Source organism: Martes martes (genome assembly GCF_963455335.1).
Source record: "Martes martes genome assembly, chromosome: 2".
Classification (NCBI taxonomy): domain Eukaryota; kingdom Metazoa; phylum Chordata; class Mammalia; order Carnivora; family Mustelidae; genus Martes; species Martes martes.
Window position 1 is genome coordinate 14,973,095 of NC_137889.1, and position 261,586 is coordinate 15,234,680.

The window sequence follows — 261,586 nt, forward strand, 5'->3', positions numbered from 1 at the left end:
ATTATGTATATGACATGCGGTCTAATGAAAGTATGGCACAGTCTGGAAGAATATGCCACAAACCGTTAAGATTTTTCTTTGGGATTACCTTTTTTTTACACTTTTATGTGTTTTCTGAGTTGTTTACAAGGGCTAAGTATTCCTTTCTGGTAAAAGATACCTCAAGTATGAAAAAAAAGTATACAGGGCAATTTTTTAAACATCTTGGTATCCTTCCTTCTTCCCTTCTTTCCTCCCTCTTTCTTTCCTTCATTCTAAGAGGAAAAAAACTACAGAAAAAAAAGTAACTTTACAAATGAGATGTCCTTTATGTAGCCCTTTCTCCTCTGCAGAGAAATACACACACTTGTTCACACACGCTCAGACACATACACATGTATGTATTCTGCAAAGTATGTACGTGTCTGTGTGTGGATATACATATAAATGTTTGTGTATTATGTGTTTTTCAGATGATGGTGTCATACTGTATGTATCATTCTGTAATTGGCTTTTTTTTTCTGTAATTGGCTTTTACTATACATCCTGTTTTTGAGATTCATCAAGCACAATGCATGTAGTTCTAAATACTTCCTTTTGTATATCATTGTATTCTATGACAATGACACATTTAATTATCTAACCTGGTAAGGCATATTTACTCTGTTTTAAATATTTTGCTTCTAAAAAAAATATTGCTATGTACATTTTTAAATAGGTGCACGAGTTTCTCTAAGGCATTTACCTGTGACTGAAGTTGCCAGATATTGGGATTATACCTGTTTTCAGATTCACAAGCTGCTGCCAAGTTGCTTTACAGAGTAGTTGAACCTCTTTCGTTCTATCAAAATTGATTGTGAATTCCCTGTGACACACATTCTTGCCATCACCGTTTCCATAACTTTCTCATTATTGTTAGCTTCATTGACTTAAAATAGTATCTACTATTTTAACTTACATTTACTTGACTTTGTCAGAATTTTAAAATTTTAAAAACGGGACTTTTTTTCTCCTTTTTCTACAAGAAACATTAATATTTGTATGGTAGAATAGTTTATTTTGGACTTGGATTGCATTTTGATAATGTCTTTTTCTCTGTATTGTAAGTTTTTTGTACTATTTTAAATTACTTGTATATTTTAATTATTTTTAATTTTATTACACTACTTTTCGCTATCTTTCTTTATGTATGCCAAGGACTAAGCAACACTTCCTTGCTTATGAAGAGAACACTGTATTTCTAGTGAGTTCTGCCTAAGGCTGCCTTAAGTTTTTAGCTATTATGGCAACAAACAGTATTGTGTATTATGTACTCTGTACTCAGAGTATGTGTACATTTTGAACCTGTAGGCCTTCTCCTGAGAAGCTTCTCACCAGAAATTTTCTATTCCTAGTTCTATTTACTTTCAGCATTTCTGATTATTTGGCCTTGATCTTTTGGCTCTGCCCATTTCCATCTAAATCAGTTCATGCTTTCTCCTATTTTTTTTTTTTCAGGCATTGACTCCGTATCTTACTGTCATCCATAAGACATTTTTAGGAATCAGGTGTATTGAGATAAAATTGGCACATAGTACAATTCCCCCTTTTTAGTGCACAATTCCAGAAGTTTTGACAAGCATACGTAGTGATGTATCCACTATCAAAATTGAGATAGAGAACAGATCCATCCTGCCCAGAATTTTCCCTCATGCTCCTTTGTAAACAACTGTTCCAACCTGATGCCCTGGCAACCACATATCATTTTCTGTACCTGTGCTTTCGTTTTTTTGAGACTGTGATTGTGTTAATCTGCTCTGGTTGCTATGACAAATTATTATAGACTGGGTGGTTTCAGCAACAGACATTTATTTCTCATAGTTCTGGAGGCTGGGAAGTCCAGAACCAAGGCGCCAGCAAATTTTGTTCCTGGTGAGAGCCTGCCTCCTGGCCTGCAGATGTCCACCTTCTCACTATGTCCTCACATGGACACAGAGTTCTGGTCTCTTTTCCTCTTCTTTCTTCTTAGAAAGACACTAATCTCATTCTGGGGGGTGGGGGGCCCCTCTATGACCTCATTTAAACTTGATTTCCTCTCAAAGGCCCCACTTGCAAATACCATTGCATTTGGGGTTAGGCCTTCAACATAGGAATCTGGGGGGTGAGAGACACAAACATAGTTTCAGTTCATAGCAGTGGTGTAAGTAAAATCATATGTAGCCTTTTGAGGCTCAGTAAAATGCATTTAAGAGTCAACCATGTTGAGTGTGTCAGTAGATTTTTTTTTTTTTTTTATTGCCAAGTAGTGTACCAATACATAGATGTATGGCAATTTGTTCCAGGAATCATCAGCTGAAGGAGATTTGTGGTGTTTTCCAGTTTGGGGAAAATTTACACAAAACTGCTATCACCATTTGCATACAGGTTTTTGGGTGAAGGTTTGCTTTCATTTCTCTTAGGTAATTACAAAGGAGTGGGTTTGGTATGTCTTATTTAAAAATGTTTATATGAAATTGCCAAACTGTTGCCAAAGTGTCTGTATTATTTTTATTCCCACCATTGTGTTTGACAGCGCCTGGTGATGTCCTTTTTCCTCCCCCACTCTAAATATGTGTACCGATTCCTCATTATGGTTTTAATTTGCATTGTCCCAATGACTAAAGATGATAAGCATTTTTTCATGTGTTTATTTGCCATTCATAACCATTTCTTTTTTTTTTTTTTAAGATTTTGTTTACTTATTTATTTACTTTTTTAGAGAGAGAGAGCCTGCACACGCACAAGCCGAGGGGGGAAAGGGGGAAGGAGGAAGAATCTCAAGCAGGCTCTGAGCTCAGCTTGATCTCGCTATAGGGCAGGGAGCCTGGTACAGGACTGGATCCCAGGACTCTGGGATCATGACCTGAGCTGAAGGCAGATGCTTAACAGACTGAGCTACCCAGGTACCCCTGTGCTTTATTTTTCCTGCCTTTTTGCAATAGCTAAGGCCATCAGTATTATTGTTCTATAGGAGTGATGAGACTAGACATCCTTGATTTGTTCCTGTGTTACTAGGGGAAAGCATTCAGTTTTTCACCATCAAATCAGATGATAGCTAAGGATTTTTTAGATGCCTTTATCAGCTTGAGGATCTTCCAGTCTATTCATTGTCTTCTAAGAATTGTTATCATAAATGAGTGTTAAATTTTAGCAAATGCTGTTTTGCAGCTATTGAAATGATCATGTGGTTTTTCTTCTTCAGTTCCTTGTTATGGTGAATCCCATTGCTTGATTTTCAGATGTCAGACTGGCCTTACATCCCCAGAATCAATTCTATTTGGTCATGATGTATTACTCCTTTTATTAATTGATGGATTTCACTTGCTAATATTCTGTAGAATATCATTGTGTTTGTGTTCATGAGGGATGTTGGTCTGTAGGTTTCTTTTTTGGTAAAGCCTTGTTCTAGTTTTGGCATCAGGGCAGCATTATTCTTATAAAATGAATTGGGACATCTTCTCCCTTCTTACTCCCTTCTTGAAGAAACTTGGTGTAGAATTAGCATTATTTTTCACCAACGAAGCCATCTCTGATAGTTAATATTATCTGTCCAATTTGACTAGGTCATGGCAACCAGATATTTGGTCAAAAATTATTATAGATGTTTCTGCAAAGGTATTTTTCAGATGAGATTAACATTTAAGTCAGTAGACTTTGAATAAAGCAGACCCATAATGTGGGTGGGCCTCATCTAATAAGTTGAAGGCCTTAGTAGAAAAAAGAGCAACCACCCTGAAAAAAGAGGAAATTCTGGCAGCAGACTATGTGAATCTCTAGCCCTGGCCCATCTGGCAAATTTCGGGCTAGCCAGCATCCAAATGTACATTATTTTAAATTGTTTCATTACTTGTTTGCAAAAATAAGATAACCAATCACAACATGCATCCCCAAAAAACAAAAACCATTCTCAGTTTTATAACTTTAAGAAAACAAAGAAGAAAAGAAAACATATTTGGTGTCACCATTTACCCCTTCAGAGAAAAATATCAGTCATGCATTTCATAAGCTGGTACAGTTTCTTACAAAAACTTGCATCATGTCTCCAGACAATTCTCAAGTTTAGAGGTTGAAGATTACAGTGCAGATGTAAACATCTCAATGAATTTTGACAGGAGGGTCTTTATTTCTTGACATTAATAAAAGGATATCACAAGACAGAAGACTTACTTAAATGACACATAGTAAAATTAGTCTTATTGGGACTGTGCTTTAACCTAATTAATAAACTCCTGCCAGGGGAAGGGAGGACTGATTTCTGGTAAGATGACCACCTGGGAATTTGAACCTTCAATCGAAGAATATACAGTTGGAGCTAAAGGATAAGGCTGTTATTCGGAGAAATTGGATGAAACCTAGAAAGTTCAGAAAAGACAAAGTTGGGGTGTTTTTTTTTTTTTTGGAAATTTAGATATAAACAAACAAATATACAGTCCCACATAGAGCCTCTGACTTGTGATTTTTATTTCTTCAATTATTTAATAGTTCATCATTGGTAGTATTGGTGTTATCTTTATAATTTCAGTTAGTTGCATTATTATATGGGTTACAAAAATAATACAACATGGTAAATAACTGCTGAATACGTAAAATAGTAATAGTTAAACTCTCACTTGTCTTTATCAAGGGAGGGAAGTAGTTCTCAAATCACTGAGAACTATTAATCCCTCCCGCTGGGCAGCAGCTGTGATCATGTTTCCAGTTGCCTAGACAAGCTTTTAGAAGAACAGAATATCCCATGTGGGTTAGAATGTGGAGAAATGGATCCTCTTCTACACTTTTGGTGGAAGGGTATATTGGTATTGCTTTCATGAAAGTTGGCATGATACTAATATTTTAAATATTCTTCAACTCAGAAATTTTGCTTCTTGTTATCTATCCTAAAGAAACACTTGTACATGTCCATCACCCAGTTACCCCATCCCCCCCCCCCCAACCAGCAACCTTCAGTGTATTTCCTATAATTAAGAGTCTGTTATGGGCATTAAGGAGGGCACGTGATGTAATGAGCACTGGGTATTTTATAAGACTGATGAATCACTGATCTCTACATCTGAAACCAATAGTACACTCTATGTTGATGAATTTAATTTAAATTTTAAAAATGTGTATATAAGAAAAGAAACACTTGTATATTGTGCACAAAGAGGTAGGTACAAGGATTTTCCTTCTTTCCTGGTTATGATCATGAACAATTGAAAACAACCTAAAAATCCAGCATTAGGAGAATAACTTAAATTATGGCACATCTATAGAGTAAAAATATATTGCAGCAATCAAAGGAAACAAGTGAAATCTGACATAAAAGAAATTCTTAAGGATAGACAATGTAGTGGGAGGAGGGGAGGGGAGAAGTAAGCTGTGGGATAAAATACATAGTGTGCTATGGTTTATGTCTGTGAAGAAAAGTATATCACGTACATGAACAAGAAATGTATGCATAAAAATGCATTTTAAAAGGTCTGGAAGAGGGGCGCCTGGATGGCTCAGTGGGTTAAAGCCTCTGCCTTGGCTCAGGTCATGATCCCAGGGTCCTGGGATCGAGCCCCACATTGGCTCTCTGCTCAGCAGGGAGCCTGCTTCCTCCTCTCTCCCTCTCTGCCTGCCTCTCTGCCTACTTGTGATGTCTGTCAAATAAATAAATCTTAAAAAAAAAAAAATGTTCTGGGAGAATCCACGTCTTCCAGAGGATTGGGTTGGGGATGACAGGATTTTGCTTAATCTCATAGTGTGATTTTTATAACTGGAATGCCATTTTCAGGTATTGTTACTCATACATCTTTAAAATTTATCAAATAAAAGGCATGCAGAAGAGAGGACAAAGCATTCAAACAGGCTAGGCACAAAAAAAGCAATACAAATAGCAAAAAAAAAGTTCCAAAAATATTTTGAAAATGTATCAAGAATTAATGATAGCTCTTTTTAGATGATGAAGCTATGAATGATTTATTTTTAACTTCTCTTTCTATTGTTCTCTATTTTTCAATTTTTTTTATAATGGAAATATATACCAGAAATTTTTAAAGGACTAAGAAATGGCCAGTAAATCCCAACTAACATGCTTCCACCTTTAATTCTTACTCTGCCAGGGAGGGTAATTTAGTCTATTTGGAGTATGTGGACGTTTCTGATGAAAACTCCCATGGAAAAGTGATATTTGTGGTGAATGGCCCTCTCCTGATGTCATATGACAGACCATCACACTGATACACTGCAAACCAACTCAAAAAAAAAAAAAAAAGCCCTGATTTATAGCATTTTCTGATTTCATGGTGTTATGGGTTGAATTGGGCCTCCCCAGAAATATATGTTCAAGTCCTAACCCTCTGTACCTCCAAATGTGGCCTTATTTGGAAATAAGGTCATTCTAGATGTAATTAGTTAAAATTAAGTCATACCGGAGCCAGGTGCGCACTTAAACCAATATTACTGATGGCCTTGTAAGAAGAAGAGAAGCGACACAGAGAGACACACAGGAAAATGCCAGGGCCCACAAGTGGAGGGATAGGGCCCACACAGGTGGAGTTTGGAGGGATGGACCTATAAGCTAAGGAATGCAAAGGGTTGATGGCCATAAGCAGAAGCTAGGAAGAGGCAAGGAAGGTTCTACGCAGAATGTCAGAAGAAGCGTAGCCCTGTTGGCACCTTGACTTCTGACCTTCAGAACTATAAGAGAATACAGTACGGGTATATCATTGATACTACCTTTATAATAGCAATTAGTTACATCATTACAATGGTTAGGAAAATAATGCTACATAATAAATAATACATAACATGGTAATAGTTAACTCTCAATTATGGTACTTTGTGGTACTTTGCTAAGGCAACCCCAGGAAACTAAGAGACAGGTATAAGTACTTCTATCACGGCCATTTGATATAACTTCATTGAGTGCAAAGTTTCAAAGGGGTGTACAGGGCTGGTTCTCATGAGCCAGTATAAGCCAGCTCCAGCACATCCCTGAACAACTGACTTAAGCTCATCGAAGCCATAGAGAGTTCCAAGTTTGTCAGAGAAGAATCTGACCGAGGTTTGACCAAGAACTTTCAGCGCAGAGGTATCATCAGTGGACATTGTCTTATGTTGTCTAACTTTTCTAAATCTCTATGTTGGTTTCAAGAAGCACCTTAGCCTATATCAGTTCTAGAGAAGCAAGTGCGATCATGAATGTGAAAGTACCTGATAATCATTCAGATATCAATGACGACATGAGGGAATGTAGGTCAAGTTCCTGGGTTGAGATAATTCCTGTGTATGTTCTGACTGTTTCAGTTAGGAGTTTAGAAACCACTCAGCACTGATAGATATCCTGGATGGAGAGAGTCAAACACACCCACAGTGATACTGGACACGTACGAGAGTGTCAGGACACTGGAATCTTCCTGCAGAACCTCTCTTCTTGCTCTCATCCTTCCAGTGAGGACCTGGGGCTTTGGAGTCGGTCAGACCTGAGTTCAAATTCCAGCTCTACTGCTTATGCCTCTTCGACTTGGAAGAAACTCTTTAGCTTCTACAAACTTCAGTTTCCTTTCCTTATCTGTAAAATGGTAATAGTATAACTTAATTCAAAAGTGATACTAGAACTTAATGCAGAGGTCAATTATGAGGATTAACATGTTTAATGCAACACCTGGTATATAATAATAATAAACAGTGAGTAAATAATAATTAAACTATGGCAGCAACTCCCTGATCCAGGAGTCCTTAATCCAGGAGGCCGAGCAGCCCAGTTCCCAGAGTTGAGCCACAGAGGCTTGTTGATCAGGTCTGACGGCAGCGTAGGAGGGAGCGAGGGTCCATGTACCCCACATGCTCTGCGGGCGGTGCCTTGAACTAGGGAAACATCTGCCCGCGCTGGTCCGGTTTGAAGACTGCCTCCTTCCCAGGTTCTTGAGGCCTGAATCCACCCATGGTTTAGTCAGTCCTTGCTAAAACGAATGTGCGACGTTGAAAGGAAGCAACAACCGTGGACGATCAAGACCAACCCAAGCCGGCATCTCTTTAAAAAGTCGGTGGAGGCCTCTTGTCTTGGCAGGCTCTGAAAGCCAGGAGAGAATGCCGGAAAGCGTGGATGGTACTGAACCTTATACACGCTATGTGTTTTCCTAATTAACCGTAAGTAGTAATAAACCACAACTATTACGACACTATGCTGTAATAAAGCTATATGGATATGGTCTTTCTGTGTCTCCGAATATCTCGTTGTACTGTACTGGGCCTTCTTGTGACCAGGTGAGATGATAAAGGGTCCGCGCGTGCGGAGGCAGGCAGGTGAGTGACGCATGCGCACTGGACACGCAGCGCGGCGGCTGCTGACGTCCTGACGCTCTGTCAGCAAGAGGAGCGTCTGCTTCCGGGAGGCTCCACCGCGGAGCCAGGGACCACCACAGAGCCCCTTTGCTTCTGGAGGAAAGAGCCAGACTTCTCAAAGGTCGGTCGGCCCCGCAAGTAGGACCCCAGGGCCTTCTGGATGTTCAGCCAAGACAGCTCCCCAGAACCTGACTCCATCTCCATTCTGGGTTGTGATGTTAATGCTACTTGTCGCATTGTGGTCCTGAGACCCACAGGTCCTGAGACCCACAGACGCATTTTGAGGGAACTGACACAGAGCTGAGGTCCCCTTGGTCACGAATTCCGTAATAAGATGCTTTTTACGCCAGCGCACAGTGAGGTGCAGTTGTACCTCCTGATCGGCTTCAGTGAGGATGGGCATTGTCACCAAAGCGTCCTTAACGTCTTGGTGAATTTGACAGGACAGGAAGATGACATTCAGTTAGTGACAGTTTGTGAGGCAGAATTAAATGGCCACAAAGAAAATGAAACCCACTTTCCAATAACTTAAGGTATAACTGTCAGCTTTAAAACGGGAGATTTACAGAGCCTTCTGAGATGGAGGTCGGGAGACGGAGCTGCGCACTGCACCAGACTTTCAGGGAAATGTCCACTCCTTTGGAAGGAATACCAGGTCCTGAATGACCAAGCTCCGATTCACCCAGTTAATGTCCCATTTGTAATGTTTCGTCTCCTGTTTCCCGTCCTTCTCCCTCTAGCCCTATGGAATGCTATGCCATCCAGGAGGCGGTCTAATCCTTCACCTCTCTCATTGGTCCAGTCTGTTCCCACTCTGTGGCCTACGCTTCCTCCTCCATCCATTATCTACTCACCCTCTGAGTCAGACCTGGAGCCCTGCCCCTTCTGCATGGTCTTCCTGACCCTCTCAGGAGGACCTTCTTCCCTACTTGCATTATACTTGGTCATTACCTCCACTGTAACATATATCAGTTTTTATTATAATCATTTCTATTTCTCCTCTCCAGGAGAGATAAGCCTCTCATAGAGGTGATTTTGAGTTTCTTTTTGTGTCCCCAGTGCTTTAACATAAATGTTTAAATACTATTTAATGAAAACCACCAATTTCTAAAGCTGTTGGCAGTTTACAAGTCTTTTTTCAAACGCATCATTTCTACTGATTCTAGAAGTGACTCAGTTTTACCTATTATTAGCAATTATCATCATCCCACTTATTTTGCAAATGAGGAAGCTACAGTTCACAGAGGGTAAGGAACTTGGCCTGAGCTACTCAGCTAGTAGATGGTCAAGTTTTAAAGACCTGAATATTATAATGGTATTATTAAGGGTAATTTAAGCCTTAGTTTTAAAACACAGGTAATTTTGTTGATAATCTGAAACATTGAAAACTGTTGGTGAGAATATAGTTTACTGGTTTCACTATAGAGCACAGAATAAATTCTACTATCAAATATTATAGCAATAACCTTAAAGATAAAAATCATTCTATTAGAAAGTAAAATATAGTAATACTATATATTACATTCACAAATTTAAAAAAAATCGTCACCAGAAAACATGGCAGTTAGTGAACCTTATTGTTGAGAAGGCTGCTGTTGCATTTTACTGAATAGCATTTCTGTTCTTGGGATAAAGTTTAAAACAGCAACTAGAAGAACTGTTTTAAGAAAAGACTGATTTTGGGACGCCTGGGTGGCTCAGTTGGTTAAGCAGCTGCCTTCGGCTCGGGTCGTGATCCCGGAGTCCTGGGATCGAGTCCCACGTTGGGCTCCTTGCTCAGCGGGGAGCCTGCTTCTCCCTCTGCCTCTGCCTGCCTCTCTGTCTGCCTGTGCTCACTCTCTCTGGCAAATAAATAAATAAAATCTTTAAAAAAAAATAAGAAAAGACTGATTTTATTTTCAGCAGTGTCATCATATAAAAGTTATCCTCACAATGGAAACTGCTGGAAATAGTCAAAGTTTTGCAAAAGTTTTTCATTAACTGTTTCGTGTGTCCGTGCTTTAAACCTAAACAATTGCAAACTCTTCATAAGCTGTTGTAAAGCTAGCTCAGTGGATAAATTAATAAAATTCCCTTTCTTTGAAATCTGAAGCCACAAAACATTCGTTGCAATGCTAATAAGAATAAATGGACATGGATGGGCCACCCAAAGGTTCTCCTATTCCAGGATCATCTGCAAAAAAGAAAACATCCATTTAATTTGTTTCTTGCTTACCCAGATCAGTAGGTACCAATACCCACATGTCCAACTGCACAGAGATGGAACCTAGAGCAGCGGGAGGTAGTGTATGAGAACATGGGAACTAGCGGAAAAGGGAGGAGGGGCAGAGCAATAATTAATAGCTGGCAGGTGTGGTCTGCAGGATGTAGGAGGCAGCTGGTGGGCTAGAGGAAGAGAATTAGAAGAAAGGATGCTCATCCAAGGCGATGTTGATGAACCAGCCAAAAGGCCACAGATGGGTACTCACAGTCAGAGGGATGGTCAGAGTAGCAGAATTAGCACACTTGGCACATAGATATGGGGCCTGAGGAATTCATTTTACTTTTAAGTTTAATTTTGTTTTAATTAATTTTTTAAAGCTTTTAAGTTTTAAAAATCTTTTAGTTTTTTACTGTGGTACAATAGATATAACGTATACCATTTTAGCCATTCTGAAGTCTACAGTTTAGAGGCATTAAATACATTCACATTGTTATATAACCATCACCAACAACCACCTACAGAACTTTTTCATCTTCCCAAACTGAAACTCCATACCCATCAAATAACCTTCTATTACCCTGCCTCCGCTGCCCCTTGCCTGAGACACCATTCCACTTTCTGTCTCTGAATTTGGCTACTCTAGGTATCTCATCGGAGTAAATCGTACAAGATTTGTCCTTTTGTATATGGCTTCTTTTCATACATATTGTAGCATGCATCAAAACTTTTTTTCCTTTTTAAGGCTAAGTAAGATTCTGTTGTATGTAGATACCACATTTTTAAAAAAATCATCCATCTGTCAATGGAAACTTCAGTGTTTCCACCTTTTGGCTATCAGGAATAATGCTGCAATGAACGTGGTTTGACAAATATCCATTTGAGTCCTTGCTTTCAGTTCCGTTATGTGTATACTCAGAAGTGAAATTGCTGGCTCATACAATAATTCTATGTCCGTCCCTTCCTTCCTTCCTTCCTCATTTGTTCATTTTTTAGAGGGACTGCCCTATCATTTTCCACAGTGGCTATACCAATTCACATCACTACCAGCAATGTATAATGAGTTCCAATTTCACCATGCCCTCTCCAACGCTTATATTCTATTTGTTTGGTTTCTTTATAATAGCTGTCCTAATGGGCGTGAAGTTGTATCTCTTTATGGTTTTGATTTGCATTTCCCTAGTAGCTAGTGATGTTAAACATCTTTTCATGTGCTTCTTGGCCATTTGCGTATCTTCTTTGGAGACATGTCTACTCAATGCTTTGCCTATTTCTAATTGTTTGTTTGGTGGTGGTTGTTGAGTTGTTCAAGTTCTTTATATGTTCTGGATATTAATCCCTAATCCGGTAGGTGATTTGCAAATAATTTCCCAGGCTCCATGAATTCTCTTCTCACTCTGTTCATAATGTCCTTTGATGCACAGAAGGTTTTTGTATGTTTTGTTGTTGTTGTTGTTGTTATCATTGTTTTTGTTTTAAGTAAGCTCTTGCCCACCATGGAGCCCACTGTGGGGCTTTAGTTCATGACCCTGAGACTGAGACCTGAGTCAAGATCAAGAGTCGATGCTTAACTGAGCCCTGATATACAGAAGTTTCTTATTTTGGGGCTCTTGGGTGGCTTTGTTGGTTAAGTGGCTGCCTTCAGCTCAGGTCATGATCTTGGGGTCCTGGGATCAAGCATTAGGCTCCCTGCTCAGTGGGGAGTCTGCTTCTCCCTCTGCCCTCCCCCTGCTCATGTGCGCATTCTCTCGCTAATAAATAAACAAAATCTTTTTTTGATATATTTTTTTTGCTGCCTGTGTTTTGGGTGTCAGAAAACTTTTAGTTCTTTTTTTTTTTTTTTTAGTTTTTTTTTATTCATTTGACAGAGAGCAGGCTCCCCACTGAGCAGAGAGTCGGAAGTGGGGCTCGATCCCAGGACCCCAAGATCATGACCTGAGCCGAAGGCAGAGGCTTAACCCACTGAGCCACCCAGGTGGCCCCAAACTTTTAGTTCTTAATTTGAAAAATATGTCTCTTGCCTCATATGTACCACCGGACCAGGTCCTTTTAAGTGCTAAGATTTGGTCAGAGGTAAATGCATTTTGAGGTGGAGAACAAGTATAATTTCAGGATTGGAATGGAAAACTCAGGTAATTATTAATGTTCCAGATGCAAGCAGAGAAGGTTCGGTATGCCAGCAGCTTACTAATCAGTCCTAGAAATCTGTTTTAGAATTCCCAAAGGCAGGAGTGGGGTTCAGTACACAAAGGCCTCTTAAGACCAAATAGACAAGGTGTGAAGATGAGATTGAGATAAGATTAAATAGGATAAGATGGGTTAATAATATTAGGCGGGCTTTTGTCTGGAAGATTGAAAAAGGGGGGGCTTCACTTTGCTGAGGGATACAAGGTGGTCAGCGCCCTCTGGTGGAAGACCCTGGCTTGTTCTGACATAGAGAGAAGGGTTTGACCTCTTCCCGAAATTCTGTATTAGGAATGTGAACTTTAAGATGCTGTAGGCTCGTTTTAGACTCTAGGACACTTTGGACTCTGGATTACTATTGCCCTTCACAATCCACTCTCCTAAGACATTCAAATTTACATGCAAGTTTGTTTACCCTCTGCCAGTGGGGGCAAGCTGCTCTAGGTGTGAAAGTTTAAGGCTAGAAGCTCACACCCTCCTACCAACTCCTCGGGAGATTTGACAGAAGTCTTGCCTTCCTGAGGGGCCCAGTTGAGAGCAAGGCCTCCTCTTTGGGCTGAATCAACCATCTTTCCTCCTGGACATATTCTTTGCCTTCCTCAAGACATTCGCTCTGGATAGACACTCAGTCAAAGACACATTTCCCTGTAGGGTCCCATTCCTTCACTGCTTATCTTCCAGTCATTTCTGCTAAGAGCAAACTACCCCATCGCTGTGCTGCTTCTGGAGAATTGAAAGCTGCTCCCAGGGGACACAGACTTTCTACTGCTTCACAAACACAGACCTTTACCTGAATAGGATATGGCAGGAAAGTCAATAGCGATTATCACTTGCCTCTGAAGGTCTCTAGATGCTTTGAACCTCCCAGGGCTTTATTACTTTGCAGTCTCCTTAGGCAGAGGAGAAATATTTCCACTGAGGACAAGAGAACCAGCCTGATGTGACCTACTTGCTAGTTATGTCCCCAGCCTGATCGGCAAGAGACTTTTGCTCAGACTCCCCCTGCTCACTGGTGAGCACAGACATGTGTCCACTCAAGAAAGCTTGGAACCAGGAGGAAGCTGACTTCGCCAGGGCAGGATGTCACTCTCTGTGTGATCATGAGGGAGCGGTAATCCACGCACACAGGCAAAAAGTGGGCAGGAAGGATGTGGGACCTTTGATATGAAAGGTGTTTAGTGTGGTATTTAAGGGATATCAGGGAAAATGTATGATGGGAATTTACTAAAATCAGTCTGTTGTAAGAGCATTGATTCCCTATAGATATATTTTCTTCTGGCAAAACTTCTATGTAGCTAGTATGATTGTGACTGGGGTTGTTAGTGCCTATTTGGGTGGGAAAATTTTTCCCACCAAGAACCTTTCCAAGCTTCTTCTGACTGGTCTAAGAATTTAAATTGACAGAGACAGATTAACAGGAGAAAATCAAATTTGATTACGTATATTTGAGGAATCCACATAAACGTGAGATATCCAAAGACAGGCAAAATGAGGTATATATGTTGTTCTGGACGAAGGAGAAGGGGTTAGTGGTCTGAGGCTTCAGAGAGAAGGAGGCAATTCAGAGAAATAATGGAAGGAGCAAATGTTTAGTAAACAAATGCTTGTTAGGCCATGCAGAAAGAATGGGACATAGAGAGGACTTTGATCAAATTGGCCTTACTATGTTTCTCCCTATCTACCATACCTTGTTCATATTATACTATAGTTATCTATGGTGGTACCTTCCTTCCTAGAGCCAGCCCTCTATCTAAAAATGTTCAGGCAAGACAAATGAATGAATAAATAAAGTAAAAAATAAAAAAATAAAAATGTTTAGGCAGTTGGGGGAAGGTCAAAGCTTCTTCCTGATCCTTCTGTTCTTAAAAATAATCAGCTTAAAATAATCCACATGCCAAACAGACATATTTTGGGGTGGTAAATTTTGTTTCCCTACATGCCAGTCTAGTGAAACCCAGGTTCCTGGTTGGAAGTTGTAGCCAATTTTCCATCAGTTAGCTATGCATGTCTTTTATAAAGTATTACAAGCAAAATCTCTATCCTCCTGTCTTCTCACATCTCCCACGCCATGATACTGTGTCTCTTCTGCCTGAGTCTTTCTTGCAGATTATCCAGGAGCTTTATGAAAACTCAATTCATGTCTGTTTTTACTTTATTTTTTTCTAGATTTTAATTATTTATTTGAGAGAGACAGAGACTGAGAGCACAAATGGGGAGGAGCAGAGGGAGAGAGAGAAGCAGATTCCCTGCTGAACACAGAACCCAACATGGGGCTCGATCCCATGACCCTGAGATCATGACCTGAGCTGAAGTCAAGAGTCAGACACTCGACCGACTGAGCCACCCAGGTGCCCCTGTTTTTACTGTCATGAAAGTCAAGCCCCCTGGAGGGAAGGCAATAAGAAAGCAGCTATTAGAAATGTGGGATAATATGGTTAGCCTTGTGGTTACAACAAAAAGCAAACAACAAAAGATAAAAGAATAATAATATTACATGCAAGTGAGTTCACCAAGAACTTTTGCCACTTTTTACAGTATTTTTTTAGGAAAAAGAAAAAAATAGGTATGGTGCTAGGAAACCTAATATGTGTGTGTATATATATATATATTTTTTTTTTTTCCCTCAAAGTCACACTGTTAAAAGCTAATTAAGCAGTTTGATTTGAGATATTTTTGGAAGAATGTGGAGAATAAACAAACACACACACTGTTCATAGAAGTAGTCTGCTGACTTCCAGATCAGAGGCATCCAATATATAATTACTTTTATATATGCCTCAGTCTTCATGTCAAAATTCTGATGCCTCTGGAGTTTGAACACAAGAATGTGGTTCCATGCTCTGTGCGGGTTAATGACCACTCGTCTTTGAGAATCTTACTTGCTTACTCAAGTCAGTTGGTTTCCTTGAAACATTGTTGCTAACAGTCAGTAGTCCAACATCAGTTTTTGTTTTTTTTTATTTTGGGGGGTTTTTTGCTTCAAAAAATAGCAAACGAAATGACTTTAGCATTTTAAGATCAGTTTTATTTGCCCATATGTAAACATATGTATTGTTTGATCAAAAAATGTATTACTCAAGTAAAAATTATAGAGATCTTTTTGAATATCTGCTTTATCTTTGTTTTTCCTTTTATTAAAAAACATTTTATTTAAATTGAATTTAATTAACATATGCTGTATTATTAGTTTCAGTAGAGTTTGGTGATTCATCAGTTCCACACAACACCCAGTGCTCATTATATCATATGCCCTCTTTAATGCCTATCACCCAGTTACCCCATCCACCACCTCCCCTCCAGCAACCCTCAGTTTGTCCCTAGAGTTAAGAGTCTTTTACGGTTTGTCTCCCTGTTTTCTTCTTATTTTATTTTTCCTTCCCGTCTGCTATGTTTATCTGTTTTGTTTCTTAAATTCCACGTATGAGTGAAATCATATGATATTTGTCATTCTCTGACTGACTTATTTCACTTAGCATAATACCCTATAGGTCCATCCATGTCATTGCAAATGGGAAGATTTCATTCCTTTTGATGGATGCATAATATTCCATTATATAATATATATATATATACACACACACACACATATATATACATATATACACATACCACATATATATATATACTACACATATATATACCACATCTTCTATAGATATAGATATAGATACAGATATAGATATAGATATATATCTGTTCTTAAAAATAATCAGCTTATACAGATGTGGTATCTATATATACCACATCGATATGTACATATATATACCACTTCTTCTTTATCCATTCATCTGTCAATGGACATCTGGGCTCTTTCCATAGTTTGGCTATTGTGGACATTGCTGCTATAAACATGGGGGTGAGGTGCCCCTTCAAATCACTATTTTTGTATTCTTTGGATAAATACCTAGTACTGCAATTGCTGGGTCATAGGGTAGCTCTATTTTTAACTTTTTGAGGAACGTCCATACTGAACATCTGCTTCATTTTGACTAGTTTTAAATTCAGCAGTAGCAACTCCAAAGCAATTCAACTTATTTCTATTGTATGACACCACATGGGTTAATCTTTTTGTCTTTTTTCAGTGAAATTGACAATGTTTGGCAGTTGCTTTAAAACAATATACTAGGTTAATCTGAAAGAACCTAATAGCTTTCATTCAATTGATATGAGAATATCACAAATCTCTAGATTGAATAGTACACTGCCTGCTATTCAAATAAACGCAAATTGTTATAATGTAATGACTCCTATAAATACTAAAAGCAGATCCATGGATGTAAAGTTGAGGTATAGAGACCAGTATTCCTACTTATTATTTTAGAGCAGAAGTATCTCAGTTACATTGATTGCAAAATAAAATAGGAACTTTAGATGGAATAGGACTTGGGAATCAAACAGACCAGATTATAATTCTAGCCCTTATACATATGAACTGCATGACTTTGGGTAGGTTATGTACTGTCCCGGAGTTTAAATTTCTTCACCTGCAAAAAGGAGATTAAAAATCTATAGTTGATGTGGGGATAAAGAGAATGAATGCAGATGCCATGGGCAGTGTCTGGTCCTTAAAGCAGGTGGCATTCAAGAAGTGTTGGTCGCCTTTCCACCTTTTTTTTTTCTTTTTTTTTGCTTACACTATAAAGTTGGAAACAGGCTGCTATCAAGAATAGTCTTGAGGGGCTCTTGGGTGGCTCAGTAGGTTAAGCGTCTACCTTCGGCTCCGGTCACGATCTCAGAGTCCTGGAATCAAGTCCCGCATCTAGCTCCCTGGTCAGCAGGGGGTCTGCTTTTCCCTCTCCCCCTTTCTCTCCCCCTATAAGTGCTCTCTCTCTCCCTCTCTCTGTCAAATAAATAAATAAAATCTTAAAAAAAAAAAAGGAATAGTCTTGGAAGAGACTGATTTGGAAACTTTTGTTATTAAAAAGGGGATGGGAAAGTGTCAATTTTATGTCACAAGGATTTATTATCATATACTTGGAGCTTTATGCTCACAAGATATTTTTGGAACTTTTAGAGCTTCAAGAGAACAGCTTGGATGTCATTTATTCCTTTAACGTGGAACTTTCTTTCCTTTTCTGAGATTTGTGGACAGTATCTTTTATAGTTCTAAAATAATGTAATTTTCTCCCTAGAGTCTGGCCTATTCTAATAGCTACAAAACAATATTTTTACCAGCAGATACTACTGCAGTTTATATGAAGATTACAGATTGAAATTTCTTCTGAGTTTATGTAGTGGTTTTTTTTTTAGGAATAGGGAAGAAATAGTTCCACATTCTATAAAACAGAATAGAAATGGTGATTACTTGCTCCATATGTCTATCACATTATGTTATATTATATTTATATACATATCGGTTTCCTATTCCAGAGTATACGTTACTTGAAGGCAGAGGCTGTGTCATACATTCCCTGTACCCCTAATGCCTAGCTAAGCACAGAGCACACAGTAGGTGCTCAATAAGTACTTTTTAAAAATGTGCTAAGAATAAATCTTGCTATATAGAAAAATACATACGGGTATAATCTATTGAGATGGCCAGGACCCCAATATTCAGTCTCCAACTGTCAAAACCTTACCCATCCTTAAAGGCCCTGCCCAGGAAAAAGAGACTTCTTCCTAGACACCCCCTGATCCTTCCACAACCCAGAGAGATAACCCTACACACTTTTGTATTCTCATAGCACTTTATACATCTTCTTTTTTAATATTTGCCATTTTCTGCCTAGTGTTATATCTGTTCAGTGACTCAGGTATGAATTAGTAACTCCTGCCTACTCATGGTTGTGTCACCCTTAAGCATCTCACGGTACTAACAGACAGTGGTCCTCATCGAGTGCGCGTTAAATTTATCCTTTATTTAACAGCTACGCTCTGAAATCTTTAAGTTAAAAAAAAAAGTTTTAAAGTAGCTTCAAAACCCTTTTGGAAACAGGTATATTTTTTACAGAATGAACATAGAAAAATACAGAATTTTGTATATTAGAAGAAAACTACCTGGATTTGCATCTGGGTGCCATCATTTATTGCTACTGGACTATGGTCAAATGACTTAGACTCTCTAGGCCTAGTTCCTTCATCTATTATAGGGGGTAATAATAATACCTAACACTTACGGTTGGAGACAATACAGGTAAAGGCCTTTGAAGAGAGTTTGTTGCACAGTGAGCTCTTGATAACTGTAATCCATTATTTAATGATGATGATGATGATAATAAACCCAGAGATTGTTACTTCATATTCAGCTTTTTAAAAAATACCAAACAGGGGCAGCCACTCAGTCAGTTAAGCACCTTCCTTTGGCTGAGGTCATGATCCCAGGGTCCTGGATCGAGCCCCGCTCTTCGCTCCCTGCTCAGTGGCAAGTCTGCTTCTCCCTCTCCCTCTGTGATCACTCTTGCTCTCACTCTCTCTCAAATAAATAAAATATTTTTAAAAACAAAACAAAACAAAAAATATCATTGCTAAGACTAGTGCTATGAAGATTTCCCCCTATGTTTTCTTCTGGGAGTTTTACAGTTTCAGATCTTGCATTTAAGTTTTATCTATTTTGAGTTGATTTTTATATTTGGTGTAAAATATGGGTCCAATTTCTGGTATGGAGTTTTACATTGCCAAGTTGGTGCTTTCTTGTGGCCATTCAGTTTCTGCAATACCCTTGACTTCAAACGCACAATCCACCTTTTTATTTTTCTTCTTAAATTCTTCTCTTCATGTAAGATTCATCTTTGCCTAAAACAGAGCCCATTTCTCTCCACTTTGTTTCCCACAGTCCTTACTACCCAAGACAGGCATTGGTTCTGGTGCTGTCCTACACCCCCTGCAGCCAACACTGAGTCAACAAGAAAAATTTCCCACATTAAAATATTCTGAGATTCAACCCTCAGGTAGTAATTCCCCTGCTTTTAGTCATTCATATCCTTTGGTTCACCGAAATGTTGAGTCCTTCTAATTGCTGACCTAAATAATATCCCCAGTTTTTTAAATATAAAGTTTATTTTAGTAACAACTATGAGTCATTACAGAAGCCAATGAACTTGGGAATTCTATGAAATCATCCAAGCATATAAAGCCTATTTTCCAAGGTTCCTTTTTCTGAGATCAAGGCCACAAGAATTGGAACATGATGGAACTTGACTTCCAGCCCACATTTGCCTTATGTCTAGATAATTATGAGTTATAATTCAAGCTAACAAATTGTTAAGTAAACACATTCTATTCTCCTATGTTAAATTTTAGCAAACATACTATGGTAATGACACGTAAGGCCAAGGTTGAACTTAGAATTTTCAGGTTCCTTGGTGTTCTATATAGGACCTTGGTGACAGAGGCAAAGCTGGCCCCCAGCCGTGGGCCAATCCCCTTCCCTTTTACCCCAGCCCTGTTCCTTACGTAAGGGCCTTGCATCCCCCTATGTGGACTCCTTAAGGCCCATTCCAGCTCCAGCCACACATCCTTACTCCCTTCCCACAGCAGTACCTGGGTATCCTTTGGGCAAGCACAGTCTGTCTTTTGAAGATGGACCCAGGGAAGAGGGCCTGCAGGCTCAGGGCCATTGGGACAGGGGCCTGACTGTCCAGAGTGTGTTCTAGAAGAGAGGGTGCAAGCTCCAGGGAGGAAGGAGTACAGTCAGGGGAAGACCAGAGAGGTACCTCCTAGAGCACAGGTCCAGGCAGGGCCCTTCTTGCCCAAGTCAACTGCTCAACTGACACATGACTGTGTCATGTCCTCTCAGCCCACTTCCCATTTCAGGCTCAGCTCCAGTGGACAGTTCCATGGAAGCACAGACTTTCCTTTTGTTGCCTGCATAAGCTCAAGTTCAACTTTCTGGTCCATAGCCATCCCCAACATTGTAGGAGTTTGCCTGCACACAAAAGCAGGCCAGAAATATCTCTGAGTTACCCATCTCTGAGGAAGCCTCAACTAATAAATACAGGACAGGACCAGTTGGGGAAGGGCTCAAGCCCCCCATTGCTTCAGGTAGACAAATCTGGAGAGCTTTCCCTGAGCCCCTTTTGAGATCCTCTTAAAAACAGGCCAGGCACCTCCACAACACACCCTTGTCTTGGCTTTTCTTCCTTCCCTGACTCACTCACTCTGCTCTCTCACACTTGCTTCCGGGAATCATTTCCCAAATAAATGCCCCACACTCAAGTCCTGCCTCAGGCTCTACTTTTTGGGATACTCAACAGAATAAAGAGACACATCTAAGAAACCAAAGGACCAGCCCCTTCCAAGTACAACTTACATGCTCTGCCCAGGCTCACTGGAGTCCTTCATCAAAAATCATTTAAAAACTTGTCTGAAGGTAAAAAGTATTCTCCAGCGTGTTTCTATTATAACCTAAACTCCTATCGAAGAGGTTTTTGTTTTTGTTTTTTTTCCTTTGAGTGGGTGGTCCCTTTGGTCTTTCCTCTATTTGAATGTCTAAAGTCCCATGGCTAAATTTTGCCAAATCGACCAGAGCTTATTGGGAGGCAGGATGGAGGCAGCTGCTTATGGAAAATGAAGAAGGAAGGGAAGCAGACCAGAAGCAAAAACCTGTTAGTAATTTTGACATCAAAGATGACAATGAGCAAGACAAAGTGCAAATAGACCCTTTATATAGTTGGCCACGGGCCGAGGCTCGCATATACCAGAATTTCCTGGACTGTCCCCGCTTCAAAGTTTTGACATGAGATTCATAAACACATTCCTCTAGTCAGACTGTTTTTCAGGTTTAAGCTTCAGAAAATGGGTCACAGACCATCCACAGCCATTACCAGGCCAGGAGCTGCTTTCTGTTGCTTGGGTCCCTTGTCCAGAGCCAGGCCTTAGGATCGGCTTCCTACATAGTGCGTAATGCCCAGTTCCCGGAAGCTTAAGGGAAAGAGCTTTTCGATAAGACCAACAAACACCACTTCTTGCACAGCCTAACCCTGCTAGGGGGACCCTATTGCAGAAAGCCCCTCTAGGGCCAGCGTACTACTGGCCTCTGGACCACCTTGCTCTGCCCCAGCTTTCACTATCAGGCTCTGAGTAGACACTGGAGAGCCCAGACTTTGGCCCCTGTGAGAGGGAGTCACTCGTGGCCTAAAAGTGAACCCAGCCATCTACTATTTACCTATCCAATTTACAAACCAAAAACAGGGTGGATGGCAGAGAGAGGATTAACCCCGTAAACCATCAATCTCAAGAGCTGGAAGGACTAACCCCTCACTTAATAGATGAGACTCTGCCATAGCATTATAGCCTCTGGTATATACATTAGGCTTTTCTGTAGATTTGATAAAATTAATCCTAAAACCTTAAGGGGTTGCATAATGCAACCATTTGCAATTTAATAATGTTTTCAAGGGGGTAATTTTGTACTGTAAACTGGTGGCGAGGGATCCTGCAAGGTGCAAAAGGATTGATTTCATTATCTGTGCTGACCCCCAGTGGTGGAGGTAAGAAGGCACACCCAGGAGTGGGCACTGGTGTTGGTGCATCCAGGAGACAGACATATTACGGACCTAAGAATAGACAGCTACCCACCCTTATAATCAATATTACAATAACCTTGTATGTTTGATTCTTCTCTTCGTAAATGAAAATGACATCACGATAGTTATGAGTAAACACCTTTTGTGTACTAGCACTGAAAATAATCAAGATTTTGACCTCCAGATACAAGGCCATAGAATGTTTTAAATATTCCAGGTATTATTCAGCAAACATCACTGAAATGAACCATGAGTCAGGCACTGTTTTAGGCCCTTAGAATACAAAAATCAATAAAATGAGGCCTTTAGCTAGAGGAACTCACAGTTCTTTCCACGGAATGAACACTCAACAAATCATTACATTCAGTGCAATGTGACCTGTTATAACAACAAATTGGCTTTTTCCACTAATATTATTAAAAGCATCAAACATCAGAGATATCAGGGGAGAAAAAAATAACTTGGGAACTATAGGGTTGTCAGAATAAAGCAATAGAAAGTGTGAACTTTTAAAAATATGCCAAATTGCAAATTAAATAGAAAATGGTAGGTAATGAAGCAAACAGCAAAAATCTTAGCAAGCAGTATTATGAAAAGAAAATAAATGCACTGACCTGAGCTTTGGATGTTTTTGTCATGCAAAATGGAAGGTAGAAAAGAGGCAATATGCATCGATCTGAATATATTAACACATTTCAGTAAAAAGTAGACTGAAATATATTTATCCTTAGTAGATGAACAAAAGGAAAAATGCTTTAGATTTTAGACTTAGATCTGAGAGACCTTGGCTGAAAGGATGGAAGCAATTTTGAGCCATTTAAAAAGGAAGTAACTGAAACTAAACTGGGCCAAAATTTAGGATTAATTTAATTTAATTAGGATTTAACTACATTTAATTAGTAGTCTATGGGATAAATGTTACCTAAATAAATGACAACCAAGGAATGACAGACACATTCTAAAATATCAAGAACTAGCAATGTTTTGGTTTGGATACATATCACTGAGAAAGGACCAAAAATAGAAATTTCTACTTTTTAAGAAAATGTGAGACTTTTGGGTAAAAATGATTGAATGCAGTTGGATCACAGGATCTACCTCCCTCAATACCTAATGATATAAACTACCTGAAGAGAAATAGCGGAGTTCCCCTAAAGTAACTAAACATTGTGTGATGTCAGGCTATAACCTTCAGAAGGAGATGCTGGCTAATTAAAGGGAAGGAAAACTTTGGCAAGGCTCTACCAGATGTCAGACCCAGTCTCACCAACAAAATGAGTCCAGAGCCACTGGGTAGTGCAGGTGCATCTAGGACCACAAAACCACAAGGATCTCTAAGAATGTTGGCTATTGTCTCAAAATGAGAAAAAAATTTAAATTAATGAAAATTTCATGCTGTTTTATTTTTTAATTTTAAAATATTTTACAGGAAAATTATTTTTACTGCAAAATATATGATCTGATATGTTTGATATCATAAAGAACAAGAGTATCTCCAAAATGAGTGTTCAGAACCCATCATAAAATCTAAATATCATAATATCTAAGTGACCCTGCTAATATGCCCCATATCCAAGAGAAAGAAACTGAGGGAATAGCTTTATCTTGTCATGGAGTGAAAAAAAAAATTTTTCTCTAAAGCCCAGCACTGGTTTCACTTTTACTTCAGTTATCTATTTTTCTGTTAAATTCAAGAAAATACAACAACTGAAGAAAAAAAAAAACTGGCCAGATGAGCTCAACAGTAGAGTGGAAATGATAAAAGAAAAGCAGTGCACTTAAGAACAGTGAATAGAAATTACTCAACCAGAATATAGATTGGAAAAAAAAAATGAACAGGGCCTCAGGGTCCTGCAGAACAATAACAAAAGTTATATTTGTATCATTGGTCCCAGAATGAGAGGAGAAAGAGTAGAGGGCTAGAAAAATATTCGAAGAAATAATGACTAAAAACTTCCCAACTTTGGTGAAATACATAAACCTATAGATGCACAAAACTAAATGAATCTCAAACGAAAGAAATCAAGACACATCATAATCCAACTTTTGAAAACAGGCAAATCTAAAAGTAATCAGAGAAAGATAATGGAGAGCATCAACTCAAACAGCAGATTACTCATCTGAAACCATGGAGGTCAGCAGAAAGTGGCACAATTTTCAAGGGCTGATAGAAAAGAATAGGAAACTGTGAATCGTGTCCAGAGAAACCACCCCTGAGGAAGAAGGGTGGGGAAAACAAAAGCATCCTCAGATGAAAGAAAACTAAGAGAATTTGGCACTAGCAAACTACCCTTGACAAATGATAAAAGCAGATTCTTCAGATAGAAAGAAAATGGTAATAGAAGGTTTGCAACTTCACAAAGAAAAGAACAGTGGAATGGATAAAAATAGGGGTAAATATAATGAACTCTCCTTCACATGAGTTTCTGAGATCATTTTTGAGTGTTGATGCTGAAATTATAACAGCATCTGTTTGGTGTTCAAAATATGTAGAAGAAATACTTGAAATAATTATAAAAGGAGGGAGGGTAAAAGCATCTAAATGGAAGTAAGTTTTCAGTACTTCACTTGAAGTAATTAAACACTGATACCAATAAGTTATGTGATAAGTGTGATAAGTTATGTATGTATATTGTAATACATAGAGCAACCACTAAGAAAACTATACAAAGCAACATACTCAGAAACAGTATAAGTTAAACAAGGTGGAATCCTAAGAAAATTATCAAGCATCCCACAGGAAGGCAAGAAAAGAGAAACAGAAGAAACAAACAGAAAACAAGTAATAAAATAGCAGATTTAAGCTCCAACATTTTAAGAATTACTTTAAAGATAAATGGTCTAAAATACTAACTAAAGGACAAAGATTAGCAGAATAGATTTTAAAATAAAAAAAGAAAACGTTCAACTACATACTGTGTACAAGAAACTCACTTCCAACACAACATGAGTAGATAAAGATAACAGATAAAGTAGATTTCAAAGAAAAAATTAAATGGAATAAAGAAGCACATTATGTAATTAGTTTAAAAAATTAACCAAGAAGACATAGAGATATTGTGTGCGTACCAAACAATAAAGCTTCAAATAAAGACAAATGTAAAACTTTTACTCCAAATTAGCATTATAATGATCCCATTTATTCAGAATTATTTTAGTCTATCCTTGCTTCCATCATCTATCTTTTTATCTTCCTATTTATCTGTATATGTTCCAAGAGAGGTGGATGGTGTGGTATTTTCCTATATTAATGATGGTTATTTCTACATTGTGGGGCTGAGGTGGCTCTTTGCCATCTTCTTTGTCTTTTGCTATATTAGTCTGCTATGTTTTTTAAGACGAGCATTTTTAAAAATAGTAAAGTCATAAAAGAAGTAGCTACATTAAGGTAAATTAATGTAGAAATTAATGAGTTCTGTGAACTTTTTATTAGCATTTCTAATTATATTTTAATTAGATTTTGAAATACTATCTCACAGAAAGCAGATGTGCTCAACCTATGTTCACTGTGCATTTGCCTGTGCTTCAGTTTAAGCAACTTGCTTTGTAAAGGGACAAAATTGAACCAGACTTTAAGTATATATACATGCTTATCTATTGATTTAATTAAAATGAGATAGAGTCAACTCTTCATTTGAATAAAGTAGGGCATCCTGAACTATATTCTGGGACAGCTTGTGTTCTAGGTACATAGAGATGACCGATGCTTTCAGACATCAGGAAGGCTCAGTGGGCACCGGAGCCCCTAAGCAATTCACCTTGGCCACAAGCTCTGTTGTCCATTTATCCCCGTCTGTTATAGGAACGTTATTTCCTGTGCATGCTGTGATGAAAAAAAAAAAGGAGCTGAAATATTTATTACTCTTATGCCTCAGTCACATTGGTAAATGAAGGCGAAGTTGCTTCTAGATTACCTAAGAAACCTCACTGATATTGATGCCAATATGCATATTATTAAACAGAGCAAATGATTATCAAGTAAGACAACAAGCTAGAACTGCAGAATTGTAGTGGTTATAGCTTACATTTCATAGACAATAGCAATAACTATTTAAGTCTATGGATGTTAAGAGACTCCATAGTTAAGCAGAAATTAAAACATCTTTCATTAATACGACTGTGAGCACTTTCAATATACCAATTTATCAGAACTAACTAGATGATCCAGGAGAGTTCCTGCTTTTCTGCAATACAAAGAGAAAAGAGAATTTTTTTTAAGATTTTATTTATTTATTTGGCAGAGAGAGAGACAGCAATAGAGGGAACACAAGCAGGGGGAGTGGGAGAGGGAGAAGCAGGCTTCCTGCCAAGTTGGAAGCCTGGTGTGGGGCTCAGTCCCAGGACTCTGGGATCATGACCTGAGCCAAAGGCAGCCACTTAACAACTGAGCCACCCAGGTACCCAAGAAGAGAGAATATTTTATTTTATTTTTATATTCCTTAGATTTTTAATGTTTACCAGCATCATTATCAAGTCGAAGTACACCAGTTCCAAACAGCACCAAGAGAAAAAAGCAGCTTTGACAAGATTAGATCTAGAAATAGAAAAAATGAAAAGAACCAGGAGCATCCAAGACACAATTAAAGAAGAAAGAGGGGAGATTTACCCTGCCAAATATTAGAACTTCTGCGAAGCTATGGCACTTAAGATAACGTGGTTTTGCCACAGAGATAAACCAACTGACCAAAGAAACTGGCCCGTAAAGCAGAATAGAGTCTCTGAACAGGCCTCCACTTATTTAGTCTTATGCACACACACACACACACACACACACACACACATACATGTGTGTATATATATATGTATGTATATGATATATACATATATCATATATATGACATATAGGTAGCATGGTCGGTCAACAAGGAAAGGAGGGGCTTTTCAATAAACAGGACTAAGAAAAAAATGGCTATGAAGGGAAAAAGAAAAATAATTTTTATCTTTATCTACAAAAATTAATTCCAGATGGATCAAGGACTTAAGTGTCAGAAGCCAAACTTTAAAATGTTTAGTAGAAAATATGGAAGAATGAGGTGTGAAAAGACATTTAACCATAAAAGGAGAATGAAATTTTTAATTGTAGCAAAATAAAGAACATCTTTCATCGAAAAATGAAAAGACAGACTCTAAATTAGAAGAAAATATTTGTGGTACATAAAATCTACCAAGGATTAATTTCATATCAATGCAATATAAGGAGTTCCTGTGAATTCATAAAAAAAAATGACAACCCGTTAGAAAATTGGCAAAAGACATTAATAGGACTTTCACAGAAGAGGAAACACATGGCTGATAAACATGTAAAATTTTTCTCAACCTCAGTAATCAGGAAGGAGACATTTTGCATCTATTCTACTAGCAACTATTAAGAAGACAATACCGAATTTGGAGATTGTGGACTAAGAGACCACCTATTTATTAGTTGGTGAGAGCTTAAATTAGAACCACTGCTTTAGAAAACAATTTGGATTATCTCATGAAGTTGAACATTCTCTTATCTTATGGAAGAGTAATTCCTTTGCTATAAGCCACAAAGAAACTCTTGCCCATGTGCATCAGAAGACATTAAAAATAATAACAATAACAATAATAATAATACCCAGTGCCATTCATAACAGCAAAAATCCAGAAATAAATCCAAATGTTCATTGATAGAAGAATGGGTAAATTAGCAGGAGAATGGATATATAAGATATCCACTTAAAAATGATATGTTATTTAGGCAATCATATATATGTGATAAAATTTTTCTTAAGCAAGGGAATCATAAATATAAATTTGGGAGAGTGGTTACCCCTGGGCTGGAGAGTGTAAGGCAGGGAAAAAGACAGGGGAAGAGTAGTTATCATTAGAAGTTAGGGTTAGAGTTCTAATTCTTTTTTTTTTTTTTTAAAGATTTTATTTATTTATTTGACAGACAGAGATCACAAGTAGGCAAAGAGGCAGGCAGAGAGAGAGGAGGAAGCAGGCTCCCTGCTGAGCAGAAAGCCTGATGCGGGGCTCGATCCCAGGACCCTGGGATCATTACCTGAGCTGAAGGCAGAGGTTTTAACCCACTGAGCCACCTAGGGGCCCCCCAGAGTTCTAATTCTTGAGTTGTGTGCTGTGGTGCCAGGTGCTCATTGTATTATTCAAGTATTATTCAAATTCATTGTATTATTCAAGTATTACTCAAATATCAAGTATTATTCAGATATCAAGGATTATTCAAATTCATTGTATTATTCAAGTATTATTCAAATATATTTATATAGAGGCCCAAGCACAGTCTAGGATGAACTATGAACCAACATGTCCTATGAACCAAGAACTACGATTAATCAATTTTGTGTATTTTAAGTCATTTTAAAAAGCAGCAGAATTTTAAACGAATGCAATGTAGCGTTTCTTGTCACTTTCTTATTCTACAATTCCCTTTGTTGCCGCTGTAGCAATATTTTATTTTAAATTTAATTTTTTGTAAAAATTTCTTACATTTGGTTTGTCAGATTTATTTTCCAAGTCTACTCTTAAATATGTAGTGTTCACTGTCTGTTAGTATCCAGGTGAGAACATTTAGAATACATTCTTTTCAAGGGGTTCAGCTTCTGCAACATGTTGTAAGTATAAGCCGTGATTTCCCTTCTAATTGTAATTGTCACCTAGAAAGGAGATGGCATTATACTCTATAGGTCTTGGGGTTGATTTTTAATGTAGCCTAGGATAGGATGAGATGCTGACTTCTTTCTTTTTTTTTTTTTTTAAGATTTTATTTATTTATCTGACAGACACAAATAGGCAGAGAGGCAGGCAGAGAGAGAGAGGGGGGAAGCAGGCTCCCCACCGAGCAGAGAGCCCAATTCGGGGCTCGATCCCAGGACCCTGAGATCACGACCGGAGCTGAAGGCAGAGGCTCAACCCACTGAGCCACCCAGGCGCCCCAAGATGCTAGCTTCTAACAACACAGATTCATCAATGGCCTAGCACACTAATCTATTAGTTGCTAGTTATCTTTGTGTTTTTCCACTACGTTGGAAAAGGAAAATACAGACTCTGTAAAGTTAGCCTAGTTGTGTTACCCACAACATTTAGGGAGCTTGGTTTTGTTTTGTTTTGTTTTTTTAAACTTTTGCTGCCTAACTGTCACACTTCCTATCTCATGTGAAAGACACTTTTCCTATAGGGATTCTTCCTTAGTGCCTTGTGGCACATGAGAGCAGACCCACCATTGAGAAGCATTTAAGTAGCTTGTATATTAATTCGACAATTCAAGGAACAAAATATTATTGTATATTTTAGCTCCTGAACACAAGACCACAGTGACAGTAAAGTAGGTCAAGGCATGGTATCAGAAAGAGTTAGTCTTGGTCTTTGAGAGTGAATCCCCCTTACCACTTAGTCATGACTCATTGATCAAACCAGAAAGTTCAGATGGAACAATGCAGCAAAATAGCAAACATCATGGTGTGTGATCACCGTCGTGTGCTGCTGATACTTTCAATGGACACTAGACCTATCTTCTCATTGATGACAGGTAGGTTGAAAAATATTTCCTTGGACATTTTCTTCAGTCTTAACCAATTGTATTGGGATGGACTTAGTGTCCACAGGAACACAGGTTGGAATTTATTCCTTGGCAGGTGTAGGCTGGAGGAGCGGGTCTGTCTTTGGTCCTTGTGGCCTCAGGTCACCCTTGGGAACACGGTGGTGCCACTACTAATTTGGAACATGGTGGAGAGTAGGTTGCTAATCCGTGTCTAGGGGGAAAAAGAGATATTAATAGCATACAGCTATAAAATGAGGGGGACTGACACTTGCTTATTGTGAGAGGTAGGAGTTTAAGATACAAGAACTTAGTACTTGACAGCCAAATTAGTTACTGGGGCTTGGTAAAACCCCTTCCAGCGAGGCTTAAGCAGTGTGAAAGTGGATGAACCCAAATGTGAAAACAGCTGGATCAATTGGTAGAGCCTCTCCTACTTGCAAATGAAATGTTGCATCTCGTATGTATTGTTATAATCCAACCCAGCACCATTTAACTAATGTAGAGTCTGTCAGAAGTGCTAGGAAGACTGAAAGTCCTACAAATTAATACTTCCTATGAGGAGATTATCAGTCTTTTATAAACTACAGATTTCATGTTCTTGCTATGGGCAGGGCCATTTTTAACATATATTATGGCAAGTTTCTTTTCCAAATGCAATTTTCAGATTTTTACTGTTCCTGCTGGATCTGGATGATGTGGGTAGTGAGACAGTGTTGGTGTTATAAAGCTTTACAAACTGTTTACAGTGTCCTGAAAAATGCCCACTCGGTCTTAATGGACAAGGCATTTCAAACATTGGAATAGGTCTTTTGCAACATTGGCTGACAGATATTTGTAAAGGAGTTGCTTCTGTCCATCCTGAAAATATACAAATACTGAAGCATACATTTATAAGGATAACATTTTATTTGAATAGATTAAGTCTGAATAATTAGGAAGATCCTTCAAGGAAAAGGATAAGTTGCCTTCTTTGTCTTTAGAGTTCTTCTCATACTGTGGGCCTGTAAAATGGGGAATTCTTATGACACTAGTGAGGCTACACTGGCAAAATTATGGAGAGTGTAACCCACATCTAATTACTATTGGAATTCCTTCTTTGTTCATGGGTGCCAGTGGGAAGTTAAAGTAGTGGGAAGCAGAAGTAAATACTTTGGCAATACCAACTGGCCATCTAGGAAGTGCCAAAGATGATTTGGTTACCAAGTCACCGTGGCAGTTGGAATGTAAGGTTGTCAGAGAACACTGGTTATGTCTTGTACACCAAGGTTCCAGTTTGAGAATGAGGAATAACATATTTGTATTAGAGATCTGACAGTATAATAGTCACAGAAGACATTGATACTGGGGCCATTTGGATATCTTAGCTCCTCCAGAATTGAAGCACCCTTATGGTATTATAACCACCATTAGCCATAATCACCCCAAAGCACAGCCCGGGCCACTGAAAATGTTAACAGCTTTTTGTGTTTTGTGTTTTTTGTTTGTTGTTATTTTTAGAAGATACAGTACTCACTTAAGGAAGAACATCAAGTTCTGCTGCTTGGGGGTGACTTTTTTGGCCAGGTAGGGGTGGGGCCTCAGTTGTCTCTGTGGTGTTTGGCTTGAGTAGGGTGGTTATTGTCTAAAAGTTTTCTGTATTGCTAGGCATATGCTTTCCCAGTCCCTTGGCTAGAAAGAGCAGACTTCTTTGGAAGCTTTTTTCTTTTTTTGGTGTGTACTCATTGGTGTTTATGAGTGGCTAGTCTCCTCCTTAGTTGATCCAAGATACATGAGACAAAAACAAAACTCAGGAAATTCACTGTCACATCATTCCCTGAGTTCTGAGGTTTTCCCCAGACTTCCTTTTTCTGTCCACTGTCAAAGTCTTACATTTGCTTTTTAATGTCTAGGAGTTCTAAGCTATACTTATCAGGAGGAGTAGGGCGAAGTGCATCTACTCCATCTTGGTCCCTATGGTGTTTTTGTATCAATGAAATTAGAAATTCCATTGGAATTAAGAAACAGCATGAATTTCAGATGTTTCTAGAGATATGCAGAGTGATCTAGATCAGAGTTTTCTCCAGTGGAAACCTTAAGCTTCGGTCATGTTTAAAAAATCAACTTTATCTGGTTTAATATTCATACAATAATGAATATGTTACATACAATTGAATGCACTAATTTTAAGACTACAGCTTGTTGAGTTTTGACAAATACATACACTTGTGTAGCCATTACCACCATTAAGATGTATTCTCATTACGCCCCAAATCTCCCTTATGCCCCCTTTGCAGTTGACAGAGCCCTAATCCCTGCCTCAGGCAAGAATTGATATGATTTCTCTCAAGACAGCTTTGATTTTGCCAGCTTCAATTCTTTATTTAAATGGAATCATGGGGATTTCTGGGTGGCTCAGTCAGTTAGACATCGGACTCTTGATTTCCATGCAGGTCATGATCTCAGTGTTGTGAGACTGAGCCTCACGTCATATTCCTCTGTGAGGAACCTGCCTAAGATTCTCTCTCTACCCCTTCCCCTTCTCTTTCCCTCACTAGAAAAAAAAAATTAAGTAAAAACTGGAATCACATCATATGTACTCTTTTGTTTGGCTTCTTTTACTCAGCAAGATGCTGCTAAGATTTATCCATGTTCTCTGTACTGGTATTTGTTTCTTCTTATTAATAATGACTCTTCTAGCACCCGGCTAGCTCAGTCAGTAGAGCATGAGACTCTTAATAATGAATCTTCTATGGTACAACTGTCCCTCAATTTGTGTATCCATTCATCTCTTGATGGACATTTCTACTGTTTCCATTTAGATCATTATACATCAAGGTGCTGCGAGCATTCATGTGCAAGTCTTCGGTGGGAATCTATTTCCATTCCTCTTGAATAGACACCTGGGAGTGGAATGAGTGGCTCATTCAGTAAACGTATATTTAACTTTATAAGAAACTGCCAAACTGATTTCACAAGTGGCTGTCCAATTTTGCATTACCAACAGCAGTACGTGAGAATTCTGGTTACTTCACTTCCTTGGGCTCTGGCTTCGGTCCTTGCCACCAACACTGATGAAGATCCCTCCAGAGCCAGTGTGTTTTCAGTGCTAGGCTCAGCCAGTGGCACTTCTTACTAAATCTAACCTGTACTCCCACCATGCCAGCTCTTTAAATTCCCTTGAGCTGAAGGGTTGAGTGAGGTCAAGCACATACAAGCACAGAACCACAATCTCCATTTAACTTTGGAATTCTGGATTTTCAATCCAGCAAGTCTTTCTCAAGCCTAACCCCACTATTTGTCAGCATAGCTGATACTTCCTTAATGACCCACTGCCCAAGGTCATTAAGAAGCCTAGCCTGAAAGAGATGTAGAAGAAATCATCTGGAGGGGCAAGGGTGGTGAAACCCAGTAGATCAGTCAGCTCTCAGTAAACTGATAGGAGGTAATGAGCAAGATCCTTTTGTAGTTGTTTTAATCCTGATAGAGCTTGGAAGATTTGTAGGTTACTGACTTTCAAAATATGGGCTTGTCTCATGGAATGTATTAATATTAATACAAAATAATTTTTTCATTGAAAATGAGAAAAAAGGCTTTATGCAAAAGAAATATTCCCCAATTAATTCCATTAATTCAATTTCAATTAATTAAAAAATAAATTTTGCCAATCTCTTTCTCTTTATAGTAATAATCATACAGGAGATTAAATTTTACTTCGAAAATCCCTCAACCCACCCAACACAGGCTAGTATTTTGTCGATTCTCTAATTGTTACCTACTCATTAGACAACTTGCTAAAATATTACTTAGTGGATACTTCTCTCCTTGGACAGCCAGGGAAAACCAATCTGTGGATATTTCGACATTTTGATCAGGACAGCACTGCAAGAGGCCCAGAGCAGGGGGCCAGATGAGTTTGGTCCTACCTGGGCCTTAGTTTCCCCATGCTTAGATTGAGAGTATTTCTAAAATTAGATCTCAGGCCGCAGGACCTATAATCCTCTGCCCATTATAGATAGATGCCCACTCTAGCCTTAAGATATCTATCTGTAGGACAGACGGAATGGAGAGTACCTGAGATGGTAAGAAATGCTTCCCCAGGGCGAAACATTTCCCAGAAGGACAATATTCTTCCAGGGTGTGGTCTCTGAAATGTTTGCCGTGATTCTGTAAACCATCTAATAGGGGGAAAAATCACCTTGTGGATTTTCCAAGTAAATCAACTGCTGATTCACAGGTGTGTCCACGAGGTGTTACTCACCCCATGGTAAGACTCAGCCCTCAGTCCTCCCTTGGAGCAGGGTGCGACTAAGCAGGTCTAGCTGGCAGAATTATTAAGATCGCCCGGTTTCTGCCCCCTGGTGTCCATGCTCCATGTGATTCTCTCCCCCTTGAGTGTAGGTGAGATCTGGGAATACAATGGGATTTCATCCTGTGATGAGGTTGGGTTACCTGGTAATGGGAAGGGATTCTGCAGATATAACATCATCAAGAGGGAGATTATTTGGGGTGAGACTGACCTGAGCAGGTGAACACCTCAAAAATGGATCTGGGCCTTCTCTGAAGAGAAGAGATGTTTGAAGTGAGAGAGATCCTCCTACTGGCCTTGAAGCATGTTAGAAACTGTCTGTGGAGCGAGCCAACTGGCAAGGACCCAAGACTTGTACCTATGGAGAGTAGTTTCTGGTCAATGGCTAGCAGGCAAACAGGGACTTTTGTACTATAGCCATAAGGAACTGAGTCCACCAATAACTTTCATGAGCTTGGAGATGGTTTCTTTCCTAGTCAAGTGCCTGGGCAGGGACACGGCCCAGCTAAGATTTTGCCTTCAGCCTGGAAGGATCCCGAACAGAGATCTAGCTCAACTGTGCTTGGACTGCAGGCCACAGAAGCTGAGAGAATAAATGCATATTGTTTAAAGATGCTAAGCTTGTAGTAAGTGGGTCTGCAGCGCAGAAAGTAAATAGAGCAGGAGCCGTTCAGCACTCATCTCCTCCACCCAGCTTTGTGCCCCTTGACTTTATAGCCCTAGAACAGGGCCTTGCACATGGCAGGGCAGAGAGTCCAACCTGGTATGAGCTCTAAGGATCTGATGGAAACCATGGAGGATGTGTTAGGTGGTAGTATGTGAGCCTTGATGTAGGACAGGACCCATCGTCTGTGAGGTCCTAAGCTGTGTGCTTCACAACCACTGTGCAAGGATGATGGTATTTGTTAGAATCCTTTTGTGAATAAGAAAGCTGATGTCCATGGAGGTTAACCAAGGTGCCCAACGTCATGTCGTTGATGAGCGAGAGGTCAGGCTTCATGGCCAAATCTTGATGACTCCAAAGTCAGCGAGCTTTCTTTTACAGTGCTGCTTCCTATTCTTCATCTCCACTCTGTTTTTGAGTTCCCGAGGGCCACATGGTCCCCTCTTTCCCAAGTGCTCGACTTTGGCGTGCTCATGTAATTTTACTCCTTGCCTAGAGCAACCCTTGTAGACAAAACGTTCCTCGTTGGTCCCCTTGCTCATATAGGTTTGCTTCTCCTCACACATGCCATGATGGACAGAAGCTCCTGGCTTTGATACTCCAGTGCCAGGAGCCACTGCTCCTTTGCTTTCTGGAGCCTATGGTGACACATGAGAGAAGAGTAGAGTTGGATAGAAAATCAGGGATAGATATTAAAAAAAAAAAAAAAAGGAAACTATGAATAGGTATCTTCCCATTTGTAGCCAAAGTAGACTCCCCAACTCCATAGCATTCCAATTCTGTTCTGGGACTTGTTCACCCTTCTTTAGTTTGGCTTCTTTAAATGATGCCATAAAGTATAGTTCTTGGCCCTCTTGAGGGCAGGTTCTGGAAAATGAGTCTCTGCCATTTGTTCAGACTGTTTGTTTTTAAGGACCTGAGATCATCTGTGCTTCTGTTCTTTCCTGCAGCCATTCTCAAAGAAGGGCTCGGTCCTTTCTGAGCCTCTATCCACTGGACGGATTCTCCTTGCTCGTACTGCTTCAGTATCTCAAGAGGCCAGAGCTCTAAGAATCAGGATAGGGGGTTCTCACAATCTGCTTTGCAGATGCCTCCTCTCTGCTAGATTCTGGTGCATGCTCTGGCTTGCATTTTTGATTTGTATCTTTTGGAGAAGTAAATAGTAGAAAGAGTCAAGAATCTAGAGTCTGAAATAGCTGGGTTCGTGTTCGGGCACCATCACCAGTAGACTGTGTGACTTTAGGCAAGTGTTCGACCTCCCAGCTTTCATTTCCTCAGGTACAAAATTAGGATAAGAATACCCCTTCATCAGATTCTTAGGAGAACTACAGGAGATGATGCTTGTAAAGCCTTTGGCATGGAGAAATTGTGTAACAGCACTAGTTACTATTATATGCACATGTGGCGAAATGATAGTGGACAATATTAACTGATGCATTCCCACCTTCGTCATCCCCGCTTGTTTTTACTCTCTTATGCTCCCTATTCCCATACTGCCCATTTGGCTATTAGACATGAGATCTTCATGTCCCCAAGGAGAATTGTCACAGCAGAAGAAAGGGGGCATTATGTTCTCGAGTCCTGATGTCTAACAGCTGAAGCTGACACAGAAAGAGAGGGCTGATCTGCTTCTTCCCTCCCCTGCCTCCTTGCCACTAGGTCAAAGTCCTCCAAGCTGGAGGAGGGAGGAGACCTAGTGAGGAGAGTAGCAGAGTGTGTCACTGGTGTGGGTTCCTGCCCGTTTTCTTTCTTTCTTTTTTTTTTTATTTTTTTTATTTGACAGACAGATCACAAGTAGGTAGAGAGGCAGGCAGAGAGAGAAGGGAGGAAGCAGGCTCCCTGCTGAGCAGAGAGCCCTATGCGGGGCTTGATCCCAGGACGCTGGGATCATGACCTGAGCCGAAGGCAGAGGCTTAAACCACTGAGCCACCCAGGCGCCCCTCCTGCCCATTTTCTACTTGGAACCCTGAAAGAGAAGCTTCCACAATAACGCCCCCCACCCACCAGAGTAACTGTAGGAAGAGCAGACTCACGGACACCCTGCATGTCCCAGTAGCACTCAGGAAATAGCTAACTAACCTTCCTCTGTGGTCTGAGGTGCAGTTGCCTTTGAGGGGTGCAAAACATGCCATCCCCAAATGGGCCTCTTTGGCATAGGATTATTTCAAGTCACTGCAGACACAGGAGAAGCTCTGAAAAGGGAGTAGAAGTTACTCTTTTGCAAGAGGAATTTGTATTTACAAAGGAAACCTCCACTTGTAAGGATGTCTCCCTCTCTGTACCAAGAAGAGAAGGATGACTCTTTTTTTAAAATTTTTATTTATTTTTTAAAATTTCTTTTCAGCGTTCCAGAATTCATTGTTTATGCACCACACCCAGTGCTCCATGATGACTCTTAATCATAAGAGACTTACTGATGGAGGGAGCACAGACTTAAATCTGTGTAACAACCTTACTCTTGTTTATCTTGCTTTTCCTGATAACCTCCCCCATAACCAGCCCACCTCACTCTTCTTTCTTTTTTCTTTAGCTGAAGATGGTAGTTAAGCCAGAGGCTAAGCCATCTCAAGGAGTTATCACCCGCTTTTCCCTGGGTAGCTTCCATTTACACATGAGGTATACATGTTAGTAAACTTCTGTTTTTTGGTGTTTTTTTTTTCTTCTGTTAATCTAATTTTTATCACAAGGGTCTCAGCCAAGCACTCAGAAGCTTACAGGGAAAATGATCTTTCTTCCCCTACAGGGGCCTCAGGGATTCAAGGACATTGAGTAGCAGCAGAGTAAACCATGAAAGCAGAAGCTCACTGGGAATGCAGCTATCTCCACGGACACCAGAGAGCAGAAGTGATGAGGACAACCTAGTGAAATGATGTAAGTTTCAGCAGGACCTGCTGGGCCCCTGTGACAGTGGAGGACCACCTACCTCCAACCGTCCAACCTCTCCTCCCTCCATGACACAATGCTTCGCAAACTCCCAGGCAAGGAGAGAGCCCCCGATTGGCTGGGTTAACCCTGACTGGAACAAGTGTGCCCTAGATTGATGAGTTTTCCACTGCCAAGTAGTACTGAGGTTCAAGTGACTTGATTTATTAACAGAGTGCTGAAGTCAATTTGTAGACCCACAGAATGGAGGCTGTCCCAGTGAACTGAATCTCTGAGCCAGTGTGCATGCACATGGGCATATGCTCACACTCACACACACACACCCACAAACACACACACATCACCATGGCATCCTTCCTTGCTCTGCTTGCCTCTGAGAGTAATCTCTTCTTTCGCCAAGGGCCACGCCACCCTAGACCTTCTCACTATTCTCATACTTGGGATTAAAGACACTTTAAAGCAAACTCCCGTGTTTATTAAAGCTAGCTTTCCTTCTTTCTTTCTTTCTTTCTTTCTTTCTTTCTTTCTTTCTTTCTTTTTTTGAGATTTCATTTATTTATCTGAGGAAGAGGGTGGGAAAGAGAATTTGAGAGACTCTGTGCTGAGTGCAGAGCCCCATGTGGGGCTTGACCCCATGACTGCGAGACCATGACCTGAGCAGAAACCAAGAGTCGGGTGCCCCAATTGACTGAGCTACCCAGGCACCCCTGCAGCCTAGTTTTTTTTTAACATACACAATTCTAGATCAAAGTCATCTAAGAACCAGAAGGTATAGCTTTCTCTTTCACCTAGGATATTTGCCTTTTTATCTAATCAGCTGCTAATTTGAGCCCTGGGAGAAGTTAATTTTTAAGAGTGCTGCCCATTTCCTGCTTTGCACCCTGAAAGAGAAAACTCCCACAATACCTCCCCCATCAGAGTAGCTGTGGGAAGAGCAGCCTCATGGACACCCTACCTGTCCCAACAGCATTCAGGAAACAGCCAACTAACCTTCCTCTGTGTTCCCAGGTGCAGCTGACTTTGAGGGGTACAAAATTTCACCGACCCTCCTCACGTGTCATGCTTTGAAAAGATTACTGATACTGATTATTTGTACACTAGAAAATTTCCTCAGTTGAACGTCATCCAGAACATTCTGGTTGACAAGTAGCGATGCAGTTCAGCGGAAGCTGATGTGACTGATGAATTTATCAGGATGGCAAAGGCACGAGGACAGTTCAGAGAAAAGCAGCAGTTGACCAGGATTTTTCCTTGATGGTGGTTTGGTTACTTTTGGTAGGATATTCTGGTGAAAGATAAACTGAGGCATATTACATTTTTAAGAGTTTATTTGAGTAGAAATGGATTTGAATCAGGCAGCAGAAAACCACAAGTGGTTAGGAGCCCCTTGGGGCCTCGGGGCAAGACTTGCATAGAAAAGACAGAGAAGCAAAGCACGGAAATTGCTTGATTGGGTCTAGCTTGAGCAGTTGCCTTATTTGGAAAAGTTGGCTGTTTGTGATTGGTTGGCCTTAGATTTGGATTTCTTAGCCCAGAGGCATCGTTGGCTTAGGTTTGGGTCTACTTCCCGGGCTGCCCCAGCATCAGGGTCACCTCGGTCCAAATACTTACCTTTCAATTACAACTTAAAAATACCCTCTTGTTTGAGCCTCCTGCCTGGCCAGAGCTGAGCTGGAGAGAGCCAAAGGCATCGAGGTGATCAATTAGGACAAGCCAAAGTGAGAGTAACCATGGAGCCTTTAAATGCTTATTGGATTGGAGGAGCAAGAGGCAAACTGGGGAAGCACTAGCTCTCCCAGTGTTTTATTTTTCACCCTGGAACAGGGCCAGCACAAACAGGAAGCCCCAGACAAAAGGCTCCTGCCAGTTTGTGGAGGGGGTGGAGAGAGTTAGGGAAGAGTAGGAGTGAAAATACTGAATACTGAGTCAGAGCAACTCAGAGCTCAGGGTCCTCCTGCCCCCAAGTCTAGAAGGTGCTGTCTGCAGAGATGCCTGAAAAATGCCTCAGCCATGCCCCCCCTCCCATAAGGAGGCCTCCAAATGGAGGTGATAGGGCTAGGAATGCAGGTATTTCTATGCATCACCAGCCAGGAGGGCCCAATGATCCCTCCAGAGACTCCATGTGTTGAACAGACACAGTGCGTTGGCTTCGCATGAAGTGGTCTATGAGGAGGTCAGCTTCCCCCTATGAGGTCCACTAGGTAAAGCCTCTGTAATTGGCGAACAGGGGGCCTGAGAGATCACACAAAGGGTTGTGACCTGGAGTCACACTCGTCACCCCTCAGTTTGACTTTCTTATCCACAACCCAAGTCCTAACTGGATGTCAGTGGGAAGAGATTTGTGACCCCCACAAGGAGATTTCAAATGTGCCTATTTGAGTAGGCCTTTCTGAGCACCCATCTGTATTCTAAACCCTCATTTGTTCATTTGCTGTTTTTCCATGTACTTGCTGAGAATAGATATATAATAAATGTTGCCTGTATTATCTTGACCTTGATGGCTATTTGCCTTTAAAACGGCAACATGAAGTCAGTAATATACTCCTTTTCTGTACATCTGTACACTGGTTTGTTAGCAATGAGGACAAATGGCTGGTTTCTTTTATTTTTTTCTTCTTTTCTTACGTGTTCCGATGTGATGTTCATTCTCCTCCATACCCACTCACCATGTAAAACCCAGTGAGGAAATTGACATTCCTTCTAGAACTAGTGTACCATATGTACCTCACACGGGTGGTAAAAGCAGTCCCTCAAAAGCTGACCTATTCTGACTTACCTTGGCCTTGGTTCTCTGCAGTCTGGGGGAAGGAGGCTATACCAAGATCAGTCAGTTGACCTGCCCTAGGATCAGCCAGAAGCAACCCCAGTTTTTAAACTATTGAGTCATCCAGGTTTCTTTGCTTTCTTTTTTTGACAGATAAATAGGTAGAGATTGGGAGGCTAATCAAAGGCTACTTAGAATAGGCGGAGGTTAGACTTGACACGCTCTGGAATTTTCTTTGACTCAGCTTACTCTTGTTGACTTGAAAGGAAGGGAAATAGCCTCTTATCAGACGTTCCCTATTTTTTTTTTCAACAACCACTAACTCCACAAGGGCATTAAATGTGTCTTTTATCTTTATAGTCCTAGTACCTAGCACGGTGCCTGGCAAAGAAGTTATAAATACTCAGTAAATATTTGTTGAATAAAAATGTTAAATTCCCCAGGGACTGTCTGTACATTCGGGACTGAACCTGCTAACGCGGCTGCCATAGTCAGGCAGGCAGGCAGGATCTCTCTCAAGGTAGCTCAGCATCGTGGTTGAGTGGGTAGACCTTACAACTAGACTCCTGGGTTCAAATTCTGGCTCTGCTCCTTACTTCATTGCACCTTTGGTCAAGTTACTTTAGTTTCCTGCTCTGTAAATTGGGGCTGTCTTGTAAGGTTGATAAGAGCACTACATGAGTCAATATTTAAAACCACTTAGAAGAAAGAGGGCATAAAGTTGAGAGCTGTATGTGTTGATAAGTAAATAAAGTGGTTTTCCCAGTTCTATTGATATTTTCAATGACAGCAAACTGATGGATATCTAAATAACCTATCATGGTTCTATTGTGCTTTAATTTGTCAGACAACTTCTCTGTCATTATCTTTTTTGTTGTTGCTGTTTTTTTTGTTTTGTTTTGTTTTTAGAGAGAGAGAGAGAGAACATGTATACACATGCATGGGATTTGGGGGTTGGGGGGAGAGGGAGAGAGAGAATCCCAAGCAGGCTCCATGCCCAGCACAGAGCTCAATGTGGGGCTCCATCCCATGACCCTGAGATCATGACCCAAGTAGAAATCAAGAGTCAGATACTTAACCAGCTGAGCCACCAAGGCGCTGCTCTGTCATTATCTTTTAACAAATTCTCCTATCACTCCTACTGGAAGGAAGATATTATGGCCCCCATGTTAGAAAAGGAGAAACTGTAGTTCAGACTGGGGAAGAAGTAGCTAGTTAGCTCAATAGAACCAGTGCTTAACTACATGAAAGCCAACAGAGGAGGTGTGGATGTGGGCAGTGGAGTGGAGATGGGGAATTCTGAACTGAAATGAACTGTGACTGTGTTCTGTGAAAAATATTTCTTAGTCATAGTTCCAATATAAGTTTCATATGCTGAAAAAAAAATGGGTTGCCCACCAACCATAATACCTCCAGAGATAGTGCACATGTCAACTTAACATTTCCTGGAATTTGCTTGACACAATTTGAAATTATGCCACTCTCCAACTAAGGTAGCTCTTTCAATGCAGTGACTTAAAGAGACATGTACATCAATCAGTTCTTCAGCACAATGTAGATGGCCTTAAGGCTCTCACAGATGAACTTTCACAATAAGCTTCCATCAGTGACTTGAGTTTTAAGGAGAAATTTGTAAAGAGAATCTCTAACAAATAATTTAAAAGTTTTAGTGGTTAACTTTAAGGATATGAATGTATTATAGTGGCCCTGAGTCTAGTTTTTTTTCTTAGGCTCTCATTGGATAAACCAAACCACCGTTTTGGTTCAACCGTCTCAACCTTCCAGTTCTGCTCTATGCTTGAGGGTGTATGAGGAGATGCAGGATGGGAGAGGGAGAGAGCAGGGATAAGTCAGATCCTAATTGTGTATGATTATATACTAATATTAGAAATTCAAATGAAATTTAAGTGATATTTGACTGGTTCAAACATCAGAAAGAGATATCTAGAAAGTTCATATTCAATTTCTCACATTAAAGATTTCTGAAAAAAATGTTTTCAGAAGGCTAACAAGTCGATCAAGAGGGATAAAGAACTGAAAGTAAAATAGAAGGATGGAATATGAATTAATTAAAGTCATTAAATTTTGTATCAGCCTGGGTTGGGTCAAGGAAGTATTGAATCAGACCACAGCTGATATGCACAAGCCAGGCAAATCTGACTCCTTTTTTTTCCTCACTCCAAAGTCTCAAGTTCATAGCAGGAGACAGGAAGCTATGGTGGTGGGGGGTGGGGGGTGGGGGTAGGGGTGAAGGGGAGCAAGAGATGGGGAAGGTAGGGTGAGAATGCACAGGTGCAGAACAAGCTTTCAGTCCATATACTGCCTCTACCCGTCTCCCCAGTGGCAGTCCAGCTCATTCTTACAGATTTTTAAATAGTAGAAACTTTCAACAGGCACCACTTACAAATTTTATTTTTCAACCCTTTCCATCTGAATTTGCACTGGCCACAATGGCTCTGGAGGCAAAATGTTCAAAATAGAGACATGGCAGCATTGGCTGGAAATAGAGAGCTACAATTCTTGATTGGATGACATTCTGATTAAATATTAGAAACAAACAACAACAACAAATGTGTGTGTGTGCGCACACACACACACACACACACACAGGTTTTGAGCGGAATCAGGTTTTTTTAAACGTTAAAAATGGGAAAAGGTCTTGGAAAACTTGAAGACCTGGAAATAAATACTATAAATGAACAATAGGACCTGGAAATACTATAAGAAACTTATTTCTTTAGAAGATTGTTAGAGACTATTAGATATGGATAGGTTATAGAATATTAAGTTTTGTTTCCTCCCTGGCTTGCCACCATCTTCTGAGCCTCCAAACCCAGATCACCTCTCCCCTCTCCTACCATGGTTTCTTCTGCCGGCTCTCCATCTTCACCAGGCGGCTTCTGCTCTGGCCAGTTATTTTTAGCTAGTGAGAATGATCACTGCCTACACTGCCCACAGGTCCTGTGATGAGTTCTTAGTCACAGAACTTCCATATGCATCTTGAGAGTAAGAGAGAAAGAGAGATGACAGTTTTAAGTCCAAACCTGAGTTGAAAGAAGAAATAGCAGAACAGGTGTTGGCCAAGATTTTCCTCTCATTCAATTCATGGGTAAGACCAAGGATCATTAAATAGGCCCCCAACAGTGTTTCTCCAACAAAGATGCAGGGATCACCCAAAGTGCCTGTTGAACAGAGATTCCTGGACCCCATTGTCCTTGACCTCTTGAAGCAAGATCTCCAAGCATGGAACCCTGGTATTTTCTTTTTCACATGGTGATTGTGAGGCATGCCAAGTTTGAAAGGTTATGAGCTCTCTCTCTATGCATGCTCAAAGCACCACTTACTTTTACATACGATGTGAGTGCTGCAAGAGTCTTTAGAAACCCTTGACTTTACGCCTGTGGACACTAGGAAACAAGTTGTAATTTGGCCACAATCACTCTTAGTGGCCTACTAAGACTGGGACCCAGATATCTTCCTTCCTAATAGCCACATATGATTGCATTTGATTTGCATCTGTGATCTATTATTTCCTCATCATCTAAGGAATGGACTGATAGAGATCCTCCCACAGCAACATTCACTTTTTTCCCTTGCTCAGGATCAACTGATAAGTTAGATAAATTGGAAAAGAAATGAAGACTTAAATTGGAATCTTTTATTTTAATCTATGGAAAGTTCTGGCAAATTGCTAACAATGATGACATAGTAACAGTGTATGTGGAGGATCTTTGGTCACAAGATTTCTGTTAAAAGACAATTCTGGGCCATTTCTAGTCACTGCCATGTCTCACTGCTCAAGTCTCATCAAAGAAGGACACTTTTAAGAGTACAGATTTATTTCAGGTGGCGAGTAGGACTTCATTGGACTAGAGTAAGAGTAGCCCTTCTCAAATGCTACATCAAAGATTCAGATCTGATACCAGTTTCAACATGTATAGGTTTCTCCCCCACACCATCAAGCAATTCTTGGACACTCTCAAGGTGTCTTCCAATGCAGCTTGATTCTGACACTATCTACCTGGAGAGAGTGTCATATGGCACCGGGTAAAGACTCAGTCCTGCAAGTCCTGTGAGTTCGGATTGTCACCTGTGCTTCATAGTCTGATGGCAGTCTGTGAATCAGAGGTTCCAATGATTCCCTTATGGGTGCCTTTGGTGGGATCCCCTTCTAATGGGTTCCATTAATTAGCTAGGGTGCCTCACAGAACCCAGACAAGCATTTTATTTACTAGATTACCAATTTATTATAAGAGGATATAACTCAGAAACAGATGAAAGAGAGGCATAGGACAAGGTATGGGGAAGGGGTGCAAAGCTTCTGTACTCTCTGGGTGCACCATTCTCCCCACGTCTCCATGTGTCCACCAACCTGGAAACTGTCTGAACCCATTTCTTGTGGGTTTTTATGAGGCTTTATTCCATAGGCATAATTGATTAAATCATTGGCCACTGGTGACTGAACTCAACCTGCAGCTCCCTTCCCCTCCCCAGGGGTCAGGCCAAGGACAGGGAGGATGAAAATTCCAACCTTCTCATCACATGGCTCCCCTGGCAACCAGCCCCCATCCTTAGGTTACCTGGCTTTCCAAAAGTTATCTCATTGTCATTATAAAAGGCACCTTTATCTCTATTATCATTTAGGAAATCCCAAGGTTTTAAGAGCTCTGTGTCAGAACAGGGATGAAGACCAAACATCTATTTCTTATTTTAAATCACCGTATCACATGGACCATTTCAACGTGCAGGAAGTTTGATCCTGGCCAACTGAGAAAAGTGAAGGTAGTAGAACATGTGCATATGTGTATGTATAATGAGCATACCACCTTCTCTTGGGAAAGTATTGGTCCTTTAATCTGAGATTGTGTCCTTCTTTATTTGGAGGTGGGGGGGAAATGAGAAGGTGGGGGGAGTTAAAACATCTTTTTTTAAAATGAATAATGGTGATAATAGGTTGTGTTCTAGAACACTTTCTTACTTGGCAAGAACAAAAGTTGGATATCTTTAATTCCATAAAATCAAAGGTTGTAAACACAACTAGATTATTTGACATTACCTTATTACCATATTCTCTCATATTGACTCTCATTTTAGCAAATCAGTGCTCACGTGCATGGGGACACATCTGACATTCTCACCTCTTAGTTCCATGACCTCATTTCCAAAATTCTGGGTCAAGCGACTTCCTCCTTCTACTCAGTCATATCTTTTTCAGGATCAGATTTGCCCCACCTTCCACTCACTCTCTGACCATAATCTCTCATCATTTCATCCAAATTTATCAGGACCATCAGGCTCTGGACCACTGTTCTTACTCCCTGCATTTGTCACCCTTCTGTTTTCACTCCCCTCTCCGGCCGGCTTAGATTCCGTGGTTCATCCATTCAGTAAATCATTTTTCAGCGTCCTGAAGTCCTCTGTATTTTTTTTTTTTCATATAAATGTGGGCAAAGGCCCAAAGTTGGATAAAGCCAACACACACCAGTACCCAAACAGCTGAGTGTAACCAAGTAAAATCACACCACAGGGCAGGCTGGTGCCCCTGTGGACTGATTCATATTCGCTGGTGCCAAGGGGACCCTCGGCACTGCCCAGTGACCTTACCAAGCTTCTCTGGTCAACTCACTCTCCCGCTCTTGACAATGATTGTTGCAAACGTTCCTTGATGCCTTGATCACCTCCCTAACTTCGAGCAGAGACCTTGTCTTCTACTTCATAGAACACACAGAGGCTATTAAAGGAACTTCCTGCCACAAAAACTATAAACCTAGCTTCATTAGCACCCAGGATCACACTTTCTCAGTTAAAAAAAAAAAAAAAAAGAAGAAGAAGAAGAAGAAGTCTTTCCTCTTCCCCACAATTATGCTTCGATTTACCCTCACTCGCTTACTGCTCTGGCTACTCCCCTCTCTCCCTGTCCTTCAAAGCCAATTTCTCAAGTTTCTTACACTTGTTATTTGTTTCTTTGCTTTCCACTAATGAATCAGTCCACTCTAAGCTGGATTCCATCTCAGTATTTGCAGGGTCCCCTTTGTCGGGATCACCTATAAAACCTGCCATCACAAAGCCAATGCCTATTTAAAATCTTCCTTTTCTCTGAATTCTCAGTGGTTTGTCACATTTCCTCTGGAAAGTTTCTTCCCGCGGCTTTCTCAGCCTATACGGTTTTCCCGTCTTTGACTTGAGTGATCCTTTTTCTTCTTTCCTGGGTGTCCAAATGTTGGAGCTTCCTCTTCCCGCATGCATTCTCCCCCAGTGCCATCTCTAGGCAAAGCAACTACAAGGCCACTCTTGACCTCTTTTACTCCCCACCCCCCCCATCCTTCCCCACCCCCACCCACCCTCCCTCTTGATGACTCTCCTCCAGCCACAGTGACCCTCTTAATGCTCTCCTTCAACCTTCCAGGCAGAAATGGGTTTTTGGAAATTCTTCGGTAAAATAAGTGAATTAGCATTCAACACTCAGGACCCAAGCATGGGTCCCTCGAAGGGAGGGCTGTTGGGTCCCCAGGCTTATATTTAAGTCACATAAAACCAAAGCATAAGGAGCAGATTAGGCAAGGACTCTACCAGGCCAGACATGCTCCTTAATAGCTTTTGTACCAAGTTTAAATTTGGCAAAAACGTTTTAAGGGAGATGCTTGCCCTTCCTGAAGATTCCTAAACACCTCAGTTCTTCAGGTCTTTTCATTATTTTTTGAAAAATTTTAATTCCAGGATCACTAACATAGAGTATTGTATTAGTTTCAGGCATACAATATAGTGATTCAGCAAGTGTGTACATTACTCAGTGCTCATCATAAGTGTACTCTAATCCCCTTCACCCATTTCCCTCACACCCCACCCACCTCCCTGCTGTCGATCTCCAGTTTGTTGTGTAGTTAAGAGCCTGTTTTTTGGTTTGTCTTTCCTCCCACCTCTGTTCCTTTGTTTTGTTTCTTAAATTTCACATTTGAGTGAAGTCATATGGTACTTGTTAGGTCTTTCATTATCAGGGTAGTAAAAGGTAGAGATTCTGGGAATGGAAATTCTCTTGTGAATATTTCTTGGCCTGCTTACCATGTGATAATTAATTATAATCATATTGTAAAGGATAGGGATGGAACAAGTAGAAAAATCAACCAAGAAACTAATATTCCAGTTTGTTCCTTCAACAACAAAATCCTGAGAATTTTCTTGGGCTCAAGTTCTAATATTAATATGTTATGATGTCTCAATTAATACCTCGTGGTTGAGACAAAGAAGTTAATGAGTGAAACAAAATCATATAACATGGCTTTTGGAAATGTATGGTACCTTCCCCACCCCTCCCTTCTGTACTCATCATGTACAATCCATGTTCTCACCTCTCATGTACAATCATGTTCTCTCACCTCCCCTTGATTAAATTTCATTTTTGAGGGCTTGAAAGGTACAATAAAAAGGAGTCATTTATATCAGTGGGTTTTGACATGGAGCTGGGAGGCCAATAAGGTGGGCCTTATGCACACTCCTCCTGGGGTGGAAACATGGACTTTTACACTGGGCCAAACAGCCGATATTCCAAGGACTTTCCATGAACACCTGCAGCCCAGCATAGGAATGAACTTTTTGCTCAGTGATTGCCTTTGCAAGCAATTATGGTTAGCCAAGATTGGTTTTGTGTTGCCAACATCAACCAAATTCTTTGCAAACATAGACAAGCATTTCCTTTTGTCTTTAATAAACCCTGACTTCTGTTCCCTAGTGGGTCAAAATTTGGGTTGCTACTTGAATGTGTACTCCCAAATTGCAATTCTGAGGCCCAAGATAAATGTGTTTGTTTGATTCAGTTCTTCTTCTTCTCTCAGTCGACACAGGTAACACACTGACATGGTTCCAGAAAGTCGAAGTCATATAGGAAAGTGAACACATGTGAAATCTCACTTCCATCCCCGTCCCCATCCACCATTTACATTTTTATTAGTTTCTTCTTCTTCTTCTTTTAAATCCTCCTGGTGTTTCTTTATGCAAATGCATTCTTTTTTTTTTTTTTGAAAGATTTTATTTATTTATTTGACAGACAGAGATCACAAGTAGGCAGAGAGGCAGGCGGGGGAGGGGAGGGAAGCAGGCTCCCTGCTGAGCTCAATCCCAGGATCCTGAGATCATGACCTGAGCCAAAGGCAGAGGTTTAACCCACTGAGCCACCCAGGCGCCCCAGCAAATGCATTCTTATCTCCCTCCTCCCTTTTTACACAAAATAGAGCATATTACCTATGTGTTCTGTTTCACCCATTTCTACTTAATCATACATAGGGGAGATATTCACCTATTGGTTAAGCAGACTCCTCCCCCCTTTTTACAGCAAATCATGTTCCATTATGTGGACGTATCACAGTGTATTTAACCTGCCTTCTTTATAGATGGGTTGCTGCCTTTTTTTTTTTTTAACCATGAAAACAATGTTGTGATGAGTAATTGTACCTAAAATTTTGTGCATGGACAAATGTATGGGTAGCTTGAATTTCAAGAAAAGAAGATTGAAATGAAGAACATAAAATTTGGTTAAGTATTGCCAGATTCTCCTCCACAGGGAATTACACCATTTTGCAAACCAACCAGTGGGAGGAGGTATTTCCTTGTTGTGTTGCCCACACAATGGTATCTAACTTCAGGACTTCTGTCCATCTGACAGAGGACAGATAATACCTTACTTTAATTTGCTTTTTCTCTTATTACGATGGAAATTAAGCTCTTTACCTGAGTGTTAGGGACATTTGGTCTTTCCTTTTCTGTGAACTGTGTCCATGCCTTTGGTCCATTTTTCTACTGAATCGCTGGCTTTTTCCATTTTAATATCTCAGACTTCTTTAGATAGTAGTGAGATTAGAATGGACTCGTTTTCTCAACCCATTATAGAACGATAGCTTTAAAGAATCTTTAAAAAGTGATTCATGCCACCCTCTATTCCCTGAAAACAGGAATCACCTATTCCCAGTTCGGATCATTTAATTTAGTTTTCTGACTTAAAAACTATTCCATGTTCATTATAGAAACACTGGAAGGAATTTAAAACTGCACATTTGCACTTTGTTATACTCCTTTTCTAAGTACGTTATTTAAGGGAACATTTTCCTAGAGGTGGCCACCAGGGACATTCCTGGTTTGACATACATGTCTCCCAAGTTCTTTTTCCCCTTCTATTAGCCCCACTGAAAATGCATGTGGTGGAAAATGTTGTCCTTCAGCAATATCCTTTATACTGTTACCATTCTGCAAAGCAAGGAAACAAACAAAAACATGGTCGTATTTAGGGACTGTGGTCTCTGCAGACCTGCTATCCTTCCTGGCATCCTGGTCATCTTAGGAACAGGGCCCCAGTGACAGGGCCTGGGAACAAGAGAGCTCTGCTTATCCTATTCAGTAATTCGCCACCACCTCAAAATATTTGATGACAAATCCTGCTGCACCCTTTCTAAATCAAGCTCCAGATCTTGGTTAAAACTGTTTTTAAACTAGAGTTAGCGGCACCATATCAGAAATGAGAACAACAAAAACTTGAACATGTTAGTGATTTAAGTTAAAATTTATATTTTGAAATAAAAATGCATAACAAAAATTTACAAAATCGTCACACAGGAACACATCTCAAGATACCAGGACATGCCTTATTTACTTAGAAAAAGTTCCACAGGTAAAACAAAGAGTGGTCATTTATAAATGTCAGTTTCTTTCTTTGAGCAAGAGATAGCTTACCTTAAATGTCACGACTGCAAAACCCCTGAGGCCCCGGGATGCAGCAAGGACTCAGGGCCTGTCTGAGGGAGGAGGCCTGCGGGGCTGACCTCCATGGTGGGGGCTGCTTCCCCAGGCGCTAGAGGAGAGGGGAGACTGGTGATTTCTAAGGTCCTGCGTGCCAAGGGCCTTTCATTCAATGAACGGGACATCATTAAAATTACCATTTTTTGTACCTTTGACTGTAAACTTCAACAGAAAATAACACGCTTAAAAACTGTGCCATAAAATGTGCTATGGTTTCTGCTGTGACTCTTAGCACCTTTGGAAAATTTCCATCTCAGAAATTTCTGAGTTGGTTAGCTCTCTTGGAGATTCCTGCCTTGGGTGGGGGGGTATCTTCCACGCACACTAGTCCATACGGAAAAACTAGCTAGCAGGGCTTTTCCCAAAGCCGGTCCAGGGCTCCGCCCTCATCACACAGGCTGTGGCTGCTGTGTTTCTGCTCAGGCTCAAACCATCTTTTAATGACGGGAGTGCCCAGCTGAGTGATTTATTGTTTTTCGTGGCATTTCACTGGTTACTATGTAAGTTGTATTTTAGTGCATTCCTGTAGAGTTTCTTTAATTCACGCTGCTAGCAGCGTGATCGACAGTGTGAGGTTTCTACATAACATCTCTTCACATATATTGCTGGCATGTGAAGCTCAACGGATTTGGCTCAGGCACAAAGGACAGGATATGGATGCTGGTGGACAGCTGCGTATCTGCACCTTGCAGTTCTAACTCTGCCTACCCCCCCCCCTTGATGTTGCATTTAGCTAAATTCCTCGTGAGAGTCAACGAAATTTGCTCACAATTTCTCTGGCAAAATATTTAGTTTCCTTTTCAATACTAAACATGACTTTTTGCAACAAAGACATGCTTGGGCCCAACATCACAAAACCATGCTCTCAGACAAATGACCAAAAAATACAGCTGACTTGTCTCCAAATCCTGATTCTAAAATCAAGGTAGGTCTTTAGGACTTTGACCCTGCCCACGGAGCCCACATTCTAGGATACATTATTCCCCATTAGCATGTCTGTGGTTTGACAAAAATCAGAGTACATACTCTCATACAGGAGCACATTAAGATCATTGAAATTCATAATTACAGTGTTTAACCTCTTCCATAATTACTTAAAAATTCAAAACAGCATCACTGAAACTTGTTAATTTTCAGGGCAGTTGATTTAGAAACATTTCCTCTCACAACGATTGTACTACTATCCATTTTTATTTATTCCTAATTAAATTCAATTTCGACTACCTGATTCTGAGTGTGAGGTAGTCTCATAGTTTTATTGCTATAAAAGTAGCAGGTTCCAAAGTACCATGTGAAATATTCAATTAGATTAAAATGAGAGGAAAATACAGGATCAGTTAAACCATTTCCTCACTTGGCATTACAAACTAAAAAAAAAACAAACCCCAAAAACCAAAAAATAAAAAAAACAAAAACACCATCCATCTTTAGTGATAAAGATACAGTTCTTTTGTGAGCATAGACACAATACATGGAATCTGTTTCTTTCCATGAAAAGCAGAGTCAAGAGAAAAGGACTCAAATTCTGTGGCCACCTTTCGGTTAACCCGGGTAAGAATGTGCATAAACTCAAGCTTGTGAGCATACAGTTTCAGCATCGTGCAGAGTGACTGGATGAACCAGGATCCGTCCTTTGAGTTTCGCCAGGAATAGTAACCTACAAGGCAGAGTAACAACCAAAGTGCCATGAATATCTGATTTTATAGATTACATAATCACAAAGGTAAAAACAAGCACAAAGATCCACACGCATTACCAGCCATAAAAAGGAAATAAACACCTCCTCTTGTTTCAGGGAAGATGATGCTGGGGGTGGGGTTGGCGTTGTGCATACACCTCTCCTTTTGGTAAGGAAAAAAAAGTGTGAACTACCTTCCCCACTGAATCATGGTGAGTTCTCTTGTCTGGGTTTCCCTTCTCATAGGGAGGAAGAGGGAAACATGCAAAAGATGCAGGGACTGGGGCACCTGGGTGGCTCACTTGTTAAGCGTCTGCCTTCGGCTCAGGTTATGATCCCATTGTCCTGGGATCAAGCCCCGCATCAGGCTCCCTGCTCAGCGGGAAGCCTGCTTCTTCCTCTCCCACTCACCCTGCTTGTGTTCCCTCTCTCGCTCACTGTGTCTCTCTCTGTCAAATAATAAATAAAATCTTAAAAAAAAAAAAAAAAGGTACAGGACTAACGTGTAAGAGATACCATCTTAAGAGGCATGATGTTGCCATCAGATTACCGATTCACCTAAGACATCAACTGCTTATGTATGCACACATTTGCATGTCCTAAATTTGTCTACAAGGCATCCAGACGAAGTATGATAAAGACATTACAGAATATTCAAAACTCCAAAAAAACGGAACACAATGTATCCATCGTACTTTTTCTCAGATTAGTTCTCAGATCTATTGCTTCTAATTTAGAAGTACTTTACCTGAACTGTCTTGAGGTTAAAAAGAAATCATATTGAACGTATTTAAAAATGTAACATTCTTTAAATATACATCTGTCCTCTATTTCCAAACTTTGTGACACCCTGAGTTAGTTGTATAATAAATAAATTGCACAATCAATACTTATTTATAGGAGGACAGGTACAACACAACCACACTAACATGGAATAACCTATTTCTTTTCCCCCATTCCATTCTACCCTCTCACACACTATTCAGGTTTACTTTTATTATTTCCTATCTTCCAAAGAATTCCTGGAAAATGTGACAATACAGCACGTACTGTACCGTATCACAAGATTACAATTCATCCCCTATATTATAATATAGTATCCTATCTGGCATTAAGTTCATGGAGGACACTGTGGAAGTATGCTTTCTTATTTTTTTTTAATATGTTCAGTTAGACAGTATACAGTACATCATTAGTTTCTGATGTTGTATTCAACGATTCATTAGTTGTTTGTAACACCCAGTGCTCATCACAACACGTGCCCTCCGTCACGCCCATTACCCGATTACCCCATCCTCCCAGTTTCTTATAAATGCACATCTTCCAGTCAAACTTTGCTTAAAGACAACTTTCTGACACTTCTCTGTTACCTTAAAATACAGACCATTAGCTGTTTATGAGTGTTAAAACCTTGGCAGCCTTTGGAACACTTGCTTTGTGTTTAGACTCTCCAGGTAACGTCCATTATTGGAAACTGTCTTACCGGGGGCCGTGGAATAGGCATACAGGAAGTCCGCTTCAACTGGTATTTTCTGACAGGCCATGTCATCCTCGGCGCCACTGTCCGTCTCAATACCGCAGTCCAGGTCTGTGCCTCGGCAGGCCTAGCAGTTAGAAAATAAGCATTTAAGGGCACCTGCATGGTTCAGTTCGTTAAGCCTTTGACTCTTGATCTCAGGTCTTGTCCTCAGGGTCATGAGTTCAAGCCCTATGCTGGGCTCCACGCTGGGCGTGGAGACTACTTAAAAAAAAAAATTATTAAAAACCGTATGTGTGAGGGGCACCTGGGTGGCTCAGTGGGTTAAAGCCTCTGCCTTCGGCTCAGGTCATGATCTCAGAGTCCTGGGATCAAGCCCCGCATCGGGCTCTCTGCTCAGTGGCGAGCCAGCTTCCTCCTCTCTCCCTCTCTGCCTGCCTCTCTGCCTACTTGTGATCTCTGTCAAATAAATAAATAAAATCTTTAAAAAACAAAAACCAACAAACAAAAAACCCATATGTGTGTATACACAGAATTGTTATTTCTAAGAAAAGTAAAGGCTGTGTAAACATGGATGTTAAAATGAGGAATCTTTTTGATTCAAGTCTTAAAGGAATATTTATTCTCTATCTCGTAACTGGTAGTTTTTTTTTTTTTTTAAGATTTTATTTATTTATTTGACAGACAGAGATCACAAGTAGGCGGAGAGGCAGGCAGAGAGAGAAGGGGAAACAGGCTCCCTGCCAAGCAGAGAGCCCAATGCGGGGCTCGATCCCAGGACCCTCAGACCATGACCTGAGCCAAAGGCAGAGGTTTAACCCACTGAGCCACCCAGGCACCCCTGTAACTGGTAGTTTAAATGAATAAAAAAGTTAGAGTTGTTCAGTAGCTTCAGGGGAAAAAAATAAATCCATTGGCTAATCCACAAATGAGCAAATTAATCCCTGATTAATCCTCAGTAACTAAGTTGTTTAGGTATAGATTACCTGAATAATGAAAAGTTTGGGTTTTCCAGTCAGACTTCGACAGTAATCCCCTCTGAAGAAACCTGTTAGTTTTTTCAGGTCAACAGGTCCATTGGTTCCAAAAATTATTCCTTCATCCCCATGGCTTAGAAGTACGCAAACAAAACTGCTCCTTTTGCTGTGATCTTCTTTAGAGACTGGAAAAATGTTTACAAGTAAGGAAAATAAACATAAAAAACAATACAACTTCATTCACCCATCAATCTCCTATTTAAACTGTACAGGAGGAAGATGAAGAAACTTGAGGACAGAACTGAGAGATCATGAAAACCTACCTTGGGGCAGTCAACATACCTCAAACCATGTTAGGGAGGTAGCATGAATAACTTTTACTTTATGTATATAAAATGTGGGATTATATAGAATATGGTGCCCTAGTTCTCATGCCTTATTATTATTATTTTTTTAAGATTTTATTTATTTATTTGACAGACAGAGATCACAAGCAGGCAGAGAGGCAGGCAGAGAGAGAGAGAGGAAGAAGCAGGCTCCCCACGGAGCAGAGAGCCCGATGTGGGGCTCGATCCCAAGACCCTGGGATCATGACCTGAGCCAAAGGCAGAGGCTTTAACCCACCGAGCCACCCAGGTGCCCCTCATGCCTTATTATTATAATTACAGCTATACCACAATATAAAACTGGACAATAAAGGGAGGTCATTCTTTTAATTATTTCTTACCACTGTCCATTAATTCCAAAATTTCTTCACATGTGAGATCATTTTTATTCCTGACTTCATATTTCAAGTTCGTGAATGTTTCCCGGAGGTTTGCTGCATCTACATCTGTACCAGACCGAGGTGCCATTCCTTGAAAACAGAAAGGATTACTTATAACTGCATTGAAAAAAAATAACTCCTCTGAAATAAACTATTCAGCAAGTCACACAATCCACAATAAATTCAACTGCTAAGAAAATTCAATGACTTTGATCTAACACAAAGTCTCTTTAGTTTCTTAGCATATAAGACACTTCATAACATAAGCTGTATCAGTGCTATGGTCAGAAGGATATCTTTCACAGCTGCTTAGATACTGAAAAACAAAACTGAAATGCTTAACGAGAGAAGTTCGGTTAAATAAATTATGATCCACTTACGTAATGGACTCCTGTGTTGCCATTAACATTTCTGTAGACATGACACAGCTCAGTCGGTTGAGCATCTGACTCTTGATTTTGGCTCATGTAATGATCTCAGGGATGTGGGATCAAGCGCTGCAGTGGGTTCCAAGCTTAGCCCAGAGTCTACCTGGGATTCTCTCTCTCCTTCTGCCCCTCCCCCGATTTCTCCCTCTCTCTCTCTCTCTCTCTCTCTCTCTGTGTCTCTCAAATAAATAAATCTTTAAAAAAAATTTTCCGCACACAAAATTTTGCCATGGGAAATGGTCATTGTATTAAAAAAAACCTGTAAAACAACAGGATCCTACTTTTGTGTAAGAAAAAATGCTATATATAACAATACACACATCTCACACATTCAGAGGAACTGTATTTTTTAGGTTCCCAACAATTTTAAGATCCATTACTACTTTAATGTGCTTTCAGAAAAAAAAAAAACCCACAAACCACTACCACATTAATCTTGTTCACCAGGCATCCTGCTATGAGTAATTTCCTTCAACCCTTCCAAACACCAGTGTGACAGTGACTGTGACCAGCTTCACTTGTACAGATGTGGGACAGGGAGCACAGAGAAGTTCAGGAACTTGTTGAAAGTAATAAGGCTAGTGTCAGTCCTGTACCCAGGGGTTCTGGGCTTCAGTTTCTCCTTTACAGTACTCTCCACATAAATGGACAGACTGACTATACAAGGTGCTCAGATCTAAAAATGCCAAAGTGTTAGAGAAGACACACCTTAGAACTGAGTAAACTATAACACGTATTAATACAAAAAAAGACTCAATGCCTATGCCCACAAAATACTGTTGATAAAGCATCTCTGAGTAGTGTGACTATGAGTGACTTTAATGCTTTTTCTTTTATTAATCTGTAGTTTCTGAAATTTATATTATGGCCATAGGTAATTTTTGTAAAATTAAAATAAGCCCATCAAAGTTTTGACTTTGGAGAGGATGAGGACACCATGCAGCTATGTGACAAAGAGACTGAATTCTGGTCCTGGGTTGTGAGCCATTTATTTATTTATTTAAAAAGATTTTATTTGTTTATTTGACAGAGAGAGATCATAAGTAGGCAGAGAGGCAGGCAGAGAGAGAGGAAGGGAAACAGGCTCCCCGCTGAGCAGAGCACCTGACGTGGGGCTCTATCCCAGAACCCTGGGATCACGACCCAAGTCGAAGGCAGAGGCTTTAACCCACTGAGCCACCCAGGCGCCCCATGAGCCATTTAACAGCAGAAGAGAAAACACGAGACTATCAGGAGAGCACTGTGAGGACCTGACCTTCACATTTCAAAGCAGAAGAAGAGCTCATTCGCATGCTGAAGTTAGACTCCTGGGTTAAGTAATTTGTGGTTATGGTTGTTAAAGAATAGGTTCCACAATGTAAAATTCTACAGGAAGTGGGCATCATAACTAGCAACGTGATGTAGAGTATTTGATGGTTGAAGGTGGCATCTCAACTTAAAGCCAAAAGCAATACAAAGACTTTTGTTCAGATTCAGACACCTATTTTTCCCATTACTCCTTCCTCATAACTATTCTAACACCAAGTTCTGCTTATCGTTCCAGGGCAACCTGGATTCTTCTGGCCATTTTCACCACCAGCCCAATAGATGGCCTCCTAAATTGGATCTGCTCCTTCTAATTTCTTTAATTAAAAATTAAGTCTAATGTGATCAATATGCCGATTCAAAGAATTATCACAGCATCAATATAAATATAAAAAATAAGAAATGGAGAAATAGCCCAAATGTCCATTCAGAGGATAAATTATGCAAATTAAGCAAATGGAATACTATATAATCATTAAAAGATCTGATAATTATATAGCAATGTGAAAGATGCTTATATTACATCAAGTGGAACAAGCAGGATACAATACTGCTTACAGATTATGAATGAAATAAAGCTTTGAAAGAAACTCTCAGGAAAAAACAATCAGCACATCAAGATTTTAATGAACTTTCTGGGATTGTAAGGGATTTGGTGGTTTATATTCTCTTAAAAAAAAAAAAAAATTCCGAACCGTATCAGTAGATTCAAGTCACACCCAGTACAGAGACTGAGAAGAGAGATTTAGTGATCAGGCCATGGAGAACCTAAGAAAGCAGTTTCTGCAGAGGTAGAAAACAAAAAAGAGATTCAAGAGGGATGGAAAGAAATGAAGATGGCAAGCTTATAGCACATATTTTCAAAAATTTAGAGGAGATAAAAATCAGATCAAAGCTTAAGAAGAAGCAAGGTTAAAGAAAGGTCTCTTTAAGATAAGGTTCTGTCATTTTTGTGGGGGGAAAGGAAAAAGTTAATACAGCAAATGAAGATACAAAGAAGTGAAGCAGTGCTTCACTGGAAGGAGGTGGACTCAGAGTTCAGACTGCAGGGTTGGGGCGTGGTCAGGCACACACCAAGGGCAAGTCCCAGCTCTACTACTAAACGATCTGTGTGAACTCTGTGTCAGAATTTTAACCTTTCAGCATCTAATTGTGGTTACTTTTCTGAGTTGTTGCAAAAATTAAACGAGATAATACCTATGAGGTGCCTCGCACAGTTCTGGGAAAGAAAAATATACTGCTCCTTATTTGTTGCAATCTTTCTGTTAGAATGAAAGAGGGAGCAGGAGGATAAAGAAGCAAGAGTTCTATAGAATTTGGGGCAGGACAGCCAACATACAGATGGGAGGATAGCTGTTGGAAGAGGGAGAAATTCTGATGATGGGCAGAAGATCAAGAGTTCATGATGAACTATGTGTAGGATCCTGCTCTATCCTTACTTTGTGGCTCTTCTGTGTTATCATTTACTAACTAATAACATCAGTTCTATTTTTTATATTATACCAAACGTAAATGGTACAATATTTGAAGAGGACTAAAAATTACGTTAGGGTACATACCAGTACTTCTATGAAAGTTCTTATTATTAATTATTATACATAAACCCATTTCAGGATAATCCATTTTATAACTGTTGTCCAAGGACATTCCAGAGTCCACTGATTTGCTTCCATGTAAGATCTTTCTGTTTGGAAATCAAAAAACAGTTAAAGGTAGAAATGACCGATGCTGCTGTTCACAGTAATACAAATTTTATAATATATAAGAACAGTTCACATTTGTTGAATGAATGTCAGGCTTTGTGCTACAGGTCTTTCCTGATTTAAATTTCATGAGAAACCATTTTGCAGATGTGGAAATGAGTACCCCTGAGGCTCAGTGCTGAGGGTGACACAAACACCGTCAGAGCCAAGGGTGAGCACACCTGTCGGGCTTCAGAGTTCAGGCTTTTACTCTCTACATTTTAAGTTTTCCTTTAAATTTTTATAAAATTTCACCAAATGTATTTTATAGTTTAAAATTCTTTTTTTTTAAAAGATTTTATTTATTTATTTGACAGAGATCACAAGTAGCCAGAGAGGCAGGCAGAGAGAGAGGGGGAAGCAGGCTCCCCGCTGAGCAGAGAGCCCAATGCAGGGCTTGATCCCAGGACCCTGAGATCATGACCTGAGCTGAAGGCAGAGGCTTTAACCCACTGAGCCACCCAGGCGCCCCTAGTTTAAAATTCTTAAATTTCTTTAAGCTTATGAGATATTTATCTCTCAAGAGTAAGATCTTAAAAATACCCTGAAAATGAGAGGAAACCAAAAAAAATGCAAATACATCTCAAAGCACAGTATTTTTCACCATTCCTAAATTGTTCCTTAAACACTATGAGCTGAACAAATTAACAGTTAATACACAGATCACTGTTGAAAAGAATTGGAAATAGTTGTCTGCAGGTCACTTATCCAAAAACCTGTTATCTAGACCAGGATCAAAAAACCTTTTTTTCAAAAAAGCCAAACATTAAGTATTTGAGATTTGCAGGTACAGTCTCTGTTGAAGCAGCTACTCCATTCTGCTGGTGAAAGTAGCCCAGAACGACATGTAAAGGAATGTGTGTGGCTATGTCCCAATAAAACTTGACCAAAATAGACTGCAAGCCTGACCCCTGATCTAGTCCAAGGATCGGGACACATCAGGTCTAGGGACGCCAAACATCAACACCTCAAGTCCATGTCCTCACACATTTAACCCGAGAGTATTTCAGATTATATACAATTCTACAAACATTGTTGGAAAAAGATTAAAATGGTAAATTAAAGCAGTCGAGGTCAGAAACAATTATATTTAGCTAACGGTGAAGATCCCCACATTTTACGGGTAAGAAAATTTATGCTCAGAAAGCCAAGTGACTTGTTGAACATCACATAGACTGTGGATCCCAGAACTGTAATTCCCTACCACCCCCTGCAGCCTCCTTAGGAGGGAGGGCTCCTCTACCAGCAACACGATAGCTGCATGGGGAGGGGGACACACCTGATGCAGAGCAGAGACTCAAAAGCCGAGGGACACGAGCATAACTTATCATCAGATCGAAATAGACCTAAATCTGTTTTGGGGTCCTGTGCAATTTGTTATTAAATTATATTCTGTACGATATGAAAAGGTAGAAAACGTGTAAGTCACTTAAAAGGTTTAAAAAAAAAAGACCCCAAACCTTCTAAAATGAGATTGTATTTCAAAAGTTTAGTTTCTAATAAATTTCCTTAGCTAAACAGACACTGCTAAATCATTATTGGTAACCTGGTGATCATTCTGTAATACTTTTGTTTAGTACAAAGATCACTAAATAATGACTATTATTTTTGTCTAAAATAATAATACCGGGTCTCAGAAGAAACTTTCAGAATTCAAAGTTCCACAAGGGATCCCAAGTGATAATGACAAGAATTACATTAACGGTGTTTACATTTGGTCTTTTTCCTTTCTCCATCATCTGGTTATGGGAAGCATTAATACGCCAACTACTGGAAAGAGGAAGACAGAAAAACAGATGGTGCAAGATCACCTAAAAGCAGGCAATTCTTCCCCAGACTCAGAACTGGCATTTCATTTTAGTCTTAAAACTCATAAATAGGGATGTCTGGGTGGCTCAGTCGGTTAAATGTCTGCCTTCGGCTCAGGTCATGATCTTGGGGTCCTGGGATCAAGCCCCGCGACAGGCTCCTTGCTCAGCAGGGAGCCTGCTTCTCCCTCTGCCTGCTGCTCCCCCTCCTTGGGCTCTCTCTGGCAAATAAATAAATAAAATCTTTAAAGAAAAAAAAACAACTCATAAATAAACAGAAAGCCAAAAATCTCCTCCAAACACAAAAGCTGTCATTCTGCAGACGGATTTTGGAAGGCACAGAAGAATTGCGAGTTCTGCCTCTCCTAAGGCATCCTTCTGCAGGTTGGGGATTCTGACTGTGGGGCAGGCACTGTACCTCATCGTGCCCTGCACCCTCCCCACAGTATCATGAAAGTTTGGTTTGAAAGACGAGATTCAGGGAGGATAAGTTAACATGTGCAAAAGCCACACAGTGGCCAAGGGAGGATGTCAGCTGGTTCTCTCTAGTTTGAAAGCCCTTTCTGCTTCCCCATTCCTTCAAGTTTGCTGTATTACCTACACATCTTTCCTTCATTATAAAGGATAGAAATAGAATATTTTTCTATTAGAAATATACTATAGAATAGAATATATTAGAATAGATACATATAGAATATAGAATATATATAGAATATATAATATAATATATAACATAATAGAATATATAGGAATATATTATAGAATAGAATATATCCAATAGAAATACTCACGTTTCTGAATTTTTAATGGATTTTGCATCCACTGAGTGTTCACTGTTCTCCATGGATACTTCTAACTGGAATATAAAGAAGACAGAAGTTAATCCGTCATCAAACGACCACTGCATTATATTAATTATTCCAATGATTATTTCTCCAAATTCATGCTATATATGGACATTTTACCACTGGCATTACCACTCCTGGCCCAGCTTCTCCTCTCTTGTTAAAGGTTTTTGGGGGTCAAACCTGAGAGCAGTAATCCTTTCTAAAAGTATGTGCAATGTAGTCCATTTCTTTCTCTCTCCTTCTCTCTTTTTTAACTGAGCTATGAACTTCATCTAGTGTACAGGTAAGAAGCACACAGCTTGATAAATTTTTACATTTATCCACTCCCACCAGATCAAGATACAGATTGCAGTTTGTTTCTCTCACAACAGATCAGGTCATTCATTGCTAAGAACTTAGTCTTCCAACGCAGCACAGTCAAGACGAAACCCAGAAACTTCCCATCACAATGGTATAGCTCACATACTACTATGCTACAAAGCTTTAGATTCTCAAGAGACACAGTACCAGGAAGTCCAAACTTCCATGTAATCTTTATTCTGAAACTGGGCTTGAGAATTCCACCCACTCATCTAGGGCGGTAGAATGGCCAGGGAAACCTGGAAGAGAGAACTAAAGTTTCTGCTTTCAATCTTCCATCAGACAATTCCAGTGGACCTGACACGGTGAGCGAGTCCTTATGATCGGAGCAGCTGGCACTTACGGAGGACCTATTAGACAGCAGGCACTGTGCTAGGCATCTCATCTTTCCTCTTCCCAACACTCCTGAGAGTCAGGAAACCCCATTTCTAGTGATTAAATGACTCTGTCCACAGTCACAGAGCTAAGTGACTCAGGCCCTCTCCTTCCCACTCTGCTCTGCTGCCTCTGAAGAAGCCAGTTCCTTACTACTTGTCTTCTGGAGTTCTCCCATGTCTTCTCTGGCCTTCCAGAAGTAAACGTACTTCCCATGGCAATCTGCCTCCCTAAATGAAGAAAAGAGAAAAACAGACCCCCAAATTCTTGACTTTCTCCAGCCTCTAGAAGCCCGGCAACTACAAAAATACAAATCAAAATACAACTTTAACCTGACGCGTATACTAAGATCAGAAATTGTAAAAGAATATAAAAGTCCATCAATAGGTCTCAGCCAACCACAAAAGTCTTTACAGAAAGTCCTAGCATTCCTCACCACTTTTAAATTTTAAAAAAATTGTGATACATAAATCTACCATCTTAACTATTTTAAGTATATAACTCAGTAACATTAAGTATAGTTACATTAGTGTATAGCTATCACCACCATCCATCTCTAGAACTTACTTTTTCATCATCCCAAACTGAAAATCCCTACCAAATCCACCCTTTTCCAAGCCCAAAGCTAAGGAGACCTCTTCTGTTCTCCAAAGCTAAGTTCATTCCTGCCTTCTCCCTAAATACTGTGTGAACCTATGGTGAGAAAAGTTGGAGACAAGAATATGGAAGAAAGGAAGTGTGACCATTTCAGTTCAACCACAGAGGAGAGCAGTGTTTTACTTCCTCTCAAAGTCAGTCTTTGTTTTGCTTTTCTAACAAAGACTCTTTGCTTTTCTACCATCTTGTTTCCTATAGGCTTTCTAGAAAACCAAGGGAGGATGGTGAATACAACCTTAGTGAGCACATGCTTTGTAACAGGTATCACTGTAGGCACCAAGACAGAGTGGAAGACAAGACAAAGTTCTTACCTTCAAACTTTCATCCTAGAAAGGAAGAATAATTACAGATTGATAGTAAGATTTCTGACACTAATTGGGACAATGAAGAAAAGAAAATGGGGTAAAGTCATGGAGAGACTGGAAGTATAAGCTACTTTAGCTAAGCTGGTTGGGGAAGCCATCTCTTGGGTGATGTTTATATCAAGATCTAAATGACACAGAAGTTATCTTCACAGGGAAGGACCAAGAAGTACAAAGTCCCTGAAAAAGTTTGGGGTATTCATGGTACAGAATGAAGACCATTTTGACCAGTGCATGGTAAAAGAAGGGAAGGCATAAAAAGAGATGAAGTAGGGAAGGTGCGATCACACAGGGCCCTCAGGAGCCAAGAGAAGCTTTGGTTTTATTCTGGTTGCAAGGAAAAACCATTGGTGTGTTTTAAGCAGAGGGGGGATGGCATGCTTTAAAAAGATCACTCTGGCTGCTGAGTGAAGAATCAACTGTAGAAGATTGGTGCAGAGGCACACAAGCCAATGGAAAACCTTACAGAATAGTTCTAGAAAGAGATGATGGTGGCTTAGATTAGAGCTGAACACTGGATATATGTAGTTAAGAGTCTGGAACTCAGGGAGAGATCAGCACTGGAGATACACAGGGCCCTCTGCTATTTACAAGGCCAGCCTGAGACTAAGAGAGATGACTGAAATGAGAAGGGGAGGTAAGTGGGGAGGAGGCAGATGAATGTTGTATACCAAAGCATGCAGAAGTCTTTCAAGGAATGTTCCATGCTTTAAATTTTGCTAAGAGGTCAAGTCAGTTGAGGACAGACCGTTGGCTTTGGCAAGAAGGTCACGGGTATAGTGGGGATTATCAGGAAAAAATTGTCCAACACCTGGAAATGAGCAAAAGAAATAATTGTATAGCATTTCAGTGTGGTGCTGGGCATGGTCTAGAAGAATCTTGAGGATTAGTTGACTTTATAGTGTGTCTTTTTTTTTTTTTAAGTTCTTATTTAAATTCTAGTTAGTTAACATAGAAAGTAAGATTGGTACCAGGAGTAGAATGTGGCGATCAATCACTTTCATACAACACCCTGTGCTCATCACAAGTGCCCTCATTAATACCCATACGCATTTAGCCATCCCCTACCCACCTCCCCACCAGCAACCCTTCTGTTCTCTATAGTTAAGACTCTCTTATGGTTTGCCTCCCTTTCTCTTTCCACCCTTCCTCCATGTCTTGTTTCTTAAATTTCACGTTTGAGTGGAATCGTATGGTATTTGTCTTTCTGACTTATTTTGCTTAGCATAATACACTGTAACTCCATTCATGTCATTGCAAAAGGCAAGATTTCATTCTTTGTGATGGCTGAGTAATATTCCATTGTGAGTATATGTGTGTGTTTGTGTGTGTACACACATAGCGTATCTTCTTTGTCCATTCATCCATCGATGGACATTTGTGCTCTTTCCATAATTTGGTTATTGTTGATAATGCAGGTGCCCCTTTGAGTCGGTATGTTTGTATCCTTTGGGTAAATATCTAGTAGTGCAATTGCTGGGTCATAGGGTAGTTCTATTTTTAACTTTCTGAGGAACCTCCATACTGTTTTCCAGAGTGGCTGCACCAGTTTGCATTCTCACCAACAGTGTTAAGATGGTTCCTCTTTCTCTGAATCCTTGCCAACACCTGTTGTTTCCTGTGTTGTAATTTTAGCCATACTGCAGGTGTGAGGTGGTACCTCATCTTGGTTTTGATTTGTATTTCTCTGATGGCTGTGGTTGAGCATCTTTTCATGCGTCTGTTAGCCATCTGAATGTCTTATTTGGAAAAATGTCTATTCATGTCTTCGGTCCATTTCTTAAATGGATTATTTGTTTTTATGGGTGTTGAGTTTGATAAGCTCCTTACAGATTTTGGATACTAACCCTTTATCTGACCTTGTAATAACTAGGTTATTTTACAACTCTGTAGGAAATTAAGTCATAGAAAATGGATAGCCATGCTAATGGTTCTTGCCTATAGCAACAAAAATGAATTTTGTCTTTTTTTTTATTATAAAGATTTTTATTTATTTATTTGACAGATAGAGATCACAAGTAGGCAGAGAGAGAGAGAGGAGGAAGCAGGCTCCCTGCTGAGCAGAGAGCCCGATGTGGGGCTCGATCCCAGGACCCTGAGATCATGACCTGAGCTGAAGGCAGAGGCTTTAACCCACTGAGCCACCCAAGCGCCCCAATTTTGTCTTTTAATGATGCAACTGATTTTTGACCTATAGAAAAATGACCCTTCCAAATTATGTTTCACTGCCCTGTAGGATATTAACCAGTTCTGCTTCTATTAGCAAATTCATCTCACTATACCTAACCACCTGTTTGCTCTTTGAATTCTCCTTTGAACTGGTCTTAGTATCTTACTGGTTCTATTGTTAATTAAATAAAATACCTGTCACATATTTATTCTACATTTACACAACAGCCAAATGTTAGAATTTTCAAACATTATAGTTTAAAAGGATCAATTGTGGCAGTGGGTTGGGGAGAAAATGGGAGAACAAAAATGAGTAAAGAGAACACAAGTGAGCAAGCAGTTTTTCAGGGAAGGGGAAAGGAGAAATGGCATAGGAGCTGGAGGGGGACAAGGGGTAGAGATTCTTGCTATGTTTGGTTTTGAAGACGGGCCATGGAAGGCATGCTTTCATGCTGATGAGAATGATCTGTGGAAAGTGAGAAATTAATTAAGGCAAGAGGAGAGAAAGTTCCTGAAGGGATGAAGGATTTGCAAATCTCTCACATATGGGGAGGGCTTAGTCTCAGCTAAGAACAAGTAAGGGTTCATCCCCCGTCAGGAGAAGGAGGGCAAACTATTGGGGCACATGTGGAAGGAGGGCGAATGTGATGCAAGGAGGATGAGGTACTTCTTATAAGATTGCTCCTATTTTCTCTTAGAAGATAAACTATGAGACAAGAATCCCAAAATGTCCAAGGTGTACTTTCGTGTATATTTACCCATGTATTATAATCAAGTAATACCAAAAACCAATCACATACAATGCTAGCAGGGGTGTGGGAGAGCGGCATTCTCATACACTACTGCAAGGGGCATACATTGGTATTATCTCTTGAGAACATCTTGCTATGTCCTCCTATCCCTCAATAAAAACTTAGAAGTTTTGATCTGGTAAAATTACACTTCTAAGAACACAGCCTAGAAAAAATAACCCCGGGGGTGGGGAGGAGGAGGGAAAGGGAAGGAGGGGAGAGGAGAACATTGAGAATTGAGAATAGTTACGTTGTGGTATATCCATACACTAGTTAAAACAGCTATAAAACTTTTTTAAAGAACTAAATTATACAGGAAATGCTTATAATATAAGGCTAAGTAAAAATAGGTTATAAAGTTTTATAAAATAATATAATCTCAATTTTCTATACAAGAAAAAGACCCAAAGTAATTATCCAGCATCTTTACACATTAACCTATCATCCATCAGTGGCTATCTCTGGGTGATGGGATTACTGGCTACTTATTTACTCCTTGATATTTTCCTGTATTTTCTACAACATCTGTATTTTTTTTTTAAACCTAGAAAATAGTAACAAAGTTTACCTTATAAAATAATTTCTATTGGCAGGGGTAGATTGCATCAACCAGGATTGTGTGGTCAATTTCAACTTTCAGCCCTGTTTCAAGAATGACAAAAACAGGGGAATGCTACTACTATGAAAGTAGCTATCTTTTTTTGGCTGCTCTGTACCATGTTCTAGTCTCCCTCTTTTTCTTTCTTTTTCTGTTTCACACATACCACAAACATAGATTAGGTACAAGAAATCTCAAACTTTCTTAAACCATGAATATAGAGACCAAATTGCCCCATGCATGCCAATTCTAACTGGGTAGACTGTAATGCAAAACAATTATCCATCCGTGGTTGAAAAAACAAAGTTGTGGTTAAGTTGATGAATTGACAGAATAGTTATAGAGTGGCTAACAATTTCAAACCAGAGGCAAACACATAGTAAGTGATTTATTATTGTTATTATATTACAATCCATAAGAAAATAATATTATCTATGTTTCAAGACTTTATGGCCAGCCTGTAGTAAATCTGGAATGAAAACAGAATGGAGGGGCACCTGGGTGGTTCAGTGGGTTAAGCCTCTGCCTCCGGCTCAGGTCATGATCTCAGGGTTCTGGGATGGAGCCCCACGTCGGGATCTCTGCTCAGTGGGAAGCCTGCTTCCCCCTTTCTCTCTGCCTGCCTCTCTGTCTACTTGTGATCTGATCTCTCTGTCAAATAAATAAAAATAAAATCTTAAAAAAAAAAAAAAAAGAAAAGAGAACAGAATGGGAAAGAAGACTTCATAAAAATGGAAATTTCTAAAGCTGAACCTGGAGCTCCTGCCATGTCCCTTCTGGCCCCAGTTTGCTTCAAATTGGCCCTGTGGATGGGTTTTCCAAATGTAGGGTACACAGTATGTGTTCAGGACCCCCTAAATGCTGATGGGTTCCCACATATGATTGAGGCCTTTAAGATCTTATGTCAAACACTTCTGCAAACAGTGCCACAATTCTGACGGAAATACTAACTTCTACCAACCTTTTATCTCTTGCCAACAATACAGCTATGGGATGAAACTATGTTACCCTTATAGAAAGTTTAAATTTAAATAGTGATCTGCTTTCCAGAGTTTTAAAATATTTGGCTTCTTGGCTCATATCAATGTTAAGATTTCACCTAAATAGTAGGTGATTTTTAAGTAATCACTTCCTTTTCCTACATTTATTGAACTTTAACCAAGTCACTTTTAATAGTTAAAGAAAGTTTCATACAGATCAAGCCTAATCCAAGTAATTGTAATTTAATGATATTTGATATTAGGCATGAGATGGACAATTTTGTTTCAGTAAGGCAGTTGGTGGCTGGAAGGAAAAAATATGAATTCTTTAGAATGGGATTTAAAACAGTTTCTTATACTATTTGATAAGGATTTCTCAGCAACACATCCTATGATGAGTTTCATTGCTTTCTTTATCAGTACCTGAACCATATATATTGCAACAGGATCAGGTGGCCTTCGTATATTATCACAAATTTACACGGTGGTAAATAAAATCCCCATTGCATCAGACATGTGCACATTTACTCTCTTCTTGTCACCATCTGCTTTTTCCACATGGAAACACCACATCCACACTCTTGGGAGAAAGAGCTTTGGTTCTTGCAGAACTTGTCACACTTAGCATTACGTCACCTCCATTAGCTAATGCCAGGCTGAATACAAATTATACTGGGGATAGTGATCTCATCTTAGAAGGATAAAAAAATGATCCCTTAAGGGAAATATTTAACACTCTAAGTGATCACAGGAGTTCAAGTTCTTAGAACACTTTCATTTGACAAACATAAATGGGAAAAGATATCAAAAGGGTTTAAAAAATATATCCTAGCACAGCAATGAAATTAACACTGATTCTTCCTGTACTGATGTAATTCTTTCCATCAACTCAGGATGCTGCTGATAATAAAATACATTTCTAAACATATATTAGATCCTGGAGAAATTGTAATAGACCAACTGGCATTAGATGGCAATTAGAACTTGGGTCTTAGACTCACTTTTCTAGTTCCTAGACCCCTTTAATGCTTGCCACTGAAGCTGCTACAGTCAGATCTTCAAAAACAAAAACAAAAACAAAAGGTTGTCGGTATAAATGTATGGTCACTCTAAAATAGATATTTAAACATTTCATGCTGTTTTCCTAAACAAGTGAAAAATCATAATGTTTTCCTATTTATATTCTCGTTAGCCGACTAAAGAGACCATTGTATATTGCAATAATGCAGTAAAGCAGGATACACTGATCTACAGTGAAGGCAGCAGAATGAAAATTAATTTCTAAAACTGAAATGTCGATATCAAGTTATAAAGTGTTAACAATTAAAAAGCCCACAAAACCCTGTTATTAAAAATGAACAGTTTGAAAGTGTGCCTATGGTAGAGATTTCAAAATAAGACATTAAATTAGTACTAACAGTTTGCCAGATTCTACTCTGCTAACCTGTCACACAGCAGTAGCCTATTCCTAGGGCCTGTTCTAAAAGGAAGCTGAGGCAAAGGGTAACGCCTGGTTTCAAAGGGGTTTGAAATCTCCAAACGTGACATCAGAATGAATACTGCTCACTTATGAATCATCTATCATGGATCATGGATCTATCTTTAAAAAAAAAAATTATGAGTAAAGATTTACCAAACACATAGCCAAAGAAACGGCCAAAGAATCACAATGCCATATGTGATTTGAGGGGTGTGTACAAGTGTCATGTAACAAACAGTTCCTCTTGATGCTGGCTTGTCTGGGCTAGCCTCTGAGCCAAATGGTACTTTTACTTATTTAGGTACGCATTTATTATTTACTCAGGTCTTTTTGGCTAGTCCTCAAACCAGGATCTGTCCGCCTTGAGAGGGCAGACTCCCACTCCTCCCCATGACTAGGGTAATACTCTCCAGAGTTTCAAGGAAGGAAACTAAAATTCATAACCTAAAAGCTCTCATTAAGATGAGACAGAGAACAAAAAGGACCTGACAGAAACTGACAGCAGAGATACTGAAATAGTATAAATGCACTTACTCTAATTAATGAACAAAACAGGAATGACAGTTATGGTGTTTTTGTTACACTGGGTAATCTCCTTCTAAAAGTCAAATATCTGGTCTCATGTTATTAAGACATTTTCTATATGCCTGTAAAGTCAAAGTGAAGCCTTTCCATTGTGACTTCTGGGAAGCCTATACTTTTGCCAAAGAGTTTGAGAAACATCAGGATTGTATTTATGACCTATTAGAAAGGACCTATTAGAGGGGCGCCTGGGTGGCTCAGTGGGTTAAAGCCTCTGCCTTTGGCTCAGATCATGATTCTGGGGTCCTGGGATCGAGCCCCACATTGGGCTCTCTGCTCAGCGGCAAGCCTGCTTCCTCCTCTCCCTATGCCTGCCTCTCTGCCTACTTGTGATCTCTGTCAAATAAACAAATAAAATCTTTAAAAAAAAAAAAAAAAGGACCTATTAGAGAGGACAAAGTCTCAAAAGCAGTCACATACCCAGATTTAGTAACTTAAACAGAAAGAACAGACTTCTCACAATAGTTTGGATGAGAACAGATTTCAGCTGTAATGTACTAGAGGTCTTATTGAAATTCATTCCCATCTGGTCTTTCAATTTCTCTGGGGAATTTTAAGAATCACCAAATTGGACATTGCCATTAGACCTGGTAGTCAATCTCTTAATATTTATTTTGTAATTAAGGTGAAAACACACTGAGCAGCAAGTAAAATAAAACACAGGGTAAACTAAACTAAGTTCAGTTGTGCCATACAAACAGATCAAACCATTCTTTCATTTTCTCTGGAAGGGCCCCACGACCAGGAAGACAAGCTGGAATTGTTTCCCCACTGTTTAAAGTCATATATTGTATAAAATAAATATAGAATGAAGGATCTTGGATGCCTTTTATAAAAATTACAACCTACAACGTCTCTTCCCTCCTGCTTAGAACCACTCCTCTGTAGAAGCACATTCTGGTTTACAACCACCGGATTAAAGAAACCCTGCCTGCCAGGGAAGGTTTGAAACTGGGAAAAGTCAGAGTCTATAGTATTTATTCATTTGTCACTGGCACTGTCATAATTTGCTGAACTGTGTGCAGAGTACTGCAGTAAACCTGTGTATGGAGTTGTGGTTAGAGCCAAGTAGCCTATCCCTGTGTGGGACTCACACCTGGACTCCCTTATTCAGCTCCACAAGGCAATTGCCAGACAGTGCTCAGTAGGGATCAAAAAAGTTTATCCTGGGGCGCCTGGGTGGCTCAGTGGGTTAAAGCCTCTGCCTTCAGCTCAGGTCATGATCCCAGGGTCCTGGGATAGAGCCCCGCATCTGGCTCTCTGCTCAGTGGGGGGCCTGCTTCCTCCTCTGTCTGCCTCTCTGCCTACTTGTGATCTCTCTCTGCCAAATAAATAAATAAAATCTTAAAAAAAAAGAAAGAAAAGTTTATCTTACTCTACACTAATTCAGAAGCTCTATAAGCAATTTGCAGGCAAGAAAAAAATAGGCAGAGAAGTAACATTATCTAGTTACAAAGCATAGTCAAAGACATCTCATTTTATCCCCACAATAACCCTATGAGGTATGTATATATGATTTATGCCTAACTTAATGAGCTAGTAAGTGGCAACCTTGGGACTTGGCCTTGAGTGGTCTGACAACATAGTACCTACCTGTTCCCCTCCACTACATTTGTTACATGTGTACAAAACATTATCTAACAGTCTAAGAATTCCCACCTCTTTTTTGGGGCCCAAACACCAGTGCTTCCCCTATTTGAGGCAGAGTTAAAAGATCTAATAGTAGGCACCAAATTTGTTTTAAAGCCATACATGAAAATAAAGACTGCCTTTTAGCTCTGGAGGGGGATGAAGCAGTAGATTGTGTGAAATTGGGTTCGAAAGCAAAACAGTAAAGAAATACTGTAACTGCCTATATCAGATAACATGTCAGTTTCTTAAACAGGCAGGAAGCAAGGCCTTTTTTAAAGAGCAAAAGCAAATCTGATTTAATTAGGTACAATGGTTCTTTTCGTTTCTTTTTACTGTGAACAGGTTTTATTGCCACACTCCAGTAATTGTTCATTAAAACACATTCTAACTTTCAAAGCCTTCTTTTGCAAAAGAGCAAAGCAAAACCAAAGCTCAAACATCAGGTCGTGATAGGGAAGACTTAAGCTTTACACGTTATTCTTGGAGATCATGTAACTCCAACACAAAGTGGCTGAGCACCACCTTCCTTGGCACCTGTTACTATCTTGCAAATTCACATTGTCACAGAGACTCCATATTTCACTTCTACCATTTCTTTCTAATTCACATCTTTTAATTATAATTTGCTAAGTAAACCCAAAATAGGTTTATTTTTTCTAGATGGGGCATAATTATCAAAAAGCACAATATTGTCGTGTGGGTATTACTTGTGCCAGGCCCTGTATATATGGAGAAAAACAATAAGGAACAACAAGATAACAAGATAAATATAGTCCCTCATGGAATTTGCTTACAAACTATCAGGGAAGATAGTAGACAAGCAACTGCAAAGGATATGCCATTTGCTTTTTATGAAATGTAGGATGCAAAAGGAACTCATAATAGAAGACTTAACCTTGAAGTACCTAATGAGAACAGAAACCTAAGTGGGAGTTCCTCAAGTGAAAGTGATGCAATGAAGGGAAAGAGGGAATGCAGAGTGTTCCAGACAGAGACTAGGTCTGAAGATCTGCCTGGCTGTTCAGTAAATGAAATGGTGGTATAAAGAGAGAGAAAACAAGGGAGGGGACCAAGGGGCCAACCTATGCTTGGCTTTGTTAGCCTTGTTAAAGGGATGGAATTTGTCCTATGTGCAAAGGAGCAGCCTTCTAGAATTCTATTTTATAAAGATCATTCAGCTTGTGCTGTGAAGAATGGAATGGAGGGCAGGGAAAAGGGTCTGGAAGTATGGAGGCCAATAAGGAGGCTGCTGTAGCTAGGTGAGAGCCTAGGGTGGTTCTCAAAAATGGAGAGGAGTGGACAGAGCTCACCAATATTTAGGAGGTCCCGGTGGCTTGATGGCTAATTGGGGAAGGAACAGGGAGGGAGAGGTAGCTGAGAACGCTCGTTTTTGGCTTGGATGCCACTTACTGAGTACAGGGACAGGGGCAACTACTGCATGGCTTTAGAACAGACCCACTGAAATCAAGAGGAAGGAGGATTGGGAAAGGCACCCTTTTCAACATGGCCTGAGGGGACTTTAAAGCAGCTCCCAGGTGACTTTGGCAACAGACACATAATCACAGGGAAGAGCTGCAAGGAATTATGGAAGCCTGCAGGTCTGAAAAGGAAATGGAATTCAGTGCTTGAAATTTACTTCTCTGGAAAACTGAGTCACACAATCAGCCCGAAAAAATCTAGGCCCGAGACAGAGAAAGCAGCAGAGACCAAGCCCTCTTCCAGTAATAGGAGGATCAGTCCGCGACTCGGAGCAGCACCTGGCTCGCCTCCCGCCCTCTCGAGGCTCAGGTTTTTTGGCGCCGGTCATCCGCTCCTCTTTTCCCGATCCAATTTCAGCCCAAGGTCCCAGCCACCCTCACTTCTCAAGCATCCCGCTGCCTTCGGCTCCCGCTCCAACCTCCTACCACCCGGCCCCGGCGCCCCCCACCCTCACCCCGGGGCCCCGGGGCCAGACTCTTCTGCAACCCGGCCCCGACGCTCCCGGCCCGGCCTCTCAATCCTCCAGTCCTCCGGGCTCCATATTTCCAGCCAGATCTCCGTTTCTCGGCCTCCACATCCCCTGGTCTCGCCCACCCCCTCGGGTGTCTCGCTAAGCAGGCTTCAGTGCACGTTCTCGCACCCGTCGTGGTGCCATAACAAAGGATCCGCTGCACGGACCGTGCCCACGTCCTCCTCCCCGGAGCAGCTGCAGGCCCGGGCAGGTCGCCGGGGCGGGCGCAGGGCTTGGGAGGATGGAGGGAGCGGGCCCAGGGCTGACGGGGCAGCGGCGGGAAGGGCCGATGGCAGCACTCACCGCACAGCCTCCAAACAACAGCCACGTACGGATTCCTCTCGCACTCGTTAGGCTTCCTAAACCGCAGCCTCTGCCCGCAGCCCTAAAAGGTGTACTCCTGGGAGGCCCCGCCCCCTAGCCCCGCCCCGGTCCCGCCCCCTTGTTCTTCCTGCTTAGGAGACACGTTCCAGCCCCGGCGCTCTCTCGCTCCCACCCACCCATGCCGCTCCCTCATAGGCCCGGCGCACTCTCCTCCCCGCCCCCGCCTGCCATATTCCTCTCCCTCATAGGCCCAGCGCACTCCTCTCGCGCCCCCGTCGCCCCGATGCCGCTCCTTCATAGGCCTGAGCGTCCCTTCCTGTCGGCACGCCCACCCCGCGCTGTGGCCTCGCCCTCGCGCGCGGTTTGAAGACGGGTCCCGCCTGCTGCTCCTGAGGACCGGCGGGTTTCCGCTCGTGGCGCGGGGTTCTGAAAGTAGGAGGGACACCTGAACGCTTCGCGAGACCCAAGGAGCAGAGAGGAGGGAGTCAGAGGCGGGCCCGACGCCCACTTAGACCTCCCGGAGGTAGGGGAGCAGGCCGCGCGCGACCCGCGCTGGTAATCTGTACTTCCCCTGTGGTGCCGAGGCCTTTCCTTCGCTCACCCCCCAGTTCCCTGGCCCTTAATCCTCCTTCCCTGCGCTCAGTATTTCCCCGCGTGTTCTGGTTCACGAACTGTGTTCAGACCCTGATGCAAACAATGAGTCGTTTTCGCAGAGTATCTTCAACACAATCGAGCACCAAATTCTGCATCAAACTTCAAGAGGTTCAGGACATCCTTCGAAGTCGGGGACCCCACGTTAGCAGCTAGCCTGTCCCCAGCATTTCTGCCTATTCGGGTGTACGTCAGGGGTGTAGTCTGTCGATAAATAGACGTCGTCATGTATATGTGTATATAGGTATATATCTGTATGGCAGCCCTTTGTGAAGTGCTTAGTACATTTTTCTCAGTACATTTTCTTATTTTATCCTTCCAACAACTCCTGGAGGTACGAATCCCAATCCCCACATGGGTTTAAGAGAGTTAACTCATTTGCTCTTAATGAAAGGAGAATTACCTGAGTTAGATTTGCATCTCGAGAACACCTGGGCCTTTCTTTATCCCTCCCAAATTGAGAGAGGACCAGTGTTTGGCAGGCTCTTTTTCTGCGGCAGTAAAACTGGAGACCAGGACCCTCTCCAAACCCTACCAGTGGTTTAGCACGCAGTTCTTCATAGGTAGTGTGGTTGCACAGGTCCTGTCACCCCGCTGGGATGCCCACACCCCTTCCTGTACTAAGCTCTCTTACCAAAATGATACTTCAGTTAAGGCAGCAGCAGCGGTTTTCTGTTTTCCTGTAGATTATACTAATTAGTCTAGTTGAGACTTCATTATAGTAAAAGGGTTGGCTAGAGGCGATGTCTTCTGACTGAATTCAGTAGTTTCTTTTCACAGAATTGTCGCAGAGGTGGCGGACTTTGATCTGGGCCTGGAAGAGGAAGAATTTGGGAAAGGCAGGCGAGGCATTCCAGGTAAGAGAAATAGGTGGTGGTACTGGGTCAGGGACAGGATGTGATCCTGGCTGAACAATAAGAAATAAAATAATTAAGTGGTTTCGATTCTGGGGAGACTGTAAAGTGGCTTAGAATCTGGTCCAGATTCTCGAGGGAGTTTGGACTTCTTGGGGTAAACTGAAGTGTGAATTGAGTGATTTTCTGAATCATTAATTAGTGTTGCTATGGAAAGTTACAAGTCTGGTTTTAAGGGTGACTAGTGTGGCAGAGAGGCTGTTTGGATGGGGATCCTGTGGGGATAGTAGAAAGGGGGAACTGGAAAAGAACAATAGATCATTGTATGTTTTCTTATCCCTTACAGGATATTTTTGGGAAATTATGAGTTACTTCTGTTCAAGCATTAAGAGGCAAAATGACCGAAGTGGAGAAGTTGAATGTACTAATTTGGAATGTATTCTTAAGTAGCAATATTACTATAAGTGAGTTTTAATCACATACTTTATTATGAATATTCTAGCAGTGGGAGAAATAGTTTAATGTATTCCAAGAGGCCATAGGGGATTATGTTAAGAAAATATTGCCAGGGGCACTGGGGTGTCTCAGTCGGTAGAGTGTCTGCCATCAGCTCAGGTCGTGATCCTGGGGTCCTGGGATCGAGCCCCACATCTGGCTCTCCGCTCAGCTTGGAGTCTGCCTCTCCCTCTTCCTCCGTGATCTCTCTCACTTTCATTTTCTCTCAAATAATATCTTAAAAAAAAAAAAAAGAAACTATTGTCAAATACCAGAACACAACTAAATACTAAAACTGGAACATATATGCCAGAAAGCACAAAATACTGATGAATCTGTTCTCAGGACAGAGGGAACAGGGGTTGACTTGTGATAGACAAAAGAGGAAGGAAGCTTTCCCTAGAGGCCAGGAATCATGAAGCATGTGCTGTCTGTTGCAGCTGTTCTGGGGCTCAGGCCATCAAGTGTCTGAGTTGGGCATATCTAGGCATAAACTTAGGTAAACCAGGGCTACTAATGTTGGCTGTCTGTGTCATCGCTCTACCTCCTTCCCTCTGCCTCTTCTCCCACTACAGTTCCTGTAAAAGGACTAAGCCAGCATTTTTTCTAGCCTGACCACCTTTAGTTGTAAAATCAGTATTGACCATGATTGAATGCAATGTTAAGAAATAACACTGTGGGCAGGTGGGGAAGGGGGGCACCTGGCTGGCTCATTGGGTAGAGCATGTGATTCTTGAGCCTTTGGTGTGAGTTCAAGCCCCACACTGGGCATGGAGTTTAATTTAAGAAAGGAAGGAAGGAAAGAAATTAACTAACATTGTGGTGCATTGTGAAGAAATAAACAATAGAGTTCTTAAACCTACTATTTTAAAAAACAACAAATATTTTTCTTTCTTTTTTTTTTTTTAACAACGAATATTTTTCTTTGGAACTTGGAAATTTACCAAAAATAGTTAACAGCCCCTGTGTGAAAAGGGGTTTTTGATGTACAGTTATATAAAAGAAGGACGACAGTCCTTCCCCACCAGGAATTAAAAGCATTTCCAAAATGGTGACATATTTCTTATCCCAAGGGACAGGGATGAGGCATATGATAGCCCAAAAGCAGAATGCCAGATGCCTTTCTCGTCTCCGTTTCCTTTGCTTTTGTCATTCAGCCCTCCTGCTCCAGTAGTCCAGCCCCCAGCTGTCTTCTGACCCTCAACCCAGCTGTTAACATTTTTGAACTGTTCAGACAACATGAGAGCATAACATATATTGAATTCTTCTTTTTCCTTTGTTGACATTGTGGTTTCTTTGGTCCACGAAGCTATCAGACTGGTTTTCCATTGTGTCTCCATGACTTTCATGTATGGCTTCCTTCCCATGGTTATATCAGTATTTTTACCAAATCAAAAGTTTTCTGCATGTCCATGTCACTAAGTGTGAACATCCACATGGTTATTTTGTCAGTTACTGATAAGATACTAGAGCTATAAATCCTATCTAATTGCATTGTGTTAATTTTTTTTTTAAGATTTTATTTATTTGACACAGAGGGAGACAGCAAGAGAGGGAACACAAGCAGGGGGGAGTGGGAGAGGGAGAAGCAGGCTTCCCGCTGAGCAGGGAGCCCGATGCGGGGCTCGATCCCAGGATCCTGGGATCATGACCTGAGCTGAAGGCAGACGCTGAACCACCCAGGTGCCCCCATGTTTATTTCTTCATTAAGTAATCATTGCACTTTATTAAAAGTTAATACATTTCATAGAAGAAAGTCAGTTTCTCACTTAGGTTGTCAAAATGTGGAGGATTTTTATCGGTATACTAAGCAGATTAAAATAAACCGAATACTCAGGATCTAGGAGTCTAGAGTCCTGTGTCATTTTGCATTGAAAAAGCCATTTCATTAAAAATTATTCCAGCTCTTCCATCCAGTGAAATTGTATTCTGTTCCTAGGCATGTCTGGTATGAAGTTTATATTGATACATTTAGAATTATGTTTGTTTCTTGGTTTATAATTTATAATTTTCATGTGGATCACGTGTAATTGAGAGAGTAATCTTTCTTAGGTCTGACACGTTTGAAGTCCAATGTGAAATCTAAAAGTGTCATGATACTGTATCATCTCAATCTTTTAGGATGAACCTCTTTTTCCTTTCCGGGAATATATCATTTGCCATTGAGTTTGTGTTGCAAAATTTTCTGCAAGAATTCAAGAGAATATTTATCGACTCGATAAGCACAAGTACTGAAAAGGCATCGCCAGAGGTAAATAGGAATTTTTCCCTCCAATGTTTTAGTATATTTAGTATATTTAGCAATTTTATTTCACCTTAAAAAATGAATATATGTGTTTTCTACATAGATAAATTATATTATTAGTGAAGATGATACTAATGAAAAGGGAGACTACCTCAGTTATCGATTTTTTTTTTTTTAAAGATTTTATTTATTTATTTGACAGAGAGATCACAAGTAGGCAGAGAGGCAGGCAGAGAGAGACAGGGCCCTGAGATCATGACCTGAGCCGAAGGCAGAGGCTTAACCCAGGTGCCTCACAGTTACTGATTTCTGTATGAAAAACCAGACCAAAACTTCTTGGCTTAAAAAAAGTTCATTTTTTCTTACAGTTCTATGGGTTGACTGGGGAGGTCTTTGGCAGATCTCACCTGAACTCACTCAGGCTTACTTAGGCATTGAATTCAGATGTCTGGATGGTCCAGAATGTCTGAACTCCATGTATCTGGTAGTTGGTGTTGGCTGAGGTAACTTGGTGCTTCTCCACATGTCCTTTTATCTTCTGTGAGACTGGAGTTCTAGCATGGCAGTCTGAGGACGGTCTTGGTCTCAGGACAAATCCAGTGCACAAGCACTTACTACACCTCGGTTTGCTTCACATTTGTTGATGTGACATTGACCAAAACAAGTCATGTGGCCAAGTAGAGAGTATGTGAGTGGCCTCAGATAGCATCTCTTCGTGGGAGGAATGGCAGGTTTTGTGGCCATTACTTACCTATGATGCAAGCTTTTCTTCCCTTCTAAAAGCCTATCCTTTTTTGGTAAGTAAACTATAACCCCAAATCATAAAAGTATTTTCTGGCTTCCTTACCTTGGCATGGCTAACATGGAAACATTGCATGCAAATAAAAAACATGTCATTAATAAACAGGGATTAAAAGACTGTTACTTTAATACAGTCATTAAATTAACAGACATAGGTTAAAAATGTGTGTATTCCTATCTTTAAACATGCTTATGATTAACACAGACATTCTAAACCAAGACTAACCAATATTGCAGTTCCATTTATAAACTGAATTGTTCTCCCAACTAACCACTGTGTTGGGAGAAAAGAAGAACAATGGATAGAAACAGAAGAAAAGGGAACTGCACAGTAGTGTCTAGAAATGAACTCTGTACTGAGAAATAGCACGAAAATGAGGGCCAACGTAGTAGCTCCACTTGGGCAAGATAGATAGTGCTTAATGCAATAAACTGGTTATAATAAAAACCATAATGATACAAAAACTGCTTATGTTTACATGAAGCTTTGTAATTTACAAAACGTTTTCTTACATCCTATCACGTTTATCCTCATGATAATTACATAAAGTGTTCAGGATGACATTGATCCCCATTTTGCAGTTAAGGCTTAGGGTGCTTCTAAAATCATAGCACTATTAGATAGAAGAGCCAAGATCTAAAGCTATCTGGTAACTAGCCCCATTCTTATTTTACATTAAAACTTCATGCAAAACTATATATATACATAGTACATTTATGTACATAGTATATATATTATGTATTATATATTTATATAACATGTAAATATATATTATATAGAATATATGTAATATAAATTATGTATTATATAATATATAACTGTGTGTGTGTGCGTGTTTGTGTGTGTGTATGTGTATATATATATATATATATATATATATACACATATATATATGTATATATGAAGGCAGTTAAGGAAATAACCGTAAGGAAATGGTTTTTGACGTTTCACACACACAAAAAAATCTAAAGAAAGAAATTATGTCTTTGTTTTAGTGCTAATTGACAGAAATCTTACATGGGTTAGGATTTAGTTTCCCTGCAACTTCTAAACCAATGGAGAGAAAATGGGAAGCAAATGGGACGCAAAACTGAAGCAAATTGAAGAACGAGCATCTCGTTATGAGAGGAAACCCTTGCCCTCGGTATACAGACCAAGATTGTCCAAGCCAGAAGAACCACCCTCCATTTGGAAACTATTCCATCGGCAAACTCAGGCTTTTAATTTTGTTAAAAGCTGTAAAGAGGTAATTTTCTTATCTCTTATCTCCTACCTCTCTCTCTCTTTTTTTTTTTCTTTGAAGCTACTATAACTTAGGATTTTAAAAAGAAAGGTCTGTTTGTCTTCAGTCCACATGAGTATCAACAGAATTTAATTGTGATCTAAATATCACGTTATGTCTTTTTTTTAAGATTTATTTATTTGTCAGAGAGCACAAGCAGGGGGAACAGCAGGCAGAGGCAGAAGCAGGCTCCCCATTGAACAAGGAGCCCGATGTGGGACTTGATCCCAGGACCATGGGATCATGATCTGAGCTGAAAGCAGACACTTAACGACTGAGCCACCCAGGTGTCTGTAAATATCACACTATTTATAGAAATTATCCCTATGAATTTTTGGCCATTTACTTAATATTAATAATGAAAAAGAATGGGCTATGTAGTGACAATTAAAGATTTGTAATGATTTTTTTTTTTAAGATTTTATTTATTTATTTGACAGAGATCACAAGTAGGCAGAGAGGCAGGCGGGGTGGTGGGGGGAAGCAGGCTCCCTGCTGAGCAGAGAGCCCAATGCGGGGCTTAATCCCAGGACCCTGGGACCATGACCTGAGCTGAAGGCAGAGGCTTTAACTGGGCGCCATTCAGGCGCCCCTGTAATGATATTTTAAAGTTTTAATTGAAATATAGTTGACATAGTGTATTAGTTTCAGGTGAACAACATAGTGATTTAACAATTACACACATTACAAAATGCTCACCATGATGAGTCTAGTCCCCATCTATCACCAAAGTTACTATAATATTACTAACTATATTCCCTATGCCGTACTTTTCATCCACATGCCTTATGTAGTTTATAACTGGAAGATTGTACTCTTAATCTCCTTCACCTGTTTCTCCTGTCTCTCCACCTCCCTTTGTTCAGGCAACCACCAGTTCTCTGTATTTTATGAGTCTATTTTAGATTTGTTTTGTTTTTAGATTCCACATAAAAATGAAGTCTTTTGATCTTTGTTTTTCTCTAGCTTATTTCACTTAGCATAATATTCTTTAGGTCCATCCATGTTGTTGTGAATGGCAAGTCTTCATTCTTTTTTTATGGCTGAGTAACATTCTTTTGTGTATATATACTGCATCTTCTTTATCTTCATTTACCAATGGACACGGGTATCTTTCATACCTTGGCTATTATGAAGAAACAAAGGACATATATTCTTTTGAATTAGTGATTTCATTTTCTTCAGGTAAATACTGAATTACTAGAATTAATGGATTGTATGGTGTTTCTTTTTTTTTTATTTTTTTTAGATTTTATTTATTTGTTTGACAGACAGAGATCACAAGTAGGCAGAGAAGCAGGCAGAGAGAGAGAGAGAGGAGGAAGCAGGCTCCCCGCTAAGCAGGGAGCCCGATGTGGGTCGCAATCCCAGGACCCTGGGATCATGACCTGAGCCGAAGGCAGAGGCTTTAAACCACTGAGCCACCCAGGCACCCAGGTGTTTCTATTTTTAATTTTTTCTGAGGAACCTCCGTTCTGGTTGCCATAATAGCTACACTAACTTACATTCCCAGCAGTGGTGCATAAGTGTTTCCTTTTCTCCAAATCCTTACCAACAGTGTTATTGTCTTTTTTTTTTTTTTTTTAAGATTTATTTATTTATTTATTTATTTATTTAAAAGAGAGCGGGGTAGAGGAGGAATAGGGAGAGAGAGAATCCTCAAACCGACTCCCCACTGAACACTGAGTCTGACACAGGGCTCCATCCCAGGACCCGAGATCATGACCTGAGCTGACAAGAGTCAGACGCTTAATCAACTGAGTTACCCAGGTGCCCCTATGTCTTATCTTTTTGATACTAGCCATTCTGACTGGTGTGATACTAGCCATCAAAATCATTTGATTTGATTTGATTTGATTTGCATTTCCCTGGTGATTAGTAATGTTGAGCATTTCTTCATGTGTCTGTTGGTCTGTTGGCCATCTGTATGTTTTACTTCTTCCTTACCCATTTGGATGTCTTTTTTTCTTCCTTCTTTTACTTGTCTGATCGCTGTGGTTAGGATTTCTACTACTATATTGAGTAAAAGTGGGAAGAATGGGCATCTTTATCTTTTCCTGATCTTGGAGAAAAAGCTTTTAGCTTTTCATTATGGGTCTGATGTTGGCTGCGGGTTTGTCATTTATGGTCTTTACTATGTTGCGGTGTGTTTCTTCTATATTCCCTTTGTTGATAGTTTTATCATAATGTTAAATTGGGTCAAATGCTTTTTCTGCATCTATTGAGATGATCGTCTGCTCTTTATCCTTCATTTTATTAAAGTGCTGTAGATGTTGATTTATGGATATGGAACCATTCTTGTGCCCCTGGAATAAACCCCATTTGATCATGGTGAATGATCCTTTTAATGTGTTCTGTTAGGTTTGCCTATATTTTGTTGAAGATTTTTTGCATCTGTACTCATCAGGGATAATGGTCTGTAACTTCCTTTTTTTTTTTTTTTTTAAAAGATTTATTTATTTATTTATTTGTCAGAGAGAGAGAGAGAGAGAGAGAGAGGAGTGAGAGTGAGCACAAGCAGACAGAGTGGCAGGCAGAGGGAGAAGCAGGCTCCATGCCGAGCAAGGAGCCCGATGTGGGACTCGATCCCAGCACGCTGGGATCATGACCCAAGCCGAAGGCAGCTGCTTAACCAACTGAGCCACCCAGGCGTCCCGTGTAACTTCCTTTTTTTGTAGTGTCTTTGTCCGTTTTGGTTTGAGGGTAATCCTGGTGGCCTCATAAGACAAATTCAGAAGCATTCTTGGGGGAAAAAATTCCTTCTTCTTGTATATTTTGGAATAGTTTGAGAACTCTTTATTAAATGTTTGGTAGAATTCATCTGTCTAGCCATCTGGTCCTGGACTTTTGTTTTGTGGGAAGTTTTTGATTACTGATTCACTTTCATTACTGGTAATCTATCTGTACAGACATTCTGTTTCTTCCTGATTCAGTCTTTATCCATTTCTTCTAGGTTGTCTAATTTGTTGGCATATATTTTCTTGTAGTAGTCTCTTTTAAATCTGTATTTTTGTGGATGTCAGTTGTAACTTCTCTCTTATTTTTGTGTCTTCTTTTTTATTCTTTTTTCTTTTTTCCCAAGATTTTATTTATTTATTTGACAGACAGAGATCACAAGTAGGCAGAGAAGCAGGCGGAGAGAAGGGGGGAAGCAGGCTCCCTGCCAAGCAGAGAGCCCAATGCAGGGCTCGATCCCAGGACCCTGGGACCATGACCTGAACCGAAGGCAGAGGCTTAACCCACTGAGCCACCCAGGTGCCCCCTTCTTTTTTATTCTTGATGAGTCTGGCTATATTAATTTTGTTTATCTTTTCAAAGAAGCAGCTTTTAATTCCATTGATCTTTTCAATTATCTCTTTAGTCTTTATTTCATTTATTTCCACTGTGGTCTTTATTATTTTCTTCCTTCTAATTTTGGGCTTTGTTTGTTCTTACTTTGGTAGTTCCTTTACGTATAAGTTTAAATTGCTTTTTTGAGATTTTTCTTGTTTCTTGAAGTAGGACTATATTGCTATAAACTTCCCTCTTAGAACTGCTTTTGCTGTGTCCCAGCCATTGTGTTTCCATTTTCTCTTGTGTCCAGGTATTTTTTTACTTCCTCTTTGATTTCTCCATTGACACCGTTGACCCCTCTGACCCGTTCTGTAGTAACATGTTGTTTATTCTCCGTGTGTTTGTTCTTTCCGGTTTTTTTCTCGTAATTGATTTCTTATTTCATATTGTAGGAACAGATGCTTGATAGGATTTTAGTCCTTTTAAATTTATTGAGACTTGTTTGGTAGCTTAACATGTGATCTATCCTAGAGAATGTTCCATGTGCACTTGAAAAAGAATGTTTTCTTCTGTTTGGGGATGAGATGTTCTATATAATCTATTAAATGCATATGGCTAATGTGTCTTTCAAAGCCAGTACACTTTATTGATTTTCTGTCTGGAGGATCTATCGATTGATGTAAGTGGGGTGTTAAATTACCCTACTATTATTGTATTACTGTCACTTTCTCCCTCTTTGTCTATTAATACTTGCTTTATATATCTAGGTGCTCCTATGTTGGCTGCATAGACATTTACAATTGTTTTATCCTCTTGTTAGATTGATCCCTTCATCACTATGTCATGCTATTTCTTTCTGGTTTTTTTAAAGATTTATTTATTTAGTAGAGAGCATGCACAAGTGGGAGAGGAGCAGAGGGAGAGAATCTCAAAGAGACTTCCTGCTGAGTACAGAGTCCAACAAGGGGCTTGATCCCAGAACCCTGAGATCATGACCTGAGCTGAAATCAAGTGTTTGATGTTCAACCGGTTGAGCCACCCTGGAGCCCCTATGTCATGCCTTTCTTCGTCTCTTTTTACAGATTTTAAATCTATTTTGTCTGATATAAGTACTGCTACTCCACCTTTTTTTTTTTTTCATTTGCATTTGCATGGAATATCTTTTTCTATTCCTTCTTTTTCAGTTTATATGTCTCAGTCCGAAGTCTTTTGTGGGCAGCATATAGATGGGGTTGGTTTTTTTATCCATTCAGTCACACTTTGTCATTTGATTGGATCATTTAGTCCATTTACCTTTAAAGTGATTATTGACATATATGTACCTATTGACATTTTGTTTATTGTTTTCTGGTTGTTTTTGTAGTTCTCATTTTTTTCCTTCTTGCTGTCTTTCCATGTGATTGATAACTTTTATTTATTTATTTATTTAATTTTTAATTTTTTAATTAACATATAATGTATTATTAGCCCCAGGGGTACAGGTCTGTGAATTGCCAGGTTTACACACTTCATAGCACATACCTTCCCCAATGTCCATAACCCCACTACCCTCTCCCTACCCCTCTCCCCCAAGCAACCCTCAGTTTGTTTTGTGAGATTAAGAGTCTTATGGTTTGTCTCCCTCCTGATCCCATCTTGTTTCATTTTTTTTTTCCTACCTCCCAAGCCCCCCATATCAATTTCCTCATATCACGGAGAGATTGATGACTTTCTTTAGTGTTATGCCTGGGTTCCTCTCTCTTTATTTTTTGTGTATCTGTTACAGGTTTTTGGTATATAGTTACCATGAGGTTCATGTATAACATCTTATGTATATAGCAGTCTATAAAGTTGGTGGTTGCTGATGTTCCAACACATTATAAAAGTGCTACTTTTTTACTTCCCACCTCCGCGTTTAAGTGTATAATGCTATATTTTACATCTATTTATTTTACATATCCCTTAACTAATTTATGTGAGTACTTAACTACTTTTGTCCCTTAACCTTCATGCTGGTTTTATAGTGATTGATCTACTTTTACTGTATGTTTTCTTTGATAAGTGAAATTTTTTCCTGTCATAATTTTCTTCTAGTTCTGTTCTTTTCTTTTCCACATAAAGAAGTCCTTTTAACAGTTGTTGGAAAGACAGTTTAGTGGTGATGAACTCTTTTAAATTTTGTCTGGAAACTCTATCTCTCCTTCATTTCTGAATGGTAATCTTATTGGGTAGATTATTCTTGGACATAGGTTTATTTCTTTCTGTACTTGAAATAAATCATGTCATCCTCTTCTGACCTGCCTAGTTTTTGCTGAAAAAAATATGCCTATAATCTGTGGGTGTTCCCTTATATGTAACTGGTTGCTTTCCTCTTACTGCTCTGAGTAGTCTATCTTTAAATTTTGACATTTAGTTATCATGTGTCTGGGTGTGCACTTCCTTGGATTCATCTTGTTTGGGCTCTCTCTGCTTCTTGGAGCTGTTATTCTTTTTTCCTTCCCCAGGTTAGGGAAGTTTTAGGCTATCATTGCTTCAAATAAGTTTTCTCCCTCTTTCTCTTTTCTCCTTCTGGGGCTTCTATAATGTGAATGTTTGTGCCCTTGATGTTGTCCCAGAGGTTCCTTAAACTATGGTTATTTTATTCATTTCCTTTTCTGTTCAGTGTTCAGCTTGAGTGCTTTCCACAATCTGCATCCTCTAATCTGCTCTGATTTACACCAGTGTATTTGTCCTGGTGATTTTCTTAACCAGACATAATAGGGAATGGGGACTTGTTCTCAGTTCTCCGGCTGCAGGCACCCGTCGGGGAGCCTGATGTGGGGCTTGATCCTTTTTCTCTTCAGGGAGGACTTCTGTGCCTGTGCTAACTGTCCTGCTTGTGGTTCTCTGTACCAAGGTTTGGTTCCTATTTTTGCTTTAACTCCTCTTACCCTTCTTGATGTGGCCTTGTTTTTATGTCTTTTGTCTTTAGCTGTGGGGGATCTGTTCTGCTGGTCTTTGACTGCTTTCAGAGCAAGTTGCCTTACTTGTGGCAGTTACTTCAGTGTGTCCATGGGAGGTGAGCTCAGCATCCTCCTAGTCAGCCTTTTTGTCCTACTCCCACATAATGATATTTAAAAGAAGCTATGCTGAGGGGCCTGGGTGGCTCAGTCGGTTAAGCATCTGCCTTTAGCTCAGGTCATGATTCCAGGGTCCTGGAATCCAGTCCAGGGTGGATTCCCTGCTCAGCGGGGAGTCTGCTTCTCCGTCTACCTCTGCCTGCTGTTCCCCTTGCTTGTACTTTCTCTCTCTCTGTCAAATAAATAATTTTTTTTTTTAAGAGAGTAGGTTTTGTTTTTTTTTTTTAAGATTTTATTTCTTTGCCAGAGAGAGAGAGAGAGTACACACAAGCAGGCAGAGAGACAGGCAGAGGCAGCGAGAGAAACAGGCTCCTTGCCGAGCAAGGAACCCAATGCGGGCCTCGATCGCAGGACCCTGGGATCATGACCTGAGCCAAAGGCAGCAGCTTAACCAACTGAGCCACCCAGGTGTCCCTCAAATAAATAAATTTAAAAACAAAACCAAAAAAAAGAATGAATAAAAGAAGTTACGCTTAGAGAAAAAAATGACCAAATCCATGGACTGAAAAATAATAGAATGACTAGATTTTAGTGGAGAACTAAAACAATACCCACAAAAATGTGAGGAAATGAATGAGAGGAGTATGAAAATTTGAAGGATGAAATGAGGAAGAAAATGGAACTGAAGCAATAGGAAAATAAAATGTCTCAAATAGTATAGTGTAGAGTTCATAAACCTTGGGTCTTAAATCATACCACCAAAGCAAACATGTATTTAACTTTCTATGCTCTCCTTTTGTGCTTTGGAATAATAGAGTGGATTTATAATAGTAATTTCCTACATATCAGGTAAGTGGGATTAAGGAGTGGTTGCTGGCTGCTACCCTTGCAAATGGTCTGATGCTCAGAAATAAACAGATGTGTATTACACATCATTTATTTGGCACTGTGGGGAATATAAAGTATGAAAAGGTGCATATATGAAGTCAAGCATAAATATATTGTGATTCTGATCACTGATACTATATAAAAACTCAGTGTGCTTAAAATTTTTTAGGATGAAGACCCTTTGTTCCCTTGTAAAGGGAAGCTAACTCAGATCTCATCAGAAGAGTTTAGGAAATAGGGACACCTGGGTGGTTCTGTCGATTAAGTGTCTGCCTTCAGTTCAGGTCATGATCCCAGGGTCCTGGGATTGGATCCCAAGGTCCTGAAATTGAACCCCATGGCAGGCTTCCTGCTCAGCAGAGAGTCTGCTTCTCCCTCTGCCCCTCCCCCTGCTCCTATGCACAAACATGTTCTTTCTTTCTCTCTTTCCCTTTCTCAGATAAATAACTAAAATCTTAAAAAAATAGTTTAAGAAATAAAATAACAGCCTTTGTGTTCATTATGTGTAAACCCATTCAAGTATCAGAAATTAAAATCCTGACAGGTTCATTTGATCTTGAATTAGAATAGGAGTATGATTGCTAAACTTAACAATTACCAACTATAAAATTTATCTCAGGAAGATTGTTTTAATGTCAGTAATTTAGTCCCTCATTGAAATCTCACTTCTGAAAATGGAAGTTTTATTTCCTTGATAGGCTTAATAGCTGCCATTAACTAAATGGAAAGAAAATAACTTGTGTATCCCTTTAATAGAAGAAACTTTTGGGGGCAACAAATGCAAATGGCTATATCAAGTGCCACAGCCATTAACCTTAAAAAAAGTGTCTCATAGAAAAGACTATTTATAGTCTTATACTTGTTAAAGGTAAACATTTTAAATCTTAAGCTTTTAATATTAACTTGTAAATATTTAAAACGTTTAAAAAATTTAAAAAAATTTGTTGCCCACATGTTTTTATATGTACTAGAGAATTTATTAATTTTAGTCTAAGTCACTTATTTTTTTTTTAAGATTTTATTTATTTATTTGAGAGAGATAGAGGGAACATGAGAGGGGAGAGGTCAGAGGGAGAAGCAGACTTCCCACTGAGGAGGGAGCCCGATGGCAGAACTTGATCCCAAGACTCCAAGATCATGACCTGAGCTGAAGGCAGTTGCTTAACCAACTGAGCCACCCAGGTACCCCTAGCCTAAGCCATTTATAGTAACATTTAGGTTGTTTTAAAAAATAAGTTTTAAATGGGTGGCACAGTCAACTGAGCCTCAGACTCTTGGTTTTGACTCAGGTCATGGTCTTGGTGTTGTGAGATCAAGCCCCATGTCAGGCACCTCACTTAGCACAGAGTCTGCTTGAGATTCTCTCTCCCTATACCCCTCTCCCTAATGCATGTGTGCTCTGTCTCTCTCTTTAAAATGAATAAATAAGTCTTTATTTTTTTTTAAGATTTTATTTATTTATTTGACAGAGATCACAAATAGGCAGAGAGGCAGGCAGCATCAGGCTCCCTGCTGAGCAGAGAGCCCAATGCAGGGCTCAATCCCAGGACTCTGAGATCTTGACCTGAGCCGAAGGCAGAGGCTCAACCGAAGGCAGAGCCACCCAGGCACCCCAATAAATAAGTCTTTAAAAGAAATAAGTTTAATTTCATAAACTAGAAAGTGAAGCTATAATAGGAAGTCAAGCTAGAGTGATTGAAAAGTGATTTTTCTCCTTTTTTTTTCTCTTTTTGGTCTGGATATTTGAATGGTTTCTGCCTTGAACATGTATTACTTGAGTGAATAAAAGTAAATATAATTAGATTTTGATTGGCATAGTCACAATAATTATTTTTCTTTTTTTAGGAATAAAGATGCTCAAATTCCAGTTTTCCAAAATTTGGTAAAATTCTTCATGAACATTGACTAGCTACAGTTGTTTTTGGATTTCTGCTTTTATTAATTCTTCTACTATTATTTTTGCTCTTACAAAGGATGTTCACGTATTTGCTTTGGAATACAAAGTGGGCGATGGGCAACGTATTTACCTGGTGACAACCTATGCTCAACTTTGGTTTTATTATAAATCCCGGTAAGTCTGTCAAGGACAACACATTAAAGTTACATTTCCTTCATCTAGTAATGTTGGTAAAATTAATGCTGGCTGAATTAACTGTTGTGGATCTCCATCCCACATTTGGTTACTCCTTTATCCATAAAATTGAATTCTGGAGCTTCCGTGTCATAGCGGCACTAAATGGTCTTACGAGGTGCTGGGAGAAAAGTCAGGGGCAATCGTGTGTGTGTTGTGAGTTCTTGTGCATGTGATGACACAATTCCCCCATCACTTTTTTTTTTAATTAATTAATTTATTTGATAGACAGAGATCACAAGTAGGCAGAGAGGCAGGCAGAGAGACAGGAAGGGAAGTAGGCTCCCTGCTGAGCAGAGAGCCCGATGCGGGGCTCGATCCCAGGACCCTGGGATCATGACCTGAGCTAAAGGCAGAGGCTTTAACCCACTGAGCCACCCAGGCGCCCCTCCCCCATCACTTTTTGTTCAGATTACAAACTTTTACTTCCATAGGATGCCATCTGGATTTCACTTAGCCCAAGTCATCATTTATATACCTAGACAGTATCTATTTTTATTAACCGTGTTAAAGTCCTGTCTCTTGATCCACATATGAGCACTGCAAGCTCTTTGAAGTCAGGCGATTCAGAATATGTTTCTAGCCAATTTTTTAAATACTATTTTCCTAATGAAAATACAAAACTTAAAAATTCTCGTAAAAAGTTTATCCGATCCCAAGAATACATGTGATCCTGGGATTCCATTTCGAGAAAGAAGGTTCTTTTCTCAGACAACATTCATTCTGTCATGACACCAAGAATAAAGAAGGGTCATACGATGTCAAAATTATCTGTGAATAAATAACAGCATGAGGTTGACCATATTTTCAAGGTAAATAATGTGACTGAATATGATTGTTACATCTTCTTTGATGGAAGCTCTTAATGATGTGGTGATCTGTAAACCCACAGGGGAGCAGTTGTTCATTTTGTCATGTCTTCATTATGCCATAGTTATATGTCATTAAATCACAGTTAGTCCAGTATCTTGAGATAGAAGATCAACTACCATGATTCAAAAGGTATAAGATAGAAACCTAACAATCTTGAACTATTTAATTCAGGAAAAATCTCTTACACTGCTATGAAGTCATTCCTGAAAATGCTGTGTGCAAGCTTTATTTTGATTTGGAATTTAACAAACTTGCCAATCCAGAAGCTGATGGAAAAAAGATGGTTGCATTACTCATTGAGGTAAATTACAAACTCGGGTTTTTCTCCTTATATCTGTATATCTTTTCATTCACGTATTCATTCATTAAGTGAATGCAGCCTGTGTAATATTTGGGTTCTGTGTTTCACCTCCTTTTCCTTTTCCTTTTGAATTTTCATTTCTTAATATGACTTCTCTGAGTAAATTTCTAAAATGATCAGAGATTCAATTTAGATCCATATGTATTGCAATATTAATTTAGATCCATATGTATTGCAAAATAGACTTGAGAGGGGTGCCTGGGTGGCTCAGTTGGTTAAGAAACTGCCTTCAGCTCAGGTCATGATCCTGGAGTCCCGGGATCGAGTCCCACATCAGGCTCCCTGTTCTGTGGGGAGTCTGCTTCTCCCTCTGACTTCTCCCCTCACATGCTCTCTCTCTCTCTCTCAAATAAATAAAATCTTTAAGAAAGGGGCACCTCGGTGGCTCAGTGGGTTAAGCCTCTGCCTTCAGCTCAGGTCATGATCCCAGAGTCCTGGGATCAAGCCCCGCATCGGGCTCTCTGCTCAGCAGGGAGCCTGCTTCCTCCTCTCTCTCTGCGTGCCTCTCTGCCTTCTTGTGATCTCTCTCTGTCAAATAAATAAATAAAATCTTTAAAAAAAAAAAAAAAAAGGAAGAAAAGAAAAGAAAAAGAAAGTCCTAGCAAAGAGGGGGGCCTGGGTGGCTCAGTCACTTAAGCATCTGCCTTCAGCTTGGGTCATGATCCCAGGGTCCTGGGATCCAGCCCCCCATCAGTCTCCCTGCTCAGAGGAAACCCTGTTCTCCCTCTCCCACTCCCCTGCTTGTGTTTCCTCTCTTACTATGTCTCTCTCTGTCAAATAAATAAATAAAATATTTTTTAAAAATCTTTAAGGAAAAAAAAAGACTTGAGAAAGGTGGCAGTTCAGAAACAGTAATTTTTACTGTAAAAATTGGTTACTGAGATGAATTTTCAAGAATTAAAAATTATGTCCTAATTTTTATGCTGGGAGGAATTTTAGAAATTATTCTGTCTTACACCATCATAAAGGAGGAGTCTAAGGTCTAGAAAAACTTAAAACTCCTATTTTAGGTCCTATAGTATTGGTAAAACATGATCTAGAAGTACAGTTATCGTTGTTTTTTAGCAAAGAAAATACTGTCATTCCAGTATGTATTTTTGGTTTAGTAGTGTCAACCGGGAAGTTGCTAACAAAAGGAATAATATGGGCTAGTTCAACAAAAGTCTTTTAATGTTTTCTTATAAGATCTTTTAAGACTTTATTATATTAAGTGTTATTAAACTTATATTGGCTATTATTTGGGCTCAAAGCAGTATTAACATTTATTGATTAGTTTGTTTTCTTTTTAAAAATTTATTAAAGTTTTTATTTTATTTTATTTTTTATTTTGAGAGAGAGAGAGAATGAGCAAGCCAGGGGAGGGGCAGACGGAGAGAGAAAATCCCAAGTCAACTCCACACTGAGTGCAGAGCCAGACGTGGGCCTCGATCCCATGACTCCAACATCATGACCTAGGCTGAAATCAAAAGTTGAATGCCTAACTGACTGAGCCACCCAGGCACCCCTTAATTTTTTTTTTCTTTTTCTTTTTAGAGTGAGAGTGTATGCACATGTGAGTTGAGGGAGGGGCAGAGGGAGAGGGAGAGAGAGAATCCCTGAGATCATGACCTGAGCCAAAATCAAGAGTCAGACACCCAACTGACTGAGCCACTGAGGCGCTCCTTAATTTTTTTCTCTTAGATGTTAACTATGGATGACACATTTTATAACTTTAAAAATATATCATAAAATGTTTTTGATAAAGAGTATCTGCTGATTATGTTGAATCACTCTTTTTTAAATTTTTTGAAAAATATATGCAAATACATAAAAAAAAGTCATATAATGTTAGCTTTTTCTTGGCTTCCCCCTCTTTTACTTAGGTTTATTTATTATGAAGTATAGTTGACATCTAATATTTTATTAGTTTTAGGGCTATAACATAGTAATTTAACATTTAATATACATTATATAAGATTCATCATGTTAAGCCTAGTTTCCGTTTGTCACCATATAAGCTTATTATAATATTAATGACTAGAATGCTTACATCGTTTTGCATACATCCCTGTCGCTTACTTATTTTTAACCACAAGTTTATATCTCTTAATCTGCTTCACCTATTTCACCCATATTCTTACTTCCTCCCCTCTGGCATCTGCATTTTGTTCTCTGGATTTTTGAGTCTGTTTTGGTTTATTTTGTTTATTTTGTTTTTTAGATTACACAGGTAAGTGAAACCATGGGTATTTGCCTTTCCTTGTTTGACTTATTTCACTTAGCATAATACTAGTGCTGGCAAGTGGCAAAATGTTATTCTTTTTCATGGCTGAGTGATTTTAGTGTGTGTATATATACCACATCTTCTTTCTCCATTCATTTGTCAGTGGACACAGGTGTCTTCCATATCTTGTCTATTGGAAATAATACTGCAATAAACCTAGGAATGCATGTGTCTGTTTGAACTACTGCTGTTTTATTCTTTGGGTAAATCCCCAGGAATAGAATTGTTGGACCTTTTGGTAGTTCTATTTTTCACTTTTTGGAAAATCTCCATACTGTTTTCCATAGAGGCTACACAATTTGCGTTCCCACCAACAGTGCACAAGGAGTCCCTTTTCTCTACATCCTTGCCAACATTTACTATTTCTTGTCTTTTTGATATTCACCATTCTGGCTTGTGTGAGGTAATACCTCATTGTGGTTTTCATTTGCATTTCCCTGATGATCAGTGATGTTAAGCATTTCTTCATGTGTCTGTTGGCCATCTGTATGTCTTCTTTGGGAAAAGGTCTATTCAAGTCTTCTGCATATTTTAAAAATCAGATTTTTTTTTCTTTTGGTGTTGAATTTTAGGAGTTCTTTATATATTTTGGATCTTAATCCCTTATCAGATATATCTTTTGTGAACATCTTCTCCCACTCAGTAGATTGTCTTTTTGTTTTCTTGATGGTTTCCTTCACTGTGGAAAAGCTTTTTAGTTTAATACAGTCCCAGTTGTTTGTTTTTGCTTTTGTTACACTTAACTGAGGAGACAGATCCAAAAAATAATGCTAAGACAAATGTGCAAGAGATTATTGCCTTTATTTTCTTCAAGGAGTTTTATGGTTTCAAGTCTTCAGTTTAGGTCTTTAATCCATTTTGCGTTTATTTTTGTACGTGATGTAAGAAAGTGAATTGTTTTTCATGTAGCTGTTCAGTTTTCCCAGCACTATTCATTGAAGACATTGTCTTTTATCCATTGTATATTCTTTCCTTCTTGGTCATAGAATAACTGACCATTTAATTGTGGGTTTACTTCTGGGCTCTCTATTCTATTTTCTTGATTTATATGTGTACTTTTGAGTCAGTACGTACTGTTTTGATTACTGTAGCTTTGTAGTATAGTTTGAAATCTGGAAGTGTGATACCTCCAGCTCTGTTCTTTTTTCTTGAGATTGCTTTATCTAGTTGTAGTCTTTTGTAGCAATGTCTACACAACTAGGCTTACCTGTTGGGTATAGCAGTGTGTGTGCCCCTATGAGCAGGGGGAGGGGCGGAGGGAGAGGGAATCTTGGGCAGAGCTGAGTGCTCTTTCCCATGACCCTGAAATCATGACCTGAGCTGAATCAAGAGTGGGACGCTTAATTAACTGTGTCACCCAGGTGCCCCAAGATTATTTTAGGTAATATAATCTTCATATATATTTACATGGAGATTAATTTCATCTATTGGTTACTTTGTATAACAAGTGTATAACCCAGTAAGTACTTTTCCTTTTGAGTCCCCCATGTGAAGAGGCATTAGATTAATTCTTATCTTAATAGATGGTTAAGAAGTAACTGACTAATAATAGCTAGTGATAATATATCATCCTTTGAGGCAATGACAACTGATGAACTTTAATAAGCCCCTTCTGCCAAATGGAATGGACTCTGATGCTAGTGCATTTATAAAACTACCTGACAGGTAACATTGCTCAAATAATCATATTTCTAACTTATGGATCTTATAGTTTTAATATTTAAATGTCTTACTTTTTTAAAAAAAGATTTTATTTATTTATTTATTTTTAAATTTTAATTTTTATTTTTTATTATAGATTTTATTTATCTATTTATTTATCTATTTGACAGAGCAAGATCACGAGTAGGCAGAGAGGCAGGCAGATAGAGAGAGAGGAGGAAGCAGGCTCCCTGCTGAGCAGAGAGCCGGATGCAGGGCTCGATCCTAGGACCCTGAGATCATGACCTGAGCCGAAGGCAGAGGCTTAACCCACTGAGCCACCCAGGCACCCATGTCTTATATTTTTATTTAAAGTTTAACTTGGGAAAGTTGACTTAGATGACTAGGATTACTTTTTGTTTGTTTGTTTAACCTAGGCAGTCACTACATTTATTCTGTATAGCTCCAAAATATAAAACCACACTTTATTCGTTGATCAGAAATGTTTCAGCCTCTAGTAAGTGTCAGTGTGTCTAGGCACTTGGAAGACCACGGGTTAGCCCACAGAGACCTAGCTTCTGCCTTCACAGAATTTATAGTCTCATGGGGGATAACAAATTAGGATAGCTTTAGTTACCATAATTTTAAAAAGGGGCTTAAACAAGATAGAGATTTATTTCTCCCTCATGTAGTGTCTTGATATGGCTCCGTTACACCAGAGACCAGGTTTGTTGCTTTGCTGTTTCCTGAGATGTTGCCTTTATATACACTGTCCAAATGGCTCACGACCACAATGTCTGCTTTCCAGTCAGTGGAAGACGGTGACTTCCCCCATGTCACTGGGCATGCCTCTCCCCTGTAAGAGTATAACTTGGAAATCACCTGCTTTCCTTCTGTTCACATCCCATTGGCCTCAACTTGGTCGTGTGGCCACACCTTACTGCCAGGGAGTCTGGGAAGTGCAGTCTTCATGCTGGGTGGCCTTGTGTCCAGGTAGACAGCATTCTGTCTCCACAGAAGCAGGAGAGAATGGATGGTGAGGGGGAGCCTCTGTAATGGAGTGGACACCGAAGTCAAAATTATCACACAAATTCACATAAAACTTTGGCCGTGTAAGGACTATAACCGGGGACGGAGTGTGAAGGGGGTATGGATGTAGAGAGGGAAATTGAGGAGGCCTCTGAGAAAGTGAGAATTTATTGAATACAGAGAGCATGGGAGGGGTTGTTATAATGATGCAAAAATAACATGAGTAAATACAAGTTAGGTATCTAAGTGCTTGGCAGTTTATAAGCGTTTTGCTCATGTCAAGATAACCATGTATGGTAGTTCTTAGTAACCATTTTGCAAGTGGGAAAACAGGTTCAGTAGTGACTTGTTTTGTGGCTGCACAGCTAATGCTTTTAAGCAGGGACATATGCCAAGCAACGTGCTAACTTTTTACTCTCATCTTGTCATTTACTCCTTACAACAAATCCCAGAAGTTAGGTCAGATGATAATCCCATTTTGCAGTCAAGGAATGTAAGGTTTGGACTTGACCAAAGTCACACAGAGCTGATAAGTGGCAAAGCCAGTAATCAAACTTAGATCTTGCTGACTCCAAATCTGGTGCTCCTACCTCTGGGCGTGCTGCCTTCTTACACTGCATAACTGCCTTCAGTGTCAGTAGCACCTTGCCCCAGAGGGCTGAATTTTTGGAGGTAGATTTTGGCTCAGTATGTTTGAGGAACCTTCCAAAAACTAAAACTATGAAAACTGGAATTAGTGACTTTTTAGCTCGTAGATGATATTTGGAGAGATGTTTAAAAAGAAGTATATTTATTGTGCTTAAAAAGAAATATATTTATTGGGATTTTGGAGGAGAGATTGATGTATAAGATAAATTGTTTGAATTTTAGGAAGTCTTTACTCCTGAGAGCCTATGACTCTCTGAACCTTGGGATTTTGGAGGAGAGATTGATGTATAAAATAAATTGTTTGAATTTTAGGAAGTCTTTACTCCTGAGAGCCTATGACTCTCTGAACCTGTGGGATAATTTAAATATGTATTTTTCGATAAATCAGTAATTTGGTGAAATTGTTACATTGTAAATATTCAGATAATAAAATAAAAAATGGGTTAGACTTGTACCAAGATACTTGAATTTCCTCATGGAAAAATTTTAAAACAGTTTGAAATATTAATTACTTGCATTTTACCTGTGTTTTTAGCATGTTTGTAAAGCACTTCAAGAGCTATACAGGGTTAATTGTTCAGCCAAAGATGTTTTCAACTTGGATTCCAGCACTGATGAAAAATTTAGCCGTCATCTAATATTTCAGCTTCATGATGTGGCATTTAAAGATAACATTCATGTTGGTAAGTATACTGTTTTTTAAATCATGGAATTCTGTTAAAATCCTCATATTTTCCTTTTCCTCTTAAGGTTTTGTATGTATTTTTCAGGTTTTATGGTTCTTGCCCTATCCTAAATAATGAAATGTGATTTTTCACATCGTCAGGATTTGCCTTTAGTTCTAGACCTACCTTCCTCTTCTAGACACACTTTAGATATGTTAACCTCTTCAGGACGCCCTTGGCATTAGTGCCTCCGGCTAGAGATTGTGACATGGTCACGCATTGCCTGCTCCAACAGGAGACATTTCAGTTTCTGGGTAATGCATGAGAGGCCCAGTTCAGGTCTTATCTGTGGTGCATCAGAGCTGTTATTTCTGTCCTTTGCTTCAGCCTTGCCTTAGCCTTAGCTTTTAGTCCATGAGGACTGGGGCTTGGGCTCCAAACCACACCTGGAGAGGCTTTTTTATTGTTTATTGCTCCCGACTGAACCTCAGGATTGGGAAAATGTCCACATATATAAGCCCAAGAGTGTTTGTCTGGTACTGGACATGGAGAGATGCAGGCCCAGGTATGGAAATGGAGTCAGTCTGAGGGGGAGCAAGTAGGCACAATGGGAAACACTGAAAATCAAGGTCTAAATAGAAGTCCAAATCCTGAGTGTTGATCGGAGCAGCAGTAGAGCGAGTATTTCCAGCTCTGAATGGCAGATGATTAACCGAAGTGCAGGTGACAGGTAATGCATTTCAGAACTACATTTGTGTGATAGTTTCACGGGCGCCTAGGGGAAACGGCATGAACATAGTCACTAAAGGACTAGCATAAAAGTCAGGAACCTAACTGCTAAATCAGACTAATGCTAGGTCACAGTGACCTAGTTTACTATGTATGAGGGGCTCCTATTATCTCCCTATTTTGTGTTGCATTGTTGGACATTCCTTCCGTGTTTCTTCAATAATGATAATTGTGGAATCTATCCTTTTCCCTCTGTTCACTCTACCCATACCCTTGATTATCATCCACTCTCAAGTCAACACGTAGATGGTAATCAAAGCCATAAGTCTTCATCTTCCGCCAAGATTGTCCTCAATGCCAGACCCATACAGCCAGCTGCCTACTAAACATTCCCACATAGACACTTCAAAATCAGCATTCCTAGACCACATACCTCATTTTCCCCCTAACCTTGCCTTTTCTCCTGTGATATGTAAATCGGTGAGTAGTATCCATCATCTGCCCAACTGCCCAAGTGGAAATGCTGGTGTCCTCTCCGAGCTGTTTTCTCTCAGCCTCCTTATTCAGTCAGCTGGCTGGACGGATCTGCTTGTGCCGCCGATGTGCCTCACAGCCTTCAGGGACTGCTCGTCGCCTTCGGGAAAATGTCCAGATTTCTCAGTGTGCACAGAGGCCCACCGTGCGCTAGTCTCCCCTCACACCACCTGACCCTTGTAGTGTAAACCCTGCCAGTGTTTTGTTTGGTTGTAATGTGACTGCCTGACTTAGGCTTCGACTGCTGAGGCATCTGTTTCCAAGACCGCTGTCTCAGTAAACGTGGTCCGCCACACCCCACCCACTGAGGCTCTTCGGATTCAGAAATCTTTTTTTTATTATTAAATATATATTTTTAAAGATTTTATTTATTTAGTCGATAGAGATCCCAAGTAGTCAGAGAGGCAGGCAGAGACAGAGGAGGAAGCAGGCTCCCTGCTGAGCAGAGAGCCCCATGCGGGGCTCAATCCCAGGACCCTGAGACCATGACCTGAGCCATAGGCAGAGACTTTAACCCACTGAGCCACCCAGGCACCCCGGATTCAGAAATCTTGATTGAGTTCAGTAACTCATCTTTTGGGCGTCTCGTTTTCTCTTCCTTGCTTTAAATTCCTGCTCTTATGTTTTTTAAATTTACCAATAAGGTGTGAGCCCAGCCCCCGCCTGTGCTTGCGCTCCGTACCCGCGAGCTTGCTATGTGGCCCCAGGTTGGCAGTGTAATTTTCAGGTCTTATAAGTAATAAACCTTTATTTTTTCAGAATTTCCTGATGATTGTTACTGAAGGGCCTCTTGTAGTCATAAATGAGAGTCACAAGGGCCAGTCCTGGTACAAAATAGGTCTTTTTTCACCAGGGCCACATTTTCTCTTGGCCGTGGGCCTTTGGACTTCTGGGTGCTGCTCTCTGAAAAGACATACTCCAGTTACCTGGTCTGTGAAGACTCAGTGTAGATAGCATCAAATGAACAGCCATTTCTGTCCTGTCCCTAAGACTCAGGGTGGCGTTTCGTCTGGGTTGTGGCAAGCCCAGGATTTCTGGCGTCCAAGCATTCCGCACTTCTGAGGTAGTTTTTCTGTGTTGTTGTTGTTTTGTGTTCTTTACTTAAGTTCCACTTAATGTTTCTTTAGGGCAGGGACAGTTTCTTATTCACTTTTTATTTCCGTATAGTGTTTTATGAGCTACTGGGTTTGTTTCATTGAGCAGAGAGTAATTTGAAGAAAGAGAATTTTGAATTTAAAGCATGTGTATCCTATGATTTGAAAGTTTAAGCTGGGGGTGCCTGGGTGGCTCAGTCGGTTAAGAGTCTGCCTTCAGCTCAGGTCATGATCCCAGGGTCCTGCGATCGAGTCCCATGTCAGGCTCCCTGCTCAGTGGGGAGCCTGCTTCTCCCTCTCCGTCTGCTACTCCCACTGCTTGTGCTCTATCACTCTCTGTCAAATAAACTTCTTTTTTTTTAAGATTTTATTTAAACTGTCTGGTAATTAAAGTGACAAACCCTGACAATAGCAATTTTAGAAATTAAAATTAAGTTTCTCTTACCACTCCGCATTTCTCCAGTATTGTTATATATGAAGCAACTTAACCAAATTCTCACTTGAATTTATGGTATAAATAATAAATGAGAGTTCCAGAAGTTCTGGATTGTCGTACCATCTTTTCTTGGTAAAGGTAGGCCCGCTAGTCATTAGAGCTCTTCGAGTAAGTGCTGAAATGCCGTACACGTATTTAATTGCTTTCAGTCTGGGCTTCAGTTACGGTGCCACAGCCCGTCTCATGGCCGATGAGAGGGAAAAGCAGGAGGAACAGTAGTTGTGGAAGTGATGGCTGGGAATGTCGGGGTTCCCAGGGCATATTATGGCAGGAAAAGGAGAGAGGCAGCTCTCAGAAATCTGACAGCCTGACTCAAGGAGATGATGGCGGGGTTTATGTGCGTTATCTTGGCAGCACTGTTGATGCGTATAAACCTTGCATTCTTTAACCTATTAATTGTCAAGACACGTTCTACTCAATTTGTATTAATAAAAGTGGTGCTCTCGGGGCGCCCTGGGGGGTGGCTCAGTTGTTAAGCGTCTGCCTTCGACTCAGGTCATGATCCCAGGGTGCTGGGATCAAGCCCTGAGGCGTTGGGCTCCCTGCTCAGCGAGGAGTCTGCTTCTCCCTCTTGCTCGCCCCGACCCCTGCTTGTGCTCTCTCTCTCTTGCTCTGCTCTCTCTCTCTCCAATAAATAAAGAAAATCTTAAAAAATAAAAATAAAATCAAAGTGATGCTCTCTTGGTGACAGTATGTTAGGCCCAGGTTCATGGTAGTAACATTGACACATCTTCTCAAACCAGCCTTCCTTTGTAAGATGATCTATTTACTCACTTATTTTTAACTTTTACACTGGAATTAAAAAATTTATTTTAAAATAATAGTAATTAGAGAATCTTGCAGGTCAGGTCGCTGGGCAGTTTTCAGATTTTTACTTAAATTCTAGTTGGTTACCATATAGTGTACTACTGGTTTCAGGGGGTAGATTAGTGATTCATCACTTACATAGAATACCCAGTGTCATCACATCTAGTACCCTCCTTAACACCCGCCCCCCATTTAGCCCAGCCCCCACCCACCTCCCTCCATCAACTCTTAATTTGTTCTCTATCCTTAAGAGTCTTTTATGGTTTGGTTTCCGTCTAGTCTCTCTCTCTCTCTCTCTCTCTCTCTTTTTAATCCCTTCCCATATGTTCATCTGTTTTGTTTTGTAAATTCCACATATGAGTCAAATCATATGGTATTTGTCTTTCTCTAATAGACTTATTTCGCCTAGCACAATATACTCTAGCTCCATCCATGTCATTGCAAATGGCAAGATTTCATTTCTTTATACTGGCTGAGTAGTATTCCAGTGTGTGTGTTTATGTGTGTATGTGCACGCTCGTGCATGTACGTGCCACATCTTTATCCATTCATCAGACGGTGGACACTTGGGCTCTTTCCATAGTTTGCCTATTGTTGATAATGCTGCTGTCAACATTGGGGTGCACATGCCCCTTTGAATCTGTATTTTTGTACCCAACTTCCTAGTACAGTTGCTGGGTCAATAGGATAGTTCTATTTTTAACCTGAGAAACCTCCATACTATTTTCTCCAGTGGCCGCACCAGTTTGCATTCCCACCATCAGTGTAAGAGGGTTTCCTTCTCTCCACATCCTCACCAACATCTTTCGTTTCCTGACTTGTGAGTTTTAGCCATTCTGACTGGTGTGAGGTGGTATCTCACTGTAGTTTTGACTTGTATTTCCCTGATGCTGACTCATGTGGAGCATCTTTTCATAGGTCTTTTAGCCCTCTGGATATCTTCTTTGCCAAAATGTCTATTCATGTCTGCTACCCATTTTTTAAGTGGGTTATTTCTTTTTGTTTTTTAAAGACTTATTTATTGTTTGGAGAGAGAATGAGAGAGAGAGATCGGGGGAGGAGCAGAGGGAGAGAATCCATAAGCAGACTCCCCACTGAGCCCGGAGCCCAACATGGGACTCAGTCACAGAACTCTGAGATCATGACCTGAGTCAAAGCCAAGAACTAGATACTCAAGCAACTGAGCCATCCAGGCGCCCCTGGATTATTTGTTTTATGGGTATTGAGTTTGATAAGTTCTTTATAGACTTTGGATACTAACCCTTTATCAGATAGGTCATTTGCAGATATCTTCTCCCATTCCATAGGTTGCCTTTAGTTTTGCTGATTGCTTCCTTCACTGTGCAGAAACTTTTTATCTTGATGTAGTCCCAGTAGTTCATTTTCGTTTTCGTTTCCTTGCCTCCTCCTACATGTCTAGTAAGAATTTGCTACAGCTGAGGTCACAGAGGTTGCTGCCTGTGTTCTCCACGAGGATTTTGATGGTTTCCTGCTTCACAATTAGGTCCTTCATTCATTTTGAACTTATTTTTGTGTATGGCATATGGAAGTGGTCCGGTTTCATTCCTTTGCATGTTGCTGTCCAGTTTTCCCAGCATCATTTGTAGAGGAGACCGTCTTTTTTTCATTGGATATTCTTTCCTGCTTTGTCAAAGATGAGTGGACCATATAGTTGTGGGCCCATTTCTGAGTTTTCCGTTCTGTTCCATTGATCTGTATGTCTGTTTTGTGCCAGGACCATACTGTCTTGATGACCTCAGCATTGTAATAGAGCTGGAAGTCTGGAATCGTGAAGCCCCCACCTTTGGTTTTCTTTTTCAGGATCACTTTGGCTATTCGGGGTCTTTTATGGTTCCATGCAAATTTTAGGATTATTTGTTCTAGCTCTGTGAAAGATGCTAGTGTTATTGTTATAGGGATTGCATCAAATGGGCAGATTGCTTTGGGTAGTACAGACATTTTAATGATGTTTGTTCTTCCAATCCAGGAATATGGAATGTTTTTCAACTTCGTTGTGTCCTCTTTAATTTCTTTCATAAGTATTCTCTAGTTTTCAAAATACAGGTTTTCACCTCTTTAGTTAGGTTTATTCCTAGGTATCTTACTGTCTTTGATGGAATTGTAAATGGGATGGATTCCTTAATTTCTGTTTCTGCTGCTTTTTCCTTGGTGTATAGAAATGCAACAGATTTTTGTACATTGATTTTATATCCTATGACTTTGCTGAATTCATGTCTTAATTCTAACAGTTTTTTGATGGAATCTTTTTTTTTTTTAAAGTAGACTCCATGCCCATTGTGGGGGTTGAACTCTCAACCCTGAGATCAAGACCTGAGCTGAGATTAGGAGTTGAACACTTAACCGACTGAGCCACCCAGGTGCCCATGGTGGCACGTCTTTTATGATATTTATTATAAGTGACTCCAAGTGATCCTGTCAGTGGGAATTGAAAAACTAAAAGATTGCCCAAGAGGAAGGAAGTAACAGCAGAAGTATGTTACAGTTTGTAATAACAACTCAGTTTTAAAACCAGAAGTCAAAAAAAGAAGCCTTGCTGTATAAAATTGTCATGTGTAGATTTGTGCCTAGATCTTGAGTTACAGTTTGTAGAAAAGAATTAGATTAATCATAATATTTTTTTCTTCTAGGTAATTTTGTGAGAAAAATTTTGCAGCCTGCGTTTCATTTAATTGCCAGGGAAGATGACGATAGTAGTTCAGAGACCACGGGCCATGGATTTTCCCGTTTTCCTGAAATGCCAATTAAACAAGGAATTTCCTGTAGCAAAATGGCCTCAGATACAGACAGAGGAGAGAGTTGGGCCTGGAATTCAAAGGAACGGGAGAGCCCGGGCTCAGCTGAGCTGAGCAGTCCTGACCTGTCATTTTTAGTTGTGAAGAATAACGTAGGAGAAAAGCATCTTTTCGTAGACCTCGGTAAGTGAGATTGCCCGCTCTCTGCTGGACTGTCCTTGTGTATCTCCCCGAGCGACCCATCAGTGCCCATCCGTCACTTTGCTGAGGATTCTTGCTGCCGCCCCTGCTGCATAGCGACCGTGAAATCACTAGCAGAATGTGCCCCGTGAGCGAGGGTGCTGGAGCACGACGAGGCTTCTGTTCCGAGGTCCTAGAGGGGTCCCCGCGGGACGGAGGCCCCAGGATGCCCTGAGTTCCAAAAGCAAATCGTCGCAGCTGGCACTTCCTCCGAAACGTCCAGAGGAAATGTGTCAGGCGAGTCTTGACAGGGGACAGGTGGGCCAGTGCTCTCTAGTACTGGTGACAGGTTTCATTAGAAGAGATACGGTAGAAAAATGGTCCTTTTATGTGGCAAAACGAGGCCAGTGGTCTCTTCACTGAAGAGCTTTGCAGTGAGTGGCAGGGGTCGTTTCGCCGCTCTTTGCCTGTCCTCACACTGGCGGCTGCTTCATGCACGCTTTCTTCGACGCTCCTTGCTTCTGGTCCGCCAACCTGAGGACGTGTGAGCCCTGGGCAGAATGCAGCCTGTTTGGGTAACACAGAGGCCACTCGGGGCCCCTCATTCAACCAGCTCCAGTCTGGTCAACTAAACCTCATTCTTTAAGAATTTTTAAATAGGGGCGCCTGGGTGGCTCAGTGGGTTAGAGCCTCTGCCTTCGGCTTGGGTCATGATCCCAGTGACCTGGGATCGAGCCTCGCATCGGGCTCTCTGCTCTGCAGGGAGCCTGCTTCCTCCTCTCTCTCTGCCTGCCTCTCTGCCTAGTTGTGATTTCTGTCTGTCAAATAAATAAAATATTTAAAAAAAAAAAAAAAAGAATTTTTAAATAGGCTTCATGCAGCGCAGGGCCCAGCTCGGGGCTTGAACTCATGACTCTTGAGATCAGGAGCTAAGCTGCAATCAAGAGTCGGACGCCCAACTGATGGAGCCATGCAGGCGCCCCTAAACCTCATTTTTATACTGTGACTCTAGATTGTGGTTTGAAAGCCATTAAGAGCACATTTTGCCACCGAGTGTTGGAGCAGCTGAGAGGGGGTCAGTGTCTAGAGGCTGGAGGAAACTAGGTTTAACCCACAGGCAGGGTAATCCAGCCAGCCAGGCCAAGAGTAGGGAAGCGTTCCTGCGGCACTCTACCTTCCTAGCTAGCTACCCTGACAACCAGGTGCCAGAATTTGGAAATACAGTCAGATCCGAGGAGTGCAGTGGTCTGGGTGTAAACAAGCACGGGTTATGAATAGAGGAGCATTCTTCCAAATGACCAGTTTTGTTCTGTTAGGGGAATAGCCTCTCGAGGTTGTGCTAGCATGCAGTAAACTAGGGAGAAGGCCTGATGGGAAGTGATTCAAGGGGAGCAAAATAGCTGATCTCTGTGCTCTGCCTCCACCCCAGTATTGAAGACCTGAAACAGAATACCCTAATTCATGACGGTTAGCCTTAAAAGTTAGTTTACTGGGGCACCTGGGTGGCTCAGTGGGTTAAGCCTCTGCCTTCGGCTCAGGTCATGATCTCAGGGTTCTGGGATCGAGCCCCGCATCGGGCTCTCTGCTCGGTGGGGAGCCTGCTTCCCCTCCTCTCTCTGCCTGCTGCTCTGCCTCCTTGTGATCTCTCTCCCTCTGTCAAATAAATAAATAAAATCTTAAAAAAAAAAATGTTAGTTTACTGCACCAGCAAGGAAATTTCCATGATATGCTTGAAAGAAAGATTTCAAGAGTATACCCAGAATTATTTTATATACTAAAAAGGACATTCCTTAAGGTGTCTTTTGAAAAGGACAGGGATTTAATAGTACACGCCGAAATTTTTTTAAAGACTTTATTTTTTTAAAGTTATCTCTATCCCCAGCATGAGGCACGAACTCACAACCCCGAGATCAAAAGTCGCATGCTCTACTGACTGAGCCAGTCAGCCACCCCCCAGGCCAAAATTTCTTGGGGGAACTTTTTATTGAAGTGTAACATTCAAACAGAAACATGGCGAATTTGTGAGTGTGCAGGTCAGTGTTCACAAAATGAACATACCTTGTCATCACGCCACCCTAGATGAGTAATAGAAGGTTACCAGGATCCCAGAACCTCCTCCCTGTTTCTTCTAGTGAGTCCTCTTCCTCCTCCCCACAGGTGACTGCTAATCCATTCTCTAACACCGTTTTTGCCTGTTTTGCCTATTTCTGAACTTTATCTTTGGAATTCTGTAGTATTTGTGGCTTGCCTTTTCACTCTCTTAATGGTGTCTTTGGTGAATGAAAGTAACTTTTAATAATAGTAGTCTAATTTATTGTTTTCCTCTTAGTGTTTCTTGTATCTTGTTAAATCTTTCACTGTCCCCAAATTATGAAGATTATTTTCCTATCTATAAGACTTATTTTTTTATCCTTTTATGCTTAGATCTGCAATCCACTTGGAGTGGATTTTTGCCTGTTCTGTGAAGAGGAGTCAAGATTCATTTTTTTTCCATATATGAATATCCATTTGTCTCAACACTGTTGACATAACCGTCCTTTTCCTATAAGGACATCTTTGTCATAAGTCAGTTGTCTATATATGTTTTGTCTTTTTCCAGATTATGTTCTGTTCCATTGTTGTATTAATCTGTTTTTGTGCCATTACCATTACTGTCTTAATACAGGTTTTTTTTTTAAATATCCGGTAGAATAAGCCCACTGACTTTGTTCTTTGAAATTTCCTGGCTGTTCTTGACTGCTTGTACTTCCATTTAAATTTTAGAATCAACTTGTCAGGTTACACACACACACACACGCGTAGCTAGAATTTTGATTTAGTTTGCATTGAATCTAGAGATCAACTTGGGAAGAATTGACATTTTTATGATATTTAGTGTTCCAGTTCGTGAACACGCTTTGTCATTCCACTAACATAGATGTTCTCTAATTTCTCTCAATGTTTTATAATTTTCTAAACAGAGAACTTACACATCTTTTGTTAGATTTATTCTAGGTTTTGGTTTTTGAGGCTTTTTTTGTTTTTGGTTTTTTTGTTTTTGGTTTTTTTGGCTTAAACAACAAACATTCATTTCTCACAGCTGTGGTGGATAGAAGTGCAGGGTTCGGGTGCCAACATGGGCGGGTGTTGGTGAAATCCCTGTCCTGGTTTACAGATCATGGTCTTCTCATTGTATGCTCACATAGGGGGGAGAGAACAATATTTGACTTTTTGATGCCTCCCTTTTGGGATTTTTGACACCAAAAATACTCACTGCCTTGGAAGCTCTTTAATAGTCTCAAACTTTTTTTCCTAAATGATTTGCCCAACTTTCCTATTTATTTACAATAGGATACACCCAAATAATCTTGTCTCGTTTTCTGTTTCTGCATGTGGCATTCTTCTATACCAACTCGACTTTATCTTAATTTATGTATTGCTTTTCTTCTGTTTACAGCTAATAGAAAATAATTTTTTTTCATTTTTATTTTTGTTTATGTGAACATGAGTTCTTTTTCCACCTTCATTTTTTTATTGAGGTGTAATTGACATGCCACATTACATTAATTTCAGGCATACAACATAATGGTCTGATATTTGTATATATTGCAAAATGATCACCACAGTAACTCTATACTTACAGAATTTTTTTCTTCTGATGAGAATTTCTAAGATATACTCTTTTAGCAAATTTCAAATATGCAATACAGTGTTATTAACTATATTTGCCATGCTGTACATTACATCCCCGTGATTTATTTATGTTATAACTGAAGTTCGTGTTTTTTGCCTCCCTTTACCCATTGGCCCACCCCCACCTCCCCACCTCAAGCAACCACCAGGCTGTTCTCTGTATTTATTGGCGTGGGTTGTTTTTTTCTTTAATTTTTAGATTCTCTGTATAAGTGATATGGTATTTGTCTTTCCCTGTCTTATTTTACTTAACATAATGCCCTGAAGGTCCACCTGTGTTGTCACAAATGGTGGGATTTCTCTCACTTTTTTTTAATGGTTAAATAATATTCCATTTTGTGGAAATACATACATATTTTTTCTTGATTGATTTTCTTTATTCATTCATCTGTCCACAGACATTTTGTTTCCATATCTTGGCTATTGTAAGTAATGCTGCAGTGAACATGGTGATGCATCTGTCTTTTTGAGTTAGTGTTTTTATTTTATTCAGATAAATACCCAGAAATAGAATTGCTGGATCGTACAGCAGTTCTGTTTTTAATTTTAAGGAACCTCCATACTGTTTACCCCAGTGGCTGCACCAATTTGCATTCCTGCCAATAGTGCACAAAGGTTCCCTTTTCTCCACATCCTCATCAGCGATGTTATTTCTTGTCTTTTTCATATATCCACTCTGACAGGTGTGAGGTGAGATGTCATTGTGGTTTTGATCTGTATTTCCCTGATGATTAGGGATATCGGACATCTCTTGGCCATCTGCATGTCTTCTACAGAGAAATGTCTATTCAGATCCTCTGCCAAATTTTTAAATCAGATATTTTTCTGTTGAGTTGTATGAGTTCTTTATATATCTTGGCTATTTACATCTTACCAGGTGTATGATTTGCAAATGTTTTCTCCTACTCAACGTGCAGCCTTTCCATTTTGTTGATGGTTTCTTTCCTCTGCAGAAGCTTTTTACTTTGATGATGTCCTGCTTGTTTATTTTTGCTTTTGTTGCCTCTGCTGTTGGTGTATTTAAAACACCCATCTCCAAGATCCAAGGAGATGGAGCTTATTGCCTGTTTTCTAAGAGTTTTATGGTTTCGGGTCTTTGAATCATTTCGAGTTAATTTTTGTATATGGTGTGAGAAAGTGGTGCAGTTTTATTTTTGGCATGTGGCTTTCCAGTTTTCCTGACTCACTCTTCCGAAGAGACTGTTCTTTCCCTATTGTATATTCTTGGCTCCTTTGTTGCGGATTAATTGAACATATAGACTTGATTTATTTCTTTGGCGTCTGTTCTGTTCCGTTGATCTGAGTCTGTTTTCATTGCCAATCCCGTACTGTTTTGATCACCGTCGCACTGTGATGTAGTTTGAAATCAGGACCCATGATGCCTCCAGCTTTGTCCTTTGTCGGGATAGCTTCAGCCATTCTGGATCTTTTGTAGTTCGTATAAATTTCAGAATTCTTTGTTCAGCTCTGTAAAAAAATGCCACTGGAGTTTTGATGGGGATTGCACTGCATCATAGCTTGCCCTGAGTACTGTGGACGTTTTAACAATATTTTTCCAGCCCATGAGCTTGGCCTGTCTTTCCATTTGTTTGTGTCATCTTCAGTTGCTTTCATCAGTGTAGTTTCTTGAGTACAGGTCTTTCACCTCCTTGGTTAAGTTTATTCCTAGGTATGTTATTCTTTCCAGTGCATTGTAAATGGGACTTTTTAAAAATGGGGTTGTTTCTTAATTTCTTTTTCTGATAGCTTGTTACTGTATAGAAATGCAACAGATTTCTGTATTGTTGATTTTGTACCCTGCAACTTCACTGAATTTATTCTGACAGTTTTTTGGTGGAATCTTTGGGGTTTTCTACATAGAAATTTCTGTACATAAACATCGGCAAATAGTGAGAGTTTCACTTCTTCTTTCCATTTTGGATGCCTTTTGTTTCTTTTCTTCCCTACTTGCTCTGGGTAGGACATCCAGTACCATGTTGATAAAAGTGACGAGAGCAGTGTTTTTGTCTTGTTCCTGACCTTAGAGGAAAAGCTTTCAGCTTTCACCACCAAGTATGATGTTAGCTATGTGTGTGTCACATTCGGGCTTTATTATGTTGAGCTGTTTCCTCTGCGCTCACTGTGTTGAGAGTTTTGATCATGCATGGATGTTGAATTTATATATATATATATATATATATATATATATATATATATATTCTGTATATGTCTGTTATTTCCCTCTGGCTTAATGTGTGGTTTAAGGTTGATGTTTCCTCATTATTGATCTTCTGTCTGGATGATCGATCCATTGGTGTAAATGGGGTACTGATGTCCCCTACTGTCGTATTTCTATTTCCTGTTAGGTCTTTTAATATTTGATTTCTATATTTAGGGGCTCCTATATTGGTGCCTAAATATTTGTAAGTGCTATATCCTCTTTTTGGACTGACCCCTTTGTCATTATGTAATGCCTTTCTTTGTCTCTTTCTGCTGTCTTGTTGTTGAAGTATTTTGTCTGACGAAAGTAGAGCTACCCCAGCTTTCTTTGATTTTGATTTGCGTGGAACATTTTTTTCCATCCCTTCACTTTCAGTCTGTGTGTGTTCTTATGTCTTATTGGGAGCATATAGATGGGTCTTCTTTTGTTTTTACCTTTTCAGCTTCTCTGTGTCTTTTGGTTGGTGAATTTAATCCATTCACAGTAATTATTGATCAGTATGTACTTGTAGCCATTTTGTTCATTATTTTCTGGCTGTTTTCTCATTCTTCTTTTTCTTTCTATTTCTCTTGCTCTCTTCCTTTGTGGTTGATGAATTCTTTAGTGGCGTGCTTCCTTTCTCATTATCGCTCTTTTAGCTACTATGGCTTTTTGCTTTGTAGTTACCATGAGGCTTATGTATAACAACTTACTTTCATAGTAGCCTATTTTAGGTTTATAACAACTTAAGTGTGAACACATTCAAAGCTGTACATTTTTACACTCCACCCCCCCATTTTACATTTTGCTGGTTACATTTTATATCTTTTTATCTTGTGCGTCCCTTAGCTCATTATTATAGTTGCAGTTACTTTACTCCTTTTTTGAGATCTTTACACTAGCTTCACACTTGATTCATATATTCCTTTAATATATAGTTTCCTTTACCAACGAGATTTACGCTTTTATACGGTTTCTTGTTACTAATTAGCAATCCCCCCCTTTTGTTTTTTTCCAGCTTAAAGATGTCTGTTTAACATTTCTTGTAAGACTGGTTGAGTGGTAATGAACTTTTTTATCTCTTGCTTGTCTGGAAAGCTCTTTATCTGCCCTTCAGTTGTGAATGATAACTTTGCCAAATAGCGTATTCTTGGTTGGAAGTCTTTTTCTTTCAGTACTTGGAATATATCCTGCCACTCTCTGTGGCCTGCAATATTTTCTGCTGAAAACATGTGCTCACAGTCCTATGGGGTCTCCTTGTATGTAACAAGTTATTTTTTTTCTTGCTGCCTTTAAGGTATTCTCTCTTTCTCTCTTTTTTTTTTTTTTTTAAACTGATGGCATTTTAATTATAATGTGTCTTGGTATGGGCCCCTCTGCTGCATTTATTTCATTTGGAATTCACTGTCCTTCTGGATTTGTTTGTCTTTCCTTCCCCAGGTTATTAAAGTTTTCAGTTATTTGTTCAAATAAGTTTTCTGGCCCTTTCTCCTTCTGGGATTCGTATAATGTAAATGTTAGTCTTATCAGTGTTGTCTCAGAAGGCCCTTGAGCTATCTTCACTTTGTTTCCTTCTTTTCTCTTTCCGCTGCTCTGTTGGGGGAGTTCCTCTGTCCTGTCTTCAAGTTCATTGGTCCGGCTTCGTCTAGTTTGCCGTTGAACCCTTGTAGTGTATCAAGATCAGTTTTTGTTTTTTCAGCTCTGTGATTTCTGTTTGCTACTTCCTTCCATTTTCCATCTTTTTGTTGAAGTTCTCACTGTGTTCATCCATCCCTCTCCCAAGTTTGGTGAGCATCTTTATGAACCATTACTTTGAACTCTTTTTCAGATAAATTACTTCTCTCCATTCCGTTAAGGTCCTTTAAGAGTTTTATCTAATTTGTTTGGAATGCAGTCCTCTGTTCTTCGTTTTGCTTGAGTCTCTTTGCCTGATAAAAAAGCATTTCCTCCCAGTCTTGAAGGGTTGGCCTTGTGTAGGAGATGAAACTTCTCCTTCAACCCTGTCCTAGCTCTTGGTTGTTTCCCAAACTTTTGTAATTATCCAAGCAGCCTGTTTTAGCTTTTATGGTTCCCAGGACTTCAGTATATGCCAGGCCCAGTTAATGTCCCAAAGGGCAGGGTCTCATTCAGCACCTGGGTTCGGGCTGATTGGAAGCTAGACCCTCAGGTAACAGCTTTAAGAGAATGGAAATATGTACAGTCATGTGGGTCTGCAGATGTGAGTCCCGCTGACCCACACAGCTGGGGAACATGGAGGCGTCCCGTGGGTGGTAGTTGCAAAACTCAGGACTTGCTGAGCATACAGGCTCATTTCTGAGAGGTCCTGGTGAGCTATGGTGAGGTCGGAGAGCACAAATATAGCATCGCCTGGCCTGTGCTCCCTGGAAGCAGCTCTGGAGCTTCTAGATGTGTGCCAGACTTGAAGATTGCCCCCCAGGCCAAAGCTCTAGGACAAGCAGTTAGGCCTCTTTCCCAGAATGTTCCAGTCTGCTCTGTGTGCAGTGCGCAGGGGGTGGCAACCATCTAAGAACTCTCTCTCTGACTTTTGCAGTCTCGTGAGCCCCCGGACCCACAGCCCCCTGGCCACGAGAGCCAGATGTCTGAGGGTTATCCCCTAGGAGGCAACCCCAAAATGCAGGGTACCCAATGTCAAAACTGGGACACGAGATGCTTATACAAGTTCCCCTCAGAGAGAGGCTGGTGCTGTGAAGCACAGCAGGAGAGAGGATGGAAATACTGTCCACCTCCAAGGTCTTAGGAAAGGTTTCCACGTACCTGCCCCAACCGAGGCACCAATTGTGATAGCTAATAGGCTTCTTAGAGAGACTGCACTCCTGGGCCTGTTGCCTCTTGCTGAGCCCTAGGGATTGGGGCTGTTTAAGAACTCCTTCTCTGTCGGTCACAGTTCTGCGGGACCTGTGAGCATCAGTCCAACAGGCCACCAGAGCCAGGTGATGGAGAGGAGTCCCCTGGCAGCAACTGCAAAAATCAGGGCACCAGACAAAGGGCCTAAGCCCCGCTCTGGAAGATCCCAGTGAGCTGGATGGTGTGAAAATTCCGTCCACTGAGCTCCATGCCCTGAGGGCCCTTCTGGAGGCTCCTGTAAGTGTGCCAGACCAGAAGCTTGCCCTTCGGGCTGGGGCTGCGGCTCAAGTAAATAGGCCTCCTGCTCAGAAGCTGGGGTGTGTTTCCATGTATCTCTGTGATCTCTGTGTGGTGCCCTGGGAGTGGTAGTCTCCCGAGCACTCTCCTTCCAGCTGTTACAGTCCCGGGGACCCAGGAACCAAGCCTCTTTGGACTTCAGAGCCGGGTGATCAAGGGATCACCTGAAAAATGGGTCACCACGTGTAAAAACTCGGGCACCAGATGGGAATAGACACTTTCCTCCAGGAGCTACTGGTGCTCTGGAGCACAGCAGAGGGGGAGCCAAAGCCAGCCTCGCTCCTCTGGCTGGAGTGAGGCCGAGGGGGCAGGCAATGATGGCACCCACTAAGAAAAGGGAGGGGGGAAGGAGAAGGGGGAGAAAAAGGGAAAAGAAAAAAGATGGCAGCCACCGGCTTAGAGAGGCAGAGAGGATGATGGCTCCCACCACCTCCATCCCTGGAGAGTATCCCTCAGTCCAGCGCTTTAAAGTTCGGAAATGAGTCCCTTTCACATAAATTCTGGGCACTTTTGGAAGGGCTGCTTGCGCACTAGGCCTTGGGGTGAGTGAGTGTGCATGCGAGCCCTTAAGAGCCCTTCATCAGTTAGCCACAGCCCAGTCTTCAAAGCCAGATGCTTCTGGGGCTCATCTCTTAGGGGCAAGCCTTAAGAGTCAGGGTACCTAATGTGAGTTATAATCCTTTGCTTTCAAGGAGAAGCTCCGGGTTTTGAATTCCCTGCCAGTTGTGGGTGTTGCCCTGGGGGTAGGGCTTATGGCGAGATTGTGTCTCAGGCCTTTCCCACCTGTTTCCATGTGGTTTCCGTCTCATTGGGTGAAGGAGTCCATCTGCTGGGTTGTAGATTTTTTTTCAGAGGAAATCGTTCCAAATACAGCTGTAGCTTTGGTGTGTTCCCTGTGTGGAGGGGAGTTCAGGCTCTTCCTACATGGCCACCTTGAACCAGAACCGGTTGTTTCTCTAATAATGCTATTCAAAATTAATATTTGCTGACTTTAAAAACAAATCATGGAAAACATGCATTCATAATTGTTTAATTAATTTTTAATAACAGGAGTTTATACAAGAAATAGAAACTTCCGGCTGTATAAGTCATCGAAGATAGGGAAGCAGGTGGCTTTGGAGATTGCTGAAGACAACAGATTTTTTCCTGAACAGTCCAAGAATATTTCTGAAGAAAATCAGTATTTCCTGTCTTCTTTGGTCAGCAATGTCAGGTATATAGTACCAAAATCACACTGTTATGCATTCATGAATGTTTATTAAACAGCGAATGACATTGTGTAGTACCAAAATGTGAATTGTGTAAATTCATTCTAACTTAAGAATTCTTAAATTCTAGGTTAGCTTTCTTTTTATAAGAAAACGAAAACTACTTGAATTCCATTTGGAAATAGAGTTACTGTTAACATCTACTTTCCATGGATGTACATTCATACGTAAAATTTACATATCTTCTTCATTCAAAGAATATTTTCTTGAGATCATTATTTATGTGGTTATGTCAGTTGTTTTATCCACTTAACGTTGTATCATGACTATCTGCCAAGTTAATGACTCGCAACAGTTAGTTAAGTTATAACTAAAACTTTTATTGCCTATATAATTTTCCATTATACTGATGAACTCTAATTTATTGTCAGTTTTGTTGAACACTGAAGGTGCCACCTTTTGGTCATTTTTAAAAAGTGTGAAAGACCTCTTTCAACAGAAATCTTTGCCTCCATTTCTATACCTGGGTTGGCAAATTTTGTTAGTCCAAACCACATTTAACGATCAGACTAAATTGCCTTCCTCAATTGACTTGCTCTGCTTTGCCTTCTCTAGAGAAGGCAGAAATCCCATAGAAATGGATGTTAATAAAATACTTAAAATACTTCGCTGGAGGGGAAGTTGTGTCCGCATATCCAGTCGCCAGCAGTTACTTGGGAGGGTGGGAAGACGGGTGGTTTCTCTTCATATTATTTCTGGACTTTGAGTTCTTTCATAACATTTTTCAGACGTAACGTCAAAGTCTTACTTTCCTTACCTTTAAAATGGATATGATGTGACCCCCTCTCTTAGGGAGTTGTAAAGATGAAGGGAGTTAAAACTGGACACGTAAAAGGACAGCCATGCCCGGCACATGGTAGCCTCTCAGTAAATGTTAGTTGTTAGCAACAGCAGTTCCGCAATTCTGGAAGCACTGTAGAGATACTGGAAAAATCGTATGACAGCTGCTGCTCACTGCTGTTGGCCCAAGAGTGGCATCTTACTTTGTCTTGTGTGGTAAAAGCACCACGGCCTGTAAGATTGCCTAAAACCATCTCCCTGTTACCAAACCCCATTTCCTTTGTAGTTTCAGCATTAATTCCACAGAAGTGGAGTTCTACTGAATAGGGTTTCCTTAATTTTCTTTTGTGGTTCCAAGTAAATACTGGGTACATTTCTTCCTGAAACGAAAGCAAAATTCTTTAGGGTTATAAATGCATCTTTCGGTTAATTTTAATTATTTTTTCCTTTGCTCTCATTCCTCCTTCCTTCTTCCCTTCTCCTCCCCACATTATTCACACTTTTTCAAATCACTGTAACAAAAATTTTAAAGGCGCTATACTTGCAAAGAGGAGAATTACATACTTCATTCCGCGGCTTCAGCAGTCCCAATGTCCTCTGATTCACACTGTAGTTGTAAAAAGTATTTTAAATGATCACCAGCTAGTGTTGGGATTGGTGTTTTTGTAGGCAAGTGTGACTTCATTGTCCTAGAAGAATTAGCTGTTGAATAAAGGATTTTAACGTGGAACTATGTGAAATTCAATTTCCTTTCTGTAGCCATCTCTCTGATTCTGAGATCACCTTACTTTATTTCTTCCAATATTTTCTTCAGATTCTCAGATACTTTACGAATTCTGACCTGTGACACATCTCAGAATGAACAGAAACGAGCTGAATATTTTAACAGTACCAGCACTAAAGGTAATTTTAAGAAAACAATTTCCTATGAAATCTTAAGGATACAAAGTCTTTTTTGCCTTAAAAGTCTTAAATCTTCAAGATTCTTATCTACTGATCCTTTAAAACAACTTAGTTTCTATTCAAAATGGAAAACGTATAAAGAAAAGATACTTTTTTTTTTAAAGATTTTATTTATTTATTTGACAGACAGAGATCACAAGTAGGCAGAGAGGCAGGCAGGAGGGGTGGAGAAGCAGGTTCTCTGCTGCGCAGAGAGCCTGATTCGGGGCTTGACCCCAGGACCCTGAGATCACGACCTGAGCCAAAGGCAGAGGCTTAACCCACTGAGCTACCCAGGCACCCCAAGAAAAGATACTTTTTAAAGCTTATTCACTAATTTTCATTTTATGATGATTTGGGGGGGGGAAGCCCAGAAGAAAATAAAGTAGCTTTGTTTGTAGAAAGAAACCCCTATTAAAAGAAAAACTAACAGTGTGTTCCCCTCTGTCCACAATCACAGATGGACAGCCGCTGTTCATTTCCACTGAACCCAGAGGAGCTTTCCCTGTATTCGCATTCTTTTAATGGCTGCAGAGTTTTTTCATGAAATGCATATGTTCTTCATTCTTATACTGAAAAATGGGCTTTTTCTATCAATACATTACTCTCCAGTAAACGTTTTTACACATATTTTGGGCCATATTTATTTATTTATTTATTTATTTATTTATGGGCCATCATTATTTATAAGAGCAAAAAATTGGAAACAATCTAAATGTACAAAATAGGGTTGGTGACATTACCATAACATACTCTGTAGCCATTTAATTTAAATTTGTAAAGCCCATATAAAATGGAAAATTTCCATTTATGATATTAAGAGAAAAAAGTAGACTCCAACATTATTTGGGAGGTGTGATCCCAGGTTCATTAAAAATGTGGGTAACATTTTCTAAGGTTTATTTTCTTCTGGTTGTTTAACTCATTTCTAAACATTGCCTTGGACTTTATTTCTCTCATTTCTGCTTCAATATATTTTCCATAGTTTCTCCAACTATTTATATTAGCTCTGTAAGTGAAATATAGGTTTTATTTTAAGAAAAGTAGATACTTCTGTGTTTAAAAGTTAAATGACATTTTAAATAAGTTATCATAAATTATTCCAGTAGATTCTTAGATACAAAATATAACTGATCCTACCCTGAGGATCATGGGAGAACACACCTATCTCTGACAAGTGGAGTTTGGTCCTGGCTTCAGTGTGGAGAGCTCGTACCATGAGGACCTGTGGGGCATCTCAGGAAAAGGGCATTAGAAAAGATTTATTACAGGATGCAGGCTTGAGTTAGGTGCTTTTGAGAAGTGTCTAAGAGGCATGGATTTGTTTCAAATTGGGTACCATCAGAGACGATTGGATGACTATCTTCATAAATTTTATCTAGAAGGAAGGCAGGTTACAGTGGCTGTAAAGCTATAACTGGTTAAGAAGGGGCAATTACTTATATCGGGTAAGGTGGGAGGTGTTGGTCATTTTTGCAGTTTGGAAAATGTTCGTGTTTTGTCTGTGTTCAGACACAGTTATGGAGTGAGTGGTCTTGTTTTTTTTCATGAATCATTTTGGCCATAGAGCGGCCTTATCTGATGTTGAAATTCCTTATTAGCAGGAAAGCACCGTTGCTGAGCTGTTGGGGACCAGCCTGGTGTGTCGCAACATCAAGGCCGAGCTGATAGCAGTAGGCTGGCTCTGGGGTACAAGGGGTTGCTTTCTCTTTATCAAAATGAAGAAAGCAGTTGAAATGATTACAGGTGCTTCTTAGGAATAGTAGTTAACATTTGACTTAACTGCGAGGTTTGACTTTTCCCTGCTTGTTTGTAGGGCAAGCAAGAACCCATGACTGCCTGAACCATGGAAACAACAAAGTTGCAGGGGCTCCATAACCTATAATTGTCCTAAAGAACAACTTAACATTTAACTCTTCGACTCTTAGCCGCTCTAACTATAATTAATTTTTCTCTCTGTTGCAGCAGGAAACATTGAAGGTTTTCATTATTCACCCTACCCTGAAATTGACCAGTTTGTTCTTTCTTTGGTGAATAAAAATGGCATTAAAGGAGGTAAAGATAATCTTATTCTTTATTCACTGTAATATGACAGAGTTTTAATACCTTTAGAAACATTATTTGTATTTTAGGAATTCGACACTGGAGCTACTTTTTCCCAGAGGAATTACTGGTTTATGATATTTGTAAATATCGCTGGTGCAGAAACATCGGGAGAGCCCACAAGAGCAATAATATCATGTAAGTAATGTTGTTTACTAACGAGTTTTGTGTATTTAACCAATATTATTTTAAATGTTTATAATTTGTACGGTTGAACATAAAAATGACTTTGGTTTCTACAATAAATTTAATTGTATCAAATATTGTATTTGGGTTCTGTTTTATAATATTGAATTTGACTATGTTAATTATCACCTTGCTTCACAGCACATGTCATCTTTATTTGTACTTTATTCTGTAATATAATACCTTAGGTAGTATAATCTTGAGAAAGACGGGCCTGAGCAGGGCTAGGAAGAAATTAGAGGCAATAGACAGGTGAGCGAACAGGGACGCGGAAGTATCTCTCTCTCGTCCTTGACATTTTATGGAGTGTAAATTGAAATTGAACAAATTTGGGTGAAAAGGAAATTATTCAGTGTTAAGAGTTGGAGTTAACATTAACGTGGTCAAGACAAAGAATGGTACTGGTGCGCCTGGATGGCCCAGTTAGTTAAGCGTCTGCCTTCAGCTCAGGTCATGATCCCAGGGTCCTGGAATGGAGTTCCTTGAGTCAGGTTCTCTGCTCAGTGGGGAGTCTGCCGCTCTCTCTGTGCTCTCCGTGCCTGTCTCTCTCTCTCTCCCTCTCCCAAATAAATAAATAAAATCTTATGAAAAAGAAAAACAGAGAATCATATTGAAGGGAACCAATATTTATTGAATGCTTGCTGTATATACTAGGCCCTATGTTAGGAGTTTTCTTTAAAATCCCCCTGGCAAAAGGAGAGGAAGTGAAGGATGAAATAGAATTTTAGATAATTCAAGGATATGGTGAGAATAGGAATAAGACGGAAACCCAGTAGTTATCAGTTATGATATGGGAAATTTTGCTGTTTTGTATTTAATATCAAAGCTGAGACTTCTGTATATCAAGTGTATACAGCACGTGTGCCAGACGTGAGGAAAGATCGTGAAGCTTTTGCTAGAAAGCTGGAAACATTGTGGGAGGCATCTTTCAGTGCTACACGTCTGTATGTAGATTAGCTTAGTTTAAAAAAAAATCAAACACGGATCCTCTGCTCATGCGGGCGGGGAGAAAAAGGTGGCCGCCGGGGCCGGAGGTCTTTCGGTGCAAACGCCGAAGGCGCGCAGGGGGTCACCTACGGACGGTTCTGGAGGCCAGAGGTCTGAAATGAAGGTACCTACAGAGCCGTGCTCCCTCTGCAGGCACTAAGGAAGGAAACTTCCTTGCCTCTTCTAGCTTCTGATGGCTCCAGGCGCCGGTTGGCTCATGGCCACATTACTGCAAAGACCAGCTGCCCTCTCGTTTCCTCACACTTCTTCAGAGAAAACTTCATCACAAGCATAACCATATTCGGAGCTGAAATGGACCAAGCATTTGATGAGCCAGTGAGAGACCACAGCACCCGGACACATTGGACAGAAGACATTCCCAGTGCCACTAAGTGCACAGTTATCGGAGGTTCTGGATTCCTGGGGCAGCACATGGTGGAGCAGTTGCTGGCAAGAGGCTACACTGTCAATGTATTTGATATGCGGCAGGGGTTCGACAATCCCCGGGTGCAGTTCTTCCTGGGAGACCTCTGCAGCCAACAGGATCTGTACCCAGCTCTGAAAGGTGTAAGCACAGTTTTCCACTGTGCATCACCCCCACCATCCAGTAACAACAAGGAACTCTTTTATAGAGTGAATTACATTGGCACCAAGAATGTCATTGAAACTTGCAAAGAGGCTGGGGTTCAGAAACTCATTTTAACCAGCAGTGCCAGTGTCATTTTTGAGGGTGTCAACATCAAGAATGGAACCGAAGACCTCCCTTACGCTGTGAGACCCATGGACTATTACACGGAGACAAAAATCTTACAGGAGAGAGAAGTCCTGGGTGCCAATGATCCCGAGGGGAATTTCTTAACCATGGCCATTCGCCCTCATGGCATTTTTGGCCCAAGGGACCCCCAGTTGGTCCCCATCCTCATCGAGGCAGCCAGGAAGGGCAAGACGAAGTTCATGATTGGAAACGGGGAGAACTTGGTGGACTTCACCTTTGTGGAGAACGTGGTACATGGACACATCCTGGCTGCAGAGCACCTCTCCCGAGATGCAACCGGGAGTGGGAAGGCATTTCACATCACCAATGACGAACCCGTCCCTTTCTGGACATTCCTGTCCCGCATCCTGACAGGCCTCAACTACGAGGCCCCCAAGTACCACATCCCCTATTGGGTAGCCTACTACCTGGCCCTCTTGCTGGCCCTCCTGGTGATGGTGATGCGTCCCGTCATCCAGCTCCAGCCCACTTTCACACCGATGCGTGTCGCACTGGCTGGCACGTTCCACTATTACAGCTGTGAGAGAGCCAAAAGGCTCATGGGCTACCGGCCACTGGTCAGCATGGATGACGCCATAGAAAGGACCGTGCAGAGTTTTCGTTACCTGCGGAAGGTCGACTGATGCAGCCCGGAGACTGGGCCCGCCGCAGCGCATTCCCCAGCCACCAACTCCTCTGTGAACCCACAAACTAACGTCCTTCAAGGGTGGAGGAAACAGCCGGCATTTCTCCCGTTGTCAGATTGGACTGGAATTTCTTAAAGCAGGCAGCTTCGTATTCTGCTGTTTGGTGTTCTCTCCCTGTCCCACCCCTGCCCGCCAGGTTACTTAGCATTCCAGCGTCCTTCTACGTAATCGAAGCTATAGGGGAAAAACAATCCATTTGCTAATCGATGTTGGGAAACTAGATTTACTTCCGTGCAACACAGTACTAGAGTAGAGGCCACAGAAGAAAAGCAGGAGTTTCAAACACATGGTGAATCTTCAGAGAGATGCAGAATGTAAAGCAAACACTTTTTAAAAGCTTAAATAATTGTCACCCCTCACCCCATCAGCCCCTAGCGGGAAATGACCACCGGTCGGCCACCTCCTTCTCTGCTGCCACGCTCTCTGCCCAGTACAGCTGGTGCACCTGCCTCCATTGTTCTTTCATTAAACACTCTTTCGTGGAAAAAAAAAAAAAAAATCAAACACTATATGCTCAATACACAAAAGCTATCACTTAGAATAACACAAAGGAAAAGCTCCCCGATAGGCCCAGAACCAGTGATAACCATGGCTATGGTTTTGTTATATCTTTCTTGCCTTTTACTCTATGTATTTTACCAGGAATTCATTATCATAAGATGATCATCCTTTAACTTTTTGAGATTCTCAGGTTGCTACATATTTCTTTCTGGAAAATTACCTGCTTCTATTATGTATCCATAATCTCTTCTTTTTCTTAACTGTGAAATCACCGTACGTATAAAAGCATGTATTCTCACGTGCGGGTACGCCTCAAAGACACGCTGAAATGATCACGTGTCCTGTCTGCCACCCACCGTGGGAAGTGGAACTTGACCAAACCTCAGAAGCACGCTGTGGGACCAACCCCAGTTTCCTCCTTTCCTCTGACCATCTGAGATAATAATAACTCTCGTCCTGAGTTTTGTGTTCATCTTTTCCTTGCTTTCTTTAAATGTTTTTTTCCCCCATACATATTTATATTTCCAAGCAATAGATTGTTTTGTTTTCTGTGTTTCTGAATCTTGTGTAAACTGAATTGCTTTTTGGTCAACGTGGAATTCGTAGGGTTCATCCGTACCCCAACACACGGCCGTTGCTTATTTTTTTCCATTGTTGTGCAGTATGCCATTATATAAATACGAACGTGCGCGTCTGTTTCCCTCCTCTGGACATCTGGCTTGCTGGCCTGAGTGATGCCGCTGCAGGTGCTTGGGTACATCCTGCCTGTGGCCCGTATGCCAGAGTTTCTCAAAGTCCGTGCCTGAAGGCAGAATTGATGTGCGATAGAGTATGCCCAGACTTCACATGACTACGTAAGTAATTTTCCCAAGTGGCCAGCTAATGTATTCTCCCGCCAGCAGTGTTTTCAGATATTTTCTGCCGTTCCATAATCTCACCAAGGTATGTTTTAAAAATCAGTTTGGCTGATCTGGTTATATAAGAGGACACTGTGGTTTTCATCTGAATTTACCTGATCCCTAATGAATATGACATTGGATGATCAAACCACACTCACATGAAACAGCAGTCTGACCCGAGGTCGGGGCTGACGAATACGTTCTGAGATTCAAGGACTCCAAAGGCAGCCCCGTGCTGTTAGCTATGGATCATCACCATCACATCCCCATGACTTACTCATAACTGAGGATTTGTAAATAAGGTTTGCGTCTTTGAACTCATTCTTACATAAAAATACTTATTAGTGGGGTGTGTGTCCTGAGCATTGCGTAATCTCTTAAACCTTGGAATTAGTGGACGCTGCCACCCCAGTTCTCTCTTATTCCACATTGACGGTTATGGCCTTTGGTTTTTTTTCTTAAAGCCCTGTGAGGTTTTTTTTCTTTTTCTTTTTTTTAAGATTTTATTTTTATTTATTTGAGAGCAAGAGAGGAAGAGACTAAGCAGGGGGGAGGGACAGAGGGAGAAGCAGACTCTCCGCCAAGCAGGGAGCCTGATGCGGGGCTCAATCCCGGGACCCTGGGATCATGACCTGAGGCAAAGGCAGATGCTTAACAGACTGAGCCACCCAGGCGCCCCGATTATGGTCCTTGTTGTCACAGTCACCACCAAAAACCTCAGCTCGACAAAGGCCATCACTGAAAGGAATGAAAGCTGTTATAATATGGAAGCTGGGAACACTAAGCAAGTAGTATGTCCAGTGTCACTGTGTTTCCCTAGAAGGATGCAAATATTCTTCATGGCCTGGGGACAGTCTGGTGTTCAGCTGGGGGACTGCAGCCCTGGGGTCTTTATGAGGATGGTCCAGGTTTTCAGAAACTTGTTAGGTGTGCTTGGTTTGGTATCTTTTTATCTAGTACTTTGTCTATTTTACCAAAATTTTTAATGTTACTGGCAGAAATTGTTCTTAATGTTCTTAAATTTTTAATATTTTATGATTTGTAGTTACATCTGCACTTAATTTCTGATAACATTTGTGTCTAGCTAATTTAATTTTGATCAAGCTTGGCAAGAATTGTATTAGTTTTCACATTTTGGCCTTGTTGATTCTTTTAAAATCTTGCTTTTTATTACTTCCTGCCTTTTATTTTATTAGAGTTTATTCTATTTTTCATTTCCCAAGTTAGTTACTTATTGGTCTTTAGCCATTCTTTTTTGTGAATAATGCTTTTAGGATTCCAAATTTCTCTCCAAATCTCATTTTAGCACTGTTTCCCATATTTTACTATGTATTTTCAATTCCATTCATTTTCTAATTTCCATCATGATTTTTGAGTAATTGATTATTTAGAAATGTTTCAATTTCCAAGTTTTGGGTTTCTATTAGCTATTTTTGTTACTTTTTTAAAAAGATTTTATTTATTTGAGAGAAAGAGAAGGCGAGTGCACGAGGAGGGTGCACGAGAGGGTGGGGAAGTGGCAGAGGAGAGGGACAGGCAAACTATGGGGAGCGGAGCCCGATTCGGGGCTTGATCCCAGGACCCTGAGATCGTGATCCAGGCCAATACCAAGAGCCTGATACTTAGCTGATCGAGCCAGCCAGCTGCCCCTCTGTTATTTATTTCTAAATAATTTGCTTTGTGGTCAGAGATGTGTTGTGTGAATACTTTTAAATTTAATGAGACGGACCTGGTACCCTAGCACACTCAGTTTTTATAATTGTTTTATATGTGATTATAAAGAACTTCTAATGATCTGAGGCAGTGTTCCTATAAGCCTATTATAGCAAATGTGTTAACTGCTTTTAATTTTATTAAAAAATACTTTTTAGGTCATTCACACTTTCTGTACCCTCACTGAATTTTTTGTGATTATTTGTATCAATTACTAAAAGAATGTTTTTTAAAATCTTGATTTACGGTACACGGTTTGTTTATCCTTGGAGTCCTGTCAGTTTTGCTCATTCATTTTGAAGCTGTCGTATTTGGCGGGAACAGGTCGGGAACTAGGTCTTCTTGGGAGGAACTTTTGTCGATGTGTGTTATTTTGCCCTTAAGTCCACTTGGGGTGTTATTTTTGACAACCAGAGTTTTCTTTGGGTTGGTGTCTATTTATTTCCATCCTTTTACTTCTTACCTGGTCTCCATCTTGAAGTCTTAGGCACGTCTCTGGTAAGCAGCATGTAGATGAATTTTGTTATCCATCCAGTCTGGGGATTAAGTAATAACTTTTTCCCTTTTTTTTTTTTCCCCAATGTAAAGGATTTTGGTTGATCTGAAAAATGAAGTTTGGTATCAGAAATGTCACGACCCTGTATGTAAAGCAGAAAACTTCAGATCAGACTGTGAGTTACTAATTTTTACATGTGTACCAAGTGAAAAGTGGACAGCTACATAGAAGAGTGAAACTGTTTTCTTGTCCAGGTTTTCCATTACCTGCTGAAGTGAGTCTCCTGTTTCTTCTCAAAGAGGTGAGCGCAGGTTTGAGTTTCTCTCTCGTTCCTAATCTGTTCTCGGCACAACAGTATAACTGAGCTGTGCGCCGTGTCCTCAGGACGTGTTGTCATGTAGGAGTGTGCCCCGGTGACTGGGCCGGCGTCTGCACGCACCCACTCGTGCGTGCCCGCGGGCCTCCTCTGCTGCGCTCAGAGTGCAGACCCACCTGTTGGACCGCACCCAGCCAGCGACAGTCTCTCACTCTTGGCTTTAGGAAGAAGATCAAAATACTCATCTTTGTGTTTATTTCAACAACTCTGTCTGTAGGTAGAATTGCTAGAAGTAGAATTATGTCAAAGGGTGTGTGCATTTTAAATTTTGGTAGAAATTACCAGATGGCCAAATTGACTTTGTCCTTTTAAAAACTTCTATTTCCCCAAATCATTCACACTCATTGTGAGAAAAAATTGGAAGATACATGAAAAGCCAACAGGGATAAACTCCTCCTTGCCTAGAATTTGACCAGTCAGGGATAACTGATGTGCTTTGGCAGTTATCTTCCAGAATTTCTGTTGATGTATGCTCATGTATATTCAGAGTCACAGTATGCATCCTACTGTATAGGCCTTTTTTCCTAATTTGTTTTCATGAGTACATATTACCAGTTGGTATCCATAAAAATGGTAGGACATAAGGCTTCACAATTTAAGGGAGTACTGGTTTACCCTACATTTTTGCCAACATAGTTTATTTTTATCTTTTTAGTCTTTATCATGCCGTTTGGCCAAAAGTGGTATTTTAGTTGTTTCAGTTTACATTACTTAATGTATTGAGGAAATGGAACTTCTTTCAGATTTTCTGTTTGTATTTCTATTATCCATTGTCGGTAACTGTCGTCTATCCACTTTTCTCTGAGGTCTTGTTGATAATTAATGAGAACTTTTTTTTTTGTAAGGTTTATTTATTTATTTGACAGGCAGAGATCACAAGCAGGCAGAGAGGCAGGCAGAGAGAGAGGAGGAAGCAGGCTCTCTGCTGAGCAGAGAGCCCGATGCGGGGCTCGATCCCAGGACCCCGAGACCATGACCTGAGCCGAAGGCAGCGGCTTAATCCACTGAGCCACCCAGGCGCCCTTAATGAGAACTTTATATTAACTCTTTGATCATGTTATTTTCTAGACTGAACATTTTAGTGTTCCTTTTCCCCACATCTGTCAGCCTTTTCCTTTCTGGTGTTCTGGTTAGAATAAAAGTTACCTGCTACACGCAGATTAAGTGAGCTCAGTTGACATTCTGGGTAATGGTCTGCTGCCTATTCAATTTCACTAAAAAAATGTCTCCAGAACAAATTCATACATCTAACTTAGACATGGTAGGAGCAGGACCAATATAGCTGATAGCCAGATTCCCTGGTAAACTGTTAGGTTAAAAAGTGTTCTTGAAATAACCAAGAAAAAATTAATTTGTAAAAATAAACTTTGCCTCTAAGAGGAGGAGGTGTATGTCATCCTTAAACGTTTGGAGACTTATTTTGAGGCACATTTGTGGTTTCAGTGGATTTTTAAAAGTTACTTTTCTGCTTATCCAGTAATACTTCAAAAATGCCAAGTTAAAAGTAGCTTTGGTACATCGTATTACCACTGCTTGGACAGAGTTTTTTTTTTTATTATTTGAAATAGAAAATTAATAAAAGAACAGCTTAATGAATACCCATGTACTTATCACATCATTTTAACGGTTTATATTCTGTCCTTTCTGCTTCCCCTGGCTTTTTTGCTTTTAGTATTTTAAAATGAATTACCAATCAGTGTAAGTTACCTGATGTTCTGTTGCATTCATCCTCTTAGTTTTTTAAACATTTCTTTTTTTTTTTCCCCCTTGTAGAAATGTTGCCCAACGACAGGGAGCTCTCCCTTCACCTAGATTTGCCATCGCTGACACTTGGCCACATTTGTGTTCTCCCTCTGCTGTTCGGGCGCACGTTGTTATTTTGGAGGACTTTTTGTCTTAGTCCATTCAGGCTGCTATAACACAGCACCGCAGACGGGATGGCTTGTAAACCAAGGGTTTACAGGGTGCTTTCTCACAGTTCTGGAGGCTGGAAGTCTGAGCTGAGGGTACTGGCCGATTTGGCGTCTGGTCGCCTCTCCGGGTCATAGCCATCTTCTTGCCAGGCCCTCCCTGTCACAGGGATGAGGAGCGCTCTGGGGTCCCTTTTATATGGTTACTAATCCCAGTCATGAGGGCTGCACCCTCAAGACCTAACCACCTCCCAAAGGCCTCCCTCCTAATACCATGACGTTGGGGGTTAGCATTTCAACTTAGGAATTTAGGGTAACACATTCGGTCCATACCAAATCTCTTGAGAGGAATTTGCAGCCATCAGCCCTACATCTCTTCATATTTAAGCTTGTAAATAGAGATATTTAGGTTAAGGATATTCTTAAATGAGTATGGTAAAATTCCTAAATTCAGGAAATTTAATGTTGATACACTACTGTTATCTAATATACACATCCATACTCCTGTCTTGACACTTGTCTCAACTGTTTTTAACAATTCTTTAAATTCATGTTAATTCTTAAAATACTTTATAAATAGGAAAATCAGTCTTTTAAGATAGCAGATAGATTTTCCAGTTCACCTTCAGCTGGACTGTCTGCTTTTTAAAAAATTCAGTCTACCATCTCTCTAGACCCATCTGTGTATATTGAAAAGAATGTACCAGAGGAACCAGGCTGGAGGGTTGGGGGGAGCATTTCCAAATTTAGAGTTTCGAGTGTCTGAGCTACAGTGGCAGCTACATTTGAATTCATTCATTCCCATGGCGACTGTATTGGAGACACCGTCATCCAGCATATTTATTTTAGTGTCCGTTCAAGGACTGGTCTTCTACCTAATCCTTTAGCTTAACTTAGACTGACCATAGAGTGAGAGCATCGCATAGTCTCCTTGACTGACCTGTATCCTCTCCCTCCACTCTCCATTACCTTCCCCTTTCAAACTAAAGGAAGAAGAGTTCACAGCAGCTGAAACACTGAACAGTGACACCAGAAGTGCTCAGAAGCCACCAGCGGGCCTGTTGTCAGAAGGTGCCGTTTCCGATGCCGACTGGGATGATGGCCTTGACGAGACTGACTTTGTGGAAGCTACTGAAGATGTTGAACTAGCCGAAGCCGCAGAGAGCGGGCTCCTCGGTTACTGCGGTGGAGAGGAGGACATTCCCGATGAACTCATCATGCAGGTATTACAAGAGTAGCTCATTAACCGTGGGCTCTTAGGTAACCGGCTGTGATTGGGCCTGGCGACGATTTAGTGACCTAAATATGTTAAGTTACAGTAACTTATTAAACCTGTTAATGAAAACCAAGTTTTATCACTTTGCTTCTCAATTCCTGTTTTTTACTGAAGTAAGCCGTTTTTCTTCAAAATTAGAAATCTTACTAATTGACCAGAGTTGGTCTATGTTCATATCAGCTTCATTTTGCAGGTCTGTTGATGGGTTAAAACTCTTAATCTTATTTAAAAATTTTTAACTGAAGTGTAATTGACATACAGTATCCTATTCAGGTGTATATCCCGATTCGGCATCTTTATACATTACAAAATGATTCCCGTAACTCTAGTTACCATCTGTCCTCACGCGAAGTTATTACATATTACTGACTGCATATTCCCTATACCGTATATTACATCCTCATGACTTAATTTATAACTGGAATTTTGTACCTCTTACTTATCTTTACCTATTTTACCCCCCTGAGCCTCTCCTCCCTCTGGTAACCGATAATTTCTTATATTTTGGAGTCTGTTTGGTTTTTTAGATTCCACATATAAATGTAATCATATGGAATTTGTCTTTGACTTATTTCACTCAGCATAATACACTCTAGTTCCACCCAAGTGGTTACAAATGCCAGGTTTTTATTCTTTTTTACAGCTGAGAAATATTCCTGTGTATTTGTATAATACTCCTCATTTTCTTTATTCATTATCAGTGGACACTTAGGTTGCTTCCATATCTTGGCTGCTTCGAGGAATAATAATGCTTCAATAAACATAGGTATGGTACAGTCCTTTGAATTACTGTGTTCATTTTCTTCAGATAAATACCCAGAGGAAGTGGAGTTACTGGATCGTACAGTGTTTCTAAGGTTTTTTTTTTGTTTTTTTTTTAAAGATTTTTTTTTATTTACTTGACAGAGATCACAAGTAGTCAGAAAGGCAGGCAGAGAGAGAGAGGGAGAAGCAGGCTCCCCGCCTGACGCGGGGCTCGATCCCAGGACCCTAAGACCATGACCCGAGCCGAAGGCAGAGCTTTTAACCCGCTGAACCACCCAGGCGCCCCTGTTTCTAAGTTTTTGAGGAACCTCCATACTGTTTCCATGGTGGCCGCACCAACTTACAGTGCACGGGGTTGCCTTCTCTCTCTCTCCTCACCAACACTGGTTATTTCTTATCTTTTTGATAATAGCAATCTAATGGCTGTGAGGTGTGATACTTTTTTTTTTTTAAGATTTTATTTATTTGAGAGAGAGAAAAGAGGGAGAGCATGCACATGAGTGGGGTGGAGGGCCAGAGGTAGAAACAGACTCCCTGCTGAGCAGGGCTCGATCCCAGGACTCTGGGATTATCACCTGAGCTGAAGGCAGACACCTAACCTGCTGAGCCACCCAGGCACCCCTTCATTATGGTTTTGATTGGCGTTTCTCTGGTGACTAGTGATACTGAGCCATCTTTTCATATGTCTGTTGTCTGTGTTTAATTTTTTTATATTGTGTAAGTTCTTTATATATTGTTATTAACCTTTTATTGAATGTATGATTTACAGATATCTTTTCCCTTTCCATAGGTTGCCTTTTCATTTTGTTGTTTCCTTTGCTGTGCAGAAACATTGAGTTTGATATAATCCCATTTGTTTATTTCAGCTTTTATTGCCCTTGCCTAAAGAGACTGATCCTCTTAAAAACAAAACAAAACAACAACAAAAAAACATATATAGAGAGAGACGGGGGTAAGGGCTGAGGGAGAGGGAGTGAGAATCTTAAGCAGGCTCCACGCCCAGCACGGAGCTCGACATGGGGCTCACTCTCACGGCCCTGTAATTTTGTGATGTCTTTGTCCAGTGTTGGTTATCAGTTATGCTGGCCTTGTAAAATGAATTTGGAAGCATTCTTTCCTTTTCAGTATTTTGGAATGATTTGAGAATAGATACTGCCTCTTCTTTAAATGTTTAGTACAATTTACCTGTGAAGCCACATGCTCTTGGACTTTTGTTTTTTTAGTCGTTAAATGACTGATTCTATTTCATTAGTTGTAATTAGTCTATTCAGATTTTCTATTTCTTAGTGATTCAGTCTTAGGCTGTATATTGTTAGGAATTTATCCATTTCTTCTAGGTCGACCATTTTGTTAGTGTATAATTGTTCACAGTAATCTCACGGTTCGAATTTCTGTGGTGTCAGCCATTTCTGACTTTATTGGTGCCCTTCTCTTTTTCTTAATGAATCTGGCTAAAGAGATTTACCAAAGAACCGGCTTTTAGTTTCATGATATTTTCTTTTTTTTTATTCTCCATTTATTAACCCTCTGATGTTTATTAGTTCCTTCCTTCTGCTAACTTTGGGGTTTGTTCGATCTTCTTTTCCTACCTCCTTTAGGCATAAAGATTTTTTTATTTGGGACTTTTCTTGCTTTTTGAGGTAAGCCTGTATCACTATGAACTTCCCTCTGAGAACTGTTGTTGCTGTGTCCCCTAGATTCTGGAAAGTTGTTTCCATTTTCTTTGTCTCACAGTATTTTTCAGTTTCATCTTTGGTTTCTTCATTGACTCATTGTTCAATAGCATGCTGCTGCTTTTCCACGTTTGTATTTTTTCCAGTTTGCCTGAATTTGAGACATGTGCTCTTTCTTGGAGAATACTCCATGTGCCCTTGAAATGAATGTGTATTCTATAGTTTGGGGATGGAACAGTCTGTATATCTTAAGTCCCTCTGGTTTAATGTGTTAAGGTCAAGGTTCCCTTATTGATTTTCTGTCTGGATGATTTAGTGGGGGTATTAAAGTCCCATATTATTATTGTATTGTTAATTTTTCCCCTTATGTCTATTAGTATCTGCCTTGTGTGTAGGTGTTCCTGTATTGGGTACATAGATATTTACTAATGTTCTACCATCTTTTTGTATTGACCCTGACCATAATGTAATGCCGTTCTCTGTCCTTTGTTAGTCTTTGTTTTAAAGTCTAAGTATGGCTACTCCAGCTTTTTTTTTTTCCATTCCATTTGCATGGAGTATCTCTTTTCCCCTTCCTTCACTGTCTGTGTCTAGGTCTGAAGTTTGTCTATATAGATGTGTCAGTTTTTAATTTTTTTTCAATTTTTTTTTTTAAGATTTTATTTATTTGACAGAGATCACAAGTAGGCAGAGAGGCAGGGAGAGAGAGAGGGGGAAGCAGGCTCCCTGCTGAGAAGAAAGCCCGATGCGGGGCTCGATCCCAGGACCCTGGGATCATGACCTGAGCTGAAGGCAGAGGCTTTAACCCACTGAGCCACCCAGGCGCCCCAGATGCGTCAGTTTTTAAATCCATTTAGCTACACCGTGTCTTATGATTGGAGCATATCAAAATGCCATTTTGTTAACCATTTTCTGGGTGCTTTTGTTCTCTGTACCTTTCTTGGTCTCTTCCCTTGTGGTTTGACAGTTTTGTCTGTTTTAGGGTTTTGGTTATCACGAGGTTCATATGTACTAACCTATGTAACAGTCTTTTTTTTTTTTTTTTTGTAACAGTCTATTTTTAAATGATAGTCACTTCTAGTCCTTGGTGGGATAGCTGGGGCTAGCGTGGGCCCCGGCAGTCCCAAGGTCCTCTCTGCTGAAGATGGGGTGCCGGGGCCAGATGGCTGCAGTGGGCCCAGGCCAGAGGGTCCTGGCGTGCTCGGCACTAACACCGCTCTGTGGCATGGCTGGAGCTGGGGTGCACATGGGTTGGGGGGGGTCAGTGCTCGGGGGATAGCTGGGCCTCTCTCGCCCTGCAGCTGCCATAGCCTAAAGGCCCAGGGCTCAAGGGGCCAGGCCTAGAGGACTGGTTAGGGGGCCCAGACCCTGCTCCAGCCAGGCTCTCAGGCAGGGGGTAAATGAACAACAGTGCTCCTCAGCCTCTTGAGCCCCAGAGAGTTCCAGCAGTTCCCCTACAGCGTGGTGGATGTTCTAAGGTTAGTGCATGGGTTTCCTTCACTTACAAGTCTCTCTGTCCTCTAAACTGATGTTTTGTTTTTTGGGGGGGGGGGGGGGTGGTTTGCTGTGCCCCAGGGCTGGCGACTCATGGGCCAGCGCTTCAGGGCTGGGGTTCCCACCGTCACCCCGTGTCCGCCTCTTACCTTTCTCTCTCCATGGGGCCGGGTCGGGCTCCTGGCGTCAGTGAGCAGCGGTTCTTCAGGAGGAACTGCTCCATGGGCGTCTGGAGATGCGGTGAGTTCACGGTCCTTCCGTCCTATCTCGGAACTCCTCCCTCTGCCGCTTCCGGTTAGAGGTCTTCTAGGTCAGAGTCCGATTGGCTGCTGTCTGGAATCTGGCCTCTAAAACCACTTATACACTCAAACTTGCCACTTAACATGGTCATTCAAACCAAATGACTATGAGCACAGTAATCCTAAATTTTGGTGACAAGCCAGCCTGAACAAGTAGACAAATTTCACTTCTCAAAGAATTTTTATTTACAAAAGTATAGTATCAGAAGGGAACAGGCAAGCGCAGGGGACTAGTCTTTATAGAGTCACATTTCAGTAGACTGGTCACCTTTCTGGTCAAGGAGCTTCTCTAATTGATGGTTGATATTTTGTAGGTGGTTTTCAGCTCCCAGAAGGGTTCTCGCTTTGACTAACAGAGCTGGAAGGCTGGATGAATCATACTGTTGAAGGAAAATTGTATTTTGATTAACATGCCTAAAAAACTTCTTTAACCCTATCTGTTACACAGCTCAGTGCCAAATAGAGCTTTTCATAAACTTTTTCATAAACTTTTTTTTAAATTAGGATCATTTTTAAAAATTGGTTTAATCCTTTTCCTTAGGGCACAATTAATAAGGTTACAAGGAAACCGCTCTAGAAAACTTAGGCTGATCTCCCAGACGACCAGTTGGTTCCAAGAACTGTGGCATCTAAATTTAAAACAAAATCATTCCTCATACAGATTGAGACTTGGTTTGGGCAAGTCTGCTGACCTCATGCCTATTTTAAATCCAGAAAACCGTAAGGCAGATTAACTTTTACTGGAAGAACTAATGGAAGGCGAATACTAGGCCCATCTAAGTTCATGAGGAAAAATGTATGGGGAAGACTAAATTAGAATAAAAACCTAACATAAAATAGAAATCAAAACCCAACTCATGATTTTGAAATAACAAAGCCAAGCTTTGTGTCGTAAACTAGATCTAAGGATGACGGGCTATATTCCCCTTACAGAATTTGCTCATACTTAGGATAACTGTTTAATTTCATTTCTTTCAAGGTGTTTTCCTTAGTAATGAAAAGAACAGCTTTGCGTGGAAAAGCTGTGCAACTATGACTTCCATCTACATAATTAATTCTTTCTAGACTCGACTCTACCCTAGTACTATGAACTTCAGATATTTGAGAGCCTATGTATTCAAGCTGCCATGGGACATGCGCTCTCAGGGAGGTGTGAGGGGTAGGACTAACATTTGGGGTTAGAATTCTCGTTTAGGAAAGAAGACAGATTCCCAAATATCTACTTTCCACAAAGGAAGAGAGACACTACAAGAGAGCACAGACGGCCTGCGGGCATGCGAAGGACATGTTAGAAAGACTAGTGTATTCTGAGCAAAGTCAGGTCCTCAAGTCTCTGTTTCCACCAAAGTATGTTCAAATTCAAGCAGTGCTATGATCATCTCCAAGTGAGTAACCAAATCCCCAACTCAAGCAAGATGTAGACTAGTTGGGTACCGTCACAGAAAACATTAAAAGCATTCTATTTTCAGATCTAATATACAAACTCAAGGCTTTTAAATCAGGGTAAAAACTTAAAATTGAACTTAGAAGTGAAGAATACAAGTATGATCATAAGATATGTATTTACATTTTACATAAAATTATATTTGGATTTTTTTCCCCTGTAATTTAAATTTCTATTGATCTGAGCTGGTTCTTGTAACAGCAGCAACATCTGCGCAAAAATCCAGAAGCAACAAGTTTTATAAAAATAACATACGCCTTTCCCTACTCTAGGTCCCTCTCACGGTTCCCGACTTCTAAAATTAGACCTACCATGCATGGGGGATGATGGCTTATGTTCAGCCATTTCTCTTTAATAAAATCAGCATTTCTAGATTGTTCTCTACTCCTCTAGCCTGAAGTAGCCAAAGAGGTGATGATCACAGTGACGCTGTTTGGGTGACTGTAATGCTGCACCCCCATTTCCTTCTCCCCCCTCCAAGCTCCTGTAGAAGTACTCCACTGTGCAGATGCCCTCGTCTTCTGAATCACAGTTAAAAATAAAAATTGAAGTTACCGTTTCTTTTACATGAGGTTCTTTTTCTTGAATATCTGAGTAATCTTGATGAAGCTGTCTTAGGTTAGATAAGAAACACGCTGCATTCCTCAGGGAAGATTTTCTCTCCTTAAGTTCGTCATATTTGACTTGTAGTTGTTTCAGCTGTGGTTCTAACCTGCAACGACGACGAGACCGTTTCCCCCAAATGAATGCCTACAGTCAAGTGGAACAGCCAAGAGGGTAGGAGGCTGCGTGCCTCGCTGCCTGCCTCTCTGCCTACTTGTGATCTCCGTCTGTCAAGTAAATAAAATCTTTAAAAAAAAACAAACGGGCATCATAACCCATCTCCCAGGATTATGAGGGTAACAAGCAAATATCTGAAGCCTGCAGGCCAGTGCCCAGCGCACCCAGGAAGCTTGTTCAAATGCAGTTTTCTTTAGGCCTGAGCCCCTGGTAGCTTTTCCCCAGGCTGGCACCGGGCCCGGGCAGGACAGGGGAGCCAACGCGCTGGACCCTCTCCCAAACCTCTCTGGCATTCTCTTGTCTCAGACTCAGCACTGGAATGACAGGCGGTCTTTTCTGATCATGCCACTTTCTCGTCCTGTTTTGCAACACTCTTCGGAGCACAGAGTGGACCTGACTCCTGCTCCTCCTGCTGCTCTAGGACCCCTTCAGCCAGTCGTCCTGGCCGCACGGAAGGCCGCCTGAGCCCTGCGTGCGGGCGACCCCACCGCGGGGACGTCCCAGGCCCCGCACACGGGGGCGCGTTCACATCACACGAGCGCCACACCGACGATCACATTAACGAGAACCGGTAACACACACGGCACCGGCTGAACTGCGGTCACCGCGAAGCACTCTGCATGTTTAGTCATTTAACCCTCCCAGCGCCCTGGGAGGGGTGGGTATCGTGCTCCTTTACTGAAGAGGAACTGAGGCCCTGGGAAGGTCAGCAGCCTGACCCAAGGGGGCACAGCCGATAAGTGGCCGAACCTGGGTTTGAACCCGGGTATCCAGTCCCAGAGTCTGCACACTAAATCTCTACTTGGGCTGCCTCGTGGGCCACGGTCAGATCTGACCGCAGAGAGATCCGAGCCGAACTCTCTTTTGCCAAAAGCTCCAGCTCCGCAGCACGACCACCTTCACTGAGCTTCCAGACACCAAGAACACCCGGGATCGCAGGACAATACAGACCTCAGCGGGGGGCCCCCCAGACCCCCACTGTACTGTAATCACATCCCTTCAGGTAAGTTCTTAGAGGAGCTTAGATAAGACATTATCTTACCGAAGCAGTTCATCCTGGAGTTCAAGCAAACGCTGCCTTTTCTTTTCAATATCTGAAATAATCTAAAGCAAGACAAAAATTCGTTGAAATAACTCCTTAAATGTTCCAGCACTGCACTGCTAGCGACCCTGTACCGGGTGTTAGAGATGGAGTAGGAAGGAGACCGCAGGGGCGTTTACTCCAGGACAGCTCTGAAGGGGAAGCCGGGGCCAGACCTTTCAGACCCCGCGAGCCATCAAGGAAGGAGCTGGGATTTTATGTAGATACACCAGGAAAATGCTGATGCAGGAGACTATCCTAATCCAATCTGTGTTTTAAAGAGATTATTTATATATTACAGAGTATTATTTCAGCCGTCCCTTTTGGGGACTGTTCCACGGCTGGACACTCGGGCTGTTCCCTTGCAAGCAATTCAGAGCTAACCAGCAGGACGATGAAACTGAAGGAGAAAAACCCAGCAAAGGTCTGTAAATCGTGGAAACAAAAATATGTGCGTTTCAACTCCATTTCTATTATAAATGTGGTGGGGGAGCCACTCTTCCATTCTTGGATTCATGCAAGCGTGGAGCTCACAGGTCACCTGGTCCACACATACACCGATGGGCAAGTCAGGTCCGGGGGTTCCCTGACTTGTTTCTCCTCACATATCCTCGTGGTACAGAGTTTCTAAGAAGGTGGGACAACACTGAAGTAGAAGAACCAGGACAAGAAAGGAGGTCGCTGAACCCTTAACACAGTATTCTTCCCAGGCTGTCCCTTGACTCGAGACTGGAACAGTTCTTTATGCTAAAAGGTTTTACTCTTTGACAGCCACAAAAGCAATAAGTATGTATTACTTAATAATTAGTTAGAGTTAATACCATGGAAGTGGTTATTTGGGCCTTGATAGCCGCCTTAGGCTGGTTGGGATCCCCATCCCTTAGCATGCATTGATAGTACACAACCACAAGACCAACCAGACAAAAGCCTGACTTAAAAAAAAAAAACTTCGACAAAGCAAAGGTCCCGAAAGCCAGAGTCAAGGGCGTTACTTAGCGCTGCATGGCTCAGTGGCCCACGTGACTGTCTGCATCTAATCACACACACGTGACTTACCTTTGTGTTCTTCCTTTTCAGAGTTTTTGACATCTGGACTTCTCTAAGCTGCACAAAAGAAAAAAATCTGTGTGCACTCTCCAAAATTAAAATGTTTATGAACTTACGATGTATTGCATTTAGTTTAAAAACAACCCGTGAAACAGGAACAGTTCTAACGAGCTCTTCACATCGCCACCAGCACAGGAGGGTCTTCTCTAGGGTAACCGTCTGCTGCCGCAGGATGAGCGTACAAACTGAGACCGACAAATTTATGTCAGTGAACTTACCATTTTGATGAGTTCTTCTTTCACATTAGAATGAAATTTTTTGATGGCTTCCTTAAAAATTTTAGATTCTATTTTTTGTCTATAGCAGGAAAAAAAAAAAGATCAGACTAGGTATTATATAAAGGACTTTGAAAGGTGTGTTTCATTTGCTTTAGCACATCAACAAACCACGATTTGGCATACACTATTTTGAAGATCTAAGATGGGATGGCTAAAGATATTTCTCAGGCTTAAAGGAAAAAACTAAAGGTGTGCCTGGGTGCCTCAGTCGGTTAAGTGTCCGCCTTAGGCTCAGGTCATGATCCCAAGATCTTTGGATCGAGCCCAGTGGTGGGTTCCCTGCTCAGCCTGGAGTCTACTACTCCTTCTCCCTCTGCCCATTCTACACCCCCACCTTCCCAGCTCATGTTCTCTCTCTCAAATAAATAAAATCTTAAAAAAAAAAAACAAAAAAACCTGAAACACTACAAGCAGCCTCAACAAAAGAGAAGGAACAGGAAATAGTTTTCCCTAAGCCTTCGGGTATGTGGTTAGCTTCACTCCCTGACACTGGCTACGTCCACAGGTGAAGGCAAGCGACACAGAAAGGTGTACAGCTAGTCCCCGTCCTTCCCTAGCACTGGATCCAATGAGCGGCAGACTTCAGCCCCTCCGTGCCTGCCAACAACTGGAGGAATAATTGTGTGACACATCTGGACTGCCCAAAAAGTTAAGTAGGGAGAAGCCAGAGGGACTGACACAGCTGAACGTCCAGTTCTTCAAAACCTTGCAGAGCTAACCCTATCAAACTGGCTCTGGTCCCCGTCATCCGAGGTATCCCAAGGCTCCCAGTCTGGCGTGCTCACGGCAGCATGGCAGATCCCCGGTGTGCAGCGGTGGCAGCCGTCTTCCAGGACAGCTGCAAACCCCCTACTCTGCCTCGGCCCCGTAGGGTACTAGAAAGGGTCCCTTTAATTGAAAGTAATAAGTATTCTGTATAAATGACAGGTAATTAGAAAATGGTTTCTCTCTTGGGGGAGATCCATAAGAAAAGATACTCAGGAGAAGGGGGCTGAGCGAAGCATGACACAAGAGAAGGCCTGTACTTTCGAATACAGATCTTTGTAAAAGGTCTCATCGAAAAAGTGTTAGAAGTGTGTTTCTAGTGACATCAGCAAGATAGTGGAATAGAAAGCCCAGGCCAGATTCCCCGCACAGGGATACCAACTTAACAACTATACACAGCCCAAAAGGCCTTGTGAGAATCCCAGAAACCAATCAAGTTGCAGGCAAGTTCAAAGTCAGGAACAATCCTACTGAAACAGGTAAGAAGGTAAGAAAAGTGGCTTCATATCAACTTGGACAGCCCATCTCCCAAGCCAGCAAAGCTTGGTTCAATTGAGAAGCTCTGTGCGTGGTAAAGAAAGAGTGGAACGTAGGTTCTGGCTTTTCAGGGGGCTGCCCAAGGGCCTCCCATCATTCCTGATCCAGAATGCTCACACCTTCTCCCTTGGCGGGGAAAAAGAAAAGAAGAAGGTTATCCGACATTTGGAATGGTTTCTGTGTCACCTGAAGTAGAGCAGTAGTGGGAACTGAAATAGTTTGGATGCCTCTGGTCCGAGAAACCACAAAGGAGCTCAGCACCTTGTTGCAGCACGAGAGAACCTACAGTACCACAGAGAGACACCAGAGGGAGCTCTAGTCTTCAGAGATTACAAATCCCTAAAAAAGAAAGCAGCAAACCTCTCTGGTTGGAAAACTACATGCACAAGCCCAAAGATGATACATCCCCAGAAAGGATTGAGGGACCACCCAGGCTGACTAGCAAAGGCCTTCCCCTGTACAAATCCAGTACGTAAAGATGGGGAGGGGTAGCTGCTTTTTATATGTACAAAACACTGCAAAAAATAACAAGGCACTAGAAGAAACAAAACCCAATCAAGTGGGGGGAAAAATCCCGAGAAATAGACTTTAAATAAAGAAATGGAAACCTATGAATTAGCAAATTCACAAATACATAACATTCATAAGCAAATAACAACTCAAAAATAATCTTAATGAAGCTCAATGTGCTATAAGAAAACATGAATAAAATACATCAGGAAAATGAGGCATAAACAAAATGACAATATCAACAAAGAGAACTTATAAAAAGAATCAAGTTCTGGAGCCGAATAATACAATGACAATTGCAAAATTCACTAGATGGGTTCACAGCAGATTTGATCGAGCAGAGGAAAGAAATGGCAAACTCTAGAATGAGTCTTTTGAAACTCAAGGTGGAAGAACAAAATGGAATGAAGTGGAGAACATTTGGGACTTACGGGAACCATTCAATACACCATTATGTGTGTTAGGAGTAACTCCAAAAAGGAGGAACAGAAAAGAGCAGAGAACATGTTTGAAGAAATGCCCCAAACTTCCCAAATCTGAGGCTGGAAATGGACACCCAAATTCAGAAAGCTCAAAAGACCTCAGCTAAGAGGAACCCAAAGAGGCCCACACTGACACACATAATATTCAAACTGTCAAAATTCAAAGGCAAAAATAGAATCCTGAAGGTAGCAAGAGAAAAGCAACTTATCATGTACAAAGGAACTCCCATAACATTGTCAGTGGATTTCTCAGCAGAGACATTATAGGACAGAGGATGGGATGATCTATACAAAGCACTGAAAGAAAAAAGTGCCATCCAAGAATACTATACCTGGTGGAATTATCCTTCAGAAATCAAGGAGAAATAGAGACTTTCCCAGATAAGCAAAGGCTGGGTTCATCATCACTAGACCTGCCTTATAAGAATTACTAAAGGGAGTCCTTCAAGTTGAAAAAAAAAGGACAATAGACAATAACACAAAAGTATATAAAAATATAAAGGTCTCTGGTAAAGGTAAATATACAGATGGATACAGACCCCATAAAACTGTGATAGTGATGCACAGATCACTTTTAATACTGATATAGAATTTAAAAGATAAAAGCATAAAAACTATGGAACTGTGTCTAATGGTAAAAAAAACAAAAAGGTGAAATCTGTGCTATCGATAACAAAGTGTTATTTATCCCCATACAGTGGGGGAGGGAGACATAAAGGAGTAGAGCTTTTGTAGGTGACTGAGGTTATCATGTTGAAGCAGACTGCTATTAAAATCATTTATGTCACCCCCAATGTAAGCACACACATTTACACACAAAATCTACAGATTTTGTGTAGATTTTGTGTAGAACAGTGACTCAAGACATGTCACTACAAAAAAAAAAAAAAAAAAACCCACAAAGGAAGGTGAGGAGAGAGGAAAAGAAGAACCAAATAACTATAAGACTTAGAGAAAACAATAGAATTCAGTAGTAAGTCTGTCATTATCAGGAATTCCCCAATCGAAAGAAATCAAGTGGCTGACTAGATTTAAAAAAGAAAAAAAAAAGATCCAACTGCATGCTGCCTACAAGAGACTCACTTTTTAGTTAGGTATAAGGAAATACACAGGCTAAAGGCAAAAAAGATACTCCATCAAATGGTAACCAAAAGACAGAAGTGGTGACCATACTTACATTGGACAAAATAGACGAAGTCAAAAATAGTCACAAAAGAATATTATGTAATGATAAAAGGGTCAGTTCACCAGGAAAATATAAAAGTTATATGTGCACCCAACACTGGAGCAATTCAACAATTCTGAATTAACAGAACTGAAGGGGGAAACAGGCAGTAACACAGGAATAGTAGGTGATTTCAATACGTCACTTTCAACAATACATCAACCAGACAGAAGATCAATAAAGAAATAGGAGATTTGAACAATACTATAAACCAAATGGATCTAATACACCTAATAGAACATTCCACCCAATAATAGAATCCACATTCTTCTGACATGCACACAGAACATTCTCCAAGACAGATCACATGTTAGGTGACAAAATAAGTCTTAACCAATTTAATACAACTAAAATCATACCGAGTGTCTTATGAGACCACAGTGGAACAAAACTAGAAATCAACAGCAAAATGAAACCTGGAAAACTCACAAATATGTGGAAATTAAACAATACATTCTTGAACTACCAATTGTTCAAACAGTAACAAGGGAAATTAGAAAGTATCTTGGAACAAATGAGAACAAAAACAATGTACCAACACTTATGGGATGCAGCAAAAGCAGTACTAAGAAGCTGATACCAATAAACACCTACATTAAAAAAAGGAAGAAATACTTCAAATTAACAACCTAACTTTACACCTCAAGGAACTAGAAAAAGATCAAACTTAGCACTAGCATAATGAAGAACAGTAAAAATTAGAGCAGAAATAAAATAAAAATGAAAAACAGGAAAAAGAATTAACCTAATAGTTTTTTGAAGAGATCAACAGAACGGACCAATCCTTAGATTACGAAAAAAAGACTCAGAAAATGAAAGAGCAGGCATTACAACTGATGCCACAGAAGTAAAAAGCCTCATAAGAGACTGCTGTGAACAATTACAAGCCCACAAACTGGGTAACCTTGAAGAAATGCAGAAATTCTAAGAACATAAAACCTGCTAAGCTTGAATCAGGAAGAAATAAAAAATATGTTCAAACCTATAGCTGGTAAAGGAGACTGGATCACTAATCAAAAACCTCCTATCTAAGACCCCCAAACCAGGTGGCTTCACTGGAGAATTCTACCAAATATCTGAAGAAGAATTAACAATCCCTCTCAAACTCTTACAAGAAATTTAAGTGGGGATGGGACGCCTGGGTGGCTCAGTTGGTTGAGCAGCTGCCTTCGGCTCAGGTCATGATCCCAGCGTCCTGGGATCGAGTCCCACATCGGGCTCCTTGCTCGGCAGGGAGCCTGCTTCTCCCTCTGCCTCTGCCTGCCACTCTGTCTACTTGTGCTCACTCTCGCTCCTCTCTCTCTCTGACAAATAAATAAAAAAAAGAAAGAAAAAAAAAAAGAAAGAAATTTAAGTGGGGGAGAGAAACACTTCCAAACATTTTATGAGCCTGGCATTACCCTGATACCAAAATCAGACAAAGATAAGAAAAGATAAGAAAAGAAAATGAGAGACCAATATCCTTATTAATGCAAAACTCCTCAACAAAATACTTGTAAAGGGAATTCAACAACACATTTAAATGATTATACATCATGAAGTGGATTTCTGGAATGCAAGGATAGTTCAACATAAGAAATACAATCAATGCAACATACAATAACAGAACAGAAGGACAAAAGCCATATGAGCATCTCAATTGATACAGAAAAAACACCTGACAAAATCCAACACCCTTTCATAATAAAAACTTTCAACAAACTATCAATAGAAGGAAATTACATCAATATAAAGGCCATACATGAAAAGGCTACAGCTAACATCATACTCAGTGGTGAAAGTTAAAAGCTATTGCCCTTAGACCAGGAACAAAGTGGGGATGCTTCACTTGCCATTACTATTCAACTCAGTACTGGGAATATTAGCCAAAGCAATTAGGTAAGAAAAAGAATTAAATGGTATCCAACTGGAAAAGAAGTAAAATTACTTGTCACAGAGGACATGATTTTATATGTAGAAAATCCTGAAGATCCCATACACACACAAAAACTATTAGAATAAACAAATTCAGCAAGAATTGCAGGATACAAAAATGAACATACAGAAAACAGTTGCATTTCTATATACTAACAATGAACAATCCAAAAAGGTAATTAGGAAAACAATCCCATTTACAATGGCATCAAAAAGAACAAAATACTTAGAAATAAATTTAACCAAGGAGGTAAAATATTTATACACTGAAAACTATAAAAACATAGTTGAAAGAAATTGGGAATACAAATAAAAGGAAAAACATCCCATGTTCATGGACTGGAAGCCTTAATACTATTAAAATGTTCATACTACCCAAAGCAATCTATAGATTCAATACAGTAACCACTAAATTTCCAATGGCTTTTTTGCAGAAAACACAAATAAAAATCCTAAACTTCATATGGAATCTGAAAGGACACCAAATAGTCAAAACAATCTTGAGAAAGCAAACCAAGTATTTAACACTACTGAATTGTATACTTAAAAACGGTTAAGATGGTACATTTTATGGTACATAAATGCACATTTAAATAAAAATAAATTTAAAAAATAAAAATTCACAATTAAAAAGTTCATCAGCCCTACCTTTAAAAAAGGTATTTCTAATATAAATATGAAATCAGGACTTTAAGATGTTAAAAACATATAAAAAATCAGGAAAACTGGTTAGATCTTTCTGCATATGGCTTACAATGATGATAAATTTAGTAGACTATACCAACAGAAATGGTGGTGGTCTACATACGATAGCTGGACACAACTTTTTCAAATTCTAGTACCTTAAAAATCTGGTCACTTCCCTACAAATAACTAATTGAATCAGTTATAAAATAGCCTATGTTTGTACTGTCTGCATTTCATGGCCTATTTCCCTAATTATATATACATTGGTAAATTGCTTACAATCTAAACTTAGCAAATTATCCAGGTGTGAATTCCAGGTATAGGGTACTAAAAATAGTACACCCTCAAATATTTAACTTGATTTTGAATAAAACTTTTCATATGGTTGAGAATACTTTAGGTTAAGAAAATAAAACAAGACCAGTGATTCTATCAGAATCATGGGGTATGACAAAAACACAAGGGTATGTGTATAAGACTGATGAATCACGGACCTGTACCCCTGAAACAAATAATACATTATATGTTACTCAAATTAAAAAAAAAAAATAAAAAAGTCCATGAAGCACCTGGCTGGCTCAATCGCTAGTGTATGCAACTCTTGATCTCAGGGTCATGAGTTCAAGTCCCACACTCAGCATGGGGCCTATTTTTTAAAAAAAAAGGCTAACAAAAATACTACAGCTCTTCTAAATCATTTCTTACATCAAGAACACTATACTAAAAGGCAAGATATTGCCATTTTGCTAAAACATCTGAAATCTCTAAGTCTTTTCTTCCTTTAAAGAGATGTACGAGTGGGAAAAGAGTACCACAGTCAAGAGATGGTCTATAGTAAGAGACCTTCTGTACCAATTTTAACCACACACTGGCTTTAGAGCGGACAGTACCAAAGAGAACATACACTACGGAAGAATAAAACAGACAATTCCCACAAAGATGATAAGTTAGCACGACAGGCTGGCTCCTTTCCCCAAGATTAACCCCAGAAGAACCAAAGAGGGCAAACTCCCTCAAAATGGGGAAAGCTGTGAAAAACCCTGAGGTGAGAGGAAGAGGTTATTTAGAATGGGTGAACCGGTGAGAGGGACAGGGGCTGTGGCCCAGAACCAGAAGGGAGAGGTCGAGGCTGGCCTCTGCTTCTTCCCCAGCATGATTCTCACAAGCTGTGCCAAAAGCCACAGCCAATGTCTGTCTGTCCCTGTGCCTTCGAGAGTAAAACCTGGGCTGTGCCTATGGGGCCTGGAAAGCGACGTGGAGACTACCTTTGGGCGTTTGTCTTCTCCCCTTTCCCCTGCCAAAACCCCAGGGCTGGAGAATGATAATCTAAGGAGTGTGGCAGCTCTTAACGCTACTTATCTCTGGAGGGCAAAGGGTAAGCCCTGACCTGACTTACTGGACTCCAAAGTATTTAAGGAAATGATTTGGAACCTAGAATACTATATTCAGCTAAACTGTCCTTCAAATTCAATGTCATGACCAAAATAATCCAAAGGATTTAGAAATTTTACAGCACAAAGAGCCACACTCAAAAGTGTTGGAATAAATACTTAAATAAGAAACATTACTAGAGGTTGTCATAAGAAGTATATGAAATAATGGTGATCAAATAAATACCTGAATAAGGTTTGCTGCAGTCTTAAGAAGAGAGAAGAGTAAACAATGTATCTTAGCCCAGAATTAAAAATCTCTGGGGTAGGGGAATGGGAGAGGTGACCAAGAGTTAAGAGAGCTTGCCAGAGTTCTAGTCTTACTAGTGGAGAGTTACAAATTCTCTTTTTAAAAAAAAGTTATAACTAAAAACATCAAAGGAGAAACAAAAAAACTAAAGTAAAAACAATATATCAACACATTCTTCCAAATATATTGATAATTATAATATATGTAAATGGACTGAAGTCAAGATAGATGGACACATTGGATTTAAACTTTACTACTTTTTTTTAAGATTTTATTTATTTGAGAGAGAGTGCATGTAAGTGCACATGTGAAAGAGAGCAGGAGCAGTGGGAAAGGGGCAGAGAGAGAGAGAAGAAGCAGGTTCCCCACTGAGCAGGGAGCCAGTGCAGGGTTGGACCCCAGGACCCTGAGATCATGACCTGAGCCAAAAGCAGACGCTTAACTGACTGAGCCACCCAGGTACCCCTAAACTTTACTGTTTCTTATAAAAAAATTTTTTAAGGTCAGACAAAGGCTGGAAATAAAAGGAAGTAAAAAGAATGTAAGTTCTAGCAAATCTTAGCAAAAGAAATCTAGTGACATAATACTGGTATCAGATAAAACAGATTTTAAGACCAAAACACTTTTAGGAATGGAGAGGGTACTACAGAAGGATAAAACATTCAGACTACGAGACCAAGCAATTAAATGTGATGTCCTAACAGAATAGTCTCTAAATATATTCAGCATAAACTGATAAAGAATCAGGAAAAACAATACTGATTCGACACAGATCCAATAATTAGATTCCCCACAGATTATGTGCTAGGCCATAAAGAAAACTTCAAAATTACAAAAAAAAATCACCAATCTCTCAAATTTGATCACAACATATTTTAAGACACAAGGTTAATATAAAAATATAAATTAAGAAGTCACATATTTGGACATACCAAAACATACTACTAAATAATTCACAGGATTAAAGAAAAAATTATAATGGAAATGTAAAAATTCATCAACTAGGTGATGAAAACACATCAGAAGCCATGGGATGAGCAAAGTGATGCTTCAAGGAACATTCACTGGGCACATATATCACATCGGAAGACTTACTCATACTCTAGGATGGTTTTCTCAAACGCAGACAAAACAACATCTAACTCCATGATGTCACTGGCTTTCTTTCCTTTCAGACACCAAATAGGTTCAGAGTCGGAACGATCTGGAATATTAAGAGAAGTCCATTTAACATACTCAACATTTTTGGCTCTAGGCCCAGGGTTCTGAAAGCCTACAACAAAGACTGTCCCACTAAATTGCCAAAAAGAGCTATGGCTGGAGAGGCACGTGGGAGGAGACATGACTCACTTCTCCCTAAGCCACAAATCACCGTCTCAGTGGTCACTACCTGCCGTCCCCTTGGTTCTCCCATTTCTACCAAAAGAGCCTAACCCACTGCTGACTCAGAACTCCCTGCTCTACCTTTACTTGGTCCGCTGCTACCACTGGTCACAGAGCTCTTTTTTGTTAATTACAGTTTCGTAACTTTAATCTACCTAGTAGATCACTTCTGGAACACATCGAGATTCCTCAGTGCACTGATCTGGTTTTAGTAATGTGGGTGAAAGATCAAGCATCCAGTAAAATTGGGTTGTACGATACTTAATGATAAGGATATGATCCCATCTGGGGTGAGCAGTTGCGGTAAAAGGACTGAAGAGTATACACCAAAAAGCAGGGGGGCTCTTTTTGGATGATGGGATTGTAGGTGATTTTATCTTCCTTTCTATATTTTCCAAATTTTCTAAACATATATGGCTTATCTTTTAAAAGACATGAAAGAGAGAATGCTTTATTTTCCTCCCATTTTTCAATAAATTTTTACTTGTATTAATAAAAATGCAGAACAATGCAGATGAATCTCAAAGAAGTTATGCCAAGTGAAAAAAAGAACCTTATTCAGAAGGGTGAAACCACGTTATGTGTTCAACACAGTTTCAACACTGTGATGAAAAATGATTAAGCAGGTGTAATAGTAAAATCTAACACTATAAATACATATTTTAAGAGTCCTTGAACTTTGTTGTAGGTTAAAAATTTTCACAACAGATGTTGGAAAAAATCAGTTACTACAAATACACATATTTTTAGCTTTTTAAAGTAGCAATTTTATATACTTAAAATTTACTACTTTAACAAAAACAAAGTTTTTAAAATAAAATTCTTGAATGCTTGACAAGGTATAAAACACTATTCTGTACCTGAGTCTATGGCTTCACTTCTTGATTTCTTCCTTCTGCCACAAAACACCTTTTTCTGAGTTTTCTACAAAAAAATAAAAAATTTAAAAAATTTAAAAAAATTGCAAAGATGTTTATTTAAGAAAAGTTTCCCTTCTCTTAAAACGTAAGTATTCTGAGCACAGTATTATCAAACACTCTTAATTCTGGCTGTTACTCTTAGTTCTAAATTATTTTTTTATTAACATATAATGTATTACTTGCCCCGGGTACAGGTCTGTGAATCATCAGTCTTACACAACTCACAGCACTCACCATAGCACATACCCTCCCCAATGTCCATCACCCAGCCACCCTATCCCTCCCATGCACCCCCCCAGCAACCCTCCTCATTTAGTTCTAAATTATTATGTATACAATCTAATACAAAGAGACACTGAAAAATTAAATGGTCTTAAAAAGTAAATAAAACTTCCAGTTGGCTTTTAACTATGGTTGCCTTGCAGGCGCCTGGGTGGCTCTGTTGGCTAGGCGTCTGCTTTGGGCTCAGGTCATGATCCTGGGGTCCTGGGATCCAGTCCTGCGTCAGGCTCCCTGCTCAGCGAAGAGTCTGCTTCTCCCACTGCCTCCCCCCATCCTCTGGTTTGTGCTCTCTCAAATAAATAAAAATTAAAAAAAATAAACTAAAAAGGCTTTTTAGGCAGCACTGTAATTCAACAGGATTGAGAAACACTACCCTGAGTAAGGCCTACCATAGACCCACCCTAACAAACCCTAAAACCAATCTCAGACCAGATTCACTAGAAAGACAGAGCCTGGAGGTTGTAAACAGAATTCAACGATGACCCCCCCCCCCAGGGATTTGTAGAACTCCCTCCCCCTTGCGTGTGGGTGGCTGCTGGGAATAAGATGGGATGCTCGTTCTTTCTCTTAGGTCACAGTATAGAAGACTCCGCTGTAGCTGACTGGAGAGATTCTTCGGCTTTGAAGATGTTAGCTGCCATGTTAGGGCCACGTGACCAAGACCTAACAGTGACCCCCAGCTTCAACCAGAGGGAACACAAGGACCTCAGGTCTGCAAAGGCAACCAACTAAATTCTACCAATAATCTGACGTGAGGACCAGGAGTCTCAGATGAGATTTCTGTCCTACCCAGCACCTTGATTTCAAACTCGTAGAACCCTGAGTGGAGAATCTGGCTAAGGTGGCCTGGACCTGTGACCTACAGAAATTGAGAGACGTAACTGTGTGTTGTTTTAAGTCACAAAGTTTGTGGTAATTTATCATGCAACAATTACAGCAGAGGTTGAGTCGCAGAGAGTTTGAGCTGCTTGGAAAATACGTTAGGCCTTCCACAAATTGACCCTAACAAAAGATAAAACCAAGCTCGTAGAAGTTAAAGATGATCAGCCAATAAACAGGCTACCAATTAGAATAAAAAGTCAACATTCCTAAGAAGACAACAGAATTCAGAGTGTCAACAACCTGTCAACAATATCCAATACACAATCCGAAAGTACTAAATTAAAAATGTTATACAAAAAATGCGACCCACAGTCAAAACAAAACAAAAATACTCAAGAGAAATGAACACCAAGTCAGCCCAGAATGAAGACATTAAAGCATATGTCACAGATATGTCCCAAAGAAGTAAAAGGAAATGGTGGTCTAAACGACTACAAAAACGCAGGATACCTTAGCAGAGAAACTATATTTAGAAAACAAAACTAAATGGAAATTCTAGAACCAAAGAGCACAGAACTGAGGAGTCACTGGGTCATGTTTCAGTTTCCCGTGGCTGCTATAGTTACCTCAACTTGATGGCTTAAAACAGAAACAGAAATTCTCCAACAGTTCTGGGGGGCAGAAGTCTGAAATCAGTTTCAATGGGCCAAAATACAGGTGTTGGCAAGACACGGTTCCCTCCAGGGACTTAGGTCCCTGGGCGTATTGTGTGGGATCCCACAGCTCCCACAGACACCGTTCTCTGTGGCCGGATGCCCCAGTCGTTGCTGTGGTGGGCAGGGGGACGACACTAAGGCCGTCTCACTCAGCCGTGACGCTCTTGCTTCTGTCTTTAAAGCGAGTCTCTTGCAGAGCAGCCTGTAGTTAGCCGGTCTCTGCCCTGTAGCTGGAATGTTTTGTTCACTCCCCTTTGATGTAACTGTTACTGTGGTTGGGTTTAAGTCGGCCATATTGATCTTCGTTTTCCGTTCACCTATTTCATCCCATTCTTGCACACTCTCCAGAAGCCCATTTGCTTTTGATGTAATTTTAAGTATTATTAGGTTCAAGTCTACCATCCTCCTTACTGTTTTCCACTGGCCTTCTGTTTTTCTCGTTCTGTTGCTAATTTTGGATTAACTGAACATATTTTGGTTTTCCATTTTCCTTGCTCGATTGGCTTCTCAGCTACGCCTCTGAATTTTTTAAGAATGGTTGCTTCTAGGTTAAAAACGTGCATCCTTCAGTTAACAAAGGCTACTTAGAATCAGTATGTGAGCACGTCATACATTCTGCTTCCTGAGAGTCAAGTACTTCCCACCACATGAATCTCATGACATAACCGCATTATTCCCTTTATCCGTCACCCTGTGCTGCTCTGGTCATGGGTTTTACTTCTACATTCATTTTAACCCAACCTTACAGTGTTATCATTTTTGCTTGAAACAACTGTTTAAGGAAATTACAAGAAGAAAAAAAATACGTAGTTTTTGTTACCCACTCATTTTTTAAAATTTATTTAGTCTCTTTAAGTAGGCTCCGAGCCCAACATGGGCTCGAACTCACAATCCTGAGGTCAAGTCTCCTGCTCTGCTGACTGAGCCAGCAGCAACTCCCAAACACCCCACTTGGTAATCCTTTTTTTGATTTTTCTTTTCCAGTTGTCTTTTTCTCCTTCCTATAGATCTACATTTCCTTCTGATACCTTTTTTCTTCAGTCTAAAGAGCATCCTGTAGCATCCTTTTAATAAAGGTCGGCTGGCAACAAATTCTCTAAAATTTTCTTTATCTGAAAGTGTGTTTATTCACCCTTTTTTAAAGGACATATTCACGGACGTAGAATTCTGGGTTTACTTTCTCCCCCCAGCTCTTTAAGTGTGTCCTTCTGTTGTTTTCTGGTCTCTCTTGTTTCTGTGAGCTGGCTGTGAGACTTGTCATCGCTCCCCGTATATTTATTCTGTCCATTTCCTCTGGCTGCTGTCAAGGTTTTCTGCTTATCTTTTTTTGGCATTTTAACTCTGATATGCTTCCATATGGTTTTATCTTGCTTAAGGGTTTACTGAGCTTCTTGGATCTGTAATTTGGATAATTCCAGTCATATTTTTCTTAAATTTTGATTTTTCTACCCCATGCTGACTCTTCTTTCAGTACTCTTATTATATATATTTTAGATCCTTTGGCATTGTCACACAGGTTCCTGTGACTCTGATTCCCCCCCCCCAAACTTTTTCTCTCTGATTTGCAAGTTGGATAAACTTTTATTGCTTTGTTTTCAGTTTCACTGACCAATTTGCCATTTCAAATGTGCACAGAAGGGGGGTGTGCCTCGTGGCTCCACTGGTTAAGTGTCCAACTCTTGATTTTGGCTCAGGTCACAGTATCGGGGCTGTGAGATGCAGCCCTGTGTCGGGCTCCATGCTGGGCGTGGAACGTGCTTGGGATTCTCTCTCTCCCTCTGCACCAGTCCCCATAAATAAAGAGAGAGGGAAGGAGGGGGAAAAGGGAAGGAAAGAGAGAGGGAGGGAGGGAGGGGAGAAGGAAGGAAGGAAGGAAAAGGAGGGGAAAGGGGAGGGAGGGAGGAAGGAAGGAAGGGAGGGTCAGTCATTTAGTGAAGCCACTATGCAGTGAATGGTGCCCCTTAAGACATGTCCATGCCCGTGAGAGTCATCACGAGGCCCCTTCGAGAGGCAGAGGGAGATGAGACACAAAGGAGAAGATGATGTGAAGACGGAAGGCAGATACTGAGGTGATGTGACCACGAGCTGAGGAATGCCAGAGCCACCAACACCGTCAGAAAGAGAAAACAGAACACGATGAACTGACTGAGCCACCCAGGTGCCCTAAAGTCCTGGTTCTACTCACTGTGCTTTGATGATGTAAAAAGTCGGAATCAGGGCTCCTGGGTGGCTCAGTCGTTGAGCATCTGCCTTCGGCTCAGGTCACGATCCCAGGGTCCTGGGATCCAGCTCTGCACTGGGCTCCCTGCTCAAGTAGGGAGTCTGCTTCTCTCTCTCTCTCTCCCTCCTCCCCTCCCCACTGCTCATTCTCTGTCTCTCACATAAATGAGTAAATAAAATCTTTTAGAAAATTTTTTTTAAAAGTAAGAATTAGGGGACATAATATCTGAACGTAGGTCAGTCACCTTGACCTGAGAGCACATTCCCAGAATAGCTCAAACAACTGCAAATTCAATTTTATATGGGATGTTGACCAAGACAGACCAATCAGAGGCAAAACAACATGTATAATATGCTTCTATTTGTGTAGAAAGGGGAAACTGAAAGAAAATACATCCGTATTTGTCTATATGGGCAGAAGGAAACTCTGGAAGAACACATAAGAACCTCGATACAATGTCACCTGCATCTGTATTTCCTGGGTGAGGAAGATGGTAAACGGACCATGATGCAGCAGGAACACATTAAACTTAACATTTTTTTTGAGGGGCGCCTGGGTGGCTCAGTGGGTTAAGCCTCTGCCTTTGGCTCTGGTCATGATCTCAGGGTCCTGGGATCGAGCCCCTCATCGGGCTCTCTGCTCAGCAGGGAGCCTGCTTCCTCCTCTCTCTCTGCCTGCCTCTCTGCCTACTTGTGAGCTCTGTCAAATAAATAAATAAAATCTTTAAAAAAAAGTTTTTTTGAACAGGAGGATGAATTACTCAAAAACATTAAAGCAAATGAATAAAAGGACATATTGAGAACTTGATCAAAAGATACTAAATGTCAAGAATTTAAAACAGAGTGATTATGACCCAGACATCTTATCTTAGCCACTTTTTTCCTAAGGAAATGATGGAGGGCGTATACCAAGATTTAGCTAGAAAGAAATTCATCAAAGCACTAAAAATTTTTTTTGAATTGCAACCATTCATTAGTAAGAGATTAACTACACTACAGCACACTCGTGCACAAAACGGCGAGCGCTAAGACCGCAGCCTAGAGCACAGGTGCCTGGGCTGGTCCCCGGGGGGTGAGGAAAGTGCAGGAAAGGCACTGAGGAGCCTGGACCAAGGAGCAGGGTGGCTCTTTTCAGAAGATGGGATTGTAGGTGATTTTATCTTCCTTTCCCTACCTTCTGAATGTTCACAAACATTTTTTATAACAAAAACATAAAACTTATCTTTTTAAAGAAATAAAGGAAAGAGAGGAAATGCTCTGTTTTCCTCCTCAAGATTTTTCCGTCAACTCTCCTCTTCCCTCCAGGGCGATGGCAGACACGCTCTTACCGGATGACGTGGTTCTGTCTCTGGCTCTTTTTCACCAGCGGATTTGGCGCTAAGGGGTCTGATGTTTTTAGGAGTGACCGACTCAGCCGGTTTCTCTGGAAGCTCCGAGGATGTATGGGGTGTATCTGGTTGTGTCCTTATTTTCTCTGCTGGTTGAACTTTCCTTCTTATATCCTCTTCTTCAGTGCTTTCAGAGTCATCGCTAATGGGCCTGACTTTTCTTCCTGGCTATGGCGAGAAAGCAGCATTACTGGCTTAGAAAATACAAATGCTTTATCCTCCTTACTGCAATAGTGGACAGCCCTAGTCAAGTCCACATTTCTCATTCGCCACCTTCCAGCTCGAACATAATAGGAAGGTGGCAACGGGATGACCAGATAGGTTGTGGGGGATGGCGGAGGGGACGGGATGGACGACCCAGACCCAGGAGTCCAAATAAACACTCCCCACAATTCACACGGCCTTTGTGGATCGTGATCTAAACAGATGACATGAACAGTATGAAAACTGACCAGGGACAGAGACATTCGAGACCTCTATAAATAAAAGCACCTAAGATATGAAAATATATTCCCTTTTTACAGTAAGAGTATCTTCTGAAATGTAACATTCTGTACGTAAAATGTGGTTATAGCACATTTTCTCTATTTGCGTCCCATTGAAATAGAAAATTTGCTGCAAGATAAGAGAACACTCCTACATACCTTTTTTGCCCTCATCTCTGTAGACATGTTTTCACCTGCTTCAATTTCATAAGTGTCTGACCTGTACCAAAGAATAAAACATCAGTAGTATCTTACACTTATTTTTTTTTTTCACATGTCTTGTAGAAGTTGCTCGTCCAATATTAAAACAAGCTCAGTTCCATGAGATTTCTGCTTGTCCTGGACAGGTCTGCCACCTTCTGGATTTATTGGTCATCTCCCACCCCATCCCAGGCCCAGGCCCCATCAGTTTATTCTTGGTGGGCAAGTGAGCGCCATTACTGCACCACCTTGTGGTCATGCCCCAGAACTGCACTTTCCCCGCGTTCCCACTCCCAGGTATCTATCTGGGCCATCATTTGGTGAACTGAAAGCTAGTCCACAGACACCAGGCCCATCATAGGGGATATAAAAGGGAAGGCCTTCTTTTTCCCTTTGAAAAAGAAAAAACTAAACAAAACCCTAAATTTCCAAAGAGAGATGAGAGTTCATTTTGTCACCCAATCCAACATTCATTTAACGCCAACTTCCACGCCATGCATACAGGACACGGGGGGCCCCCCTGGAGCCGGCAGGCATACCAGGGAGAGAAGACTGGCAGTTCAGAAAGACGGCACTGGAAGCTGTGGGGTGGGTGGGCTGGAGGGGAGAGAGCAGTTCTGGAGACAAGAGACAGCAGGCAGGGGTTGCTGGTGAGAGGAGCCAAGTGCCTAGGCCATGGCAGGGGTATGGAGAGAGCAAATAAGCCTGGTCAGAGAACAGAGGCTGCCGGGAATGACTCTCAGGTGACAGCAGGACCATTAATCTAGAGAATGTCAAAGGAGCTTGCTGACACTGGGTGAGAGAGGAAAGGACTGAGCTTGGCTTTGCCTTTGTTGAATCCGAGGTGCCCGTGGGCATCTAGGGACATATGGCCAGTCTGAAGGACATGGCAGGCCCCAGAGAAAGGCTGGGCAAGACAGACAGACAGACAGACAAGGAGCGCAGTGGCATATGGGTAGCTAAAACCAGGAGAGTAACACTGGGAGTGAGTGGAGAGGAGAGAGCAGAGAGCAGCCCCACCTGTGCACACGAGGAGGCGAGGGAGAAGGAGATCAAAGAACAAAGACCCAAACATCTCTGGTGAGGATCTGGGGCCTGGAGGTTGATGCCTCCGTGCGTCCTGCAAAATGCCGCTCTCTCCCCAGTGCGTCCCTGATGCCCTGACTCCCCTTCGTGTCCATATAAATGAATGAAAGACCTAACTGTGAGAGCTGAAACCAAAGAAAGCCTAGAGGAGAACACGGGCGGCAACCTCTTCGACATCGGCATAGCAACTGCTTACTAGCTATCTCTCCTGAGGCAAGGGAAACAAAAGCAAAAATAAACTACTGGGACTTCATCAAGACAAAAAGCTTCTGCACAGCGAAGGAAACAATCAACCAAACTAAAAGACAACCTACTGAATGGGAGAAGATATTTGCGAATGATAAAGGGTTAGTATCCTAAATACGTAAGGAACTTGCAAGGGGCGCCTGGGTGGCTCAGTGGGTGAAGCGTCTGCCTTCGGCTCAGGTCATGATCCCGGGGTCCTAGGACTGAGCCCCACATCAGGCTCCCAGCTCAGCACGGAGCCTCTCCTCCCTCTCCACCCCCGCCACCCCCGCCACTTGTGTGCTCTCTCTCTCTCTCTCTCTCTCCCCCTCTCAAATATTTAAAATACAAAATACAAAAACACTGATTCAAAGGGATACATGCATTCTGATGCCGACAGCAGCGTTATTTACAATAGCCAAACTCTGGAAACAGCCCAAGGGTCCACCGCCTGGTGAATGGATAAAGCAGGATACTACATACAGTGTATGTTACTCAGCTATCAAAAAACCAAAATCTTGCCATTTGCAATGACATGGATGGAGCTGGAGAGTATTGTGCTGAGTGAAGACAGTCAGAGAAAGACAAACACCATCTGATTTCACCCACAAGCGGAATTTAAGAAACAAAGGAGCGAAGGGGGAAAAAGAGTGGGAGGCAAACCAAGAAACAGACTCTTAACTACAGAGAACACACTGATGGTGACCAGAGGGGAGGAGGGTGCCAGGATGGGTGAAATGGGTGATGGGATTAGCAGTGCCCCACCTGTGAGGAGAACTTAGCGACTGGAACTAAAATAAAAACTTAAAAAAATAAAAAATAAAAAAAGCTTCCCCCTCCCTCCTTGTTTTACCTCAAACCTACAGCCCCCTTCACAAGCATATTCTGTAGGATAATCCAGTGTCCATTATAATTACTTTGGAGCCCTTTAGATTAAATTCGACTTTTAGGGGCGCCTGGGTGGCTCAGTGGGTTAAAGCCTCCGCCTTCAGCGCGGGTCATGATCCCAGGGTCCTGGGATCGAGCCCCATATCAGGCTCTCTGCTTGGTGGGGAGCCTGCTTCCCCCTCTCTCTCTGCCTGCCTCTCTGCCTACCTGTGATCTCTCTCTCTGTCAAATAAATAAATAAAATCTTTATTAAAATTTTTTTTTAAAAATAAAAAATTCGACTTTTAAAACTGAGGTATCATTGACATAGCTTCAGGTGTACAACACAAGGATTTGCTACTTGTACACACAGCAAAATGATCTCCTCAGTAACTCTAGTTAACATCTGTCACCACAGGGAGCTAAAACATTTGTTTTTCTTGTGACGAGAACAGCTAAGATCTACTCTCCCGGCAACTTTCAAATATACAACAAGGTATTAGCTGTAGTCCCCCTGCTGTAACTACATCCCCAGGCCTGTTTCCTGTGACAGAAATACGTACCTACAGTTAGTTACTACAAGTCATGTTAATTTCTGAGAACAAGTTTTCGTGCACTGGTTCTCTTGAGGAAAAACCCAGGTTGGCTCCAGAGATCTTCAAAAAGCTTTAGTTGTGTAAGAGCCTGTCTCAGAGAGCTTCTCAGGGAGATCCCACTGACCACGGCTCGACGAACACTTGAAACAGAACCGTACCTTTTCTCCACCTCTTTTCCTTGAGGAGTCGAGGGGACGGAGGACCCGCAGTGCTTGGAGAATTCGTCTTCATCAGCATATATCGCGGTGCTGTGTAGAGGAGGGTCTACAAGAGATTTTTTTTTAAGATTTTATTTATTTATTTGACAGAGATCATAAGTAGGCAGAAAGGCAGGCAGAGAGAGAGGAGGAAGCAGGCTCCCCGCTGAGCAGAGAGCCCGACGCGGGGCTCGATCCCAGGACTCTGGGATCATGACCTGAGCCGAAGGCAGAGGCTTTAACCCACTGAGCCACCCAGGCGCCCCGAGATTTTTTTTTTTAAAGCACAACTTTAAAAGTCTGGCAGCTTGAGCAGCGTTTATCATTGTTCCAAATCTCAGTGGGAACGGTTCCCACCGCACAGGCGACTAACTCCCCAAAGGTCTTTGAGCTCGCACCTCAACGCTAAGCAATTTAAACCGTTTCACTAGTAAACACATGGACATTTATCAGTGTTTACCTGTATTACTGTATTGACATGCTCTGTGGAGTTTCTCAGTGAGCTGAAAGAAATGTGAGTGGGAAGCCTGGTGCCCTCTGTCCTCACAGAAGGAGCGTCAGGGCTCTACCTGAGACCCCACGCTGGGGAAAGGCACAGAAAATGGCTCAGAGTAAAGGAGGACACTCCTCTCTGCTCAGGCAGGGGGAGTTCGGGGGAGGGAGGGAGGTGGCCAGGGGTTGCTGCGGGGCCTGGTAAGAGCCAAGCGACCACTGCTTCATGCTCAAACCTTAGCTCGCGGTGCAGACTTTAGACAGGTGTTCCGCCAAACAGCCGCTTAAGCGAGGAACACTATCGATGCATGATTTTAAAGGGAGGGAGAGGCTCTGTGCTGCCCTCAGCCAGGCAAAGGGATTTGCTGATACTGCAAATAACAAAGAATAAAAAAGAAATAAACCAATCCTGAGTCTCCGTATGCAGCCAGTCATCCATGCTGGACTCTCGCATACAGAGAAAGACAACCCAATTTTAATAAGATAAATAATGTGCTTAAAAATGGATAAATGGGGGCGCCTGGGTGGCTCAGTGGGTTGAGCCTCTGCCTTAGGCTCAGGTCATGATCCTAGCATCCTGGGATCAAGCCCCGCATCAGCCTCCCTGCTTAGCAGGGAGCCTGCTTCCCAGCTCCCCTCCCCCACCTACTTGTGATCTCTCTGTCAAATAAATAAATAAAATCTTTAAAAACAAAAACAAAAATAAAAATGGATAAATGATCTGAAGAGACAGCTCTTAAAAGAGACACCCCAATGGCCAACGTAAAAAGATGTTCAAGATCATTAGCCACTGGGGAGACGCAATTCAAAACCACCGTGAGGGGACCCTCTCACACCCACCGTCAAAACGAAACCCAAGTGAGGCCACGGGGAAGCCAGGACCCTGGCGGACCCCTGCGGAAGTGTAACGTGGATGCTGCAGCCTCCGTGAAGACGGCAGAGCGAGGCCTCAAAAAAGTGACCGCAGGATCCGGCAACCCTGTTCTCCTCACACTCCAGGGAACACAGGTGAAGCTCTCCCCTGGCTCTCCTGAAGGAAACTTCTGCCTCAGTGTATTAAGGAAAAGGGAAAATCACCCCTCTTCTCCCTAAATTCAGGCCCCTTACTGGATGACTGTTGGTGGCATGCAGTAAGAAACACAGCTCACAGGGCGCCTGGGTGGCTCAGTGGGTTAAAGCCTCTGCCTTCGGCTCAGATCATGATCCCAGGGTCCTGGGATCGAGTCCCGCATCAGGCTCTCTGCTCCGCGGGGAGCCTGCTTCCTCCTCTCTCTCTCTCTCTCTGCCTGCCTCTCTGCCTACTTGCGATCTCTGTCTGTCAAATAAATAAATAAAATCTTTAAAAAAAAAAAAAAGAAAAAGAAACACAGCTCACATTCTTCTTGTTACAGAGTGCTATGATGGGGGTCCCGATAGGACTGGCTTGACAAATGCTACTAGAAGAGTTCCATCCTGATAAATGTTTAACAGAGTTCATAGTCCCAATGTACCGAGAAGTGAGGAAAACTAACTCAAATTATCAAGTACTCCCCCCAACACTACAGTCATACGCAGACAGCAGATTTTTATATTTGAAGATATTTCCATATTTTTCTCAGTAACTGGCCTAAAGGTTTGAGGATAAACTACTTTAAAAAACTTTAGGATAAAAACTTAAAATACTGACCAAAGATTTCGTAAGGTTCTTCATCTTTCTCATTTTCACCCAGCCTGTCGATGCTGGAAATAACAGAATTATCGGGGAAATCAAACACATCAGTGGGCTTCTGCGTTGGGCCGGCTTTCTAAAAGTAGACAAAGGCAAAGTCATTGAATGAGCTCTAACAGGACCATTATGAGCTGATTTACCTAGCGAGGATAATTCTGCTATCGTGCTGCCGAATGAAGTGATCCTTAACACCTGTTGTGGGGAGAGACACACACCCCTTTGACAAACCGGGGCAGGCGCTGGCAAACTTTTCTGTAAGGGACCAGACGGCAAATATATTAGGCTCTGCACCTGTTGCACCTACTCAGCTCTGCCGCTGCGGCCTGAAAGCAGATGGCGACGACGCAGAGAGAATAAACAGGGCTGTGTTGCAGCAACTTTATTTATGAATACAGAAATTTGAATTTCACGTCATTTTCCCCTATCATGAGATGTTCTTCTTCTGATTTTATTTCAACCATTTAAAAATATAAAGATCATTCTCAGCTCACAGGGCTGTCTAAAAAACAGGGAGCAGGCAAGATTTGGCCCTTGGGCCACAGTTTGCCGACTCTGGATCTCGGCAGAGCTCTGGGCCCCCCTCCAGAAGTATGCCCATATACCTGAGAGTTCACGAGGACCCACAGGGCTGGAAACTGCCAACCAAAGGAGAGAGACAAGGGCTTATGGTTCAATATACTAACAAGCCCCACGAAGTTTGCTATCCCAAATCCTCATGAATGAATCAAAACATACAGAAAACGAGAAAAACTTCCATCTCAATTCTGGAAAATGTGGAAGGTGCCATTAACAGATGAGAAAGCATAAGAAAATTCTGGAAGATAGAAAGAAGATGGAATAAACTGACCAAACAACAACAACAAATACAACATTCTCACTTACAGACCCTCCATCCTCCCTGCAGCAAACTGGCCTCCAGTACACAGCTGCCTTCGAGGGAAGAAAGAGGTCAGGAAAGCTGAGAAATCGTCCTTGGGCCCTCTGGACTTCCGGCTAAGACAGGCTGGGAGCGGGGCTGAAGAACTTGGAGAAACCCATGCCAGTCACACTGATGTTAGCCACTGAGGGCAGAAAGCGGAGAGAAATCCACCCACAGGACAAGCAAGCTAGGGCAGGTGTGGGAGCCCAGGACTGAGTGCAACCTTGCAGAGGCGTCCCAGGCCTTCCCATGGGACAAGAGCCAACCCCTGAAGGCTGGGGCTAGGGCAGCAGGTGGAGAGAGAGCTCAAAAGACAGGGGCACCTGGGTGGCTCAGTGGGTTAAAGCCTCTGCCTTCGGCTCAGGTCATGATCCCAGGGTCCTGGGATCGAGCCCCACATCGGGCTCTCTGCTCAGCAGGGAGCCTGCTTCCCCCTCTCTCTCTGCCTGCTTCTCTGCCTACTTGTGATCACTCTCTCTGTGTGTCAAATAAATAAATAAATAAAATCTTAAAAAAAAAAAAAAAGACAGGAGAGCAGGGCAGAGAGCAGACAAGCCGCCAACTCCCTGCACTCTGAAAGTAGCCACTCTCAATGTCGTTGATGTGAGTTTCCACTGCCAAGTGGATGAGCCATTGGAAAATATATGAAATGAGCTTTGCAGAGTGCTGAAGAAACGTACCCGCTTTTAACATACATTTATTTTAAGACCCTAAAGAAAAACTATAATATGGACTAAATCAACAGCATGAAATCACAAACAATTGTGGGAAGCAAAAATGGAGAAGTGATTGAGTGAAAAAAGCAAAATACGGACAGTTGAACACATTTTTATAGGATATTAATTATCCAAGGAAAAAAACAAAAACAAAAACAAAAAAAACAAGGCTCAGAAAAAGATTCAAAATGTTAACTGTGGTTATTTCTTCCAATATACTGGTAAAGGTGGGAGGGAAAGGAATATGTTTTTTATCACAATAAAACTGAGTTTATCCAGTGAAATCTAGAAGATTCAAAGCTTCCCTCGAAACATGTTATTTCATATCATCGATTACAAGAGAATCACATTAAAATATGAAGAGAACTTACATCTTTTGCAGAATGCGTTCTTCCTGCAGTGTTCTTTGAAGGTCTCACACTATTAAACAGCAAAAACACAAATAGGAAATATTTAAAATAACTGGGAAGCACCCTAACTTGCAACCCTTTCTAAGCATTTTTTCTCCCCAAATTACATTTCTTGCTAGTAGCATGGATAGTGCATACCCATTGAAAGTCAGGTTATGGCCAAATCCTTCCAGAAAACAACCCGTAACTCACACGTTTTTTTTTTTTATTTTTTTTTAAAGATTTTATTTATTTATTTGACAGAGATCACAAGTAGGCAGAGAGCAGGCAGAGAGAGAGAGAGGAAGGGAAGCAGGCTCCCTTCTGAGCAGAGAGCCCGATGTGGGGCTCGATCCCAGGACCCTGAGATCATGACCTGAGCCAAAGGCAGAGGCTTTAACCCACTGAGCCACCCAGGCGCCCCACTCACACGTATTTTTTACAGGTCAAATCCTACCACTGGTATAGAAAGTCGCACACCTGTCTGCCTCAGGGACACAGACATTCTCCATCCTGCTGCTATCCTTGCCCCTGAGGACAAGTCAATAGCAGCGACTGACCGTTTTTGGAGAACTAAAAAGGGAGGTCCACCGGCATTTACGAAGCACCTGACACCCGTTCCACCCCGTGTCTGGCTCTTGGGCGTATATTTTCTCATTTGGCTCTAACAGTCCTATAAAGCAGAAGTGAATCCCATATTGCAGATGTAGATTCGCCCAAAGCAGCACAGGGCCAAGGAGAAGCCAGCATTAAAACGTGCATCGGTTCAAATCCAGCTTCCCACTTTCCGCTGCCTCATGCCCCTCCACTGGGCCTTAGCATAAAAGGATAAAGCTGTAGATCTTCAGGCTTAAAGTAAACAAGATGGAAAAACAGGGACTAAAATACGAACTGGAAATAAGAGTCATGGGAAATACCACCGCCAGTGAATGGGTATCAAGTATCCTTTGCACACCAGGCACTGTAGTAGGGCACCGGGGATGCTCTGGAAAATTCCATACCCAGTCTCTTACTTTACAACATGCCACGCAGACACCCGTCGGTGGGTAACAAAATCAGCTTAGTGTGTCTGAATCCGTATTTGAGTACTGTTGTATGTGATATAATTTCAAACTTGCAGAAAAATCACAAGTATAAGAACATTCCTATCCTTCACCCAGTTTCACCAATGGTTTACATTCTGTCTCCTATGCTTTCTCTGTGTGTATATGTAAATTAGAGACACCATGGACCTCTACCCCCAAATAATTGTGTGTCTCTAAGAAAGAGAGCGTTCTATCGCATCCTCACAGTACAATTTCCAAATTAAGAAAATAAACACTGATATGATTATATAATCCACAATCTATATCCAACTTTCATTCATTGCCCCATCATGTCCTTCAAAATTTTTTTCTGCGTTTTCAAAAAGGAAATAAAAAAATATAAAATATAAGATTACACTGGGGATTGTATTGCATAAACTCTTTGTTGTTCTGCATGTGTGGAGAGCACATTTATGTACAGTGATGTAAAATATTACTGTGAATCACAAACGAAAGGGCTGAACTCCTTAGAGCTGTGGTTCTCAAACTTTCTGGCTCTTAAACTTCCCAGCATCAGAATCACCTGGAGGGCTTCAAACAGACCGCTTGGCCCCACCCCCAGAGTTTCTGATTCCCCAAGCCCAGGATGAGAGTCTGCACTTCTAACAAATGCAAGGAACCCCACCTTAAGAACCTCTACTTTAGGGGCGCCTGGGTGGCTCAGAGGGTTAAGCCTCTGCCTTCGGCTCAGGTCATGATCTCAGGGTCCTGGGATCGAGCCCCACATCGGGCTCTCTGCTCAGCAGGGAGCTTGCTTCTCCCCCTCTCTCTGCCTGCCTCTCTGCCTACTTGTGATCTCTCTCTCTGTGTCAAATAAATAAATAAAATCTTTAAAAAAAAAAAAAAAAAAAAGAACCTCTACTTTATTGGATTCTCAGCTCCCAAGAAGAAGGTAGAACAGGTATTCTAGGATTCAGAAAAGTGACTTATCAATGCTCATACCGCCAAGTAACAGAAATAGGACTAAAACCCAGATCGCCTAACTTCTTATCCTCCTCTCCACTGGCTCCGCCTCCTCGGTGCTTAAGAAAAAGTCAGGTTTCCTCCTTACCTTAGGGTAGGAGCAAGGTGAGGTTTCCCAAAGACGGAAACTTCTGTGATACCATATGTAAGATTTTTGGTAGATTTCAGGAGTCTCAAAGGCAAGAATGTTTTATGTGTGTATGTGCGCGTGCGCGCGCGCACACACACACACAGAGAGAGAGAGAGAGAGAGAGAGAGAGAGAGAGGAAGGGAAGTTGGGGGAGAAAAACAAAAACTACCTGGCCTATCTGAATGAGTTTAACTTTCCTCAGGTGATGTTAAGGCCCATATTCTTTCCCGATCCTCCCCTCTACTGGGAGAGTCTTCCGTTCTTTCCCAGCTGCAGGAGTTTAATCCCAGTTTATGCCACCTGCCTGCTGTCCTGCTCCAGCCTTTCCCCCTATGCTCTGCTCGGCTTACCTTCCACAGTCAGCTGGCGTCTACAAACGCCACCTTCTCCAGGAAGTCCTCCCACCGCCCAGGAGCTCCTGCACGTATGTAGGACCTTGTGTACCCACTGCAGCGAGCGGAGACCCCTTTAGCCAGGACCACTCCGGGCCTTTGGATGCGCTCAAGACACAGCCAGCCAGATAGTTGTCAATGAATCCACTAAAAATAATATTTTGGAGAGTAGTTTGGCAGCCTGTAATTAAATGCATGCCCTTTTTGAGAAACAGGCAAAAACCAACTGCTTGACCCATTTTGCAATGCCCTTTTTAAAATAACAAGCAGCAGCTTGGTCCCCCAGCTGGAGATGAGGTTCAGCTTTTAAGGTCTCTTATAAAACCACCAGGGTCTTGAAAATAAGATACTGACTTACTGACCAGCCACAGTGCAAACGTTTCTAGAATGTAAAGTCTGGCAAGCAGTTGGCACTCGGCGAGCTATTGTAGGGTATTTTGTTTCCAAATATTTTGAGTCTACTTTAGACTACACCCACCCACGCAAAGCTAACATTAGCAAACGTTCTTTTGCACCCTCCAGGCACAGTGTTCAGCGGTTAACTCCTCAGTCTTGCGGCAACCCCACGTAGTCGGGATTATCATTCCCGTTTTACAGGTGGAAACCGAGGCCTGAGCGAGTACCGCGAAGCAGCACGAGCAGCTTCGAGAGGCACAAACGCCGCCGCAGAGGAAAGAGATAAAACCTATCCCGGGTCCCGGTCGTCACCGGCCACACAACTCACCCGCCCCGCCCCGGGTACCGTATCCGCCGCGACGGGGCCATCAGACTCTACCCAGCTCCCCGCAGACGCGGCCCACAAAGCTCCCGCCAAACCCCGCGCCGCTCCGAGCAGCCAATCGCAGCCGAGCACGCTCGCCCGCCCCTACGCCCCTCCCCGGAGCCCGTACTAGAGCGGGCCCCGGGGCTCCGCCCCGTCCTGGAGCGCGAGGGAAAACCAGGTCTGGAATTCTGGGAAAGCTGGAGTCTGCGCCTTACAACCCATTGTTGATGATCTCTGAGACGGCGCCAGTTTGCCGGGCTTTTCCTCCCACCCGTGCGCCGCGCCAGTTTTCCAAAGCTGCGCAGTTCCTGAGCCTCGTGGGCCCGCCCCTGGGGCGGGGAAGGGGAGGAGTCGGAGCTGAAAAGAGGTGGTGCGCGCGCCCTGGGTACTGGATCCAATTTCCGGAAGGAGCTCCTGGCTCTTAGGCTCCTGGGCAGCTAGAACGCTGCTTTGCCCGAAAGGCAGGGTTTGACCCCGTTGCTGCCCTCAACCAGCTGTATGAGCTCCGCGTATAATTTTACTTCTTTTTCAGTTTCCTCAGTGCAAATGGGAAGGGCCCCTTCTGGAGCTAATATTCTCTTCTATTCTTTTCTTCGTTTAAAAATGTATTACCCTGCAAACGAACGTTGGGCCCTTACCACACAGTAAATAAAAATGAACTTAAAATGGATCAAAGACCTAAACTTGAAAACTATACACCTCTTAGAAGAAAGCAGAGCAAAAACTTCATGACATAGAATTGGGCAATGAGGGGCTCCTGGGTGGCTCAGTGGGTTAAAGCCTCTGCCTTCAGCTCAGGTCATGATCTCAGGGTCCTGGGATCGAGTCCCACATCTCTCTGCTCCGCGGGGAGCCTGCTTCCTCCTCTCTCTCTGCCTGCCTGTCTGCCTACTTGTGCTCTCTGTCTGTCAAATAAATAAATAAAATCTTAAAAAAAAAAAAAAAAGAATTGGGCAATGATTTCTCCGATACATGCCAAAAACACAGCTGAGATGATGAACAAGTTCTGCAGACGGAGAGTGGTCCTTGGTTGCCTAACCTGAACGTACTTAACTACGGTTAACATGTGGAGTTAAAAATGATTAAAATACTGAGTTTCGTGTTATGTATATTTTACCACAATAAAAAGTTATAGCATATTTCATGCACACAAAAGAATAAGTATACATAGGGGCGCCTGGGTGGCTCAGTGGGTTAAAGCCTCTGCCTTCGGCTCCGGTCATGATCCCAGGGTCCTGGGATCGAGCCCCACATCGGGCTCTCTGCTCTGTGAAGAGCCTGCTTTCTCCTCTCTCTCTGCCTGCCTCTCTGCCTACTTGTGATCTCTGTCTTCAAATAAATAAATAAAATCTTTAAAAAAAAAAAAGAATATACATAATGTAACGCTAAAAAAGAACACCCATAGGGCACCTGGGTGGCTTAGTTTGGTTAAACATCCCACTGGTGATTTTGGACTCTGGTCATGATCTCAGGGTCATGAGATCCTATCCTCCCCACCCCACCACTAACATGGGCTCTGTGCTGGGCGTGGAGTCCCCTCAAGGTTCTCTCTCTCCCGGATGCCTGGGTGGCTCAGTTGGTTGGGTGTCTGCCTTTGACTGGGGTCGTGATCCCAGAGTCTTGGGATAGAGTCCCACGTGGAGCTCCCTGGTTGGTGTGGGGCTTAGCGGGGAGTCTGCTTCTCTCTCTGCCCTTTCCCCTGCTCATGCTATCTCACTCTTTCTCTCAAATAAATAAATAAATAAATAATCTTAAAAAAAAAAAAAAAAGATTCTTTCTGTCCCTCTCTCCCCACTCTCTCTCAAAAACAAAAACAAACACCCATGTACTCATCGCTGGATTAGAAAATAAACCATTATCTCCCCCACCCCAACAATAACCACTCATCTGACTTGTGTCAGACCCACAAGCACAAGGCTTATAATGCTTTTCCCAGAAAATGGAGCTACCTTGATAAATCCCTAAATAATGTATGAATTACTGTATGGCTCTAAACTTTCTGTAAATGATATTTGGTGTGTATTCTGCAAGTGTTCTTAATCAAAGCTATGATCTGCAGATTTAACCACATCAACGCATGCAGCTGTAATTCATTCTTTTTAATTGTCTTTGTAATGCTTTAAGTAACTATTCCACATCTTATTTCTCCATTTCCCAGGTGTATGGATACATCAGTTGTTTTCAGTCTTTTTGCTCTTACCAACAATGCAGTGCTAAATATTCTTGTGTCTCACATGACATCTGTCTGAGAGTCTAAGGATAGACTCAGTAGTAATATTCTCATCTCACAGGATAAGGATATTTTCAGCTCTACATGATAATGTCCATTTGTATACCTTGTTTGGTAGACTACAATTTAAAACCCCACATCAGCAGTATATAAAAGTCCCCTTGGCTCCATATATTTTTCAGCACTGAGAGCTTTTGAGACTTTTACATTTTTACCTAACTAGTGAGCTGATGCTATCCTGTTATGTTTTTGATTTGCATTTTCCTTAAGCCCCTTATCTTTCCATGGTTTATAGGCCCTCCCTGATGCCTCCTTAGTGAAATCACCCCACCCAGGAATTATTTGTGCAATTGCCATTGGAGAGTAAATCACCTCTGAGGAATTGAAAGTACCTCCCTGCTGATGGGTGGAAACAGGGTTCCTGGAGCCACAGAAATCTCAGGATTTCCTACCACCCTAACGAGAGTGGATAGGTAGCTCCATTTTCTGGGAAAAGGGTCGTGGCTCTTGTGCTTGTGGGTCTGAAACAGAACAAAACAAAACAAAACTGCCCAACCGGCAGGACAGGAAATTGTTGAGCACTCTGGATGAAATAAAAACTCAGCCCAAGTAGGTTTAAAAAAATAAAAGGAATTTATGAGCTTGTGTCCAGAGGTAGGCTGGCTGTCAAGCTCAGTTTGACCTGGAGATCTGACAAGCCATCAGGGCTCTGAATCCATTTTCTCACTCTCCTTGTACATCAGCTTTTTCCTTGGGCTGGGTATATCATCATCAGTATCGTCAGCACCATCATCACCACCACCACCATCATTATCACCATCATCACCATCATCACCATCACCACCACCACCACCACCACCACCATCATCATCGCTTGGATTTATTGAGCATTGACTATGATCCAGGCATTGTTCTAAGGGTTTAGTACTTATTAAAACCTCTCAATAACCCTATGTGGTAAATACTATAATCCCACCTTACATATTAGGAAACAAAGGAGCAGCCCCACAGGCGGTTAGTGGTGGTGCCTGCATTAGATCTTGGGATTTGGGTCCAGAGCCGGCACATGGCAGCTGTTCCAAGTCCGTCATTCAAAGAAAGAGAGTGGCTATATCCAGCATTCCCAGAAAAAGGCCTGAGCTTTTATTCTAATTCGTCCAGCTTTGGTGACATACCTACCTGGGTGAGTCAGAGTTCTCCAGGGAAACAGAACCAATAGGAGGTACACACAAACACACACATATCTCCTATAAATGTGTATATGTATATTTATACAGATAAAATAAATCTCTCTTTCATGTATATGTATATAAAAAAGAAAATACCCAACTGTCAAGACAGGAAGAAGTTCAGCACTCTGGATGGTGTATTTGTATACATCTACACAACAGAGAGATTTATTCTGAGGAATTATCTCACACATTCAATTGTGGAGGCTGGCGAGTCTACAACGAGAAGGTAGGCCAGCAGCCTAGAAGTTCAGGTTAAGAGTTGAGGTTGCAGCCTTAAGTCTGAATTCTGCAGGGCAGCAGGCCGGAAACTCAGGCAAAATTTCTAGGCCACAATCTTGAGGCAGAATATTTTTTTTTATCGTGGGCAAAATTCCAGTCTTTGCTCGTAAGGCCTTCAACTGATTGGGCAAGGCCCACCCACACTCTGCTCTACTCAAAGCAGAACGGCGAATAAATCGCCCTACTCAAAGTCTACTAATTTAAAGATTAATTACATCTAAAAGATGCCTTCACAGCAGCATCTAGACAGCTGTTTGGCCAAACACATGACCCCTGAACCAATTCCTGCAGCCAAAGAACTGGAATACACTCGCTAGTGTCCAGGAAGCACATGGGTTCCTGTTAGAACAGCGGTGGTTGACAGGGGTTGGAAATTGAGAACGTAGAAAATGGATGGTGTGGACACAGACAGCTGAAATCCTCTGCAGAAACCTGCCCAGGCTGGCAGAGCTAGTCATAGGGAAGGCAGGATTCCAACCTGGTCGTTCTAACGCCAAACTCACATGCTGCCCTCTCAGTTACACTGTTAGCTTAGAGCAGTGATTCTCAAAGTGCATGAGGGAAAGAGAGAGGAAAGGGGGCAGTTCCCGGATCTCCCAGGCGTGCGTAGCACGATAAAGCAGTAATACCGTAACATGAAGAAGACTCTCAGTTGTTCTGGTCAAAGGGTGGGTGGGAGGGATGCCAGGGTGGCTCAGTCGGTGAAGCGTCTGCCTTGCGCTCAGGTCATGATCTCAGGGTCCTGGAATCAAATCTTTCTTCGAGCTCCCGGCTCAGTGGGGAGCCTGCTTCTCCCTCTGCCTGCCACTCCCCCTGCTTGTGTGCATACTCTATCTCTCTGACAAATAAATAAATAAAATCTCAAAAAAGAGAAAAAAAGAAAAAAAGAGGGTGGGTGGGAGCCGTGCCTAAGACTTTAGTGTCCAATGACAATCTCAAAGCCTCCATGGTTATTTGTACCGCTGGGGCAAAGATCAGAACTTGCATGAGGGTCTGAACATAGAAAGCCAAGTGCGGAGCCCAGTCTGGGGGGAGGAGGCGAATACCACGGCTCATAAGAAAGTAAGTGAAACATGGGGCAGGGGACTGGAGGCTGGCACCTGGGGAGGGGAGAAGGGTCAGTCAAGGGAAGAGGAGAAGCCCTGCAGATCAGAGAAGCTGTAGCCAAGGACAGATCCAGTTCCTGGGAAACTCACTGTGAAGACAATGGCAGATTACTTTTCAAGGAAGCCACAGCCCATATTTTCTGTTTTCAGATGGTCCCTGATGGATGCTGTCCCCCAACACCATTAACCTTTTGTGCATGTTTGTTAAACTCAACAACTTTGTCTCCGTGTACCTAGGGAGGTTGTGAAGGATTAGGGCCAGGGGCCAAGATGGGGTGAGTTGGAAGGGGGCTGAACACGCAGGAGTGGAGGGAGCAGGGCCCTCACCCCTGCAGGTAGCCTGGGGCAGTGTGAGCAACCGGAGGAGGAAAAGTGATGGTGGAGAAGCTGGAGGACATCCTCATGGGTGGGTGGGCAGGTGGGTGGGGGCCCTTGGTTATAGAACATACTTGCATGTTTGGAAAATGAAAAAAAAAAAAAACCCGCAAGTATTGCTTTTATAATATACATGCAGAACATGAAGACGTATAAAACATCTTGGACCCTGGGATGAATGGAGTGGCTGGGCATGAACACTCCCCTGTGGAAATCAATATATCTTCCCTGTGGATTTGGGTGATACATATTAGCTTTATGTTTTAGGATATATTAGTTTAATATTTTAGGATTATTAGTTTGATTTCTAAATAAGAATATAAACGGGAATATTATTATTTATCTTACAGGTTTGTCATAAAGATAACAGGTAAAGAATACAGTAAAGAATAAATAAAGTCTGTATATACACATATATACACATATATATGTGTGTGTATATATATATACACACACATATATATAAAAAATAGCCATTTGTAATGGATTTTGTAATTTGTTTTGTAAGAATACAAATTTTCGCCAGGAGTTTAAGGAATTGCTCCGACATTGCTTTGGTTCTTTTTTTTTTTTTTTAATTTAAATTCAAGTTAGTTAACATATAGCAATTGCATTACTAGGTATTTATCCAAAGGATACAGAAATACTGATTCGAAGGGGTCCATGCTCCCCAATGTTCATAACAGCAAGATCCACGATATGAAAAGAGCCCGGATGTCCATCAACAGATGAATGGATAAAGATGATGTAGTATATAGTACAATGGAATATTACTTGGCCATCTAAAGGAATGAAATCTTGCCATTTGCAATGACGTGGGTGGAACTAGAGTGTATTATACTAAGTGAAGTAAGTCAGAGAAAGACAAATACCATATGATTTCACTCACATGTGGAATTTAAGAACAAAACAGATGAACATAGGGAAAGGGAAGAAAAAATAAAACAAGACAAATTCAGAGAGGGAGACAAACCATAAGAGACTCTTAATCTCAGGAAACAAACTGAGGGCTGCTGGAGGGGAGGGGGGTCGGGGATGGGGGATGGAGTAACTGGGTGATGGGCACTGAGGAGGGCACTTGATGGAATGAGCACTGGGTGTTTTATGCAACTGACAAATCATCAAAATCTACCAGGAACCTAATAATGTTCCAGGTAGATTTCCAGGAATGTTTCCAGGTATGGTAACTAAGCTGAATTTAAATTAAAAAAACAAAAACCAAAGCAATGTTGGAGCAATTCCTAAAACTTCTGGCAAAAATCTATATTCTTACAAAACAAATTACAAATGGATATTCCACTTCTGAAATAAAAAACAAAAACAAAAAAACCCCAACTTACCCTTTCTTATAGGGCCTCTGCTCTTTTTTCAAGTTAGCTTTTCTGTTGAACTTCACGTACAGAGATGTGGCCACCGGAGGGCAGACAAAAACTGGGCCTGGAGGTTTGAAAATGTGATTAGAGACTGGAGCTCGTGTATTCAGATGTTGTAAGAAACAAAGGGGAGGTGAACCATGAGAGACTATGGACTCTGAAAAGAAACAAAATAGATAAACACAGGGGACGGAAGGAAAAATAGAATAAGATAAAAACAGAGAGGGAGACAAACTATAAGAGACTCTTCTTTTTTTTTTTTTTTTAAGATTTTATTTATTTATCTGACACAGAGAGACAGACAGCAAGAGAGGGAACACAAGCAGGGGGAGTGGGAGAGGGAGAAGCAGGCTTCCGGCAGAGCAAGGAGCCAGATACTGGGCTCCATCCCAGGACCCCAGGATCATGCAGGATCATGTAGGATCATGACCTAAGCCAAAGGCAGACACTTAACAACTGAGCCACCCAGGTGCCCCACTGAAAGAGACTCTTAAGACTAGGGAACAAACTGAGGGTTACTGGAGGGGAGGTGGGGGATGGGGTAACTGGGGGATGGGCATTAAGGAGGGCATGTGATGGAATGAGCATATAACACCCAATTGGGTGTTATATACCCAATGCTCATTCCATCACATGCTTATATGCAACTGATGAATCACTAAATTCTACCCCTGAAACTAATAATACACTGTATTTTAACTAGATTGAATTTAAATTTTAAAAATTTTAAAAATTAAAAGTAAGTCTGTTCAAGATGAGTGAGAAGACTACATACCTTTCTTCTTTTTTTCTCTTTCTCTCTCTCTCTCTCTCTTTTTTTTTTTTTTCGAGACAGAGAGAGAAAGTGAGCAAGCACGAGTTTGGGAGAGGGGAAGAAGGATTCAATCCCAGGACCCTGGGATCATGACCTGAACCAATGACAGATGCTCAACCAGCTGGGCCACCCAGGCACCCCAAGACTACACATCTTTACTACCTGTTGCTCAACTCATTTTTCCTTGCCCCACTGTCACTCCCGTAAGTTTCCCTAGAGGCAAAGGGTGTGATTTTCTATTATGGAAAAGAAAACACAGAAAGTAATTTCCTTCTCAAATTTTCCTTCTGTGTTTTTTAACTTCCTGCAGCACCTATGAATTACTGGGTGCACAGATTAACCCACTACACTTGGCCGTTCTCTTCAGGAAGAAACTCAAGTCGTTATCTGTTTTAAACAGACCAACTGCTCCACATCTGGGACTATGATGCTGGGAAACTAACCGAAAACGTCCCAGGAGGGCAAGGCCGGGGCAAGGGAGGAGGAGACCTCGGCTTAGATATTCCCTTTCAGAAAAAGAGGAAATAAAACTCAGAGAGGAAGTTTTATTCGGTGTATTTTAAAGTTGGAAGGCAGAAAGATTTTCCGTTGTGGCAAACTGCAATGACGTTAGATCCCTCCGCGTGTCACAAGCTCTCTGGCATTTCCCTGGCTCTGATCCCACTGCTGAACTTACTTGCTCTGCCACCAACGTCCTACTTTTTCCAGACCTAACTGGCACCACTCCTAGCCCAGCTGAGATCACATGGCTAGTAGGTCTGACCCCTGCATCAGGACCTGCCGTGTCACATGTTTCGGATTCCATTCCCGGCTCCCTGCAGGCTTGGGTCTGGGGCAGGAGCATTCTGGCAAAATTCAGGGTTTCTCCAGCCCAGCAATCACTGATTCCGACCTGCAGAGGAATTCATTTTATAACTCAGACTTGTAAGAGGAACCCATGAGCACCTAAGCAGAGAAAGAGAAAAAAAGAACACCCGCCAGGAAGAGATTTTTGTAAGAAAATAAGAGACATAAAATTTCTACAATAGAAATTTGTCTCCATGATTTGCTCTCAAGCTGTGGTCCAAAAAAAAAAAAAAAAAAAAAAGAAGTTTCTAAAAACAGTTTTCATCCTTGTAATGACCTTGCTCACTCTGCCACGACTTTTGGGCGGCCTGACAGCACTCAGAGTTGTGTAGCTGACTTTGTCCCCAGAGGCCAAGGAGGCAGCTGGTGCCCTTACCTCAGGGATCCTTGTCTGCTCAGCTGAGAACAAAACAGCGAAAGAATCAAGGTGCCATCAGCCAGACCACCTCAGGTCAGGCCGACAGGCTTCCCTCTCAAACCCCCAGGTGACACAAAAACCTTCTTTTTGGAACCTTCTGTAGGAGTAAACAGCTCCCCCCTAGCACACTCCTTCTGGCTGCCACCCTATGTCTCACAAGCCAACTTACTCACCTCTTTATTTAACCTTGTCACTTAGCATAAAGAAAATCATGACCAGCTACCCCACCCCTCCACCTCACACCACTGCCAGGACACAGACGTGCCTGACTTTTTATTTCCTGGGCTTGGAGAATAGGAGAAGACTTCCTAGAGGAAGCGGCATTGACCGTCTAATTGGAATAAAGGTATAGGAGTCCATGAGGCCAAGGTAAGAGAGTGCTCATGTGCAAAGGCCCAGTGGTGAGCAAGAGTGGGATGCATTCTGGGAGTTAGAATACATTCAGTGTGGCTGGCACAGAGTTGGGGAGGTGGCAAAAGATGAAGCTAGAGATCCAAGCAGGGGTCCCCCCGTTCTTTGCTCTTCAAGGTGTCACGCACAGACCAACAGCATTGGCATCCCCCGAGAAACCTATTCAAAACGTACAATTTCAGGTCCAATGCCAAATGTATTGAATCCAAATCCAGATGGACATTTTAAGCTCCCCAGGGGATCTGATGCACAGCTGGGAAGCGCTCCTCTAAGCGTAGGAAGCTGTGCAGACTTGGGGGCAAGTGGAGCTTTCTGAAGGTTAACACAGGGGAACCACGTGATGGGCTGGGGGTGTAGAAACTTCATCTTGGCTGCGAAGTAGAGGAACAGAGGGTGAGTCAGTAGAGACCCACAGAGAGATAGGGAGGCCAGTTCAGAGGCTGGTGCCAGTTGTCCCAGCAGGAGACGGCTGCCACCCTGACCAGGCAGGAGGGACCGGGGGCGGGTGGATGCCACTGAGAGGCAATGGAAGAACACAAAAAAGACGGCGTGGTGGGCGGAATTCCCGCCTGGTGCAGGGCCCACCGCCCGCCAGCCCGGCTGGGTGTGGCCGGGGAGCCGGCCGAGCTCAGCAGGGTGGGGCCCGTATCAGTGGGTGTGGGAAAGCACAGGGCTCTTAAGGGAGAGTCCCTCTGCATCTGCCCCTGTTGCTCAATGCAGAATGTGAGCAAACCGGTTTCACACATGCTTCACACGTGTCCCATTCAGTGCCTGGTGCTTAGGGCCCCCTGTGGCAGCCCACTGCCCCGCACCCCTGCCAGCTGTCACTCTCATGACTCACCCTCCCATTTTAACATGCAAAGCAGGAAGTCTGCCTAGAGTTCCTGGTGGGGCTGGGGGGGGGGGTGGGGGCGGGAATCCAGTAGCCTCAGTATTTAGCAAGGACAATTTCTGTAAGGGAAATCTGACAGTCAAAACCATTCTCCGTCCCCTCATTAAAAATCTCAGCAAAAGTGAGTGGCTAAGAACTTACATTCAGCGCGTGTTTGTGGAAAAACCCCTGCTTCTGGCTAAGATCGGTCCATCTCTGTGCCTTTGGAAACAAGTAGAATTCATCCAGCAAGACGTCTACCATTTGAGCAAGTCAACAGGGCAAAGGAAATAAAAGTCAAAAAGGAAAAATGTGGCTTTCCTTTTGTGCCAGAAATATGGCTAAAAATTCTGGAGTCCACGGCATTTACGCACCTCCACCTTGTGACATGACATAGCTGCAAACAGGTGCGTATACAGGGGAGAGATTGGGGGCACCTGGGGACTGGCTAATGAAGGAAACTTGTCCGACACGGTGATGGACATCACACTATGGAGGGGAAGGGACAACAGAAAAGGTGAGCCAGGCACCAGAAGTCGTGCAGCGGCAAAATTCAGGACTAGTTCGCTCATCTTCCTGACTTTCCAGGAGCCCATGCCCACACTCGCTCCCAACAGGCTTCCGTCCTCGCTGCTCTGCTGGAACACTTCTGTCCAGGGTTGTCACCACGGCAGAATCCAGTGGATGGTCCTCTGTCCCCACCATACTGTACCTTTCAACAGCATGTGATGTAACTGATCCCCTCCCTCCCCGGAACTTTTCTCTCTTGGCTTCCGGGACACCACGTGCTTGGTTTCCCACCTTCCTCCGTGGCGGGTAATTCTCAGTCCCCATGGCTGGTTCCTTAATGCCCTTTCAGATATGCAAGGCAGGTTCTGTCTTGGGAACTCCTCTATTTCCCATCCAGATTTTCTGGTTCCCCGGGGTTACCTGGCGAAGTCTCTGAGACCTTCTGCGTGCTGCTGACTTGCCAGTATGTTATCTCCAGCCCGATGGTCTTCTGAGTCCACGACACCCATTTGTCTTCACCGGCTTGTCTTGTAGGCACCTCAATAGAAACTGTCCATATTCAACCTCCGGATTCCCTCCCCCAAAGCCCATCGAGTCTTCCCAGTTCAGTGAGTGCAGATGCGCGTCTCCCCAACTGTGCTCACACCCCGACATCCAACCCCTTTCCTATCTCTGCGGCCACCAACCTGGCTCAAGCCGCCATCATGCCCCACGCTGTCCTTGGGTGGTCTCTCTGCTTCTTCTCTGATCACAGAGTCTGTGGCAGCCAGGAGCAGCCTTTGAAAAGGGTAATTCAGGGAATGTTACTCCTTGCCTTGAAACCCCTCAGTGGTCTCCTCCTGAACCCAGAGTCACTTCCAGATTCCTTTCTGGTAACCTGGCCCTCCTTCTGTAACTGTTTCCAATGCTACACTTGCCCTCAGTTATGATGCTCTGGCCTCCCTCACTTTCTTTCAGATCCTAGAATACATCCCATGCTTTCTCACTTTTGCACTCACAAGTCTGCTTTGGGCACTCTTTCCCCAAACCCTGCAAGGGCAGTTCCCCTTCCTCGTTCTTCATGTCGTCACCATAAGTGTCACCTTCTCAAAGGGACCTTCTCTGATCCCAACACTTAAACCAGGCCCTGTGGTTCCCTCCCCAGTACACTCTCAGTTCTTCTCCAAGCGCCCATCACAATCTGAACTCATTCGATTGCTTTTTTGTGGATGGTCTGTCCCTCTCTCTGTGTTACAAGGTGAGCCTGTTCCAGGCAAGGGTCTAGTCTGCTGCTCTCGCTGCTGTGATCCCACTGCACAGAACCATGTCTGGCGCGCAGCTGATGGTAATTGTGGACTCACCCCTAATGGGTCCCTAGAGTCCTGTATGGAGACATAAGTTGGGAACCAAACAGCATCGTGCAGGAGTGTAGCACACAGTACTTCCTAGTACAACCCGCAGCTGCTATGACCCCATCAGTGAGGATTTCTAGAACTTCTGAGGGATCTCATGAACCAGCCATATGCCTTCGACACAGCCTCACACACATTCTCCTCTAAAACAGAGCGGCTGGTTCTACCAGACTTTGAGTCCTTGACAGATCTGGGGTTACCAACGTCGAAAAGAGCAACCAGATTTAATTTTGGATTAGCCATAAAACCAGAACAAAACTCCGGGGAGGGGTATGAGGCCCTGCTATGACAAAGAGCAATGGTAGGATAGGAATCAAAGCCATTCGTACTGACGCTTGGACGCAGAACGGGCAGGGCCGAGAAATGACCCACCGACGTGTTTGGTCAGAAGTTCATGGCAGAAGGTGGACAAGAAGAAACATCCACAGCGCGAGGTTGGAAGCTCAGCTCCAGCTTCCATTCTGCTTGGTGTGTGACACTAATCACGTCCCCTGTGTGCCTAGATTTCCCTGTTGTAAAACGGGGACAGCGGCAGCATTTGGCTCTAAGGGTTGTAACGTAAAGTGGGTCATCTGAGTAAAATGCTAAGAATAGCGCGTGGCATGTGGCAACATCGGATGCATTTTAGTTTCTTTTTCCAAGGAATCGAAAAAATGAGAGGCAAAAATATTTACCAAATGCCAAATATATTTGACAACAAACAGCCTTTCTGAGTTTAGATCTAGAATGGGGGTGTGTCACCGGGTTGGGGGAGGCGCTGCAGGGAGGGGCAGGAGGTGCTCTGAGGGCAGAAAGACCCCTGGGGTTTTAGCGCTACCCTGCTCACACCTCCTCGCCACTTGTCAGTGGGGAGACACCTGCTCCCTGGCTGTCCCTAAGACAAGCTTAACACACAGGAGGTCCGGACAGAAGAGAAGATTGTCTCATTCCAAGGCAGCCATTGTCTTCTGTTCCAGCTGGGTTTGAGACACAGAGCACTGGGCTCTGATTAGTGGGAAGAGTGCCACTGGTTCTCTATTGCTGTTGAACAGGGCTCGGACCCCAAACAGTGCACCATGGAAGTTAAGAATTGAAAGACAGTGTTTGGGGATTAGTATCCAGAATATATAAAGAACTCCTAGAGCTCCATAAAATGCACAATCAACCCAATTTGTAAAAATAGGCAAAGGGCTTGAAAAGACACTTCTCTAAAGAAGATATACAGATGACCAGTAAGCCCAGGAAAAGGATGTTCGCCCTTACTAAGCATTACAGAAATGCCGAGCAAAACCACCCTGAGATAACACTTCACACCCATTAGGATTTGTATTATCACAAACACAGAAACCAACCAGAGAGGACGTTTATAGACAGGATGTGGAGGAATCGGAACCCTGGTACTATGCTCGTGAGGATGTCGAGTGGTGCAGCCACTGGGGCCAACAGGATGGCAATTCCTCAACAAATGAAGCATAGAGTTACCATATATATGACCCAGCAATTCCATTTCTAGGTACACACCCAAAAGAATTGAAAGCAGCGACTAAAACAGGTATCTGTATGCCCATGCTCAGTTATTCTAAATAGCTATTATTAATCTCAATAGTATTAATAGTATTACTATTAATAGTCTACTATTAATTAGTTAATATTAATACTAATTAGTATTAAAACTAATTAAAACTAATAATATTAATTAGTATTTATTAGTATTATTGGTAATTAGTATTTATTAGTATTATTAGTATTAGTAATTAGTCTTTATTAGTATCATTAGTAATTAGTGGTTACTAATAGTATTAATTAATAGTATTAATCTCAATAGCATTATTCTCAATAGCTAAAGGGTATGAAACACTCGAATGCCCATCACCAAAGGAACAGATAAAGAGAATGCGGGCTGTGCCTACCACGGACTACTATTGAGCCTTAAAAAAGAAGGAAATCGGGTGATGAGCATGATGGAGGGCACGTGTTGTGATGAGCATGTTACATGCAACTAATAAATCGTTGAACACTACCTCAAACACTAATGATGTACTGCATAGTGGCTAACTGAACATAATAAAAGATCAAAGGGAATTAGTAAGAGTGTAACAAAGAGTATCTATGGTCCTTCAAAGAGGCCAGAGGTTACTCCTTTGAATTTGTCATGAAGGGAATATGCTCTTGGCACAATAAATTGTCCTGGCACTAAATAAAATTTACTATCATAATAAAAAATAAACAAAAATGAAATAAAATAAAAAGGAAGGAAATTCTGACCCGTGGCAAACCATGGATGGACACGGAGGATAGTACGATAAGGGAGATAACCAGTCCCAAAGACAGACACACTGTAGGATTTACCTGCAGGGGAATGCACAGAGACAGTGAGGATAACGGTGTTTGCCAGGGGCTGGGGGGGGCAGGGAATGCAAGTTAGTGGTTAATGAGCAGAGTTTCCCATTCACAGGATAAAGTGTTCTGTGGACAGAAGGGGCTGATGGTTGGACATCAACGTGCATGCACTTAATGCCTCCAAACTGGGTTGTTTTTTTTTTTTAAAGATTTTATTTTTTTTACTCGACAGGGATCACAAGTAGGCAGAGAAGCAGGCAGAGAGAGAGAGGAGGAAGCAGGCTCCCTGCCGAGCAGAGAGCCCGATGCGGGGCTCGATCCCAAGACCCTGGGATCATGACCCGAGCCGAAGGCAGAGGCCTTAACCCACTGAGCCACCCAGGTGACCCCAAACTGGGTTCTTAAAAAATAATTAAGATGAGGGGCGCCTGGGTGGCTCCATCAATTATGCGTCTGCCTTTGGCTTGGGTCATGATCTCAGGGTCCTGAGATCGAGTCCCGAGTTGGGCTCCCTGCTCAGTGGGGAGTCTGCTTCTTCCTCTCCGTCTGCCCCCTGCCCCTCACTCATGCTCTCTCTCTCAAATCAACAAATAAAATCTTAAAAAAAGTAATTAAGATGATACATGTTATGTGTGTTTTACCACTTTTTTTTAAAAAAAGGATAAAACCCAGCATGACCGTCAACCTCATCCCAGGAGAGGCTTTGTTGAAAATTGCAAGCATTTGTTCACATGAGATTAAATGAATGCCTACTGGTTTGCAGGCTGTGTTGGGCACTAAGGGAGGGAAAAGAAAGGTCGTGCCCAGTGGGAAGACGTCACACTTCCCTCAGCTCAGGGGAAGAGGGAGAGAAAGGGGAGACGACTATTAACTCAAATGAAAGGCAGAATGGCTCGCCAGAGATATGTGAACAGGCCTTAAGTTTTAGAGGAAAAAAACCGAACATCTCCACACCAAACAGGAGATTTAAGGGAGGGAGGCGGATTTCAACACGGCAGACTACCTAAGGAACCGGGGCTGACTGGTGAACACCTACAGAAGAGGAAATCTTTACGATGATAGCGCAGCGTGGAGAACAGAGGAAAGGGAAAGAGAACAGGTTGGCTGCTGCAAATGAGACATCTTCTAAAACAGTGCTTAGTAAGAGAACTACTAAAATACACAGAATTAAATCCCCCGCAGAACCACCAACTACAGCCAATGTCTCCGGAAACAGAGCTTCCCAGCAAAGAATTTGCATTTCCAAGAATATCCATATTATGCACACCATGGTTTTCTTCTGTGCAACATAGCAGGGCAGTTGCCAGAGAACCCCGAGGTCCCGGGTCACCCTATGGGGGTGTCAGGGAAGCCGCGGGAGGACGGGTCTGTGGCCCAGGGTCCTTTCTGCTCAGTGCCTGCGCGTACCCAAGCCCGAGCCCTGACAGGAAAAGAGAAGCTTTCACTCGCTTGAAATGCAGAAATATTTATTTTGGTTTCCTTCATTGTTTTTTGGAAATTCTGTTTTGGTTTATAAAACATAGAAATAGCCAACACTTAAAGCAAACATTCAAAACCCCAAGGTGACAAATTATTGACTTTTTGTGCAATTAAGAACACACGGATGAAGTTAGGCTACCCAATAGTGTTACTACGGTGACAATCCTTCAGTGCCAACCCTGTCGTGCGTGGGTAATACACAGACTCTCACAAACCCCAAAGCAGCTGCTTTCAGTGTGTACACGACAACTTCATTCGGTCACACGTGGCAAAGACTTGCAGTAAAGTGAAATGCAGCTAACTTCCCAAATTAACTTTAAAAAGAACAAAACAAAAAAAAAATCCCTTGAGAAGTGAATCCCAGAAAATGAGTTTTCCAGATTTCTACACCCTAGAATTTTGGCTTGTCGAACACATTTCATAAAAATCAGGTAGCATTGTAAGTAAGAGCATTCATTCTCACTGTCCATTTCGATAAGTGCCCAAGTGTACCTACTCCCTTAATAGGCTTAAAGACATGCCCTGCCTGAGAATTGATTTGGGGTTGGGAAAAAGCCACTTAATCACACCACAATCTTTTGATATGAAAACCACATTAAAAATCCGTCGGCCATCACAAAGAATGACTGTTTCGGCGGAGATAAAGGGGGACAGTTCACTAGGCGTCACAGTTGAGCATGGTCGATCCAAGTAATTATTTCCTTCTTGAAATGCTTGTCTTCACTGCAGAGTCTAAGGCAGATTTTTTAATAACCCCTGGGAAGGGATCGGTGGGGGGGGGGGGGGAGGGGGTTGGGAATTGGGTCTGAGAACATTCTGCTCTGTGGGCACCGGAAGCCGTTCGCTCAGTTGAGCAGCCGTTCATCTGAGACCCGGCGTCTGTGCTGGTCTGAGCGGGGTCTGCTCTCTCCTTCGCCGGGAACCTTCTGCTCCTCCGGGACAAGAGCGACCGTGGAGAAGCCCGGCCGCTCCGAGACCCGGTGGGAGTGTGTGTGAGGCGGGGAAGGGGAGGAGGCAGGGATTAAGAAAGAATCTCTGGTCCACTTGTGACGTCCTCCAGCTGGGACAGTCCTTGCTTTTAAGGGACAGCTTCCCTCCAGTGCACTGTACTTTGCAGAGCAGCAAAACACCTGCAGGATTTGCGGCAAGTAGCAGACGTCTCGGAAATAGCAAAGTCCTAACCCCTTGGTTAGAAAAACAGGGAGACAGAAGTTTTCACCCGTCTTTTTTTTTTTTTTTTTTTTTTTTTAATACTGAGGAAGTCTCAAATAACTTAGCCCATGGATAGTTTCCCCTTGACAATTTTAAGGCTCATTTAGGAAATTGTGTATCACCATAAACACGGTCTGCAACAGGAAGTGACCGTAAGGCAGTGTTCCGTTTCCTCTAATGTTCCTATGACGAGAACCCCGAATGCACAAGTCAAACATGGGCGCTCCCTTTCCTATGCGCGCTCTAGTCAAGATTACCGCCGGGAAGGCCAGCAGCTCCAGGAGACTGCGGAGGTGGGTGGCTTCGTCCTCGCGTTAAACTTTGATGGTGGAATAAAGTTCATCTATCTGTGACCTAAAATAATTCCGAAGCTCGGGCCGTTTCGCCTTCATCGTTGGGGTCAGGAGGCCGTTGTCGATGGAAAATAATTCAGGGTGAAGACTAATGCCTTTGACCTGCAAATAAATGAGGCCATTAAAGCCAAACCTAGGGCCGATGGAAGCTGGGCCTTAGAGCACGTTGGTAGGAGGAGATGGAGACCCTGCGGCCGTCCAGTCCCTCCTGGGCCTCAGGCCAGCGGCTCGCTCAACACAGGGCAGGAGATGCTCCCAGGACAGGCCCCGGGCTTGGATCCCAACCTCTAGGGAAAGAGAGTGCCTGCCCTCGTTAGAGAAATCCCTCCCCGGGCCAAAGCTCGCCGTTTGTCATTTCTTTAGGTCCTCTTGTGCTCCATACCTATTCATACAAAATCCTCAAGTCAGAGATGGGTTTTGTAGGGGTGTAGGCTCCATGACGCCAATCTTACCTGTTCAAATGGCTTCAGGCCAGAATCCTTCCCAAGCCTCACCATGTCCTCCAGGATGGCTTTTTTGACGTCCTAGGAAGGTGAGAAAACGACAGGCTTGCTGTGTTGGCGGTCTCTGAAGGCAGGCCCCATGCCATGCCAAGGTCCAAGGAGGCCGACCACACACTCCGGAGCCTTACCTTGTTCCTGCACAGTTCTTCAAAGGAACCTTCGAATCCTTTCTTTCGGGCCCAGGTACATAATGTCTCAACATCTGGTACCACAATTGCTATGAGAAATGCCTTTAACACAGACAAGTGAGTTATTAGGTGGCTTGATCTGGATGTTCTGAAATAGCGATTCTTTGTCATTTTGCATGAGACCTGGGAGAATCTGACAGAAGTTACAGACCCTCTCTTCAGAACATATTATCAGCCCCAGGAGTCTACTGCGCCCAGGTTAAGCGCTCCCAGCTCTAAAATAAAGATGGCATCAGGAATTTTTCAATTAAATATCTTAAAAAGGAACCCTGGGAATCAAAATCTAATGAAACCCTAATTTTTTATTTTTGTGCGCATGCACGTGCGCGTGTGTGTGTGCATGTATACAGTTTAATAAAAGAGGGTCAAACAAGCAGTGAGACCATAGACATCAAGTAACTGCTTTAAAAAGGAGAGAAAAAAATTTATAAAGATTCATTTTTTTAGATCTCCAGTGCCACATCTTTTACAATTTAGTAACAATAAAACTAAATAAAAGTCAAAGGTATGTTAAGATTATAGGTCAAAGGGAGATGCCTAGGTAGCTCAGTTGGTTATAGCGTCTGCCTTCGGCTCAGGTCATGGTCCCAGGGTCCTGGGATTGAGTCCTACTTCGGGCTCCCTGCTCAGTGGGGTATCTGCTTCTCCCTCTCCCTCTGCCTGCTACTCCCCCTTCTTGTACTCTCTCTCTCTCTGTCAAATGAATAAAATCTTAAAAAAAAAAAAGATTCTAGGTCAAAGAAAAACAGGTATACTCTCAAAGAAAAACAGGTGCATTCCTTATAAGATAATAGAATATTCTTCAACAAGTATTTAAAAGTCTCAAGATTCATAAAAAGATTAGCTTTCAGGGGACCAGGCCCTTTTCTCTTCCTTGACACCACCTACTTGACATTTTGGCAATGAGATGTTCCGCTACGATACTGACCTTGGTTTTCAACTGTACATACTGGCTCATAATCCCCACTGCTCACACACGATTTTGGAGACACAGCACAAATACCATGGGTTTAATATGTTGAAAATTCTAAACTTTCTTATAATCAACCCATCAATATTTCCTTTCATAGTTTAAATTTAGAAGCACATTTTACCCACCCCCTAATATCCTTACCCAGCTGCCCTTGGTATGCCAGAACACTCTAGGTGAAATAAAAATATTGGATTTAAAGAGAAAAATTTTTCTGGATGAGAAATGCCAAGCAGCAAACCCCGATAATGTTCCAGCATGTCACACGAGAAAGGCAATTCAGTCCTCACTGCAGACCTTCCGTTGCCCTGCTAACGCCCGGAGTTTGAGGCCCCGGCCGCGCCCGTGTGACTCAGCTCACAGCCCCGAATGCGCGTACCTGTAAGCTTTCTCCGTGGACAAACACCTGAGCGACAGGCTCACTCCGCATGTAGATGTTCTCGATCTTCTCAGGTGCTATGTATTCTCCCTGTGCCAGTTTGAATATGTGCTTTTTCCTGTCGATGATCTTCAAGGTACCGTTCTGTGTATGAGAGGGTGGGGAGGGGAGGTGCTGTGAGGGGGTGGGTGGGAGGGGCGGGAGGGGCTCACTCCTGGGCCCTGGGGCAGGTCCATCAGGCCCACGTTGGGACCGTGGGAAGGATACAACCCCTGCACCAGACATGCCAAATGCCACCGTGTCCCCTCTGGTTGTCAGAACCCCACCCCCGGGGGCTTTCCTGTGCTTCCAAAAGTTGGCCGCAGGGAAGTTTCTCTGGTTCTCTCACTGCACGTTGGTCCTGCGCCACGTCCCCAAGAAGCAGGCTGAGGTCAAGGCGATGATGAAATGTGTTTATTAGAGCCCAAGCCAGAACTGGACTGACGCTTGAAAGAAGCGACTTAATGTATTTCGGAACACCTTGGTATTCTGAAGTCTGAATTAAGTGGGTGGGGAGGGGGAACATTTTTCAAACCCATAAAAATTTCCGGGAGTCTCACGCACCTTAAGTCTACAACAACAGGACGATGCAATGATAAAATCATGCAATGATAAAACTGGCCTAAGCCATTTCAGTAAGAGCAGTTCAACATGGGGACAACTTAGAAGAAGCAAGTCCAAATTGGTCACGGCCAGCCAAACTGCTCAAACCCACGGTTGTGGTTTCTTTAAGGATCTTTTCCCTCCTCTGATGGACCCGGCATTTGTCTATAGTAATAATTCTGAGACTATGTTCAAAGGCATTGGCCTAACCCATGGGATATTTACCCTATTTTTAAGGAGAGGGCAAGCCTAAGAAACACATATGCTCGCAACTTCTTGCCCACCACACCTCCTTCCTGGCCATTGACCACAATGTACCCTGTACCTTCTGGAACTAAGGCCTACACGTGGAGGCCCAGCACTGATACAGAAAAAGCCATACACCGTTCTCTCTGGATTTCAAACGGGAAGCACCCATCGGAATTGATGTCACGCATCAAAACCAAACATACTCGCTACATTTCAAGTGAAAACCCTACCCAGGCACGCTATGAGTATAAAGTTGTTCTCTGCAGGAAATGGAAGAGGCTCCCTGCTACCCACCTCTGCAGGGGAGGGGAAAAGTGAGGTCGCACAACAGCAACGGGCAGAAGAAAAGTGTGAAGGGGGGAGGGGAGAGCTTACGGGAAGCCATTTTCCAATGTCCCCCGTGTGTAACCAGCCGTCTTTGTCCAGAACTTCTGCTGTTTTTGCTGGGTCCTTCAAGTAGCCTTTAAATACATTTGGCCCTTTCACACACACCTGAAGAGAGAAAGATTGGGAGCGGGGGCGGTTGGGGGGAAGTGGAAGGGGGGGCCGAAAGTTCCAGTTAGGACTCAGGTAAGCACCGGAGACAGAATGACAGCCCAGTGACCTCCGCCCACACAGATTTGTGACTGCATTTAACAGTTAAGAGATGAGATCTTCAGACTTCTGATTACAAAGAAAAAACAATCTTTCTTTTTTTTCTGTTTTCCTTGTATCTCTGTGAGATGATGGCATATGAAGGAGACTTATTGTGGGGAGTGATCACTCCACCATAGATGGACGTCAAATCATTATGCTGTTTCCTCTCAACGCATACAGCGTGTATGTCAATGACATCTCGATAGAATTGTGGGGGACAAAGGTGATCTGTAAAGAGCATTTACGGGACGGGGGGATTCTATGGAGAAAATATGTGTGTGTGTGTGTGTGTGTGTGTGTGTGTGTGTGTGTGTTGCGTATCTCAACCTTTAGTGAGAAGCCCTGAATTCCACGATCCAGAGGGAGCTAGCAGGGAACCACACTGGGACCCCGGAGGTACATCCAATGCCTCTGGGTCCCCTTACCCTAACGACATCAGTCCAGTCAAGCTGTAGAGCTGATGACTGCCTGAGGTTCCGGCTCAAAACCCCAAAGAGGAGGAAATCACTCTGAAGTCATTAGGCTTTCCTTCCACTAGCCAGTGGCTCACTAATAGGTCTCCAGGGCCATGAGTTGTCAGGAACCGTGCTCCAGGCCTTCGGGCACAGGAGCCTTTGCACGCTCTCGAGCCCAAGTCCCTGCGGTGTCTGGCAGAAGAGACATGCGTGATCCCCTCCCACATAAGGGTACCTTCAAAGACAAGCCTGTTTGATCCAGGATCACCAAGAACATCAAGCTCGGTGGCTTTACGTGACACTGCCAACAAGTGGCCGAGCTATCAGGAGGAATGGCAGTGTGGGTGAACGACTTGTGAGGAGTGGGCGGGGGGTGCCACTCACCTCGCCCTCACCCTTGGAAGCCAAGTAGTTCATCTCTTCCACGTCCACGAGTTTAATAAGGTTGCAAGGCATTGGGGCGCCAACATGGCCTGCGTGGTAAATAAAAGAATGATCATTCCCAGGAGGACTTCTACTATCCTTAAGCCAAATGACTTTTATGGCCAACAGGCCCGCTCCCGAGGAGAACAGCTGGTGTAAACGTCTGTCTGCAGCGACAATAGCCCGTCTCCCCTGGTGAGCACAGAGAGTGTATTTCCAGAATAGAGACAAACATTCACGAGTCTCTAGGACCTTTCCCCAGTTTGAGGCCCCAAATTATTTTTTTCAAAGTATAAGTACTCGGGCTGTGGATTGTGAGGGTTTCTACAAATTCCTGGAAGCAAGCGTTCTGAAACCTTTACCAGGTTCCTATGATCTGATGGCCTGTGCTCATTGTTTGCGTCGTCTCCCTCACTCAGACTTCTCTACTCCCTACTTCCTCTAAGAAGAGAAAACACACAGCTTTGCCAACTGGATTACTCTCTTGACATCACCTGTTTCTGACCAAGATGGTCTTCACTTCCTTAAGTATGGGGGAACACGTTTTAGATTTAAGTTTAAGATAGGATGGTGGGGGGGGGGCTGGGGGGCTCGGTCAGTTGGGTGTCTGCCTTCGGCTCAGGCCATGATCCCGGGGTCCTGGGATGGAGCCCCGCATCTGGCTCCCTGCTCCTCCCTCTCCTCCTCACTCATGCCCTCTCTCACTATCTCTTTCTCTCTCTCTCTCAAATAAATAAGTAAAACCTTAAAAAAAAATCTCATTCTCACAGCTAACTCAACTCTCCTGCCAGAAGTTGTTAGGATTGGATTGTCTTTTTCCAAACAAACAAACAACAGAAATGAGATAGGTTTCAAGAGCAACACAAATAATTCCTTCTATGTTTTCATAATGTCTGTGTAAAGAGATCACTGTTCCAGATTCTCTAGCCTGGTAAGGAACCAGTGGTTAAAAATTAAACCATGAAGAAGGTTCAGAGACCGTCAGTACGAGTCCCAGCAGAATTGTGCTCCTAGAGTCTGGACGTGAGAATCCAAGTTCCCAGACAGTGCTCACATTTATGCTACAGCAAATACGTCAGCAGCGTTTGCCTACCAGAGCGTAGAATGTACCACTGGTCAGACCTGGGGTGGGATTCTGGCTGGGTAAGTTCCTATACACTGTTTATGTGCTTTTCCACCAACAATCACTTCCTGTCAGAGGGAGCAGGACTTAGGCCCCAGGGATGCTGGGATGAAACCACCGATGTGCTCAAGGACAGCTGCTCCACTGGGTAATTTCTGTATCTGCCTCTCCTTGTGCCTTTCAGGAGAAATGACTTCTTTCTTACTCTCTGTGGGCTCAACTCCCAGCCCAGCACCCAGTGTAAACTTGAGTCAAATTTACCAGCAAATAATTTGACCCGAATCCATTCCCGGAAAGCTCTGTGAGGCCAAATGTTCTGAACCCGGTGGAAAGGGCTTTCTTCCCTCAGCTGTCAGCTTCAGATTCTAGGTGAATCTCTACCACCACCCGCCTTCCGGCTCGTCCTCCAAGCACAGGCGCTCTGCCACAGCAGACCTTTTCCATGAGGATCCCTGATTTACAAGACCCTTTGCCCCAAGGCTTGATCACCCGAGACACGGAACTTCCGTCGGTCAAGGAACCAAGGACAAACCCAATTCCAAGAATTCCCACTGGAATAACAAGACTCCCATAAGGAGTGTCCCACGGCTCGTACCTGCTGTCCAGTCCCCAGGCATGGTCAGGCAGCAGCCGGCAGTGCACTCAGTCTGTCCGTAGCCTTCATAAAACTGGACCACCAAGAGACGAAATGTTAGTAAAGAGAACAGTCACACTGTTCTGCAAGGGCACAAATCAGGACGCTCTTCTCACTCCTGAGTGACGGCTAACCATGGCAACATGTCTCTTTTTAAAATCTGTTCAGAACTACTACAATGGCACCCAAAGATCTTCCCCCCAACCCGAAACCCTGGCCACTGTCCACGGTCATCTTCTACTTGCCCTCCTGCAGACAGGCGAGGGGGACACTGACTTGGCCTGACAGGTCACACTGCACATGACCCGCCCAGGAAGGCACTCGCTCTGTCTGCTCATGACTGCGCCCCACACCTATCTTGTTAGTCACCTGGTCCCTGCTGCCTCCCCTGCGCCCTTCAAGGCAGGTTCTCCCCAGGGTTTGCAGGTTAGCTCCTCACTTGCAACCCATCCCCATCCCCTCAGGCCTGATGAAAGCCTAGTTTCCTGGCTGGTACTTCCCCCAGTCCGTGGTGGCCACATCCCATTACCTCCTGCCTAGGGAACAAGACAGACCCACTCCTGTCTCCAAGCAACCTGGGAATAACGTGCTCTTCCAAACCAAAATAAGACACCCACTTATAAGAATGCCATTGTGGAGAGGAGAGACCTGGGCTGGCAAAAGCTGGAAACAACGAGCAGAAGGGACGCCCACCTCACCTGACAGCCGAGCGCTGCTCTCAGAAACGTCAGCACGGTGGCGGACACGGGCGCGGCTCCTGTGATCATCAGCCTGACTTTTCCTCCCAGGCTCGACTTGCAAGGCAAGGAGAGGGGAGACAGTGAGGGGCCAATGGCTGCACGTGGGTGGGCTCCTCAAAGACCCCTTCTGGAAACCCAGTGCCCGGATCCACCAGCTCCTTCCCTGCAGGCTGCACAGAGAACTCTCGGGCACCCGAAAGAGGAAGGCCTGGCTGTAGCTGGTTGCCCCCTGAGGCTACCCCCCTCTCTCTCAACACAAGCCAACACCTCTACCTGCAGGTATTTAGAAGGAATTAGAACAAGACTGGTGGGCTTGGAGGCAACCACCACATCTGGGGCATTTTGCGGGACATAGTATCATTATTCCATATTCTTAATCACAGGTGCCTATAAAATGATGTCAATGGTAACATACTTATTGCAGAAAAGGAAAGCAAAATAAAAAATTAGAAAGGCTCAGGGCATCTGGGTGGTTCAGCCAGTTAAGCACCTGACTCTTGATTTCAGCTCAGGTCATGAGCTCGGGGTCATGAGATGGAGCCCCACGTCAGGCTCTGCGCTCAGCAGGGAGTCTGCTTGAGATTCTCTCTCTCCCTTTCCCTCTGCCCCTGCACTCCTCCTCTCTTTCTCTCAAATAAATTAATCTCTTTTTTAAAAAATTACACTGATAAATCACTGAACACTACATCTGAAACTAATGATGTACTCCATGTTGGCTAATTGACTTTTAATAAAAAAAAATAAAAATAAATAAATAAAAAATAAAAAAAATTAGAAAGGCTCCAATACCCTGATTCCTTTTCTGCCTCTCCATGTTACCATGTTGTTCAGATTTGCATGAGATACTGAGGTTTAAGTACTGGCTTTGTCCTTAATTTTTAGAAACGTGCCTGGTTTACTAAAAACGTGCCCTTCTCTCTCAGCTTCGTACCTCGCTTTAAGAAAGAGCCCTCACAGACACTCCAAAGGCCAAGTGAGTTTCCCCGGCAGACAAGAGCTGTGAATGTGTCACCTGTATCTTGTGGAAGATCAGTCTGTCCCACAGGCTGTTGTTTCTAATGATGCCACTGCGGAGCTCCGCTTCTTTCCTCTTGGAGGCGAAGTCCAGCAGCCACCGTTTCAGTGTGGTGTTTGCCTGCCCAAAAATCTGACGGGTCAAGGAAAAAGAGAGTTACAAAATGACGAGGATGGCTAGAATCGAAAAGTCAGATAATAACAAATGTTGGTGAAGATGTGGAGAAACTGGAGCCCTCAGCCTCTGCTTGGGGGGAGTGTAATATGGCGTGGTTGCTGTGGAGAATAGACCAGTAGTTCCTTAAATAGTTAAAACCAGAAGTACCATGGGACCCAGCAATTCCGCTCCTAGGTAAGTGCCCAAAAGAAATGAAAATGTTCATTGCATCATTATGCATAATGGCCAAAAAGTGACAACAACCCACATGCCCACCGATGCGTGAAAGGAGAAATAAAATGTGTTGTAGCCACACGGTGAAATATTACTTGGCCATTAAAAGGGATGAAGTACTGTCACATGCCATCACATGGATGAACCTCGTGAAAGAAACCTGTCACGGAAGAACACGTTACGTGATTCCATTCATATGAAAGTCTAGAATAGGGAAATCTACAGATTAAAAAATCAGATGCATTTGCCTGGGAGTGGAAGGGGGTAGAAGTCAGCTACAGGACAGATGCAGGGTTTCTTTCTGAGGTCATAAAAATGGGCTGTGGTGATGGTTGCAGAACTCTGTGGATATACCCAAAACCTTTGAATTTTATACTTTAAATGGGTGAATTATATGGAATGTGAATTATGTATCTCAATCAAGTGGTTTTTAAAGGACCATTAAGAAAAAACACCAAAGGTTCTCATGGATCACAGAAGCCCTGCCTTACAATAAAGAACATGAAAACTACCCCATCCAAATTAACCTGGAAGACTGCTCACGCCACACACTGGTCTCACCCAGGATGGGTGGTCAGTACCACAGTGACCTCCCTGCCCTGAGGGGCTGGCCGTCTGCATCCCTGGCTTGGCTTGTCACTTCTTTCTGTGTGGCTAAGTAAGTAATGTTATGTGCGTATGAATGTTACAATTTCTAGAACCATTTCATAGTTATAGTTCTCATGTGATGCAACTGGCAACTTTATGAACTAGACAGCAGGGGGAGGAGGTAACGGCCCATCGTGCAGATGAGAAAACAGAGGCTCTAAAGTGTTTATGGTACAAATAATATGATCTCCCACCTTCCACCCGTATTGGGCCTTCTGGTTTACAAAATATGTTCATGTGTTTTTCTCCTCTAAACCTCACTAATGGCTCTGTGATATAAATGCATTCTGGTTTTACTGACAGGTAAACCACACTTCTGCGAGACCAAGAGTACAGAAGGTATCCAGCTGGCCCGGTTTGAACCAGAGTCTCGGACTCCCTGTCCAGTGCTCTGTTCCCCACTCTGCTGCTCCTTGGAACTTACTCGGTCAAACATCCGGTTCAGCAGCCTGGGGACCACGGGAAAGATTGTGGGTTGAAGTGCCTTGAGGTCATCCATAAGCAGCCTGATATCTCCTTGGAAAAATCCTATTTTAGCGCCATGACACAGCATTACACACTAGAGCAGGGAACAAAAATAACCCCCATGTCGTCATCAAAGCAGGGACTACACAACATACACACAGACACACAAGGCTTCTGTTTTAGCATTTCGGACCAGTGTCCAGAAACCACGAAGTTCCCACACGTTGGTCGCTTTTCAAAAAACATTCTTGACTTCCCCGGTCATTACACAACATCAAAGTGTGGTCTTTCTCTTGATCACCCTGAAGATAAAGGCGCTGGTAAGAGACCAGACTACGTTGTTTTTAGTGATTATCATGGAGTTTCTGCTATTTCAGCTCTAGGATAAACAGCTGGTGAGTGAATGACAGGGTGTTAAGTAATCCCAATATTTCACTTGCCTAGAAAACATAGGCCTAATTTGTTCTCCAAACAACAGAGCTACTTGCAAACTTGGCTACTTGCCAAGCGTATTAAAGTCTCATTTTTAAAAATCTGAATCTCACCAAAAAATGTCTGAAAAGCCACTATGTTGCAGTTGAGACACCGGGGTGTCAAAGAGCACAGTGGCTCGATGTTCAGCTATGATCTACTCCATGGGTTTGTTCCCACCCGATGCAAACCGCACCGGCAAGCCGTATGCACTTGACCCACAGTCTGGCTGTTTTAAATTTTAAAGAGAAAGAGAGATTCAAAAGATGACGCCACAGAAGTACAAATGGTCTCAGGCTTGAAGGCAGAAACCACTAGAAAGGTAAATCCAGCCTGGTTCATGGTTTAAAAATTCAAGCTGGGCGAGGAGGGTTTTTGTCCTCGATGGCCTGCCTCCCAGGCACACATCCCAAACTGCAATTAGGTATATACGGGCCATTATCAACCCGTCTGAGATCGCTTTGGAAACTCACAAGATCTCCTGAGGTGTGTAGGAGGAGAGGTAACAGCCCCAAGATGGGATCTCGTGACCCTTGGTCCTTTAGGGTAAGTGTACACTATGGGCCAGCAGCCGATGAAACGGCCACTCGCTCTTAGTCACCTCTCGATTAGTCTCAGTCGCTGACACTCAGCACAGTGCCTGGCATACAGCCAGAGCTCAATAAATATTTGTTAAATGAATGGATGGTGCCCACTGTTTTTTCCTAAAGTACAGGATCCAAAATTGTTGGAGAAGTTAAAGAGATGGTTGTCGTCACACAGTCGTACAAAGGGAGGCGAGGCTAAGGTCAGCTAAAGATCATCCTGCTTTTCCAAGGGCACTTGGAATATTGGTGAAAAAAATGAATCTTAAGCTGACTTGTACCTTATGAACAAGACAAGGAAAACCAGCAGCTTTTTACAGAGGCAGAGGCTTCATGAAGCTTTGCAGGATGGCATTCATAAAAATTCTACTTTGACAGTTAATCTTTCTGGAATCATGCCCAGGTGCATCTCCTGCAGAAGCCTGAGCTTCTAATTTTAAAATGAATGATTAAAGTTCACGTACTCAGATGGCTCCCCCTACCCCCAACATTTATACTCTTTTAAGTAATTAGCGCCATTTCTAAAAGGGGGCCGTGCAAACAATTCTCTCTGGGGATGACACGCTGCCCTGAAAACTTACCTGCATCAGTTGCTCATACATGTGTGCAAGTGGTAAAAACGAAATGTGTATGTCACTGGTTTTCAAGGGAAGTACTTTCTGGAAAACACAACAACTTAGCAGAACACAAACAAACAAGCAAGCGCGCGCAGAAGAACAAAACAAGGCCTACCTCTACAACTCTTTCAAACATATGGGCGAGAGGCAAGAAAGATATCAAAGTATCATCTGGGGAAGGATTGACTGTATTCTGTAAGCAAAGACACCGGCAAGCAGAGAAGCGTTAAGATTCCCAGTAATTTCCCATTTTTATTTCAGAGCACATGCCACCTTAATGCTAAGGAGAAAGCAGCTTTCACTTAAAATCTGCCATTAATTCTCACGGAAGGATGAAAATGAAAAGGCAATGCTTTAATGACTTCATATTCAATATGAGTGGAGGTCATTCCTCACGATAAAGGAAACCCACTCAGGATTTTAGCCCAAACGGGGAAAATTTTGCCCAAATTGGGATATTAAGGGATCATGTGCTTTACTCATTTAGTATTTCAAAGTTACTGTACCCCACTGCCCAGCAAACTCATACCACCATAAGTAAGAAATAGAAGGTCCACTCCAACATAACATAGCATATTATGCTGTGGGAATAGATGATCTATTCCAACATAAAATAGCATTTTATGTTATAAAGGGATAGGAGGAGGGATGATAAGAGAAACTGACTTCCAAGCTCTTTTAATTTATAGTATAAATGCATTTTGAGTATTTTAGTTTGATCAAGATCTTTACCTGAGTGGCCTGCTTTACACCCCATGAAAACTATTTCGATTTGTTTAGTGCAAGAGCTCTCCTCTGGCCCCATCTCCTATAAAATGCTGATATGTGATGGAGGTCTGCATCGAGGCTAAGCTGGACATCTGGTTTCCATTGCAAAGCTAAGAATGGTCTTCACTTAGGACCAGGCATAGTGAGGGTTTTACGGGGAACATTCATGTTATTCATGTGTAGGGAATTCTGGCCAAAGTAAGAGACAACCCCCAGCAGCTGCCACCACCCCAGTAAAGGAATGAAGGCCCCAGTCAGGTGCCTATGCAACTGCTTCCAGGCCGTGCCCAACCCTCACCAGTGCGGAGCAAACCCGGTAGCCTGAACCTGCCACAATCTTAGATTAATTTTATTCCAGTGTGATCTGTATCCCGACTATTTCATCTCAGGTGGAAACTGTTTATATAATGAGAAGTCAGATTCTATAATTTCTACACTTTTCAATTTTCTGATTTGGTACTCAAAAGAAAACGTGCATTAGCAAGATTAGAAGTTTTACAAAGTTGCGAATGCCCTTGATCGTATAATTAATTTTAAACCAAGTCTATAATCATTTGCCTCAGTGATCCAGGAGTGTATTTTAAGTTTTCTTTGAAGGCTAGTTAGGAAATTAAAATTCCACTTAGGTGAGATGCTAAATGTTGAATTCTGTTTATGAAATATATGCCAAAAAAAAAGGTATTTGGGACTAAGAAAGTGTGGGTGTAGGCAGGAGGGACATAGGCCTTCTGTAGCCACCAAAGACACGTATTCCCCAAAACCATAAGCATGGGGGCTCCGGTCATGAAAATTAGGGCTCCCAGAAGAACCCTCCCAGACACTGTTATGAGGGAAAGGCATTATATTGTTTGAGAAGGACTTTTAAAACTCAAGTTTGAAATATATCCTTGCTGCTTGGACCGAATTGTATCGCCCCCTCTGCCCAAATTCATGTTAAAGCCCTAATCCCCCGTGTGACTGGATTTGGGGATGGAGCCGTTGGGGAGGTAACTCAGGTGAAATGAGCTCGTGGGGTGGGGGACCTGATCCAACAGGGCGGGTGCCCTTGCAAGCAGAGGAAGAAACAGCAGAAACCTCTCCCTCATTCTCCACGTGCACACAGAGGAAAGGGCCGGTGAGGACACAGTTCTGGAGGCGGCTACCTACAGGCCAGGAAGAGAGCCCTCACCAGCAACTGAATTTGCTGATACTTTGATCATGGACTTTCAGCCTCCTGCACTGTGAGAAAATAAGTATCTGTCGTTTAAGGCCCTCAGCCTGTGGGATTTTGTTACGGCCACCCGGAGGACTAGGACACACTGGGGCGGGGAGAGCAAACTTTAAGATGACAGGAAACCAACTAAAGATCAAGGCTTTAATCTTTCTCATAAAATGGAAGTGAAGTCAATTGCAATAAAGATCAGTAATTCAAAAACCTTCTGCGTCCCATTAACATTTCATTTGTCCACTTATTTTCCCCCACACTGGAATGTAAGTGGATAAGGGCACAAGAGAGTCATTTCTTCTTGGTTCTGTCCTGGAAACAGTTATAGGGCAGTATCCAAATAAAGTTGTACCTATAAAAGTTGTAATAACTTCTGTCTGTCAACTTAGCTTTACAGTCACACACAGGACTTGGGGGATGAGGTCCATGATGAAAATGATTTGAGGGCAGGTGACCTTAGACTATATTAAAGCTCAGCTCTTAACTCTACCTCCAATACAGCAGGGGCCTAACACAGTGGGGCTGCCTTTCCCCCTCTCATTCTTGAGGCCTCATGCCAATCAAGGAACTTGACGAAAGATGATGATACCCCCAAAGTTTACCTCTGTGACTTTCACAAAAGCTGAACAATCGCTCACTATATTTCCATGAGTGATCAGTGCTCCTTTGGGGTTGCCTGAGGAATACACAGGAGCAAAACAAAGTTAAAGAAAGTCCATTCAAAAGTGAACGAAATTAAGGAAGCCCAGAACCCTCTGTAATTGGGTTATGCCGCTAGCGTTAGGTGCACCCAGGAGAGCCAAATGCGGAATGACCTTACATTCTGGAAAAATCTGCCATCCTTTACGTGAAACTTCTTATCATGAACAACCTTTACTAACACGGGTGACTTTTAGAGGGCATGTAAGAAAATGCAGGAATTTTATTTCTGGAAATCAAATGTTGGTTTGTCCCAGGAAATGAGGGAATCTACTGTCCCCTTCCATAAACATCTGAGGAAGTGCACAGCACACGCAGATTCCGAGGTCGAATATAGTGACAGGGGAAGAGTGCTCGAACCCCTATGTCCTCTGCTTTCGGGCCATCTATAGCTCAACTAAGTCCCACGTCACCCGCCATCCAAGAAAGGGGGGGAACTCCAGATACCACTCAGAAGGGACTGCAATTCAAAACTTACCTGTAGTTCCACTGGTGAAACAAATGACTGCAAGATCTTCAGGTCTTGGAGGCTACAGGACATTTAAAAACAAAAACCAAAAACAAAAAGAAACCACACACAACCAAGGTGGTGTAAGTCAGAACCGAAAAGAAAACTATAAGCTATAAGCTAACCCCCAAGAGCTGTACTAGTCTCAGAGACAAGTAGATATTGGAAGAGCTGAAGCAGAGGGCTGACAGGATGAACTTACCTTGGGCCTCTGTCTGTTGGCTCTTCCCAGGTCCTAAATGAGAAGAGAAAAAAAAAATCCTAAATGGGAACATTTTCTAAAAGTAAAGAAGGTGACATCCAGTCACTTCAAGCCGACCTCACCGTGGGATTCACTTATCACTGGCCCAAAGACAGTAGACGTTTCAAATGAAAGAAACAGGCAATTTTAATGAACCTGAAGCGATATATTTAGGCATTGTTCTCAGACGCCATTTTCCAGTTGTCTTCGCTCATATATAAAACCGTATAAATGGTATGAGGACTAGTCTTTGAAACAGGATTTACTCAAAAGACAGGAATCAGAGTCTTTGACGGTGGATTTCTTACCCCCACTCCCACTCCCTTTTATGGTCTTTAGCAAAGCCTGGCTCTTAACCAATGGCAAACCATAATTGTAACCCAAGAACTGATGATGTTCTGTACCCTCCCGCGGTCACCCAATTCTGGGTAACTGGCATCTTCTTCAGTCTGGAGAGAATAATCCATCTCTCGTAGAAGAAATGCTAGAGGCTCAAATAGCTATACTCCCCACATGGAGTGGATTAAAAAAAAAGATTTTGGAACCTCCAATTACAAAACAGTCCTCTAAAATGGTCATAAAGAGTGGCAGGTTCATTTCCGAGGGGCGCATTTCCCAGCAGCTAGCTCCCGTCACTACCAGGGGTCATTTGGACGTTGTTCAGTTCACTGCACACAGGCATCTCGGTGGCCACTTTAATTAGTTATTAATTTCTCTAATGAACCATTTATATTCTTTTCCTATTAAAACTGAATGGCCTGAATGAGCATATGGAGTGAGCATGCCTAGAATTAAGTGGAAATCTGATGAGTGTGCTCAGGGTTCAGGGAGTTTCTGCCCAGCATATGGTTTTAAACTGTTTTTAATCTTAATTACGTTTTAAATTATATCAGAGACAGACCACTGATTCAAAACAGGAACAGTAAAGTCTAAACAGAAGTCAACCAAGAGCTGAAGCAATGGTAATTTCATTTTTTTCCCTAAAGGAATCTTCATCAGACACAAGTCTCCATTCATCTGTTCAAAATTCTTGCATAATTTCAACAGTTACATGCGATTTGGCTTTTAGTTTATCAGGAATAAATGTTATCCAAATGAGTGCCCTATTGGGCAAGAAAGCCCAGAGCCTCAAACCTGTCTAAGGACATTATGTAGAAGAGAGTACAGCAACCATAAAAATGAAAGAATTGTTGCCATCTTTAGGCTCCAAATGCCAAAAACAAAAAACAAAAAAACCTTAACCAGAAGAAAATCCAAATTCCAGTTAATGATCAGCACGCTAAAGTATTCAGGGGTGATAAAAACTGCAACTTAAAGAAAATGCATTAAAAAAATAGATTCAGGAATGAATGGAGGGACGGAGTGATGGATGTGTAGGGGATGAAGCAAATATATTAAAACATTAGCTGTGGGATGCTTGGGGGCTGCGCGGTAGTCTACTGACCAATTCTCCCAACTTGTTTGCATGTTTGAAAATTTTCATAATAAAGTATCAAAAAAAGCAAAAAATTCCAAATACCAATATTTCTCTTTTTGATCCTATAAAACTATCTGTTAATATAAACTTGATCACAGGACCAGCCATAAAGCCAGTTTTACATCCACTTCTTGGAAATTAACCTTTGGCTTACCAAATTTTTAAAGACCGAGTATGAATTACATTACACAGGGAAGTATAGAACAACGCCTTTTATAAAATGAAGACTTTAATATAAACTTTATATTACAATCTTCATTTACCTAAATTTTTTCATCTTAAAATTACTATATCATAAAGCCATCGAAAAACACCCAAAAGTCCTGCGTGTGAACGCATGTGTGTGTGTGCATGTTTGTGTGGTGGGGTCACGGAGGAAGAGGAAAGACGGGGAAACGATGGCATTACCGTGAGCGGCAATCACAAGTGCAGAAGCAAACGTGCGAGAACGCTCGGTACAAAGCTAGCTTGCCCCATTGAACAGCATGGCATATCCCTTCTTATAGACTCAGCTTCTCTGCTACTGTGTGTGTGTACGTGTGTGTGTAAGTGTGTACACATATGAAGACTCTGTTAGAACAAATTACAGTTTTCCTATGAAGGCTAAGTTCCTCCAGAAAGGTATTACACAGATCCTTGTTTGTAGCCTCCAAGGAGAACTGTAAGTAAAATTTAAAACCCTATTTATAACAGTTCCAGGGAAATATTTATAACATTTTCGGAAGGAGAACAACTTACTACTGTATGTAGCCTCTTCCTGCAATATGTCCCTGACAAGATCCTCCTCTTACCAGCTCTTTGGGATTAAACTCTAATCCAAATCCTACTGGAGAATCAGCTTTTTACATGATGTGATGTCAAACAACTGATTTAAATATGGGCCCTGCTCATTTTCCTAGCATGGTTACCTTGAAAGTTTTGATTAACGTGAATCTTAAGAAATTCAATATAAAAATAAACCAAATCCAACATCTATGCTGGGAATTCACCAGGATGCTACAAAAGCAACTTGGGAAAAAAATAATGAGGCGGATCGCCGTAGCTGGCTCTATTTTAGAAACAAAGTAGTAAGTAAATGGCATGGAAGCCTTAAAAGGACATCCAACAACTTAAATCTCTGCCTGAACTGAAAATTCACATTTCTCCCAAATATCGTGTGGCCTGTCAGTAGTCTAGAATAAATATGTGGGCACTGCAACTTGTTTTACAAGAGCACTTTCTGTGTGATGGATTCACGGTGGGGCACGCATATAGAATTCTTCTTTCCAGTTAAGGAGACAGGAATTACCACCCTGGGTCTTTTATGGTTGTTGAGATGACCAAGCAGAGATAGGATTTCCACATTTGAACCAAAATGGCCCCAGGGACACCTGTCAGAGGAATGGGCAGGATGACTCACCTCCATTGCCTTCATACTGATGATTTCCACGCCACATCTTTTGCCTCGTTCCAACAGATCGATGCCATAGGAGTCCATGAGGACGATGGTTTTAATGCCTGATGTTAACTTATTTTCTACACTGTCTAATAAGAGGTTGGCCTTTTCTGGCTTGTCAACAAAAACCAGAGAGAGTTCAGCTGGGAAGGAAGAGATACAATGAAGAATGAGCTCTGAGATATTAAAAACTGACTATATCATATCTGACACCAGGTTATTTTAAGGACTACAGTCTTTGAATAGAAAGATAGTGTGCATTTAAACATAAAATCCCAGGGATGCCTGGGTGGCTCAGTCAGTGAAGCGTCTACCTTCGGCTTAGGTCACGATCCAGGGGTCCTGGGATCGAGCCCAATGGTGGCTCCCCGCTCAGAGAGGAGTTGGCTTCTCCCTCTCCCTCTGCCTCTCCCCCCGTTCTTGTGTTCTCTCTCTCTCTCTTTCCCTCTTTCTCTCAAACGAATAAACAAAATCTTAAAAAGCAAACAAACATAAAATCCTTATCAAATCAAATATAACCCAACATAAAGCCACCAAAGTGGCTGATAACCAGGCCAACGTCCACCCAAAGACCACAGACCTACCTTTGTTGACTATGTAGGTGATTGCTTCCGTTCCAAGGGTATCATAGAGGGGAACAACCACCATAGAGTAAGCAAAGCATCCTTGTTCAATGATCACCCACTAGATGAACGGTAAAGGTTGGGGAGAGAAAAACGAGATGTCATTATGGAACTAATTCAAGGAGAAGAACACTCTAGAGATACTCAAAGTGGAAACACTAGATGTGGCAAAATTCACATTTGTGTGTCTGCTACTATGTGCCAGGCACTGTGAGGGACTCATCGTGCAAACAAAACACCTACTCCCTTCTGAGAAGGAAAGAGCAATTTGCTAGGAGAACTGATGCAAATATGTGAAAAGATAATTAACAATACAAGAGAGTGACAGACTCGGACATGAGGGAGCCCATGGTAGGCCACCTTCGTGGGGACGGTAACTGAGCTCACCCTTTGCCAGGGCAGCACAGTTTGGATGGAGAGAAAAGCAAGGAGACTCCAGTAGTGGGGACCGCATGATCGAGAGCAGGGAGGTGGTGGGCGAGCACCCTGGCCGGAGTGGGTGGCCCAGGCGGCAAGGCTGCGGTGCGACTAGGGAGGGGCCTGGTTCCATTCCCCAGGGAACACACAGCCATGGAGGGCTTCTCGGCACAGCAGAGGCCCTGGGGTCTGCAGATCAGCCAGGCAGCTGTGTGCAGTAGCATCTGGGGACTGAGGAAGGAGGGACACATGCTTGTGTAACAGGAAAAATGTTCTGGTGACATCTCCCCAGAGAAGTGATATAGGAAAGACATGATAAGGTAACTGGTCACCTTGCCTCTAAACTCATCAGCCATGTGGCAACTACTCTGCCTTCCAGGCTGACACAGTGAGGTCAGCCTTTCACTTAAAATCCTTGGCCGCCCCGTTACCTCCAGCTGGAATCCTCGAATCCCCTGCAGCCCACCAACACAGGGCACAGCTACATACTAAGCTGCTGTGGGAAGGGAGCATGGCACACTTAAGTTTGCTTGGCCCTGAACTACTTCTCCCCCTTTTCTTTCCCGGCACCAGTTCCAAGCTACAGACGTGGAGGTCAGGTCCGAGCTTCTCAGCAGGGTCGTGTGGTACATGTGCTCCTGTCTTTCCTGCCCCTCCAAGCTCTACCATAAGAAAATGCCTCCTTCTCCAACACAGACATGCTGCTTGATGCAAACATGTGGTTGTTCCTGACATTCCCTTGGCTCTCCACCCTCAGATACTTCAACACTCCACCGGGATGCCACCTCCAGGAAGTCCTCCTTGACTGAACTCCCATAATCCTTTTTCCCTGTGTCCACGCTTACCACGCTACAGAGAAAGCAGGAGCTTATGGGCTGGTCTTCCAAGTCACTGTTGTGCTTTGGTGCCTCGCAGTGCCTGGCATATAGTAGGTGCTCAATAAACATTTATTAATCTAGCTGATAAATACAGGAAGGGACTTACTGTGTGAAGTAAGGAATGCCTGTCCTTGTGATCGACTCATTATAAAATTCCACTCACACAAAAGTCTGGGTTGTGTTCCTTTGAATGAGTTTTACTTGAAATGAAAGAAACTAAATTTCATGAGCCTGGTCGCTGTCCAGCTGTGGAAAATGCTGTTTTTCCCTTACCAATACATAAAACTGTAGGAAACCATCCTCATTTATAAAACAGTCGGTAGCACATGGATGGAGCCCACACGTCTTTTGGACACAGGAACCAATCCAACTTCTTCAAGCTTAGTGCCTGAATTTTTCCCAGCCAAGTTATGCCATTAATCTGTTCACAAACGCCATAAGCAACAGCTCCAAAATGGCTTCTCGTTTAAACTGACCTTTAATGTAGGGGTCTGCAGAAGCACCAGACAGTGCCCTTGACAGCCAGCCAGACAGACAGACCACACACCCACACTAAGGCTGACTCACGGTCAAGGCATGCCATGGTATTTTAAACTTTGTAATCTGATCAGAGGGCAAGCTCCTACCTTTCAGAGAGCAAAGAGGAGAGTCTGCAACTGACAAAGATGTGTCATGCTATTCTTCTAACCACAGACATAAACCTTAAGGTAAGAAGATTCTTTGTGAACCACTTGTTCTAGCAACTTCTCTGTTAGTTTTTGTTTGGAACCTGGTTTTAAAAAAACAAAAACCAATAATCCAAAGAGTGATTTTCTTTTCCCCTGCACTTAAGGTCAAGGACGCCCTGGCTTGGGTTTTTGTATGCGGCACTTTAAAAAAATTTTTTTTTAATTTTTATTTAAATTCAATTAACGTATAATGTTTGTTAATATAACATATAATAATTATTAATAATGTTAATATTTCAGAGGTAGAGGTCAGTGATGCATCAGTCTTATACAACATCCACTGCTCATTACGTCACATGCCCTCCTTAATGTCCATCAGCCAGTCACTCCATCCCCTCACTGTTCTCCCCTCCAGCAACCCTCAGTGTGTTTCCTATGGTTCAGAGTCTCTTATGGTTTGTGTCCCTCTCTGATTTCATCCCCTATGATCCTCTGTCTTGTTTCTTGAATTCCATATATGAGTGAGATCATAAGATAATTGTGTCACTTTCTAAGGAATAACACAGAGACATATTCTCGGTAGAGATCAGAGCACAAAATCAGGTCCTGAGCAAAAGCAGGTATGAATTCCCAATGGCTCTTCCATCCCCAAACTCTCAACACCACTCAGAACTGTCTCATGGTCAATACCTCAGGTCTGTTCTGAGCGAAGATGCCAATGAACTGATCCGGGGAAGGCTTGAAGCCCTTCTGGAGGAGCGCTGAGCCCACACACTCGGCTATCTCGGCAACCTAGAATGGGGAGGACAGACGTCAGGAACGGGGTCAGGCCCAGCACAAGGAACAGAGCTCACCGGGTGATGGCCGAGCCTGACACCTTGGCCAGCGAGCAGCAGCACGTGGATGAGAAGAGCCGGAGCAAACAGGCATTCCCTTAGCTCTACATGTTTGTAAAACACAAGGCATGATTCGCCGGATCTCACTATTAAGGGAATTGATCAGAGGGCCTCCTCCTGGAAAGTAGACAAATTGGATCCCGACAGCTGCAGGTCACAGATCGCTGGATGTTAGGCCTTCTGAGGCATTTCTATTTCACACTTTACTTTCATAAAATTATAAAACTATAATTTCATAAAATTATAAATAACAGACACAGAATTATTATTATTATTATTATTATTATTGTGACCATCTGGAGTTATAAAAAGCAGCAAAGCAGCCCAAACTTGTCACTTGTTATAAAAACAGAAATAGCAAGGTTGGGGGACACCCTCCTTCAAAAAAACTTGTAAAAATTTTACATAAAATAAATAGATAAGAAAATAAATACTCTTATTGCATGTAAAAATAGGCAGATTCATAAAAACTAAGTAGGACTATAAACTTTCCCCCATCCTCTCCCTATTCCTATCACAAAGTAACTAAAAAAAAATTTGTTTTAATCTTCAAATTTGGATTATTTTCCTGATTCTCAGTTGGTGGCTTCTCAAGAGCACTTGGAAATCACACCCACGCCCGTGGGATAAAGCCACACCTATTCTGGCCCAGAACTCTGTTTGTCCTGGCACATGGCACCACCGCGCTCTGCCTATGGGGACGAGAGCTGACACAGGTGAGGTGACAGCAAGAATGATATGAATATGCTTATTGTTTTCGTACCCACAGCCTGTTTCACAACCTCTGCTCGCATGTCAGGGACGAGCCCGTGAAACGCCACCGTAGTTGGCAGAGAGTATCAGGATAAACCGCAGGCATTTCTAGCTCTAGACAGAGGCTCCGTACATTTGTTTGGGAAACCTCAAAGGGGCTCCTAGCCCCACAAAGGTCAGAGTCACTAGGCTAATGAAAAGGCTTGAAGGTACAAATCCAGAGTTGGCTTCTCTGGGTCTGGTTTTAGGTCTTCACCAGCCTCTGGCTGAAATGTACCAAACACAGATGAATGTCTTCAGAAACCGCAGCGATTTTTCAATCTGCCTCGAAAAAATCCAATTGGCCGAGGACTTGCCTTCTCTGCCTTCGGGCTGGCATACAACAGGAGGAATCAGACAGCACGGGGGGAATCCGTGAGGCCTGAAGCCCACCATGCAACACTGTGTGTCCAACGCAATCAACTGTTTACACACCACGTGTGAAAATGAGGAAGCTCGGCAACTGCTTTATCTGGGCTCTGGTAAAGCAAAAGGAAAGCGGCGGATTCCCTCTGGCCCCTGGGGCCACACAGCGCATTGCTCCTTCCACAAGGAAGGGACGCCAAGCTCTTCTGCCGCTCTGCTATCCTTCAAGAGCTAAGCAAGCAAAGCCTTTTGCATTTCATTCATCCTCAGAAGAGGGAAGGGGAAGAAAACACGGTGTGTGTCTCCGTGTGGGGAGGGCCGGTGAGCGCGAGTCCCAGGCAGGCTTCGGGGCGCCTCGTGACCATCCCCGGTCACGTACACTCCAGCGTGTGCCAGCTGTCGGGGCGCCCTTCCCACCGAACGTGGAAGGAGGAAGCTCATTTGCAGTCATGAACGCCACAGGATGACCTGTCCCTACAGCAGGGAGCCATTTCCTGGACAGCCGTGCTAGAAACACAAGGCAGCAGACTGGACACTTCCCAGGGGGTCCCAGACACTCTTGGGGTCCTACTGCCATGGGGGAGAGAAGCAGGGGCTTCGAGATGTCCTGTTATCACGATAAAAATAAAAAGCAATGTCTCCCTGCTCTGCTTTCTGCCGTCAGCAACTATTTAAACAGCAGCAGCTGTGAATGAGCGGGGCCTGCGGAGGGCCAAGAATAAATCTACCCCATCCCAGCCTCCTTCGTGCTGATACAGTAATGCAGGTGTCGCTTCTGAACATCTGCACCACTCACTACGGCTGCCCTGGGGTTCCATGTCACACCAGTCCCCAGTGGGTCAGGTTACCCAGACCAGAAGATGTGGCTCTCACTTCCGGTCCCATTTTTGCCACTGACCAACTGTGACCTTGGGCGAGTCCCATCCTTTCCTAGGGGGTGTTTTTTCATCTATGAAATGAGAGAGTTGCTCCATACTGGGGCTTCTAAAAGTCTCTAGCACCCTGTAAGGCAGAGGAGAGCTTCTATCCCCTCATGGGCTTTGGGAGAGAGTCACCTGCTTCGAGCACATTTCTAGAATACTATCTTGGAATCATATTCTGCTCCATGGTGCGCCCACTTAAGTTCTACAAGAAAGTGCTTTTGAACCGCCAATTAAGTGACTTAATCATTTTTTTCCAAATCTTTGTGTAAAACTTCTCCCTTTGGAGGCTGCACGTTACCCCACAGCTCCGGACTAGCCCAGTGCACAGATCCTGTAGCAAGCTTCCAGTCCTCACAGTCAGTAGCTCCAAGAACAGACAGATTTCAGCCCCACAGTGTGCCTGAGGACCCACAGAGCCAGAAAACTCACCTGTTTGTATGAAAGCCATTCGTAGGGCTGGTCTGGCTTCCGAGAGCCTAAACAAGGGCCGTTATCTAAAAAAAGAAAAAAAGAATGAAAAAAAAAAAGGGTTTAATGTGCATAAATATTCTAACTGGTACCCCACTTCATTCTACAAAGTATCCACAGACTTTGGTCCCAATTGGAAATAAGGAGTTCAGATTAGAAATGTGTTCTCCCAGGGTTCTGGTGTGATTTTTTGTTTGTTTGTTTCTATTTTGTTCCTTAAATGGGGCAGGAGAAGAGGAAAAGCAAGAGGATATGAGGCCGGGGTGCCGGGGGGCTCAGTCAGTCAAGCATCTGCCTTTGGCTCAGGGGTCCTGGAATCCAGCCCTGCTCACGGGGGAGCCTGCTTCTCCCTCTGCCCCTGCCACTCCCCCTGCCTGTGTTGCATCTCTCGCCCACTCTCTCTCAAATAAATAAATAAAATATATATTTTTTTAAAAAGATATGAGGCAAATACAATTTTTAAGGACACTCAATTTGTGAATTCTTCATATCCTATTGGTTTAGAAAGGAGTCAACAGCTGCATGGTTAAAAAAAAAAAAAAAAATCCTGGTGCAGGTTTCAGAAGAATCCCTCAAAATTTCTAAAGTGTAAAGCATTCTAACTCAGAATGTAAAAAGGAAAATATGACTCTTAAATGCCCAAATTCTGATGACCTGGAATGTACTTACATGGGTGAAGCTTTACTGGCAGAGAAACAAAATGAGGAAAAGACACAAAATAAAGAGAAAATAAGGTGGGGTATTTGCGAAAGCAAAAAACTAAGAAATATCAGGATGTGTCCTGATTCTAACTTAGGTACTGAATAGGCAGAGAGCAAGAAAACCCATATTATGTATTCCTGCTAAGGGCTAGTACAGTAATAAGTACCACTGAGATCATTTATATTTGGAATCATGGGAGTTTCCTTCTACAGGTAGACCCTAAGCTCACTTTACGCTCAGTTTGTAACTGTTGAAGACAAAGCAATGTCCAGCTAAAGGAAAAAAAAAAAAAAAGAAAGAAAAAGAAGAGAAAAAGCTGCCATGTTCCGATGATGAGAGCTGACCACAGAGCTAACTAGAAACACAGGCTCTGTGTTAAGCTGGGCCTCATAGCTCCTTCTACAGGGCGTTTTTTTGGTCATCTCCCCTCTGGAACAGGGGACCTGCTTTTCTGTTTTGAGACTACAATGTATACGGCTGCCCCATTCTGGGTTTGAGTGTCAGCTGAAGTGTCCCGATTTGGTTTGGGGGCCTGGAGGACGGCAGGAAGGCTGAGCCTGGCCCCATCGGCAGCCCTGACAAGGCCGGGCCCATGAGGCGGAGTTACGCCCTGGAGAGGAGGAGTGGGATGTGTGATGGGTCAGTCCTGAGGACAGGGAGGACCCAGGCTGGACCGAGTCACTGCTTCACGTTCACTTCTGGTTGTCTCTACTGCAGCCTTGAGGAACACAGAAAAGAGCACAAGGGGCCTCCTTCTCAGACCCTCTGCCATTCACAGGGACTGTGATAAAGGCCAGGCCGGACATCACAAGTTCCACCAGAAGTTGTTTTCAGACACATACCATATGAAATAATGTTATGTTATTCTCCCAGAACAGGGATTGGCGGTGTATGCAAGCAGCGGCCAAATCAAGCCTGCCACCTGTTTTTGTGAAGACAGTCTTACTGGAGCACAGCCTCACTCGCTCATTTACATATTATCTAAGACCTTCAGCCGAGCAGGCCTGACAGAGACCACGTGGTCCCAAGAGCCTACATATTTACTATCTGGCCCTTTCCAGAAAAGGTTTACAGACCCCAGCTCCAGGACAGTGGGAACTTAAAAAAATACCATACCCAGGTCCTACTAACAACAAAAAAATTTTAATTCTTTTTTTAAAAAATTTTAAACTCAATTAATTAACATATAATGTATGGTTTGTTTCAGGGGTAGAGGTCTGTGATTCATCAGTCTTTTTTTTTTTTTAAGATTTTATTTATTTATTTATTTATTTATTGTTTTAGATTTTATTTATTTATTTGATGGACAGAGATCACAAGTAGGCAGAGAGGCAGGCAGAGAGAGAGGAGAAAGCAGGCTCCCCACGGAGCAGAGAGCCCAATGTGGGACTCGATCCCAGGACCCTGGGATCATGACCTGAGCCGAAGGCAGAGGCTTTAACCCACTGAGCCACCCAGGCGCCCTGAGATTTTATTTATTTATTTGACAGACAGAGATCACAAGTAGGCAGAGAAGCAGGCAGAGAGAAAGGAGGAAGCAGGCTCCCTGCTGAGCAGAGAGCCTGATGTGGGGCTCGATCCCAGGACTCTGGGATCATGATGTGAGCCGAAGGCAGAGGCTTAACCCACTGAGCCACCCAGGTGCCCCTCATCGGTCTTATATAATGCCCAGTGCTCATTGTAACACATACTCTCCCCAATGTCCATCACCCAGCCCAATTTTTTATACAACTGGACGGGGATGGGGCCTGGGCAATACTGCTGTGCAGCCAGAGACGAGAATCCACAGGTTCGCAGGCAGGGCCCTCCTCTTACAAGCGGCTCCCTGTGTACAGTCTGAAAAGACGAGCTTTTAAAAACTCCACGCCGGCTTCTCCTTTCATTCAACAAACTCCCAACTACCTTATCTAGATGCTGGTGTTTGCTCTCCTATAAAGGCTTCATCGTATGGTAGTCTAGGAAAATTAAAGCTTAGAATAAGGATGCCTGGGTGGCTTAGATGGTTAAGCATCTGCCTTCGGCTCAGGCAGGGTCATGGCATCTAGCCCATGTCAGGCTCTCTGCTTAGCAGGGAGTCTGCTTCTCCCTCTCCCTCTGCCTGCTGCTCCCCCTCCCTCAAATAAATAAATAAAATCTTAAAAAAAAAAAAATACTTAAAAAAAAGGGCTTAGAATAAAAAAGCTTCCCTGGGCGGGGGGCGGTGGGGAGAAGGCAAAGGGACCTGCAAAGGAGCTTCCTTCAATCAGTACAGATTAAGAAGAGTGAACTTTGTTTTCTTCAACTTCTCTGTAACAGTCATATAAGATTTTCATTTTCTAAGTAGAGAAAGTGACCAAAAAATTCTTGAAAAGTTACTGTCTTGAGGTCAGAGGACAGTCAGAAGGATAATGTAAGTCATCATACTATCAGGATGAATTCATTCTCTGCTTACACTGAGAAAAACGTAAAAACATTTCTACACATGGCTTTGTGGTAGTGGTAAAGATTCTATATACATATGTAAAAATCTATAAATATACAAATATTTAATATATAAATATTTTGAAGTGGCTGTATGGAATGACCCACTCTGACCCTGACACTATTATTTGAACAAGTTCAAAATATAGAAATAACTTAGCTTTCCCTTTAGAGTGGGGCTTAATGAATCTTCTACAGGAACACTGGGTCAAAAATGCATTAGAGCCGTTCAGCGTTACCAGTAGCCAGTAAAAAACAGGGCACTTCTGAGCAAGTATTATATGCAACACACTGTGGGGCCAGAGACGGCAACAGCACAAAGTCCCTCACTGTCAGCCGACTCCGGTCTAGCTCATTGTGGCAAAAATTAAAGCTAGCCATCAAAAGATTTAAACAACAAATCATGAATCCCGGAGGCCATTTCTACAGAGTGACCCGAAACAAGCCAAAATGAAGAGGTGAAAACACAAAGAGGGGTGCGGGCAGCTGAGGAGACATTAATGGAGCACCTACTGTTTGCCAGGCCGTGTGCCAATGCCAAGAGAAGAGACAGCCGCCCTGCTCGAGGAGCCCTGGTGAGTGGGACAGAACAGCAGGCGAGTGCCTCGGCTCCCTGGAGGGGCGATTACAGAAATAGGTACAAGATGCTGGGGGGGAAACACCTCACCTGGAGGCAGGAGATGAAAAGGAAAGACTAGGGCGGCGGCACAGAAAAGGGAGAAATGCAACAGGCGCTGTCGAGGGCCAGTAAACAGAGACAAGCGCACGAAGGCGTGGGGTTATGAGAAAGGGGAGGAGGGTACTGGTTTTGCAAGAGGTTCGGTGTAAACTTGAGGAGACTCTATCTGGAGCCTGGCAGGGCCGGAAAGGCAGGCAGGAGCCTCGGAGCACGGGCTGGGTTTCTCTGGCCACCGTTAGTGCGGAAACGTGTCCCGTGAGCCACACTTGCAAAGGCTCTCCTAGAACACTACTTCCTTGGGATATTGGTGTTTATTTCTCAAAATACCGGTCTCATGGTCAAGTAAGTTTGAAAATGTTGGATTGGGCCTCATTAAACCTCTCTTTTGACCTCAGAAAATGTCAGCACCCAATAATGAGCTCATCTCTGTGAGACTGCATAAAATCCAGGACACGCTGAAAACCTCTTTGACCATGAGACCCTCTCTGCCCGGGGAGCAGCCAGAGGGGCTCGTGGGCCTTGGGGTTCACTCTGGAGACGGTATGGGAGGAGGCAGGGGACTTGAACAGGCGGAAGGAGATGGAAGATGAGAGCAAATACGACTTCCTCAAGAGAGACCGCTTGTTCTCAGTGAAAATCACTGAACATTAGTCACCCAAGTGCAGCAAATGCTTACTTGAAATCTGGATGCCTCTCTGGAAGCCTTCGTACAAAGTTCTGACATCTTCGTAGAAATACACCAAGGGCTCATCGCTATCCAGCAGCGGCGATCTCCGAGCGCCATCGCTACCCTGTGCAAAGAGACACAGACGCAGGAGCACGTTAGGGGAAAACATTAAAAATAAAAAGCCTAACGTGCGTGCCCACCAGGCCCTCCACGGGACCCTTGTGGGGTCGCTGCTTAGTATTTGTGGAACGAATGGAAGTGCAGGATTTGCTAAGAGAACTCATTTGCCTGGGGTCAAGTGCAGCAGGCTTCAGAGAATCAAGGCTAAGACCAAACGGCCGTCAAGAGGGGCCCACCTCTGAGCAGGGGTCTGGCCGGATAAGGGGAAGAGAGCAGAAGGACTGGAAATGTGCCGCCCCCACCACACAAGCCTCTACTATCAAGGGCAAGGGGACGGAGCTTGCATCAGCTCTCAAGGAAATGACCTGCCATTTGCTTTTACTTCCATCCCGTGTATTCCTTTTGAGATTATTTCCACTGTTTGATCCCCATGTCCACAGCAGTAGATTCCTGGGAGGGAATCTCTGATTTTCCAGGGAAATCAGATGATATAGGAACTTCTGGTACTGCAAGAAAGGACCACTCACAAGTAGGAGAGACTGTTTCTAGTGTGAGGTTTGAAGAAAGCAGAGAGGAAAGCCTTCACAAGAAAGGAGCAAAGGGCTGGGTCTCAGACAGCACAGTTGCTGATGGAGACACCAAAAGCATTCCAGGGGACGAACCAACATGGAGAGCCTTTGTAGGTCATGACCACCAGACAGACTTTGGTGGATCCTTTTTCTTCTTCTTCTGTTTTTTTTTTTAAATTTTTTTAAAAAAGATTTTATTTACTTATTTAACAGAGAGAGCGAGCGAGCGAGAGAGGGAACACAAGCGGGGGAGAGGGAGAAACAGGCTTCCCACCAAGCAGGAAGCCCCATGTGGGGCTCGATCCCAGGTCCCCGGGATCATGACCTGAGCTGAAGGCAGACACTCAACAGACTGAGCCACCCAGGCACCCCTGTTTTTTGTTTGTTTGTTTATTTGTTGTTGTTGTTGTTTTTTTTTTAGGATTTCGGTAGGATTCTTCATATCTCCTGTAAGCTCTCTCCCCAACCAATTTATCATATATGTACTTCAAAAAAAAAAAATAGTACAGAAGTATATTAAGAAAAAATAATGAGTAGCCCCTATTATCAGTTCGATGATTTCTTTCCAGACTTTTTTCTTTGCTTTACATAAATTTAGATAAACTCTTTCATTATCTACTATGTACTAAATATGTGTGTGACACTTGACCTAATGTGGCAAATCGTTTTCTGGGATAAATATCACCCGATGATATATATATATATATATATATATGTGTATATATATATATATATTTTAAAGATTTTGTTTATTTGACAGACAGAGATCACAAGTAGGCAGAGAGGTAGGCAGAGAGAGAGAGGAGGAAGAAGGCTCCCTGCCGAGCAGAGCGCCCGATGTGGGGCTCCATCCCAGGACCCTGAGATCGTGACCTGAGCTGAAGGCAGAGGCTTAACCCACTGAGCCACCTAGGCGCCCCACCCCACGATGATATATGTGACTCATCAGCACACTCTATCTTGGCAGACGCCTGTTAACACCCGTGGCCATGATTCCAAACGTGATTATTAATTATAACACACTACTTAATAAAGCAGAGAAGTTATTCTCTGTGTGTACTACGGTGGGAAAACCTCTGCTCCGTAGAATCATGCGTCATGACAACCTAATCTCCGAGTCTGTCTGCTTGTCTGCAAAACGGGGATCCCATGTGTCCGTGTCCAGGGTTATCTTCAGCTAAACAAAATTGGTCCTATAAAAGAGGAGTATGTAGAATACGACTCAGACACCCTATAACAAGCCTTAACTACAAATGCCAGTCCTGCTTAGCCTGTATCTTTTCTCCAACAAATACTCTGATTACAATTCAGAAGTAATCTTGTGGCTTTACAGTAAGCATTGGAAGCCTTTTCAACCCAGGAAGGCGCCCACCAAAAAGAGCCAGGGCCTCACGGCTATGGCAGGAGAAAAAGGAGCAAGGGAAGGAGCGACAGAAAAGGGGAAGAACAGAGGTGTGCCTGGTGGAGAGGAGCAAACAGCCACATGTAACCGCCTCCTGGCCACTGGCCCAGCCTGGCCCACTGCGCCTATCAAGCATGGCCAGGAGGCACAGGCAGCTTGGTGGCCCAGGTCCTCACGACCTCAGCTTAGGACAGGGCCTCCTACGCCTCTCATCCTGCCATGAATTCATGCGTGGTATCACTTGGGGGGTCTCTCTGCAAAAGCAATCCTGCCCTCCCCCAGCATTCCACTGAGAACTCTCACAGCTGTCAGTGGGGCAGAGGGGCATCAGGGGAATGAGACACAGAGCTTTCTCCGAAGGACCCCGTCGTCTTATCCTTACATCCCCAGAAGGGCTCCACGGAGCACTGGCTGGGCAAAGAGCACGCAGGAGGTCAGGATGAATGGAGAGGAGTAGCCTGGAATCTTCAGATTCCTCGAGCCAAGGTCCCCAAATGATAGGCTGGGGAACACCAGGCCCTTCTAAGGAAAGCAAATTAGCTCACCCTTCCCTAGATCTACTGAATCAGAAACTCTGATCCAGCAGAGTATGATCCAGCAGCTGTAGCAAGCCCTCTGGGGGATTCTGGTGCACACTGGTGAGAACCACTCACTGGATGCACTAAGGTATGCAGGGGAGTAGCGAAAATTGGAACGATGCTTCAGAAAGAAAAGCTACAAGAAGCAAGGCAGCAGCACGAAGAATGGGATGGAGGGCAAGGGACCAGAGAAAAATGTACTCATGGGGGCCTGGGTGAGGGCAGTGGCAAGTGGGAATGGGGAGAAGGATGACACCAGAAGCAGGAAGGGTTAATGAATGAGATCTGCCCAGTCACCGGGTCTAAAGAAGGAGGTCTAAAAATAGCAGTTCCATTTAATCAAAAATAGAAGACTGGGCATGGGCGCCAGGTTTGAGAAGAGAGTTGGTTTAGCTTTGGATATAGGGAGGCCATATCCCTTTCAAGATAGTAGGTCAACCTCCCAATTCCTATTTTGAGAATCACTGGTCTGGAGGATAATTTGATGAAAAACTTTTGGTTAAATAATTCTTTGGTTAAGGTTAATTTTTTGGTGGCACATCATCCTCAAAACTTTGAGAAACATGGAAGTAACAGAGCCAAATCTAAGTTAAAGAAGTTAATTGAAGACAAGATATTTTTTATTCTTCTTCTAATTAGCAATCAGAATACTTAGCAAAGGTTTGAAGATGAAGCAATAAATAAGCTCTAGGCCCAAAAGGCACACCATTTAAGGCATAGGTGAAACTAGGTAAAAAGTCACACTGTTACTTACTCGTAATATACTCTGTAATTTCAAAATTTCTGAGTGAAAGGTGAGGGAGGCACTAAGCAAGATCCGTGCTTTGCAATGTGTTGCCCTATGAAATGATCACACGTTCCCCTGAAGAATCACCATTTTTGAACAAAAATGCTATTTGTGAACACTGGGTGTTGGCAACCTTAATTATACCTACAAAGGGGAAAGGACTGCACTCGGGGTGTTGGGAATCAGGGCTGAAACTGAGCTCAAATGTCTATATGTGCTACAAACTCAAGCCATTTCAAAAGGAGGGCATTCCATTACTGGGTCATGCAAGGACATGTCGCTATTTCTAGGAACATTTACTTAAATGAAAAAAAATACTTCTGGACTTCTGATATAACCTACAGATGGAGGGTAGAGGCCGGGGTTTCAATTATTTCCAAGAAACAGGGAGAGCGGGGATTCCTAGGTGGCTCAGTTGGTTGGGCATATGCCTTGTGCTCAGTAGTGATCCCAGGGTCCTGGGATTGAGCCTCGTGTCGGGCTCCCTGCTCAATGGAGGCCTGCTTCTCCCTCTCCCTCTCTCCCCAGCTTGTGCTCTCTTTCTCTCTCGAATAAATAAATAATTAATAAATAAACGAAAGGAAGGAAGGAAGGAAGGAACAGGGAGAGATAAGCAGACAACCCCAACTAAACGTACAGGAAATCAGTCAGTAAGATTGAGTATCAAGGAGGATTATGCTATACACTTCTTTAATGTGGTTTTAGAGTCTTCTAATTTAAAAAAAAAAATAGAGACGGTCATGAGTCAAATACACTACGGTCACATCAGTGGTCCTGAGTCCATCTGGCAACATCTCTATAAGCTAAGGTTCCTCTTGAGGTCAGTCTCCCCATGTGGGCTGAATTAGGAAATGAAAGTTCAAGTTCCACTTGGGCCCAGTAAGGGCAGGACCACAGTGGATGTCTGCATATCTGTGGTTCCCAAGACCAGGACTTTTGCCTATACAGGCCCTTGCTCCCACTTTCTGAAAGTTCACTTTATGAAACCTGACTTTTATGAAAGACCCACATGAGTACTACCTGTTTTCACCAACTGGACAAAATCTGAAGAGGAGTTTCGTGTTTATGCGAAAAGGAGTTTCACGTTTACATAGATCTTTTTGTAAAAGGGAAGTGGCATAACTGGAACTTCTGGAAAGTGGGGGACACTCTTGCTTTATGCCCTTTAGGCTTACAAACGCTTTCTTAGGGGCGCTCTACTTTTGGATACCAGGGGAAAACTGTATTTGATGAAAAGGACTCAAGATGGTGAGAGTCATTTTGTGCACGCTCATATTTAAATGCAAAAATGGAATTACAGGGGCACCTGGGTGGCTCAGTGGGTTAAAGCCTCTGCCTTTGGCTCAGGTCATGATCCCAGGATCCTGGGATTGAGCCCTGTGTCGGGCTCTCTGCTCAGCAGGGAGCCTGCTTCCCTTCCTCTCTCTCTCTGCCTGCCTCTCTGCCTACTTGTGATCTCTGCCTGTCAAATAAATAAATAAAATCTTTTTTCAAAAAATGGAATTACATTCTTGTGGATTTCTGGGGGATAGAAAGATCCGGGCTTTGTAAACTGGTCTCCTTCATCTCAGTCTAGAAAATGGGTATCTGCAGGCCACGACAGTCAAGTTCCCTCTGTGTTACTATTGTTTACTCCTGCTAAGGGGGTGGTGGACAGAAAGAGGAAGGGAGACAAGGGAGGGAAGGAGAACTACGTAACTTGTAAGGAAACTGTGGAAGACGTGGCTGGATTTTAATGTTAAATCCATCTCCAGGGGGAAAAACAGCAGAATCATAGCCCTAGGGGCACAGGGGTTTTATGGGTTGTTGTTGGATTTTTGTTTATTCATTTATTTATTATTTTCTATTGCCAATATCCTCCATGTGAAACATTCTTCCCAGCACTTACATTTTTACGTGCCTCTTACCCTGCCCAGAGCATCACTGTCTTGCTTCGCAGGCACAAAAACCACTTACATCCAGTGACCTCTTAGAGAAACTCCCTGGCCATCGATTCTCATTCCCACCAACACTTGATCTTTGCTGTATGAACCAGGGCCTTTAAAGGCCAGCCGGCCGGTGACCTTCCCACCTCAATTCCTGAATGCTAACAGACAGGACACCTAAAACACACCTAACTCCCCGTGATATGCTGAGCTGTCTACATCCCAGCATAACGGGGAACCATCAAGCTCACTGTTCGTGCTCACCATTGAACAAACTGACTTCCCGAGATCCTTTATGCCCAGGGAAGAAAGAAAGGACAGAACCATCCCATCACCATCAGTGCTGGGTTCTGTCATCTGAGTGCAGGAATGATGGAAGCTAAGTGACTATTTTCCTGAGCGCCCGCTACATGCCAGCTGCTCTGCAGGTGAGAAAGCAGCCCCAGGGTGAGGCTTTGGCAGGAAATGATCTGGACCCAGCTCCGTGGACATTCGGCACGGTAAGAAGATTCTGTGGGTCCCGATCAGGTTCAACCTCACCCCCACACCACTCATCTCCATCTTCAAGGAGCTAGGCCCAGATCACCGGTGGCCGACTCAGTTTTTTGGTTCTTCAACACTTTCCCCTCATCCCAGAAGGGCTTCCATTTCACACCCCCCACCCAGTTTCCTACTTCCTGAGCCCCTGCTTTCCCAAGCGAAGGATGTGCTTCGGGGGGGGGGGGTGTGAAGCTGGCACAGCACTTGGAAACGATAGTTCTGTGCCCCAAAGTACATTTCAATGTCATCACAAGGGGACATCAGCCAACCACAGAAGGGAAAACAGCACCCTCCCACCTCCATGAGAGGGAAGAAAGTCTGGAGCCACCAAACCCCAAACCCACAAACACACATTGTTCCAGCAAGACAAAACTGCCTGTAGCATCTCTACGTGCCCGCTATTTAGAACATGCCAGCCATTCCGCTCCGCTGTAGACGAGTTGACAGGGAACCAGTGTCTACTTCTCATCCATGGCTGGCCTTCTAGACACGAAGTGTGAGAAGGAGGGAGTTCTGTCGAGAGGCTCGGAAAGTTTTCAGTTGTCATTTTTCATTTGGCACGAGTTGCCCCGGCTATTTTTAAACTCAAATAAATATGCCAGCACACACTTCTGTCATTTATGAATACACACGTTCCCTGCTCAAGGAAGCCTGTGAGAGGCGGCATCCTTTGCACAAAGTCAAAGCGCGTTGTCGGACCTGCTTGACCATACTCCTATTTAGTGAACAGTAGTAAGTGTTTACTGCCTGCTTAAATGGAACTGAGAGATAAATTTTTCTAAAACAATCATCTTTCTTTCTTGGAATTCCTAAAGGCAGCTACTTAATAACCTCTGGGGCCTGGTCTTGGCATGGAGTCAGAAAATCTGCCTTCAGTTTTCTATCATGCCTGCCCTTGTCTGCAGCCCACTCGCCTGCCCACCGCGGCCCCATGACCAGCGCCTCCTCATTCAAATGACCAGTCACTTTCAATTAGTGGGTGAGCCCAAAAACCTCGGTGAAATGTCCTACGATGTGAGTCTAGCCAAGAAAAAAGTAATTAGCAAGGTTTTTCATACTTTGTTATTAAGAAGGCGTAGAGTCTTAGAAGACGTGCTAAAGTTATGGCAAGGTATGAAAATGCTGATGTTTGCATACCCCCAGGATGCTAGGTCTAAACAAACACATCCCTTCCATCCAACTGCTAGGACCGCTTGCTAAAAATGCCCTCAGATGCCATAACGCTTTAGAAAAACATGTTTGAAAACTCTCTGAGCACCAGAGCAGCCAAGTTGCTAGGGATAAGATTAAAAAGCGAAATCTTTAAAAAAAGAAAAGCAAATCTTTGCATTCGTCTTTGACCACACGCACAGTGATTTTGCAATCGGACCAGGGAAGCACAGGCAGCGGGGGGATGCTGACGGGACACCTGTAATTACAAATGGCAAGTGAATGAAGGTTGGCGCCCCCAGACAGGAATCCCCACAAGTACTACTGACCGGTATGACGCCAGCGCATCAAACCAGGAGATCCTCTGGGAGCCCCACCCGGACTTCTGGTTGACCATTCCAAGTCTCCTCCGGGATGAGAATTCTGTTTTTATTGAGGTTTCTAGTTACAAGTGACTGCAGAAACAATTAGACTGTTGCTGATATTTCTCCCTTCCTCTTCATGCTCCCCCGCCACCGGGTTCGAATTCGTGAGTCTGACACCCCCTGTTGCGGGTGCTCGGCCACAGACCACCAGGCGGGCGGCCATGGGTGCACCATGGGAATGCACCCGCCCTTCCCACAGCCCTTCCTGCTCTGGCCCGGCAGCGACCCTACGGACCCTTCCTGCCCCCCTGCCCCACTGGACAACAGCGCCCCACTCGGAACCAGCCCCGGCCATTCAAGTCCCGCGCGTTGCCATTCTTTGCCTTTTGTTTTTTCCAGCTTTACTGAGGTGTCCTCGATAAACCCGTGAGGCCCCTAGAGTACCGAGAGTGAGGCCTGCACTGTGAAGAGTCTCGTAATGGAGTTATTAACATCTCGTCACCTCACAGATGTATATTTTGTTTTCTTTCCTGGTGAAAACACTCGAGTCCTGCTCTCTGAGCGACTCTCAGTTGTCCGGTGCAGTGTTCTCAGCCACGGTCGCCATGTTCTAGGCGAGCGCCTCAGACCTTGCTCATCGGGCAGCTGGAAGTTTGGGCCCTTTTCTCCCTATACTCCCACCTCCGGCCCCGGGGAACCACCCTCCTCCTCACTGCTTCTCTGAGTCAACTTCTTTGGGTCATTTTCACTCTCTGGATTGCCAATGTCATTACCTCAGAGACAGGCAGTTTGTCTGTGCAGGTCCCATGTGAGTCTTCGTCAAAACTTAAAACCACGCTATCTGCTGAGCGTGGCCTCCACAGGCCAGATGTGTTCCCTTTGGTGCGCTCCTTTCAGAGTTCTGACGAACCAGAGCTCTAGCTTGAGGGCACAAGAACAAGCTGCTCATATTACTCTTGGCTTAAGGACACTCCTTGCCCTCTGCCAGGGAGAGAAGAGGTCCTTGGCCGTTATGCCCTCCACCCTGTAAGCTACGTGAGGCCAACAACCTCTTCTTCCCAGGGGTGGTGCGCACATTACTCGGCCGATGTTCAAGTGCTTCTGAATGGATGCCCGTCAGATAATGTCTCTGTGACTCACGGCAGACTAAATCCAGAGTGTCCCCTCCTCCGTAGGAGACCTTCTGGAGCACAGGACTAACACGCTACGGCAAGCTGCTCACCGTATGTAGCCCACCATGTGGACGGGCCGATCTCAAGCTTTCCCGCCAAAGTGGGGAGCCAGCCAGCATGCGCCCGAATGTCAGATCATCACCTGGTGTGAAAGTCATCCAACTCCGACAAGAAGTCTGACACCCAAAGAACCGGTTCTGTATTGTGAAAGATACGGAGCCACCCTGGAACCAAGGGGCCATGGCTAACAAGTTTAAACAGTGAATCTGTTACAGATTAATTGGTTTAGTTGCCAGAGGTAAATCTGAAACCAAGTCCTGATATTTTTAAAATGAAGTCTCAAAAAGCCTGGACCTGTTGGTATAAAAAAGTTTTGGGGGGCTGTCTGGGGTAGCTCAGTTGGTTAAGCGTCTGCCTGCAGCTCGGGTCATGATCTCCGGGTCCTGGGATCCAGACCAGCATCAGCTCCTTGCCCAGCAGACAGTCTGCTTCTCCCTCTCCCTGTACCCTTCCCCTGCTGTGCCCTTGCTCGCATAAATAAAATCTTAAAAAAAAAAAAAGTTTTTTGATCCTACAATTTACTCCCTTCTTTAATATTTAAAAACAAAGCATATAACTTGGGTTTTCCTTTAAGTACACTCTAATCTAGCAGTAGTCACTCAAAATCTTTCCATGTGAATTTGACAAGTAAGCTACCTCAAGGCCTACACGACATCTCTCACCAGTTAAAAGGAATTCTCATCTTCTTTCTACTACCTCCTTCAGCAATTACAATGATTCCCTTTTATGCTTTGGGATGGTTTGTTGCCTCAATCCCTTAAGCTCTGGTAGGTGGGCTTACGACCCAATCAGCACCAAGTTTTGCTCTGACCCCATCTATATCCAACCTGGTGCAGGGGAAGAGGAGAAGGGGAGGCAGAAACTCACCAAAAATGCACTTTTGCTGCTGGCCCAGGCTCTGACAGCTCCATGCTCTCAGCCCCAGGCTTCCCTCCCACCCCATCCTTGACGGTGTCTGATCCCACAGCCAGCCTGTGCGGGAAGTTCAGACTCCATTCTTCTATTACCCGTTCCTTTTCGTCCTTTCATTCTATCATTACTCGCAGACTCATCTGCCTGCAATACCCATTTTCAGAAGAGGCTGCTCCTGGGTCCAAAGGTCTAGCCACTGGCTCTTCAAATCAATCTAGACAGGGATACCTGGGTGGCTCAGTTGGTGAAGCATCTGCCTTTGGCTCAGGTCATGATCCCGAGGGTACTGGGATCGAACCCCGAATCAGGCTCCCTGCTCTGTGGGGAGCCTGCTTCTCCCTCTCCCTCTGCCTGCCACTCCCCCGGCCTATGCTCTCTTTCTCTCTGTCAAATAAATAAATAAAATCTTTAAAAAATTAATCTAGACAGACCCAAACTTGCCTTATTATCCTTATTTTCCTCCTCCCCCACCCTGAAAAACCCTAGCTATAATCCATAACTTTCAAGTACTGTAATGAACTGTAATGAAAGCAGCATAACAGAGCTCTTGGTAGCCCACTAAGGGTAGGTACAATTTTGCCTCTTTGGATTCAGCTGTTTTCTTATATATAAAACATGATGGTTACGAGGAGGCCTTTACAGAAGAAGAAAACTGACACTGACCGAACACTTAGCATGGACAAGCGGACACTCTGCAAACAATCTAAGCAGCCCTCTTAATGCCCACCAGGGAGGGCAGATACTGTCACTCCTGTTTTCTAGAAGGCTGAAGGTTGAGAAAGTCAGGGGAACTTGCCCAAAGCTGCCCGGTCTAAGCTGAGGAGCCGGGCCCAGCCTCTGCCACATCTACCACCTCCCTGGTCCTTTCCAGTGCCATCATGCTCTCCTCCGTCTCACCAAGGCCTGGGCCCTAACAGGTCCCAAGGGGTCCCTAGTCACTGTGGCGAAGGTCATCTTCACCAGGGGACGTGGGGATCTCAGCCAACAGGCAGAGGCAAGCTGAAACCTGGAAATGTGCACCTCACCTATGAACGTGATTAAAGGCCTCACAGGCACAGAAAACCTCACTTCCCTCCACAGCTCAGAGTCATGGAGCAGCAGCAGAAAAATTCTGTGGCAGATGGAAGTTCCTCCCCAACATGCAGGGAGAGGCAGCCCTTGGGGTTCCGCTGCTGCAGGCAGGGTCAGCTGCCACCATGGATGCCGGGGCACAGCCCTCTAAGCACAGCCCAGATCAAACCACGCTTGAAAGTTAAAAAAGGCTTGTTGGATTCTGTTCCAAACTCCAGCTTCTCTGTCCCGCTCTGCAGCCTATGTCCTCACTGCCTTTCATACATGGGGCTGGGGCTCAATGCTAACATCCCCTTTATCACAGTGACTTTTTTTTTTTTAAAGATTTTATTTATTTATTCGACAGACAGAGATCACAAGTAGGCAGAGAGGCAGGCAGAGAGAGAGGGGGAAGCAGGCTCCCTGCTGGGCAGGCAGCCCCATGTGGGGCTCGATCCCAGGACCCTGGGACCATGACCTGAGCCGAAGGCAGAGGCTTTAACCCACTGAGCCACCCAGGCGCCCCTATCACAGTGACTTTTTAAAAATTGTATTTATTCACTTGAGAAAGTGAGAGAGAAGAGGAGAGAGAGAGAGCACAAGTGGGGGGCGGGCAGAGGGAGAGGGAGAAGCAGGCTCCCAACTAAGCAGGAAGCCTGACGCAGGACTCAATGCCAGGACCCTGGGATCATGATCTGAGCCAAAGGCAGACACTTAACCAACTGAGCCACCCAGGGGCCCCTCCACCCTGACTTTTAAAAGGAAATGTCAGAAGCGGTAACTTATCAAGAACCTCTGTGCCGCTGCTTTAAGAAGGTGTAGCTTGGAATCACGTGGTGTGGGTAGTCATGAGATGCAGCAAAACCAAAAAGTGCAGATTCCTCTCGTTTTATCCGGGTAAGGTTTATGGCAAGCGGGAGAGGGTAAAAATCTGGATGTGAGATGGAGGCAGAGAGTGGGGGGATCAGGATGTGGACTAGCAAATGGCGCTTACTTGTTTTCAAAGTAGGAACCAAACAACAATATTTTATTCTGGCAATCAGTTCCTCTGACTGTGCCAGATAAGCAGGCTTTTCATGAATATGTAATGAAATGAATTAAGGGCTTCTTTCTGCCATAAGCAGTCCATACGGCCATGCTAGCTATATAAACGCATCTATAACTACCAAGCTCTCTTGAATTTGATATTTTAAGGTCTTTTTTTAGAAATGCAAAGCAATAAGACCTACAAGTTCTGAAAACCAGAACTAAGTCCATTTCTATAGGCCAAGAGAAAAATCAGGAAGCCTCACTACCAGGGAGTGGAATTATAGATTTTAATTTTCTTTCCGCTTCTCAGTAATTTTTAAACTATTCCACAGAGGACACACATGCTTATTTTTGCTTATTTTCCCAAGTTTCAGAATGACTTTATGTGAAGCTAGAGCTTAAAGAGCATATTGTAAGTGCTTCCACAATTTCTCATATAATACGAATTAGGCATTTACAGTTACTGCTAAATTATAAATATCTCAAATCTGCGTTTGCCAAATATTCTTTTCACAGCAATGGCAATGCTACTGTGAGACACCAGGTCCTCCTCCAGAAAGGAATCTCAAAAACCTCACACACATCTAATAGAAAAACTGAATTCTCCTCCTTCACGGTTTGTGATTAGTTGAGGTAAAATATTAAGCCACGTTTACCTTCTAAATAAGGCATAAAACCAACTTTTCTTGGCAATAATTCAGTCATTCTATTTTTACATTTTGGCGTGTATTAGACTGACATATCTTCTATATATTTAAAAAGCTTCGAATTAATGAATCCAAGCAATTGTCTAAAGGAAAGCAAAGAACTAAAACTATAAATAGCAAAACTATAAATAACAAAAAGGTACTCATCAGGCCAAGGCTTCATTTGAAAGGGCACCTCTCCTGCTCACGGCCATCAGCCTGGGGAGCAGGGCAGGATGGAGAAGAAGAAATATTCTTTATATGTGCTGAAAGTTAGAAATACTGAAAATCGATTCTGCCCTGGGTAGGGGAAAGCGAGAGACTACAATGCAGAGTGTAGGCCAAGAGTCCCAGCACCAGAGAGAACCCGGCTGCTTCACCTTTTCAACCCCTCACGTTTTATACTAAAGAGAGATTCAGAAGGGAATGAGGGCAGAGCCGAAGCATTAAGAAAGAATCTTTCTGAAAAGGGTCCTTAACTTTCCCTATGCCATCCCACCCATTCAGCCCTAATGAGGGAGACACTTTCACTTTTGTGTTTCACTTTCATGACGACAAGAACATGGCTGATGGTGTGCCCAAGTTCTACACCGCCGTGGTACTCAACCTCTGATACCACCTGAATGCCCTTGGCTTGTTCTTGGCCTACCCAAAACTCCGTGGTGTGTTATTCTGGCAAGTTCCTAGCCTCACCTTTCCCTAGGTGAAACCTCAGAGTCTCTTTCAAAAGCTAGGGAGGTGTTCTAAGTATCAGGTATACCACAGAGGAAATCCTTCTTTCCGGAATGTTTGTTCAACAACTCTCTTCTCTGCTGGAACATAAGCCCCTTGGGAGCAGGGACTCTATGCCTCTCCTTTCCTGCTCACAGAATCCTCTGGGCCGACTGTAGGGCCTAGCATCCGGTTGAAACTCAGTAGGATTCGTGCACTGAGACTCTGGGTGACTAGAGGGAGACACCCCGCCAACACCACCCACTTTGTCCCTCTGCCCTGTATTTTGGCCCTTACCCCCATCTATTACCCCACTGGCCAACTTTGTGTGTTGAGCACATTTTGGCTTACAAAGTGCCCTTGCAAGCAAATACCTGCCAGTGACTGATGTTGACCAACATAGAGCCCTCGACGGGGAACCTGGAGAAATGCAGAGAAAATGCGCAGGCAGGCCAGCCCCTCCACTTACCGGCACCTCCACAGACTGCATGGAGAGGTCGCATGGTGGCTTCAGGGCTTTGGGCCTCGTGGCGTACCAGAAGGTGGTGAGGGCGGCAAAAGCTCCAAAGCCCATGAGCGTGTTGGTCGGCAGCGTGCGGACGTACTGTCGGAAGTCAGCCAGCTCTGGCATTCGAAAATACCGGAACAGCTCGTGGGCTTGCATCGTCCCGTGATGGTCGCTCCCTAAGCTGAATTCTGTCAAAAGAGAAGAATGTCACATTCCTTCCAGGAAGGCAAGACCTCTGTCCAAAATTCCTAAAGGCCAACCATCCAACTTGATTCCTGACGGGTCAAGGCACTGAAGCCACAGTCTAACGGTCCGGCTCTTTCCTTGGCTGTCAAGTTTCACGTCTCTAAAAATCCTTTAGAAATTCATTGTACGTGTAGGGGCGCCTGGGTGGCTCAGTGGGTTAAAGCCTCTGGCTTCGGCTCGGATCGTGGTCTCAGGGTCCTGGGTTCGAGCCCCGTGTCAGGCTCTCTGCTCAGTGGCGAGTCGGCTTCCTCCTGCCTGCCTCTCTGCCTACTTGTGGTCTCTGTCTGTCAAGTAAATAAATAAAAAAAATCTTAAAAAAAAAAAAAAAAAGAAGTTCAATGTATGGGTATCAGTTTGTGTCAAGCTTCCATTCCCCGTGTTAAAAGGTTTCGTTCAGGAAGAATTCTTGCCACAACATGCGCCAGAGGCGTAAGTCACCACCTCCTTCCCTGACACTGTCTCTGTTCCCTTCCACCCGATCAGATATTCTCGGCTCCCATTATCATGGCTAAAGAGAAGAAAGGGGAAGATGCACAAATAAGTCCACACCACCTAACGGCCGTCTGCTCCTGCTTCTGCCCACGCATCTCAGAATGAGCTCCCAATGGATACAGCACACCAACCTAAATTTCAACATGCCTCTTGCCTTCCCCATACTCTGTACCACAAAAGCAGCAACACAAATGCCAGGGAACTAGAGTTCGCTATTCGAATCGAATAATTTCTTTTATATTCCTTGATTATATTAAAATGCTAAAAGGGTGCACATAAAGTTCAAACCAACCACCACACATCTAGAGAGAGATTGCAGCATAGTAGCTGAGAAGAAGTGGAGAAGGGTATTTAAGATCCCAGATTCGAGAGCCAAATCCTGTCTTCCCAGCTTATTAGCTAGAGGACTGGGGACACATTACTTCACCTCCCTGAGCCTCGTAGCCCTAAGAATAAATGGAGGCTGAAAATAGTAGTGATCTCGTGGGGTTTTTATAAGGACTAAATACACGGAGCACCAGAAATGACTCAATACGTTCTAGGCACTATCATTATTTCACCTACCTAGACTCTGTGATTGGTCCTGTGTGTAGAACAGGAAGGGACAGAGTTAATTAAAAACAAGGCTTGACCACAAAGAGTTCACCAACAAAATTAAGAGACCAAAAACGCACAGAAGAAAACTAGATAGGGACGCCTGGGTGGCTCAGTTGGTTAAGCGGCTGCCTTCGGCTCAGGTCATGATCCCAGCGTCCTGGGATCGAGTCCCACATCAGGCTCCTTGCTCGGCAGGGAGCCTGCTTCTCCCTCTGCCTCTGCCTGCCACTCTGTCTGCCTGTGCTTGTTCTCTCTCGCGCGCTCTCTCTCTCTCTCTCTCTCTCTCTCTGACAAATAAATAAAATCTTAAAAAAAAAAAAAAAAGAAAGAAAACGAGATAAAAAGCCTCACACTGGATGTTACAGACAACTCATACATATACCAATATAAAAAGTGTGCAGTACAGATAATAAGTAAGAGTAATTCTAAGGAGAAAACTATTGATGAAAAAGTGCTCTACAGCACGTGTGGCAGTAAAGGGGAGGACATCGTGGTAAATGCTCTGACGGCTTTTCTCGAACACCGCCTGCCAATTCACGGAGTGTGAACATCTTAGCTATAATTCAGGAGGTATCTGTGAATCACTTACAGTGTGTTCTTTTAAAGAGCTAGGTCACAAAGCTAAAGATAATTTTCTTTTTTCGAATACAGACATGTTTACGTTTCAATCTATAGTACTGTAATTATTTTTTTTTATGAAGTAGCAGGGGACCCATTGTTTTCACCAGCCACCAGTCCTGTAGTATATCTGGTCACCTTGGGCAGACATGTACTACAACAGCTCTGTGTAGGTATACACAGATGCACGCGCGCACACACACACACAGAGGCTATTTCCAGGTTTTACATAACAATTGAGAAGGAACAGATAAGCAAGATCTCTTTAGGTCACAATGGTGGAGAGGGAGAGCTCTAGGACTTAAAAAACCACTCACCATCTGTGCCACCCAGGGCTGACTGCTAGGTGACAAGCCACCACAGAGCAGAAGAGGTGGCGAGGGTGGGGGGGGGGTGCTGGAGGAGCTCAGCCGCCGCTTACCCAACCTGCCAAGGTCTCTCGGGGCATCAGTCACATGCCGACTCGCGCGCCGCTGCCCACTGGGCTAAAGGTAACTAGCAGACAAAATTCATAATTAACTTCCCAGGAGGAGAGAGGGTGGAGGATGGGCCAATGAGCAGCTGGGAGCAGAGTCACCCCACTGCTCCACCCATGGGCAGCGATGGGCATCAGTGTCACTGCCAGTGCCAGATCTGAAAACAGACACTGTTTTCTTTCTGCTCAGTTTCCCCATGAGAAGAGACAATGGACATGTTTAAAAAAAAACAAACAGCAAAATACACGATCAGATGTTGGGTGGTTATGTCGAACCAACATGAGACAGACCAAGAAAAAAACAGATTGTCTGTAGTACACTCCCGGCAGATTTATTCTAGATGAATGCATAGGAACTGAGTTACTCTGGTTGATGCCCATCATGGAGCATCCGGCGTATGCCAGGCCCGGTGCCCGCAGTGGGGAGGACGGTGCTGGGGACCCGGCGCAGGTTCTCCATGGGCTCACCGGCTGATGGGGAAGGCGCAAAATTAAGCCAGCAATGTCTGCAAGGCATGGGAAGTGTTCCCGCCGGTGGAGCGGGAGACGAGGCAAGGCCTCTGTGAGGAAGAGACCGTGAGGATAAGCAGACAAATCAAGTCTGGCCCCTGTGGTCAGCTTGCATAAACAGCACTGCTACCTTACAGACGCGAAGCAACCAGACGTGTACAACGTGCAAACGTGCCTTCCCCGGCAATCGTTCCACCTTCCAGCCGTCTTCATACCCACGGCGCCCCAGATCTGAACAGGACTTTCCCACCCAACCCCCACACACCCCTCTGCCCTTGTCTCTTCTCTCCCACAGGTCCCTAAGGTGATTTCCATAAAACCTAGATTGCGTGAATTCGCAGGGGCTGTTCAACAAAATCCCATCCCTGTGTGAGAATAAAAAATAATTCCCCCGTGAACAAATGCAGTTATAAGCTGGTGATTTTTTTTTCTATTTTAGGCATCAGCAGTAGCCAAGCTGTAGACAGCATTAGACTAAGAAAGAAAAAAGAAAGTCTCTTTCTAGAGATAAGAAATAAATTAAGATACTAAAAAAACTAAGAAAGAAAACTTGAAAAAAATAAAAACTTCAGGAAATTACTGATTTAGGGGCACCTGGGTGACTCAGTGGGTTGGGCCTCTGCCTTCGGCTCAGGTCATAATCTTGGGGTCCTGGGATCGAGTCCCGCATCGGGCTCTCTGCTCAGCAGGGAGCCTTTTCCCTCTCTCTCTCTGCCTGCCTCTCTGCCTACTTGTGATCTCTGTCAAATAAATAAAAATCTTTTAAAAAAAATAAAGAAAATTACTGATTTAGTAGCACCCGGGCTAGACCATTTAATCAGACATGAGTCTGTGACTCTAAGGGTTTAAATCCAGCTGCATTCTCATCTTTAACGGGTAATGACGAGGTACAGCAGTTTAATTCATGCCTCTCAGTGGAGAGCCAGGTGACAAGCCACAAACCAGCTTCACTGAACCCACTGGCTAATGCTGTACATAGGAAAACTATAGTCTTTCCAGTAAAGAACAAAAGCAAATCCTGTAAAGCATTATAAATCTCCCTTCTACGGAACTGCTAGGAAGGAAAAAGTACTTGGGGTGTTTAAAAATGAAGGCAGACCCACATCCAAAGAAAACCGGCCACAATAAATAGCCTTTCAATGCTGCAGGTGAATATAAACACCACGCTTTAAGACAGTCCCCCAACAGGTCTCGAAGAAGAAGAATCAAGACTCTTCCTTGCCAACAAATGATTAAAAACTAGACAGATTTTATTCTTATTCCAATGGTGTTCCAGCTGGAATATTTTTGAAATTCTTTCAAAAGCAAATTTCCACATCAACCTCTCCCGGACGTTTGCAGGCCTGGCAAATAACAATGCTGCTGTTTGCTAAGAATAATGATTCAATCAGCTTAAAGGCTTAAGCAGTCAGTATTTCTCGGTCAAGAACGCACAAGCCTATTGGCAGTTAGCTTCTCCTTCCCCGGCAACGCTCTTGCGGCTCCTTCCTCCCCACGCCTATGAAAAGGGGGGTTTGCTCCCTGGAGTCTAAAACCACAGAATGGGGGCACCTGGGTGGCTCAGTCCATTAAGCGTCTGCCTTCAGCTCAGGTCATCATCTCAGGGTCCTGGGATCGAGCCCCGCATCGGGTTCTCTGCTTCCCCCTCTCTCTCTGCCTGCCTCTCTGCCTACTTGTGATCTCTGTCAAATAAATAAAATCTTAAAAACAAACAAACAAACCACAGAATGGACAGTGAACATAAGAACAGCGGTGCACGTCCAGGGCAAAGAACCAGAGGGAAGGATGCCTGGGCTTCCAGAAACAGCTACACGGGGCCAAGTCACAGAAACTGGATCGCATGACCATCAGAAAACAGAAATCCTGGTACTTATCGACCCAAACTGTGGGGAGCCTAGCTAGCGGCTCAGCAAACGCTGATTTAGTGTTTCAGAAAGTGAAGTTTTCACACTCTGTATTGCACTGTCTCGCAATAGAAAATGATTATAAGGAAGCTGAGGCTGGAGATTTACGGGGCTTCCCCGAGACGCCGACCTAGCTCTCAAGTCGTGCTTTTTCCTGTACGTGAACAATTCCTACCCTCTGCCCCTGGTCCTCGGCACCGGGAACACGCGTGCACCCCTCTGTGCAGCGGGGGAGGGGGGCGTGCAACTTGCAAGTCTCCTGCCGCTCACCCCGGCTCAGGAACCGCGAGGGCAGGTGCCCTCTAAAGGTCCTTCTGGCACTCGCTTTCCACGACAGGAGCAGAGCCTAGCATCTGAACTCCATGTGAACACTCCATGTCTTACATAACCGCCCGCTTTTGCCCCATCATCCTGCACTCTGAACATATAGGCCCAAGGCCACCTGGACACAAAAGTTCACCTCTTACCATTTCGTTTACGCCAGGAAAAAGGGGTGTGGGGCAAAGGTGACTCACAGGGGCATCATTCTCTAAGGACACAGCACATACACACACAGCTCCTATGATTGTGTAGATTTATACTTACATCAGCATTTTATTTTCTTCCTATCATTTGCAAACCAAAAAAAAAAAAAAAAAAAGGTGATCTGGACGTGTCTCCCCTTCTAAAGTTCCTCAAGCTTTCATTCAGCTGAATAATCACGGTCTGATGGAATACTTCGCTAGGAATGCAGCCTTCAAGCAAACCCACAGAAATAAATTGCACCCTTGCCCCGGCAGCGGCAGATGAAGAAATCCTGACATCTCTCCTTAAAAGCAGCAAGCCAAGCTGGCAAGATGCTGCCATTCCTTGCCCCACCTCCTCCCCTGGTACAATAGGCTATTTACAGAAGGCTCAAACTCCCCCTTTGTCCTGCACTGGCTTGGGCAGAGCTCAACCTCGGGGAGGAACAAGAGGGCGGCAGCCTGACCATGCGCTGTTCTTTCAATGTGCCACTCCAAAACTGTCGGATTCGTGCTCCTTAACCCTGGCTGGCAAATGACCTAAAGCTAGATTTGCTTAAGCCATCCCCTCTTGAACCAAAAGAGCGGCCGGGCTCTCCCTGAAGAGGGTTCTATGGGAGCTCCACAGGGACACCGGAGTCCACCAGTTTGGGAGGAAAAGCAGAAGTCGCTGTCCAAACCCCATTCTGTACAGGAGCTCCCGACCACGGACACTGCCCTGGGACCATCGTCCTGTTCTGAGCCTGAGTAGGGCAAAGACCGACCATCCGGGTAACTTCAGGATCCCACACAACAGCGGGCAAGTCGTTCCACGGGGAATTAATTACTCCCTTCTACTGCCTTGGAGCGGTTCTTCCCAACTAAGTATAATAAACCTTAAGTAGCACACTTGATTTCCATGAAAGTGAGGCTCTGGATCACCAATTCAATTTCCAGCAAGATTGTAAAAGGAGCAATGAAGCAGAGACACTCTGCTTTCAGAAACCTGACTTATGGAAATATTCAGTCAAGTTGAAAAGTCTCTACCAACCCACTCCCTGCCCATCTCCCCAAAGTTAGAAAGAGGAGGACATAAATCTTTTAAAGCATCAAGCTCAACTAATTTGTAACCAGTGAGATCAGGGCAATGCCTCACCTGTTCAGACTGGCCACCAAGCCACAACTTCCAGATGTGCCCCCAAGTAGTGAGATTCCAAATATTATGTGTCCAACTTGAACAGATCAACTTTTAGGGATAGAGGACATGGTCCAACGTCTACTTATAACAGTTTCTGTAAGCTACATATATACTTAGGCCACATGACAAAACAAATTACTTGATACAGTGTGTGCTTTTTCCCTATTTACATGTCACTGGTATTTTATTAAAATTCTTTGAGCATGCTTCTTCAAACAGGATCTTTAAACATGTTTCTTCAAATAGGATTTTGTGCGGTCACATTTGTTGCCACCACTGAACAAATTCTCCCACATCACAGGAACACACCTGCACAATGTTAGGACAGTTTAAAAAATGTGCCCAATGGGTCCATATTATATAACTCAACCTCATACCTGATTGCTTGTTAAACTGACTTTTAAAAGCTTTTGACAGTAATATCCACTATTTGCCTTTGTAAGGTCAAACCTCCAGAAATAACAACCTAGCGAGTGTTACATTTCTTTGCCTTAGAAAAGTCGGAAGTCAGTGACGTGGGCTCTGTGAGGACCCAAGACTAGGACTGGCAGAGGGGGCTTCAGGAAAGGGGCCTTTTCTACCTGATGGGTGTTCAAACTGAGGTGACTGACAGGACCCCCCACAAACGAGAGCCTGGGTGAGAGAGAGGACACCTCGCAAAATGAGAGAACCTGGGTGACATGAGGACTGACAGAGTTTGGGGGAAACCCTCACCCTCTCTCGGGGCATCTATGTTATTTACTCTTCATGTGTGGACCCCATTCGTGAGGCCTGGAAGTAAGAGACGTAACACAAATATACACACAACATCGTGAAAAACAAGGTGGCAGCAGGGCCAAAGAAATGAGAAAAGAGGTCGCACACCCTCAAGGAGGAGCCGTGTGCAGAAGCCACAAAGAGGGCTGGTCCTCAGGGGATCAGTGTGGCCTCTGAACGTCAGCTCTGCTTCAGGGTATGGGGACCAAACAGGATGGCTGGAAGCAACTCCCCAGCTCCTTACTAGGACTTGAGCAAATGAATCCAGAATGAGTGACAGGATGAAACCGGGTTCACGAGAAGGGAAGGAAGACATTCAGGGAAATCAGTGTGAAATGATTTCTTTAAGAGCCGCTGTGCTGAGCAATTACAAACATGACTAAGCACAATTCTCACAACAGCCCCCGTGTAGGGAGATGTTATTAGCTTCAGCTCAAAGATAGGAGGCTGTGCCCGGGGAAAGTCCAATGTCATGCCCCAGCTCCACACAAGAACGGGACTAGACACCAGGTCTGAAGGCAAAGCCTGGGGACGCTGAAAGGCACAGGCTGCCACCAAGTCATGCGGAGATTCAAATCTAGACAAAGGTGGGAGGCAATGAGCTAGATGACAAAAGAACCATGACATGGGGCTTTGAAAAGCGGGGATCTGAATCCCAAAGCTCATCGATAGATGGAGGGACACCCAAATGCGGAACCTGCAGACAATGGAGTATCATTCAGCCTTTAGAACAGAAAATTCTGAAACGCACCATAACGTGGATGAACCTTGAAACTATGATACGTGTGCCAGGGACTTTGAATGCGGCAAATTCGTAGAGACAGAAATAGAGGCTACAGGAGTGGAAGGTGGGAGGGGTAGGGAGAGTCAGTGCCTCACGGGTAGAGTCTGTGTCTGGGATGATGAAAAATTCTGGAACTCCACGGCACTAACGGTTACACAATATGGAGAAAGTGCTTAATGACAATGAACTGTATGCTCAAAAATGGTTAAAAGGGTAAATTTTACATTATACCTATTTCACAGTAAGAGGCTTTTAATGACTTTAAAAAAAAAAAAAAACCAACAACCATATTTTGGTATGTGGATATAAAGGGGAAAAAGGAGGAACTGGAGGCGGGGTTTTCAAGCCTGGAGAATGAACCACAGAATGCGGAAGAAAAATGGGGAGGGGAGGCTGGAAGGTGGTTTGTGGGCTCCCAGCCAGCCTTCTAAGGTCCTGAAAGCTGCCCTCCACGTGTGAGGAGAAGGGTCCATCCTCTCCCCATGCATCTCTGGGCGAGCTCCCCTCCTGGTGCCTCACCTCAACAGGGCTAGGAAGGCAAGTGTCCCAGGGCCGGCTGCCTCCATTCTTCCACTGAGCTCCTGACCTCCTCTGGAACCCACCCGAAAGTCTTCCCTATGCCTCCATGCCCACTCTGTATCCCCCTCCTTTGCGGTCTCCTTCACCTACAGCCCTTGCCCTGGCCCTGTTTTCAGATGTCCAGCCCACCCAAACAGGTCACTTTCTCACATCAATTCGTAAGTACATGACCTCCTCAGTCAGAAGCAGTCAGCGCCCCCCCTGAATCCTTGGAGGATGCTCCCCGCAGCCCGTGTGCGACCCTTCGCACCTCCTACTTCGCACTTGTGGGGAGTGTATGCATCTCTCTCTTTCGGGCCGAGGGCCTCTTCCCATCTGCCTTTATATGCCCCAGTGCCTTGTCCAAACAGGTGCTTTATTGACCATCACTGAGTTGTGAATGACCCTCTGGGATTCTGACCAGTTCTCTGCCACGGGCCCTGGGGAGGGTTTATTTATAGAACAATGATTCTCCAAAGGGAAAGGAGGTATTTCAAGTATTTCTAAACTTTAGCATTCTCCCTCTAAACCCCACATCGCGGCGGCGGCGGCGGCAGCTGCAGGGAGCCCGTGTGCGCGAAGGAAGCAAGCACCCCTACCTAGTGATGCAGAGGTGGGAGAAAAGGTGGGAGACCACTGAATTAAGCTATTTTAAAAAACACTCTCCTGCCTGTCTTCCCATGATGTTCTCCAATGCCCAGTCTGTTGCACTTCTGTAAAATGTCACCTCAAGGTCATCAAAGGACAAGGGTCCTCTCCTCTCCTTAGCAGACATGTAGACATATATTCAGACAGGAGACTGTGGATCGCTTTTTGAAAGATCAGGGTTGCCCATAAGGAAGGGAAGAGAGCAGACAAATACCTTTCTTAAGTAGAACCGCAAATGTCAGAAGAAGGGCTTGAGTCCTGACACCAGGCTGGCACCCAGGTTCTGGAAGTGTGTCCTCTAGGGCAGAGAAGAGAAGCCTCGAAACCAGAGAAACCTCCCAGGAGCTGCTGGGAGCAATGGCGGGACCGCAGGGAGGAGAGCCCGTGGCAACGCCCACGGCAGCGGGTGGGCGGCCATCTGAGATGTAAGGAATGCCACACGCAGGACCTGCCCAGCATTCTCTGGAAGGCAGGGGAAAGAAAGCCGGAGAGTTCTCCTTCCATCACCCTTCAACATAGATATGAAGATCTGTCACGTACAGCCACTTGGGAGAATGGTGACTGCAGTTTGCATATGCCCAGCGAAGACTTCCAGGTGATGTGAGGTGGCTCGGATTTAAGAGAACACGTTTCCATTAAAAAAAAAAAAAAAAAATTCCTAAGGGAAGCAAGATTTTTCCTCTGGTCTTCAAACATTGATTAAATTTTGTTAAGCGAGTCTTCGGAAGCCAAGACACAGCAGGGCCATTTCCTGGTGCGAGTTAGAGAAAGGGGCAGGGTGGGCGGAACGGGCCTCGGTCACTCGTCTCACTTGAGCTGATGGCCATAAGACCCACTGGCTACGCCGACCCAACCCTTCCATGGGAACCGAGACAGAAGAGGCTTCGGTAGGTCCGGCTTCCCACGCACCCACTGGATCCAACAAGGCATGTGACCTCAGCTGACATCTGGCACATGAGGAGCCCAAATTATGTCTGGAGGACCACATGTTAAGAACATGACACCACAGTCTGGGGGACAGGGCAACACAAGGAGAGCCTATTCTGACAAGAGCTGGGGAAGGAAATACAATTCAGAACGGACTCTCCACCTTCCTGGCCTGCGATGAACCACAAAGCAAGCTCTGGGACAGGAGGCTTCACCTCCTGGGAGGGAAATAACTTACTAGGAAAGAGGACAAATGTCTTTTGATGATAGTCACGGCTGGACCCCCACGAGGCAGGAACTCCTCTCCACTCAGGGCTCCAAGACGGGAAGGGGGGCCCATTTGTTTGAGAAACTGCACACAGAGAAGGTACCTAAGTCCCGGGTTCCCCTCAGATGTTGTGTCCAAGAGAATAGGAGTCTCAGAGACAAGAACCTCATTGCTCTAGGTACTGGCTATGCCCGTTGAGCTGCTGCCTGTGTGGGTCTCAGAGGGGATCCAGAAAGGGTGAGCACAGAGGAAATGTGCGCCTCCTTCTGTCACCAACACCAGGGAGCATCTCCAAGGCGATGCGAGAGAGAGCAGAAGATGGCCGCACTGCCCTGTCTTGAGTCAGGGACTTGATAACAGATTCCACCCCCACCCAGAAACTCCAGATGACAGCATGACACGGAAAGACAACAAGCAACATTACATTAAAAGCTGTCACTTCTATGCTACACCACATAGGTATTTGTTTTGTGATTTTATTAGTCTATGTACTTTGCTGTGTTATTACTTTTTTTTATTTCTCGAGATGAAGAAGATATCACTAAGTGAAGTCAGTTCATTTCTTCTCATACGTAATATTTCCCACCTCTCCAGAAAATGGCCTAGGGCCTTCTAGAAGAGTGACAGATGGGGCAGAAGCCCCCTCACCGTCCACCTGGTGTGGGACGCTAGTGCAGCCACTGACCAGTTATGTGGCAACTTCCACCTAAGGGTCCCTTTGAGAAAGGTCCCACTGCAAATGAACAAAATCACAGGGAAAAAACCCACTCTCCCTCCTCCCTGGTTGACAGAAGGCCAACAGCACGAGGACACAGTGCTCGTGGGCTTCCTCTGCCTTCAAAGAGTTTAGGGTATCGGTGAAAACAAACACTCCTGCAGGAAAGATTTAACCCGACTAACCAGACAGAAGGTGAAGAAGTGAGTGGTGGAGGGCTTCGGGAGGGAGAAAGCACTACAGATGGGCTGGTGTGGAGGCAGGGCCTTCCAGAAGGCGGAGGGGAGCAGGCAGAGACCAGTGGGGGTGGGGCAACAGCCTGAGAGCCAGCCCAGGCTGGTGGGTTGGGGCAGGGGCGGCTGGCTGGTCAGGAACTACGGTGCCACAAACCAGGGTCACGGTCACGCCACCAGTTCACGCTGAGCCCTGGCTGGCTGCAGAAGCTCGTCCCCCTGCAGTCGTCTGCCGAGCATCCCGTGTCCCCACCAGGGCGAGGAATGGTGCGGGTGACTGAGAAGAACGGGGCCCAGTCCTTGCTGCTCACAGAGGTCACGACGATCAAATAGCAATGACCTGGCTAAGAAGGCTGAAGGGACACAAGGTTGGGTCGAGTTACTTACACCTCTGAAAATAGACGGTGGCTGCAGGGGGGCGGATAAACTAGACGAGCAGCTTAGCCGTGCGGGTAAGTGGGAGACAGAACACGGGCGGACCTCCACCCACACAGAGGAAGGCCAGACACCCAGGGACGGGGACGCTTTCGAGTGTCCACAGATTTCAGCACAGAAATTGATTGTTTAATTGTCTGTGTCCCTAAACAGCAGCGATGAAGGGAACCTCCCATTATTCTTACGCGGTGGGTTCCTCAAGACCAAACAGAGCCTTGGCAGAGCGTGGGGCCCCTTTGTGACCTCGTCAGCTCTGTGGGAGACCTTGGGGGTGGTGGAGGAAGTGACACACGAGACACAGACAGGGTTGAAGGATTAAGCTCATTCTATGTGGAGGGAAGGGTGGGGGCCTGGTGACAACCAGGGACAAGGGCTAGAATAACAGCCAGAGTTCAGGTAACTACCAGAGGAGGTGGCGGGCCGCAGGGAAGCTGCAAAACCAAACACACCCAACAAGCTGCGAGGACTGCTGAAAAATGACGCCATGTTCCAAAGGGAAGGAAGAAGAAGAGATGGTCTCCGCCGGCTATTACCTACTTGCAACAAGTGACATGAATTCGGGGTCTCTATTTTCCCCTTGTGTTTTTTTAAATTTTATTAGGAAAATGTCCACATGGATTCAAAGGTAATTAGAGTAGTTTAAGAAGGCACGATATGCCCCTAATCCCAGCTTGAGCTTTATTCAGGATCAACATTTTATGACTATTGTCTCATTTTACACCCATTAAAACAAAAAACAAGATTTCAAAGAAATCCCACACATCTTCTCGTTCAGGTGACACTTCGGAGGTCCATCCAGCATGATGCTCAGGCAGCTCTGTGAATGGATCTGCTGGGAGTCATGCTGACTGACCCATCCCTGCATCCTGCCGTCTGACTACAGGTTTCAACAAAGAAAGCCAACCTAAATATTGACATAAGTGCCATATGCAGCATGATTTTTAATTGTCACCCAAGGGAAGGTCCATATGCTCAATTGAGAATATTTCCTGTGTATCCACTCTATATCAAACATTGCTCCAGCCTTGGGGGAGGGACACAGCATAAAATAAAAAAAACACAAAAATAAAACCTTTGTCCTAGGGACGCCTGGGTGGCTCAGTCAGTTAAGCGTCTGCCTCTGGCTCAGGTCATGCTCTCAGGGACCTGGGATCAAGTCCAACATCAGGCTCCCTGCTCAGTGGGGAGCCTGCTTCTTCCTCTCCCTCTGCCCCTCCCCCTCCTCATGCTCTCTCTCTCTCTCTCTCAACAAAATAAATAAAATCTTTAAGAAATAAAAAAAAATAAATAAAATCTTTTTCCTAATGAGGCTTCTACATTGTTAAGCTTTGGTCCAAAGTCAAAATATACTCTGGATTTAACATGACTCTTCCGATGTACAAGGCCAAATTAACATGAGTCACAACCTAGTTTTGCAAAGCAGTTCTGATCCCCCTTAACTGACAAACTGAGTTTTCTCTCTCTATTTTTTAATGGCATTTATAGGTATCCTGCCATGCTGATGTACAAAGAAGGAGTTAATTTTCTCGTTCTCTCAACTTTTTAAAGTGCATCCAGAATAATAAAGAAATGGGTTCTTAATATGGAAATGCAGCCATCTATGAACTCTAGACATCTGCAAATGTTTTCTGAACATTGCAAAATATATATATATATACACATATATATACATATATGAATTTAACATAAAAGGAAAATAGCTGCAGAAGTTCTAATGCCTCCACTCTGCACCCTGGGTGGTCTTCCCACTTCGGGACTTTGGGGCGCAGGGCACGTGTGCTCCATTTTGGAGACTACCACTGAGCAGTACCCGCAAATTCTGCGGGCATCTGCCTGGCCAGAGTCTCTGTCAGTTCTTGAGTATGGGAGACAAATAAAAGTGCTAACTGGAGCCCCCTGAAAAGTGTGCCACAGCTAGGGGGCAGCATTACCATTTGGGGCCAAAACCTACACACAGACTTCCCACCTAAGGGGGAGACAAAGACACTCAACATTGCCCATGAGGGCAAGAAGTGTTCTGGAGAGGACAGGCTTTGCCAGGGATGTCGCCGGGGCAAGCATGAGAGCCCAAATGGACTGGGCCAGCTAGTCTGCAGGAAGGAGAATCAGTGCCTCAGAGCCATGGCCGACTAAGAGGCTGGCCTCCTCTGAGGCCTCTCCTGGGGAGCCCCAGGCTTCAGCCCCTGCCTCAAGGGCCAAGGATCTTCAGCCAGCCTACCCTCTAGAGAGGTGCTGGGATCCATGGCGCTTATCTCTGAAAGGTATCAGGAAAACACAGGCTGGCTCTGGCTTCCAAGTCGAGCCTGCCTCTGGGCCCGCAGCCACACCTCCCTGGACCACGGTTCTGGCCTCTGGGAGGCGGGCGGCTGGTTGAACTGCTCGACAGGCAAGTTCCCTGCCAGCTCCCCATTCTGGGGTACCTCAGAAGCCTACGTGAGGCACAATGTGGGCAATTGTCCCTAGAGAAGGAACAAACAGCTATTTGACCATTTTACTAGTGGCACGGAGACAAGGTATGGTTTTAAGTAGAAATACCAGGTAAATGAAGACTACGGTACAGTTATGTAAGATTATTTAGAACTTGACACTGATCTGCCTTCTTCCCACTACAAAGCCTATAGCCACCTGCTGTTTGAAAATCTCCAGAAGTACCCTGCAAACGATACCTCAGATATACCCTAAGACATTAAGTTCAACCCAATGAAAGTTCAGGCTTTAGTCTAGTGATTTTTGATGCCTTGATCTTACCCACAAGATCTAAACTTTGTCCAGGACCATAATACACAAACCTGGGACATCTAAAAGTATATTCTTGTCAGTCAGTGACTCCCTTCTATACCTGACCATCAGAACGTCTCCTGGTCTCAACCAACCATCAGACGGTATTAAGTGCTTACTTGCAGTAAGGTCCCATGTTAAATGCTGCTGAAAACTCACAGATGACAATGACTAGGTCTGTTAAATGCCCAGAGCCTAGAATGGAGCTGGGGAGCCTATGTAAGGGAACAAGATATGTTCACATATCTTGTGAAGGAGGGAGGGAGGGGAGTTATTCCAAACAATGAATAACCAGTACAGCCAGGCATCAACCAACTGGGAACGAAGTAAGCCACTGGCCCACAACAGGCTCAGGAGATCCCTGGATGGACGAGGCTTGAACTCTTCCGAATCAAAATTAGGGGTGGGGGCACTTAGGGTGGCAGCTATTTCTACCCAGTATGGGAGTGTTTCCACATCTGAACCATCATCGTGGCTGCTGGCACACCGCAGCTCGCTGACTGTCAGCCCGGGGTTCCAGTGAGTGATCGGGAGTCTCTAAGGAAGGCGGGTGCGATAAGGACTCGCAGACAGGTCATGCTAAATGCACAGGGTCCCTGGGGTCCTTCCAGGACGTAGGAAAGCCAGTCAGGCAGAGGAGAGAGCTCACGGAAACGTTCTTGGGAGGCAGAGATCTTGATGCAACCCTGTGCTTCCAGAGTCTGCCTTTCCAGAAGTCCCAGGATGTGGTAGCTGGGGAGAGACAAGGGAAACAGCAAGCTGGAAGCAAACTCTAGAAGCTCATGAGAGCCAGGCTAAAAACTTGGGGCTTTCTAAAGGGAGTCCTGGAAGCCTTCTCGGCAGAAGGGCGGGATCCAATCAGAGTTCTGCATTAGGAAAAGTAATCACCCTCCCTCTCTCACGCGTGCTTTTTTTTTTTTTTTTAAAGATTTTATTTATTTATTTGACAGAGAGAGGTCACAAGTAGGCAGAGAGGCAGGCAGAGAGAGAGAGTGGGGGGAAAGCAGGATCCCCGCAGAGCAGAGAGCCCGATGCGGGGCTCGATCCCAGGCCCCTGAGATCATGACCCGAGCTGAAGGCAGAGGCTTAGCCCACTGAGCCACCCAGGCGCCCCTCTCTCTTTTTTTTTTTTAACGAAGGGTCTCTGCTGTCTAAACCAGAGGTGATGGGGATATGGATTGGGTGGTGACGCCCAGGAGGAAATGGAAGAATGGCTATGTGTTGTGCAACCCTGTACAGAGAGTAAATTAAGAAAAGCAGATTGCAGGGCACAAATCAGAGAGTACATCGAGATCTGGTCATTCCCCGAACAGGCCCAGGAACAAACTCCCCTGTGTGTCATGGCCGGAGGGGAACACAGGTTGTGTAATCTGGGCTCAGTCACCCATCTCCCAAACAACAGGTTTGCCAAGGGAGCAAATTAGGCTATTTCAGTGTTGTGGGGGCCTGGGGTCACTGGGAAGTCCCTCAGACCAGGGTGACTGAGGAAGCGATGTGCCTGAGCTAGGGTCCCTACTCTTGTCCCCTTCGACCATGGCAGCCCTGCTTTTATTTGCTATCTTGGGGTTCTGCCTAAAACTGTACTAGAAAAAAGGCTGCCCTCCCCACTAGAGGATACCACTGTGCCTTCAAACCCTGAAAATGCACAATTCTGTTCTCTTGTCTAAAACATGCTGAGAAAGTCTGTTTCTGGTAAAAAGTGCCCTAAGATATGCAGCGGAAAGCAAATCTATGTGCCGCGGCGAGGCTGAGCACTTCCTTAAGTGAGTGAGGCTTGAGCAGCTCCGCTAAGCCTGGGTCCCTGGCCCCAGCCATGCACGCTCTTCCTTCCACACACCTGATGCATTAAGCATGTGCCTCGACGGTTCACCAGTCTTAGGAGACAACTTCCAGGGCAGGCACAGCCTTTTACTCTTTAATTCTCTAGAAAGTCGGAGCTGCTTAGCCAGTGATGCTGCTGCTCACTAAACTGAGCTGAACCAAAATTTGTTGTCCTTTTCAGCACTCTGGTGGTCTGAGATCGAGTGTAAAAATGAGACAGGGAAATAGCAAGGGGCAGTGACGTGGAGACTGTTCTCAGTCTCACCACTAGCTGGGTAACCTGGAACTTTCCAGACACTCCCTGGACCAAGAACTTTCAAGGTCTTCAGAGGCAGCGGAGCCAATTAATTAGGAGCTCTGACCCTGAAGCCTGACTGCGTGCAGGTTCAAATCCCGGTGTGAGGGACTTAATCCCTGCACCTGTTTCTATATCCTTTGTAAAACAGGGATAATAGCAGGACTTACTTTGCAGGGCTGTTGGGAGGCTTAACTGAGTCAACATGTGAGAAGCACTGAGGACAGGGCCTCGTGCGGTTGGCTGTTATCACCACCTCTCCTGTCCTGAGCCTGCCCCTGCCCGGGCTGGGGCCACAAGGTTAGTCATCTGACACTGCCCTGCTTTGTAGGTGACAGCTGAGCCTTGAGGCAGAAACTGGTCTCTGCAGCGAGTTTCTTTTTACTCTAGTTGTTAAAAGAATAAACGGTATTTGAGGTATTTGGGCCTTAGCTCTACAGACATTTCTCTCATAACAAACCTGAGGGGGAAAGTACCCATTTCTTTTGCAGCCAAAACTGTGCATATGGACAGATAATACATTTATCAGAAGGCCTTCCAGAATGAGGAAATGGTGTAAACAGCAATCCACATTTCCTCCTCTGATGCCCTCATTTTTTCCATTTCTCTTTCCAGACCATGAAATCCTTATTTCGACAGCTTCTGACTAGAACACATGAACCCCAAAGTCCATTAAAATCATTCACGAACAAAAATAATTTTCAAATCACTGTTCATTCCAACAGTTTTAGAGCAGAACATGCCCTAATTTCTTAAAAAGATACATTTAAATATATGAGAAGCTTGGCAAACTGTCCTAAAATAGTTATTCTTAAATATCCAACAATAGGGGCCCCCTGGGTGGCTCAGGCAGTTCAGCATCCGACTCTTGATTTCAGCTCAGGTCACGATCTCGAGGCCCTGGGATCAAGTCCCATGTTGGGTTTGGTACTCCGCAGGGAGTCTGCTTGAGGATTCTCTCCCTCCCCCTCTGCCCTTTCTGCCCCTGCCACACACACATGTGCCCCCCCAAAAATAAATAAATATTTTTTAAAAATATATCCAATGATAGGAGAAGGGTAAATGAATTGGGACATATTCCATAAACCACATTATGCAGTCATCCTCAAAAGTCATTTTTTGAGGAGCAGGTAACAACATGGAAAAATGTGCACAATATAACTTATGTGATTAAAATTAAGTTATCAAAATTTTTATATTTGGGGCGCCTCGGTGACTCAGTCATTAAGTGTCTGCCTGTGGCTCAGGTCATGATCCCAGAGTCCTGGGATTGAGCCCTGCATCGGGCTCCCAGCTCAGCAGGAAGCCTGCTTCTCCCTCTCTCACTCCCTCTCCCTGTGTTCCCTCTCTCTCTGTCAAGTAAATAAATAAAATCTTGAAAAAAATTTTTTATCTTCAATTAAAACTATATGCTCAAAGTAAAAAAAGCAATTGTTTAGAAAAACACAAAAAGGAAATACACAAAAATGTGAATAGCATTTATTCTCTTGAAGACTGTTTTTTAAGAGCTCCCAAATTTTCTATAAGCATAGATTCCTGTTATAATATAAAAAACATATAATATATATTCCTATTTTAATATAATTCTATAACAAAAGTGTACATTCCTATTATAAATACTTTCATATTTACATACTATATACATTTTTAAAATTATAATCTTATATTTTATATTCATATACACACACATATATAGGTTTTCTAAGGCAAATCGTTTTGACTTAGGTATTAGACAGCTTTCAAGTTTTCATGTAAAACTTGAAGACTGGCAACTAACTCAAGAAGAGAGTTAGGCCAGGTACCCACATAGAGCCACCAGTTTTAAAATCTTAGATTCTGCAAACAAGACATTTGCCTCCAGCCACAGGCATTCTCCACGCAGGCAGCACAGGGCAACAGAGAGCTCACCTCCACCTCAGCTTTTGTCCAAAGAATGTGCCCTCTGTCCAAGCCAGCCATGTTTCAAGCAAGGCTCGTCCCATATTTCATTGTCCCCTCTTGATTCCACAAAGGTTACAACTCAGTCAAGAACTTCTGAATGTGAGGATGTAAAAAAGGCAGAAAAAGTAACCTAACACAGACTACGCAATAGTTTTCTCTTGTCCTTGTCGTCTGGGCAATTTTTTCACAATTCTGTATCACCTTGGGCTTCCACAAACTAGAAATTCCTATGAGCTGTCTGTCATTACCCATTTTAGTTAAGGAACTGGAGATAAAATGATCATTTCTGAGTTGCAGCCAGAAACACTGGTAAAACTGCTTCTATTCTAGTTCATAAGCTTTACAAACTTGGGTTTCTTTAAAAGCTCTCAGAGAGGGGCACCTGGGTGGCTCAGTCAGTTAAGCGTCTGCCTCGGGCTCAGGTCATGATCCCAGGGTCCTGGAATCCACCCCAGATCCCTAGGTCCCCAGGTGTCCAGGTGGGGGCTCCCTGCTCAGTGGGGAGTCCACTTCTTCCCTGCCTCTCTCCCTACTCAAGCTCTCTCTCTCTTTCAAATAAATAAATAAAATCTTAAAAAAAAAAAAAAAAAGCTCTCAGAGCCCCTTTAAGTACGACAATGTTTAAAACTAAACTCAACCCCTGGCAGCTTCAGATCAGCTCTGTTCACTGAGATGCAACCTCTAGGCATGAATGTCAAAGAAAAGTGACCCTAAGATGTTTGTCTGCCCAAGCTGGCGTGACAACCTACAGTAAAAACCTCTGGCACCTTCAGTCTGCCTCCTCTGACTGACCTGCCCGTGAGTGAGCAAGGCTTGAAGACCACGGTTTCAAGTTAGGCCATAAGATACCAACAGCCTGGTGCTGCCTTAAAGGAAGTTCCTCTGTATTTTTGAACCCAAGAGTCTAACCCATTGCATCATCCAAACAATACTGTTCATAAAACATTGTTAATGGATCCTAACTCAACAGAATTTGGATATAAGAGAGAGTAAGTGCCAAAGAATAATGGACAGATGCTTTATGGGCAAGTTTGCACAATAAATTCATCAGCTGACCTTAAAAATTATATATTCATCTCAGGTTCCTGAGTGTCAACATCTAGAAATTACTAGTATTTCTGTAGTCTTGCTCTTTCCAGAAAAGTGAAACTTGAAGAGAGAGAGGAGAAATCCCCAGCTGTAATGACAAAACAGTCTGATCTTTCCCGGGCCCCTCCTCTGAACAGGTCCGTTTTCCACAAGACGGCTACCTCAAAAACAAAAGATGTGGTAAAGCCTGGACATGAGGCATGACACTGTGGCATGCTAGGACACTTTGAGTTCTTTCAAACTCCATTCAGAAGAAAGAGAGCCATGAAAACTCTGCCTCTCTGATACAAACAGAAACCAGTCCCTACCTGCATTTGTCCCAAGTAGCTCTCTCTCAAATGTCTCATATCAAAAAGCCCAGAGATCTCTTTCTAGTCAGGCTACCAGCAATAATAATAAAATTAGTGCCAAAATATGCATAACATAGGCAGGAAGGAAATAGGTCAAAATGCTTATAATTGCGAGGGAAGGGTGATAAAAAAAAAGGCTTCTCTGTTTACAGTAAATGCAGAAAATGCAGAAAACAGAGGTCTATAATATATGGCCTATGATATGTCTACATTATTTAAGTGAGGAAGGGAGGTATGAGGTTTGCTTTTAAGGATTGTCTTTTTCCAGTCATAGACTCTTAGCTCATGAAAGGCTTTAAGCCTAATGCGGTCCTTTCACAAATAAGGAGTCAAGTTTCAGACTGGGAAGGGATTCTCCCAGTTGAGTGAGGACTAGAAAGAGCGTCTCCAAAGACCAGCTTCACCATGTTGGGAAGCAAGATTGCCTCTAAAAAGTTCGACCTCCTCGACCCCACTCATCCACCAATCTAAGTTGCCATCTCCACTTGAAAGTGCAGAATCAATCAGAAATTTTTGTTTGTGTTAAGCAAATAACTGTTTACATTGAGGTAATCACAGGTGAAATTTGTGTCAGAAATTGTGAGAATTTCATGTTTTTCTCATGCTAAGCAATGACAAAAATAAATAAATAAATAAAAGGAAGGGTACTGACAGTCGGGGGCACTTCGGACTCCTGCACCAAGAAGATGCTTAAAAGTGTTAACTTTAAAAGGCAAAGAATACTTTTATAATAGTCTTAATTAAGCTCCATAACCTTGAAGGTAGGCCGATCGGGGAAGGGGTCTGAGATTCTAACACACACACTGATCAGTGACTGTCTCTAGGTTCAAGACCACGTGTCCATTCAAGACATTTACCTCCACTCTCCGTCTACGGCGCAAGGAGATAAGGCATCATTTCTGCCTCCTAATTTCAAAACACCAGGCTTCGTACATCAGTGACTCCAACACCGCTGTGTGCAGCGGCTACGGGCACTCTGGAGACACCGCGAGAATTTCTACACTTGGCAACCGGCTTTTGGATGCTGCCTTTGACCTTTCCGCAAGCGCTCCGCGCAGGGGCCACTGTCACGCCGCGGTAGCAGGACCGTCCGGCTCCGTGCTTCCAGGCGCGGTCCGTGAGCGCCTCAAAAGCCCTGCCACGGGGCCAGGAAGGACGCCCGTGGCCGAGAGACCACCGGTCGCAGCCCCGCGGGATCATCCCTCGCATGTGAAGCTCGCGGTCCGCCTTCCGGGCCGGGCCGGTCCCCGCCGCCACACAAACGAGAGGCCGGTCCCGCGGCACGCGTCACCCGGACCCCGCCGCGCACCAGCCCCGCTCCCGCGCAGCCCGGGCATCCCCGGTTCAGGCACAGGAAGCGGCCCGAAGGCCTCCGCCACCGCGGAAAGAGGAGCCGAGGGCAGAGGCCGGAAAAGCAGAACGGCCCCGGGAGCCGAGGGGAGGCTCACGCGTGTCCGCGGCGGCCGCCGCCTCCCGGGCTTGGGCCGGCGGGGCAGCCTGAGCCCCCGCGCCTCCATCGAGACCACCGGCGCCGCAGCCGGAAAGGACGCGGCTCCCCTCGGCAAGAGCACTCACCTCCTCGGCTGGCCGGGCCGCTACGCCGCCCGCTGTCACCACAGCCCACTGCCTGTTCCGCGCCCGCTCGGATGCTATTTAAGGGCGCCGCCGTAGAGCCGCGGCGCCCTGGCTGCGCCCCAGCCTCCTCCGCCGCGGAGCCAAGCCGCTCGCCGGTGCGCCAGCCGCGCCGGCCCGGCCCGGCCCCGCCCCGTCCTGTCCCGCCTCGCCCCGTCCGCAAGTCCCGCCTCCGCCAGCAAGCCCCGCCCCCGACGTGCGCCTGCCTGCCTCCCCGCCCGAGGAGCCCAAACCTGGCTGAGTGCGGGCGGGTGCAGGGAGGCGACGAGCAAACTCAGTAGGAGTCGCTTCGCCTGCCTTCGATTTCATAGCGAACCTGTGGAAGGGCGAAGGGTATATCACAGAGCCTCAGCCCAGAAGCCCGGCCTGCTCTGGGGTCCCGTTGCCACGGGGACCGGAAGACGCCCTTTTGCGTCTTCCCCTCCCAACTGCCTGCCTTGCTGACTTCTTGGCGACTGGGGTTTCTCTGCAGGCAGAGACCTGGGGCGGGGTGGGGAGCTTCCTTGGGCTATTTTCTTTTCTTTTTCTTTTTTTTTTTTTTTGGACACTCACTTGCGGAGCCCCTTTTTACCCGATTTCAACACGGTCCCCACATGGGGTTTTGCCACAGTCCCTGGCAGGGAAGACTCATCTGGACTTCTGCAATGTCTTGGTCGTGAACCAACTCCGGACCTATCATACTGGTCTAGTTACAGCAGAATGCAGATCCAACGTTACTCAAGGACAATATCCACCTGCCAAGTTCTTGAGGCCTCTATCTCCTATTTAGCCCTGGCTGGGGTTTTGAGGGGTTCTGCATCTGTGCAATGCCCATTTGACATGAACTTTTTCAGGTCCTATTTTTCCTCCTAGCACCTGAGGTCTGCCACTGTCCTTAACCTCTAATAACGGCGGTTCGGGTTACAGGGGTGCTTGCGCCTGGTATTGGGAGGAGAGCTGCTATCTAGTACTTCTTTAAATTTGCAGCATGAAAAGCATTATTGTGAGGATAAACCCCTCTGAAAACAACAGCTACAGTGTATTGAAACAGTTCACACACGTTATCTTCTTGAATCTTCATCATAACCCTATGAGGTGGATGCTGACATGATTCTTTCACAGATGAGGGAGAAACTGAGGCACAGAGGTTGAATGCTACTGCAGGCAAAACCGCACCTGGAACTCATGCAGTCTGCTTCCAGAGCACACCCATAATAACCACTGGACTGCACTCTGTCCTTACGTTTTTGCGAGCCGTGCTCACTGGAGGTGGTCTCAAGTAATATTCCAGGGACTTTCCTCCCAAAGTGTGCCAGGCACTACAGGACAGTGATGGCGAGGGCAGCCCACACTCCAATGGCCTCTGCAGCAGCACAGGACTCCAAGACCCCCTTCTACGCACAGACTCTGTCTAAGATTAAAAATGGGCTCCACTTTCCTTTCTGTTGGTTTCCTCTCGGCTAATCCTTGGTTTCTCTGCTCAGATCTCTTCCTCCTCACCTGTGATTTCATCATTTGTAGCCTCTTCTTTTTTCTCTTGCTTCTCCAACCAGTCCTTCAGCCCCTCCTTATGCACTTCAAAGTTCTCTGCTGTAGTGGTTTGTCAGGGCTGCCATTACAAGTATCACAAACCAGGTAGCTTACACAACATAAATTTATTGTCTCAGAGTTCTAGAGACTGGAATTTCAAAATGAAGGTGTGGGCTAGGGTTGGTTCCTTCTGAGGGCAGCGAGGGAAGAATCTGCTTCGGGCATCTCTCTTTGGCTTGGAGAAAGCTCTTTTCCCTAGGTCTTCTCATCAGGTTTTTCCACTGTGTGTGTTGTGTCCACATGTCTTCTTACGAGGATATCAGTCGTATTGGAACAGGGTTCACCATAAGGGCATTAATTTGATGACCTCTGTGAAGGCCCTATCTACTTGGGGGTTAAGACTTCAACAAATAAATCTGGGGAGAGGAGGGGATGCAATTCAACCCACAACATGTGACAGCTGTCACTGACTATCTTCCCTATCGCTTCTCCCTCCAAGACCCTTTTTTCCTCATCGGTATGCTCTTCCTTGGTTTCTAGCCCTAATGCAGGTAACTGACCCCTGAGAATGGGAAAGGCACACAATCAGGAATTACATCTCAATTCCTACTCTCTCTGGTAAAGCCGCTGTATGACATAGGGAAGGAAGCAAGTTCAGGTTTCTCCTCTGGAAAAAAAGGGGACTAGACTAAATAATTCCTCAGGTCTCTTTCATAGCTAACACTTAAAAAAAAAAAAAAGCACAACCAAACTTATCTCCCTAATCATTTCAAAAAGTCTCACAACATATAGGGTTGTTCCATGACCATGAAATAAAGACTTTGAAGGCAGGCAGGACTGCACAGTGGTTAAAAACATTGGCTAAGCCCCCTCTCTTCCTCTGTAGGACAGGAATAATGGCACCCACCTTAGGAGGGTGTCAGCCCATCGCCTTAGTTTTCTCATTAAATGAACATTCCAGGCTCCATGGTTGGGGGTTCCATTTTGTGACTTGGAAAGATGTAGGAACACAGACTTAAGTCCCTTTTCCATCTTCTTTTTTCCCCAAACATTTCTGTAGCCACCCGAACAAAAGCCAATTGGGTGTTGCAATGGAGCAAATCTAATAGAAATTTAAGTCTCGGATCAGTTGTTCTCAGTCACATATTGGCTTGATTTAAATGCTGTGGCTAACTCTGGCTAGATCCAGATCTATCGAACACCAACTGATCCATCTTCTGGAGAAGCTAAACAGAGTCAAGGTCCTTTTTGGGACAAGCTGAGGGACAGGTTGACAATGATCTTGTCTCAAAAGCTCTCACTTGTGATTGTCAGCAGCAGAATTGTCACTATTATTGATCTTCTGTATCTACCGATTTTGAGCATGGTCATCTGCAGGATAGCCACATCAATTAATAGTGGCCAATGTGCTTTTAATTCCAGGATGGCTAAAGAAAGGGTTGGAATCAGTGACTGGGTGCTCCTCACTCAGTCTCTTTTGAGGCTACGTCTGCGTTAGGCAAATATCCCTCTCCCCTGTGAAACTGTTAGTGTCTAGAGAGCGGGACTGTATGCCACTAATCTCAGATTTGCTGGGCTTCCAACAATAGGGAAAAAGGATGTTTCCACCAAACTGACACCGTTCTATAACTATTGGTGATTATCACATAGTCTCCCAGTGGCCCTCACTGAAGCCATGGTCCTCCCTTCTTCCACGCCCCTTTTATTGCTGCCATGCACTTGATCCTCTGACTTCATTAACTTTATGAGGAGAGTTAGTCTACAGCTCTCTAGCCAGTAACCTCCATGGGTGTACCCTTCTTCCCACTGGAAGTCTCCCAGAGGCTCTCCGAGGCTCCTGTCCTGCTGGGTGGAAATACTTGCAGATTTGGAGCAAAGCCTTGGAGTCAGACTGCTTGGATTCAAATTCCACAATTTACTGGTCCCAGACCTTGGGCAAGAAACCCTCTAATCTCTAGCTTTTTTTTTTTTAAGATTTTTATTTATTTATCAGAGAGAGAGAGAGAGAGTGCGTGCGCATGAGAAGGGGGAAGGGTCGAGGGAAGATGGGGGAAGCGTCGAGGGAAGATGGGGGAAGCAGACTCCCCACCAGCAAGAAGCCTGACACCCGTCTCCATGCGGGGCTCCATGGCAGGACCCAGAGATCATGACCTGAGCTGAAGGCAGACGCTTAAGCGACTGTACCAGCCAGGCAGCCCAAATCCCTAGCTTTCTTATTTGCCAAGTGAGTATGATATCCTAGGGCAGCCAATCTAAATCACAATCCGTTGTAAATTGCACCATTATCATATGTATCTCTGAGAAAGAAAAAACAATGGTCCACATTATATTTGCACCATCACAGTCGGGAGATGAACCCTATATTGCTTGGCGTTTACTGCATAACGAATCACCTTAAAACTTAGCGGCTTAATGTCTGTCTTTGGCTCAGGTCATGATCCCAGGGTCCTGGAATTGAGCCCCTGCATCCGGCTCTGTGCTCGGCGGGGTGTCTGCTTCTTCCTGTCTTCCCCCCACTCTCCACTGCTTGTGCTCTCCTCTCGTTCTCTCTCTCTCTCTCTCTCTCTCTCTCTCGTTCTCTCACAAATAAATAAATAAATAAAAATTTAAAAAAGAAAAAAAAACTTAGTGGCTTAAAATAACGACCATTTATTAGCTCACGGTTCTGTGGCTCGGCACATGGGCTGGGTTCAACCAGGTAGTTCCTCTGCGGGTCTCTCCTGAGCTCTCTCTCTCTCTCTTGCCACCAGTCAGCCAGTAGATAAATGAGCTGGATGGTTCGAGAACGGCCTCACTCACTTGGTCGTCAGGCTGTTTGCTGGGGTCCCTTAGTTCTCTTCCAGGTGCCCACTCCAGGGAGCTAGTTCATGTGTGCTGAAATGGTGGTCTCAGGGCTCCAAGCTCAGCAAAGGGGACAAGCCCTGATGTGCAATTGTTTTTCAGATGCCATGTTTGCCGCCATTCTATTGGCCCAAGAAAGCCACACGACCAAGTCAAGTATCCATGTGGGAAAGGATTACCAAAAGACATCAATTCAGAGGGGAACTATGGTGACCATGTTGCAAAAAATCTGGAAAAAAAAATATGCATTTAAGAATACACAAAATATAGTAGTAGCGATGGATGTTAAAGATTTATTAGCATGATCATATCATAATATACATATATCGAATCATTACTCTGTACACCTGAAACTAATATGTTATATGTCAATCATATCTCAATTTAAGAAAGTAGAGAAGAAACATATTAGCTGAAGTGAACATAGAGTTTAAGAATATTTACTTTGTAGCTTTGTTGGTGGAGGGACACCCCAGTCCTCAAAGAGATGAGAGGCAAATGTTTTGGAAAGCAGAAGTCATTAGCTTCTAGCAGAGGAAAGACCTTTCTCTGGGACTAGAGGGAAAGAAGTTCAAGAGGATACAGATAAAGTTTGAAAATAGTAGAGTTCAGGGCGCCTGGGTGGCTCAGTGGGTTAAAGCCGTTGCCTTCGACTCAGGTCATGATCCCAGCGTCCAGGAATCGAGCCCCGCATCGGGCTCTCTGCTCAGCAGGGAGCCTGCTTCCTCCCTTCTCTCTCTGTCTGCCTCTCTGCCTACTTGTGATCTGTCTGTCAAATAAATAAATAAAATCTTTAAAAAAAAAAAAAAGAAAAAGAAAATAGTAGAGTTCAAAGAGGAAGGAATCAGGCCCTCCACTCTTGTGACCAAAGTAAATAAAATATTCTTCATTCTAAAGAATATATAGTCGTGATGCCTTTTGTCCCTCCCCATTCCTCCAGAGATTCCAGTCCTGTGCTCCCTCTGTTTTCACAGAAGAAATAGGGTTTTTAACAGGAAAAACCAGGCTTCTGTGAGTTTAGACTTGATTAATTTTAAAATACGTATGACTGTCCAGTTCAATGGATAGTGCTGGTATATACTGTTTCCCTAAGAGTTTCTGCCTTTGAGCATTCCTGGCGGGTCCAGCCTTCCGTAAACTTCAGTAAGCCAGCGCAGTTTATCAAACTAAAGTTCCCGGTTCATAACCACTAATGCTCTGATAAAATAAGCATTTCTGCTTTAAAACCTGGAGTGTCCCTTTAAACAGTTTAGGGTGACAAGATGAAATACATCACCAAGAGAGCTCCTTTCAGGGTACTTAAATATTAATCACGCCCCTGCCTTCCAAACATTGCGTTCTCTCTTTGTTCAATAATCCCTCCACTGACCTAATAGAGGAATACATAAGCCAACACTGCTGAGAGTGTGTTTTCTGCTTATTAGAAGAAAATTAAAAAAAAAAAGAAGAAGAAAACCATAATTTCTTAAGAAAATAAAATCCTGGGGCGCCTGGGTGGCTCAGTAGTTAAGTGTCTGCCTTCGGCGCAGATCCTGATCCCAGAGTCCTGGGATCAAGCCCTGAATCGTGCTCCCTGCTCGGCGGGAAGCCTGCTTCTCCCTCTCCCACTCCCCCTGCTTGAGTTCCCTCTCCTGCTGTGTCTCTGTCAAATAAATAAAATCTTTAAAAAATTTTTAAATAAAATCCTATGTCTGATTCCTGAATAAACACTGGGATAGATCTGGATAGATGGGTAGATGATGATAGATAGATAGATAGATAGAGATGGACAGAGGGATAGATATGACTGGAGTATGCTGGGCCTTTTGGGGACCAAGGGTCATCTTGGATCCAAGAAAGGATTATGTTTAAGAAAAAAAAGCAGGGTGGGGGTGGTGAGTTCCCCTGTGAGATAATGTCTGTGAAGCACTCCGTACCTAGTACCGAGTTCGATAAATACTATTACTTTCGCTTCTCTTTGGAAAGACTTTGTAGCTAATGCTTCTTTCTACCTGCAACCCTGAAAAGTCTTATTTATCATCCAAAACCTAACTCAGGCATCCCTTTCTCCAGGACACACACACACACACACACACACACACACGGACACACGGACACACACACACACACACACACACACAATGTGTTGTCCCCAGAGCCGTGCTAGCCTGCACTAGGATGCATGGCCTGTTGTAACTAACAGATTGTCCCCTCTGTGCTTCAAGGCCCACTGGCCTGGCTTTGAGCTCCCTGAGAGCGGACATTCTGTGTCTAGCCATCTCCTACCCTCCTGTTAATGCGACACCTGACACTCAAAATCCATTTATTCAACGGAACAGCTCTGTCACCTCCAATAGAACAGCTTCTCATTCCCCAAGTGTAACTGTTCTTTCCTCTGGAGGTGCTCCCACAGCTCTTTGTAATGCTTCCATCGTAGGACTTGTCACATTCTGTTGTGATTACTTGTTTGTGTAACACGCACACGGACAGAATGTGCGTGATTCTCCCTGATACCACACAGATCCCCCCTTCCCTGTGCCTGATAGTAGCCGGGAGTACGCTGCAGATTCCTGTAAATGAATAAAAACAGTGTTTCAAATGCCCATTCTAGTTATACTCAGGAAGGCCTGTGGCCTAGAGATCCGGAGGAAAATTAGATTTAGTATGTAATTCATCAGTTGTTCTCTCTAGTCCTTCCCTCTCCTCTCAGGTTGCAATGCTGCTCCCTTACCACACGCTTGGGAGAGTGGTAAGTGGAGGCCCAGCCCTGGTCCCTGGGGCCTCTCCGACCCTCCCACAGCCCCCCCTCATCTCCCTACTCCCACCTGCCACCACCAACAAGGAAATATTATGTGGCAGGCCCACAACACCCAGCAGTATTTTAAGTTTCTCTCAGTGAATAGAATGTGGCTGAAAATACCATGGGGAGTGCAGGGAACTCGGACCAGACTGTTGGTCACCCCACGTTCCTGGGGACAGGACATTGGTAACCCCCCTAGGGTTGGCACATCAGCTCCGAGAGGTGTTGAAACTGGGTGAATGGAGCAACACGCAGCCTCCCTCAGATCCGCTGGGGCTTCTCCTTCATCTCCACTGCACACCAGCCCTGCCCCTGAACGCCGCCCCAAGCCCACGCCTTCGCCTTCTGGAGGCTGCCACGGCCTACCTTGAGACTCTGATGAACCCACCTTGAGAATCTGATGAACGCTATGGATCCTCACTTCCTAAGTGTTTATCATATGCTGTGTGTGGGTGTCCAAGGATCCCTAGGTTAAGAGCCTCTGATCGAATGGAAAGAGTATTCAATGGGGGATTATAAAGACCTAAGTTCAAGGCTGGACTCTGCCCCTTAGCGGTTAAAAAAAAAAAAAAAGGGGGTTCAAGAAGACAACTTAAGTGATATTGATGAGGGAGCAGAAAGCACAGTGAGGGCAAAGCACAAGCTGACACCCCACAACACCACCCCCTAACAGGTGGATCTGTGTGACATTCCTCAGTCACTCCCAGCTGCCCTAAAACTAAGGAAAGGAGAAAATAAATGGTTAAGTAACAGCGATCACAGTCCTGCAAGACCCGAGTCTCTAATCAGTGATTTAGAAGAAAAATCCATTCTTAGGGGTCTCTGGAAGTTAGGTTATTGATAGACCCCCAAGATTCAATTTCCTGGAGCCCTACCATCAGCCTCCCATCCAAAGTACTGCGGGAAACAAAGGTAGAAGGAAATGTAAATCAAGTAAAACTTCTTTACAATTTGTAGCCCATTGACCAACACTAGAGGCTGGCAGAGTAGAACCTTCCTCCAGGAAACTGGCCACGGTCGGAATGTTAATGCTTGGCTAGAGGGAAAAACCACCTCATCTTGACAATAGCCAGGCCCCCAGGATCCTTCGAGGCTTCTTTAGCATATCAAAGCCCTTTTGGATGCCTCCCTTTCTCCTCACCTCCCCCAACTCCCAAATACAGAATGACCCACCCTCACAAGCCCCGCACAGCCGCTCTTCCTGCCCACGGTCCCTTCCCTGCGCTTCAATAAAATCACCTTTTTCTGCGCCAAAGATGTCTCAAGAATTCTTTTCTGGGCCTTCAGCTCCAGACCTCACCTACATTCCCAAACTACATCAATATGAACAAATTACTGAACACTTCATGGAGCTGATAGTTCCCATTCAAGAACCGTACAGCAGGGAGGAAGGCAGGAAGCACTTTTAAGATAAATAATAAAGAACAGGGAAGAGAAAAACAGAAAATCTCTGATTGGCTGGGGCTACCCAGTTAACCTTGATTGGAGTGAGAAGGAACGAAGAAATACTATAGAGCCTGAGCTGGCTTGGCATTTGGGGATTGGCGGACTCAATATATTGCGTTTCTGGGCAAGGGGAGTGTTTATAGGGACACGAAAGTTAAAGTTATCTGAATTTTGGTTTCCTGATGGTACACCCTGGGCAGGAGCAGATCCGTCATGGGCTTAGAAATTTGTTTTAAGGCTGGTTATGTGAATCAGCTCTGAGCCTCTACAGGTTGTAAGCGGCTTGCCACCTAACAGGTTCTTGGTTCTAGGTTCCCCAGCGCAAGCTTTCATTTATGCTGTAAACGTTTTTAAGTCTGTGGTGCTATCAGTTTGGCACGAGTAGGCAGCGAACGACTGATGGTTTACTCGAAGTTCGGCTCTGCATCCCTTCACTTAAAAGGATTTGCTGGATCCGTTGACTAGATGGTCTCCAGGAGCCCGGGGCTGGAGAGGGCAAGTGAGTGCAGGACCACATGTGTGTACACCTGCTCATGAAAGGTGTACAGAGCGGACTAATATACGGGACCGCAGCTCACAGTATGATGGCCTTGTGCCTCTCTATCCCTAGAATAGACTCCCTCTCAAAAATTTCAGCACAAAATATTTTACCTAATTCACGCACTAAAAGGACCCGTGGTATGGGTGCCTCCAGCCTTGTGGCCAGGTGATCAAAGTCTGACCCTTGTTTGGCGTCCCCCTCTAGAACATTCTCTTCCTTGACTCTGTTCAAGTCAAAGCCAAGAGTCTCCATTAGGAATATTCTTATATAGTCAGCACTGAGGGAGACGTCTTTGGCCTAAATATGCAGATCACACGGCTTTTTGAAATTAGTTCCGTTTGGTAAATAACCAATGTTCTCACTGACTGAATAAAATTGATTATAATATTCGCTCTGCCCAGCTAAAGGCTACTAAAATGTGTTTTGCAAAGGACTGGTTTTGCATCACTGTTAAAAATCCTTACGCTTTTTTTTTTTAATAGCTGCCAAGATATTCTTCAATTTAAAATGCAGGCAGCTCACATACATATGGGCTTCTGGTCATTTAGACTCACTAGAGTTTTAGGGACGACTGGGTGGCTTGGTGAGTTGTGCGGCTGCCTTCAGCTCAGGTCATGATCCCAGGGTCCTAGGACAGAGTCCCACATCGGGAATCCTTGCTCAGCAGGGAGACTGCTTCTCCCCGTTTGCCACTCCCCCTGCTTGTGCCCTCTCCCACTCTCTCTCTCTGATAAATACATACATACATACATACATACATAAATACAAAAATAATTTAGACTCCTCTACTCGCATGGGGTCTTCTTCAGGTCAGTCGATTTGCCAAAATTTACAAAGCTCCCACTTTGCCAAGCACTTGGCTTCTTGATAATAATCTGGAGAGGTCACCGAAGGCTTAAATAATTGTAATTTTCTGAACTCTCTTTCTCCTGGGTGTTGTTCCTACTGAGGTACCCCATGCTATTTAGTTTCTATAACTTTCATGTTAGATGGGGGAAAAAAAATAGCACAGTGGTCCAGTCTAAACGTTGCATTCATAGGTCTGCTTTAATGGGTCTTCTTTTCAGGTTTATTGAAAAACCGCCTCTACCATCCATTTACATTGACGGAGCAAGCACCAAATGGGGCTAGAACTGTTGGGGGTATAAGACATGATTTCTGTTTGCAAAGGTTTTTAAATTAAATTGGGAACTGTGATAAAATAAGGAATATATTTAGTCTTTGTCCTTGATTCCCGGCACAGAGTCCCTAAAACCCTTGGAATTTCCCAAGTTATAAGTGTCTTTTATTACTTAAAGTGAGTCCCTTCAGCTTGAGTTTATGCTAATGAGGCGATGTGGGTCTTGGATAGGATTGGTCTTCCAACCTCACTCACTGACTTCCAGGAAGGGGCAGGGGTCTGGAGATTAAGTTTTATAAAACTTCTGAAAAGAAGAAATTGGATGAGCTTCTGGGTGAGTGGATGCAGTCACCTGCCTGGAGGGAGGGTAGGATACCCCCACGCCACAGAGAGAGACACTCCTGAACTCAGGACCCCCCTGGACCTTGCCCTATGTACCTCTTCATCTGGCTGTTTATTCTTATCCATCATAATTTCCTTTAGAGTAAACCAACAAATGTAAATGTTTCCCTGAGTTTTATCAGTTGTTCTAGCCAATTATGGAACCTGAGAAGTGGGTCACGGGAACCCCCGATTTGTAGCCAAATCAGACACAAGTGTGGGGTGTCACTACTTGTAACTGACATTGGAAGCTTGGCGGGCAGTCTTTTGGGACTTGTAGGGGTCTGTGCCGACTCTACGTTAGGCACAGAACTGAACTGTGGACATCAGCAGGAGATTGGCTGTTGCTGTTGGAAAGCACTCCAGCCACACAGAATATATTGATTTAAAGATAAATAAGAATGCCAAATAGCACTTGAAAAATGTGAGTGGTGTCTCCGTGAGCTTATGTTAGGTCTTGCTACCGTGACATGACCTCTGAAATGTCGGTGGCTGATAACAGCACAAGTTGATTTTTCATTCTCATGACAGCTGAGCGAGAGATCAGCGGTGGACGCCACAGATCTTCATCTTTCTAGGACCCAGGATGGTGGGACAGCCTCCCTCTAAGGAGATGTCCCTCACGGCAGAGAAGAAAGTACAAGGGGAGGACCACGAGATCGCTCTCAAAGCTCTGCTTGGACGGGGCACGTGTCACTTCCGTTCATGTTTTATTGCCCCCATCAAGTTATGAGAGTACCGTAATAATAATCCTTTCATAGGAAGGGGCTTCGGATAACAGGGCCCAAGAATCTCATCTATCACAAATAGTGAAGAGAAGGAGCACTCTGAGAACGAAGATGGGGGAAGATCTTGGGGAACAGTAGCCATGACGGGCCCCTCAGTTGGAGCCACTGAAGGGGTCTTGAAGGAGGGTTAGGATTCAGACAGATGGAGTAGTGCTGGGCCCTTTAGATGTCATGGCAATGTGCCCAAGACATATTCAGATGTCAAGAAACAGACAATTCAGAAAGAACAGGGTTGGAGCTGGTAGGTTGTTTAGGAGAAAGGCTGAACTACTTGAATCACTATATTTGGAAACGTGAAGTAACTGCTACTATTTATTGAACTTTGCCCTAAGGAGTTTAGATAAATATACTCTTCTTTAAATCTACCATGAGATTTCTCCCCATTTTAGAGAAATTGCGGCTATAGAAGTCGAGGTCCTGGCCTGAAGCCACAAAGCTGATGCGTGCAGAAGTCAGGATTCAAACCGTGACAGTCTGCTGCAGAAACAGGCTTCAGTCTACCATGGCTGGGAGAGCCTGGGGGGATTAATACACTTGCCCTGTGCCCTAATGCCAAACAGCTGGCTTCTCAGCTGCAAGCAACAGGAGGCCACTATGACGGATGTGGATAGATCTAGAACACTGGGAAGAACTCACAGGACGTTCCGGACATTCAGGACATGCGCCTGGCATCTAAGCCGGGAAGCAGGTAGAAGCCTAGCCATCTCGTAGCAAGATGAGTCTCGTTTAGAATGCCACCAGCACAGCCACGGTAACTGCCACAGGTAGACGCCAACCCTCCCTTTGTGTCTGTTACCCTCACTCAAGAGTCCAAATTGTAGGATGAGCTCTGGCTGCCAGCCTCTGGCCCTGTGCCTGAGCCCTGGCTGCCAGGGGTAGAGAGAGAAAGAGGGAGGATCTCTGTTTTGTCATCTGGAGTTGCCGGCAAGGCAGCATGACCTCCCAGATAGGAGGAGTGTTGAACATTGCAGAGCAAACTGCAATGTCAACCATATGACAAATGTCCACCATGTTCTGTAAACTCATGGCGGGGTGCAATTCGGTTATTGATATCATATATCTCATATGCATATATATGCAAAACATATGCATGTATAACATATGCAATGCGAGAGGCAGGTACTAGGATTGGAATTGATATAGGCAAGGCGAGTTAATTATCTCTCAGACACTTGGGGTGATGGAATAACGGAAGGCCTCAGGGTAGAGCAGCCCCTCAAAGTTTTGAAGGAGAAATGCATAAGGATCATCAAGCTGACGATAACAAGCCCAGGCACCCATGAGCATGTAGGGAGGTACAGATGTGTGAAACAGACCGTGAAGTACCGGGAGTAGAAGAGGAACACGGGGCCGCCATGACAGCTGCTCTCAGCCAGCCCAGCTGATTGCACTGGGTAATGGAGAGGTACTCAACAGTTTCAAAGAAAAGTAGCTCACGCTTGCATTTTATTCATTTATTTATTTTAAGATTTTATTTACTTATTGGACAGACAGAGATCACAAGCAGGCAGAGAGGCAGGCAGACCGAGAGACGGGGAAGCAGGCTCCCTGCAGAACAGAGAGCCTGATGCAGGACTCGATCTCAGGACCCTGGGATCATGACCTGAGCTGAAGGCAGGGGCTTAACTCACTGAGCCACCCAGGTGCCCCACGTGCTTGCATTTTAGAAAGCTTGCTCTGATCCCTGATGGAGGCCCCGTGGACAGCAGGAATGGGTGTGGATTGGGGTTAAGCCTGGCAGGCCACAGGAGATCAAGTTTCTATTTCGGGCTCTTTCACCAATTAACCGTGTGATTTGGCCTCCAAGTTAGGCTTTGCGTGTTTAGGTCTCATTATTCTCATCTTTAAGAAGATTTAGATGGATAAGATACTTTTTTTTAAAAGATCTTTTGTTTATTTTAGATGGAGGGCAGAGAGAGAGAAGCTCAGGCAGACTCCCTGCTGAGGGCCGAGCCTGAGGCGGTGTTCCATCTCATGACCCTGACTGAGATCATGACCCGAGCAAAAATCAGGAGTCCCACGCCTCAGCTGAGCCACCCAGGTGCCCTGGATGGATAAGATAACCTGGACGTGGTCCAGTTCCCTTTAGAAGTTTTAGGTTTAGTCACCCCAAAGGCAGATTGGAGTACAAATATAAAAGGACGTCAATTCCAGGGTAAGGTATTTGAACTACTTACTTATTTATTCAACGAACATTTATTGCGTTTTCTATGTCCAGCACTATTCTAAGGACATAGCAGAGGACAAGAAAATTCTCCAACGCTATGTGACCTTTGTGGAGTAAGAGCTTACATCCTAACAGGGTGGCAAGTCAACAGTAAAGAGACAACGGTCTAATAATATCTAGTGGCAATATGTGCTATTGAGAAAAATAAAGCAAAACAAAAATAAAAGTTGGGGGGATTGAGAGTGACAGGAGAGAGGCACCCCCTACATGTGCCGGCAAGGAAGGCTTCTCAAGGAAGCAAAAAAGATTTTGAGAAGATATTTAAATGAAGGAGGGATCAAGAGCCTTGAAGACAGGTGGGAAGAATTTTCCCAGCAGAGTGAGCAAATAAATGGCTCGCAACAATGTGGATGGAGCTAGAGAGTACTGTGCTAAACAAAGTAAGTCAGAGAAAGACAAACCCCATATGATTTCGCTCCTATGTGGAATTTAAGAAACAAAACAGATGAACATAGGGGAAGGGAAGGAAAAATAAAATAAGATTAAAAATAAGAGGAAGGCAAACCGTAAGACACTCTAAACTCTGGGTAATAAACTGAGGGTTGTTGGAGGGGAGGTGGGGGGATGGAGTAACTGTGTGGTGGGCATTAAGGAAGGCACGTGACATAATGAGCACTGGGTGTCATTTGCAACTGATGAGTTGCTAAATTCTATCTCCAAAACTACAAAAAAAATACATGGCAACAGCAAAGGCATCAGACAGGTATGTTGAAGGGAGAGCAAGGAGGTCAAGGAGGCAGAGCAGGATTAGGAAAGCTTCAGGTAAAGGGAAGAGCCAAGACAAAGGCTCTGAGTCATGTGTCAGGAAGGACAGAGAGATCAATATGGTGGAACGGAGCAAGCCAGCAAAAGGCTTGCAGTAGATGGAAGTGGCAATGGGCCAACCTTATTCCATGACTTGTTTTTTATTCCATATTTCAGTGTGGTAGGCATGGGGCTAAGCTCTGGGAACACACCCATCAACAGGCCATGCCTTCAAGGAGCTTTAAATGCTTCTAATGCACTCGTAGGTTGTCAAACACATTTTTAGTCATCGACCGTATTTTCCAGCACTGCATATCTTGCCAACTCAGTCAAGCTCTTCTGATCCATCAGGCTGTTGCTTAACGTGTCTACTTTGCCCGGCTTTGCCCTTATTATCAACCCACATATCTAAAGCTTCTTTGTCTTTAGGGTAAGCTCAAGTACCAGTTACTTCAGGAAATTTCTTATACCCTAGGTTGGAAGAAATCACACGCATCCATCAATCTGTCCATCCATCCACCTGTCCATCCATCTGTCCATGCATTGTTGATGCAGCCGTGAACAAAACAATCCTGCTTTCAATTATGTCAGAATGTAATGGCAAAGTTTGATAAGAATATCAGCCGTTGAAACATAGGAAACATTACAATCGATCGTTTTTTAATCAGGCACTTCCTATTTGCCCAATGCCAACATTAAACACAATGAGTAATAATAAAAAGTGAAGTATCAAATCCTGACTCCAAGTATATCTCCTGTTTTACAAATAGAATCTGTAAACAATTTTTCAGTGTAGAGAAAAGATATTAAATATCTGTTGATTAAAGTCTTCATATAAAATTCAAATAATAGAAATTCAATTGGATAATTTAGTAGGATGACAAAAATAAGTACATTTGACTGTTGAACAATGGGGGGGCTAGGGGTGCTAACCCTCCCACACACAGTTGAAAATTTGCATACAGCTTCTGACTCCCAAAAAAGTCAACTACTAATAGCCTACTGTTGACCAGAAGTCTTACCAATAATGTAAACAGTCGATTAAACCACATTTTGTATCTCATACATATTATATACTATATTCTTACAATAAAGCAAGCTAGAGTAAAGAAAATGTTAAGAAAATCATAAAGAACAGAAAACACAGTTACAGAACTGTACTGTATTTATCAATACTATAACTTTGCATCATGTTTATAAAATGAATCATCAGTACCTCCCTCAATATCATCTTATAGGATACAAAAACACTGTAGATGTTAATACATGTTAATAACACTAGACATCAACAAATGGAGATACAATGTAAAAAAATTCGTATTTATTTATAGGTCTAATAATTCATGCATTGACAATGAAAAAGCAGCAAGATGATCGGTTTATGGTAGCCTAGTGTATTCTGTATGATTGCTTCACAGGAGCCTAGCGTATACATTAGTGAATGAATTGCTATAAAATTTTTATGGCACACAGCATTATATTCGTAACGCAGTAACACAGTATTGAAAACACAGTTGCATTCTTTAAAACCACTTATCCATGATTGGCCAATATGTAATTTCTCCACTTACGAGAGAGAGACGCATACTGTACAGTGATGTAATTCTTTGAAAGCAAAGTTATAAAAGGGTAAAAAAATGAACATATCATTAATTTTGTTATTAAATACCACTCACGTTATGCCTACATAAGGATAGTCCATCCTTTCCATAAAAGTCTTGCTCACGGTGTTCTATGCAGTGAATTCGTAGTCCACAGCAAGGATGAGGACATGGGAACGTCTCATACGGTTCTTGCCCTACCGATGTTAGATTTTGCAGATCATTCTTAATGGAATGGCTTGATGATGATATACTATTCATTAAGTGGAAATGGATCATCATAAAGTTCTTGATTCCCATCGTCTTCACAGTGAGTAGGCTGAGCAGGGGGACGAGAAGGCATTGGTCTTGCTGTCTCAGGGCAGGCAGAGGAGGGAGAGATAGAGGAAGTAGAAAGGGAGGTAGGAGAGGCAGGCACACTGGGTGTAAATTTATAGAAATATATTGTAATTTCTGCCTGACTTTTTTGCTTTTTTCATGTCTCTAAAAATGTTTCTATATGGTACCAGTCTTTCTTCCACTGTTTCAATGTCTGTATTGCAGAGGGGCCCATGTCATTAAAAAAAAGTCAAAGGCAGTCTTGAATAATCAGGTTGATTTCTGCCAGATTGTCCAATGATCATTTTGGGGGGCACTGTTTCTTCTATATCTTCTCTCTCACCATCGGGCATCGGTCTGGAAACATTCATCTCCATCAGGCCACCTCCTAATTCCTCTGGTGTGGTATCCATTAGCTCTTGAATTTCTCTAAGACCCATATCTCGAAACCCTTCCTCCCCTACCTTTTTTCTGCCATATCCATAATCTCTATCCTCATTTCGTTGATGGGCTCTGTTGTAACTTATGTGAAGTCATGCCCAGCTCTGAGCAGCTTTCTCCAGCAGGAATCAATTGCTTCAGGGCTTGATGGCTTTCATGACTTTTTCTTTAACAAAGATGGCATCTCCATGGTGTAATTCTTCCAGATCTTTTCGATTTCTCCTTCCCAGGCTTCTTTTCTACAGCTTTGGGAATCCTTTCCATAGAGTAATGTGTGTAATGAGCCTTAAAAGTCCTTATGACCCCCGATCTAGAGGCTAAATTAGAGATGTTGTGTTTGGGGGCGAGTAGACCATCCTGACACCTTTGGTGTTGAATTCATGGGGTTATGGAGGGGGCGGGGCACTGTCCACTAGCAAAGGAACTTTATTTAAAAAAAATTTTTTTTTCAGATGAACTTTTAAAAGGCAGTCACTTATTGCTAAAGTACTTCCTGACTTCAGGGACAAAGTATTGATGGAACTAAGCCAGAAAAAAAGGGTTCTTCTTGTACAACCAAAAGACCGACAGCTGGTGTTTATCTTTTCCCTTCAAGGCTAGGGGTCCACAGCTTCATAGATGAGGGAAGTCCTCATAATAAACCCAACTACACTTGCACAAAACAGCAACATTAGTCTATTCCTTCCTGCCTTAAATTCTGGTCCTTGTTTCTCTTCCTTACTAATGTATATCCTTTGCGGCATTTCTGCCTTTCATCTGCATTAAAAACCCATTCGGGTTATGCCTGGGTGGTTCAGTCAGTGAAGCATCTGTTTTCAGCTCAGGTCATCATCTCGGGGTCCTGGGATTGAGTCCTGCATCGGGCTCCTTGCTCATCAGGGAGACTGCTTCTCCCTCTGCCTGCCGCTTCCCCTACTTGTGCTCTCTTTCTCCCCCTCTCTCTATCTCTGACAAATAAATAAATAAATAAATAAAATCTTCAAAAAATTATATTAAGGGATGACTGGGGGGCTCAGTGGGTTAAGCCTCTGCCTTCTGCTGAGGTCATGATCTCAGAGTCCTAAGATCAAGCCCCCCATCAGGCTCCCTGCTCAGCAGAGAGACTGCTTCTCCCTCTCTCTGCCTGGCTCTCTGCCTACTTGTGATCTCTGTCAATAAAATAAATAAAATCTTTTTTTAAAATACCCATTCGGGAAGATCTTTCTCCTCAATGATTTTCTTAATGTGTCTGGGAACTTATCTGGTGCCTCTTGGTTGGCAGAAGATGCTTCTCCTGTTAACTTGAGATTATTTAAGGCAAACCTCTTTCTAAAATCAAACCATCCTTTTCTGGCATAAATTCTTCAGCTTTGGGGTGCCTGGGGTGGCTCAATTGGTTAAGCGACTGCCTTCGGCTCAGGTCATGATCTCGGAGTCCCTGGATGGAGTCCCAGGATTGAGTCCCGAATTGGGCTCCCAGCTCCACGGGGAATCCGCTTCTCCCTCTGACCCTCTCAGCTCTCTCTCACTCTCTCTCAAACAAATAAATAAAATCTTTAAAAATATATATATTCAAAAAAATTCTTTAGCTTTGGATCACTTGCCTTCCTTTTGCTTCAAGTTGTTGTAGCAGGACT

At 43.0% G+C, this 261,586-nt stretch overlaps 5 protein-coding genes and 1 long non-coding RNA gene across 11 annotated transcripts; 3 read left to right on the forward strand and 3 right to left on the reverse strand.

Annotated features, from left to right (window-relative positions):
• Positions 1 to 49,797: 49,797 nt before the first annotated feature.
• Positions 49,798 to 73,489, reverse strand: CASP3 (caspase 3). Of its 3 annotated transcripts, XM_080797142.1 has the most exons (8): positions 73,368 to 73,489; positions 61,977 to 62,053; positions 61,032 to 61,096; positions 58,250 to 58,374; positions 54,919 to 55,047; positions 54,201 to 54,376; positions 53,221 to 53,341; positions 49,798 to 51,716 (listed from the first exon to the last, which is right to left on the reverse strand). In XM_080797142.1, the coding sequence occupies exons 2-8, from the start codon at positions 62,037 to 62,039 to the stop codon at positions 51,487 to 51,489; spliced, it is 909 nt and encodes a 302-aa protein (XP_080653268.1). In that variant the 5' UTR covers positions 62,040 to 62,053; positions 73,368 to 73,489; the 3' UTR covers positions 49,798 to 51,486. The 3 variants fall into 3 exon arrangements, with proteins under 3 accessions (XP_080653268.1, XP_080653269.1, XP_080653270.1); XM_080797143.1 differs by lacking the exon at positions 61,977 to 62,053; XM_080797144.1 differs by lacking the exons at positions 61,977 to 62,053; positions 73,368 to 73,489 and adding an exon at positions 60,060 to 60,202 and having other exon boundaries at positions 61,032 to 61,093.
• Positions 73,490 to 77,509: 4,020 nt separating this feature from the next.
• On the forward strand, positions 77,510 to 127,804 carry PRIMPOL (primase and DNA directed polymerase). Its single transcript, XM_080796194.1, has 13 exons — positions 77,510 to 77,639; positions 79,431 to 79,681; positions 88,890 to 88,987; positions 90,092 to 90,221; positions 96,398 to 96,545; positions 102,836 to 103,123; positions 113,184 to 113,346; positions 114,996 to 115,084; positions 117,089 to 117,178; positions 117,256 to 117,364; positions 123,562 to 123,644; positions 123,724 to 123,770; positions 126,745 to 127,804. Exons 2-13 carry the CDS (start codon positions 79,502 to 79,504, stop codon positions 126,991 to 126,993), a joined length of 1,674 nt encoding a protein of 557 aa, XP_080652320.1. The 5' UTR covers positions 77,510 to 77,639; positions 79,431 to 79,501; the 3' UTR covers positions 126,994 to 127,804.
• On the forward strand, positions 118,413 to 120,344 carry LOC308338179 (sterol-4-alpha-carboxylate 3-dehydrogenase, decarboxylating). The gene is made up of 2 exons (XM_080796193.1): positions 118,413 to 118,494; positions 118,672 to 120,344. The coding sequence occupies exon 2, from the start codon at positions 118,712 to 118,714 to the stop codon at positions 119,795 to 119,797; it is 1,086 nt and encodes a 361-aa protein (XP_080652319.1). The 5' UTR covers positions 118,413 to 118,494; positions 118,672 to 118,711; the 3' UTR covers positions 119,798 to 120,344.
• Positions 127,805 to 131,427: 3,623 nt separating the features above from the next.
• Positions 131,428 to 162,798, reverse strand: CENPU (centromere protein U). Its single transcript, XM_080797586.1, has 13 exons — positions 162,659 to 162,798; positions 159,347 to 159,395; positions 157,299 to 157,416; positions 155,102 to 155,207; positions 152,128 to 152,188; positions 151,424 to 151,651; positions 145,996 to 146,059; positions 144,848 to 144,956; positions 135,893 to 135,971; positions 135,624 to 135,671; positions 134,529 to 134,590; positions 133,262 to 133,418; positions 131,428 to 131,642 (listed from the first exon to the last, which is right to left on the reverse strand). The coding sequence occupies exons 1-13, from the start codon at positions 162,697 to 162,699 to the stop codon at positions 131,508 to 131,510; spliced, it is 1,257 nt and encodes a 418-aa protein (XP_080653712.1). The 5' UTR covers positions 162,700 to 162,798; the 3' UTR covers positions 131,428 to 131,507.
• Positions 132,782 to 136,327, forward strand: LOC308339139. Its single transcript, XR_013966472.1, has 3 exons — positions 132,782 to 134,489; positions 134,869 to 134,991; positions 135,645 to 136,327. It is a non-coding gene; the product is annotated as an uncharacterized lncRNA (long non-coding RNA).
• A 15,523-nt stretch (positions 162,799 to 178,321) lies between the features above and the next one.
• On the reverse strand, positions 178,322 to 243,352 carry ACSL1 (acyl-CoA synthetase long chain family member 1). Of its 4 annotated transcripts, none has more exons than XM_080797696.1 (21): positions 243,178 to 243,352; positions 221,444 to 221,670; positions 207,929 to 208,043; positions 203,373 to 203,437; positions 200,657 to 200,758; positions 197,965 to 198,064; positions 197,345 to 197,523; positions 194,430 to 194,462; positions 194,198 to 194,249; positions 193,623 to 193,696; positions 191,013 to 191,090; positions 189,336 to 189,470; positions 187,871 to 188,005; positions 186,817 to 186,912; positions 186,080 to 186,152; positions 184,323 to 184,411; positions 183,223 to 183,339; positions 181,957 to 182,100; positions 180,548 to 180,649; positions 180,369 to 180,440; positions 178,322 to 180,018 (listed from the first exon to the last, which is right to left on the reverse strand). In XM_080797696.1, the coding sequence occupies exons 2-21, from the start codon at positions 221,636 to 221,638 to the stop codon at positions 179,878 to 179,880; spliced, it is 2,097 nt and encodes a 698-aa protein (XP_080653822.1). In that variant the 5' UTR covers positions 221,639 to 221,670; positions 243,178 to 243,352; the 3' UTR covers positions 178,322 to 179,877. The 4 variants fall into 4 exon arrangements, with proteins under 4 accessions (XP_080653822.1, XP_080653820.1, XP_080653821.1 ...); XM_080797694.1 differs by lacking the exon at positions 191,013 to 191,090 and adding an exon at positions 191,164 to 191,241; XM_080797695.1 differs by lacking the exons at positions 191,013 to 191,090; positions 243,178 to 243,352 and adding exons at positions 191,164 to 191,241; positions 242,460 to 242,564.
• Between the last annotated feature and the right edge of the window lie 18,234 nt (positions 243,353 to 261,586).

Excerpts from the sequence above, each read along its gene's own strand:
- CASP3 (XM_080797142.1), bottom strand. The coding sequence starts at position 62,039 with ATGGGAAGTACGTTTACTTCTGGAAGGCCAGAGAAGACATGGGAGAAC. Across the intron at positions 53,342-54,200 it reads CCAAACTTTTCATTATTCAG|GCCTGCCGAGGCACAGACCT; the intron begins GTAATCTATACC and ends TCTAACTGCTAG. Across the intron at positions 51,717-53,220 it reads TGCCTATTCCACGGCCCCCG|GTTACTATTCCTGGCGAAAC; the intron begins GTAAGACAGTTT and ends TCTGCCTTGTAG.
- PRIMPOL (XM_080796194.1), top strand. The coding sequence starts at position 79,502 with ATGGGAAGCAAATGGGACGCAAAACTGAAGCAAATTGAAGAACGAGCA. Across the intron at positions 88,988-90,091 it reads TGGTTTTATTATAAATCCCG|GAAAAATCTCTTACACTGCT; the intron begins GTAAGTCTGTCA and ends TATTTAATTCAG. Across the intron at positions 96,546-102,835 it reads TAAAGATAACATTCATGTTG|GTAATTTTGTGAGAAAAATT; the intron begins GTAAGTATACTG and ends TTTTTCTTCTAG.
- LOC308338179 (XM_080796193.1), top strand. The coding sequence starts at position 118,712 with ATGGACCAAGCATTTGATGAGCCAGTGAGAGACCACAGCACCCGGACA.
- CENPU (XM_080797586.1), bottom strand. The coding sequence starts at position 162,699 with ATGGCCCCGTCGCGGCGGATACGGTACCCGGGGCGGGGCGG. Across the intron at positions 144,957-145,995 it reads AAGTGAAGCCATAGACTCAG|ATCGTTCCGACTCTGAACCT; the intron begins GTACAGAATAGT and ends TTAATATTCCAG. Across the intron at positions 135,672-135,892 it reads AAGAAGAACTCATCAAAATG|CTTAGAGAAGTCCAGATGTC; the intron begins GTAAGTTCACTG and ends TCTTTTGTGCAG.
- ACSL1 (XM_080797696.1), bottom strand. The coding sequence starts at position 221,638 with ATGCAAGCCCACGAGCTGTTCCGGTATTTTCGAATGCCAGAGCTGGCT. Across the intron at positions 189,471-191,012 it reads TGTATGAGCAACTGATGCAG|TGTGTAATGCTGTGTCATGG; the intron begins GTAAGTTTTCAG and ends TCCCTGCTCTAG. Across the intron at positions 180,650-181,956 it reads TCCACGGAGAAAGCTTACAG|GCATTTCTCATAGCAATTGT; the intron begins GTACGCGCATTC and ends TCTGTGTTAAAG.